Source organism: Phyllobates terribilis, unplaced genomic scaffold (genome assembly GCF_046119375.1).
Source record: "Phyllobates terribilis strain yellow unplaced genomic scaffold, ASM4611937v1 Scaffold_5__5_contigs__length_657084704, whole genome shotgun sequence".
NCBI classification, from domain to species: domain Eukaryota; kingdom Metazoa; phylum Chordata; class Amphibia; order Anura; family Dendrobatidae; genus Phyllobates; species Phyllobates terribilis.
Genome location: NW_027362765.1, coordinates 488166525 through 488454882, shown reverse-complemented (window position 1 = coordinate 488454882; position 288358 = coordinate 488166525). Strand labels below are relative to the sequence as shown.

The 288358-nt window shown below is 45.3% G+C and overlaps 3 protein-coding genes across 5 annotated transcripts; 2 read left to right on the top strand and 1 right to left on the bottom strand.

The window, feature by feature from the left end:
- The first annotated feature begins 48353 nt into the window (after positions 1-48353).
- On the top strand, positions 48354-57178 carry ACTA2 (actin alpha 2, smooth muscle). Its single transcript, XM_073685526.1, has 9 exons — positions 48354-48509; positions 50724-50894; positions 51879-52007; positions 52128-52238; positions 52689-52773; positions 52961-53122; positions 53945-54136; positions 55150-55331; positions 56869-57178. The coding sequence occupies exons 2-9, from the start codon at positions 50766-50768 to the stop codon at positions 57010-57012; spliced, it is 1134 nt and encodes a 377-aa protein (XP_073541627.1). The 5' UTR covers positions 48354-48509; positions 50724-50765; the 3' UTR covers positions 57013-57178.
- Positions 57179-69023: 11845 nt separating this feature from the next.
- On the bottom strand, positions 69024-173313 carry STAMBPL1 (STAM binding protein like 1). Of its 2 annotated transcripts, XM_073685522.1 has the most exons (12): positions 173080-173313; positions 172893-172995; positions 119104-119187; positions 116828-117045; positions 116669-116744; positions 115438-115533; positions 107684-108053; positions 107022-107146; positions 84908-85045; positions 83182-83294; positions 73323-73422; positions 69024-69344 (listed from the first exon to the last, which is right to left on the bottom strand). In XM_073685522.1, exons 3-12 carry the CDS (start codon positions 119131-119133, stop codon positions 69288-69290), a joined length of 1323 nt encoding a protein of 440 aa, XP_073541623.1. In that variant the 5' UTR covers positions 119134-119187; positions 172893-172995; positions 173080-173313; the 3' UTR covers positions 69024-69287. The 2 variants fall into 2 exon arrangements, with proteins under 2 accessions (XP_073541623.1, XP_073541624.1); XM_073685523.1 differs by lacking the exons at positions 119104-119187; positions 172893-172995; positions 173080-173313 and adding an exon at positions 118738-118847.
- ANKRD22 (ankyrin repeat domain 22) lies at positions 160536-249611 on the top strand. 2 transcript variants are annotated; one of them, XM_073685525.1, is made up of 7 exons: positions 160536-160687; positions 216416-216512; positions 229649-229840; positions 234231-234338; positions 242944-243021; positions 247170-247268; positions 249285-249611. In XM_073685525.1, exons 2-7 carry the CDS (start codon positions 216492-216494, stop codon positions 249360-249362), a joined length of 576 nt encoding a protein of 191 aa, XP_073541626.1. In that variant the 5' UTR covers positions 160536-160687; positions 216416-216491; the 3' UTR covers positions 249363-249611. The 2 variants fall into 2 exon arrangements, with proteins under 2 accessions (XP_073541626.1, XP_073541625.1); XM_073685524.1 differs by lacking the exon at positions 160536-160687 and having other exon boundaries at positions 216228-216512.
- The last annotated feature ends 38747 nt before the right edge of the window (positions 249612-288358 follow it).

Sequence of the window (288358 nt, the reverse complement as noted above, 5' to 3'; positions counted from 1 at the left end):
GGCATTTTCTTAAATAAAAACTTCTAAAACACTTATATAAAATGATCGAAATTAAATGTGTGTTCGTATGTTCAATCTTACGGGGTACACCTCTCCCAGCCCCCAGCTTCCTGGTTGTGGCGGGGCGGTATGCTCGTGAAGAATGACAGTTCTGACGAGTGGAACAGTTGTGCCCCGATCCGAACTGAGCACTTTCCCAGGCTGCTATCAGAGGCAACTTTGCAGCATGGGAGAAGCACAGAGGGAATGGGGCTGTTGCATTCGGCCAGCTAGAGAGCAACGCAAGCAGGCTGTAATGCATAGAGCCTACAAACGGCAAACGAGGCTTACCTTGGTAACCTGGTGGGTGTGTGTCAGGGGACAGCCGGGGGAAATCGCATAGATATCCCATCGGTGCCAACAAGTCATCAGGGACAGCCAGGGGAATCACGCAGATATCCCACTGCTGCCGCCAAGTCATCAGGTGCAAGAATTCCGCTACCTCCAATCATCAGGACATTTGCGCAATTGGCTGACGATTGATGGACGAGGCCACTGCTGCTTTCGCTACTAGGCCTGTTATTGTGCACTTACCAGCAGTGGCGTACCGCCAATGGCGGCAGGCCACGCCACTGCTACGGGGCCCATGAGCTGGGAGGGCCCCGAAGCAGCGGGGGAACGAGGAGGATAGGTGAGTATTGGGGGGGAGGGAGGTTGCGGTGGCAGAGGAGCGGTGCACACGCGGTAGCCGCCGTTGCAGCTACCTTGTGTTCCCCCTGCTAAAGGGACATGAATATTCCCTCTTCTCCACTCCCTTGGGCGTGTAGAAGAGGGAATATTCATTCTCTTTAGTAGCGGGCTTGGAGGAGCGCTGAGCAGTGGCTCCTGCTGTCAGTGCCTGCTACTAAAGAGAATGCATATTCACTCTTCTCCACGCCCATAGTCCCGGCGTGGAGAGGAGTGAATATGCCGGCAGCAGCAGCTCTCTTTGGCATCTGAGAGCGCGCGCTGCTCAAATGCCGACATGAGCTGCCCGGCAGACAGGACACAGCAGCACTGGAGCAGAGGTGAGGAAGGAAGGTGAGTATAAGTGTTTATTTTTTGTGTGTGCAATGATGGGGCCACACATACCAAGATTGCTGGATGAGGGGGGCACACATACCAGGATTGCTGGATGAGGGGGGCACACATACCAGGATTAGGGGGTGAGGAGGCCACTCATACCAGGATTGGGGGATGAGGAGGCCACACATACCAGGATTGGGGAATGAGGAGGCCACACATACCAGGATTGGGGGATGAGGAGGCCACACCTACCAGGTTTGGGAGATGAGGGGGGCCACGCATACCAGGATTGGAAGATGTGGGGGGGCCACATGTACCAGGATCGGGAGATGAGGGGGGCCACGCGTACCAGGATTGGGAGATGAGGGGGGGCCACGCGTACCAGGATTGGGAGATGAGGGGGACCACACGTACCAGGATTTGGGAGATGAGGGGGGCCACATGTACCAGGATTGGGGGATGAGGGGTGCCACACGTACCAGGATTGGGGGATGAGGGGTGCCACATGTACCAGGATTGGGGGATGAGGGGTGCCACACATACCAGGATGGGGAAATTTACCAGTAGCTGCTGCATTTCCCAGCCTAGGCTTATACTCAAGTCAATACGTTTTCCCAGTTTTTTGTGGTAAAATTAGGGGCCTTGGCTTATATCAGGGTCGGCTTATTTAAAATATGCGGTATTTTAAAATCAGTGAGTACGTGGTGCCCATTATACTGCAGGACTGTGGGGTGCATTATACTATATGGGGGCTGCATTTTACCCTATGGAGTGTGTAATATACTGTATGGAGGATTATGGGGAGTGCATTATATTCTATGGAGGACCATGGGAAGTTCATTATACTATATGGAGGATTATGGGGGGCGCATTATACTATATGGAGGATTATGGGGGGCGCATTATACTATATGGAGGATTATGGGGGGCGCATTATACTATATTGAAAGCTATGTAGGGCCATTATAATATTTTGAGGGCTCTGTGGGGGGCCATTATACTGTATGAAAGCAATTATACAGTGTGAAGATTTGTGTGGGGTCCATTATACTGTTTGGAGGGCTGTGTGGGGGCCATTATACTGTTTGTAGGGCTAGTGCGTACCATTATACTGTATGTAGGCCCATTATACTGTATGGAGAGCTGCGTGGGAGTCACAGTTGGGGGATCATACTCTGTTAGGGTCATCATATTTTGCCTCGGGAGTTGAAGTGGGGTACAATAGGGCCATTATACTGTGCATGTGGAGACTAATGTGGAGAAATGCACCATGGGGGTATCGTACTGTGTTTGGCGGACACTTTTGTTTGCATAATACTTTATGGGGGCAATGAAAGAGGAATCTAGCATTTCAGCAGGAGAAAAATTACAAAGTAAAGGCTGGAAAGTTGTGAGATCTGCCCTTCTGTGACACAGACAAATATTTATTTTTTTTTTTGTGGGGGGGTGGGGGGCAAGTAGAGCTTCTTCTTTGGGGCCCCATGATTTCTATGTACGCCTCTGCTGCTGATTAATACTGACAATCAAGCATGAGTACATCACTCCCAGATAAGCAGGAAGTTGGGAGGCATTGGAGCAGAGCACAACAAAAGAGTGATGAGAGAATGGCTTTCAGCCCAAGCGGCCGCTATGGGGCCCCCTGTCCATCAACACACTTTAGACTGTATCAGCATCGCTGATGCCAATACAGTTGAAAGCTATGGTGAAAGAGGGAGTGCTCCGCTCCCTGAGATCTAACAGCTAAGCATAGCAGGTGCGGTGATGTCACTTAATAGCGCCTGCTGTGCAGACCAGTGAAGACATAGCTTCAGAAAGCTCCCTGTCAAGACTGGAGCAGTGGAGGACCAAGGAAAGGTGAGTATTTATTTTTTTTAAATCAGTGAGTACACAGTGGCCATACTACTACATGGATATGGCTGTGCATTATAGTATATGGAGGACTATAAGTTGTGCATTATATTATATGAAGGAGATGGGCTGTGTATTACAGTAATATGGAGGACTATGGGCAGTGCATTATATATGGAGGACTATGGGGTGTGCATAATACTACTTGTATATGATGCACTATGGACTGTGCATTATATTATACGAAGGATATGGGCTGTGTATTATACTAACATGGAGGACTATGGGCAGTGCATTATATATGGAGGACTATGGGCGTGCATTATACATGGAGGACTATGGAGAGTGCATTATATTATATGAAGAACTATGGGGTGCATTATACTATATGTAGGACTATGGGCTGTGTATTATACTAATATGGAGGACTATTGGCTGGGTATTATACTATATGGAGCACTATGGGCTGTGCATTATACTATATGACGCATTATGGACTACATTATATTATATGAAGGATATGGGCTGTGTATTATACTAATATGGAGGACTATGGGCTGTGCATTATATATGGAGGACTATGAAGGGTGTATTATATTATATGGAGGACTATGTGGTACATTATACAATATGGAGGAATATGGGCTGTGCAGTATACTATATGAAGGACTGTGGGCTGTGCATTTTATATGGAGGACTATGTAGGGTGCATTATTTTATATGGAGGACTATGGGGTGCACTATACTATATGAAGGACTATGAGCTTTGCATTATATATGGAGGGTTGCATTCTATTATATGGAGAACTATGGGAGGTGCATTATACTGTATGGAGGACTATGGAGGTGCATTATACTATATGGAGGACTATGGGCTGTGCATTATACTATATAGAGGACTATGGGGGGTGCATTATACTATATGGAGAACTATGGGGTGCATTATACTATAAAGAGGACTATGTGGGGTGCATTATATATGGAGGACTACAGAGGGTGTATTATATTATATGGAGGGTGCATTATATCATATGTGTGGGGGTCGCAGTTGGGGAATACTCTCTGTTGGGGTCACCATATTTTGCTGAGGTAGTTGAGGGGAGGTGCAGTGGGGTCATTATACTGTGTATGTGTGGAGGGTACAGCGGAGAAATTCACTCTGGAGGTATCATACAGTATTTGTGGGGCACCTTTGTTGTCATCATACTTTATGGGTGCAATGAAAGGGGAGGAGAATCTACAGGCTTCAATAGGAGGAGAATTACCTTGAAAGGGCAGAAAATTTGTGACATATGCTCTTATGTGACACAGCCGAAAGTTAATTTTTTGAGGGGGGGAGGAGGCGGTGGCAATTAGAACTTCTGCTATGGTTCCCAATACTTCTATGTATGTCCCTGAGAGAACCACTTAAAAAATATCACTATGTGAAATACTACACAAGTACTTTAAAATGCACAAAAACCTTAGGTGACGGGGGCTTAACAGTAGATTTTCCTTATTTCCTGCTGCATCATTACAGCTACTATACATGTTATTATAATCTAAATGGGTCAGTATGAATTAAAGGGGTTTTCCTGCAAAGTACATTTTAATTAATAGATCTTGGAAGAAACATAAAGTTCTACAATTGATTGTGTTAAAGAAAATGTTTTCATGTGCTGAGATAATCATACATATGTGCCCCTGCTGTGTACTGTGTAATAGCTGTGTCTGACCGTGCAGGAACATGGTCTGATCATACCACAGCTCCTGGGCAGGGGAGGACGCAAAAGAGTATACAGACAGGACAGCATAGCATCACAGCTGATTCTTTCTGTGAAGTAAAATATTTCACTGCCTGTTTTTAATCAATGTTTTACCTAAAAGATAAAATCAGCTGTGATCCCGTGCTGTAATGTCTGTATACTCTTTTGCTCCCCCTTCCTGCCCAGGAGCTGTGGTATAATCAGACCATGTCCCTGCACGGTCAGACACAGCCATTACACAGTACACAGCAGGGGCACATTTATAAGATTATCTCAGCACAGGAACATTTTATTTAAACACATCCAATTGTGGAATGTATTATTATTCAAAGATCTAGTGATTAAAATGTTGATTAAAATTAACTTTGTTCGTGCGAAAAACCCCTTTAACCCCTTAACAACATCTGACGTACTAATACGCGTCTGTGCCCTGGGACTTAAGAGCCAGACCCGTATTAGTACGTCATGGCGATCGCGCGCGCACACAGGCTGTGCGGGTGCGATCGCCGCCGGGTGTCAGCTGATTGTCACAGCTGACACCCGATACTATGTGCAGGGAGCGGTCCTGCACCGCTCCCAGCACATTAACCCCCGCGATGCTGCGATCGAAGTCGATCGAAGTCGATCGCAGCATTGCGGGGGCAAGGGGAGGTGATCGCAGATACTCACCTCCTCTTCCGGCTTCCAGCGCTGTCTGCAAAGGCTTCCTGGGTGTTGCCATGACGACCCGATGTCGTCATGACAACATCCGGGTCACCAGACAGCAGGAAGATTGTTTGGACATGCGCAGTGCATCTCCAAACAATCTTCTCCCTGTCCAGCGCTGACAGCCTGCATGACACAGGGATGGTGCTGCATTCCTGTGCCATGCAGGCGATCAGAGAAAAAAAAGTGAAAGTCCCATAGTGGGACAAAGTAATAAAGTATATAAACTTTCAGAAAGTGAAAAAAAAAAAAAAAAAAAATTGCAAAAATATATAAAAAAAAATAAAAAAAATAATCCACCAAAAATAAAGATATAATGTACCCATCAATAAATATTATTATAAAAAAAAAAAAAAAAAACAATAAAAGTACACATATTTGGCATCGCCACGTCCGGAACAACCTGACCTATAAAACTGTCCCACTAGTTAACCCCTTCAGTGAACACGGTAAAAAAAAAAAAAAAAAGAACGAAGCAAAAAACAATGCTTTATCACCATACTGCCAAACAAAAAATGGAATAACACGCGATCAAAAAGACAAATATAAATAAAAATGGTACCGCTGAAAACGTCATCTCGTCCCGCAAAAACAAGCCAACATACAGCTCCATCAGCCGAAAAATAAAAAAGTTATAGCTCTCAGAATAAAGCTATGCTAAAAAATATTTTTTTCTATAAAATTGCTTTTATTATGTAAAAGTGCAAAACATAGAAAAATGATATAAATGTGGTACCGCTGTAAACGTACTGACCCAAAGAATAAAGCTGCCTTATCAATTTTACCACACGCGGAACAGAATAAAAAAAAACAATTCCTGAATTGTTGGTTTTTGTTTATTCTGCATCCCAAAAATCGGAATAGAAAGCGATCAAAAAATGTCACATGCCTGAAAATGGAACCAATAAAAACATCAACTCATCCCGCAAAAAACAAGCCATCACATGACTATCTGCCAAAATCTGGAAAAATTATAGCTCTCAAAATATGGCGATGCAAAAACTAGATTTTACAAACAATGCGTCTTTTAGTGTGTGACAGCTGTCAGTCATAAAAACCCCATATGATTCTGGTATTGCTGTAATCACACCGACCCGAAGAATAAAGTCTTCTAATCACTTATACCGCATGAGGAACGGCGTCAAAAATAAACTCTTGGGTTAGGATTGGGCTAGGGTTAGGGATGGGTTTGGGGTTAGGGTTGTGCTAGGATTAGAGTTGTGCTAGGGTTAGGGTTGTGCTAGGGCTAGGGTTGTGCTAGGGTTAGGGTTGTGCTAGGGTTAGGGTTGTGCTAGGGTTAGGGCTGGGGTTGGGGTTAGGGTTGGGGTTAGGGTTGTGATGGGGTTGGGATTTTTTTCAAAAGTAAGAAAAAAAGATGACGATATGGCGACTAGTGTTGAGCGCAAGTGCTCGCTACTTGAGTTTGCATCGGGTGCTCTGGTATGCATTGAGTATCGTGGGTATTTGAGTGACATGCTCGAGTCTCTGCCCCATATGCTTCACGGCCAAAAAAACTTTACGGGGATTGCCTGCCATGCACGAGCGATCCCCGCATGTTTTTTTTTGGGTGTCTAATAACCGTGAAACATGCAGAGCAGGGACTCGAGCATGTCACTCGAGCACACGCTGTACATGGTGTATACCTGAGTACCTGATGCAAACTCAAGTAGCAAGCACTTGCGCTCAAGACTAATAACTTATTCAATATGATGACCTAATGTAAACAAATTCTGTGTCGTACCTCTCATTAAAAATGTTCACTATACACCTTAATAAAATCCTTGAGGGGTATAGTTTCCAAAATGGGGTCACTTGTGGGGGAGCTCCACTGTTTAGGCACATCACGGGCTCTCCAAACGCGACATGGTGTCCGCTAACAAATTGAATGGAAAATCGGCTCAAATTGTTAGCGGACGCCATGTTGCGTTTGGAGAGTCCCTGTGTGCCCAAACATTGGAGCTCCCCCACAAGTGACCCCATTTTGGAAACTAGACCCCCCAAGGCACCTATCTAGATGCATAGTGAGCACTTGGAACCCCTAGGTGCTTCACAAATTGATTCATAAAAATGAAAAAGTGTTTTTTTTTTTCACTTTTTCATTTTTTTTCATTGAAAAAGTGAAAAAAAAACACTTTTTCATTTTTACGAATCAATTTGTGAAGCACCTGGGGGTTCCAAGTGCTGACTATGCATCTAGATAGGTGCCTTGGGGGGTCTAGTTTCCAAAATGGGGTCACTTGTGGGGGAGCTCCAATGTTTGGGCACACAGGGGCTCTCCAAACGCAACATGATGTCCGCTAACAATTTGAGCCGACAATTTGTTAGAGGATACCATGTTGCATTTGGAGAGTCCCTGTGTGCCCAAACATTGGAGCTCCCCCACAAGTGACCCCATTTTGGAAACTAGACCCCCCAAGGCACCTATCTAGATGCATAGTGAGCACTTGGAACCCCTAGGTGCTTCACAAATTGATTCGTAAAAATGAAAAAGTGAAAAAAAAACTCTTTTTCATTTTTACGAATCAATTTGTGAAGCACCTGGGGGTTCCAAGTGCTCACTATGCATCTAGATAGGTGCCTTTGGGGGTCTAGTTTCCAAAATGGGGTCACTTGTGGGGGAGCTCCAATGTTTGGGCACACAGGGGCTCTCCAAACGCAACATGGTGTCCGCTAACAATTTGAGCCGATTTTATATTCAATTTGTTAGCGGACACCATGTTGCATTTGGAGAGTCCCCGTGTGCCCAAACATTGGAGCTCCCCCACAAGTGACCCCATTGTGGAAACTAGACCCCCCAAGGCACCTATCTAGATGCATAGTGAGCACTTGGAACCCCTAGGTGCTTCACAAATTGATTCGTAAAAATGAAAAAGTGAAAAAAGAAAACACTTTTTCATTTTTACGAATCAATTTGTGAAGCACCTGGGGGTTCCAAGTGCTCACTATGCATCTAGATAGGTGCCTTGGGGGGGTCTAGTTTCCAAAATGGGGTCACTTGTGGGGGAGCTCCAATGTTTGGGCACACAGGGGCTCTCCAAACGCAACATGGTGTCCGCTAACAATTTGAGCCGATTTTATATTCAATTTGTTAGCGGACACCATGTTGCATTTGGAGAGTCCCCGTGTGCCCAAACATTGGAGCTCCCCCACAAGTGACCCCATTGTGGAAACTAGACCCCCCAAGGCACCTATCTAGATGCATAGTGAGCACTTGGAACCCCTAGGTGCTTCACAAATTGATTCGTAAAAATGAAAAAGTGAAAAAAGAAAACACTTTTTCATTTTTACGAATCAATTTGTGAAGCACCTGGGGGTTCCAAGTGCTCACTATGCATCTAGATAGGTGCCTTGGGGGGGTCTAGTTTCCAAAATGGGGTCACTTGTGGGGGAGCTCCAATGTTTGGGCACACAGGGGCTCTCCAAACACAACATGGTGTCCGCTAATTATTCAAGCAAATTTTACAGTCAAAAAGTCAAATGGCGCTCCTTCCCTTCCGAGCCCTGCCGTGCGCCCAAACAGTGTTTTTTCCCCACATATTGGGTATCTGCGTGCCCAGGGGAAATTGCACAACAAATTTTGGGGTCCATTTTTTCTTGTTACCCCTGTGAAAATAAAAAAAATTGGGTCTAAAGTAACATTTTTGTGAAAAAAATTAAATGTTAATTTTTTTCTTCCACATTCAAAAAATTCCTGTGAAGCACCTGAAGGGTTAATAAAGTTCTTGAATGTGGTTTTGAGCACCTTGAGGGGTGCAGTTTTTAGAATGGTGTCACTTTTGGGTATTTTCTGTCATAAAGACCTCTCAAAGTGACTTCAAATGTGATGTGGTCCCTAAAAAAATGGTTTTGTAAATTTTGTTGGAAAAATGAGAAATCGCTGGTCAACTTTTAACCCTTATAGCTCCCTAACAAAAAAAAATTTTGGTTCCAAAATTGTGCTGATGTAAAGTAGACATGTGGGAAATGTTATTTATTAACTCTTTTATGTGACATATCTCTCTGATTTAAGGGCATAAAAATTCAAATTTTGAAAATTGCAAAATTTTCTACATTTTCGCCAAATTTCCGTTTTTTTTCACAAATAAACGCAAGTGATATCGAAGAAATTTTACCACAATCATGAAGTACAATATGTCACGAAAAAACATTCTCAGAATCAGGGGGATCCGTTGAAGCGTTCCAGAGTAATTACCTCATAAAGTGACAGTGGTCAGAATTGTAAAAATTGGCCTGGTCATTAACGTGCAAACCACCCTCGGGGCGTAAGGGGTTAAGTACTGCTCTTAGGTCCTGTTTTATCATCCTCCCATTGCAAGGTAATGCAGTCACTGCAGCCTGTAATTGGCGTGTGTGTTTTAAAGGGCTGCTAATGTTGTGGAATATTGAATTGGACATGGATGGATGTCTCCAATGAATATCAGACAACAATTTTGCTTGTTACCTGGTCCAAAAGCAACCCCAGAGTGATGAAGAGTCTGACTCATAAACTTTCTATGTGTGGGAGGAAAACTGTATTGTCTATGAGAGGAAAGCAGAGCAACCAACGCTGAAAATATATAAAGTAGCAATGAAAGTGGTTAAAAAAGTCCCATCAACCGTCCTCTAAGCAGACCTGAGAATTCTAAGAAAATGTCACCTAACAAACAAGAACACAATACAACATTCTATTGTGTGATAACGGCACAACATTTTATAGATATGTGTTACAGGAATTACAATAAAATTACTATATGTTTAGATTTAGTTTATTTTACTTTCTTTAAACCCATTGCTTTACCTTTTGTAATCATCCCATCAACTACCATCCCTAGCATGAGTAAAGCCATTGTCTCAAAAAGACAACCATTATTCATACACATTATTAGGGAACTCAAGCCACCCCACAGTCGCACATCAATACACAATTGGTCCGTGCTTAAACAGTGTTTATAGGCCAAAACCAGGAGTGGCTCCAAAACACCGGACAGGTGGGTAAGGAATCGTTCAAATCTAGTTATTTTCTCTGTTGTTCACTCCTGATTTTAGCTTACAAATAAGTGAAATACTAAGCAGAAAAATGAATGCTATGCAGACAAGGCCTTAGTTGCAATAGTCTTGGGGATTAGCTCCTTTACACCCTTGACACACAGCTGTTTTACCAGCAGTGTGAGCAGTCATCAGCTGATCTCTTGATAGGAGATTGTGTTTGTGAGACAGTCTCTTTAATTGATTTGCCCTGATGCAGAAGGGGCCAGAAGAGACATCAGGAATGAATTGCAATACCAGACACAGTCAGATGTGGTACTGGTTCTAAAAAAACAAAAAGAAGACCGTTTTTTTCTTATTCTGGCCAACCTCTTCAATGTTTTCTGTTATGCTTATGGTGAATCTTTAGAAACTCATACGTTGCAGTAATGCACCTTAAGGCTATGTGCCCACGTAGCGTTTTTGTAGCGTTTTTGTAGCGCTAATTAGCGCGCCGAATTCGCATTGCATTGAAAAATGCAGCATGACCATTTCTACCACGATTACACTGCAAATTGAGGAACATTGAAACGCAGCAAACCCGCAAACCCACAGGTATATGTGGATTTGCTGCGTTTCAATTAAATTCAATGGCCGCGAATTGCAGCGTAATCGGGGTGCGTGTGGTACCCAGGATGAAGAAGAGACTACAACTCCTTTTCATCCCGGCTACCACGCGGTGAAAAAAAGAAATAAATAAGTTAAAAATAAAAAAAAAACTGTATACTCACCTCTCCGGTCTGCTCCCGGCCACGTCCTCTCTCCTCGGCGTCCCGTGGTGTACTGGCAGGACCTGCGTTGACATCATTTAGTTAGCTGATGGTCACGCGACCGCTGAAGTCAGAGGTCAGGTGATGGTCGCGTGACCATCAGCTGACTAAATGACGTCACCGCAGGTCCTGCCAGTATACCGCGGGACGCCGAGGAGAGAGGATCGCCGCCGGGAGGAGACTGGAGAGGTGAGTACACAGTTTTTTTTTTATTTTTAACTTTTTAATTCTTTTTTTTTTTTTACTATAGATGCAGCATCTAAGTTGGTCACTCAATATAAATCCATGCCGGTTGCATGGATTTATATTGTGTGACCAACTGGTCAAGCACTTTTCCAAGTGATGCTAAAAATCGCTTGGAAAAGTGCTTGAAAAAACGCATGCGAAGACGCTGAAAAAAACGCTTCTCTCTGGCAGGAAAACGCATGTAAATCTGCATGCGTTTTTTTCCGCCAGAGAGAGTTAAAAACGCTCTGCATCAAATCTGCTACGTGGGCACATAGCCTTAGGCCACGGCCCCACTCTCAGTATTTGGTCAGTATTCGTTCGTATTTTTTTTCAGGAGTGGGAGACAAAACTAGGAGTGGGTGATAAGTGCAGAGTTGGTGACTTGTTTCTATTATACCTTTTCTCTGATTGTTCCTCACCTGGTTTTGGCTCCCACTACTGAGAAAAAATACTGACCAAATACTGATAGTGGGGCCGTGGCCTGTCATGTGAAAAAATGCTATTAACTTGCAGATATGGGATTAATCTGCAGGTTAATAGCGTTTTGAATATGCCCGATGCCCGCACTTAGAGCACCGCTGCCGGGAAGAAATTAACTTTATTCCCCCTGGCAGCGTTCAGTGTTCAGTCACCGCTCTGTGCATATGTGGCACCCCAGGGGTCTGGTTGCCACAGTAATAGGTATATTACGTCTGAGAGCAAGTGGGAGGTTTCTCTGGTCAGTAGCCCTAAGCATGCAACACCGCCTGCCCAGACCTGGGAGGGGAGGAATCTGCCCTTATAAACTGGGTCTGGGGCGGGATTAGGACAGTCAGAGCCTGGAGAGGAAAAGTTACAGCAGGAGCTCTGTAGGAGCTAGGAGCAGAAGACCAGGGGCTGGAAGCTGAGCAGAGCTCGCCCTGGCAGAAGAAACCAAGTACCGGACACCAGAGTCCGAGGCTGTGGGGACTGATATTCACCCAGCAGCAGAAACCAGCCGGCAGGGGATTCCAGGTCCTCTGGCCATAGAAGCCCGGAGGCTCAGTCACAAGGAAGGGACCAGCACCGCCATCCAGGAGCGGAGGCTAACAGAAGGCCCCAAGTCACCAGCCATACGGGTGAGCACCACACGGTATACTCAGGGACGTGGGCTACTTCTACCCGCTTACAGCAAGGTAGCCAGAAAGAGTGCAGATAGACGGGGAGGCCTACAACTCCACCTGGCCAGGGGAACTCCTGTTTGCTCGCAGACTGACCAGGCCCCTTATGTTAGCCAGTACTCCCGGGAGAGTCTGCCTTAATATCACCAGTAAAGACCCTGAACTGCACTGCAAAGACTCTGAGTCGTTCCTGCTTCATCGCCGCACCAGCACTACTAGTGCTGGGACTCCCGTGCACTATCACCCTCATCATCAACTACACTGCCCTGGGGCTCCACTCTTCCCGTGGGGAATCACACTACCTCAGCTTCATGCCCGCAACCACCAGGTACTGCGCGCCTTCAAAAGACTGTCATACCTGCCGTGGGGAAGGTCCCCGCCATCCGGAGCCGTTTCCCGCCATCTTCAAAAGTTTCCCGCCATCTTCAAAAGTTTCCCGCCATCCGCAGTCGTTTTCCCGCCATCGGACGCCATCTTCGGGACGCCGCGCGGGAAGAAGAGGGACGTGGACGCCGAAAGCGCGCGAGACCCGAAGCTCCGCCCCACGCATCAACGCTGCGCAAGGTCCTGGAAAGGAGAGAGAGCGACGCTGACGTCACCAGAGCGCGATGGAAGGTCCTCCACCCTGACGAACGTCTGCGGAGCCGCGGCCTACGGAGAAGAAGCAACAGAAGGTAGGCCACACTTAACTAGGGGGGAGGAAGATGACGGATACGGAGGGACCCTCTACCACCAGCGCGGCTGCTGCCGCAGTAATGCCATTTACAATGCCCTATATCCTCGGAGCGGCCTGGCTGCCCCAGTACTCAGGGGAGTCGCATACCCTAAGCGACTTTAAAGAGAGACTGTACAGCCTATTTAAGGTATACCCCCTGACGGAGGGCCAGAAAGTGAGCATATTGCTAGGCCAGCTAACCGGGGCAGCCCAACGTGAAGTAAAGTCCTGGTCAGTCCGGGACAAGGAGACTGTAAAAGAAATCTTAACCCGTCTGAGGGACACTTTTGATACCCGCACCTCAGCCGAGATCAAAATGAGATTTTAGGGGTGCAAGCAGCGGGCCCAAGACAGTATAAGAGACTATGCTTTGCGTTTGCAAGAGGCCCTGGGAGCCATTAAACAGGCAGACCCTGACAGTGTGCGGAATGCAGATGAACTGTTAACTGAGCAATTCATTGAGGGTCTGCTGTCCAACGCCCACCGAACCCAGTTACGTGCAATGGCCTTGCAGAACCCTGGTTTAGACTTTGCAAAGTTCAAAGACAGGGCCATCCGGGTGCTCCGAGAAGCGGCACCGGGTAGCGCTGTAACCCACCGGAGCCCTGCTATTACCTATCACCAGGAGGCGTCGCCCTGGTCTACAGAGTCTGTAGGAGCTGATGCACAGGCTTTAGATAACAACCCGGCTACAGACCTGCACCATCAGGTCCAAGAGCTAACCAAAAGTGTAGCCGCGCTAACCAGGACTGTGCAGTCTTTACAGGTCTCTCCTCCAGGAAGGATCAAGCTGGCCACCAGTCCGGAGGACGTCCCGTGGCACCGTCAGAGGAGGATCCCATCGTCCAGAGGAAGACCCAGCGACAGATACAACGAGGACGGACAACCCATCTGCCGCCGCTGCAATCAACCCTGACATATGGCAAGGTACTGTCATTTAAACGGGCACAACCTGGGGCAGAGGGCCAACCCCCAGGCATAAGATCATCAGGCCCATCGAACTGGCATGATAAATACGTAGGGGGACGTCCGGTCTTGCCTGTGGTACTGGATGGCATTCCTATGAGTGCACTACTAGACACTGGGTCACAGGTGACTACCATCCCGTACGTGCTCTTTAAGCGGTACTGGAATGACACGGACATAACCCGCTACCCAGATGACGACCTGAGTATCATCGCCAGCAATGGTCGGCCCGTGCCGCAGGTGGGATTCAAGGAGGTGACCATTAAGGTCCGTAAAGTCGAACTGGCGGCACAAGGACTGATTATTGTGGACATAGACCATCATGAGAGCCACCCTAGAATAACTTTGGGAACTAACGTGATTGAAAATTGTCTTGCAGAGGTGATTCTCATTTTACAGCAGGTTGCCCAGAACGCCAGTTCCAGCCAGCAGCGTGTGCTCCAAAAAGAGATCCGGGCACTGATGAAGCGGCAACAAGTGGAACTATCTGGTGGTGAGATAGGTAGCGTGAGAATGTGTGACCCGTTCCCTATTGCCATGCCCCCGAAAAGTGAGATGATGATCTGGTGCCGGGCAGCTATTGGTCTAAGAGGTAGAGACTACCAAGCAATGGTAGAACCCGTCTACTCAGACAGTAGGCCCACCATTTTGACAGCATGGGGGGTGGTCGATGTACGCCATGGGAGGGTGCCCGTCCGCATCATAAATATCGGGGAGAGAGAAGTATACCTGCCCCGGTATGCCACGCTAGCCAAATTGTTCACCATAAACCAAAATTCTGTAAAGGCCGTAGAACCCTTGCCTCCATCTCAACCAGAGGAAGGTAACGGTTCTAAGAAACAAATGGAGGACTGGTGTCAGCAACTGCATTTGGGTACTGACTCCACTCCCTCACACCAAAAACAGGGAGTCTACCGGGTGGTTCAGGAGTACGAAAGGGTCTTTAGTAAACACCCGCTAGGCTTTGGGTGAGTAAAGGGGGTAGAACATCACATCCCCACAGGAGACCATCCACCCATAAAGGAAAGATACCGACCTGTACCCCCTGCACACTATCAGCATACAAAGGGATGTTGCGGGACATGAAGGAGGCTGGGGTAATCAGGGACAGCTGTAGCCCCTGGGCAGCTCCACTAGTTCTAGTGAAAAAGAAGGACAACACAATGAGAATGTGTGTAGACTACAGAAAGGTCAACCGTATCACACACAAAGATGTGTACCCATTACCTAGAATAGAAGAATCTTTAGCTGCATTAAAATCTGCTAACTTCTTCTCCACTTTGGATCTTACTAGCGGGTACTGGCAGGTTCCTGTAGCAGAGGCAGACAAGGAGAAGACTGCATTCACCACCCCGATGGGTCTCAGCGAATTCAATTGTATGCAGTTCGGGCTCTGCAACACACCAGGAACCTTCCAGCGGTTGATGGAATGCTGTCTGGGACACCGGAACTTCGAGACGGTCCTGTTATACCTGGACGATGTCATCGATTATTCCAAAACCTACGAGGACCATCTGAAACACCTGGCAGAAGTGTTTGACGCCCTGGCAAGCTACGGCCTAAAGGTGAAACCATCCAAGTGTCACCTGCTGAAACCAAAGGTGCAGTACCTGGGACACGTGGTGAGTGCTGACGGAGTGGCCCCCGACCCCGATAAGATCATCGTGATTAAAGACTGGCCAAGACCCTCCAGCATAAAAGAAGTGCGGCAGTTTCTCGGGTTGGTAGGCTACTACCGAAGATTCATTCCCGGTTTCACCAAACTGGCAGCCCCTATGCAGGACCTCCTGATAGGTCAATCCAGGAAGGCCAAAAACCAGAAGCCGCCCTTCAGGTGGGGAAAGCTGGAAGAGGAGTCCTTCTGCCAGCTGAAGATGGCCCTCACGGGGGATGAAATCCTGGCGTACCCTGACTACAGCCAGCCCTTTATCCTCCACACAGACGCAAGCAACATCGGGCTAGGAGCCGTACTGTCCCAGATCCAGCAGGGGAAAGAACGGGTAATCGCTTACGCCAGCCGAAAACTACGGCCCACAGAGAGAAACCCTGAGAATTATAGCTCATTCAAGCTAGAGTTCCTGGCGGTGGTGTGGGCAGTGACCGAACGTTTCAAGCATTAACTTGCCTCTTCCAAGTTCACCGTGTACACGGATAACAACCCGTTGACACACCTGGACACTGCAAGGCTTGGTGCCCTGGAGCAGAGATGGATGGCCCGCCTGTCCAACTATGAATCCACCATCAAATACCGGGCGGGACGCTCAACTGCCAACGCGGATGCCCTGTCCAGAATGCCAAACTTACCGGACGTGGGGGAAGATCCAGAAGATCTGGAAGAAGTCGAACTCCCTGCGTTCCACCGTCATGGGATTACCCTGTATTCCCACCGAGTGAAGGACAGGCGCTCTGCTACGTTCAATCCCTTACCCCACTACAGCTGGGCGGAGACACAAGACAGTGATCCCGCAGTCCGTCTGGTGAAGGAAATGCTGACACAGGCTGATGCCCGTCTTGACCCAGACGCTCCGGAGGAGACCAAGCAACTGTGGAAGGAGAAAAGTAAGCTGTTTCTCTACAGGGAAAAGCTGTGCCGGAGAATGGTCAACTCTCGAACACATGAGCTGACCTGGCAGGTAGTGGTCCCAAGACGAGACGCGGCTATGGTTCTGGAGGCATACCACAACGGAGCAGGACACTTCGGATGGAAAAAGCTGGAGTTTTTGTTGCGTGAACAGTTCTACTGGATAGGCATGAGAGGAGCCATCGAGAGGTGGTGCAGAGACTGTGGCCCGTGCAACCTAAGAAGGAAGGACCGTGCCAGCCAGAAGACTCCCGTGCAGTCCATCATCACCAGGCAGCCACTGGAACTGGTAGCCCTGGACGATGTGAAACTGGCTCCAAGCAGATCTGGGTACATCTACGCCCTCACCATCGTAGATCACTACTCCCGGTTCCTGGTGGTGGTCCCTGTCAAGGACTTAACGGCTCAAACAGCAGCTAGAGCCTTCCAGCAGCACTTCTGCCGTCCACACGGGTATCCGGAGCAAGTGTTGACGGACCAAGGACCAGCCTTCGAAACGGAGGTCTTCCAGGAGTTCTGCAACCTGTATGGCTGCAAGAAGATAAGAACAACGCCCTATCACCCTCAGACCAACGGACTATGTGAGAAAATGAACCAGGTGGTGATAGACTTGCTAAAAACGTTGCCCCTGGAAGAACGCAGTCTGTGGCCTGAAAAACTGCCTGATTTGGTGGACTTGTACAATCACATCCCCGTAGGCTCCACCAACTGTACCCCAGCTTACCTAATGAGAGCAAGACCTGGTAAGCTGCCTATTGACCTGGATATGGGAGTCCTGACACCTGAGGACACCTCGCCTGAGGCAGACTGGGATACAGAACGGCAGCAGCAGTATCGGAAAGTACAGGAGAGCGTCGAGCGGAGTCTGTCTCAAGCAAGAGAAAGGCAAGAGAAGGCTTATAACCAGTATGCTCCTGCTGTTCCCCTGGTGCCTGGAGAGCAGGTCTTGAAGAGAAAGAGGCGGCTCCACAAGTTGGACGACCAGTGGGAGAAGGACTCGTACACCGTACTGCCCTCAAGTCATGAGAACCCAAAAGTATGTATCATCAGTAAGGACGGAGGAGAGACCACAGCCATTGTCTCCAGAGACCACCTGAAGAAGTGTCCCGAGCAGCTGCAAAGCCCTGAAGAAGATCAAGAAAACCCTCAACCCGCAGAGGAAAGGGAAGAAATGATCAGTACCATACTCGGAGACGTTCCCCGGTCCTGGACTCAGATTAAAAAAGCAGTCGTGGTACCCGTCCTCACCTTTCTTCAGCCAGCCCCAGAAGAGCCTACAGAAGAACAGGTAGTGTCAGAAGAGCAGCCGGCCCAGGAGGCAGAAGAACCCATACCAGCAGCGAATCAACCCTCTGCTAGTAGTGAGCCTGCCGTGCCCCTAGTAAGCTAAAGAGTACGCAGAAAGCTGCCAGACCTATCCGCAACACCTCCTACACCCTGTAGTGCAGAACCAGATAGTGGGTTACGTAGGTCCACCAGGAGCACTAGAGGACAAATGCCCGCTCGCTGGAGAATCTAAACTGTAACATATATTTACCTGTACATACGTAAATGTTGAAAAAGGTTTATGTTTTGTTACCTGGGTACTAATTATCTTTCTCTAGTTACCCTTCAGGTTTATTTGGACTGACAGGTTATGGACGCTGAATAACCGGAACTACATATAGATAGTTGCACCTTGGTGCCTCTTGCGAAGATGGCCGCGGAAGAGAAAACCTGTCTGGCGTGGCCTCCTTGTGGCCCAAAGTAGCTAGTCTCAGCCTTGCAGCCACGCCCAGGGTCAACGCTTGGGGTTTGCTTTGGACAGGTCCCCTACTCTGTTCCAAGACTTCACCTTGTTGGGTGATATGGACACCTGGTTACGGACACGCCGTGACCTCTAAAGACTAAAGCTTCTTGTATATATGTTGTTGTATTATTGTTTATACCCTGTATTTGTGTTTTCTTAAAAATGTGTTTAGTCCCGGAGTACTAAAATTCACTAGAGGGGAATGTGGCACCCCAGGGGTCTGGTTACCACAGTAATAGGAATATTACGTCTGAGAGCAAGTGGGAGGTTTCTCTGGTCAGGAGCCCTAAGCATGCAACACCGCCCGCCCAGACCTGGGAGGGGAGGAATCTGCCCTTATAAACTGGGTCTGGGGCGGGATTAGGACAGTCAGAGCCTGGAGAGGGAAAGTTACAGCAGGAGCTCTGTAGGAGCTAGGAGCAGAAGACCATGGGCTGGAAGCTGAGCAGAGCTTGCCCTGGCAGAAGAAACCAAGTACCGGACACCGGAGTCCGAGGCTGTGGGGACTGATATTCACCCAGCAGCAGAAACCAGCCGGCAGGGGATTCCAGGTCCTCTGGCCATAGAAGCCCAGAGGCTCAGTCACAAGGAAGGGACCAGCACCGCCATCCAGGAGCGGAGGCTAACAGAAGGCCCCAAGTCACCAGCCATACGGGTGAGCACCACACGGTATACTCAGGGACGTGGGCTACTTCTACCCGCTTACAGCAAGGTAGCCAGAAAGAGTGCAGATAGAGGGGGAGGCCTACAACTCCACCTGGCCAGGGGAACTCCTGTTTGCTCGCAGACTGACCAGGCCCCTTATGTTAGCCAGTACTCCCGGGAGGGTCTGCCTTAATATCACCAGTAAAGACCCTGAACTGCACTGCAAAGACTCTGAGTCGTTCCTGCTTCATCGCCGCACCAGCACTACTAGTGCTGGGACTCCCATGCACTATCACCCTCACCATCAACTACACTGCCCTGGGGTTCCACTCTTCCCGTGCGGAGTCACACTACCTCAGCTGCACACACCATCAGCCCCAGCGGTCTGCCTTGCAGCGGCGGTCCGCGCTGACCGCAATCCACGGGTGGCGTAGTCGGACAATTAACTTAAAACCTTACAAATAGACTGCCACTGGTTTGACCACCCTGAGCCACGGGACCGGGTCGTCGCCACGGAGACTACAAACCCCAGCATCCCCCAGAGACCTGGTTCCGGGTAACCCACTACACGTGTACGCGGGGCCCAGGGGGCGAGTCACATATACTGTAGTGCGGCGACTGTAACTGCACCCCTGGCACTGATTAACAACTTGCCCTAATGATGAGCCTGCTGTCAGTCAGTGCCGGGGGAGCGGTTACAACCGCGGCTCTGTATAGAGCAGTGACTAAACCCGCTGCACTCTTATGACCAAACGCTGCCAGGAGGGCTAAAGTTCATTTCCTCCAGGCAGTGGGGCTCAAAGTGCGGACGACGGGCAGGTTCAGAATGCTATTAACCTGCAGATTAACCCCATATCTGCAGGTTAATAGCGTTTTTTTCACATGACAGTTCCCTTTAATCCTGGAGGTGACCTCTATCATACTTCACTGTAATTGACTGCATTGACTCCTCTGCAATAAATCGCTCACGGATCTAATCTGTAGGGGCTTTCCTTATTTATCCCTTTTTTGTTTTATACAGTTTTTGCTCTTATTTATGTCTTTTTATTATTTTATTTTTTATAACCTTTTAAGGACTATACCCTATTTTTCGTATATTAAATCTAAAATGTAATATGTTTGTTCCTTGCTGCTCTAAACGTACCTACAACCTCGAAGAGGGAGAATATATTTTGGTTATGTTACCCTGTGTATGCAAGAAGAGTACCTATCAGGTGCTGGAGATAGCTGGGTGGCATGTCTCCTAATGTGTTACCCAGGGAAGGTATCATGCTGTCCTACCAAAAGAGCGAGTGGTGGCAGTAAGAAGTGTGCTGTAGATGAGTGAGTGCAAGAGTCCCCCTTTACAGTCACATCCGAGTAAAGTGAGCAACGAGTGGGCGGTGTTTGTGACATTTTTAAATGCATAAATTATGACAACCAGCATCAGCCAATTCCCCTTACCCTTTTTCTACACTATAGAATACAGAAAGGTGTACTTCAAGGGAATCTGTCAGTATGATCAATCCTCCTAAGCCGTCTATATGGGCATGCAGGTCATAGGACACTGAATAAAACGATACCTTGATATATTCGATCCGATGCCATATTCCAGTGAAATCCACATTTTTCTCAACATGTAAATGAGCTGTTAAGATCTATGGGCTCAACATAGATCTTTCTGAGAATCTGCCTAAAAAGCTTATTTTAGATGAAAGCTGGTGTTACCGGTGTGAGGCATGTAGTTCAGGAGAGCAGACTGTCAGTCATTACAGGTCTCACACAGTTCATTTAAAATAAGTCCAATTTATGAAAGAAAACGGCACCAACACATCATCAGTTAAAGAGAATAATAGCTGTTGTTTAAGAGCATTGAAACGGTGGTGCAAGAAAAAAATTCACAATTTCATATGATCAAAAGAAAATATAGAAAAATCAGCACCCACCACCCCCTGCTTTTCTAAAAGGATTGTCCTGCCGCATGAAATAAAGGAAACTATTTTTACTAAAATGATGAGTGCTGATTTTTCTATTTTTTCTATCAATCATATCATTTAAAATAGGCAGATTCTCTAGGAGATCAATGTCCCACGCATAGATCTTAACAGCTCATTTACATATTATAAAAACCGTGGATTTCTTTGGCGTAAGACATTGGATTGCAGATATTAAGGTATTATTTTGCTTAAATAATTCACTCAATTCACACGCCTAGTTGGCATGTAACGGCTTGTATGCATCTCGCATATTTGTGGTCACGCGCCACGCGCGCCGCCGCTTCCACCACCGAAGTATCCTCACAGCGCTTTCAGGATTCTCAACTTTGCAGTCTCATAGCGTGACTGCAGACTTGTACCCTGATGCTGGACAGCCCCTTTAACTTCTTGCTAACTACTACATTGTATTTTTAACAGTAAATTTCATGATCTACACAGTGACTATAATGGTAGAAAAAAGGCTCTCCTGGGGCTGCAATTTCCATGAAGATTCATTCTTCCAGTACAACATTTTATCGGTCCAGCAGACATGTAAATGTTTGTACAGCATGTGTACACTGCCATACATCTTGGACGTACAGCGCACATGCTCTGTTCTGCACTGTGTATCACCATTAGATCTCCTTTTACAGCAGCTAACACCCAGAACATTTAGCTCCCTGTAGTAAGCATTTAGAAGCCAGCAAGAAAAAAATCTCCCTACCATATCAGATAATTTCCTTTTATGTACATTGATGGGAGATGCAAACGTGCACACCCTTTTGGAAGTAAGGACTGAAACTGAGACAATATTCTCCTGTGCCCGTTAGGGCCCTAAGTACATCAATTGCTATAAACATCTTTAATGTTTAGGAAGTCATTCTAATCTTTGTAATTTGTCCAACAAACAGTGTATAATCTATATCACCTATATCAGTATAACTTTTAGGTGTGATAAACTATATACAGTGGGTATGGAAAGTATTCAGACCCCTTTAAATTTTTCACTCTTTGTTTCGTTGCAGTCATTTGGTAAATTCTAAAAAGTTAATTTTTTTCTCATTAAAGTACACTCTGCACCCCATCTTCACTGAAAAAAACAGAAATGTAGAAATTTTTGCAAATTTATTAAAAAAGAAAAACTGAAATATCACATGGTCATAAGTATTCAGATCCTTTGCTCAGTATTGAGTAGAAGCACCCTTTTGAGCTAGTACAGCCATGAGTCTTCTTGGGAATGATGCAACAAGTTTTTCTACTCCTCTACTGGAGTCCAGCTTTGTTTAATTAAACTGATAGGACTTGATTTGGAAAGGCACACACCTGTCTATATAAGACCTCACAGCTCAGCTCACAGTGCATGTCAGACCAATTGAGAATCATGAGCTCAAAGGAACTGCCCAAGGAGCTCAGAGACAGAATTGTGGCAAGGCACAGATCTGGCCAAGGTAAAAAAAGAATTTCTGCATTACTCAAGGTTCCTAAGAGCACAGTGGCCTCCATAATCCTTAAATGGAAGAAGGTTGGGACCACCAGAAGTCTTCCTAGACCTGGCCGTCCAGCCAAACTGAGCAATCGTGGGAGAAGAGCATTGGTGAAAGAGGTAAAGAAGAACTTCAAGATCACTGTGGCTGAGCTCCAGAGATGCAGTAGGGACATGGGAGAAAGTTCTACAAAGTCAACTATCACTGCAGCCCTCCACCAGTCGGGCCTTTATGACAGAGTGGCCCGACGGAAACTTCTCCTCAGTGCAAGACATATAAAAGCCCGCTCAAAAACACATGAAGGTCTCCCAGACTATGAGAAATAAGATTTTCTGGTCTGATGAGATGAAGTTAGAACTTTTTGGTGATAATGCTAAGCGGTATTTGTGGAGAAAATCAGGCACTGCTCATCACCTGCCCAATACAATTTTAACAGTGAAACATGGTGGTGGCAGCATCATGTTATGGTGGTGTTTTTCAGCTGCAGGGACAGGACGTCTGGTTGCAATTGAAAGAAACATGAATGCGGCCAAGTACAGCGATATCCTGGATGAAAACCTCTTCCAGAGTGCTCTGGACCTCAGACTTGGTCGAAGGTTCACCTTCCAACAAGATAATGACCCTAAGCACACAGCTAAAATAACAAAAGAGTGGCTTCAGAACAACTCTGTGACCATTCTTGACTGGCCCAGCCAGAGCCCTGACCTAAACCCAATTGAGCATCTCTGGAGAGACCTGAAAATGGCTGTGCGCCAACATTCACCATCCAACCTGACGGAACTGGAGAGGGTCTGCAAGGAAGAATGGCAGAGGATCCCCAAATCCAGGTGTGAAAAACTTGTTGCATCATTCCCAAGAAGACTCCTGGCTGTACTAGCTCAAAAGGGTACTTCTACTCAATATTGAGCAAAGGGTCTGAATACTTAAGACCATGTGATATTTCAGTTTTTCTTTTTAATAAATTTGCAAAAATTTCTACATTTCTGTTTTTTTTAGTCAAGATGGGGTGCAGAGTGTACTTTAATGAGAAAAAAATTAACTTTTTAGAATTTACCAAATGGCTGCAATGAAAACAAAGAGTGAAAAATTTAAAGGGGTCTTAATAAGTAAAAAAAGTAAAAAAAATGATCCGTGAGGAGATGTCGAGGAGGACGTCTGCGGTGGTGGCAGAAAGACATGAATGAGCTGGGCCGTTGCTTCCAACACTGACGTACAGTACAGGGTTTGGCCTGGGCTAGTATAACAGGTAGGGTGGGGGTCAGTTGGAGCGAAGGAGGCTCTACGTGCTTTGGTAGACTTTGTTGGGAGAACTTTCGGCCTAGCGGGAAAACCCCTGCTAGGGCCATTGCTTCAGGAGGAGATAACACACTAGCTCCCACAGGAATGGGTGTATGACCCCTGTCAGAGGGACACAAGTATAATCCCTGAAAGACATATCTGTCATTCAAATTGAACTCTAAGATCGTTATGTTCCGTATTGTATAATTTACTTGTGATTACTCTGTTTCCTACTGTTTACTAACTACATTAAGTTCCTGCCATATCAGAGGAAATAAACAGTTCACTGACTGTTCCCGCATTGTGCCTATCTGCCTGTTGCATCCGGTCACCTGCTTTACAAAGTATCACAAAATCCTTGGGTGGGTAAGGTGAGCGCGAGGAGACTATAGGCCACAGATCTGTGATGTGTTATGTTCTGCTACCAAAGCTAAGGAAAGAGAGGAGATCTGTCCCTACTATGAGACTCAGCTGAATCCCTACGATGTAACAGGGAACCTGATCCTGCGATCAGACCTGCTAAAGTCCTAATCTAGTCTGTACGAAGACCTATAGATGTGGGGAGGGAATCCCTACAAGTACTAAGGACTGGGAGGAATATGGGACACCTCCTAACAGAAATAGTAGCAGACAGACGAACAAACAAAATAGATAGAACATAGAGGTCCGTAGACCAAGCAAACTAACAGAGTTAGATACAGAGCACAGGCTAGCTAGAAAGTAGATATACAATGAAGTCCAGCAAAGCCAGAAGGGCGGAGCAGGACTAAATAGGCCAACAAGGTCATGTGACCAGCAAAGGAAAAAAAACCTAACAGCAAGGTTCTAACAGTACCCCCCCTTCTAAGAGGATCCTCCGGATCCCCTAGGACCAGGCTTATCAGGAAATCTCCTGTGAAACGCTCTGATAAGTCTGGACGCGGAAACATCATCTGACCTCACCCAAGAGTTATCCTCGGGTCCGAAACCTTTCCAGGCCACAAGATACTGCAAACTACCTCTATACCGTCTAGAGTCAAGGATGCGAGAAATTTCATATTCCCCGTCCTCCACCACCGGAGGAACAGAGGCAGAGGCGTCACCATCCGACACAACAGCTTTTTTTTTTTCTTTCTTCATACGAAGCTCACAGCCTTTAATCAAATGACCAGATTTTCCGCAGTAGAAACACAAGCCTTGCGAAAAACGACGGTCTTTTTCTTGAGAGCGAGGTGCCACCGATCCAATCTCCATCGGTTCACCACTGTTAGTACACACATTATCATAACCAGAAACTGACATAGCAGAGGATTTGCTCTCATTAACCCTAGCACGCAGTCTTCTATCCACCCGTATAGCTAATTGCATAGCCTGTTGCAAATCTTCAGGTGTAGGATAAGCAATTAGCAGGTCTTTAACCCTTTCACTGAGCCCAGCAAGAAATAGACTTTTCAGAGCAGAATCGTTCCACCCTGTTTGAGTGGACCAACGACGAAAATGTGTACAATATTTTTCCACATTACCCGATCCTTGTTTTAGACGTCTCAACTCAGTCTCAGCTGATGCGACACGGTCAGGATCATCATATAATAGTCCCAAAGCAGAAAAAAAACTATCCACTGATCTGAAGCATGAATCACTAGGTTGCAAAGAAAAGGCCCACTCCTGAGGCTCTTTGCGCAAAAGTGACATTATGAACCCTACGCGCTGGGATTCATCCCCAGAGGACTTAGGTCTCAAACGAAAATACAATAAACAAGCATTTTTAAATGAAAAAAATTCTCGGTGTTCACCAAAAAACAAATCCGGCAAACATACCTTAGGCTCCAAGAAATGTGCTCCAGGACAGTTACTCACGTGCTGACGGAGCTCGGCCACCTCCAGAGAGAGTCCCTGCAGGCGATGAGCCAAATCCTGAACCGACACCATGATGGAACAGAAAAATCTTTCCTTAGAGAATTTGCTGGCTGGACTTACTGTTATGTTCTGCTACCAAAGCTAAGGAAAGAGAGGAGATCTGTCCCTACTATGAGACTCAGCTGAATCCCTACGATGTAACAGGGAACCTGATCCTGCGATCAGACCTGCTAAAGTCCTAATCTAGTCTGTACGAAGACCTATAGATGTGGGGAGGGAATCCCTACAAGTACTAAGGACTGGGAGGAATATGGGACACCTCCTAACAGAAATAGTAGCAGACAGACGAACAAACAAAATAGATAGAACATAGAGGTCCGTAGACCAAGCAAACTAACAGAGTTAGATACAGAGCACAGGCTAGCTAGAAAGTAGATATACAATGAAGTCCAGCAAAGCCAGAAGGGCGGAGCAGGATTAAATAGGCCAACAAGGTCATGTGACCAGCAAAGGAAAAAAAAACTAACAGCAAGGTTCTAACATGATGTTAGTGCTGTAGTATGTTTGCCACTTTATTATCTAGGGTAGCAGTAAATGTGCTTAGTGCACCTGTTTGTTTTCATATCTGTTCCTTTTCATTACTGCATTCTGTGTTTGTTGTGTGTCTGTGGAAAATGCTGATCAGGCAAACATGGCAGCGCCAAGTTAGTTAAGTGTTTTGATGATTGAGGTGTGTCTGATCAGGGACTGTTCAGTATAGCATGCATTTAGGGTCAGTTGTAGAACATATACTGTAGGGAGAAAAGGAGTTACAGAAGTACGATTGTCTCTGTGATTGTTTTTAGCAAAACAGACTATAAATGAAAGAGAAGGAGATGGCCCTGACTGAAAGTGTTCCATAGAGTGGAGATAGGAGTGCGAAGAATGGCGGGTCCAGGTCAAAGCCTGGGCGAGCTGAGGTACAGATAGACTAAGTGACAAGTGTCCGCCACCTGAAGTAGCAGAGGGTGGGGAAGTTTGCACCCCATGAAAGGACCTTGCTGCAAGTGAGGAACAAACCACTACAGGGCCAAAAGCTGAGAGAAGGCAGAGAGGGTCAGGCTCACTGAGAAGCCTGGAGACCGGAGCAGATAGAGTGAAAATTGTTCTACTGACATAACAGGGGTTGCAAGTCCATTGTTCCGTGAAGTGGCCTGAAGGCCTGTCTGTGTGTGTGTCAGGGAGAGGGAAGCTCAGGCGTGCCCTGAGAAACTGGTATAAGTGACCTGTCCTATAAAGAGACTGTGACTAGTCATACTGAAGTGTTGTAAGTAAAGTTCTAAGTAAAGTTGCTCCCATTCCAAGAAATAACTTTGATGAACTGTTATCCTGCTAGGTGGCTGCTCGTGGAGACTCCCAGCGTAGTGCTTGGTCCTGACTACAGTATTCAACATCCGGTGGTCCTGCCTACTTGCGTATTAAAGCAAATAAACCAGCATTAAAAACACCAGTAATCACTTCAAATACTGCTGTATCTTGTTGAAGGTTTTGGTGGAGTAGTGAGAGTAACCCTGCTAACAACTAGGGCGACGTTTACCCGTTCAGTATCTGGTCAGGATTTTACCTCAGTATTTATAAGCCAAAACTAGGAGAGAAACAATCAGTTGAAAAGTATAATAGAAACATGTCACTACTTCTGTATTTATCACCCACTCCTCGTTTTGGCTTACAAATACTGAGTTAAAAAAACTCACCAAATACTGATAGTGTGAACGTGGCCTAACACATATATCGCCACTATTTAGTGTGACTTGTGCTGTCTGTAGATAATTGAGGGAAGACAACTGTTCTTATTTTAGAACCAGACCTCTTTTTTACCTTTTTCCATAATTGGTTCATTTCCTGGATGCCAAAAAGACTGTTCAGATGATCTGTCCCAGATGCTAATTTTAAACATCGGCCTTCAAGGTCCATGTCTCAGAAAGACTGTTGAGAAGAAAAGTGACGAAATGCTTCTGTAAACCATCATACCAGATCCAAGCTGCAGTCAATGGGGTGTGGATTATTAGGGGTGCTGAATACCATTTGTGTGGGCAGCACAATGACCCTTTTAGGGATGTTTATCAGCTTTTTTCTATATGATTACATGTATGCAGCATGTGACTCGCCCCCTGGGCCGTGGGGCACTCGGAACCGGGCAATAGGGAGACGACGGGGGTAGTAGTGGCGACCCGGTCCCGTAGCTCAGGGTGGTCAGACCAGTGGCAATCTTTTAAATAATGTCCGACTACGCCACCCGTGGATTGCGGTTATTAGGAACCGCCGCTGCAGGGCAGACCGCTGGGGCCGATGATGTATGCAGCTGGGATGGTGTGACTCCCCACAGGAAGAGTGCGGCCCCAGGGCAGTGTAGTGGATGGAGGGAGTGATGGTGGTGAGAGTCCCAGTACCGTTAGTGCTGGAGGAGCGAAAGAGCACACAGACAACGTACTGCAGTCCAATGTCTTTTACTCACAGTTCAGGTACTCCGGGTCACTTCTGTACAGGTAGTGACCGCCCGAGCCGTGCTGCGTCCACCAGGTGAGGGGCTCGGTCAACTCCCAGGCAGCTCAGGAATATGGCACAGGACCCCCTTCTTTCCTTTCTCTGGCCTGCCTCACCAGTGACCCACTTTTGTCCAGCTGCCGCGGACTTGTGCGGGTAAACGTGGGCCCCGTTCTCTGCTGTCCTATATGGTGCCTTCCTAGCAGGTTTGATGAGGTGTCGCACCAATAAATGATCAAGACGTCCGGTCTTTGGCTGAGGGTAGTTTCTCCTCCACAAACTTGGGATCCGGCACCCTTAATCTGCCTGACCCTTCACCCTGTATTCTCGTGGGTTCTTAGGTTCCCTTCCACCTTCTTGTTCCTGAGCCCTTCTGTTTCTCTGTCTCTTCTTCTCCTTTTCTGTTCCTTCCTGTTCTTTTCTGTTCCTTTCTCGTGGAGCTGGGATGAGATGTAATCACAGCTCCCTTTCACCTCCTCTCTCTCTCTCTTCCACTCTCTCTTCCTCGGCCTCTCTCTAGGCCCGCTCCTGAGTGGAGCTCCTACAGAGCCTCCACTCCCGGTCTTCTCCTCTCACTGACTGAACAGACTGAACTTCCCAGAGCTAAGATGGTGCCCACCTTTTATACCTCCCTCTGACCATGAGCCCAGGTGACCAGCAACCAATGGGCTCCTACCCACGCTCAGGAACCGTCCCCTATCTGCCCCTACAGCACTGGGTGTTCCACCCCCCTCCCCACTCCAGACAGGGACATAGTCGGTCGTACCTGCACTTCTGTCTAGTGGGAGCACCGTTGAGCTGTCCCTTGGAAATGGTGTGTGTGTGCTGTATGCAGCTAACTGAGCCCTGGTCCATACTCCATCCTTACCTGGGAGTGGAATACCACACCTCTGGCAGAGGTGCAATACCCCTGTAGCGGCCGAACCCTCGGGGCGCTACACATGCTCTTATCAGAAATATATAGCACAGTATATAAAGAAATTGTGAATGAATTATTGTCTTTATGAGGAGCAGCCCACTTACTAAAGACTATGATACTTTTCCAGCATGGAGCACTGTTTTTGTCGATATTATTGTGTTATTGGAGAGTTGCTGGCTGTGTTTTATTAATGCTCTGCTTGCTCGTCAGTTTATGTACACTAGTTTTACTTGTAAAGTGTTCAGCATTCCAGTAATCTCATAAGTATCTCAGGAGCCTTAGATCATTGTACAAGCAGCAACTAGGCCCATAGTGTGTGTTGATTGTGGACACAGTGGAGCCGTCACCACAGGGGGTCTTGCATGAAGTCTCAGGTAAAGGCTCATGGAATATTCATTGTTGTAGTGAAAAGTAAATGTTTAAGGGGTAGGGTGTCATCACTTCTGATCTTGAGGGGGCTGAGCCCAGGGAGGGAAAAAAGAGACCTGGTTAGTGGGGAGTTGTGTGGAAGGACATTGAAGGAATAGGAGGAGACTGAGGTTCTGGACCATGATTGGATCGATGGGATATGGAGATCAGTACCGACTGGGCTGGATAAGCATGCTACAGTGTGGATATGTCGTTTGGATATAAACTTTCTTGAAGGATTGTTGCTACTGGATACCTGTGCTTTCATTGTTTTATCTTTTGTCTGGAGGCTCGTGGACTGTGGCTTCAAACTATACTGGCTGGAGATACAAAATCTGTGGGCCAACCAAAAGTTGGGAGACAGTGAGTATGGCCTGATACAAAGTCAGTGGAACTTCTGATCCCAGATTGTGAACTTAAGGCCTGAGAGAACTGTATTTTGGCCATTTACCTGGAATTGCTGTATTACCATGGATGTGATTAATAAAATATTGCTGCATCGTTAACCTGCCTAGGTGATTACTTACAGCCCACAACCTCAGATCTTTACAAGTGGTGGCAACAGTGGGATCACTATCTCTGGACAGCATACCAGGGAAAGTTACTGAGCAGTGACATGGCAGAAGAGATGGCAGACTCCATCTACAAGAGGCTCAAGAAGGAAGAGCTGAGAGCCCTTTGCTCTGGGAGACAGCTAGAGTGGTTGCCAGATGATAATCGTGCGACTATAATACAACGCTTGGATGATTGGGACCGTGAATAACCACAGGAGGAGGTCAGTTCAGACGTGGAGGAGGGCATCTCCGTGGAGGGACCACAGTCCAGGACTGTCATCCACATGGCAGAGGATCGACCGACTGAGTTGAGGAGGATACTGGACACGCTAGATGAGCAGGACACGGAGATGGAGCGGGCGGCAGTGGTAAGCAAATATCTGGGTGTGTATGTAGCAGTACCCCCACCCGCCCCAGCACGTGGGACAGTGGATAACAGGAGAGAGAGGCCCGCATCTTTAAGGTACCGGGATATACCACAGTTTAATGAGGACACCTCAGATATTGATGAACATCTCCGGTTATTTGAGAACCTCTGTCTGCTGCACGAGGTGTCAGTGACTGGCCCAGATTTTTGAGCGTTGGCCTGACCGGTAAAGCAAGAGAAGCTTTTAGTAACTTGTCTTCTGGGGACCAGAGATGTTACTCTACCATTCGCAGCGCATTACTAGAGAGGTATGCTGTCACGCCAGAAACCTACCGGAGGAAGTTTCAGGAGACTGACAAGCCCGCTTCACACACGCATTGGGAGTTTGCTAACACACTACGAATGGCATGCAATCGGTGGATAGAAGGACTAAGGGCTCGGGAAGCAGAACATGTAATGGATATAATCATGCTGTAACAATTTATGACAAAGCGCCCAGGTAACTTGAAAGAATGCGTGGCTGAGAGAAAACCACTCAGCCTGGATGAGGCTGCAAGATTGGCTAATGATTGGTCTTCTAATCGACCAGGGCTACGTGGAAGTACACCCTCAGCAAGTTGGGAGCAGGAACTTACAGGGAGGCTAGCAAGACCCGTGGACTGGCCAGAGAAGGAATGGCAGGGATTTCGCACTTCACAAAGAGAGGGAGGTTTCCCAAGCCCCCAAGTATGGCCTGTGTTGGGGTGAGGAGGGCTAAACTGCCATAACTGTGGATGCATGGGACATTTTGCCAGGAAATGCCGGGAACGTTCTAGCCAACATCACAACCTAGGAGCAGGATTGGTGTGCCACTGGGCCAATGTCGTAACCCAAAGCCAAGGACCGTTTCCCACTGCTTCAGCCGAGAGGGAGCAGAGCTATCTGCAGACTAACCCCCCCACCTGTGGTGAGTAATACACAAAATGCCATGACTGCTACCATGAAGGAATGTGACCTGGGGGAGGTAAATGACATCTGGGAGGAGGCCCAGGAACTTCGGGACACTGGTTCTACCATCACCCTGGTCAGCCCAGATATTGTCCCCCCAGAACACTATTTACCTGGCCACCAAGTGACCATCCCCCTAATTGGGTGTCAGCACTCTGGATACAAGTTTGGTTCTCATCGGGTACGTGTGGAGTTTCCCAGGACAAACCGGGAATCAAGGGGAGGATATGGAGAACCCTGCGGAAGGAACAGACCCCTGATCCAACGAACTAGATACAGAGTCCTCGTCTCAGGGCGTCCCCCATCGGGAGTTGGCAGGATCTGAAAGACCATATGAGAGAACCTGGAGATGTCTATTATACTGATGTATACCAGGGTGGAATGGGGACTGTGGAGTATATTCGCAAGGGCGACATGGAATATGCTTTGAGGAAACTGGATGATACAAAGTTTCATTCTCATAAAGGTGAGACCTCTTACATTCTTGAATGACTGTTGCTACTGGATACCTGTGCTTTCATCGTTTTATCGGTCATCTGGAGGATCGTGGACTGTGGCTAAAGACTATATTGACTGGAGATACGAAATCTGTGCGCCAACCAAAAGTTGGGAGACAGTGAGTATGGCCTGATACAAAGCCAGTGGAACTACTGATCCCAGGTTGGGAACTTAAGGACTGAGAGAACTGTATTTTGGCCATTTACCTGGAATTGCTGTATTACCATGGATGTGATTAATAAAATATTGTTGCATTGTTAACCTGCCTAGGTGATTACTTCCAACCCACAACCTCAGATCTTCATAGTCTCCTTTCACTAAAGTGGAAATATTTTATTAGCTAGTGATTCATCTTTCCTCCCACAACCGTTTCTGGTTCAAAAAACAGCATAAAGAATAAACCATTAATCCTCAACCCACATCAGCAAGGACATGCATAGAATATAAGGCCTCATTCAGACATCCGTGTTTTTCACGTACCCCAAAAAACTGTATTTGGTCCGTGTATCATCAGTGTTTTTCACATGTGGATAAAAAATAAATAAATTACAAAGCTTCTCCTATTCATTGCAATGTTAATCACAAACTGTATACTGATGCCATCCATGTGCTGCCCGTAATTGTCACTGAACCATAGATTTGTATTTCCACTTTTCATCCGTGCTGCCAGAAAAAAACATAACATAGAACTGTTTCTGTGATTTTTGCACGGACACACAGTCCATGAAGAAACACTTCTGATACCAGTACCATGTTTTTGCGTATGTGACATACACTGACATCTGAATTAGACCTTACTTTGGAAAACAGAAGTAGGGGACTCCTTTTCTCTACAAAAAGCCTGTAGATCAGGCGGTCAATGAATGTGCTGGGGAGTGACTACATAGTGAGCAGTGACAGTTAGGCTATGTGCACAGGGTGAGTTTTTTGTGCATTTTTGATGCGCGGAATTGGCCCCAAAAATGCATTGCAAACCTTATTCCAGGATTTCCTATGAGATTTTGCATGATCTGTGCACATGATCAGGATTTTTCCATACAGAATTTCATGTGCGAAACTTGAGGCCGCGGGTATGCAAACATGTCACTCGAGCAACTGCAATTCTCGGTGCATACCCGAGCACCCTAGGAAAACTCGAGTAACGAGCACTTGCTGTTATGATCTGCAACATAAACTAAGGAAAGATAGGGGAAAGCTGTCCCTACAGTGAGACTAAGCTGAATCCCTACGATGTAGCGGGCTGCCTGTTCCTTGTGAACAGACCCGCCTTAGTCCTCGGCTAGTCTGAACGTAGACCTATAGAGTTAAGGGAGGGGTCCCTAAAAGAACTAAGGACTGGGACAAAAATGGGACACCTCCTAAACAGAAGTAGATGCAGAGCACAAAAGACAAAAAGACAAAACGTACTAGAGGTCCCAGAGGACCAAGCGAACTAGACAAAGATAGGCACCGAAGCACCTGGCTAGAGAGGAAGTCAAACAACACTGAAGTCCAGCAAAGCCAGAAGGGCGGAGCTGGAATAAATAGGCAGATGGTCACGTGACCGCAAAACATAAGATAGCAAAAACTAACAGGAGGGTTCTAACACTTGCGCTCATCACTAGTAGATACCAGTGCACAAACTCCCCCATCCTGCTGCTATCCCTAATTCTGCTCAAGTACTAATGCCCCTTGAGTGCCTTACTAGTATTAAACCCCTTCTAGTAATTGTTACATGTACGCCCCTAGGCTTATCTAGGGACTATACAGGTTCCGTGAATTATTGGAATCCTGGGGGAACTGTTACTCAGGGCGACCATTGATTGTAGCTTCCCCAGTCATGAGATGCATTAGCTTTCTGGCACAGACACGCTGACAGAGTCTCAGGAAACAATTCAACACAGGTATTTAATGAAGGTGCATGTCCATCACATAACACAAGTCTTTTTAAGTAACAGGCTTTCCATACAATACAGATAGTCTCTTCACAGAGGCACAGTATTTCCACAGCATCCTTTATCCTGCAGTGAGATGGAGGTGGGGGGGTTGGTGACAGAAAAGATTCCTGTGTGATGATTCCTCCCAATCTTTTATCTTCTTGTTATACGATAGGCTTCCCAGCTAGCAGTACATGGTCTATGACCTTAACCCAGCTTCACTCTCTACTTGAATCTTGTTAACTTCACTTGCCTGGATTTCAACTTCCCCACAATTCCCCTGGGGCCCTGCTAACCATTCCTTGTCTCTGTGGCTGTGTTAACACCTCTAGTTGCTGGATGCTTCTGAAGCAAACCACTCCCTATCTCCCGTGGTTGTGTTAACCCCTCTAGTTAATGGATGCTTTTGAAACCACAGCACTGCTTCTGCCTGTCACACTCTTTCCTCCTAATTGAATGTAGTCCTCGACATTCACCTTAATTGGTCAATCTGACCAATTCTGAGACAGTGGTGACAGTCATGTAACTTTATATACAAATTGGCATTGTCAATTTGGCATAACATTTACAAACATTAATAACAACCTATTCTTACGACATTTTGCTTGTAGGACTCCTGTAAGAAATAAACAAGAAAGACAATTAAAAAAATCAGCATCTCTTCAGCTGGAGCTTTTCGTACATCTTCAATCAGTTCTCTCTTACTAGGCCTTAACAGTTCTTTGTTTCTACAAAGTCTTTTAAGGAAAATAAAAGCAAGAAAACAAGTCTTTCCACAAGGTAACATCTTCCGTTCAATCTTTCGGTGGTGAATACCACTCAAGTTGGCTTACCTAGTCCATAGACAGTGATACCTGTATCCAATCGACAATCTTTGGCACTTTACTTGGTTCACCAAGTGTCTCATGCGTCAGCATCACGGGCCTCCTCACTTCTCGAGTCGACACCCTCCTACTCCGTTGTTCCTCAGATACCACACATTCTTTGGTCACAGGAGTTTCTTCTGCCACACTCATTTCCTGTACTTTCTCAGATGCTCCTGGAACTGCCTCTGTAAGTTCCTGTACTTCTCTTGAATCGTCTGTTTCTGCACGGTCTGGTAATTCCGCTACGCCTGAGTGTCCATCACCACTAAAATGTATTTGTAGCCACCCTTGCATGTCTCAAGATGCTATTGAGACCATCTCAAAAGTGTAAGTAGTTTGGATGTTGCCCATAGGTGCCCTGGTTGATGTGTTGGGATGTTTATCTTTCAGACACCCATGCTCCCTGGTCACGTACCTCTCAACATCTCTCTGCATGTACGGCCAAAAGAAACATTCACGAACCAAGTTCGTTGGCCTTTCCACTCTCAGGTGTCCCATGTTTTCATGGAGTTCTTTGAAGACCAACCTACGAAATACTCTGGGTAGTACCAACTGTTGGTTTTGTCCTCCTTTACAATACAGAATACCGTCTACACTGAGGTAGAGCTTCGTCCATTCTTTGAATAAGACAGATACTGCTGGTGACTCAGTAATTCTCTCCCGTTTACTTGGAAACCAATTTTGGTCCACAAAAGATAGTATTCTATTATTTATTTGAACTTCCCATTATGCGCTATGGATCGTTTCTTTTGTTGGTGTTGAATGGACAGGGGATGATCACAATGGTGTGTCTTCTTCACGGCAAATTTGTACTGCTTAGGTGGTGCTCATAATAGTTTTCAGACTGACTTCCTCCGAGCATTCTTGCATGAATTTCTCAGGCTCTAGTGGCATTCTCGACAATCCATCAGCCTCCGCATGCATTGCATTTTCCTGGCCTGTACTTGATACTGAAATTAAAGTCAGCTGGCTTAGCTACCCATCTCTGACCCAAAGCATTCAGTTTGGCCGCAGTGAGGACATATGTCAAAGAGTTGTTGTCCGTTTATACCTCAAACTCTTAGCTGTAATAGAGATAATCTCTAAATCATTCACAGATAGCCCATTTCAATGCCAGGAACTCCAATTTTCTAGAATGCAAATGGTAATTCTTCTCGGCGTCTGTCAACGTTCTGGAACCGGAACCGATGACTCTCAATTTACCATCTTGATGCTGATACAGGGCAGCTCCCAGTCCAACTTGATTAGCTTCACAATGAAGAATAAATGGTAAATTGAAATCAGGATATCCCAATATGGGTGGTTTTACCAGGTAATCCACTAATTCTTCCAATATCTCCTGGTGGTCTGATGTCCAGAGAATGGGCTGCTGGGACGAAATTGCATTGTTTCCTTTAGGCCCGGTCCTGCCCCCGTTCTTCTTTTTCTCCATGGGTGAATCTGTCCCCCCCCCCCAATAGGAGGTATAGTGGGGCAGCAATCCTGGAGAAGTTCTGGACGTAAGTACTATAGTAGGAGAGGAATCCTAAGATCTGCCTCAACTCACTGACAGTAGATGGCTGCTTGTCTTTTAAGGCCAGTACCGGAGCAATTTCCGCTGGGACCATGGTATATCCTTCTCCGGACACAATTTTCCCTAGGAATCGGACTTGCCTTTTGAACAGTTCACACTTCTTTGGGGTTAACTTAACTCTGTGTTGCTGAAGTATGGTCCGCACATGTTCAACATGCTCCCGGAAGGTTTTGCTGTGTACCACATTGTCATCCAAGTTCGGCTGGCAGATATCGTCCCTCAATCCTTCTAAACATGTCTCCATGTTCCTCTGGAATTCTGCCAGAGCTGAACTGAGCCTAAACGTTATGCGGATCCGCTCATATAATCCCCACGGTGTGATGAATGCTGTCAAGGGTCTACTGGACTCTTCGACAAAACCTTGGTGGTATGCATTACCCTGATCGAGAACAGAGAACCAGGAACTTCCTGACAGACAAACCAGCATATCTTGGATCTTTGGTATTGGGTGTCGATCAGGTATTGACTTTCTGTTTAGTTCCCGGTAATCACAACCGAGTCTCAACGTGCCCTCCTTCTTCCTAACACAGACAATAGGAGAGGAAAAAAACGACTTAGACTTTTGGACCCAGCCTCTGTTGATTAGATCTTGCAAATACTCTTTCACTTCACGGTGTAATGGTTTCGGCACAGACATGTAACTTCTGGTTACTGGGGTCGTGTCTTTCAAGTTGATTTTCAACTGCAACGACGGGATACAGCCTATATCAGAGTCATCTTTGGAGAATGCATGACACTCCTCTCTCAGCATCTGTTTTGCTACCGCTTGATCTTCAGCACACAAGTGTTCCAGGTGTACTGGGGGATCCCAGGACCCCGAGGTGGATTGTCTAATTTCCTCCCCTGGGCAACTCCTGTTCCTTGGTGGGAAGACTGAATACACGGTAGACCCCTGGGCTGGTCTCACACTGGCTGAATATACCGTTTTAATGGTTTCGATGTGACCTAACACAGTCTTTGGATCCAGTCTAATTTTGTGTTTCGTAGTATTCATCACCGGTACTGTCACTCGAGCAAACCCACCAGTAGGAATCGTAAGCACAGTCTCACCTTGAACTAGGCCTTCCGGAAGTTCTGAGGAGTCTTTTGGCACGAGCAGTCTTTTTTGGACTTTTCTTCCTGGTTCTACCCGGACTCCATACCTCACCCCCACCATTTGGTTTGCAGGGATGATGGTTGGGCGCCAGCCTACTTTGACTTCTTTTAGGTTCATTGTATTCTGTGCTTTCTCTACTGTATGAATCACATTTTCCGCCACGGCATTGGGTATGGCAAGTGATGTGGCAATTGCATCCACCACCAGCGTCCCTGACTTGTGTTTCGTGATGACCTCACTGATTACATTATAACTCAGGATAGGATCCTCTGCCACGTTCTGATCACTGGTCACGAGAAAAGGTACCAATAGCTCAATGGTGTTGCTGTTCTTCGTGGCCCTCAGTTGGAAAGTCACTTCCACCCAGCCTATAAAAGGGATTTTGGTCTGGTTGACAGCTTTGCCGTGGAGTTCCACTGGTCCTAAGAGTTCTTTTAGCGACCGAAGGCAGGTATGTGGCAGGTAGCGCCTTCTCCATTCTTCATTTAAAAGGCTCGCTTGGGCTCCTGTGTCCCACAGTGCTTTTACCGGAGTCCATCTAGCTGGTACTGTATAAAGCACCTTTCACTGATTAGGCTGCTGACGCTGTTGTAGACGGGAACACACTTGGGGATAGTACTGATGCAGCCATTTTACCTCATGTGCCGTTATGGAGTTTGGTGAGATTTGGATTTGCTTCTGGGGCCTCCTCCGTGTCGCGGTTACCAGTCGCCCCGCACTGGCAACCTCCTGTCTTTTAACCCAAACGACCGTGACCATTGGCACTCCTTGGCATAATGTCCTTCCTCACCACATCTTAGACAGTGGACACATACCGTACTCTGATTTGATGAACGGCACTCTTCACAAGCCGGATATCTTCTGTTTTGGAACCCACTCCTGGGTCTGAGGGATACAGATTCTGGCCTGGAACAAATCAACTTTTTCACCTCATTCAACTCGGTTCGCAGTTCTCCTATTACTTCCTCCCAGTCAGTGCTGGCTGTCCTCTCTTTTGTTGGTGATTTAAAGCTCCCTCTCGGAGGTGGCACTGGAGGGTCTCCATGATGATCTTCGGACTGGCCACCAACTTCAGCTGACTCATTTTGGTGATTTTAGGAGCAGAGCCTTTCTTTAACTTCTGTTTGCTCTCTGACTCCAAACTATCGTATTTTTCCGACTATAAGACGCACCGCACAATAAGACGCACCCCAAATTTTAGGGTGGAAAATAGGAAAAAAATATTTTTTATAAGATAGGTGTCCGTCTTATAGTCTGAATAGGTATCTTACCTGGGGGGGCGGTGGAGCTGGGGTCAAAGGAGGCAGGGTCCTTCAGGAAGCCGGCGGAAGTGGAGGCATGCTCGTACCTGGTGGCTGGGGGCCTGGCGCTGGGGGCCTGGTGCCCTGGTACCTGGGGTGCTGGGGGCCTGGGGTGCTGAGGGCCTGGCCTGGGGTGCGGGTGCCTGGTCTGGGGTGCGGCTGCCTGGCCTGGGGTGCTGGTGCCGGAACAAGAGGTGATGCGAGCCGGTATCTGGCAGGGGGCCGGGCCTGGCCGGGTACCAGGGCCGGTGTATTGCTGTGAGCGGAGTTTGCAGAGCAGAGTGGCTTCCGGTGGCCGTGGCCATGTTCCCTAAGATGTGCTCTACAGGAAAATGGCCGCCGACTCGGCAGAGGGCATGCGCTGGTTCCGGCGGCCATTTTCCTGTACAGCACAGCTTCAGGAACATGGCCGCGGCCACCGGAAGCCGCTCATTCTGCTCTGCAAACTCCGCTCACAGCAATACGCCAGCTCCGGTACCCGGCCAGGCCTGGCCCCCAGCCAGATACCGGCCCTCCTCACCTCTTCTTCGCCGCCGCCCTGCGATCCCACTCCACCATCACCGGTAAGTTGCGTTCGGACCATAAGACGCACCCCCCATTTTCCTCCCAAATTTGGGGGAAAAAAGTGCGTCTTATGGTCCGAAAAATACGGTAGCTGCCTCATTCATTTTTTCAATTAGGACTTAGTCTAGAATGCCAGGATCTTCAATTACTGTTTCAGCTGCAACTTCATGTCTTTGCTCATTAACCCCATTCCCAATGATCTCAAGAACTTCTTCTGAAGTAGTCCAGCATCTAACTTCTCCTCCGCTTCTTCATCTCTGGTGTAAACAACAGTCTATCCTTAAGTTCAATTGCTTTCTACAATAAACTTTGGGGTGATTCATTATTGTCCTGTGAGATATTAATGAGTCGGTGGAACAATTCTGAAGTATTCTCTTCTTTAGAGTGCCCTTTTAAGATCATTTTCAGCTGTGGTAAGGTCAATTGACTTTTCATTTCTAGCATACTGCAGAGGTTCAGTCCTGGGCTGATCACTTTCACCACCCCCTCAATGATCTCATCTGGCTGGTAGCCTTTCTGCAATTCTGCATCAATCTGGTGCAACAAGTTAATGTAAGACAATTTCGCTTTCTGCTCATGCTCTCCAATCTGTCCCAGGATCTTGAACTCTTTCCTTATGGTGATGTCACGGATGTGTCAGATGTGACAGACAGTCTCCCTGCAGTTCGTTGCAGAAGATCTTTTCGTTTGGCATTACAGATGCCTTCTTAGATCTGTATCACTCTAGGACCGAGTGGCTACTTCCCTCTTGCAAATTGACATCCAGGCCTGGGTGTTTAAATACTAATACTTTCCCCTGTGTTTGTCTCCCTTGTTGTCTTTAGTTGTTAGTGGGGACTGACTAGTGCTCACCCCCTTCCCTATCCAGGGCCAAGTTCTAGGGAAATACAGGGTTTAGGGTCCTGTGCGGCGATTGGTTATAAACTGTGTTAGCTCTTGGAGGAACGTCCCCATGACGTCTTCAGCTTTTTTTTTTTCCCCCAGCTCATCCATCTGTATATTAATGGCGGCTAAGAGCTGTCTGCGGGTTCGTGCTTTAGAGATCTGTTCTTCTGACATCTTTACATGTTCTGCTACTGCACTCAATTCTTCACAGGTTAATTGTAGAAGCAGCTCGCTAACTCTGTCCATTTATATTTCCACATCCATGGCTGCTAGTGAGTTTTCTTTAGGGCTAGTCCCTTGTAACTGGTGTAGCAGAGTTGAGTTGAGGTGCTGTGCTGCTGTACTTTCCAGTCACTGTGCCTCTGCTCTCTACACTCTGTTTCCCGTACGGCCACCTATGTTATAGGCTTATCTAGGGACTATACAGGTTCCATGAATTCTTGGAATCCTGAGGGAACTGTTACTCAGGGCGACCATTGATTGTAGCTTCCCCAGTCATGAGATGCATTCGTTTTCTGGCACAGACACGCTGACAGAGTCTCAGGAAACAGTTCAATACAGGTATTTCATGAAGGTGCACGTCCAGCCAATAACACAAGTCATTTTAAGCAACAGGCTTTCCATACAATAGAGATAGTCTCTTCACAGAGGCACAGTATTTCCACAGCATCCTTTATTCTGCAGTGAGATGGAGGGGGGGGGGGGTGAGGGAAAAGATTCCTGTGTGATGATTCCTTCCAACCTCTTATCTTCCTGTCAAATGATAGGATTCCCACCTAGCAGTACAGGGTCTATGACCTTAGCTCAGCTTCACTCTCTACTTGAATCTTTGAAGCTTTTGAAACCACAGCACTACTTCTGCCTGTCACATGATAATGGTCCCTGAGTGTCCCTCTAGTAATAAACTCCCTCTAGTAATAATGCCCCCTCAGTGCCCTACTAGTATTAACCCTCCTTTAGTAATAATGGTCCTGGAATGTCCCTCTAATAATAATACCCTCTAGAGTTGTCCTGCAATATTAATGTCTCCAGTAATAAACCCCCCTCTCAGAATTCCCATTCAGTATTAATTTCCCTAGCCCCCTAGAGTGCCTCCTTCAGTAATAATGACCCCAGTGTGCTACACCCCTGCAAATAACAAAGTTTATGCTCACCTCATCTGATCCATAATATGTCCTATTCTGCTCTGCACTAACTAGCTGTCGTCTGTAGCAGCTAGCACAATGCACTGACATCATTGCACCGCCTGCAAAGGACACTGATGTTTTGTAGGTCGCAGACCTACAGCAGCTTGCACAGGATAGAATTGAATCAGTGCAAAGTAGCGCTCGCCAGAGATCTGAGACCCTGAGCAAGAACTCTGGGGCCCAAGCCCAGGGCCTTTAGCGCTACTGAAGTCACTAGGCCATACATAAGCGAATGTAGAGCTACAGTTATATACATCTGCCATTGAATGTCATTCTAAAAACATATACTGGCCATAGGGATTAGTCATGTCGCGGTTTATACTGCAATGTTTCTGATTTTTTTTTTTTAAATGTCTTCACTTGGGTGGTAACCCAAGACCATGTTTAGTACAGCCCTTCATCCTTCCCCTGTAGATGCGCTACATGTGTTCACATAATTCCTCAATCTGGCACATTGTCACCATATGATATCCATATGGCTAAATTATACCAGGTTATATGATGGGATACAGATGATTTTCCAACCTTCTTCCAATTATACAGCCACATGAAGTACGACAAGTGTAAGGTCACAGGAATCCCGCGCTGTTCTCAGTCAACATATGGCACACTGACAATTACAATGCAAATAAAGGAAATTATCCCTGTGTGATCCTTTGGTTCTCTGTAGTGAGTTATATGCAAAATAGATATGGAAGCCAAGTACTGCAGGTTTCTGCAAACAATCGTGCAATCCTTAAAGGTCACAAAAGTAGAAATATGCCCACCTAAATGCTAATGGCATTTCATTATTACCTTCACACCAACTATGTCCATGCATTGAATTATTTGCTTTACTAACTGGATACTTACTGTACTTCTTCCTTAAACAGCAGAACTAAAGAATACCAATAAGGTAAGAATAGTACAAGGAAATGAGAGTTTATTGCTAGTGGAGAGCATTGCAAGAATACCGAGCTGGTGAGATCAGAGCACCCATATGAGGTCTCTTTAGTAAACAGCAGTAGATCTGTCATGTCTATTGTATTTTCGTCATAGCCTGGAGAATATAATGTATTCCTACATCCAATATTTATCGTCACAGACTGTAAAGGCTTTTAGAAACATGATAACCTGTCAAATTGAAAATGTAGCCCCGTCTATGTTATAGGGCTACAGAAGCTGAGCAGATTAATATATCACTTTGTAAGAAAAAATTGGTATAAAAATTATTTTATTCATTTAAATCTCTGCTCATTCTTGGCTATCCTGTCAAGTGGGCAGAACTAATCAATGACTGATGGATACCTCTGTATCACAGATTACGACCAATCAGTTCCTTGAAAAGCCCAAAATGAGAAAGGATTTTAATAAAAAAATCAAAACATAGAGCTCATCTCCTCCTGCTAAGAAGGAATCTGCCATTAGGTTGCACTGTATTTTCAGTGCATCAAGTTCCCTTTAAAGACAATGACGTAGATAATAACAGTACACTGAAGACTGAGATTAGGGGAAGTTAGATAAAATATCAAATTTTATCTGTACAATGTTTACATAAAATATAAATAAAAACCGTAATAAGTATAACTTGTCACATCTCCTTCATGACCTGCTCTTGTGACGTCAGCTTCTGTCATCAGGCATTGTCGTCTTCAATCTGCTATTGGCGTTGATGAAGGAGGAGACAAGAAGCTGTGGATGGCACAGGCACTGTCCAGCCACTTGTTACGTTACTGGCGTAGTATTGCTGGAAACCAGCAGCTGAAGGAGCACAAGCAGGAACAGAAAGCGATAGTAGAAGTTCTTGTAGTTAGCAAAAGGAGTTGTAGGAAACAATCCATAGATAGGTGAGCACAATCTAGAGAAGAATGTTCAGGAGCTTGGAGACTGGCTAACAGCTAGACATAATACTCAAGCAATGAGTGAGAGATCCATGCGGCTTTAAGTAGGCCCAAACAGGAAACAAGATGGATCCCACAGGTTCAGAATCTGCCATCTTAGTAAAGGGCAATTGCAGAACACAACAGCAGCCTCCAGTGGAAAGGAGTGGGATTGCAGCAGAATTATTAAGGTGAACAATAGCTGCCACTAGTGGTCAAACTGTAAAAGGACAATTGGAATCTTAACACCACTCTAAGAGTAGAGTGGCTGGGACATGGGATGCATTTGACGCACCCCTGGGCCTGTGTCGCGCAGCGTTGCGCACGCGGGAGCTTACCCGGAGCCGGATCTGTTGAGGGTTGTAGTCTCGTGGCGGTGACCCGGTCCGTGCCCAGGGAGTCAGACTAAGTGGCGCTGTATCAGCGGTAGATGTAGGACGACTACGCCACCCGTTGAATGCAGCTATGGAGCTGCCTCTGCAGGGCAGACCGCTGAGGCCGGTGGTAGGATAGTGCAGCGTAGATGGTATAACCCCCAACGGGAGGGGTATGGCCTCAGGGCAGCCGACGTGGATGATGGGGGTAGCAGGAACCACTCAGAGACGATGCGGTGTAGTTCAGGGTCTTTACTGGTGACAAAGATAGACCCTCCCGGAGTACTGGCTAGCGGTTGGGGCCTGGTCAGTCCTTGAGCAGATGGGATCTCCCTGGCCAGGCGGAGTTGTAGGCCTCCCAAACTAACGATACTCTTCTGGATACCTTGCTAGAAGCGAGTATAAGTAGCCCACGTCCCTGAGTGTACCGTGTGGTGCTCACCCGTATGGCCGGTGACTCGGGGCCTTCTAGTAGCTTCCGCTCCACGACGGCGGTGCTGGTCCCATGCGTGTGACCGTGCCTTCGGGTTTCTTGGCCAGAGGACCTGAAATCCCCTGCCTGTCGGCTTCTGCTGCTGGGTAAGAGTTAGTCCCCACAGCCTCGGACGCCGGGTCCGGTAAGAAAGCTTCTCAGTCAGGGCGAGCTCTGCAGCTGCCAGCCCCTGACTCGTAGTAGTATTGCTTCTGCTGTTTCTTGTCTCTACTCTCCTTGACTGCTAACCCTGCTTCAGCCCCGGGTTTATATAGGGGAAGTTCTTCCCCTCCCAAGACTGGGCAGGAGGTGTGGCATGCACAGGATCCCTGACCAAAGGACCTCCCACCTGCTCTCAGACATAACATTACATTACTGTGGAAACCAGACCCCTGGGGTGCCACACATTCAAGTCTGTCAGGATAGGTGTGTGCAGGGCCGCCATCAGGGCATTACTGCCCTTACTTCTGTTTGGGGCCCCATGAGCAGCAGTACAGAGGGGGGGGGGAGGCCCGGGCCCAGTCGAGGTACCCCCTCTTGTGCTTCTGCTCACGGGGCCCTATGCTGTAATAAAGGGCCGAGCGTCGGGGCCTGCACCGCCTTAGGCGGTGCACATCTCGACGCTGGGTTTCTTACTGGAGCTGCACAGCTGCAGCAGCTCCTTCATACTTCTCCTGACTTTTGGTCATCTGACAGCGCGTACGCACCGTCACCTGACCAGAAGTCAGGAGAACCCGGCGGCGTGCATCTCCTCATCGCAGCAGGAGCGCCAGGATGCTGCAGGGATCGTATGAGGGGTAAGTATGACAATTTTATTTTTTTAAATATAATTAATTAAATGGGAGTGGGGGGAAGATGAGCTGCACATGGGGAATTGGGAGTAGGGAGAGGATGAGCTGCACCTGATGGAGAATTGGCAGTGGGGGGAGGATGAGCTACACATGATAGAGAATTGGGAGCGGGGGGTGAGCTGCACATGATGGGGAATTGGGAGCTAGGGGAGGATGAGCTGCACATGGGGAATTGGGAGTGGGGGGAGGATGAGCTGCACATGTGGAATTGGGAGTGGGGGGAGGATGAGTGCATGGGGAATTGGGAGTGGTGGGTGGGAAGAGCGCATGGTGAATTGGGCAGTGGGGAGGGTGGGGAGAGAAAATGGGGGATGGGGAAGAGTAAATGATGTTGAATAGCTGGTGGGGAGAGCACGGACATGAGATAATGAATTAGGGCAGAGGGTGCATATAAATATAATGAATCGGGGGAGCAGGAGGTACAGAGTGTGGGGAGTTGCGGATGCAGGAGTGTGACTGGTAATAAACTGGGGGAGAGAGTACAGGTTCTAATTAATTTATATATTTATTAGGTGGGGAAAGTGGCTATTAACAGTTAGTGGGGGCACTGTGGTGGATTACAATTTATATTTGGAATGGTGGGTTGCATAATGACTAATTATATATTAATGGTGGGTTCACGTCTGTATTCAGCTGAGTAGTGTAGAAGTTGGGGAATGTGCTCTACATAACCGTGTGTTATTTTATGCAGAGACAAGTCCTGGCTGGAAGAAGTGATGGCGGTCTGTGCTGGATGAAGGAGAAAAGCGAAGATGAAGAACTTCACCTAGAGACGTCACCAGTGAGTCAGTGTATTACATGTGCACTGACACTCTACACTATATACTATGTACAGGGCTCCTGTGTATAATGTCACTGGTGATCACTGTATTACCTGTACACTTACAGTATACACTGTATACCATGTACAGAACTCCCCTGTATAATGGCACTTATGGTAATATTAGTATTGTGTTTTTTTTTATTAATGATCAGTATTGTAGTATTCGGCGACAATGTGGGGGTAATATGTGGTGTGGTCATGGTGTGGTGGTATTTGATCCTTGTATGTGGTATTATTGGACATTTTAAAAAATTTATATGACACATTCTCTTAAAGAAAAATAAATAAAAATATACCTAAAAAGAGCACTGGATATTTTAAGAAAATTTTAATAGGTTAGAAAAGAGTAGGGCCCGGCCAGAAGAGTCTACCTTATCGTGGTGGCGGCTTTAAAAATCTTTTGACCAAAAAAAAAAGCTGCTGGCTATGTGTGTGATCTGGTGTTCACTGGGAATTGGTAATGTGTGATTTGTGAGGACGGGGTGCAGAAGTGGCGTTTTTCCAAGAGTGGGCAGTGGAACTGTAGAAGGTTCGAGGGGTGGAGGCGGAGCTGGGGTGTAGCCGGAGTCTCAAGGGGGCCTGAAAATTTTGCCAGTATGGGGCCCCCAAATTCCTGGTGGCAGCCCTGGGTGTGTGCTGTCCAGCTGGAGCAATTGACTCTGCTTCGGCCATTTGGAAAGCATCACAACCTACTGAAGCTCCCAGCTTACTGCTGGTAGCTGCCAGTAATAGTATGTTCCTCCTCTGATTTGTTGCTGCTTCTCAGTTCACATTTTGCCTATGTCCCAGAACTTGTTTTGCTGATCTGACTTTGGCCCGTTTGTTGACAACACTTACGTCTTCTGATTTTGCACTTTTACAGCCCTCCTGGTTCTGACCCAGCGACCTCCCTTCTTAGGAGGGAGCATGTCACACCATCACAGATGACCTAAGTCTCCAAGATTGGATTTATTATGGACTGTATTGAAGATTTCTGCATTTGCAAGTAAATTATCTAAATGTGTGCATAATCATAAAAACTGTACACAATGGTCCTAGACATTTTACAGTACTGGTCAAAAGTTTGGAGATGTGTTTTGGGTCATTGTCCTGTTGCAACACTAATGATGGTCCCACTAATTACAAACTAGATGGGATTGTATGCCATTGCAGATTGCTGTGGCAGCCACACTGGGTAAGGTTGGCTTAAATTTGGAATAAATCATCAATAATGACACCTAGATGGCACTGCTACACCATCGCACCTCCTCCTCCATGTTTCATGGTGGGCACCACACATCTAGAAACCATCTGCTCGCCTTTTCTGAGTCTTACAAAGACATGGCGATTGGTACCAAAAATCTCAAATTTAACTCAGACCACACTACAGATTTCCATAGATTTAATATCCAGTTCCTGTGTTGCTTGACCTAAATAAGTCTCTTCTTGTTTGTGGCTCTCACTAGTTGTTTCTTTGCAGCAATTTGATCATAAAGGCCTGCTTTTCACATTCTGATCAGAAGATGTTGAGATGTGTCTGCTGCTTGATAATAGTGCATCATTTGAGGGCTGTTATCTGAGTTGCTGTCAATTTGCAGTTTCTGAAGCTGGTAACATTAATGAACTTATCCTCTGCAGCAGAAACACTTCTTGGACTTCCTTTTCTGGTGCGATCACTAATGAAAGCCAGTTGCATCATAGCGATTGATGTTTTCATCACTGAAGCTGAGGATATCTTCATTGTTCTAGCAATCTTTCTGATTGACTGACTGACTGACGCTCTTGCCTTACAGTACCTATAGACTGTTGTTTCTCTTAAATGAGTTGTTCTTGCCATATCGTGGCTTAGAACAGTTGTGGAATAGGTCTCTGCACCATATGTACTGTGTACCCACACTGCCTCTGCAAAACACACCTGATTGTCGCAGACCCTTTCTGATGTCCAGTGATTCCACAGTTGAGCCCTTGACATGTGAATTGAAATCTATTCCAGGTGACTACCTAATCAAGCTGCTTAAGACAATGCTAGAGGCTTGTAAAGATGTCACCAGTGTAGGGGACTTCTTTGAGGAATCTAAGGTAAAATACATATTCTAGATTGTTTCACACGCTTCTTTACTCCTTATGTACTCTTCTGTGGTTTTGCTGCTTCCAGTCAGAATCTACAATGTGCACACACCAAAAACAATTAGGAAAACCAATGCATGAACAGGTGTGTCCAAACTTAAGACCAGTACTGTACGTATTTACCACGGTATAAGTGGCATGCCTCCGAGTCCTGATATAGTTAAAGCAGCAGGGATTTATGTGTCACTCCCTTTTTGGAGAGCAGATTCCTATATCCACTCATACATTCACAGTGCGTACAATACCTTTCTCCTGTCAGATGTACAATGTATCTGCCCTGTATGGAAGTATGTTTACTTGATGCCAGGGGGCGGCCTGTCAGTAGTACAGTATGACAGTATTTTACCAGCTGTCCTGAATTTTTACATTTGTTTATATTCCACAGCTGAAATCTCCTCCTGTTTCTTGAGTACTATACTGGAATGCAATGGAAGAGACCCAGGGTCCTCATCCACCCAGATTAGAGGTTTTTGTCTTGAGGTCCCTATATGGATGTGTTAGAGTGAGAGATGGGGTAGAAGTCTGTCTGTGCTCCTTCTTTGGGAAGCTGGTGGGAGGAGAACAGGCCAACAGACTATATAGTCAAACATGTTCCAGATTTCCAGTGCACCATCCCGGAGCAGCTAACCCCAGCAAAGCACTGTCAGGGTAAGTGATACCCAGTCACCGGTACACCCAGCTTCAACTACCTCTGCAATGGGATTGGCTAAATAGGCAGACTGCATTATATCTTATACCTGATGACTCTTCTTTCATCCTTCCTTATACTATCATTTCCTTTGCATTACTTGGGGGGGGCTTCATAAATTGCTGAAATAAAGATATAGCAGAGCTGAGATTGTCATATGGCTCAAGTCATAGTGAAATCACACCAGACTGCACTAAACCAGATTGAAAGGAAAGGTTTATCTCCCAAATACTGAAATAACAACCTCAGCTCTGCTACATCTGTAAATTCTAATTTAACGTCTGCACCTTAAACTGTACTTTTATATGGTTCGGGGACTTTTCTCTTAATTGAAAGAAAACTGAAAGCAGATGCTTAACCATTTGTTGCCTGGAAGGAAGTAGGACAGCGAAGCAGATGTGTTTGCTAAGGTTTGATAAATGCTGGAAATGACTGGGCTTATGTGCACCAGGCTGTGACCAGACCTGTCTACAGGCTAATCATGATCATGCTCTTGTCTGCAGATTACTAATATAGGCCTGCACTCCATGTGACAGTTTGACAGGAGATGAAACCTGCCTTTATGATGTAGCAGAGCTGAATTTGCTTTTTTGTCTCTTTGAGGCTGCATAGGTGCATAGTCATGGTTCTGTGGGTTTATAATCACTTGACAGGTTTAGTCTGCATTCCTGTGCTGAGTTATGTCAACTGTCAAACTCAGCTCTGCTACAACTGTACTGATCAGTTTGGTGGTCTATGACTAAATATGGTGCGTGCTTGGAGGAGTTTTGTAAATCCGACTTTTTTTCGCCGCCCCTCCCCGCATGACTTTTTTTTTTTTGGGCTGGCAGTGAGTCTTGGATGTGAGTTTGAACGAACGAAACCCCTGACCTGGAATTCTGCTCCCAAAACAGAGGTTTGACAGACTATTTCCTAATTAGGAAATGGATATTGTGAGCCAGTCACTTCCATCATGTGGGACATGTGGGACAGCAATGTCTGCATACACCCTAATAAACAACGACATTCTCAGCCATGCTTTTTCGACAACTTTTTATTTCTTTTCCATTTCTTTTTTTTTTTTTTCCAAATGGGACAGAAGTTAGAACAGATGTAAAGTAAGAAATGAATTTTTAAAGTGGATTTCAGCATTTAGAAAAGTATACAGATGAGTCATTGCTATTGTGAAATATGAAGATGTTCAAACTTGCTGGAACAATTTCTCATTTTCTTTTCTTCTAAATCTCACAGTGTGGAAAGATGTAGTATGCTACTAATAGAGATAGCGCTGGAGGGTGCGGCCAGAGTGCAGGTGCTATCACATAGGGATTTCCCATAGGGAATTTCTTCTACTGTGTCGTGGGACTATAAATAACAGCATACCCCTTCCTCTTGTTCTGCTTTAGTTTGTTTTTTGTTTTTTTTTGTCTGCTCTGGGATAATAATTTGGCTAGCAATTATCAGATCTACTGTAGGAAAATAGTCTAAGAAAAATTGCACATAAAACAAATTTAAAATATTTTGAGCTCCTAATTTTACCTAAACAGATTTAATAATTGTCACGAGAAATATCTTTATTCTCTATATAATTTTCCTGCAGATTTGATTACTGGCCATACATGGTTCTCTTTGTAGAAATACCAAAAGCCTATCAAAGCCAAAGTCAGGACACCTCAGGGGTGTAATCTGGGAGTGAGGTGGGTGGAGTAACTGTGGCATGTGCCATAGGTGGGGAGTGCCAGGGAGATGCCAACAAGCCACTTTACTCTGGCCAGGATATTTAGATACAGGCCTAGGAGGAACAAACTGAACCTTTGCTCTAGGTGAAAGAAAGCCTGGCTACAGCTCTGGGCCACTTCATTGCCGAACCTGAGCACCTTTGTAAAGGAGTAGAAGAGCTGTCGACACCCCCCTTGAAGATCTTCTAGTAATATCATGCAATGACCAGGGTGTCCTTAGGAGACACTTTTAGGGTCCATAATTGTCGTAGTAGGGCACATGAAGTTCCCAGCTTCTGGATCAGACTAATGTAACCTTTGATTTAGTTTTTTCTTGGACAATGCATCAACTTTAGACCATAGCTGATATTAAAACATTATAGAATGGCATGCAATTTTCTCTAATGAGATTGTGATTATTCCATATTTTAAGTATAATCTTTACTAACTCCTACTTCCGATACCTTTCCTCCACAGGTTCCTTGTTTGAGAGGCTTGAGTAAGTTATAATAAAACAAAATGTGTGACGAAGAAGATACTACTGCATTGGTGTGTGACAATGGTTCTGGACTTTGTAAGGCTGGCTTCGCTGGGGATGACGCTCCGAGAGCAGTATTCCCTTCCATCGTGGGTCGCCCCAGACATCAGGTAAAAAAGAGACTTGAACATTTCTTTATAGTTTCATTATACCATTATATCCAATTAATAATAACCTTATTACATTACATTTCTAATTCCGTGTATTACACTAGCTTCTTGGTTCCCTATATAATTTTTATAATATAATATAGGATCTAGGATCCTGTTTACACTTTCATATTGAACCTACTCTTCATGCCTTTGATATTTTAGGACCATAGAGCATAGCACTCCTTATCTTGCCTACCACACAGAGTCTGAGAAGACAGATACATAGGCTCCAATTCATCAAGCAGTTTTTGCAAGTTTTCTGCTTGAAATGTTGCGAAATTTCTGAGCAACTCATGTGTGCGCAAAAATGATATGACTTTGATTTTACGCCAGTCTCAGCCATCTTTGACAATTTTTTGAAAAGTGGGCGTGGCTTTGACAGAAGGGGGCGTGGTCAAGCATAGCTGACAAATTTATAATACTTTGTCTCAAAAAAGGGGCGTAAATTACAAGGGGCATCTTAGTGAATTTGGGTCATCTCACTCCCGTGAACATTGCACTTTTACTAATAACTAGTGATGAGCGAGTATGTTTTGTTAACCCTTTCGGCGAGTATGCTCGGACCGAGCACCGAGTAGTTACAGCTGCTTGATGTTATGTTAAAATCACTCCCTTGTGCATGATTTGCGACTGTTTGACAGCTTTATTACATGTGAGGAATGCAAAAGAAACAATCTTTCCTCACATGTAATAAAGCTGTCAAACAGTTGCAAATCATGTACACGGGAGCGATTTAACCTTATCACCGAGCAGCTGTAACTACTCGGTGCTCGGCCTGAGCATACTCGCTGAAAGGGTTAACAGAACATACTCGCTCAACACTACTAATAACCACACACATGTATAGACCAAATCTAAAACACTACCACTACCCCTTAACCACTTTACCACCACTAATTCTACATAGTTCATATGGATAATCTGTTCTTTCTACTTACACAGGGTGTGATGGTAGGTATGGGTCAGAAGGACAGCTATGTTGGTGATGAAGCTCAGAGCAAAAGAGGTATCCTCACACTGAAGTACCCTATTGAACATGGCATCATCACAAACTGGGATGACATGGAGAAGGTATGTTTTAAAAAGTGTTATATGAAATATATACATTTATTAATCAGTTATTATATTTATGTGATAACCTAGGAATAAATACCAATAATATCTAATATCAATGTATTTTTTTTCTTAAAGATCTGGCATCACAGTTTCTACAATGAATTGCGTGTGGCTCCAGAGGAACACCCAACCCTTCTCACAGAGGCTCCATTGAATCCCAAAGCAAATCGTGAAAAAATGACCCAGGTACAAATGATAAAATTAGAGCATCATATTTCATCTACCCTCATTCTACAAACGTATTTCTAGCTTTAGACCAAATAGTCCAAAAGTTGTTTGACTTATTTATACCATTAGACCAAAAAGTCCAAAAATGGTTAAATTAAAAAGTTCAATATCACAAATGTAGATGAAAGAAGAGATCTTTTTTCACTTGTGGCAATGATTCAAGGCACTGCCCTAGGCCTAATTCATAATACCCTGGCCATGACTGTGTATCTTATTGGTGCCCCCAGCATGTAGGTCACATGTTCTGCCAACCCATATACCTATGCTCTTGGTAAAAGACCTACCTGTAGCTTGTCTATAAGGATATCCCCCAACATTTGGGAGTATTCTGAGTAGTTCTCTTGTAGACTTAAGGTTTAGAGAATGTGCTTTTAATGTGTCTTCTCATCACATGTGCTTTAATTGCAGATTATGTTTGAGACCTTCAACGTACCAGCAATGTACGTTGCTATTCAGGCGGTGCTATCCCTTTATGCTTCTGGCCGTACAACTGGTAAGTAAAGGTTTGAACTGGAAACAAGTAACCACAATGATAAACCATTTAATCTCAGGGAATCTCACCTAAAATTCTGAGCCAACCAATAGGGCACTTAGGGCTCAATCACTTAGCTGTAAAGATTTGGATTGTCATATCCAGTAAACAACAATACGGCAGTTGACCAACAATTCCTCTTTTTTAGGTATCGTACTTGACTCTGGTGATGGTGTCACCCACAATGTACCAATTTATGAAGGTTATGCCCTTCCTCATGCCATTATGCGTCTTGATCTGGCTGGTCGTGACCTAACAGACTACCTCATGAAGATCTTGACTGAACGCGGCTATTCTTTTGTAACTACTGGTAAGACTAAAGGCCCCGTCACACTTAGCGATGCTGCAACGATCCCGACAACGATACGACCTGTCAGGGATCATTGCTGCGTCGCTATGTGGTCACTGGTGAGCTGTCAAACATGCAGGCTCACCAACGATCAGGTGAGCAGCGACATCGTGGAAAGAATCTTTCTCCTGCTCCTGGTTGCCAGCCTGCTGAAGCAGGAGAAGGCTGGTAACAATGGTAAACATCGGGTTACTATGGGCACACGCGCACCTAGTAACCCGTTGTTTATCATGGTTACCTCTCTGCTACAGTGAGCGGGAGGTTACCGCTCACTTTAGCAGGCTGGTAACCATGATAAACATCGGGTTACTAGGGGCACACGCGCACCTAGTAACCCGATGTTTACCATGGTTACCACTCTGCTACAGTGAGCGGGAGGTTACCGCTCACTTTAGCAGGCTCGTAACCATGATAAACAACGGGTTACTAGGTACGCGTGTGCCCCTAGTAACCCAATGTTTATCATGGTTACCAGCCTGATCGCTGCTCCCGCTGGTCACACACAGCGATGTGTGCTGACCAGCGGGAGGGCAACGACCAAAAAATGGTCCAGGACACTTTGCAGCGATCAGCGACCTCACAGCAGGGGCCTGATCGCTGCAAAGTGTCACACATAGCGACATCGCTGGTGAGGTCGCTGTTGCATCACCAAAACTGTGACACAGCAGCGATCTCGCTAGCGATCTCGCTATGTGAGACGGGGGCTTAATGGTTTCCCATAAGTCACCCTACAGTAGGGACTACAAACAAGATAGTAATCATTGCCTTTTCTCCTCTGTACAGCTGAAAGAGAAATTGTCCGTGACATTAAAGAGAAACTGTGCTACGTGGCTCTGGACTTCGAAAATGAAATGGCCACTGCCGCCTCTTCTTCTTCCCTTGAAAAGAGCTATGAACTTCCGGACGGTCAGGTCATCACCATTGGCAATGAGAGGTTCCGCTGCCCTGAAACTCTCTTCCAGCCATCCTTCATTGGTGAGTTCGATCAATGAATTTTCATTATGCCGTCATTAATGAGTTGGACTGCTGACAGCCTTAGTTCCTGTGTTCTGTTTCAGAAACAGACTATGAAATAAGTGATTAATTATGGAATCGACATGGGGTCAATTTTTAAAACATAAGAAAAAAGTCCTGTATGCAGAACTTTTTCTTCAGTTCTAAAGAAAAAACAGAACGCAATCATCAATGGGCCCTCACTGCTTCTGTTTGCATAAGTGATGCACTGGATCACTTAAAGGAAACCTGTCTTCAGGATTTACCCATGGATGGTATTAAGAGCATATTTTTCGTCTCCTAATACCCTCTTTAATGATATCTGTATTAAACCTGTAGGCTAAATGTAAGTGTCTAAAACTTAAGTTTAATTGTCCCTGCTTTCCCTATCTACAGTCACCGAACTAACCTGGGACTAGACCACTGTCAATCAATGCCACTGTGTTGGTGGAGCATGCCCACAGCAGTGTAACTGACATCTTGGCATGTGTAGAGACCACGGAGGAGGAGAAGCGGGACAGATTCTTCTCCAACTCCCTGCTCTCCCCGCACATGTCAGGATGTCTGTGGGCATGCAGCCCCCGCTCGGTGGCATTGATTGCCTATGGTCCTGCTCTGGTCCTGTGACCACAGTCAGGGAGAGCAGGGTAAGATAAACTTAGTTTTTAAACACTTTCATTTAGCATTTAGGGCTAGTACAAGCGTCATTAAAGAGGGTGTTAGAAGGCTGATAAAGCGCTCCCAATACCTGCTAGGGGTAAATCCTGATGACAGGTTCCCTTGATTCCGTTGTTTACAAATAGAACATACAAACGGAATGTCTGAACAGTCATGTGACCGGAGCCTCACAGTTAGGTCCAGCAATCCAGGGACCATTAACCATTAAATTACCGCGACGATTTTGTCACTGGTGCATCCACTCTTTTTTCATCTATACATTGAGATCAGTGAACAGTATTCATGTGTTAACCTATAAATCCCATCACATTACACAGGAATGGAATCTGCTGGTATCCATGAAACCACTTACAACAGCATCATGAAATGTGACATTGACATCAGGAAGGATCTGTATGCCAACAATGTACTGTCAGGAGGTACCACCATGTACCCTGGCATTGCTGACAGAATGCAAAAAGAAATCACTGCTTTGGCTCCCAGCACAATGAAAATTAAGGTAAATCTTCTACATTACTGGGCCCCTGCATGACTTCCCATGGTATTGTTTTGCCATAGTCAGTCTAGTATTACAGTATAAATATACTATATATATATATATATATATATATATATATATAGCTTTTATAGCATTTTCTATATTCTCGGCTATATGTCATATGTGTGCATCTTACAAGTTAAAGAAAAGGAAATGTTTAGCAAATGTCTGTGCATTTGGAGGCGGTAAACCACATATAAAAGCGAAGATTAAACACTAATCTTGATAATGGGAGTTTCCACCTTTCAGTTAAAGCTTTTGTTTCACCTTTGGTAAATCTGCTATATTGCGTACGTGGTAGACCATGGCATAAAATCCTACAGCTGAAAATTAGAGGACAATAAAAGAGTTTGCTGGTAAGACAGAAGCATGGCAGGCAACAAGAGCCCAAAAGATAACTAGTCATTGCTCAACATAGAGCTGGATACTAGTCTGAGGTTACCAGTGACAACACACAAATGTAGCAGAGCTGGGTATGACATTTGGCATTCAGCATAACCTACATTTATATATAGAGGTACACCTTGGGAAATATCAACTTGTAGAGGTATTATGATGCCTTGACAATGCATCCCAATTGCCGTAGCTGAATGACTTATTCAGCTCTGCTACATCTGTAGACAAAGTGAGTCAGAGAACAGTAGCATTTTACTTAGGTTACAGTTCGATGTTGTGGCTGATATTCCTCCCATTGTTTCACAGCAAGAGGGTGGATTTTTGGCTGCGTTGCCACAGTAGCCTTATGTACTATCCTATTTATTTCAGGTGCCTTTTATTATCTCAGTTGACCTTGAAACCTCTATAAGTAGACAAATAATTATGGGCTGCATAAACCATAGATGCAAACAGTCCTGAATTTTTGAAAACAATCCTGTCAAATGTTGTCATTTTCCTAGAGGGTTACATAATACCAAAAAGTTGTTATACCCACCCACTTTTGGGTTTTCCTGGTGCAGGACTGGTGGGCAGGGCCCTAAAGTGATCCAGTCCATGCAGGAGAACTTGCAGCAGAATGTCTATCTGCCTCCAGCTCCTCCGTCCTCTCCCACCTCACCTCCCAAGAGACCTTTAAGAATCACTATCTCAGTAATGTGAAAATCTGTCTTCACTGAACACAGATTTTACCCGTGAATTAATAGTGAAATAACAGTCCAGGAAGAAAAAGAATGAGATTTCTCTGATAAGATATATTATAAAGTTTCTTGTCTTCACTTGTACTATTGCTATATGAAAAAAAATATATGTGAGGGTTACACTTTAAGCATACATTATAACATGCACAGCACAACAAGAAATAGAGGTATACGTCATTGTACATTATATTCGCTATGTGGAACTAAAAAAGATAACAGATTCCCATATAGTATAAATATACAGAATATTGACCTGACATGTCATCTAGACTACAGACATGACTTTCATAGGTTTGGAAATTTCTGCACAGTAAATAGAATTGTAAAGTTGGTCAGCCGCTCACTTTGTCCTTTTGTCCCTGCAGATCATAGCTCCTCCAGAACGCAAGTACTCTGTCTGGATTGGTGGATCCATCCTGGCTTCCCTGTCTACCTTCCAGCAGATGTGGATCAGCAAACCAGAATACGATGAAGCTGGCCCCTCCATTGTGCACCGCAAATGCTTTTAAATGTTCTTTCTTTTTATATTGTCTTCAATTCCAAGTTATATCTTCAAGTGTACTCCAAGTACATGGCCACCATTTCATTCCAAAATATGTCTTAGGCGCCAATTCGATAAAGTATTTTTTTGTTTTGTTTTGTTTGTTATGAATAAAGCTTAATCTATTCTACAAATTAATTAGCAAATGGTTTACATTACAACGAACTGTACTGTGTGTATGCAGTTAGAGCGACACCTACTGGTCTGTCTATGAATCACAAACACTGGTGAAAAAAAAAGGTACAACTATTTAGTGATCGACTTATTGCTGTTTTCCTAAGGAGTCACAGGGACTTATAAGAAAGCTGGAGAATAGATCTTCTAACTGTAGGTGACATCTAATAATCTTACCTGTGCGGTACATTATTTAATATAACAGGTATTGATACAACTGATGCAGAACCTCTTTTTAAAAGGAATCGGTGCAATGATTTGGGTTTTGCAGCATCTAAAGTATAAAGTACACGATTTTGATGTCAAGTCAATAACTTTGCCGTAGATAGGTTTTCTTTTACTTTGAGTAAAGATTCAGTTCGCTGCTCAAACCCTCATCAAGACTACCATGATTAATACAGTGCCCCCCGGTACTCAACACCCAAGTCACCTGCCCCTCCAGCATTCTCCTACCTACTGCATTTTGTTCCAGTTGAAGTACTTGGATCTTGGGTATATAACCTGGGCTACAATGCCTAATCTGTCATATGGTCCCCCAACTATTAGAAGCCATTTATAATCTTCACCTCATATGGGGCAGAGGGGCTTTTTGAGCTCCAAGGATGGTGTGCCCCTGCTTGTTGCACTTATTTATTCTCTGCACGTAACTTGATCGTTTGCTGTAGTTTGGTCGTGCTAGGTCTTTATGCATGAGACCCATACGTTTTATTTTATACACTGTTTAAAATATCATAGACACCCCATTACATTATAGTAAATGATAGTGATAATAATGGAATGCAAATCCACTCATAGACTCCTGTAGATTATATAGACGGTGCAGAGCTGAGTTTGTCATTGAATTGTCTCCTTTCTGCATAGTAATTTAATAGGCTTATCTTCTTACTTAAGTGGGTTGTCAAAGTATAAAAGGTGCACGTTGGCTACTAAATTAAGAAATGGATAATGTATGTGCTCCCCATCCACACAGAAGATGGGGAGCACCGTAACAAAAATCATAGTGGGCCACTATTATAGGACTGGGTTCTGCCACCCACAAATGCCTGATCCTTATTCTCCACACCCTTTCCATGACACTTGGGCCACACAGTTATCTGCTACCAATGTCAATGTTGGTCCCATGTTTGTGACCAACTAAGCGAAAGAGCGTGGGACCAACCAGGACTGGGCCTCCTCTCTCCAATGGGCCTATTGCATCTGCATGGGATGAATGCTCTTTCTTTCAGAAGAGCCACATAATAAAAGCTGAATGACCTGCAATATAAAATCATATAGCATATTAAAGGGATAGTCTTCTTTCTAAAATGAAGCTGAATTATTTGATTTCCGCAGGTACTTCTCTCACCTCCAATGATCAGCAGTTATCACCAGAAGAAACAGGCAGTCACATATTACCCGGTATGTAGTATTACATGGTGGCTCTTTCTGGCACACAGAGGGAACCCTCGGGAACCCTTAATCTATGACATTTAAATGCCCTGATAGGGAATGTGCACAGAGGTCATCTTTTAACAACCCCTTTAATTCAGTTGTATTTTTTAGGACGCTGACAAAGCATGTGGTTACTGTGAATGCCTAACATACAAAAATTGAGTTTCTGGTTCTGGCTTATATCCTAAATCATATGATATGGTTCGTTAAAGGGTCACTGTTGACTTTTAGGATTGTTACTTCCTGTAGGTGGCACTAGAGTTCTAGTCCTCTTCCTCTCTGAAGAGACAATATTTCCCAGAGGAGCATTGCGGCTTTAAAAGTCTCCTCACCGTGACATGCTTAACATGTCACTCTCCGCAAGGAGAAATGTTACCCCTTAGATACCAATCTGACGCCTCTCACCCAGCCAAACTATGTCTCACACTTTGCACTGACGAGGGGCAGTACCCCGAAACACAGTGTCTGCAAATTGAGTTTCTGGTTCTGGCTCCTTAAAGGGTCACTATTGACTTTTAGGATTGCAACTTACTGTAGGTGGCACTAGAGTTCTAGTCCTCTTCCTCTCTGAAGAGACAACATACAAAAGGAAGAGTGATATAAGCACAATGTTTTAGTAATAAACTTTAATAAGTAAATGATTTCATTCAGGACCGCATATTAAGATTAGAGAATAAGCCAAAATGCAGATCAGAAGCCACTTTGGTCTGGAAGTCACAAGTCATTTCCTTGCTTAAACCAAATAGCTTGGGCACTAATCATCAGTGATTGGAAAATAATGTTTTTATCAATATTCTGCTAACCATTATCTCTTTACATCCAGGCAGAACTTTATAGACATGATTAGGACTGCAGTCCACCAGCATTTCAATGACAACTATAGATCCCTAGTGATGCTAAATGACAATACTCTTCTGGTCCTCTGGAGTCTATTAAAAATCTGTTAGGTCCTGTGAAATTCAAACACCGATCTGTGTCTTTTGTGCAAACAAATTAAATCAAGTGGCATTTTCAAAGCAAGTTATCCTTTGCAGACTGCAGCCGGTAAATGATCACTAATCTGGTTTGTACAAGCTAATTGGTGGTCAATTAATGGCCAACCAGAATAATCTGCGCACAGAACGATTTTAAGTACGATCGTTTTTGTGCACATAGAATATCTTCATCGGCAGCACATGTCCTGTTTATATACGACTGACTATGTGTTGCCTAGAATGATGAGTTTAATAACGGCAAGAGTCATCCAATCAGACAAATTTTACATTTTGCTCATTCTCCAAGTGATTGCCGGCTTGTTTACCCAAGATGATAATTGGCAAACGAGTGTTCTAACAAATATTTGTGACGCTCGCAAGCCCTGCCCTGGGAAGATGGGGTACTCGGAGCCGGGTCAGATGTTGAGGACGGGGATACAGTTGTGGCCTCGACCCGTTCCGTGCCCAGGGCCGTCACATTGAAAAATGATGTTAGGGCTTTCCGGGTTGAGTGGTAATTGTCGACTACGCCACCTGTGGTGTCTGGTGATGCGCCACCAGCGCCGCTAGAAGTCCGCTGAGGCCCGATGTCACGGCGGCTAAAGTTCTCGCTGCTCCCCACAGGTGGAGCGCGGCCTCAGGGCAGGGAAGGCAGGATAAAGGGGGTAGTAGAGTGGGAGTGCGGGCACCGTGTCGCGTGGAATGGCGCGTAATGAACAGTCCGGAGGCCATAGGGATGAATTTCCAAGGCTTTACTCACAGTTCTCATAAGCAGCGCAAGGCTTCTCCCTGCTCCTCGCGGAGTCCTGCGGCCACCAGGAACGGGGGTCCGACTACCTCCGAGGAAGTCCAGTGTGAGGTAGCATCCCTACACCAGAGTGTTCCTGCACTACAGACTTTACCCCTTCCCGTCTGTGCGTGTGTAGATAGGCCGGGTCTCCCTCTGAGCTCCTCTCAGGTGTATGGCTCGGGTGGCAATTCCTCTCCATCCCAAGCCCGGCGGGATCCTCAGGGCCTAACCGGGCTTTCCCGTCCTGGACATAGAGTACGAGGTCGGGTGTCGGGGGCCGGTACCCCTCTTGCAGCCGGAATCCCTCCGAATAGATCAGGTAGAAGAGGACAGGTGGCGTACTCCGCTCCGTCAGCATCCTCCCCGGGACCCATTTGCTAGGGAGCCACACTCTAAAGCTCCCGGGCCTTCTTGATCCTGGTCCTTGGCCGGGTTGAGACATTCCTCGTCTGCAACCTACCTCTCGTCCCATAGATCGGGGTACGAGGGCTGTGTCCCATGCCGGTGCAGGCCCACACAGGATCTGCGCTCCTGGAGGGAAGTCACTTTACACACAGTATTTTGACAGCACAGTACGACCACTTTGAAGGACAGGTCCACACAGAACCAAAAGGACCAGCAAGAGACCAACGAAGAAACAAGATCAAAGATGGCCTTCTATTAAATATGTAATTAGAAGTGGCATTAACTGTTCCTCCACCCACACCCACTAACTGGTTCCTACTACTTTGTGTTCCCCAGTCTCCCTGTAATCAGGGGAGCAGCACCTAGTGCATACTAGCTCCCTCTGGTGGAGATGTGGTGTTGGATGCAAGAGGCTAGGTAACTACCATCACACCGGCCTTACCTCAGAGGAGGAACACCACACTCCATTGAAGAAGTGCAGCATTCCTGTGGAGGTCGAACCCTCAGGGGCGCCACATATTCATTCGAGATTTTCAGCTTTCCTGAATGAGCCTTAGGGGGAACCTGTCGTGTCCCCAAATGCTAGGAATCTGCAATTGAGTAGCGTTACAGTTCTGCACAGACGCTTTACTGAAAGTGCAGATACCGGGAGAGAATGAACTTTATTGCTCCAAGGAACTGCCAACTTTCATTCATGGGGACATGCATGGAGCAGCTGCAGCCATCCTTAACAGCTGTAAATTCTTCCTGGCAGCCTTTTCTGCAGCACATCTGTGCAGAACGAGCTGTCAATCAAAGTGCCGAGGCTTGCTTACGAGCGATGAGTGTAGCCACCCCAGGCACACCTACATGACTGAAAGCCATCAGTTTCCAGGCGGAGTAAAGTTAATTTTTTCCAGGTAGATGAGCTTTGTGTAACATAGTAACATAGTTTTTAAGGTTGAAGGAAGACTAAGTCCATCTAGTTCAACCCATAGCCTAACATGTTGATCCAGAGGAAGGCAAAAAAAAAAACATGTGGCAAACACTAAGCTCAACATTGTTGAAAAAAATTCCTTCCTGACTCCATGCGACAATCAGACTAGTTCCCTGGATCAACGCCCTATTAAGGAATCTAGTATTTATAACCTGTAATATTATACTTTTCAAGAAAGGCATCCAGGCCCTTCTTAAATTTTAGTAGTGAATCACTCATTACAACATCATGCGGCAGAGAGTTCCACAGTCTCACTGCTCTTACAGTAAAGAATCCCCGTCTGTGATTATGATTAAACCTTCTTTCCTCCAGACATAGAAGATGCCCCCTTGTCCCCGTCTCAGGCCTCAGAGTAAAAAGATCAGTAGAAAGGTCTTTGTACTGTCCCCTCATATATTTGTACATGGTAATAAGATCACACCTAAGCCTTTGTTTCTCCAAACTAAATAACCCCAAGTGTAATAACCTGTCTTGATATTGCAGACCCCCCAGTCCTCTAATAACCTTGGTCTCTCTTCTCTGCACCCGCTCTAGTTCAGCTATGTCTTTCTTATACACCGGAGACCAGAACTGTACACAGTATTCTAAGTGTGGTTGCACTAGTGACTTGTATAGAGGTAAAATTATGTTCTCCTCATGAGCACCTATGCCTCTTTTAATGCATCCCATTATTTTATTTGCCTTTGCAGCAGCTGCCTGACACTGGCCACTAAACGTGAGCTTGTCGTTCACCAATACACCCAGGTCTTTTTCAGTTACAGTTTTGCCCAGTGTTTTACAATTAAGCATATAATTATACATTTTATTTCCTCTGCCCAAGTGCATTACCTTACATTTATCCCCATTAAAGCTCATTTGTGATTTATTAGCACAAGCTTCTAGTTTACATAGATCCTCCTGTAATATAAAATTGTCCTCCTCTGTATTGATTACCCTACAGAGTTTAGTGTCATCTGCAAATATTGAAATAATACTCTGTATGCCCCCTACAAGGTCATTAATAAATATGTTAAAAAGAAGGGGGCCCAATACTGACCCCTGTGGTACCCCATTGTTAAAATGACCCAGTCTGAGTGTGTTCCATTAATAACCACCCTTTGTTTCCTATCACTGAGCCAGTTCTTAACCCACTTACATATATTTTCCCCTATCCCCATTTTTCTCATTTTATGCATCAACCTTTTGTGTGGAACCGTATCAAAAGTTTTTGAAAAGTCCATATCCACAACATCCACTGCATTTCCTTGGTCCAGTCCGGAACTTGCCTCCTCATTATTATCAGATCAGATTAGTCTGACAGGAACGGTCCCTCGTAAACCCATGTTCATATTGGGTCATGAGGTTATTCTTCTTCAGATACTCTAGTATAGCATCTCTTAGGAAACCCTCCAGGATTTTACCCACAGTAGAGGTTAAGCTTACTAGCCTATAATTTCCAAGTTCGTTTTTTTTTCCCCTTTTTGAATATTGGCACCACATTTGCTATACGCCAGTCGTGTGGTACAGACCCTGTTATTATGGAATCTTTAAAGATTAAAAATAATGGTCTATCTATAACTTTACTTAATTGCTGCAGTACTCGCGGGTGTATCCCATCTGGGCCCGGGGATTTGTCAACTTTAGTGATTTTTAGACGCCGCCGTACTTCCTGCTGGGTTAAGCAAGTGACATTTAATGGAGAATTTTTGTTATCACTAATCATGTTTTCTGTCATGCGATTTTCTTGTGTAAATACTGTTGAAAAAAAAAATCATTTAGCATATTGGCTTTTTCCTCATCCTCATCCACCATTTCATCCAGACTATTTTTAAGGGGGCCAATACTATCATTTTTTAGTTTCTTACTATTTATGTAGTTAAAGAATATTTTGGGATTATTTTTAATTTCTCTGGCAATGAGTCTCTCTGTCTCAATCTTTGCTGCCTTGATTTGGTTTTTACAGAATTTATTTAGTTTTCTGTATTTATTTAATGCCTCATCACTGCCTACTTGCTTTAGTTCTCTAAATGCTTTCTTTTTGTCACTTATTGCGCCCCTTACAGCTCTATTTAGCCATAGTGGTTTCCTCCTATTTCTAGCATGTTTATTCCCATAGGGTATATATTGTGCACAGGTCCTATTCAGGATGCTAATAAATGTCTCCCATTTGCTTTGTGTAGTTTTATGTCTCAGGATATCGTCCCAGTTTATTGCACTAAGATCGTCTCTGAACTGGTGGAAATTTGCCTTACTGAAGTTTAGTGTACTTGTAACCCCTCTACTACACATCTTATTAAAGGATACATGAAAGCTTATTATTTTGTGATCACTATTACCCAAATGACCCCCAACTCGTATATTTGATATGCAGTCTGGCCTGTTGGCTAATATTAGGTCTAGCAGTGCCCCCCTTCTTGTTGGGTCCTAAACCAGTTGTGAAAGGTAATTGTCTCTCATAGTTGTCAAAAACCTATTACCTTTGCTGGAACTACAGGTTTCTGTTCCCCAATGTATTTCAAGGTAGTTAACCCCTTTAAAGCCTGGGGCGTATTAGTACGCCCCATGCCATAACCCCCGGTTCAGTGATGGCTCCGGCGGTGAGCCCGCACTGAACCGAGCACATGTCAGCTGATTCTTACAGCTGACATGTGCCCGCTACAGCCGTGGGTGGAATCGTGATCCACCCGCGGCTGTTAACCAGTTAAATGCCGCTGTCAATCTCTGCAGCGGCATTTAACAGCGCCGCGCCGGAAGCGCATCACTTACCCCGCCCATCAGTGACCCCATCACGTGATCGCGGATCACTGACGGGTGGGCATGACAACCCTGGGTCTGCAGCAGACCCCAGTGGTTGTCATGTAATGATCGCTATGAGCGTCACCTAGTGGTCGGCGCTCATAGCACAGGAGCATTTCTGCTACATAGAGGTGATCTGCTCATCACCTCTATGTAGCAGAGGCGATCAGACAGTGGCTGCTTCTAGTCTCCTATGGAGACAATAGAAGCAAGCAAAAAAGTGTAAAAAAAATGTTTTTAAAAATATTAAAAAAATGTAAAAAATATAAACGTTTAAATCCACCCCCCTTTCGCCCCATTCAAAATAAAATAATAATAAAAAAACCTACATACACATATTTGGTATCGCCGCGTTCAGAATCGCCCGATCTATCAATATAAAAAAAGAATTAATCCGAACGGTAAACGGCGTAACGATAAAAAAATTCTAAATGCCGGAATTACATTTTTTGGTCGCCGCAACATTGCAATAAAATGCAAAAATGGGCGATCAAAACATCGGATCTACCCCAAGATGGTAACAATAAAAACGTCAGCTCGGCGCGCAAAAAATAAGCCCTCACCCAGCCCCATATGCCCAAAAATGGAGACGCCACGCGTCTCAGAAAATGGCGCCTTTTTTTTTTTTAGCAAACTTTGGATTTTTTCACCACTTAAATAAAAAAGAACCTATATATGTTTGGTATCTACAAACTCGTAATGACCTAGAGAATAATAATGGCAGGTCAGTTTTAGCATTTAGTAAACGTGGTAAAAAAAAAACCAAACATCTGTGGTATTACACTTTTTTTTGCAATTTCATCCGCACTTGGAATTTTTTTCCTTTTTTCCCGTAGACAATATGGTGAAGCCAGTAATGTCTTTCAAAAGTACATCTCGTCCCGCAAAAAATAAGCCCTCACACGGCCATATTGACCAAAAAATAAAAACGCTATGGCTCTGGGAACAAGAGGAGAAAAAAATGAAAATGCAAAAAAGGAAAATCCCATAGTCCTCAAGGGGTTAAAGTCCCCCATAATAATGACTTCTCCTTGAGTTGCTGCTTCATCTATTTGCTGTATGAGGATAATCTTCTGCTTTCATTATTTTTGGAGACTTATAACAAACCCCTATCAGTAATTTACTATTTTTTCCACCTCCCCTTATCTCCACCCACAGGGACTCTACATTTTCATTAGATTCACATATATTCTCACGCAAGATGGGTTTTAAGGATGATTTTACATATAAACACACACCCCCCCTCGCTTGTTTGTACGGTCATTTCAGAACAGACTATAGCCCTGTAAATTAACTGCCCAGTCATGGCTCTCGTCCAGCCATGTCTCAGATATCCCCACCATGTCATAATTATTTTACAAGAAAATTAATTCTAATTCCTCCATTTTGTTGGTGAGGCTTCTGGCACTAGTGTACATGCATTTTATGTATCTCTCTGTACCTCTATTCCTTCTTACTATATTGACTCTTCTAACCCCACCCCCAATTTCTTTATTTGTGCCCTGGTCACTATGTGCACTATCTTCCTCACCTATAAAATGAGTACCCCCCCCCCCCCCCAATCCCTAGTTGAAACACTCCTTCAACCTTCTAGCCATTTTCTCCCCCAACACAGCTGCACCTTCCCCATTGAGGTGCAGCCCGTCCCTAGCGTAGAACCTGTAGCCAACTGAGAAGTTGGCCCAGTTCTCCATGAACCCAAACCCCTCCTTCCTATACCAATTCCTGAGCCACTTATTTATCTCCCTAATCTCCCGTTGCCTCTCTGGCATAACACGTGGTACAGGCAGTATTTCAGAGAATACTACCTTGGAGGTCGTTGCTTTCAGCTTGCAGCCTAATTCCCTGAAATCATATTTAAGGGCCTTCCACCTACCTCTAACTTTGTCATTTGTGACAATGTGCACCATGACCGCTGGATCCTCACCAGCCCCTCCCAGTAATCTGTCAACCCGATCAGTGATGTGAAGACTCGAGCGCCAGGTAGGCAGCACCCTGACGATCCCTGTCTTTGTGACAGATTGCCCTATCTGTTTGCATAATAATTGAGTCCCCCACTACTAGCACCTACCTGGCCTGCCCTGCTCTCCTATTTCCCCCCTTACTGGAGCTGACACTCCTCCGGCTTTCAGAGGACATGCCTTGCTGCAGCAGTGCTACCCCTGTATTGACACCCCCCTCATCTGCCAACTTTGCAAACTTATTGGGGTGTGTAAGATGGCAGAGAGGCATTGTAACGCTATTAACATATATATAAACCCTATATTTGCAGGTTAATAGTGTCTGGGGACATGACAAGGGTCCCTTTAAAGACTGCCACACAAACAGTACAGACCAAAAGTTTAGACACACCTTCTCATTTAAAGATTTTTCTGTATTTTCATGACTATGAAAATTGTACATTCACAATGAAGGCATCAAAACTATGAATTAACACATGTGGAATTATATACTTAACAAAAAAGTGTGAAACAACTGAAAATATGTCTTATATTCTAGGTTCTTCAAAGTAGCCACCTTTTGCTTTGATGACTGCTTTGCACACTCTTGGCATTCTCTTGATGAGCTTCAAGAGGTAGTCACCGGTAAATGGTCTTCCAACAATCTTGAAGGAGTTCCCAGAGATGCTTAGCACTTGTTGGCCCTTTTGCCTTCACTCTGCAGTCCAGCTCACCCCAAACCATCTTGATTGGGTTCAGGTCTGGTGACTGTGGAGGCCAGGTCATCTGGCGTAGCACCCCATCACTCTCCTTCTTGGTCAAATAGCCCTTACACAGCCTGGAGGTGTGTTTGGGGTCATTGTCCTGTTGAAAAATAAATGATGGTCCAACTAAACGCAAACCGGATGGAATAGCATGCCGCTGCAAGATGCTGTGGTAGCCATGCTGGTTCAGTATGCCTTCAATTTTGAATAAATCCCCAACAGTGTCACAAGCAAAGCACCCCCACACCATCACACCTCCTCCTCCATGCTTCACGGTGGGAGCCAGGCATGTAGAGTCCATCCGTTCACCTTTTCTGCGTCGCACAAAGACACGGTGGTTGGAACCAAAGATCTCAAATTTGTACTCATCAGACCAAAGCACAGATTTACACTGGTCTAATGTCCATTCCTTGTGTTCTTTAGCCCAAACAAGTCTCTTCTGCTTGTTGCCTGTCCTTAGCAGTGGTTTCCTAGCAGCTATTTTACCATGAAGGCCTGCTGCACAAAGTCTCCTCTTAACAGTTGTTGAAGAGATGTGTCTGCTGCTAGAACTCTGTGTGGCATTGACCTGGTCTCTAATCTGAGCTGCTGTTAACCTGCGATTTCTGAGGCTGGTGACTCGGATAAACTTATCCACAGAAGCAGAGGTGACTCTTGGTCTTCTTTTCCTGGGGCGGTCCTCATGTGAGCCAGTTTCTTTGTAGCGCTTAATGGTTTTTGCAACTGCACTTGGGGACACTTTCAAAGTTTTCCCAATTTTTCGCACTGACTGACCTTCATTTCTTAAAGTAATGATGGCCACTCGTTTTTCTTTACTTAGCTGCTTTTTTCTTGCCAGAATACAAATTCTAACAGTCTATTCAGTAGGACTATCAGCTGTGTATCCACCTGACTTCTGCACAACACAACTGATGGTTCCAACCCCATTTATAAGGCAAGAAATCCCACTTATTAAACCTGACAAGGCACACCTGTGAAGTGAAAACCATTTCCGGTGACTACCTCTTGAAGCTCATCAAGAGAATGCCAAGAGTGTGCAAAGCAGTCATCAAAGCAAAAGGTGGCTACTTTGAAGAACCTAGAATATAAGACATATTTTCAGTTGTTTCACACTTTTTTGTTAACTATATAATTCCACATGTGTTAATTCATAGTTTTGATGCCTTCAGTGTGAATGTACAATTTTCATAGTCATGAAAATACAGAAAAATCTTTAAATAAGGAGGTGTGTCCAAACTTTTGGTCTGTACTGTATCTAAAGGCAAGGACAGTGATGCCAACGCTGATTGGGCGCGTTCCTCACATGACATAACAACACTTAGCTTGAGAAGAGGTTGTCCTAGTAGTGGATAACCCTTTTAACTGTACTTTAGTGATTACGGTATGTTCAGAATATGGGAATATGGAAATTTGACCGCTGCAGCCAATAACCGTCCATGGTGGTCTTATGCCAAACATGCCACCATTATCACTGAAGACTGTGATATCAAATGGGCCACGAGAATGTATCCATGAAGCTATCAATGTTAAATGCCCCAAAACAAATCCAAATATAAAAAAATAATATTAGGACAATGTTATAATTGCAGGGTAACTACGTATGCATAACTCTCCTTCCTATGTAATTTAGACTTGCATGGCTACATAATCATTATTGTGAGTGAATATGTTGGCTAATTACGTCTCCTGACTCAATATCTACAAGAACGTGCCAGGTGACTTCAACACAAGAAACTGGAGGACACAGATATATCTGAAGCGCACTTTTAATTCCAGGCCTCGTCAGATGTAGTCTTACATGAGATGGTACATGTTTTCATATTTATGGCCTGTGTGGTCACAGAAAGCAAGTAAACAAAATAAATTCCAAAATGTGCAGAAGCAATAAATAAAGTATCACATTTAAAATGTATAAATTAGAAAAAGTCCACGGAATCTGGAAATGGGCTAAGAAAACTGGCTGCCAGATCGTCATCCTTCTGTCGCAGGCGAGTGCAGATGATCCTCGTCGTTATCACCTCAGATCCAGCACGGAAATTTTTGCATCTTTTACAATCACATGCCTGCAAGTCTGTAAAGGGAAACATGCAGATAGCATATTATTTATACATATACAGCTTAAAGGGGCTGAATGGGACTAACATAATGATGACCTATCCGTAAGATAGGTCATCAATATAATCGTGGGGGTCTGACGCCTGGTGCCACCAACAGTTGTTATCTGCTCTGGCAGTGAATGTGTGTACACAATATATGGAGCCGGAACACAGCTACACTGCTTAGTGTCCGTTCCTGCGGACTGCACCTTATCTCGTATTCACAGCCAGGTATCAGACGCCCACCGATCTGATATAGATAACCTATCCTGTGGATAGTAAAGCAGCAAACAGGGAATTCCAGCATCCGTAGGAAATGAGGTATATTAAAACATTATTTTATTGGCGATCATTAAAAATAAGGGAGTAAAGAAAAAAAAAAAAGACATACAGAATTTAAGATAGGACATAGGTCTATGCGTTTCGAGCAACTGCTCTTTCCCAGTTTGCTGCTATATTCTCCACCCAGAAGCTGGTCTGGAATCTCTGTGCAGCGCACCTTACATCAAGGCATTTTCCAGCACTTGGTGAGCCGATAAAACTCCTTTTTTTCTCTTGATTATCCTGTGGATACGTCATCAGTATGATAGTTACCGACAACCCCTTTAAGTCTCTGTTTGCATCTGGTATCATGGGTTTAAAAAAAAAAAACAGCTAAACAATAAACAATGAATCTTTATTTGGTCCATTAGGGCTCCGATACTTATTTTCAGTAAGATTAATGTTTCAGGTTATGCTACCTCTGACCTCAATAATATCAGAAATCCAAATGGTTCCCAATTTTGGCAAATTAATAATTTTCTGATCAGGATTGTGAATTATATCATACAGTACATCATATCACAACATGTAGTGCTGTGGATAAAAGTGGTTCTTAAAGCCCAACTGTACTCATACCCTGGAAATTCAGATGTGACTGCAGTTTATACTAATATTCCTATGTCACACTCCCAAAAAAATCTGTAAGCTGAGATATTAGGTGACAGATGGGCAAACATCTTACTGATGAGGAATAAGACATCTCACCATCTGTCAGCCATATGTTCCACCAGAAAGATCTTCCATCTTGTAGATTGCAACAGATTAGGAGTGGACCTCATGCATGTGATAACTATAACTTCTGATCATCTACATCTTTACATTATCTCCACCATATACAGTAGCACTTAATACTTTATTGAACAAGTAGGGATTCACAAACTTTCTGGTCTGAAGGCAACATTGTCAAACTGAACTAAGCCCAAAAGTTGAAATAAAACTTTAAGGGATGTTACCATCTGAGTGTTTATCGTGAATATATGAAAATAGGTACCAGTTCCATTTCCAGGACTGCAATCTCTCAGGAAAATAGAAGTCTCTGTTTTCCCCTTTTGCCGACCACATAAGAAGAAACCTTGCATGCATGCGACTCTAAGCTGTAGTTTACGTGAGTAGCTAAAATTGCTCAGTGTTTCCTCAACCCCCATAAAACAATGGAGATAGTTGCACACAATAATGGCCACTACTTCAGCTTATCTACTTCTGATTGCTATACTAGGATCTAGAAACCCAACTAAGACCATTAGTGGACCACTGAGCAGCCACCGGGTGAAGATGAGGATGTCTCTGCCTAGGTGGTTGGGGGCTCCAAAGAATGACATTCCAAGCTTTACATTTCCCCCATCCCACAGGTTGTGTACCCCTGATTTAGCAGAAAGAAGATTCTTTACTCTACAAGCCCAGTGACTAAGGGCTCATTCAGACATCAGTGAGTTTTCTCATATGTAAAAAAAGGTTAGAGTTTCCTCAGTGTTTGTTATCAGAGTTTCACCAGAGTTTCAGTTTTTACCATCCAAGTCTGGTCAGAGTTGGGGTATATGCACACGACATATTATTTCCACCGACGCATCCACCAAAGTTTTCCTCGGCAAAATTGCTTTAGGAAAATGCCAACTGTCTTTTTGCTTAAAGGGGTTGTCCACTACTATTGAAAATAGGCCAATGTATTTTCATGATCAAAAGAAGCTTCTTTGTAATTACCTTTCTCTGCTGTTTCTGCCTGTGAGCGGCGCTATCACTGGCCGTTCACAGGCAGGACGTGCCCCCCCCCCCCAGAGCGCTGTGGATGCTGGGTGTGACGCAGGGGCTAACCCCGCTAACAGCCCAGCAGCCACCGTGGAACGCAGAAGACAGAGACCCCCGGCTGCATTCGGAACCTGACGTGACATTAGCGGATGTCAGAGCCGGCTGCAGCCGGGGGTCACGTAATGCCTGTGAGCGGCCAGTGATAGCGCCACTCACAGGCAGAAACAGCAGAGGAAGGTGTTTACAAAGAAGCTTTTATTCATCATAAAATACATTGGGCTATTTTCAATAGTAGTGGACAACCCCTTTAAGCAGCTTTGCTGACTGTTTTGCCAGCAGCTCTGCCGTCGACATCCTTTTTCTATTAAAATAGGACTATGGATCTGCCTGAAAAAGACGTCATGTGCACATAATTTTTTCATCTAAGAAACACCGATGAAAGAGTAACTGGTGGAGATTTCTCAAGCTTCTCACATCAAACAGTCCTTGACAAATGGACAGCACACAGAGGGCATTAGAGTGCTGTATAATTTTCTCACAGACCCATAGACTTGCATTGGCAAGTTTGAGCTGACACTTGGATTAAAATCGGACTGTCTCCATGATTTTGTGTGGACCACTAGAGCTGCAAAAATACATGGAAATGTGAACAGCCCCATAGACTATAGTTAGGAGGTACAAGTTCTATCTGTGAAAAACACGGATACAACTTGTATGAGAAAAACTGATGTCTGAATGAGCCCTAAGGAACTCTTTGCCACAACATGTTGTAATGTTGATTTATCAAAGAAGTTCAATGAGGACCTGGAAGCCTTCCCACTAGATTTCTGTAGACGTGAAATCATTCCAGGGATTTATTCTGGAGTCAGAAAAGGAATTTTTACCCTAAAATGGGACAATTGTCTGTCTTATGGGGGTTGTGCATTCGACTGTATCAACAGCTTAGTATTATTGGGTGGATTTGGTGGAACGGGTGTCTATATGTAACTATTGTCGTCCGACTTTGTTATGTTGAGCCTAAACCCAACCATAAATTATATGCTGGATAATTTAAATGCTAATAAAAAATGCTAGAAATCATTAATGAGTCCACAAGGCTGCATGATGAATGCATTTATATAGTGCATTTATATAGTGCAAGTCTTGAAAAACTACATACTGCAGAACCATTGAATAACATGAACCATTTCATAAAAAATAGGGTCTGCATAAGGTGATATGCATGATATCATATCCACCCACCCATCCCCATACAGTGTCAACCAGAGTGTGTACAACCACATCTCCTGTGAAAGACACAATGTGATACTCTTTCCAACCAAAAATATGTCCTTTGACAACCAATGCCAGCCAGAAAGCCCAATAACAGTCATAGAGCACCTTCGAATGTGCCTAAATCACCAATGTGGAGATACTGTGGTCATCTTCTCCTCCTAAGTAGTTATGTGTAAGGAGCCTACAGTTACCTACAGGTCAACTTTTCTTCCTGTACCAGAGATAGTCTCAATAAGAACTGGCAGCAGAAGTGACATATCTGAAAGCCTTCACAGCACCACTCTTTTTTTTTTTCATTTTTGCATAATGCAAGTTTAGACAAATACTTTTCACATAACATCAATAAAAAAAAAATCTATTTTGGGCAGAAACATATTTCTTAAATTAAAAATAATATTCAGGGCACAAGAGATTTACAGGTAGATAATGCATTAGAGTACAGAGGTATATTTTGTATTAGGCTCAAAAATTATCCACACAATGTTACAGTGTATTGCTCAATATAATGTAAGGTGGCCACGGCATCTATAGATGTCACAACTCGAACTTTCCTCTACCTGATCTTCAGCACGCTTAGCTTTAGAAATGTATATGATGTACTTGCATTTACTTACATTGAATTGCCTTGGTTCTTTGCTGTGTGGGTGAAACCCTTTCTTTTTACATCCTGAAACTTCTAGCATGCCAGCATTAGTAAGTCGAAAGATCCCAGTACTGTACAAATAAAAGGAAACAGATATAAGCACATTAATATCAAAATTTTGTAAAAATGGCCCAAGCTGAAAAATAAAAGTGACGGAATTGGACGACTCATTGATGGGTTACATTGTGTCCATTTCTGGTTAGAAAAAGCAAGTTTCAAGTGAGTCAGTTCTTTGTGACATGGAAGAACAATAACAGAAATCAATCTGCCACCTATTTACAATTGGAGGGCCTGAGTTACTGGATATGTGTGACCGCTGGCACTGGACACATTAGGTGGACTTTTTGAGAAGGAATCAAACATTAGGGGACACCATAATTCAAACACATAGACATTAGTGTTGAGCGAGCACTAAAATGCTCGGGTGCTCGAAGCTCGGGCCGAGCTCACCGTGATACTCGGGTGCTCGACCCGAGCAACGAGCCCAATGTTAGTCTATGGGAGACCCGAGCATTTTTGCAGCGGCACTCCCGGCAGTCAGTAGAAAGCCTAAAAAGTGCCCAAAACGATAGTGACAGTGCTCAAATGACATGGGGACCGCATGGGGATAGCCCCAGGAAGCATTTCTGACCCCCAGGTCACTGCTGTCAACAACGTGGTCAGAGATATTAAGCCACTTTTACGGGCTCACAATAAAATGTTCAAAAACGAAACTGAAACTGTTTTCCTGTGAAATACGTTAAGGAACTTCCTTTCCATGGTAAAGACTTGTGTATAAGGTAAAATAAATAACCCAAAACAAAAATACTCCTCCACACCTTGGGCTATGTTCACAAGTAGCACTTTTTATGCGTTTTTGCACTTTTGTATTGCTTTCACAAATGCATTCACCGGGAAATGTCATTTTAACATTTTACAAACTTATCTGGCCATGTGCTGTGTGACACATGCATACAGTGTTGAAAAGACATGGGAACAGCATGGAGAAGACCCCTGGAAGCATCTCTGACACCCAGGTCACTGCGTAAAAGTGTTCCCATCAGAAGTCATCCTTGCCGCATCAGAAGATGCAGACTTGCAACTATCCCCGTGCAAGTCCTTGTCCCAGGGCAGTGTTCAATTGTACCTCCCCCATTCCTTGCAATGCAAGCGCAAGTATGCAGGCTGCCACCCACCCCCACGCGGCAATACCATACTGCTTGCCTGCACTTGAAATTGGGCCTTTTAGGCATGTGGAGGCGGAATCTGGCCACCACATCATGGCTGCATTGGCGGCCTGGTATCCATACTCAGTCCCCAGCCGCCCGGCGGCTGGGTGTCCACGCTTGGTCCCCAGCCGCCAGGGGGCGGCCGGGTGTCCATGCTGGGTCCCCAGCCGCCCCGCGGCCGGGTGCCCACACACGGTCCCCAGCCACCCCTATTTGAAGGACAGCCTAACCAAAAACACGTGGACAAGTGAATGTGGCCAGGGATGGTCCATCTGACTGACGCCTTCACACTGGGTTAATATTGTGGAAGCCGGGATACAGTTGGACACTGGGATGCAACACGTCCTCCAGACATAGAGGATTGCGGATCCTGGGTCAATCAGGCTTCAACACAAAGTTCAGAAGGTAGTCAGCAGCAGTGGTCAGCCTCCTACACAACGAGTAAATTATTCATGATCATGAGGCCATCCATCTCCTTAGCTTTCTGTTGCTTGGAATGCAAGCGCATGTATGTAGTAGCGGCTAGGCCTGAGGTGGTCAGCGTTTTGGCGCATATCCTACCTCCTCCGAGGATTGCTGGATGTTTCCTGCTACTATCCCAGTTCTATGACTCCCGTTAAAACAAAGCTTCAGGTGATGAATGATGGATGAGGTGGTGGCAAAGGAGAAAGAGCAGGAGGAACAGGGACCATTCACATCAATATCAGGCCAGTCAACCACACATGTCTTGTAGGATATGTTTCTGTACCAAAAGGAGAGGTTCGGCTACACAGTTATAGGGCATACAGTGAGTGCAATGCCCCTTGGAAGTGACATGGAGGTCAGAGAGCCTTAACTAAACCGTTTTTTCCATTTAAAGCAACTGGGTCTCCTGTACACTGTTGGCCTAAGCAGTGAATGGAAGGCTTTCCAAAAATTATGAGGAACTGCAATGCCCCTTGAAACAGACGTGGATTACAGCGTACTAAAAACCTTGTACCCATTATTGGGGAGTGGGTCTCCCTTAGTGTTCGCCTATGCATTGAAAAGCAAAAGCTCATTAAAATTAGGAAGAAATGCAATGCCCGTTGGAAGAGTCGTGGAGGTTAGAGTTAATTAAAAACAACATTTCAATGCCCCTTGGAACAGCTGTGGAGTTCAGAGTGGTTTAACAAGACAGTTTTAATGCCCCTTGGAAGAGACGTGGAGGTCAGAGTGGTTTAACAAGACGGTTTTAATGCCCCTTGGAAGAGACGTGGAGGTCACAGTGGCTTAACAAGACAGTTTTAATGCCCCTTGGAAGAGTGGTGGAGGTCACAGTAGCTTAACAAGACGGTTTTAATGCCCCTTGGAAGAGACATGGAGGTCACAGTAGCTTAACAAGACGGTTTTAATGCCCCTTGGAAGAGTGGTGGAGGTCACAGTAGCTTAACAAGATGGTTTTAATGCCCCTTGGAAGAGACGTGGAGGTCACAGTAGCTTAACAAGACGGTTTTAATGCCCCTTGGAAGAGACGTGGAGGTCACAGTAGCTTAACAAGACAGTTTTAATGCCCCTTGGAAGAGTGGTGGAGGTCACAGTAGCTTAACAAGACGGTTTTAATGCCCCTTGGAAGAGTGGTGGAGGTCACAGTAGCTTAACCAGATGGTTTTAATGCCCCTTGGAAGCGTGGTGGAGGTCACATTAGCTTAACAAGATGGTTTTAATGCCACTTGGAAGAGACGTGGAGGTCACAGTAGATTAACAAGACGGTTTTAATGCCCCTTGGAAGAGACGTGGAGGTCACAGTAGCTTAACAAGACGGTTTTAGTGCCCCTTGGAAGAGACGTTGAGGTCACAGTAGCTTAATAAGATGGTTTTAATGCCCCTTGGAAGAGTGGTGGAGGTCACAGTAGCTTAACAAGACAGTTTTAATGCCCCTTGGATGAGTGGTGGAGGTCACAGTAGCTTAACAAGACGGTTTTAATGCCCCTTGGAAGAGTGGTGGAGGTCACAGTAGCTTAACAAGACAGTTTTAATGCCCCTTGGAAGAGTGGTGGAGGTCACAGTAGCTTAACAAGACGGTTTTAATGCCCCTTGGAAGAGTGGTGGAGGTCACAGTAGCTTAACAAGATGGTTTTAATGCCCCTTGGAAGAGTGGTGGAGGTCACAGTAGCTTAACCAGATGGTTATAATGCCCCTTGGAAGCGTGGTGGAGGTCACAGTAGCTTAACAAGACGGTTTTAATGCCACTTGGAAGAGACGTGGAGGTCACAGTAGATTAACAAGATGGTTTTAATGCCCCTTGGAAGAAACGTGGAGGTCACAGTAGCTTAACAAGACGGTTTTAGTGCCCCTTGGAAGAGATGTGGAGGTCACAGTAGCTTAACAAGACAGTTTTAATGCCCCTTGGATGAGTGGTGGAGGTCACAGTAGCTTAACAAGACGGTTTTAATGCCCCTTGGAAGAGAGGTGGAGGTCACAGTAGCTTACAAGTCAGTTTTAATGCCCCTTGGAAGAGTGGTGGAGGTCACAGTAGCTTAAGAAGACGGTTTTAATGCCCCTTGGAAGAGTGGTGGAGGTCACAGTAGCTTAACAAGACGGTTTTAATGCCCCTTGGAAGAGATGTGGAGGTCACAGTAGCTTAACAAGATGGTTTTAATGCCCCTTGGAAGAGTGGTGGGGGTCACAGTAGCTTAACAAGACGGTTTTCATGCCCCTTATAAGAGCCATGCAGTACAGCATATTAAAAACATTATTCCCATTATTGGGGAGTGGGTCTCCCACAGTCTTTGCATATGCCTTCCAAGCAAAAGCTGCCAAAAATTAGGACGGAGGAACTTGCAATGCTGGCAATATGGACCACGGTCACCCTGGTGGTATAGTGGTGGTGGTGGAGGCTGAGGATAAGGAGAAGAACATAAAACAGCCGAAATGAGGAAGCGTATACCCATGTGTGGGTGTGAAGCGGTGCATGGGAATACACCTCCCGAAATAACATAGTGGATTTGACTTTATGTTACTCTGCTGTCATTTGGTGGTGATGAGAAGTCTGGCCCAATCCAGCCCTTGTTCATTTTGATAAGGGTCAGCTTGTCAGCATTGTCAGTTGACAGGCGAGTGCGCTTATCAGTTATAATTCCCCCAGCGGCACTAAAAACACGCTCCGATAACAAGCTAGCGGCAGGGCAGGCCAGGACCTCCAAGGTGTACAGAGCGAGTTCATTCCAAGTGTCCAGCTTGGATACCCAATAATTAAAAGGCACAGAGGAATCACGGAGGATGCTGGTACGGTTGGCAAGGTACTCCCTCACCATCTTTTGAAACTTTCCACTCCTTGTGAGAGTACCCCGTGCCTCAGGGCTTGTAAGCTGGGCGGGTCTCAGAAAACTGTCCCAGAATGTTGACAGTGTTCCCCTGCCTCTGCTGGATTGGAGTTGCGTCTCTCTCGCCTGTACGCCTTGGTTGGTCAACGAACTGTGACCTCTGCCGCTAGCGTGTTCAGATGGGAATTTTTTTAACAGTTCTGCAGCAAGGGCCTTCTGGTACTGCCACATTTTTGTAGACCTCTCCACCTCAGGAATAAGAGAGTGAAAGTTCTCCTTGTAATGGGGGTCTAAAAGTGTCACCAACCAGTAATAACGGTCACCCAACATTTTGACAACGCGAGGGTCACGGTTAAGGCAGCGTAACATAAAGTCAGCCATGCGTGCCAGACTGGTAATGGGCAAGACTTCCGTGTCCTCACCAAGATGACGACTGACCATGCTCTCCTCCTGCTCCTCCTCCTCCTTCCCTCTGTCCTCAGGCCACCCACGCTGAACTGACGGTATGACAGTTGTACAGGTACTACCGTCTACAGCGCATGATACCAGCTCCTGTTCTTCCTCCTCCTCCTCCTCTTCCTCATTGTCCCCCAATGCAATTTGGGATGAGATGAGGCTGGGCTGTGTGTAATCGCCCATTACGGCTTCTTGATCCATCTCATCATACTCTGGCTGCAATGCCTCCTCTTGAATTCTATGCAGAGAGCGTTGCAAAAGACAGACAAGTGGGATGCTGACGTTAATGATGGCGTCATCGCCACTCACCATCTTGGTGGACTCCTCAAAGTTTGTCAGGATGGTACATATGTCAGACATCCAGGTCCACTCCTGAGGTCTTATGTGTGGAGTCTGACCTGAATATCGACGACCTTGTTACAGCTGGTACTCCACAACTGATCTCTTCTGCTCACAAATCCTTTGCAACATGTGGAGGGTAGAGTTCCAACGTGTGGGGACATCACACACCACTTGGTGTGCCGGAAGCTGCAAACGCTGCTGCAACACAGCAAGGGCGGCGGAAGCTGTAGCCGAATTCCGAAAATGAGCTGACAGGTGGCGTACTTTGACGAGCAGATCTGGCAACTCGGGGTATGATTTAAGAAACCGCTGAACCACGAGGTTAAAATCACATGAGCCAGGCATGGTACGTGTGTGATCTCGTCTCGCCTCAGAACCACCACCAGGTTACGGCCATTGTCACACACGACCATGCCTGGATGTAGGTTCAGCGGTCACAGCCACAGATCTGCCTGCTCTTTCACAGCTGTCCACAACTTACAAGCAGTGTGAGGTTTATCACCTAAGCTTATGAGTTTCAGCACAGTCTGTTGCCGCTTGGCTGAGGCAGTACTGCAGTGCTTCCAGCTTGTAACTGAAGTGGTGATATCTGAGATGGAGGCTGAACATGAGGAGGAGGAGGATGATGCGCAGGAGCTGTACACTGTGGGGGCAACTCTGACTGACATAGGGCCCGCAATCCTCGGTGTGGGGAGGATGTGCTCAGTCCCAAGGTCCGACTGGGTCCCGGCTTCCACTATGTTTACCCAGTGTGCCGTCAGGGAGATGTACAGTCCCTGGCCACGTGTCCGTTGTCAGGTGGACTCTCCCAGTAACTGCGTTGTTTAGGGCACAGCAGATGTTTTGGGACACGAGCTTGTGTAGTGCAGGGATGGCACACCGGGGAAAATAGTGTCGGCTGGGGACCGAGTACAGAGGGACGGCCACCGCCATAAGGATTCCGTCTCCACCAGCCTAAAAGGCAGCATTTCCAATGCAAGCAGTCGTAAAATGTGCGAATTTAGGACTGTGGCCTGTGGGGCGTTGGCTGCTAGTTTGCGCTTTCGTTCAAAGCTCTAATATATGGACAATTGAACGCTGCGGTGGGACGTGGACGTTGATGCTGTTTCTTGAGAAACTGCCATAACAAGTGAAGACTGAGAGGAGGGGCATCTTTGCATGCAGTATGGACAGGGGGTTCTCTTACATGCACAACAGCGGAAGAGTCAGTGGTGACACCCGCTGACACTGGTCGTGGACCCTGGGGTTCGCCCCACAAAGTCGGGTGCTTTGCTGCCATGTGCCTGATCATGCTGGTGGTGGTCAGGCTGGTAGTTTTGTCACCCCTGCTGATGCTGGCATGGCAGGTGGTACAAATGGCCTTTTTGGGGTTATCAGCAGAGTCTTTAAAAAAATTCCAGACTCTGGAAGACCTACCCATTGTACTGGCATCGTCCCTCGTGTTAGTGTTACGGGGAACTGTTGCCCGCCTTCTGTGTGCGGCCACCACACTGCTTCTTCCTGCCTGTTGGGGTACTCTGCCTCCTTCCCCCTGTGTGTTGCTGGCCTCGCTCTGCGTGTCCTCCTGCCACGTTGGGTCAGTTACTAGATCATCCACCACCTCCTCCTCTTCCACTTGCGCACCACGATCCTCCTCCTCACTTCGTGGCAATTGTGTCTCGTCATCGTCCACCTCTTGTGACAAGTTGCCAGCGTCGACTTCCTCTGGCCGTGGCTGTTCAAATATTTGAGCATCGCTACATGGGATCTCCTCTTCCACCACTTCAAGCGGAGCAGGCGAGGGGCACAAATATGGAAATGGACCAGTGAACAGCTCTTCAGCGTGTCCAAATGTGGGATCAGTTGCTGTCTGACGACACTCGGCATGGTGGGACGAAGGAGCATCAGGGTGAGGAGGAGTATGCGGTCGAGACTCACGGCTACTAAAACTTGACCCTGTGGAAGACAGACCGGAGGTGGAGGTGCCCAGGTAACTGGAAGTATTATCTGCTATCCAATTAATAACCTGTTCACACTGATCAGTTCGCAATACTGGTGTTGTAGTGTGCTTCTCTAGTAATTCGGTCAAGAAGTGGGAGCGAGAAGATGTGGCTGTTGGTTGTGGCACATTTTCACCTTGGCCACGGCCCCGTCCTCTACACGCACCATCACCAGAACGTCCAGTTCCACGTCCCTTGCCACGCGCCTTGCCCATTGTAAATGAAGTAAAATAGTTTACACTCACACTATCAATGGAAAAAGGGTAATAAAAAGGAGATCAGAACCGTTGAAAAGGAACCCACAGTTCTATTTCTCTGGCCTACACCAGAATCTTTTAAACAGATATAATTATGTCTGAACACTGAGCGAGACACTCAATTTTTTATGTAAAAAAGGCAAAAAGGTGGATAATACAGAAATTTGAACCGTGGAACTGCAAAACCAAAGTTCTAGTTATCTGGCCTACACCAGACTTTTTTTAAACAGATATATTGGTGTCTGAACAGTCAGGGAGACACTATTAGGCTTTTTTTTATGAAAAAAATGCCAAAAGCAGGATAATACAGAGATCTGAACCGTGGAACTGCAAAACCACAGTTCTAGTTATCTGGCCTACATCAGACTCTTTTAAACAGATATATTGGTGTCTGAACAGTCACAGACACACTCAATTTTTTTTTTTTTGGGGGGGGGGGGATACCAAAAGGTTAATAAGACGCGTATTTGTACAGTCTGACTGAGGGAAAAAAAAATACAGGATTTAGATGAAAAAAAAAGGATTTTTCCTGGCCCCTGAGACCGGGGGATAAGTCTAACAATTTGACCAGCAGGAGCACACAGGACTGTAATGCAGTGTTTGTTGGTATAACCACTGCGTCTCCTATACAGCCTGCCTGCCTGCCTGATATCTGGGATGGATATTAGTCCTGAGAAGGACTGTTTGTTTGATTTGGCAGCCTTTAGAGACCCTACACTAACTTTTTCGCAGTATAAATCTCTCCCTAGCTCTGCAGCACTCTTCCTACACTGTCTTCACTGTCTGATCCGAAGCGACTGGGTCCAAGATGGCGGCGCCCGGTTTTAAATACTCGAGGTGACGCTGTGCAGCCAGCCAATCACTGTAATGCCCACAAACAACATGGCTGTGGCATCACAGTGACTGGCTGGCAATCCCTGCATGTTCATTGGCTCCGTAAAGAGCGCCAAACGTGCAGGGCGGAGACCCGAGCTCCCGCCCGAGTAACCCGGAAATGCTCGGTGCTCGCCGAACATCCCGAGTAGCGAGATGCTCGGGCGAGTACCGAGCAGTGTCGAGCATGCTCGCTCAATACTAATAGACACAGAAAATGGTCAATTTTAAAATATAATTTTTTTTATGTTTTGTGAGATCTAATTGATATAATAAAGAGATGTAATATCCAATCACAAGACAACTTATGTATATATATATTGATTGGAAGATTTATAAGGTTTTTGTTAAAAAAAGTACTCCTCCCATCAAATTTTTATCCTCTTAATGTATTGTAGTCATCATATTATATAGCACTGTGTACTTACAATTGCTCATTTTGCCTTTCTACCTAGTTAATTCTTCTCTTTCCCATTATGTCTATGACATCACGTGATTAAACACTGACTAGCTGAATCCTTCTAAGCTCTGTGTGTGACTATTTTTACATTTTTTAGCATATTGTGATGAATTTGACCGGTGCCACTTCCACATTTATGTTTAGGCCCGTTTACATCTTAAAAACTGAAGCTATAATGCTCTGCCAGATTTATAATGTGACAGAAGCCAACAGTGCCTCATGAGCTGCATTAACTGTTGATGAAGTTAAATGGGATCCAATGAGGTGTCTATTGTTTGAAAGGTAAAATAGTCATGCTATCGTACTAATCAAAAATATTGAAAATGTGAAGAAGACTTGGACACAGAAATGAATGTAACCTTATTTTTTCTTGTGATCGAATACTATATGGTTGGTATATATTGTGAAAAAGACAAATTAAATTTGGAGGCAGGTAAGGCCCAGAATACAATTTTAGGATAACATAATATTTCAGTTGTTTTATGTTGACACGATGATTGTAGCAAGTGGTGGAGGATGCGGGCAGAGTAGATATCATACAGATTTTTGCTCGAAATTATTTAGGTTAAAAGATGCAACATTTTTGCAAAAGTCTGTTGAGAATCATGAAAGTACTAGCTAAACAGCTGACATATATCAGCTTACAGTAAAAAGTTCAGCCCCTTAGAGTCTTTGCAGTATTTACACCAAACACTGTACGTCGAAAACATCAGGTTTAAAAATGCATCTCTGGACTATAACACAAACTATATTGCAATATTAATTTACAATAAAGATTAAGCAATGTATTTACTACATTACTCAACTGTGCAGATAAATTCTACATAAAAAATATAAAATATTGCATAACCTTCAAAAATTATACTGCTGTGTAGGCTGCTCTATTGTATCTAGCCATGGTATAGTATGGTATGGTACATAGCATGTATAAAAGTACATAATGATACATTTTGATTGTATAGCGCACATACTCATTGTGCTTTGGAGAACAAACAATAGCGATGGCTTCTGGTAGCATGAGTTGGTAGGAACAGTGAGTGTGAAGATCTACGCTGGACAAGAAAGCTGTCTGTGTTGGATGTGTCTGCAAAACAAAAGCGAAATGAAGAAATAATTCATTATTGATCATGATGATAGAACACACTGTAATGTACAGTGCTCAGCATAAATAAGTACACCTCCTTTGAAAAGTAAGATTTTAATCAATATCTCAATGAACACAAGCACAATTTCCAACATTTTGACAAGACGGAGCTTAATAGAACATTTTTTTAACCCATAACATGAAAGCTGAAGGCAATGACATGGACCGAACATCCAAAAATCATATAGTGATCTAAGGCCACTAGGCAAACATTGATAAAACTGAACATTACATTCTTAGTTTAACATTCTGATCAGAGTGTATGAAGCCCACTACCACATCATAGCAAACCTCTCAGTGGGTCCGTAACCTTTTCCTAGCCTTAAAGGTGTGGAGCCGTGCACCAAGCACTGCCACAGCAATAGCGCACCAGCAGGATGGGCTACCTAGGGCCTCCCAGCACCCATACTGCAAGCCTGTGTCCTCATGACTCCAAACCACACCACCCCACAGCACAGTACCACAGCAACAATGGCCAAAACACAACACCAACTGAAAGGAGCTTGAAAACTCATCTTTGATATGTTCTCAGACTGTGAACTGAGAGCAAAAATATACACAACCCCTCTTGCAGTATCCTGCTAATTAAAAATGCCCTGAGAGGTTTGCCGTGACGTAGCAGTGGGCTTCATACAATCTGATCAGAATCTTAAACTAAGAACCTCATGTTCCGGTTTGTAAGTTTTTGCCTAGTGGCATTAGATCAATGTATGAATTTTGGATGTACCATACAGGGCTTTCTCTACAGCTACAGCATAAGGTTAATTAATATAAATTTCATCACTAAAACTTCAGTTCTAATCAAGTTAGTTGATACAAAAATGAATACAGCCCCCATCAAAAACTACTACATCTAGTCGGGGTGTATTAATTTTTGCTGAACAGTGTATTTTATTAAACACATGTAAAATAAAAAGCAAAACTACCTAATTAGACAATCCATGTTCACTTTTTACAGGTACTAAAATTTTACTGGAATGCTTGTTAAAAAAATAACTAAAGTCGAAGAAGAGTCTAAAAATATATACGGTGTATATGTATCCCATTGCTGCAAAATGTAAGAATATTAGAAGCTACTAAAGTGTTCTGTGGCCATATAAAAGCACAGGGCTGTGCATTAATTGCATGTCAACAGGTCACAGAAATCCTAGTAACATTTTGATAATCTTTATAATTCATGCATTAATGATTACACATGTTGACTGCTGCAAAACCTAACAGTATTTTTGAAGACAAAAGGGAAGCGCCTATCCACCAGTAAAGTGCTTGTCAGCTGTCATAAGAAAACCTCCCAAAAGGCTGAGTTTAGAGTAAAATAACAAAATTAATCTTGGCCCCCACAAAGTGGTCTTTCTTGACAGAGCTGCAGTGGTGACTTCACACCTACAGAACGTAACCCCTGCAGCCAATCACTGGGCTCAGCCCAGAGATACAATAAAGGAGTAATAATAGTCAAGTATTAATTTTTTACAATCAATGTTTGTCAAACTTTCTCGCAGCTGGGCAGACACTTCCTCAACGAGTGGAAATAATTTCCAATATTTTTTACTTACATGGATCCAGCCCAAGGTAAGAAGATTGTGTTGATCTTGCACATTAAACAACTCCTCCACATTCTCCATGTCACAATAGTCTGGTCCTGCAGACTGCTTTGGTACAATTACATGCGTAATGGTGAATTCATCATGAGTCTGACAAACATAATAAAAAAGAATGAGAAATGGTCAAATATATAATAGGTCATGCCTGTAGTTCTTCTCTAAAGTACTCGCCTGCTGGAGAGCGAATGGGCCACAATACTGTTGTGATCGTGCCAACATTATAATCTATTACTTAAAGGGGTTGTCTGGCCACTCTGCAAGACTGTCAGTCTCGATCTACAGTGGTGGCCAAAAGTATTGGTACCCCTGCAATTCTGTCAGATAATACTCAGTTTCTTCCTGAAAATGATTGCAATCACAAATTCTTTGGTCTTATTATCTTCATTTAATTTGCTTGCAAGTAAAAAACACAAAAGAGAATGAAGCAAAAATCAAATCATTGATCATTTCACACAAAACTCCAAAAATGGGCCAGACAAAAGTATTGGCACCCTCAGCCTAATACTTGGTTGCACAACCTTTAGCCAAAATAACTGCGAACAACCGCTTCCGGTAACCATCAATGAGTTTCTTACAATGCTCTGCTGGAATTGTAGAACATTCTTCTTTGGCAAACTGCTCCAGGTCCCTGATATTTGAAGGGTGCCTTCTCCAAACTGCCATTTTGAGATCTCTCCACAGGTGTTCTATGGGATTCAGGTCTGGACTCATTGCTGGCCACCTTAGAAGTCTCCAGTGCTTTCTCTCAAACCATTTTATAGTGCTTTTGGAAGTGTGTTTTGGGTCATTGTCCTGCTGGAAGACCCATGACCTCTGAGGGGGACCCAGCTTTCTCACACTGGGCCCTACATTATGCTGCAAAATTTGTTGGTAGTCTTCAGACTTCATAATGCCATGCACACGGTCAAGCAGTCCAGTGCCAGAGGCAGCAAAGCAACCCCAAAACATCAGGGAACCTCCGCCATGTTTGACTGTAGGGACCGTGTTCTTTTCTTTGAATGCCTCTTTTTTTTTCCTGTACACTCTATGTTGATGCTTTTTCCCAAAAAGCTCTACTTTTGTCTCATCTGACCAGAGAACATTCTTCCAAAACGTTTTAGGCTTTCTCAGGTAAGTTTGGCAAACTCCAGCCTGGCTTTTTTATGTCTCAGGGTAAGAAGTGGGGTCTTCCTGGGTATCCTACCATACAGTCCCATTTCATTCAGACGCCGACGAATAGTACGGGTTGACACTGTTGTACCCTCGGACTGCAGGGCAGCTTGAACTTGTTTGGATGTTAGTCAAGGTTCTTTATCCACCATCCGCACAATCTTGCGTTGAAATCTCTCGTCAATTTTTCTTTTCTGTCCACATCTAGGCAGGTTAGCCACAGTGTCATGGGCTTTAAACTTCTTGATGACACTGCGCACGGAAGACACAGGAACATTCAGGTCTTTGAAGATGGACTTGTAGCCTTGAGATTGCTTATGCTTCCTCACAATTTGGTTTCTCAAGTCCTCAGACAGTTCTTTGGTCTTCTTTCTTTTCTCCATGCTCAATGTGGTACACACAAGGACACAGGACAGAGGTTGAGTCAACTTTAATCCATGTTAACTGGCTGCAAGTGTGATTTAGTTATTGCCAACACCAGTTAGGTGCCACAGGTAAGTTACAGGTGCTGTTAATTACACGAATTAGAGAAGCATCACATGATTTTTCAAACAGTGCCAATACTTTTGTCGACCCCCTTTTTTAGGTTTGGTGTGGAATTATATCCAATTTAGCTTTAGGACAATTCTTTTTGTGTTTTTTCATTGAAGACAAATTAAATGAAGATAATAATACCAAAGAATTTGTGATTGCAATCATTTTCAGGAAGAAACTGAGTATTATCTGTCAGAATTGCAGGGGTGCCAATACTTTTGGCCACCACTGTATGTAACTGCAGGCTGGCTAATTCTGATGGTGTGCTATTTGCACACTGTTACGAGTCCCCTGAATTCCCAGTGAATGGGTGGTCCCATGAGCGAATGTGTGCGATTTGCATACTTGTGATCATGTCCTGAATTGTAGAGAATTGAATGTAGCCACATGAGACTAGTCAGCATGTGATCGCCAGTATGTAAATCACATACGTTTGGTCATGTGACTGCTCAATCACCCCAATACTGGAGAATTCTGACAGTGTGCGCATCTCACACTGTCACGATTCTGCAATCTGCACTCACATAGAATGACTGCACCACTTTTCTTCTTAGACTGAACAACTCTATTAAAGGAACACTTAGGAAAATCTGATATACTTTATTATGCCTAATGCAGGGTTTGGGTGGGCCAAACATAACTTCTTTTTTTGTTATTCGATGTATGTCTGAACCATGTACTGGCCCCCTCAGGCTCTGGACTTGGTGACAAAATTCAAGAGGTTGTTCAAGACTTATATATACATATAAATGTTCCAACAATATATCCCTAGTTTCATTTCAATGGACCGGGCAAGTGCCCCACATTAAAGCTACACAACTCATATAAATTTATGAAAAAAGGAGGAGAACATTGAGTATGAGCTAAAAACATATAATTTTATTAATTCATTTCATTAAAAAAAAAAATTGCGTAAATATTTAAGGTCATTTAATATCAAGATGTGGAGATAAGTAACCCAGTGCAAGGCTAAATCACCCAGACACAGTATGCATGCATAGGTTATTTAAGTAAGCTTCATGAATTAAACATGATAGTAAACTAGTTAGGTACTAGTATACCCAGCATAATACACCAAAAAATTTGTGATTACATAAGTACTTACTGCAGCAATGCTTTATACAGATATAGAAAGTGAATAGACAAACAACTATAGGTGGAGAGCCCATATAGTAGTCATATTAATGCTAGCTATCAGCATAAGTATAAAAGGGGACTCCATCTATTGTTAATAGAAATCGAATCAAAAGCAAAAGACAATCATGCCCATGCTTGCGAAAGTCTGCGCCAGGTACCCAGCCCAGCCTCAGCCCCTTGTTCAAGACTTATATATTAGTTCCTGCTGGGGTCAGATTTACCCAGAACTGCAACAGCATCGCTCTGTACATTATTTAGTGGACATATAATCCTATGCAGCATACTCTATACTGCCGGATGAAAGAGACTCCAGCTAGGTAAAAACAATGAATTCTATTGAATACAAAAAAAACATAAAAAAGGGAAACAAGAAACAGGGTGGGACAAAACCTCCAATGGAGAGAGGTGATACTTGAAGCTAGGTTACATCAGATACATACTGAAAACATCAAAAATGTTACTGAGCAAGAGATAGCACTGGTACATAATAACAGCACATTCAAGTCAACTAATAAATGCACACCTGAATAAACAAGTCTAATAAAGTGCCAAGTGCAAGCACAATGCAACTCAGCCCCCGGAAGAAGAGTATTGTGAAATGGCGTTGGGGTTCTGAGAGGTGAAGCTACACACATTGGTGCATCATGCTCTCCATACATTGAAAACCTCAGATAATATGCCGTTACACTTATCTTTTGTTATATATGCTTCAGTGAGTGGGGCTGAATTATGTGCACTGTATTATAGGGCTGTATGACCAGATAGATATTTGCATCCTATTGCTTGGTTGCTTGATTACATAGGCACTTGGCACTTTATACAACAAGTATTATAGGCTGCAATGATTGAGCTGGTATACATGGTCAATTTAAGCAAATTTGCATTGTGCTTGCACTTGGCACTTTATTAGATTTTATTCAGGTGTGCATTTATTAGTTGAATTGAATGTGCTGTTATTATGCACCAGTGCTATCTCTTGCCCAGCAACATTTTTGATGTTTTCAGTATGTATATGATTTAAACTAGCTTCAAGTATCACCTCTCTCTATTGGAGGTTTTGTCCCACCCTGTTTCTTGTTTCCTTTCTTTTTTGTATGTTTTTTTGTATTCAATAAAATTCATTGTTTTTACCTAACTGGAGTCTCTTTCATCCGGCAATATAGAGTAGGCTGCATAAGATTGTATGTATATCATAGTCACTGAAGTGTCTAGCGTGCTTTTCTACTCTTTGGACATTTATGATTAACTATTTAGTGGACGTTCACAAGTGCTGCAACTCAGCTCCCATTGAAATTACATGAAATTCAGCTTAACAGCAGTACACGAGAATGGCCAACACACGCGGCTCTATACACTACGTAGATTTAAGCACCGCTGGACTTGCAAACAGCTCATTTTCACATACAATCTCTCTGGTAGGTTTAGGCATTAGGCCTTGGGTAGTGTTCACACAGGCAATGCAGTTTTTGGTCCAAACACATACAGTTTTTATTGCTTTCCACAGGTTACACAACACCAAAACAAACTCCTTGTCCAAGTACTAACTAGACAGAAAAGACTGTGGCTACTTTAGACACACCCAGCCCCAGCTCGATCAAACAAAACAGCTGTTGTCCATAGCAGCCACTAACATTTGCGGTTCTTTGCACACAACCTGTGCAGACTCTTTCCAGAGAGGGATTCTGGCTTGTCTCTCTTTTCAGCTTCAAGACACATCTAGTCTGGTCAGCTTCCATGAGCTGACTGCTTTCGATGAACACCTAGCCTGTTTATATGCAGGGTCAGACTGAAAATATGTCTTATATTCTAGGTTCTTCAAAGTAGCCACCTTTTGCTTTGATGACTGCTTTGCACACTCTTGGCATTCTCTTGATGAGCTTCAAGAGGTAGTCACCGGAAATGTTCTTCCAACAATCTTGAAGGAGTTCCCAGAGATGCTTAGCACTTGTTGGCCCTTTTGCCTTCACTCTGCAGTCCAGGTCACCCCAAACCATCTCCTCCTTGGTCAAATAGCCCTTACACAGCCTGGAGGTGTGTTTGGGGTCATTGTCCTCTTGAAAAATAAATGATGGTCCAACTAAACGCAAACCGGATGGAATAGCATGCCGCTGCAAGATGCTGTGGTAGCCATGCTGGTTCAGTATGCCTTCAATTTTGAATAAATCCCCAACAGTGTCACCAGCAAAGCACCCCCACACCATCACACCTCCTCCTCCATGCCTCACGGTGGGAACCAGGCATGTAGAGTCCATCCGTTCACCTTTTCTGCGTCGCACAAAGACACAGTGGTTGGAACCAAAGATCTCAAATTTGGACTCATCAGACAAAAGCACAGATTTCCACTGGTCTAATGTCTATTCAGTAGGACTATCAGCTGTGTATCCACCTGACTTCTGCACAACACAACTGATGGTCCCAACCCCATTTATAAGGCAAGAAATCCCACTTATTAAACCTGACAGGGCACACCTGTGAAGTGAAAACCATTTCCGGTGACTACCTCTTGAAGCTCATTGAGAGAATGCCGAGAGTGTGCATAGCAGTCATCAAAGCAAAAGGTGGCTACTTTGAAGAACCTAGAATATAAGACATATTTTCAGTTGTTTCACACTTTTTTGTTAAGTATATAATTCCACATGTGCTAATTCATAGTTTTGATGCCTTCAGTGTGAATGTACAATTTTCATAGTCATGAAAATACAGAAAAATCTTTAAATGAGAAGGTGTGTCCAAACTTTTGGTCTGTACTGTATACATACAGTATATACATATATATATGAGAGAGGTATAAATATATATACACACACACCTATATACACTTTTATAGATATATACACACACAGTATATATATTGCAAATCAAAACTTGCAATACTTGACAACCCAGGAATGTAAATAATCGTCTTTTCACTTAGCTCAGTGATATGTCAAAACAATCTGATTCAATTTATCTGAGCTGACACTATCCATCATACCAAATTGCATCAAAAGTAGAAAAGCAAATGTTACATTTCTTGCACATGACAGAACAGACGCATCAGATAATGTAACATGCTTGTAGGCACTAATATGATTCTGAGATATAGAATTTTAGTCTTTTAGGTCTCAATCATCAGCGTCAAAAACTACAGTATCTATTTAAATCTACCCAGGTAAGGCTCTATGTTTTCTCATGGTCACAAATAATCAGGGTGTCCAGTATACTTGAAATAATGGCATAATTGCCATCCTGAAAAAGCTCACACACTCAGGGAAAAAACACAAGCTTGCAACATAATGATTGCCTGACTTGTTGCAATACTTAAAGTGCACTACATATATTTATACTATTAGTTCTATGGTTTAGTCCCTGCAATTATAAACATATTTTCCTCAAAGTAGCAAGCAATGAATCACAAACGTATCAAAAATAGCTTTTAGGCCACGGCCCCACTATCAGTATTCGGTCAGTATTTTTTCTCAGGAGTGGGAGTCAAAACCAGGAGTGGGTGATAAATGCAGAATTGGTGACTTGTTTCTATTATACCTTTTCTCTGATTGTTCCTCACCTGGTTTTGGCTCCCACTCATGAGAAAAAATACTGACCAAATACTGACCAAATATTGATAGTGGGGCCGTGGCTTAACTCAAATGACAGACATATGTATGTGTATCTGTGATGCATTTGTGATTCATTGCTTGGCTTATAGGCTCATTATACTTGTCTTAGGTTTGGTTTGCTAGATGCAAGGACGATATATTATTGGCAGCGTCCTTCTGTTTGTACATGTAATCCATGTAGTATTATATATATATATATATATATATATATATATATATATATACGTATAGACCAAAAGTTTGGACACACCTTCTCATTTAAAGATTTTTCTGTATTTTCATGACTATGAAAATTGTACATTCACACTGAAGGCATCAAAACTATGAATTAACACATGTGGAATTATATACTTAACAAAAAAGTGTGAAACAACTGAAAATATGTCTTATATTCTAGGTTCTTCAAAGTAGCCACCTTTTGCTTTGATGACTGCTTTGCACACTCTTGGCATTCTGTTGATGAGCTTCAAGAGGTAGTCACCGGTAATGGTCTACACTTCACAGGTGTGCCCTGTCAGGTTTAATAAGTGGGATTTCTTGCCTTATAGATGGGGTTGGGACCATCAGTTGTGTTGTGCAGAAGTCTGGTGCATACACAGCTGATAGTCCTACTGAATAGACTGTTAGAATTTGTATTATGGCAAGAAAAAAGCAGCTAAGTAAAGAAAAATGAGTGGCCATCATTACTTTAAGAAATGAAGGTCAGTCAGTGCGAAAAATTGGGCAAACTTTGAAAGTGTCCCCAAGTGCAGTTGCAAAAACCATCAAGCACTACAAAGAAACTGGCTCACATGAGGACCGCCCCAGGAAAGGAAGACCAAGAGTCACCTCTGCTTCTGAGGATAAGTTTATGCGAGTCACCAGCCTCAGAAATCGCAGGTTAACAGCAGCTCAGATTAGAGACCAGGTCAATGCCACACAGAGTTCTAGCAGCAGACACATCTCTACAACAACTGTTAAGAGGAGACTTTGTGCAGCAGGCCTTCATGGTAAAATAGCTGCTAGGAAACCACTGCTAAGGACAGGCAACAAGCAGAAGAGACTTGTTTGGGCTAAAGAACACAAGGAATGGACATTAGACCAGTGGAAATCTGTGCTTTGGTCTGATGAGTCCAAATTTGAGATCTTTGGTTCCAACCACCGTGTCTTTGTGCGACGCAGAAAAGGTGAACGGATGGACTCTACATGCCTGGTTCCCACCGTGAAGCATGGAGGAGGAGGTGTGATGGTGTGGGGGTGCTTTGCTGGTGACACTGTTGAGGATTTATTCAAAGTTGAAGGCATACTGAACCAGCATGGCTACCACAGCATCTTGAAGCGGCATGCTATTCCATCCGGTTTGCGTTTAGTTGGACCATCATTTATTTTTCAACAGGACAATGACCCCAAACACACCTCCAGGCTGTGTAAGGGCTATTTGACCAAGAAGGAGAGTGATGGGGTGCTACGCCAGATGACCTGGCCTCCACAGTCACCAGACCTGAACCCAATCGAGATGGTTTGGGGTGAGCTGGACCGCAGAGTGAAGACAAAAGGGCCAACAAGTGCTAAGCATCTCTGGGAACTCCTTCAAAATTGTTGGAAGATCATTTCCAGTGACTACCGCTTGAAGCTCATCAAGAGAATGCCAAGAGTGTGCAAAGCAGTCATCAAAGCAAAAGGTGGCTACTTTGAAGAACCTAGAATATAAGACATATTTTCAGTTGTTTCACACTTTTTTGTTAAATATATAATTCCACATGTGTTAATTCATAGTTTTGATGCCTTCAGTGTGAATGTACAATTTTCATAGTCATGAAAATACAGAAAAATCTTTAAATGAGAAGGTGTGTCCAAACTTTTGGTCTGTACTGTATATACACTACCGTTCAAATGTTTGGGGTCATTTAGAAATGTCATTATTTTTGAAAGAAAAGCACATTTTTTTTCAATGAAGCTAACATTAAATGAATCAGAAGTACACTTTATACATTGTTAATGTGGTAAATGACTATTCTAGCTGCAAACGTCTTGTTTTTATTGCAATATTTACATAGGTGTATAGAGGCCCATTTCCAACAACCACCACTCCAGTGTTTTAATGGTACATTGTGTTTGCTAACTGTGTAAGAAGGCTAATGGATGTTTAGAAATCCCTAGAAAACCCTTGCACAAGTATGTTAGCCCAACTGAAAATGGTTTGGCTAATTTGAGAAGCTATAAAATTGACCTTCCTTTGAGCTAGTTGAGAATCTGGAGCATTACATTTGTTTGTTCTATGAAACTCTCAAAATGGCCAGAAAAAGAGAACTTTCATGTGAAACTCAACAGTCTATTCTTGTTCTTAGAAATGAAGGCTATTCCATGAGAGAAATTGCCAAGAAACTGAAGATTTCCTACAACGGTGTATACTACTCCCTTCAGAGGAGAGCACAAACAGGCTCTAACCAGAGTAGAAAGAGAAGTGGGAGGCCCCGCTGCACAACTGAGCAACAAGACAAGTACATTAGAGTCTCTAGTTTGAGAAATTAACGCCTCACAGCTCCTCAACTGGCAGCTTTATTAAATAGTACACTCAAAACGCCAGTGTCAACATCTACAGTGAAGAGGCGACTCCGGGATGCTGGCCTTCAGGGCAAAGTGGCAAAGAAAAAGCCATATCTGAGACTGGCTAATAAAAGGAAAAGATTAATATGGGCAAAAGAACACAGACATTGGACAGAGGAAGATTGGAAAAAAGTTTTATGGACAGATGAATCAAGGTTTGAGGTGCTTGGATCACACAGAAGAACATTTGTGAGATGCAGAACAACTGAAAAGATGCTGGAAGAGTGCCTGATGCCATCTGTCAAACATGGTGGAGGTAATGTGATGGTCTGGGGTTGCTTTGGTGCTGGTAAAGTCGGAGATTTGTACTAGGTAAATGGGATTTTGAATAAGGAAGGCTATCACTCCATTTTGTAACGCCATGCCATACCCTGTGGACAGCGCTTGATTGGAGCCAATTTCATCCTACAACAGGACAATGACCAAAAGCAGACCAAATTATGCATTTACTATTTAGGGAAGAAGCAGGCAGCTGGTATTCTATCTGTAATGGAGCGGCCAGCGCAGTCACCAGATCTCAACCCCATTGAGCTGTTGTGGGAGCAGCTTGACCGTATGGTACGCAAAAAGTGCCCATCAAGCCAATCCAACTTGTGGGAGGGGCTTCAGGAAGCATGGGTGGAAATTTCTCAAGATTACCTCAGCATATTAACAGCTAGAATGCCAAAGGTCTGCAATGCTGGAATTGCTGCAAAGGGAGCATTCTTTGACGAAAGCAAAGTTTGAAGGAGAAAATTATTCTTTCTAATAAAAATCATTATTTCTAACCTTGTCAATGTCTGGACTATATTTTCTATTCATTTTGCAACTCATTTGATCAATAAAAGTATGAGTTTTCATGGAAAACGCAAAATTGTCTGGGTGACCCCCCAAACTTTTGAACGGTAGTGTATATAAAGCAAAAAATCTGTGTGTGGTAACCGCCCATTGAATACAAAACAACATTTTTCAAGCCTTTAACACCAAACTAAAAATACTGCGAACATTAAAACTCAAAAGATCGCCCCCACCCCTTCACCAGATTTGGCTCCCCAAATTTAGGCTCTATAGCAGGGGTCTCAAACACGCGGCCCGCGGGCCGCATGCGGCCCCTGAGGCTGCTTTATGCGGCCCGCAGGCACAGACCCCCTTGACGATCCCGACCTGGTCCAGGAGGAGCCGCCGACAGCAGCGCTGAATTGCCGCACAGAGACCGTCTCCCAGCACTGCATTTCCAATGCCAGCCGCCGGCCAATCAGAGGCCAGCAGCTGATATCTGCGTGTCGGCGCAGCGAGTATGACGTCATTGCCATATGCAGATGTCAGCTGCTGGCCTCTGATTGGCCGGCGGCTGACATTGAAAATGCTGTGCTGGGAGACAGTCTCTGTGCGGCAATGCAGCGCTGCTGTCGGCGGCTCCTCCTGGACCAGGTCGGGATCGTCAAGGGGTCGGACTCTGTGGTGCCTGCGGGCCACATCTGCAGGAAGGCCGCCGAGGGAACGGAGGACAGGTGAGAATCATCTTTTTTTTTTTTCTATTTTATGTGTGTGAAGAACAGCACAGGGGGCACAGAGCCACAACATGGGGACCGGGATGGGGCACATAGCCACAACATGGGGACCGGGATGGGGCACATAGCCACAACATGGGGACCGGGATGGGGCACATAGCCACAAGATGGGGACCTGGATGGGGCACATAGCCACAGGATGGGGCACATAGCCACAAGATGGGGACCTGGATGGGGCACATAGCCACAAGATGGGGACCTGGATGGGGCACATAGCCACAAGAGGGGACCTGGATGGGGAACATTGCCACAAGATGGGGACCTGGATGGGGCACATAGCCACAAGAGGGGACCTGGATGGGGAACATTGCCACAAGATGGGGACCTGGATGGGGCACATAGCCCCAAGATGGGGACCTGGATGGGGCACATAGCCCCAAGATGGGGACCTGGATGGGGCACAGAGCCACAGGATGGGGACCGGGATGGGGCACATAGCCACAAGAGGGGACCTGGATGGGGCACATAGCCACAAGATGGGGACCTGGATGGGGCACATAGCCCCAAGATGGGGACCTGGATGGGGCACATAGCCCCAAGAGGGGACCTGGATGGGGCACATAGCCCCAAGATGGGGACCTGGATGGGGCACATAGCCCCAAGATGGGGACCTGGATGGGGCACAGAGCCCCAAGATGGGGACCTGGATGGGGCACAGAGCCCCAAGATGGGGACCTGGATGGGGCACAGAGCCACAACATGGGGACCGGGATGGGGCACAGAGCCACAACATGGGGACCGGGATGGGGCACAGAGCCACAACATGGGGACCGGGATGGGGCACATAGCCACAGGATGGGGACCGGGATGGGGACCTGGATGGGGCACATTAGTACAAGATGGGGACTTGGATGGGGAACATTACTACAAGATGTTTTCCATTATTACTATATGATGCTAATTGTAAGACAATATTACTGTATGTGGCCATTTGGGGGAAATAAAATTGTAAAAAAAATAAAAAATAAAATAAAGCATGAAAAAATATTGGGCACTAAAAATGCTGTTTTATATGTAAACTAAAGTAAACACAAAAAAGTGCACGTTTATTATCACCACATCCATAACGACCCAAGCCATAAAAAAATAAACATGGCAAAAATGTTCAAAAGGTGTATAGAAAAAAAATGGTATCACTAAAAATGTCACACTGAACAAAGAATGCGGCCCCCCAAATTCAAATTTTTTCCATGTGCGGCCCATATACCCAGCCGAGTTTGAGACCCCTGCTCTATAGAAATAAAGGAGAAAATGAGTGTCTATGTGTTGAATGCAACAGTTTTTGCCCAAAGGTTCTTAAAGAATTAAAGCGACAGAGCCCAAAGAGTCCCTATTAACCCCTTTACCACCTTGGGTTTTTCCATTTTCATTTTTCGCTCCCCTTCTTCCTAGAGCCATAACTTTTTTATTTTTCCCTCAATATGGCCACGTGAGGGCTTATTTTTGCGGGGCGAGTTGTGCTTTTGAACGACAGCATTTATTTTCCCAAACAGTGCACTGGAAAATGGGAAAAAAAATCCAAGTGCGGTGAAATTGCAAAAAAAGTGCAAGTCCACAATTGTTTTTTTTTTTTAACACTTTAATTAAATGCTAAAACTGACCTGCTATTAAGATTCTCCAGGTCATTACGAGTTCGTAAATACCAAACATGTATATGTTCTTTTTTATTTAAGTGCTGAAAAAAAATCCAAAGTTTGTAAAAAAAAAAAAAATGGCGCCATTTTCCGAGGCCGGTAGCGTCTCCATTTTTCGTGATCTGGGGCTGGGTGAAGGTTTATTTTCACGCAGTGAGTGGATGTTTTTATTGATACCTTTTTGTGTTAGATCCGATGTTTTGATTGCATTAAAATGCAATAATGGGCGATGTTGCGGTGAATGTAAAGAACGTAATTCTGGCATTTTGATTTTTTTCTCGTTACGCCGTTTACAGATCGGATTAATTCTTTTTTTATATTGATAGATCGGGCGATTCTGAACGCGGTGTTAGCAAATATGTGTATTTTTTATTGTTTTATTTTGAATGGAGCGAAAGGGGGGTGGTTTGAACTTTTATATTTTTTACATTTTTTTCTTAATATTTTTTGAAAACATTTTTTTTTTACTTTACACTCCATGGGAGACCAGAAGCTGCGATCACCCAATCGCCCGCAAAAAGTGCTCATCTGCTATGAACGCCGACCACTGGGCGGGTCGTATGATGCACTACCAGCATGGTCATGTTAAATGCCGCTGTCAGAGTTTGACAGCGGCGTTTAACATGTTAAAAGCCGCAGGTGGATCGCGAATCCACCCGTCGCTGTTAGGGGCACATGACAACTGATCAGATCAGCTGTCATGTCCCCGGAAAGGTGCGGGCTCATCGCCGGAGCCCATACCAAAGAGGAGGATGCGACCTTGGACGTACTCATATGTCCAAGGTCGTAAAGGGGCAGCAACCATATAATCGTTTAAGTGGGTAAACCTGATGAGTCGCTCTAAAGTCTGTAATTATAGCAACGACTGTCACAGAAGGAACTGGGGCCTCATGTATGAAAACTGTCTCACAGTAAGATCGTTCTGGTTGCCAGTAGCAACCAAAGTGCAGCCTCCAGCATTGAAGCTTGTGACGTAAAGTGAAAGCTGAGCACTGATTGGTTGCTGTGGACAACTAGCACAGCTTGACTGTGAGGCAATCACACATTGTCTGCTTAATATAGATCTCATCATTCATCTATTAGATCTCTCTTCAGTGTGAGGTGATTACTAAGGGTCATAATATTAACCCTTTCGCAACCCTGGGATTTTCCGTTTTTGCTTTTTCGTTTTTTGCTCCCCTTGTTCCCAGAGCCATAGCGTTTTTATTTTTTGGTCAATATGGCCATGTGAGGGCTTATTTTTTGCAGGACGAGTTGTACTTTTCAATGCCATTACTAGTTTTACCATATCGTGTACGGTAAAACGAGGAAAAAATTCCAAGTGCGGTAAAATTGCAAAAAAAGTGCAATACAACAGTTATTTTTTATTTATTTTTTTACCACGTTCACTGAATGCTAAAACTGACCTGCCATTCTTATTCTCCAGGTCATTACGAGTTCGTAGACACCAAACATGTATAGGTTCTTTTATATTTAAGTGGTGAAAAAAAATTCCAAAATTTGGTAAAAAAAAAAAAAATAATAAATAGCGCCATTTTCCGAGACCTGTAGCGTCTCCAATTTTTGTGATCTGGGGCTGGGTGAGGGCTTATTTTTTGCGCGCCAGGCTGACGTTTTTATTGATAACATTTTGGGGTAGATCCGATGTTTTGATCGCCCGTTATTGCATTTTATTGCAATTTTGCGGCGACCAAAAAACGTAATTCTGGCGTTTAGAATTTTTTTCTCGTTACACCGTTTACCGATCGGATTAATTCTTTATATTGATAGATCGGGCGATTCTGAATGCGGCGATACCAAATATGTCTATGTAGGTTTTTTTTTATATATTTTATTTTGAATGGGGTGAAAGGGGGGTGATTTAAACTTTTATATTTTTTAATTTTTTTTTAATATTTTTAAAACCTTTTTTTTTTCCACTTACTGCATGCTTCAATAGTCTCAATAGGAGACTAGAAGCAGCAGTTGTCTGATCGGCTCTGCTACATACAGGGGACGAGCAGATCCCCTGCATGCAGCAGAAATGGTCCTGTGCTATGAGCGCCGACCACTAGGTGGCGCTCATAGCGACCAGATCATGACAACCACAGGCGTCTGCTGCAGACCCTGGGTTGTCATGCCCACCCATTGGTGACCCGCGATCACGTGACGGGGTCGCCGATGGGCGGGGCTTATGACGCGCAACCCTGAAGCGCGCGTTAAATGCCGCTGTCGGAGATTGACAGCAGCATTTAACATGTTAACAGCCGCGGGTGGATCGCGATTCCACCCGCGGCTGTTGCGGGCACATGTCAGCTGTAAGAATCAGCTGACATGTGCTCGGTTCAGTGAGGGCTCAGCGCAGCAGCCCTCACTGAACGGGGGGTACGCAAATGTGCGTACTAAGACGTCATGGGTTGAAAAGGGGTTAAGGACTGTTTTTTAAAATGTTGCCCAAAAAATGAACATTTATTGGGTAAGCTAACCCCTTTACAACCTATGACATATCTATACATCATAGGTCACCTCCCCCTTTTTGGTGCGGGCTCTGGAGCTGATCCCGCAACTTTTCAGGTACTGATCTGATCAGCTGTCATGTGCCCCTAACAGCCGCGGGTGGATCTCTGACAGCGGCATTGAAGCGTGTCACAAACCACACCCATCGGCGCACCTGTCACATGATCTGCAGGAGACCCCGGTGCTTGTTATACAGATCGGATATGAGCGCCGCCCAGTGGCCAACGTTCAAAGGAGATGATGATTTCTACTACACATAGCCCTGCTATGTGTACCACAAGTGATCAGACAACCACAGCTTCGAGTCGCCTAAAGAGACAATTCAAGCATGTAAAAAGTAAAAAAAAGTTTACAAATATTAAAAAAATGTAAAAATGCAAATCACCACCCCCTTTTGCCCTATTCAAAATAACACAATAAAAAAACACATATTTGGTTCAGAATCGCTCAATCTATTAAAATATGAAAAGAATTAATCTGATCGGTAAATGGCGTAATGAGAAAAAAATTAAAACGCCAGAATTATGTTTTTTTGGTCACCGCGACACTGCAATAAAATGCAATAACAGGTGATCAAAACATCGTATCTACCCCAAAATGGTATCAATAAAAACGTCAGCTCAGCGCACAAAAAATAAGCCTGGCCCCAGATCACGAAAAATGGAGCTACGCTAAGGGTCTCAGAAAATGGAGCCATTTTATATTATTTGTTTTTTAGATACATTGGATTTTTGTTTCAGCACTTAAATAAAAACAAACTTATACAGGCTCTGGAAAGAAGAGGAGCTGAACCGAAAGCGCAAAAAAGGAAAATCCCAAGGTGGTGAAGGGGTTAATCCAAAAGCTAAGAAAGCAAAATTGTCTCTAACAGCTGAGACAACATGAGTCCCGGCTTGAAAAGAAACTGATGAGACAGGCTGAATCATAGGCAGCTGAAACTTCTGAACACCGGAAATGTCGTCACACTGGGAGAATCGGGTGAGATAGGCTGAATCAAGCTATGCGGAAAAGGATGAACGTTGTCAAAATGACCGCATATGACATATGCAACTTATGCAAAGACGTAGGCAGGCTAACTTGAGTTTGGAAGTGTTTCACTATGACCCAATTCAGGACTATAAGTTACACCTCAAAGTCATAATAGGCAAAATGAACGTAATATGCGAACATTGTCAAAAGGAGAGTACATTTTTATATTTATAAAAAATTGATCATTAAGTAGTTGTTGTTCGCCTCAGTGTTACAATAAATTTGTAAAAATAAACAACTGTTAACGCCAATCTAACAAAAAAGAAGAGTAGAAAAAACAAGTTTTAAAGGCTGAAAATGTCAACTTAAGGGTGAAACTGAAAATCTAACCCCAGCAAGCGTAACCAACAATTTAACATATCATTTTCCGCGAGCGAAGCCACGGGTATTTTGTTAGTCTGCCTATAAACTACAGTGGTTTCAGAAGTTTCAATGTCCTGCAGAAGTACAGCAAACAATACCATTGGCCATATTTGCAGTATCTCCTACATAAAGGGGTTTCACCAGCATTACAAGTAATAGGATATGCCATGGCTTCCTGACTGGTAGGGGCCAGACTGCCAAAGTCTCCACTGATCTTTAAATTTTTTCTATGCACAGTTATCTCAGAAGAGAGACCTACAACACTGGCCCATTCAGTTATATAGAAATGTGTTGTTTTGTGCAACAACAATAGGTTAGAATAAGGGAAGAGTAATAGCAAGTTGTCATAATGACAATTTTTCACAAAAAATTGTTACTTTATATACATAATGTAATTATACAGTACAGACCAAAAGTTTGGACACACTTTCTCATGTAAAGATTTTTCTGTATATTCATGGCTTTGAAAATTGTACATTCACACTGAAGGCATCAAAACTATGAATTAACACATGTGGAATTATATACTTAACAAAAAAGCGTGAAACAACTGAAAATATGTCTTATATTCTAGGTTCTTCAAAGTAGCCACCTTTTGCTTTGATGACTGCTTTGCACACTCTTGGCATTCTCTTGAAGAGCTTCAAGAGGTAGTCACCGGAAATGGCCTTCCAGCAATCTTGAAGGAGTTCCCAGAGATGCTTAGCACTTGTTGGCCCTTTTGCCTTCACTCTGCGGTCCAGCTCACCCCAAACCATCTCGATTGGGTTCAGGTCTGGTGACTGTGGAGGCCAGGTCATCTGGCGTAGCACCCCATCACTCTCCTTCTTGGTCAAATAGCCCTTACACAGCCTGGAGGTGTGTTTGGGGTCATTGTCCTGTTGAAATATAAATGATGGTCCAACTAAACGCAAACCGGATGGAATAGCATGCCGCTGCAAGATGCTGTGGTAGCCATGCTGGTTCATTATGCCTTCAATTTTGAATAAATCCCCAACAGTGTCACCAGCAAAGCACCCCCACACCATCACACTTCCTCCTCCATGCTTCACGGTGGGAACCAGGCATGTAGAGTCCATCCGTTCACCTTTTCTGCGTCGCACAAAGACACGGTGGTTAGAACCAAAGATCTCAAATTTGGACTCATCAGACCAAAGCACAGATTTACACTGGTCTAATGTCCATTCCTTGTGTTCTTTAGCTCAAACAAGTCTCTTCTTCTTGTTGCCTGTCCTTAGCAGTGGTTTCCTAGCAGCTATTTTACCATGAAGGCCTGCTGCACAAAGTCTCCTCTTAACAGTTGTTGAAGAGATGGGTCTGCTGCTAGAACTCTGTGTGGCATTGACCTGGTCTCTAATCTGAGCTGCAGTTAACCTGCGATTTCTGAGGCTGGTGACTCGGATAAACGTATCCTCAGAAGCAGAGGTGACTCTTGGTCTTCCTTTCCTGGGGCGGTCCTCATGTGAGCCAGTTTCTTTGTAGCGCTTGATAGTTTTTGCAACTGCACTTGGGGACACCTTCAAAGTTTTCCCAATTTTTCGGACTGACTTACCTTGATTTCTTAAAGTAATGATGGCCACTCGTTTTTCTTTACTTAGCTGCTTTTTTCTTGACATAATACAAATTCTAACAGTCTATTCACTAGGACTATCAGCTGTGTATCCACCTGACTTCTGCACAACACAACTGATGGTCGCAACCCCATTTATAAGGCAAGAAATCCCACTTATTAAACCTGACAGGGCACACCTGTGAAGTGAAAACCATTCCCGGTGACTACCTCTTGAAGCTCATCAAGAGAATGCCAAGAGTGTGCAAAGCAGTCATCAAAGCAACAGGTGGCTACTTTGAAGAACCTAGAATATAAGACATATTTTCAGTTGTTTCACACTTTTTTGTTAAGTATATAATTCCACATGTGTTAATTCATAGTTTTGATGCCTTCAGTGTGAATGTACAATTTTCAAAGTCATGAAAATACAGAAAAATCTTTAAATGAGAAGGTGTGTCCAAACTTTTGGTCTGTACTGTATACTGATACAGACACTTCAAGAGAGCTGACAGATCGAGTGTCTAGGATGAGGAAAACAGCAACGCACCTTTCAATAACAGTGACATCCCCATTGAACAGGATGTGGCCGAGATGCAAAACTACATACAACCTGTAATAAGGTGTGGTGCTAAGGGACATACATAGAAATCTGGGGGCCCCATTGCTCAAGTCCTAATTGGACCCCCCCCTCACCATCGTCAAAAAAAATATTCAGCAGAGTGGGCAGGGTATTAGCGCAGTCACAGAAGAGCGTACCTCCAGACTTTTCAAAACAGGGACATATATGGGAGGGACATATATTGTGACACTTACAAAGTTGTTTTAGAGCTATTGAAACTCCTTAGTTTCCTCACCCACTACAACATCCCTTTCTTGGCATAAATAGAGTACGATACCCCCCAAAAATGGTATGATAACTTCACAGTGAATTCCCCCACAATACCCCAAAAAACATAGCATAATGATATCATGGCACACTCAGCAAAGTATGATGTCTGCCACAGTGCCTCAACACAGTATGATGTTGCTACAATGCAACCAAAATAGTATGATGCCCCCACAGTGACCTTCACACAGTATGATGTCCCACACAGTATAATGGCCCCCACATAGTACTATGCCCCCCACAGCCCTCCCAACACAATATTATGGCCCTACAGCCCCTTACACAAAGTATGATGGCATCCACAAGTATTTACTGGTAAAAGAAAAATGGCTCACCTTGCCCTGTTCCCCGGATGCACGTCCCCATTTTGTGCAGTGTGGGCTGAGCCTCTTTGAAGCAGGCGTAATCTAGTGAAGCCATCGCACCTGCTACACTGAGACTCAGATGCACAAGTTGAATAGTAAAGCAGAGAGCCGACGGCTCCCCATACCATCATTGTATCCAACTGTGTCTGTCTACGGAGGATGCACATACCATTTAAAATTGTCATGCCAGGTGGGGGAGCCTCGGCACTGGTCCCTCCAACTCACAAGCGCCATAATCTACAGCTTGGTCTGCCGCTAATAGCGCTATACTACTGGTGGCTCTGTTTTTAGAAGAAATCAGACATATTTTTTCAACTCTGGACAACCACTGTAACAGCGGTGTAAATTGTAGCTCATGGACCTGAATGTAAAACTGCAACAGGGTCTCCAACTATCACACGTTTTTAACAGTATTTTTCTTCTTTTAGGTTCTTCATAGACTCTAGGCCATGGATGTAGATTGCAATCCCCGCATCCCTGCATCCATTACTGTTTTGCCCTGCCTGTAAGGCCAAGGTTTCAGTGTGCATCATGAATTTCACTGCAATATCGCAAACTTCGCTATGGAAATGCAAGGCATATCAAATGTATTTGTCATTCCTCCATGATTTCTATTTTACAATGAATCCAACAGGTTTGTACTTTATTTTATACCTTACAATTCAAAGTCATTTATGTAAAAATTGTGATTTATACTAAAAAATTATATAGTGGTACTGTGTTAGACATAAATTAGCCAATTATTACCATGTAATATTTGTCTAATTTATTGAATTTTACCAAGAGAGAATCTGAACGTTGAGACCTAATTGTGTACAAACAGTTCTGTTGAAATAATTACTGCACCTAATTAACCTAATTGCTTCAGCAAAAATTGAGACCAGCTATTTAATGGAAAACTGGACTTATATGAAACCATTATTGCACAGCTGTGACTCAATAAATAATTCACTGCCATTAAAATCCTGTCTTCTCAGTAGATTAGGTAGGGCTGTAACTGTGAGATGGAAAGGTCGTGGAAGGTCTTGTCCCCAAGATATGATTTTTTTCCCCAATCACATATATAGAGCTCCCATAAGGTCCGAATTGAGCAGCAATGTTCTTGCACAGGGACCACTGCAAGCAAACTCTTCCTGGACCCATTTCTTGTTTTATTAGAGGGGTCCCAGCAGTGGACGCTGTAAGTGCTCAAACATACTGTATATCACTTATCCTGTAAATCTGTATATAATAACAAGCAAATTAGAGTTCAGATTTGCGGGGAATTTAAAATCCAACATTATAACTAGTGAAATCTGTGGAAAATTTAGGTAAAAGTTTTTTTTCTGCAGCATGTAGAATGTTGCAGAAAGCCCTTACCAAATGTTCAACCCATTTATAGAGGACTAGACCCATACCCTCCATGATGTTTGAACCACAAAACACTACATATGTGCACACCCCTTCAGCACATTCCAAAATCAAAATATACTTTACCCTAGACCAGAGGCGTAAAGATCGCAGTCGCAGAGGGTGCGACTGGGCCTGTGCAGGAGTGGGGCCCACCAAGCAAAGCGTCTATTTCAGCTAAATGTGCATCCAATGAGACACATTCAGCTGAAATGACCTGTTGGCTCTCTGCTCTGCAATACACATCGCCAGCCAATCAGAGATTGGCAGCTGACTTCGGCGTGCTTGTTCCGGGCAGCACATGGCAGGCATGCTGAAGTCAGCTTCCGGCCTCTATATAACTATAGAAGAGATTGCCACATGTTGCGTGAGCAGGGGAAGATAAAAAGAATCATTATTTGCTTTTTTAAATGTGTTGGAGAAGAGTGGCAGAATGGAGGACACAATTACTGGAATGGGCCAGGATGAGAGACATTTTGTCAGGAAGGAGGCCTAGGTTGGATGACATTATCACTAGAAGAATGGAAGACATTATTCCAGGAAGGGGCCCAGGATGGGGTACAATATTACTGTAAGGGGCCTAATATGGGGAACATTATACCAGGAAGGGGCCCAGGTTGGAGGACATTATTACAGGAAGGGGCCAAAAATGGAGGACCAAATTGCAATTTGGGGCTCAAGACAGCAGACACTATTACAGAAAGGGGCCCTTTATAGTGACATTATTACAGGAAGGGGCCAGGATAAGGGACATGATACCTGGAAGAAGCCCAGAATGAGGACATTATTACAGGAAGGGACCAGGTTGAACGACATTATTACAGGATGGGAACATTATTACAATAAGGGGCCAGGATGGGGAATGTCATTACATGGGGGCGAACACGTATGTCTTTATTGGATCTACAAGGGACCCTTACATCTGACCAACATGCAGATGGAGGCCCAGGTCCAAATTTTGCATCTGGGTTCATTGGACTCTAGTTATGCCACTGCCATAAAGCTCCTGAACAAATATCACATACAGTGACTTGGATCGGCATAGGTTTCTCCGTTGAAAGAAAAAAAAGTGTCTGTGAGCTTCTTGTTTCTAGATATTAATTGGACTATAGGTGCCCAGGGGGTTGCCAACATAATCAGCAATTTCTTTCTGGATATCTTAACCAAAAAACAGGGTTGGACAAATACGGTACATTTACAGATGTATACCCCATTCTTATAAGGAACACGTCGCTCAAAACTGCACCAACAGAATCAACAAATTACTGGATTTTTGAGTTAGCCAGGATAGTGTTTGATAGCTGTGCAGCACGACTGACAACGGCACAAGGATAAAGTGGTAAAGGTATTATCCAGTCCGATTGTACCCGACTGACCATCTGTCTGCACATCCTTTTGAAAAAGAAGTAGGGGATTTGAATTTCAATCATTGAAAAACAATTCTAAGAATTTTACAAACATTAAATACATGATGGACAATTTACAGACATAGATTCAAATCAAACATGTTGCCACATAGAAAGAAATATGGGAGATGACGGTTATTGTATAGAGGTATCATTTTCGTAGTAAAAAACCCAACCTCATAAAAACCACTCTGGATGATAATGGTAACTGCGAGAAAAACTGATCAAAAATTAGGATTTAGCTTTAAATCAAGCTTTAATTGATTTAAAGTAGCTATTCGTTACCCATAATCCACAGAATAAGTTGAAAGGTCAGATACCCATGAGAGATTGTGTTCAACTAGTCCTCATTTTTAATATTTTTTTAAATAATGAAAAAAAGAATCCTTACCAGTTTACCACAAAGAATACCGCAAGTTTCAATTCCTCTGCTTGTGTTTGCCTCAGCCAGTTGCAGAAATTTTTGGGAGAGATCTTTGGGCAAAACAACTATTCGCAATCCTTCCACAATTTCATCTGATGGGAAAAAAGCAAACAGTTCAGCATTGACATCCAGGCTAGATTTAGGTCGGATGGTGCTCTATAAAGAACCTTCTATTTAAGCCACTTATCTTAAATAGTTTACCATATAGTGTCCAAATAGTACAGGTGATGTTCGGGTGAGGGGTCAAAATAACTGTGCTGGAAAGTTGCCAACACAACACTGAATATCTATAAACTAGATACTGAAGCTACATCTTGTGCAGCTAACTTTACATACATGTGTGGTTGGCCAGTGTAGGATCATGGTGCAAGCTCTTGGTGTCCATACAATTAAGGCCAGTGGTGCCCTCTTCATAAATGGTAGGGGGTGCACCTTAAACTGACTAATGGTGAAAATACTCAATTTCTGCCAGAAACACTAAAGTTCACGGTACAATATACTTGTCAACTCTCCTGGAATGTCCAAAAGCCTCCCGAAACCTAATGGGAAACCTCCTGAGAAGATTTATTGTTACATAATGGTGTTTGATGATCGATACAACCACAAGGTATAAGGTATCATGCACTTACTTTGTACGGCACTTAGAGTAGCTGCTGGTTTTAAGGCTCGGCTTATAGGGGGAGACTGTCCAGCATACATAGCTGCATCATTCTTTGCAGTTTTGCCAGAAAGGACATTAGCTAATGAATGGCCTTTATGAGAGGGACAACAAGAAATCATGGTGCCATCTGTTTGCTCTGGCACCTTAGACCCAAGGCTAAGGTTTTCTTGATGTTTTAGCTGGTCTCGCATCAGGTCTTGTTTCCGGAGCTGATCCTCAAAAAAACTGAATTGCTCAGTCTCTATTTGCTGCTGTCTCAGCTGTGCCACTCGCTTCTTCTCTGCCTCAATGAGTTGTTGCTGTTCCATCTTCTTCAGGCATTCAGCTTTTCTCTCATTCTAGTAAAAAAAAATTTCACAAAGTACATGTATGAGGTCACTCAACATCCAGATAGCAATTTTGTTGTGTAGTGATCAGAAAGGCTTAGTTTAGGTGGGATTCAGGGGTTCTCCTCCTGAGACAATTATTGCTTGTCACAAAGGTTCATTAAAGAAGCACTCGTCCCATCAAAATGGTTATCCTCTTAATATATTGCAATCATCATATTACACGGCATTGTGAACTTACAATTGCTCATTTTGCCTTTCTACCCAGTTAATTCTTCTCTTTCCTCTGCTCTATGTAGAAACAGGAGGTCTCTTGTCCCTGCATTTATCATTCCTCTCTTCAACTTCTGACCCAGCTGCTCCGCTCCTCCCCCTGCCAAGGACTTTTGCAGTGACTTATGACTCACACAGGGAAAATTGACCTCCTGTTTCTACATAAAGCTTAGAAGGATTCAGTCAGTCAGTTTTTAATCACGTGATATCATAGACCTAATGAAAAACAGAAGAATTAGCTGGGTAGAGAGGCAAAATGAGCAATTGTAAGTACACGGTGCTGTATAGTATGATGACTGCAATATATTAAGAGGATAACAATTTTGACGGAGTGCTTCTTTAACAATAAGCTAATCACAAAGTAACGAAAGGCTGGGACCCCAGCAATTAGACGTAATCTGTTGGGAAAAAGGGGATGTCCTACATAGTAAAGTACACGCTTTGTATCCCCCTTCACTCTGAACAAAATATGACGATCAAGAACATATTTCCTTATAGGATAGATAATCATCAGTTTTCTAAACTAGACATGTCCTCCCAATATTATATCCCCCCCGTTGATTTAAGAGTCGGTCAATGTACAGTTTTACTAAATTTTATAGGTTTAATGCAGACTACAGGCTGCTGTAAATTACAGGGTGTAGCTTTTACCCATCATGTTATACAAATATACAGCACTTGCATGTAAAATTACTTATTATGACTCGTTTGCGCCTCCATCGCTCCCTGCTTTACCTCCTTTATACTTCTTGATCGGTGAGTGGGCATTCAACATGTCTTTATATGAAGCCAGGCAAAGAAAGGTGTGAGACCACATGGGTCAACAGAGTGCCATCTCCCCAAGTCTCCCTACACAGCATAGCCTGCTTTTGTGCTTTCATTTCTTCCTCCACTCTCTTCCAAGAGCAATAATTTTTTTTCATTTTTCAGTCGACAGCCATTTGAGGGCTTGTTTGTGGCACCACCAATTCTTTCACTCTACCATGTAATGCATTAAAAATGGGAAATTCTAAATAGGGTGAAATGGTCAAACAATGCAATTACCCTATGGCTCAATAGGTTTTGTTTTTATAGTGTTCACTGTACAGTAAAAATGACCTGGTGACTTGATTATGATTATTTATTACCAAATTTATATCGCTCTCTAAAAACTTAAAAAAAAAAAATTGGTCTGTGTTATTTTCTGAAACCCAAAACTTTTTTGTTTTTCTGTTCTGTGAGGTCTTATTTTTTGTGGGCAGAGATGTAGGTTTTTCATTGGTACAATTTTGGGTTACATACCATTCTTTATTGCTTTTTTTCCCCTATCTGTTGAGTGGAGGTGACCAAAACAACAATTTTTTTATATTTCCTAGGAAAAATAATCATTGGCAAGTTTGAAAACAATATGCCTGATCATTCTGTCTCCAAACATCGGCTATTAATGGAAAGTCTGGAGATGCCGATCGCAGATTTCAGTGCATTCGTACCATGTTTGTCTAATATTTGTAGGCACCTTAATACCTCCTGGACTGATTCTTTAGTGCATTATGAGATTGTGCAGTTGAGGAGCAGAAAGACGGCTGTCAGTGATGGCCGGACTCCCCATAGAGAAGTCAATGATGTTTTATTACTATCTCTGCCTTCCTGGGTCCTGTATAAAACGCGTTGAATGATGTAGGAAGCAGAAACAGAGCTTCATACTCCCATCTCAACGATTATGTGATCAGACCAGATTAGGTCAGCAGTGGACTTAGGAGGCTGAATTTGCCCTGTAACTGATGTTATTTTGGACAATCATGGACAGGTGCTTCCCCGGAAGGAGCACCATTATTGAACTGCTGAAACTGTTTATAATGTTTTTGTTATGTAACGTTTAAGAAGTGCCTCCCATAAAGGGAAGAGTTATTGTTATTGTTCATCCTTTTCTGGCGTCACGAACAGGATTGCGTGCCCGTCGCCACCGGGTACTGTGCGCCTTAAAAGACTGTAAACGTACTGTGGTGAAGAATTCCCACCATTCCGGAAGTTTCCCGCCATTCCGGAGGTTTCCCGCCATTTCCGCCATTTTCCCTGTCGTCTCGGGAGAAGAAGGGCGTAACCGCGTGAAACCCAAGACACTCCCCACGCACGGACGCAGCGTCAGGTCCTGGAACGCTGTGACGTCGGACGTGAGCGACGCCAGGTCCTACAGCAAGACCGTCACCTGCGGAGCTGCGGCCTACCGAGAAGAAAGAAAAGAAGGTAGGCCACGGTTCGCTAGGGGGGCACCAGGATGTCGGAAGGGCAGCTCAACGCCGGAGCCCCGGTGAACAGCCCCAATGTTCAACCCGCGCCCGACGCCGAGCAGGCCGAAGCAGCAGCTCCACCAGCAGCGCCTGTAACCCCTGTCATACCCATGGCCCTGAATGTCCACAAGGTGGGGGAGGAGAGCAAACCAAATGAGAATCATGAGCTCAAAGGAACTGCCCAAGGAGCTCAAAGACAGAATTGTGGCAAGGCACAGATCTGGCAAAGATTACAAAAGAATTTCTGCATTACTCAAGGTTCCTAAGAGCACAGTGGCCTCCATAATCCTTAAATGGAAGAAGGTTGGGACCACCAGAAGTCTTCCTAGACCTGGCCGTCCAGCCAAACTGAGCAATTGTGGGAGAAGAGCCTTGGTGAGAGAGGTAAAGAAGAACCCCAAGATCACTGTGTCTGAGCTTCAGAGATGCAGTAAGGAGATGGGAGAAAGTTCCACAAAGTCAACTATCACTGCAGCCCTCCACCAGTCGGACCTTTATGGCAGAGTGGCCTGACAGAAGCCTCTCCTCAGGGCAAGACATATGAAAGCCAGCATAGAGTTTGCTCAAAAACACATGAAGGACTCCCAGACTATGAGAAATAAGATTCTCTGGTCTGATGAGACGAAGATAGAACTTTTTGGTGATAATTCTAAGCAGTATGTGTGGAGAAAACCAGGCACTGCTCATCACCTGCCTAATGCAATCCCAACAGGGAAACATGGTGGTGGCAGAATCATGCTATGGGGGTGTTTTTCAGTTGCAGGGACAGGACGACTGGTTGCAATTGAAGGAAACATGAATGCGGCTGAGTACAGAGATATCCTGAATGAAAACCTCTTCCAGAGTGCTCTGGACCTCAGACTTGGCTGAAGGTTCACCTTTCAACAAGACAATGACCCTAAGCAGCTAAAATAACAAAGGAGTGGCTTCAGAACAACTCTGTGACCATTCTTGACTGGCCCAGCCAGAGCCCTGACCTAAACCCAACTGAGCATCTCTGGTGAGACCTGAAAATGGCTGTCCACCAACGTTCACCATCCAACCTGACGGAACTGGAGAGGATCTGCAAGGAAGAATGGCAGAGGATCCCCAAATCCAGGTGTGAAAAACTTGTTGCATCATTCCCAAGAAGACTCATGGCTGTACTAGCTGAAAAGGGTGCTTCTACTCAATACTGAGCAAAAGGTCTGAATACTTATGACCATGTGATATTTCAGTTTTTCTTTTTTATTAAAATTTGCAAAAATCTCTACATTTCTGTTTTTTTCAGTCAAGATGGGGTGCAGAGTGTACTTTAATGAGAAAAAAAATGAACTTTTTTAGAATTTACCAAATGGCTGCAATGAAACAAAGAGTGAAAAATTTAAAGGGGTCTGAATACTTTCCGTACCCACTGTAATTGGGGCACAGCATGTGAAATACATGACAAACTAAATGATAAAAAGCAGAATAAAAAACAGACTGTCGAAATCGCAGTGTCTAGCTCTGACAACCACATAGGGGAACATAATTTAAAATGCATTTAACTGGTCCTTTCTAGCCATAAAAAAATGAGAGGAAAGTCACGTATTTCCTTTTTTCCCTTTACATTTTTCCCCAATATTCGGAAATAAATTTTATATATATGTCATAAAAAGTAGGCCCCAAGTATTACAACAAAAAAGACAAAATGTATTTGAATATCAAACGAGAAAAAATATCAGAGCTCTTAAATCACATATACAGAAAAAAATGAAAATGTGCCTGGTCATGAACGGAGAAAACAGTTTGCATCATAGTAAACTCTGAAGTAAGCGATTTAAAGGGGTACTCAGGGGAGATAAAACATTTTTGAACTGTTCCTGCAGTCATACACTATAAAGATGAGATGGTCAGTGCAGTTATATGATCCTTTTAACCCTTGTAATTCTGTGTGACAGGATCTGCTCTTTAACATCTCCCTCCTCCCGTCTGGGTCATTACATCATACACTATGTGCTGCCCCCCCCAGGGCCTTTAGACTGGATGGTAACTGTGGGGAGCTGCACATTTCTGTAATGTCCCTGTAATGCAATGAGGGGTGAGCAGCGCAGTGAGGCACAGCTTCTGTCACACCAGCCCCCTGATAATGTCTCCCTGTGTGCACAACAAGATGAGGGGGCATGTTAGGGGCCTGGCCTGCTTGCAGCTTCTAGTAGCAGCCCCCTGATGATAATGTCTCCTTCACAGGGCTACTAGCAGGGAGCAGTCCACGCCCCCAACACGACCCCTCACCTCATGTTGCACACAGGGAGACATCATCATCAGGGGGCATGCCCCCCTCACATCGGACTGCAGACAGGGACACATATATCAGGGGGCTGGTGTGACAGGAGCTGCTCCTCACTGCACTGCCCACCCCTGTGTCTGGGACATTACAGCAGTGTGCAGCTCCCCGCTGTTATCAGCCAGTCTAATAGCTGTTTCTCTACAGGGGGGAGCAGCATTTAGTGTATGATGTAATGACACAGATGGGAGGAGGGAGCAATGAAAGAGCAGATCCTGTCACATGGAATTACAAGGGTTAAAAAGATCATATAACTGCACTGACCATCTCATCTTTATAGTGTATGAGTGCAGGAACAGTATAACATTTTTTTATCTCCTCAGAGTACCCCTTTAACTCTCACAATACTTGTGCGCAAGCATCAAAAGTCCAACCAGGGGCTGAAAAATCTCCAATGAATTTCCACAAAAAAGGATTAAAAAACTAAACATTATATCCACAACAGGGGTTTGCAGCCTCCATGTGTGTATTCACAGATAGTAAGCTTGCGAGCAAGGCCCTCACTCCTCCTGGTATCTGTTGATTTATGTGATTATTGTTATTATTTAATGTATTTTATTGTCAGTAGAAGTCCCCTCTAAAATGTAAATTGCTGCGAAATATGTTGGGGCTATAGAAATAAAAATTATTATTATTATATTCAGGCCTAGAAACTATACATTTTTTTATAAGAATGCCCTTGAATTAGCAAGTTGGCTGATTTACGTAATGTACCAAAAACTCTCCTTAGAAGAAGAGGTTAACTTAGGAGATGGGAGATGACACTTACTTAGCTAAATAGATATACAATGACTCACAGCCTTGAAGGCATGCTTTGATCAAAAACATACTCTACTTGGACTGGCTTAAACAAACCTGGCTTTGTTATAAATTAGGGGTGCACAACATTTTTCAGTTCAAGTTCCACAATGCCATACTGAACTTATCCCAAGGGCTGCAATTTTTTTGAAGGGATAGTTACATGAATACTTCACTAAAACCACTATCAGTGCATTAATATATCACCAGAACCAAATTTTGAGTATTTGAGTATATGAGTATGTGGTACCCCAGGGGTCTGGTTACCACAGTAATAGAAATATTACGTCTGAGAGCAAGTGGGAGGTTTCTCTGGTCAGGAGCCCTTAAGCATGCAACACTTCCTGCCCAGACCTGGGAGGGGAGGAATCTGCCCTTATAAACTGGGTCTGGGGAGGGATTAGTCAGTCAGAGCCTGGAGTGAAGTTCCAGACACAGGGCAAGAAACAGCTAGGAGCTCTGTAGAAGCAGGAGCTGAGTGCCAGGGACTGGAAGCAGATATATTGCTCGTCCTGGCTGAAGAGACTACTACCGGACAACGGAGTCCGAGGCTGTGGGAACCTCTAAATCCAGCAGCAGAAACCAGCTGGCAGGGGATTCCAGGTCCTCTGGCCAAAGAAGCCCAGAGGCTCAGTCACAAGGAAGGGACCAACACCGCCATCGAGGAGCGGAGGCTATCAGAAGGCCCCAAGTTACCAGCCATACCCCCTGCCAACACACTGCTCTTCTCCAAAATATCCCCCCACTCGGCCCATCTGTATAATATCACTCCCACACTGCCCTCTCCAAAATATCCCCCCATACTACCCCTCTATATAATATATCCTCCACACAAATCCTCTCCATAATGTTCCCCCATATACTGCCCCTTTCCATATCTGCCCCAAACTGCCTCTTTCCAAGTCCTCCTCACCCTACTGTCCCTCGCTATACTATACCCGTTTTAACATTTCCAATCCACCCTAATTGCCCCATAATGTCCCAAATCGCCCTATAATGTCCTAAATTGCAGCATAATGTCCCAAATTGCCCCAAATTTTCACATTATGAGCCATTGTAGTAACACAACCCTTCCCTCCCCCAGCCTCTCATCTAAAATAACATGACATTTAATTTTCGGCTTCTTCATGGAGTGATTACCAGTATCCGACGTCCCCTTTGCCTGTGTGGCCCCGGCAGCAGTGTGATGAGATCAGCAGCATGCTGACCTCATCACGCTGCTGCACGTTGGGGCAGGGGCTGACGCACACTCCTCAGCCCCAGTCCCAGCGACACAGTGGTTAAATGTATTCGCGTTTGAAAGACGCGAATACATTTGAATATGGGAAGGAGCCGTCACATCCTGGACAGCTCTACGGGCCACACAACATCCTTCGGAAAGTCGCACAAAATCCTTCGGCGGGCCGCATGTGACCTAAGGGCCGTGTCCTGTGCAAGCCTGTATAAATCAAACAAGTCTTTTTGGCCTCCATTGATTGGTCTATAATATAGGGGAGGGGTATCTCAAGTTTGAGTCTATTTCATAAAAAGTGACTCATATTCTTATACATTCTATACGTTCTTATATATTTTAATTTGGTATTTAACATTTCTATTTTGGTCCTGTGTGCTGCTTTATTGCAGTACGAGAATCATCTTGGAGGTTTTACTATATACATTACATACATGATGTATTTATATCAGTTCACATCAATAATCCCTCCATCTCCCAAGAAATAGATCAAATGTAATATTGACTTTCTGTACAACTTACTATATCTCTCATGTATTCTTGATATTCCAGGTTATATTTCTTGAGAAGGTCTTTTTTTAGATCATCTGTCCTCGGAAAGGCAACCTCCTTCAATTTCTTAAAGCAAGTAGGAAAATGAAAGAAGTTACTTTGCAATACATGACATCATATAATATGACATTAAGGGTTCGGTCACGCGTCCGTATGTTATCTCATGCTAGACCGATTATACTAATGACACTCGGCTCAAACGCTGTTAGAGTATGATCCGAGTGTCATCTAAGTGTGCTCTGATTCCCTTGCATGAGAGAATTGCAGCACAGGTGCAGAGAAGATGGAGAATGTAATTTCTCCATTGATTCTGTGGGAGTACATCGGACTGCACTCAAATGACATCCGAGTGCAGTCTGAAGTTTCACACACCCCCATAGATTTATATGGGTGCGTATGAGCCGGGTCTCGCAGCCACTTGCAGCAAGCTGCGATTGTTTTCTCATGCCGATTCGCATTGCCCCATAGTATAAGACTGGGCCGAATGCTATCCGATAAAACATTGGATAGCACTCGGCTGTGTTAAACACAAGTGTGAGCGAGCCCTAAAGAGAATCTTTCAATAGGGTTTCACCCCAAAACTATTAATATGTGCATGTAGTTCTGAAAATCCTAGCAATACTTTTATATGGCCATACCATTCCTCCATTACCGAGAAACAAGTGTTTGAGTTCATATGCAAATGAGGCTATAGATTTGAAGCCTCTGTCACTCCAGCTCTATTCCCCGCCAAGTGCCGCCTCCTGCTGCTTGACTGACAGCCTCTATGCTTCTACCAAAGGAGCCATTAGTCAAGTAGGAGAAAGTGGTGCTGGGCAGGAAATAGAGCTGGAGTGACAGAGGCTTCAGATCTACAACTAGTTCTTCAGTGTCATTTGTATATCAATTCAAACACTGATCTCTCAGTAACGGAGGAACGGACTGGCCATGTAAAGGTATTGCTGGACTGGTCTTTGAAAGAGCTACATGTTCATATAAATAGTTTGTGGTATGAAATCCTGCTGACAGATTCCCTTTAAAGCATATTATTATAGGAGTAACTTCCATTCCATTCCATTCTGGGTCTTCCATTCCAACAATATGCTGGATCAAATGTATTAAGAATAATTCTCGTATCTCGTTTTTTTTTTTTTCAGATTTTTGTCTACGAACGTAAAGAAATAGTTACATCATATTCAATCAGATAATAAATCCAGCCAACCTTTAATATAACCTGTTTTTCTGGGATTTCACATTGCTGGTAATCTCGGTGATTAGGCAGTTTCTCCACAAACAATCTGCAAAACAAGAAACATCTTACAGCCTTTGGCAGTATTTTAGAACAGAAAGATCTAGAACAGAACACAGCCTAAATCCTCACGTGATGAACTTGTTGTAGAGAACAAAGGCATTTTCAAGATTCCCTTCATCCAGATACACAGAGGCCATTCTCTCCATTTCCACTCCAGAACGAAAGTAGCGTCTGGGAGTGATGTCTTCATTGATGGTGATGTTACAGCCCAGCTTGCTTAGGGCACGGACACGCTCCTCTGGGCTCAGAGATACATCTGTATGATCTGGCATCGCTGCCAGCTTTTTCTATGGAAAAAAAAAATATATAAAAAATTAAACAGCAATTAATGTAATAAATCCAGGTACCTATATTGGATTTATCCGCAATGTTTGGAGCTTTCCAATTCTGCAGAAATCCCCCCGGCATTCATTGCTTTCTCTACGCACAGATCTTGCTCTAGTAATTGTCATTTTGCGAAATCCTTACTCTACTCCTTATAGAAAGTTGATGTAGGAGAAAACGGCCCCACCACGTCGGAGGTCAGCTAAGCTTGTAAACTGGTTTTCCAGGGTTGAAAAAAAAATGTAAAATTACCTAATACATTAAAATAATAACATTTTCACTATATTTATGATCTTCACCGTTTCTCCACTGATGCTGCTTGGGTAAATTTATTGCATCTTTTTTTTACAATACTGTGTCTAGTATTTGCCAACAATCCCAAATTTGCTGAGTGTCCTTATTTTTTAGAAACAATCCCAGCTAATTTGGGGTCATCCTAGGCTGAAAAGGATGTAAACCCTGCTCAAAAGCAGGCGATCCATCACAGGTTGAGAGTATTTTCGAGTGGGACCTAAGAGCCCTGATGCTACCCACAGTAATATTGGTAAGTATTGCAGGGGTGACATGTCATGTGATTGGACCAAGCATTTATGGCTTGCTGTAGTGATGTCACTATAAACTATGATTGGGCCATAGGGAAGACAGGTCACGTGATTGGACTAGACTGTCATGCCACGCAATAATGACAGCACTATGGATCATGATTGGACCATATGGGGAGCATATCTCATGATTAATCCAGTTGGAATAAGATTAGATGAATCACCATCATGCAGAAGTATATAAAGGCAGGGGGAATTCATGCAGCATCAGCATAGCTGTCATCAACTGAGAATCCTTTTAATTTTAGATACTTTTCTCTACTATCACTGGAGAACCCTTTAAAATATTGTGGGCCCTATACTCGTTCATGCCACTCTTGATGAGTAGATGGGCTGGAGTCAGATGCTCCTGACTGACTCTTCATATGCCTATTCATGAATCAGGAGCGCATGACAAGAAGCGTGCACCTCTATGTGAGCCTTGCCACAAATCCTACTCCAGTCCCTGCTGGAGTAAGATTCATGGTGTAGTGAACACCGCCGCTTGTCATGAAATTGAAGAGCAGTGGTCTCCACAACCCTGATCAGCCTCAGCTCCGTCCACTTTGTCGGGGCTGGGTGAAAATTACATAAGAACGCCAAAAGACGTATCATTTTAGAGCAGTCGCCAGTTGCGCCAAAACTATGCAACTTTTCAAAGCTCTTTAGGCCAGAATGCCGGCGTAAAAGTTTGATGAATCGGCCCTGTGTCTTACAAGAAGCTAACTGACTTCAACCAGAAATGAGCTGAACTGTGAATGCAGCTCTGGACTATATTCAGAATTTCAGGAATTAAAAAAAGGAAACATTATACTATATTATATATATATATATATATATATATATATATATATATACACACACAATGGTATTCAACGTTATAGATTATAATTACAAAAACTATACAAAAAAGGTGCTCACTGGTAGACATACCCTGTAAATAAATTCATGAATAAACATTGCAAGGAAGCATGAACATGTACCATGTAAAGAAGTGAATTCTGAAGACATAAAGACAATCCGTCAAGTGAGAGATATATGGTAATCTCTGTATAATCTCTGGATCCCTGTTACCTTATGTACTGAGCCAGCTCACTCTCCGCTTTCAAGTGATGAAAAGCTGGCTTTGTCATTTAACTCCTTAAGGGCGCATAGTGATATCAAAGGAAGGTTTGGCATTTAATGTATACCTTATTTCGCTCCAATACATTTGTAACAAGAACAAGCTCGTAAAGGCCAATCACAACTATAAAGAAGAGATTGCATCACAACTTGCAGTACGGTATAATATAGATTTCATCTATGATTTACATAATAATGTATAATTAATGTACACACACATATATATCACACACACGTAGACACTCTGAATGATATGCTTTGCAGCATAGAAAAAAGGTATATATATAAATATATATGAAATAAATGAAAAGGATTCACCAGTGATGAAATGGAGATGGACTGCTCCATGCTGTCTTCAGAGTTGATGGGAAGGGGCTGGTAATAGCTTTATAATCCGTCCATCTGCAACCAGAGGAGAAACAAAGAAAATCAATGCTCCACAAGTATCAAATAACATCAGTTCCTCCGTTCTGTATGAATCATTGGTCGATACAATGGCCCAGAAATTATAATGGTCTTAATGATCCCAGGCCTCAAATCCAGGAGTGGCGGCATGACACTAATGTTCAGAAAATACAACCGTGACGTTCTGTGCTTATTAGAAGCTGCTTTGCTTCTAGCAAGAATTATGATTTACAGAAAACTGCGGGGGAGAGGATGAAGTGAAGGATTAAAAATATCAGTGAAAGGGTAAGTGCTGAGAGAATATCTCCCACCTATTGCTTTATAATACTGGGGTCCAAGATAGAAATCTGATCAAGTACAACATCTTTATCAGGTTCGTCCTTCAGTCTTGTGCTCATGTGTTTACGCACATCTGGAAAAAACTCTGCAGAATACTTGGTGCTATATACTATATAAACACGCTCAGACATTTTTAAGACTATGGTAAACTGTCTTTGATCAACAACCCAATTGACATACAGATCTACACAGACACCCTCAGCTCTCTATGTCAGTCTTGTGTATCTCACTCCCACAGTAATACTTCTTCAGCCTGGCCTAGATAAGCACACAAGGGCTCGGTACTCCTAAACGGAGGTTGAGCAACATACATAAGAAATTACAAATACAATAGAAACCATGTCAGGGACAGCATTAATAAATTGCCCTTCCCAAGAAGGCCGCACCAAACATTGTCCTGATAATGCCAGTTTTGTATTATCATTGCAGTTTCTGGGGTTAGAATTGTAAAAGGATCTTTGGTGACACCATGTTATGTGTGTAACATGTGTGTGTGTGTAACATGTAGTGTGAATGTAGAATATAGTTTGTGAAGTATGGAATGTGTGTATTTTAGCATGCATGTAGCATACAGTGTGTGTCTGTGTGTAACATACAGTGTGTGTGTGTAGTATAGATTGTGAGTGTGCAACATACAGTGTGTGTGCATATGTGTGTAGCATACAATATGTGTGTATATTATACAATGTGAGTGTGTATGTAACATGACGCGCCCCCTGGGCCAGTGCTGTTAGGGATACCCGGAGCCGGATCAGATGGGGGTTGTAGTCTCCGAGTGGCTGTGACCCGGTCCGTGCCCAGGGTGTCAAACTCAGTGTGTGGCAGTCCTACAGATGTTATTAGAGTTCTTAGTGTCGACTACGCCACCCGTTGATTTGCGGTCAGAAGGCCGCCGCTGCAGCAGGGTCCGCTGAGGCTGTTGGTATGTGTGCAGCTTTGGTAGTATAACCCCCAACGGGAGGGGTATAGCCTCAGGGGGTCAGCCGTGGAGGATGGTGGTTGTGAAGGTGCAGCAAGGAGACTCAGAGGCATAAAATGCAGTTCCAGGGTTTTACTTACTGGTGTTGCTCGGGTCACTGTGTACAGCAGTGACCACCCAAGCCGTGCTGCGTCCACCAGGTCCTGGACTCGGTCAACTCCCGGGCAATTCTTGAGTATGGTCCTGAGCTCCTTTCTGACTCTCCCTTCTTCTGGCCGTTCCCACCAGGGATCCACTTTTGGCCGGCTTCCTCGGGTCTCTTGGTGGTCAAGCCTCCTCTGGGCTCCCTGACCCTATGCTTGGTATGCCTTTCTAGTGGATTTGGTGAGGGTCGTGGCAGATCCTGCCCACGACCTCCGGTTCCTGGCTAAGGTGTGCTGTAGCCTCCGCCAGCTTGGGATCTGGTACCCTTTTGCCGACCCTTCACCCTTTTGTCCTTATTCTGGGATCTTGGGGTCCCCTCTGCGCCTCTGGGTCTCTCTTCCTTCTCCTCTGCTCTGCTTCTCAGGCTCTCAGACAGACTGTCTGACTGGCTGACTGACAACTGACTGACCCTGATCTAAGATGGTGCCCACCTTATATACTCCCTCTATGTGTGAGCTCAGGTGACCAGCACCCAATGAGCTCCTAGCTTTACCCAGGCTGCTCCCCCTATCTGCCCCTACACTACTGGGATGTTCCACCCCCCCTCCCACTCCAGCCAGGAACAGACACTGTCGTACCTGCACATAAACTGGTGGGAGTACCGTCGGTCTGTTCCCCGGAAATGGGATGTGTGTAGTGCATGCAGCTAACTGAGCTCAGTTCCACACTCCATCCTTACCCGGGAGTGGAATACCACACCTCTGGCTTGAGGCGTAATACCCCTGTAGCAGCCGAATCCTCAGGGTGCTACATTCCCCCCTGGTAAATCACAGCACGTCCTCGGGCTGTAAGATATAAAAACATCCAAAACATGCAATTTTTTTCATAACAACATAACATATAAAACATCATATATATCATCAGCATAAACTTTTCCATATAAAACTTTCCATTGGAAACATTCTTGTTCCTCCGGCCACGGTGCAACTTGTGACCGGGTAAAGTGCGACAGTCTCTTTTGGAAGAAAACAGTTTCCTATAAAACCGGTAGGGGGCGCTTTAGGAAGCGCAACTATATACAAGGGAAATATGGCCGCTCTCAGTCCTCGGCCAGGTATTAGGGAGGATTGACCGCTCTCAGTCCTCGGTCAGTGGGAATAGGGACACACGGGTTTCAGTTCAATCTGCTGGTCCCAACGGGGACTATATTTTAAATAAGTAACAGTTCTTGGTACCCCGACGGGCAACTTTATACAGTCTCTCTCTACTGTACTTCAACGACGGCGTCCTCCTGCTCTTTCTTGTTGGTTGGTTTCAGTTTCAGACCCGTCCGGGTCCTCTTGCTCCTCCTCACACCGCAGCTCCTCCTCCGTCAGGCGATGCACATGGAGGGCGTAGGGTCCTTTGGCACATTTGTGCCGGGTGAACGTGACCTCGTCCCCTACGTACAGGTCACGACCTCTGTGTCCCTCCGGCAGATGGCTTTCTACGTCTCTGCGGGTAACAAAGACGTCGCCGGGGGTGTGATGATCCCTGATGAAACCCCAACCGTGCTGCAGTTGGAATTTAATTACAGTCCCGGTGGCACGGGGACCGTGGGCTGCACGGGGGTTCCTCCTGGTCTGGCTCTTCTGCTCCGCGCTTCTTATCTGCATCTGCTGTTCCCGGACCCGCCTCTCTCTCCGCTCCCTCTCGAAGACTTCGAGCTGCTGGCGGCAGCACTCTGCACGCTCCGCTGCGGCCGCCCGAGTCTCCTGAGTGAACCCCATGAGGTCTTCTCCAGTGGGGTCCCACTCGAACTGTGCCTCCTCCAGCGGGGGCGAGGTCCTCTTTACGGGCTTCGGAGCCGGAATCAGGGGCTCGCACATGGGCCTTGCTCTCTGGAGTTCCAGCTGAATGTACTCCTGGGGCCATATGAAGGGCTGCCCATCCGGGCACGTATGCTGGGCAAATAGATTTTCACCCAGGTGCGGCACTCTAGATGTTGAGGGCGCGTTGATGGTAGCGGCGCCCGGGTTAACCAGGCCTTGCGACCAGGCCTGGGGCACCTTAAAGGCAAAGGGCACCGTAAGAACTGCGGCGCCCTGGGTTATTCGGCCCTGCGACCAGGCCGGTGGCTCCGCGGAGGTAGGGGGCGCTGTTGGAATAGCGGCACCCGGGTGTACTAGGCCTTGCGACCAGGCTGATGGTATTTCCTGCTTTGCCGCGCTCAGGGTCGAAGCGCGTGACGTCACAGGGGTCGCGGCCGTGGTTTCCGGTTGAGGCCTAGTCTGCGGCGGTGACGATGCAGCGACGGGCACGGCAGGGGGAACTTCGGGCTCTGCGACGGGGAGCTGGGGCAGGCACGCGGTTTCCCGGCTCGGGGTAGAGACGTCCCCTTTACCTGCCTCCGTCCGTTCAGCTCCCTTCTCGGCGCCGTCTCCTGCCTTCATTCCTCCTGCGCCATCCTCAGAGGCGGTCTGTCTCCTCGTCTCAGGTGGCGTGCTCCGCTGACGGGTGCCGGTCTGCTGGGCCATCTCTCGGCTCCACTCCGCCAACGTCTCCCGCTGCACCCGGGCCATCCTCCGTGCGAGGCCCTCCAGCGCGGTCTGTGCACACTCCCGGTCTCGGGGGAGCTGTGCTAGGATCTCCAGCAGGCCTTCTGGAGTGGCGACCTGCAACAGGCTCCTGACCACTGGGTCGGTGCTGCCTGACTCTCCCTCCATCTCCGGGTAGGCTCTCTCTGGACTCTCTTCCAGACGTCTTGTCTCCGGGTGCGCTCTCTCCAGACTGCTCCAGGCGACACCCATCTTTGTTCTCTTGTTCTGTCTCCGCCCACATTGAGGGTGGTCCCGGGGCAACTTTGTGATTGTCAGTTCCAGGGGCAGTTCTCTTACGCTGATGGACACTTCCAGCATCACAGTCTCTGTTGGTGGGCGCGGTTTCCGCTTTTGGCGCCATTCTTCGACCTGGCCCACGATGGGAGGTGACCCCCTGCCACCCTCTGGCACGCCCATAATGGCGTCCGCTCTTCCAAGGCGGGAAATCTTTGGAAATGGCGGGAATCGTCTCCCAGTGGCGGGAAACTCCATGGATGGCGGGAAAAAGCTGCAAATGGCGGACAACCGGCGGGAAACGACCTGTGATGGGGTCCGTTGGCGGGGACCCTCCGGAACCGGCGGGAGACTTCTTTTTAAGGTAACGATGAACTTTTCTTCAGGCACGCAGTACCCGGTTGTTGCGGGCACGAAATCCTGCCGACTACGCCAAAGTTGACGCGCCCCCTGGGCCAGTGCTGTTAGGGATACCCGGAGCCGGATCAGATGGAGGTTGTAGTCTCCGAGTGGCTGTGACCCGGTCCGTGCCCAGGGTGTCAAACTCAGTGTGTGGCAGTCCTACAGATGTTATTAGAGTTCTTTGTGTCGACTACGCCACCCGTTGATTTGCGGTCAGAAGGCCGCCGCTGCAGCAGGGTCCGCTGAGGCTGTTGGTATGTGTGCAGCTTTGGTAGTATAACCCCCAACGGGAGGGGTATAGCCTCAGGGGGTCAGCCGTGGAGGATGGTGGTTGTGAAGGTGCAGCAAGGAGACTCAGAGGCATAAAATGCAGTTCCAGGGTTTTACTTACTGGTGTTGCTCGGGTCACTGTGTACAGCAGTGACCACCCAAGCCGTGCTGCGTCCACCAGGTCCTGGACTCGGTCAACTCCCGGGCAATTCTTGAGTATGGTCCTGAGCTCCTTTCTGACTCTCCCTTCTTCTGGCCGTTCCCACCAGGGATCCACTTTTGGCCGGCTCCCTCGGGTCTCTTGGTGGTCAAGCCTCCTCTGGGCTCCCTGACCCTATGCTTGGTATGCCTTTCTAGTGGATTTGGTGAGGGTCGTGGCAGATCCTTCCCACGACCTCCGGTTCCTGGCTAAGGTGTGCTGTAGCCTCCGCCAGCTTGGGATCCGTTACCCTTTTGCCGACCCTTCACCCTTTTGTCCTTATTCTGGGATCTTGGGGTCCCCTCTGCGCCTCTGGGTCTCTCTTCCTTCTCCTCTGCTCTGCTTCTCAGGCTCTCAGACAGACTGTCTGACTGGCTGACTGACAACTGACTGACCCTGATCTAAGATGGTGCCCACCTTATATACTCCCTCTATGTGTGAGCTCAGGTGACCAGCACCCAATGAGCTCCTAGCTTTACCCAGGCTGCTCCCCCTATCTGCCCCTACACTACTGGGATGTTCCACCCCCCTCCCACTCCAGCCAGGAACAGACACTGTCGTACCTGCACATAAACTGGTGGGAGTACCGTCGGTCTGTTCCCCGGAAATGGGATGTGTGTGGTGCATGCAGCTAACTGAGCTCAGTTCCACACTCCATCCTTACCCGGGAGTGGAATACCACACCTCTGGCTTGAGGCGTAATACCCCTGTAGCAGCCGAATCCTCAGGGTGCTACATAACATACAGTATGTGTGTATTATGGACTGTGTGTATAACATGGAGTGTGTATGTAACATATAGTGTGTGTGGCATGAAGAGAGTGTGGGCTGTGTTTGTTTGCATGTACCATGCAGTGTGTGTAGCATGGTGTGTGTGTGGCATGGTGTGTGTGTGTAGCATGGAGTGTGTGTGGATGTAGCATGCAATGTTTGTTTATCTGTGTGTATATAACATACAGTGTGTGTGTAGCATCCACATTTAAAAATATGGGCAGTGCTCACACGTGTTCGTAGATGTAAACTTGTCAGCAATCAAGCAAAATGATCCTTCTCAGTAGTACATCGCTCCATGTAAACCCAGGCAAATGGTAACAGTCGAAAACAGTACAATCTGCTAGCACAGTATACAAAGCAGTCATAGTAATCCCTAACTAATTGGGATAGCAAACAGTGATAGTTTAACCTGTTTATGAAATCAGAAAAGAAAACACTAAAAAGAAAAATACTAAAGAGACTTGCAATCATACTAAGCAACTTATTTGAGCAAAGTCGTGCTGCGAAAAAAGGGCAATGGATTTAAAGAATCAAAAAGTGGCAGTACACTTTAGGTCTCCTTCACACGTCCATATATAACAGGTACTGTAAAAAAAAAAACAGTACCGGTGTACCAATGTTGTCACCAGTGTGGTCATCAGTGTGGTCACCAGTGTGGTCACCAGTGTGGTCATCAGTGTGGTCACCAGTGTGGTCATCAGTGTGGTCACCAGTGAGGTCAACACTGTGTTCATCAGTGTGGTCATCAGTGTGGTCACCAGTGTGGTCACGAGTGTGGTCACGAGTTTGGTCATCAGTGTGGTCACCAGTGTGGTCACCAGTGTGGTCACGAGTGTGGTCACCAGTGAGGTCAACACTGTGTCCATCAGTGTGGTCACCAGTGTGGTCACGAGTGTGGTCATCAGTGTGGTCACCAGTGTGGTCATGAGTGTGGTCATCAGTGTGGTCACCAGTGTGGTCATCAGTGTGGTCACCAGTGTGGTCATCAGTGTGGTCACCAGTGTGGTCATCAGTGTGGTCATCAGTGTGTGTGGTCATCAGTGTGTGTGGTCATCAGTGTGGTCACCAGTGTGGTCATCAGTGTGGTCACCAGTGTGGTCATCAGTGTGGTCATCAGTGTGTGTGGTCATCAGTGTGGTCACCAGTGTGGTCATCAGTGTGTGTGGTCATCAGTGTGTGTGGTCATCAGTGTGGTCACCAGTGTGGTCATCAGTGTGGTCACCAGTGTGGTCATCAGTGTGGTCATCAGTGTGTGTGGTCACCAGTGTGGTCACCAGTGTGGTCATCAGTGTGATCACCAGTGTGGTCACCAGTATGGATAAAGAAAAAATGAAATTACAAAGCTTATTTTGCTATTATAAAGCTTACTTTGCAATATTAAAAACGTACAGCACATGGATGTCATCCGTGTGCTGTACGCGTTTTACATGGACCCATAGACTTGTATAGGCACTTGTCATCCACGCTGCTGGTAAAAAAACAGACATATCTCCGTGTGGTTTACATCCAAACCGTGTACGAACACGAATATGTTAACAGCAGCATATGTTATAATGGGTACGTGTGGTATCTGTGATAAGAATGGATGCCACACATACTGCAGACATGGACATGAGAAGGGGACCTAAAAGGGAGCACTTAAGAATTAGTTAGTCATTGATTCCTTTTACAGAAGATATAAGTACATTTATTTGATTATTAGAGAGTAGCTAAAGGGTACCAGGGGGTTTTCAAAACGGAGAGGAAAAGTAGACATATAACCGAGCCACAATCACAAATTTGGGTAAATTTTGTCTCCTAGTTGTTAATATATAACTATACTTGTATACTTCTCTAGGACAAAAGGTAAGTGAACTCACAGAAATTACACTACAAAAAACATTACTTTTATTAATTCCATTAAAATATTAGAAAAAAATAAAAACCAAATATTCCCAAATTTGTTAAATGGTTAAGTAGCAGTGAAAAGATACTATCCATACACAAACCCATATCTACAGTAAGGCATGGGTTAAAGGAAGAAAGGGAAAGGTCCACCTTTTAAACCATCTGTTCTGAGCCCTAACTAGCCACAGAGGTTGTCACCCTAAAAAAGCTCAGAAGGCGCCCCTGCTCAACATATATATATCATAGGGGCAGTCCAGAATTGTTTAAAGGCATAGTAATCTTAGTGTGTGTAAACTTTCGACTTTGCAGTAAGTAATAAAAATGCCTTAAAACATTCTCTCTCTCATTATTCTGGCATTTGGCAAATATTAAAAATGATGGTAATCCTAATTGACCTAAAACAGGAAAGGTTTATTCTGATTTCATGTCATATTTAGAAAAACATGCATATGTGTCTTTTTATATAGTGTATGTAAACTTCTGGTTTCAACTGTACATAGTAGTAAGTAAATACAGAGGGTTGATAAGCAAAAATACACAGTAGTAATCTGTCACTATCAATGTCAGTACTCAATCCACTGTAGTAATCAATCTACTGTCTACCCAGTTTACATAGGTGTAATAAAGGTACACTAACAGAGCAATAGTTTTCACACATAATTGTACAAGTGTAAACGGATATGCTTATATGCGAAACATCCTATTAAAGGGGAGGATTGCAACATACAGTGCTGGCCAAAAGTATTGGCACCCCTGCAATTCTGTCAGATAATTCTCAGTTTCTTCCTGAAAATGATTGCAATCACAAATTCTTTGGTCTTATTATCTCATTTAATTTGCTTGCAAGGAAAAAACACAAAAGAGAATGAAGCAAAAATCAAATCATTGATCATTTCACACAAAACTCCAAAAAAGGGCCGGACAAAAGTATTGGCACCCTCAGCCTAATACCTGGTTGCACAACCTTTAACCAAAATAACTGCGAGCAACCGCTTCCGGTAACCATCAATGAGTTTCTTACAATGCTCTGCTGGAATTGTAGACCATTCTTCTTTGGCAAACGGCTCCAGGTCCCTGATATTTGAAGGATGCCTTCTCCAAACTGCCATTTTGAGATCTCTCCACAGGTGTTCTATGGGATTCAGGTCTGGACTCATTGCTGGCCACCTTAGAAGTCTCCAGTGCTTTCTCTCAAACCATTTTATAATGCTTTTGGAAGTGTGTTTTGGGTCATTGTCCTGCTGGAAGACCCATGACCTCTGAGGGAGACCCAGCTTTCTCACACTGGGCCCTACATTATGCTGCAAAATGTGTTGGTAGTCTTCAGACTTCATAATGGCATGCACACGGTCAAGCAGTCCAGTGCCAGAGGCAGCAAAGCAACCCCAAAACATCAGGAAACCTCCACCATGTTTGACTGTCGGGACCGTGTTCTTTTCTTTGAATGCCTCTTTTTTTTTCCTGTACACTCTATGTTGATGCTTTTTCCCAAAAAGTTCTACTTTTGTCTCATCTGACCAGAGAACATTCTTCCAAAACGTTTTAGGCTTTCTCAGGTAAGTTTGGCAAACTCCAGCCTGGCTTTTTTATGTCTCGGGGTAAGCAGTGGGGTCTTCCTGGGTATCCTACCATACAGTCCCTTTTCATTCAGACGTCGACGGATAGTACGGGTTGACACTGTTGTACCCTCGGACTGCAGGGCAGCTTGAACTTGTTTGGATGTTAGTCGAGGTTCTTCATCCACCATCCGCACAATCTTGCGTTGAAATCTCTCGTCAATTGTTCTTTTCCGTCCACATCTAGGGAGGTTAGCCACAGTGCCATGGGCTTTAAACTTCTTGATGACACTGCACACGGAAGACACAGGAACATTCAGGTCTTTGGAGATGGACTTGTAGCCTTGAGATTGCTCATGCTTCCTCACAATTTGGTTTCTCAAATCCTCAGACAGTTCTTTGGTCTCCTTTCTTTTCTCCATGCTCAATGTGGTACAAACAAGGACACAGGACAGAGGTTGAGTCAACTTTAATCCATGTTAACTGGCTGCAAGTGTGATTTAGTTATTGCCAACACCTGTTAGGTGCCACAGGTAAGTTACAGGTGCTGTTAATTACACGAATTAGAGAAGCATCACATGATTTTTCAAAGGGTGCCAATACTTTTGTCCACCCCCTTTTTTAGGTTTGGTGTGAAATTATATCCAATTTGGCTTTAGGACAATTCTTTTTGTGTTTTTTTCATTGAAGACAAATTAAATGAAGAAAATAATACCAAAGAATTTGTGATTGCAATCATTTTCAGGAAGAAACTGAGTATTATCTGACAGAATTGCAGGGGTGCCAATACATTTGGCCAGCGCTGTGTAGGTAAAGCAATAGTTGTCCCCACGCAAACAGGCATAAATAAATAGAATATTATGCTTAGACTCAATACGTTTTTCCTAAATAGTTTCATCAGGAGCACATACTGAAAAATGTATACTTCATTTTAGATGTAACTAGAGGTGCTACCATCCAACAATACTGCTCCAGTGCATGTGTAATTCAGGAGTCCAAAGCGCTACTACAAACCAGTGCAGTGTTGCATTGTGTGTGAATAATGCCCATCAAACAGCATGTGTGGGACATAAAAAATGGTGCCAGGAAATACTCCTAGACCTGGAAGTAATGCACTATTGGACCACAATGTGTTCCAGCTGTATTGTGAATAAGTCGGAATTGACAACACATTAAATTGCCAGGACTAGCCGCCCTCCCGGAAATGGTTGTGGAACGGAGTCTGCATTCCAGTCCATGGTGTGTGCATAGGGTGAACAGTCCTGAGCCCCAGATAGAAGCGCATAGCGCCTGCGTGGTGCATGCATGTGTAGCACCCTGAGGATTCGGCTGCTACAGGGGTATTGCACCTCACTCCAGAGGTGTGGTATTCCACTCCCGGGTAAGGATGGAGTGTGGGACTGAGCTCAGTAGGCTGCATGCACTACATACATCCCATTTCCGGGGGACAGAACTACGGTACTCCCACCAAGTATATGTGCAGGTACGACAGCGTCTGTCCCTGGCTGGAGTGGGAGGGGGGTGGAACATCCCAGTAGTGTAGGGGCAGATAGGGGGAGTAGTCTGGGTAAAGCTAGGAGTTCATTGGGTGCTAGTCACCTGGGCTCACACATAGAGGGAGTATATAAGGTGGGCACCATCTTAGGACAGGGTCTTTTTAGCCTGAGGAGCAGAGCAGAAGAGTTCAGCCAGGAGGGCTGACAGGGAGCTGTGGCTCCGGCTGGGCCCAGCTCCAGAGCCAAGCCTGCAGAGGAGAGAGGAGAAAGAAGGACCCAGAGAGAAAGACAGAGGGAACCCCAAGAACCCAGAAACAGACCAGAAAGGGTGAAGGGTTGGCGGACACGGGTACCGGAACCCGAACTGGTGGAGGCCACTTATCCTCAGCCAGGAACCGGAGGTCGTGGTCAAGATTTGCCACGACCCTCACCAAATCCACCAGAAAGGCACACCAAGCATAGGGTCAGGGAACCCAGAGGAGGTTTGACCACTAAGAGACCCGAGGGAGCCGGCCAAAGGTGGATCCCTGGTGGGAACGGCCAGAGACAGAGAGAGAGAAGGGAGCTCAGGACCACGCTTCAGAACTGCCTGGGGGTTAGCCGAGTCCAGGACCTGGTGGACGCAGCACGGCTCGGGTGGTCACTCAAGGCCAGAGTGACTGAGAGAACACTTGTGAGTAAAACCCCTGAAACTGCATCTCCTGACTCTGACTCTACTTACTGACCGTCACAACCCCCATCATCTTCACCTGCCATACCCCTCCCGTTGGGGGTTATACCATCATCGCTGCACCCATACCACCGGCCTCAGCGGACTGTTCTGCAGCGGCGGCTGCAAAGCCGCACTCAACGGGTGGCGTAGTCGACATCCAAGTTAACATCTACTGCCATAGACTGCCACTTAGTTTGACACCCTGGGCACGGACCGGGTCACCGCCACAAGGACTACTACCCCCATCGAGATCCGGCTCCGGGTATCCCTTGCACATGGCCCAGGGGGTGCGTCACATGACACATAGGGGTGCTCAGGTGAAAGTGCCTGCACATTACCCAGGATGCCTTACTGTTATGGGCTTTTATATTAGATAGATATTAATCATCACTGATATACCATAAGGAGGAAGAGGCTGGATCTCCCAGTCCCTAAACATTTCATGGAGAAGGGACATACAGAGAGACAGCTGAGATTTATGACTATTGATACTGTCCCTTCACAGAGAAGAGGAGGCGATAGGATACGTCTCCTTAAAGGAAGGAAGTTAGAGTGGATCCATAACATAAATATTCTTAAACCAAACGACTTAAATGTTGAATTTAAAGTTAATACAATTTTATAATAGTTTGCCATCTTAACCTGAATTCTCTCAAAGTTACAAAGCAGTATAATTAGGACATTTTTTATTTTTTGGGGGATATCCCAAAGTATCTTATGAAGATTGTAACTACTTTTTTTTTTATCTCCCACAGATCACATTCATGCAGCACAAATACACAAGAGGGGATAGACTCATCCATGTAATCTATGTATTTATTATATTTTTCATTAAAGTTATGCTTTTTTTTATTAAAGTTGTTTCTTCCCCTCACCCATGACAGCACACCTTGAGAGAGGGATCCGGTACCTTTCCCTTGCTTCAGTTGGTTTCCTGTCCTTGATGGGAACCTGTCTGAAAGAAGATGTTCATACTTACCTGGGCCTGTTCCGATGTGAAAGAGCGGGCGCCAGCCTGTGCACCGGGTTCCAGGTTCCAGAAGCGCCGTCCGCGGTTCCCTGGAGCCGTGTCTAAGCGTGCGCAGGCGGTGAGTAGGGTTCCGGCTATCCTCAGACCGCTGAGCTGTCCTCTCCCTGCCGCAGGCTCCTGGCTGGCTCCATGCCGGGAGTGGCGTCTTCCAGGTGTGATGCGCCTGACGTCACGGCGCGGTGCACGCTGGGAGAGGCGTGCCCGATGACATCGGAGGGGGGGGCGGCACCCGGATCCATCATGGCGGCGCCCTGTAAGCGCTTGCCGGCTTTTGAAACCTCGGCCAGCGGGCGTCAGGAGGGGGGAGGACACCTGAACCGTAGGAGGTTCCGGATGTGCCCTATTTAGGTGGGGAGGTTGTCCTGGTAAAATGCTGCCTATACTCATCCTTGTGGTATAGCAGCTATGGCAGACCAGGACAGCCAGGAGCAGCAGCAGCTGACCCTTCCACCTCAGCAACGCCAGCGGAAGAAGCAGTCGAACGCCTCTCACACGGACAGCCGCTCTAGTAACCGTAGCGGCAGCAGGAGAAGTAAGGTGTCGGACGCTTCAGGGCCATCCAGAAGGGATTCATCTTATGTCCCGCCACAGCCTTCAAATCCGGTACCCTTTTGTGACTTCAGGGGTGAGTGATTTTCGTGAATGTCACTTGATAGTAATGGAAAGTTTTTATGTGCTTCATTCCTTAGGAACCTAAGAAGAGTAGCGCCAAACAGAAGCACAGGGTTTGCGCCTTATGCCAAGTCCCCCTTTCCATAGACTGGCAGAAACAGCTTTGTGCTAGCTGTATTAACCAAACCATAGCGGAGAGCACCCCGGAATTTGCTTCTAATTTGAGATCCGTAATCCATACAGAGGTTCAAGATTCCCTAAAAGGCTTACTTAAGGGGAAAAAGAGATCCCATAAGGATATCTCTTCCGACTATGATTCATCCTCCCAGTCGGAGGATCCATGCCTCAGTGATTCATCATCCTCCTCTTCATCAGACAGTGGTAGGACCTGTTTCCCTATTGAGGGTACGGACAAGTTGGTCAGAGCTGTCATATCAACCATGGGGTTGAGGGAGGAGAAGGCAGCCAGGTCCCTGGAAGACACTATGTTCGCAGGCCTGGAGGAAAAAAAGAGAAGCTCCTTTCCAATGAATCCTAAAATTCAGACCCTTATAGACTGGGAATGGAGGAGGCCTGAGAAATCGGGAGTGTTGCCCTCATCCTATAAAAGAAGGTACCCCTTCGAGGATAGTGTCTCTGGGTCCTGGGATAAAATTCCTAAAGTTGATGGGTCTGTCGCCCGATCATCCAAAAAATCGTCCCTACCCCTGGAAGATTCGGGCAGTCTAAAGGATGCTCTAGATAAGAAGGCGGACTCCTTCCTGCGTCACACCTGGGAAGCGGCATCAGGGGGCTTGAAACCAGCGGTAGCAGGCACCTGTGTCGCTAGGTCACTCATGGTGTGGCTTCAACAATTAGAAGACCAGCTCAAGGATAAAAAGATATCCAGAGATAAAATCCTCTCCAATCTACCTTTACTACAGGCAGCGTCCGCTTTCCTTGCTGACTCCTCAGCGGATTCGGTTAAACTCGCTGCCACGTCTGCAAACTTATCTAACGCTGCCAGACGAGCCCTGTGGCTCAAGCGTTGCCCAGGAGACCTGCAGTCTAAACATAAACTATGTTCCCTTCCTTGTGATGGTAAACTCTTGTTTACAAATGGGTCCTTAAGGACCATTATCAACCTCAAAAGTCTAAATCAGGTGATAGAGAACCAGACTTTCAAGATGGAATCAGTGAACTCTGCAGTAAAACTCCTACACCACAATTGTTTCATGGCAGTTATCGACCTAAAAGATGCCTATTATCACGTCCCAATCCATCCAGACTACCAGAAGTACCTAAGGGTAGCCCTATTCATCCAAGGGGAATTGAGGCATTTCCAATTTACTGCCCTACCCTTTGGATTCTCGATAGCACCGAGAGTGTTTACAAAGGTTATAGCGGAGGTGACAGCTTTTCTCTGAATCAAAAACGTGGTGATTGTTCCCTACTTAGACGACTTTCTGGTAATAGGGAAATCAGAAGACCACTGTTCCTCTCAACTGTTAGAGGTCAGGACAGCCTTACATCAGCTAGGATGGTTGATAAATATTCAAAAATCAAAACTATCCCCCTCAAGGACTCAGATCTTTCTGGTCTTGACCCTAAATTCCCAACTCCAAGCCTGCTTCCTCCCGGAGGACAAGGTTTGCAAAATAATCAGCTTGGTCTCAAGGGCCATAGAGTCTCCAGTGATGTCCCTGAGAGGAGCAATGTCCCTACTGGGCTCCATGACGTTCTGTTTCCCAGCAGTCAAATGGGCCCAAGGTCATATGAGGCTTCTTCAGTGGGAGGTCCTGTCAGCACAAAAATCCTTCAACGGACATTTAGAAAGAGGACTATCTCTTACCCTAGAGACGGTAGACTCCCTCTCATGGTGGACAAATAGGGAGAATCTGACCTCAGTCGACCATACAATTACAACAGATGCAAGTGGCTCCGGCTGGGGGTGTCATCTAGTAGATCTCTCGGTTCAGGGGCTCTGGCTACGTCACAAAATAGGGACATCATCGAACCTAAAAGAGCTTTTGGCAGTGGAGAAATCCCTGATAGGCTTCCTTCCCCACATACAGGGTCACCATGTCCAGATCAGGTCCAACAATCGGACGACAGTGGCTTATATAAATCACCAGTGTGGAACAAGATCACGCTCCCTGATGGCAGTGGTAAACAGAATCCTGAAACTAGCAGAACAGCATCTTCCATCCCTCAGTGCTCTTTACATCCAAGGGGGTGGAAAATTCAAGGACAGATTTTCTCAGTCGCCACACTCTAAGACAGGGAGAGTGGGCTCTAAACCCAATAGTCTTCCAGCAGATTATCCAATTATGGTGGGGTCACTGGACATAGATTTGTTCACCACCAGGGCGAACAGGAAGGTGGAGAGATTCTGTTCACTAAGATCTGACAGAAAATCCCTATGCTGTAGACGCTCTCCAGATACCCTGGAAGTTCAGGTGGGCCTATGCTTTTCCACCGATAGTAATGATCCCGACAGTTTTGAGGAAAATTCGTCAGGAGGTTGCAAGGATAATTCTGGTAGCCCCCTTTTGGCCAAAAAGACCCTGGTTCTCCCTACCTTGTCTAATGTCGGTCTCTGATCCCTGGGTTCTGCCGAACAGGCCGGACCTTCTCATCCAGGGGCCGATGTTCCATGCACAAGCCAAAGATTTCCATCTGGCGGCTTGGAATTTGAGAGGATGTTACTGAGGAATAGGGGGTTTTCACCGGGCCTAGTTTCCACCCTATTGGGTAGTAGGAAGCCCATAACAACTAAGATTTATAGCAGAATCTGTGGAAAATTCCTGGATTTTATAGACTCCCCGTTGTCGGATAAACCTCCAATTAAAGAGGTCCTAGAGTTTTTTCAGAAGGGACGTGACCTGGGGTTAGCTATGGGAACTCTTAAGGTTCAGGTGTCTGCCCTAGGGGCGCTCTATAATTGCAACCTGGCAGTAAACGGGTGGGTCTCTAGATTCATTAAATCCTGTTCCAGAGCTAAGCCAGTTCGGGCTCTCAGAGTTCCTCCCTGGGACCTGAATTTGGTTTTAAACGCACTCTCTGGTGACCCATTTGAACCCCTGCAGGTTATCTCTCCAAAGTTCCTCACCCTCAAAACCATTCTCCTAGTGGTCCTAACATCGGCACGTAGGGTGAGTGAAATGCAATCCCTTTCTGTCGATCCCCCATACACCCAAATTCATGATGACCGTGTCGTCCTACGTACAGATCCAGCATACCTTCCTAAAGTAGTTTCCAGATTCCACTGTAATCAAGAGATTGTGCTTCCCTCATTCTGCCATAACCCAAAAAACCCCGCGGAGGTTAGATTCCACAATCTAGATGTTAGAAGGGCTTTACTACAGTACATAGACATGACTAGTCAGTGGAGGAAGGACCAGTCCTTGTTTCTGGCCTTTCAGGGGAGTAGGAAAGGTCACAGGGTGTCTAGGTGGCTTAGGGAGGCCATTTGTCTAGCTTAGATATCTATAGGTGTTCCGGCACCGGACGGTATTAAAGCTCATTCCACCAGAGCTGTAGCGACCTCCTGGGCAGAGAGAGCAGACGTCTCAATTGACCAGATATGTAAAGCTACTACTTGGTCTGCACCATCCACCTTCTACAAGCACTATAGGTTGGATCTATCCTCCTCTGACCTCACCTTTGGGAGAAGGGTACTTCAGGCGGTGGTCCCTCCCTAGGGTGCTCATATTCTCCAAAATTCTCTCAAGGTGTGCTGTCATGGGTGAGGGGAAAACACCAAGGTTACTTACCGGTAGCCAGTTTTTCCTGAACCCATGACAGCACCCGTAATTTTCCCCCGTCTCTTTCTCACACCCTGGTGAGCACTTTACGTTTTGGGTGTGTATATATATATATCGTAGGTGTTGGTTATGTGTCTAACCTTTTCTGGAGGTCCTCTCAATGCTCTGTAATCAACTGAAGCGAGGGAGAGGTACCACCCTTTTATTTCAGACTGTCCTTAGTGGGGCGGATCCCTATCTCAAGGTGTGCTGTCATGGGTTCAGGAAAAACCGGCTACCGGTAAGTAACCTTGGTGCTTTGTCATAACCTTTGAACCAATCACCAATCAATAAGCGTCTATTAATGAGGTAATAATGAATAGACAGAGCCTAAGTGGAGGGGTAATGATAAAAGGAAATATGACTCCTGTACCTACCCATCTGATGCCAGTGGTCCTGTTGAAGTGCTGGTCCTATTAGGGCTCGACCTCTATACAGTGCCTTTGACCTTTGTAATCATCCCCCATAGGAAGTGATGTTTTACATGGTCCTGGGTATAATGGGCACATGCACAGGTTAACATGCCTGCTCTTTCACCCCTGTGAAACATTACGCACCTGTCTGATAATGGGGAACACCCCCGTGTGACAAAAACTCAGAGAACATCACCTCTGAACCTATTTTATGCACAGAAAGTCGCAAAATGACAATAGGGAATGCTTTCCCTTAGTAAAGATGGCGACCGCACTTCTGATTTCCACACTGCGCATGCGCGAAGTCCCTCTGGAGCTCTGAGCGCCCTGATTGTCTCTCGGGCTATGACGGGAGCGGACATGCGCAGTTGCTTGCTTCCGGACGCCGATATTGGCGCACTATACATGAAATGTCTCTTATAAAAAGTGATGGGTGAGTCATGCCCCTTGATTAATTATAAAACACATGGTATCGGTTATTAATCATTAAGTCACAAAGCACTTTATAACTACCGTATTTTTCGGACCATAAGACGCACCCCAAATTTTGGGGTGGAATATAGGAAAAAAATATTTTTTCTAAGATGGGGGTCCGTCTTATAGTCTGAATAGGTATCTTACCTGGGGGGCGGTGGAGCGAGGGTCATAGGAGGCAGGGTCCTTCAGGAAGCCAGTGCTCCAGCAGCGGGGAATTGCGGTGGTGGTGGAGCAGGATCGCAGGGCCCTCTGTTCCCTCCCACAGGAACCTGGCGGCTGCAGCAGAAGAGGTGAGATGGCTGAGGCCCGGTGTCTGGCTGAGGCCCGGTGCCTGGCTGGGGGCCGCGGCCGGTGTCTAGCTGGGTGCCGCGGCTGGTGTCTGGCTGGGGGCCGGTGAGTGGCGTGGCATAGCGGTGTGCACTGCTTTCTGGTGTGCGCGGCCATCTTCCTGAAGTTGTGATCTACAGGAAAATGGCCGCCCGAGCTACCAGTCTATGCATGCGCCAGCTTGAGCCGCCATTTTCCTGTAGATTACAGCTTCAGGAAGATGGCCGCGCACACCGGAAAGCCTCACACACCGCTCACCGGCCCCCAGCCAGTCACCGGCTGCGGCTCCCAGCATCTCACCTCTTCTGCTGCCGTCGCCCGGTTCCTTAAGGGGGGAGAGAACAGAAGGCCCTGCAATCCCGCTCCACCACCGCAACTATCAAGTAAGCTCTACGTTCGGACCATAAGAGGCACCCCCCATTTTCCTGCCAAATTTGGGGGGGGGGAAAGTGCGTCTTATGGTCCGAAAAACACGGTATGCATTCTATTATTAAATGAACTATGAATATTATGTATTATTATGTATGCACTATGTACTGTATCACCAGTGTTAGATATTGAATTGTACACTTCTGACTTTTGCCACACCACATGGGCTAATAAAGTACACCTTTTTTCACAAAATAATATTTGGAATGCTGCTTGCCTTTTTTATTAAGATACAGGACAAATAATACAACCAAGACCCATCAGGGTCAATGGACTAGTGGCGAGATGTATCCCGCATACAACCAATAATAAACAGTGGGTCGAACATTGCACAGGGCCAAGAAACAGGAGTTGGGCAACAGGAAAGAGGAGAAATAAGGTCAATTATAGGAAGCATCCAAAGTGATGTTGGTCATTTAAATCCATTAGTTTGACACTATTCATCTGATATATCCATTTCATTTCTTTTTGTAGGATCTTTTGATCCCAATCACCTCCCCTAATGAGTGGTGTGACTAATTCTAGGACACTAAAATCAAAGCAGTCTAGGCATCTCCCATGTACCTCCCTGACATGTCTGGAGACAGGTCACGGACATTGATAATATCACTAATATGTTCACCCACCCTCCTTCTAGGTAAAGTGATCAAAATAAATCCAATATCTTTGAAGGATATAGGCATCTTCAGGGAAATTTCTTTATTTAAATATATATATTATGGGCTAAAAAAACGCATTAAAACTGTTGCATTGTCTTTTAACACAGTTTAACTGCACCTTGCTGGTTGCAGAATGAAGTGAACAAAAAAGCAGTCAGTCGGATCGTTGTGATGAGAAGTTTGCAACTTTTATATGTCTTTTACGAAATTTTTCTCAGCTAATTTAATACCACAAACCACATCAAAATTAAGATGAACTTTGATGTGGTCATAAATCACTTGGAAAAATCCTAATATTTTATAGGGATCCATGAACACTGAGCTTATCCCAAAGTCTCTGAGAAGGAAGGCCCTTTGTGAATCAGCCTCACAAAGAAACAACTACGTACTACGCATTCTGAAAAAAACACCAGAACAATAATAAATCCAGCAATGTTGTATCAATGAAATGTAGACATAAAACACATACACAAGTGACTTAACAGGATGGAAAAATCAATACATGATATGCGCCGGACTTCAAATGTTCCTGCTCTGTTTAATATTTATAAACCGCGTGTCTTCCTATAACAGGATCTATGTCTACAGGACTCGATCACTTGAAGGTTAAGGAGCCGTGGAATAAAGAGAAACATCTGGTTTACGAGTTCTCAGATGTGTACACCGCTTTCAGTGCAGCAGAAATATAGAAGTCATATAAAATATAAGAAATGCAACTACATGATCTGAAATATTGGAATTAGAGGCCTGATGGACTATAACGTACATCAATAGTGTCAAGTGCCTATAAAAAGTGGAGGATAAATCTATTGTTGTGGAATCTATTGTATTTATGTTGCGAGATACCAAGTCACTGATTCATAAGTAAAGCAGGACAGAAAAAGTATTAACATTGATCTACTGCAAATCATAAGAAAGGGACTTCAAACTGGATTTTTTTAGGGCTGATACCAAGCTCACCAGCCAATTTTCAAGGTCCATGTTATACCTATCCCGAATACAATTACATGAAGATCTTAACTGAAGATTCTCACAATGCATGCGTACCTTTATTTTATAAATCCTCCTTTTTATTTTTAACTCCCTCCTATATTGTTCTTATTTTACTAAGTCAAACAGCTAATGAGGTACAACTTTCATTATGCAAAAGAGTTCTATAATAAATGAGCCTCACTTGTATACAAACTGGGGGGAAGGTGAAAAGTTAGGGGGTCACCAAAGGAAATCAGATACCTCCTTTAATTTTTTGTAAAAAGACTAAAGAGCAGTATGTTTATCAAAGAAAACGACCTTCCCAAAGTCAGACGTGACGGTAAACTGCTACAAGACAATAAGCAGACAGTGACGCTGCCCGTCTAGACTTGCTGTTTCATATAATCTCATTTCGTAATAGATTATTATGTCTTTAATATAACATGCTTGTGTTATGAATTGGGTTTTGGATCAGATAAATAAATCCAATTTGACTGGACACTTGGCAGCATCTCCTCTGTGTAGATAAATTAATTAGCGAGTGACTGTCAGTATCTGGGAGAGCAAGCGGTTACTGTGGACTTCCTCGTTAGCAAATAAGTGCTACATCAAGGGTGAATATAATTACCCCTAAAGTAGGCTGGTCGTCTCCATACAAGAGACCTCACATGGCGGCGATTATATTATCGCTATGGCATGGAAATATGTCATCAACATCATCCACAGATATATCTGTGATTGGGGAAAATAATTGCTTCTGTGAGCTCAAGTGACAAGAATTTTAGTTCTTGGGAAACCACAGATTTGTACCATCAACCCGAATTATGGATACTGTATATCACTGTCATGTTTGGTGTGGTGAAAGTAAGCTTAGAATTATGGCCGTCATACTCTTCTACTACGAGATTCCTGTGGGAAAACGTGACATAAATTAGTAATTATGTCTTTGCACCATGTTTCTGTTAATATAATTAGCCATCCTCCTCTCTATAGACCAGGAGGCGGGTATGGGGTGTGGATGAGACCCTTTATAATATCTTCTCCAGAAAATCTAGTTGTCATATTCAGGAGAGACATTGTGAACTGTAACTCTATGCTAATTTCTATGGTGATGTCACCGATTTAATCTGTAAGGGCTTTCTTTATTGATCCCTTTTTGTTTTATAATGCTTTTGCTTGTGTGTGGATCTTTTATTTCATTTTTTGTCATTTTTGCACTGTACCTTATTAAATGTTAGATTTGATATATACAAAATAAGTTTGTTTCTGGCTGGTCTAAACGTACCCACAACCTTAAAGATGGAAAGTATAGCCCGGTTGTGTTATACTATGTATGCCAAAGTGCAAGAATAGTACCTGTCAGGTGCTTGGGAAAGCTGGATGCTGTGTGTGCAAGTGACTTATTCAGTATTCATCCTCCTGCTGGACTTTCAAAACATCAGGTGACGGCAGCAAAAAGTGTGGTGTGGATGTGGGGTGCACTTAGCTCAGTTTGATCCTACTGCAATAGGTGAGTGGATGAGTTAGGTCATGTTCATACATTCAGTATTTGGTCAGTATTTTACACGAGTATTTGTAAGAAGTGAAGTCCCACTTTACTTTTGCACTCAAGTCGCGTGTGCAGCCAGTGGGAGGTGTTCGAGACAACGTGACATCTTTACTAGCTAGGTTGCTTATGCTTATTTTTTGGATATTTATTGTCACTATGGCCATCCCATAAGATGAGAAGGGTTCAGTGGTTTCCTAAAAATAAACTAGGTTTATTTACCACTAACATTAATATGGTGCTTATTGATCTAGAAAACCACTACTTCTGGAAAGAGAGTGAATTGAAATTACAAAATTGCTGTAAAGACAATTCTCTACACTTCACCCAGGGCGGCGGTTGACTTTCGTTAACTTTTCCTATTTGGGTCCACCAAATAGGAAGATGCTCTAACTAGGCAGCTTCTTGATAGCGAAGTCAAAGGATATCTATATTTATTTGTCTTACTCACTTATATAGCACCATTAATTCCTCAGCGCTTTACAGACATTGTTATCACTGTCCCCATTGGGACTCACGATCTACATTCCCTATCAGTATGTGTTTGGAGTGTGGGAGGAAACTCGAGAACCTGGAGGAAACCCACGCAAACACGTGGGGAACATACAAACTCCTAATTGATCCAGTTCTGCAAACTATAGGAGTCATTTTAATACAAACACTATATTAAGGATACGATGGAGCCATAAGCCTCATTTGTAATATTCTCACTGTACGACACAATTGGATGTCTGTATACAAATTACAAGGTACTTTGTACAAACACAGAATGCAAACAGAAAAATGGTGCTAATAAAACATAACAGTCAGGTTCTCTTCTGAGCGAGCGTGCTGATAACGCTGGAGACGGCAGAGGGGTTCATGGCTATACTCCAGCAGGACATAACATTTCATTACCACAAATGAATGAGTCATATGCATTAGTCATCTCTTGCTCCTTAACCATCTAATTATCGCTTGCTCCTTCTCGAAACACACACATAAGATTTGCTAAACACATTACTTATCGCCTAAACACAGTGGGGGGCCATGTTAGAAAAGAACCAGTTTTAGAAACAAAAAAAAATGGATGCGAAGAAAATGCTTCACAATATATGAAGAATATGCTGCACGAATATTTCTGACTTTTATGGGTCATATAATCTTACCCTTTTAGATTATACTTGCCAAATGTTTCTGAAAGGTTCCGAAAAAAAGACAAGCAAAATCAGGCAAGTCTTTTAGGTAATGTATCCGGAGCCTGAATTACTGCAGGTCTCTGGTTTGTACTTCTGGGGTTTAATCCGATTTAAATTAATTTTGGGGTGTGATAAAAAGGGCCATATGCATTACTGGTGCCTGGTGGGGGGGTATAAAAACTTGGGGTCCCCATAAAAAGTTCCAAATTGTTTTTCACTCAAAATTGATTGACAGCTTTCTGCCTATGCACAGTGTACGCAGAAAGCTGTCAATCATTGGTGGGGATGGGGTTATACAGAGCTCAGCATTTAGAGAATTTGTAGATCTGCAGCAGATAAAACAGTGATTTTATCAAAACTGCAGCAAGCAGCCCAGGTATGTGATACATTGCTGGAATCAGGGTCTCCACCCTTACAGCATGTTGCTCTGAGATGGTTAGCAAAACCTGAGGACATATTCTCTTTAAACAGTAACCACACTTTATTTTCTGTTTTCATAAATTAATGGTGCAAAGATAAGAAACTTTGTAAGAGAAAAAAATGTTCCTATATCCATCACTCTTTTCATCTCCAGCACTGATCATTCACTCTCAAAAATTGCTCAGATCTGTTTACTGTTCTGCCTTCAGAGAAGGATCAAATTAGGTCTACTGGTTATAAAACTTTATGGATTGGAGAGAGAGGAGAAGCAGGGGGGAGACAGGAACAGAAAAAGAGAAATTGGTAAGGAGTCTAATGACTAGACTAGAGCTTGAAAAAGGGAAAACTGGGGAAAAAATTCAAAATTCGAGTCATATAATGGCCAGAAATAATGTTACTCTTTGTGGCCAAACACATTACAACTTATTATCAAAAGTCACCTAAAAGTACAGTTGCACTTTAAGAAGGTCAGTGGTGTATAGAGTTTTATTGATAATACTCCATTATAGTATATATTTTCCTCACTTATATTGCATCAATAATTTCACATCACTTTACATCATCATCACTGTCCCCATTGGGGCTCCCTATCAGTATGTCTTCGGAGTGTGGGAGGAAACCAAAGGAAACCCACGCAAACATGGGGAGGACATACTAACTCCTTGCAGATGTTGTCCTCGGTGGGATTTGATCCCAGGACCCCAGCGCTGCAAAGCAACAGTGCTAACCACTGAGCCACCACCGTGCTGTCCATTGGACAAACATACAAATAAACGCTCATCGTGCTGCAAGACTACAGTGCTAACCACTGAGCCACCACCGTGTTGTCCATTGGACAAACATACAAATAAACGCTCATCGTGCTGCAAGACTACAGTGCTAACCACTGAGCCACCACAGTGCTGTCCATTGGACAAACATACAAATAAACGCTCATAAGGAAGAAGAGAACGGTTCCTCCTTTTGGCGCTAGCTAACTTGTAAGTCAATGTCTGAAGATCACTAGGAATATTAGCCAAGTCAGACACTCAGCTACCTCAAAAAAATTACACAACATACAGTAAGAACTTTTTCTTCTTTCTAAGAGAGAGACAACTTACAAAGTACAGGAGTAAAATCGCCCGATAGTCAAAACAACACGGTCATGTGCTGAGGGTGAAACGTTATGTATGGGCGTAAGCATCAGACAAAAACGGAAAATCTCCAAAGAGGGACCAGAAAGACAAATCAGAAAATCTTCATTGTGATTAGACACTAAAGAGTAAAGGCCCCGTCACACTTAGCGATGCTGCAACGATCCCGACAACGATACAACCTGTCAGGGATCGTTGCTGCGTCGCTATGTGGTCGCTGGTGAGCTGTCATACAGGCAGGCTCACCAACGATCAGGGGAGCAGAAACATCGTGGAAAGAATCTTTCCACGATGTCCTGCTCCTGGTTACGAGCCTGCTGAAGCAGGAGCAGGCTGGTAACCATGATAAACATCGGGTTACTAGGGGCACACGCACTCCTAGTAACTCGTTGTTTATCATGGTTACCACTCTGCTACAGTGAGCGGGAGGTTACCGCTCACTTTAGCAGGCTCGTAACCATGATAAACAGCAGGTTACTAGGAGCGCGTGTGCCCCTAGTAACCCAATGTTTACCATAGTTACCAGCCTGATCGTTGCTCCTGCTGGTCACACACAGCGATGTGTGCTGACCAGCGGGAGAGCAACGACCAAAAAATGGTCCGGGACACTTTGCAGCGATCAGCGACCTCACAGCAGGGGCCTGATCGTTGCAAAGTGTCACACATAGCGACATCGCTGGTGAGGTCGCTGGTGAGTCACCAAAACCGTGACACAGCAGCGATCTCGCTATGTGAGACGGGGGCTTTACTAAACTTTCATTTTTTTTAAAGGGAATGTGTCACCCCCCTGGGAGATATCAGACCTCTACTATGGGCATAGAGGTGATAGAAATGTAAATCTATAATTACCTGTATGGCCCATAGCAGAGGTTCTCTGATTGCAGAGAAATCTGGTTTTAGAAAGTCTGTTCTCCAGAGGCTTGGCGTCCAGGGAATGCCAAGCAAACCCCTCCTATCTGCTTACTATTCCCCTAAATCGCCGCCTCTGTGCTAAATTACCATGTTCCCCCCCTCCCCTGCACGTCACAGGACCCTATGACAGGTCCTGTGACGTGCCCTGCTCTGTCTCCCCACCCGCGCATGTGCAAAGCACCCTCCCATGGAGCACGCTTTGTTTCCCTCCGGCCCCGTTTGGCTGGAAAACAGCCTTTATAAAAGCAGATTTCTCTGCAATCAGACCTCTGCTATGGGCCATACAGGTAAGTATAGATTTACTTTTCTATAACCTGTATGGCCATAGTAGAGGTCTGATATCGCCCAGAGGGGTGACAGATTCCCTTTAAACAATTTTGTCCAGCATAGAAAGTTATGAAACTGTGCAAATCACTTTCTTAGGAGAACAAAATGCATATAAGTAGTTTCCAAACTCTGCTTTTGCTCTATATATCTGCCTGCCTTTAGCTGCATTGATATCAGAGCATATTCATTTGGAGAACAGATGATGGGTCAGCGCCTGTGTCCTCCCCTGAGTGTTCGGCTTATGCCCATAGTTAAGCCCTCATACACATTAGACTAATGTCCATCGAACCTGTTGACATTGGGGGGGGGGTCAGCAGACAGTCTAATGTGTATGAGTGACCCGAACTGATTACTTTCGGGGAAGTTAAGGATCTGGGACTTCCAATTTCGGACTGCCAGTCCTTTTGTTCTCCCTGTTATAAATCTTGGCCAACTCTCCCATACACCAGAGCATTCGCTTTACCAACCTTGTGTTTTCTATGAGAGAGCTGCTGCCAGACATCTTTGGCAGTGGCTCTCTCATAGAAAACACAAAGTTGGTAAAGCGAATGCTCCTGTGTATGGGAGAGATGGCCAAGATGGTTGCCAGCCAAAAGACCAACCGAACTATTGTTTGTCTGAGAGCCATCTAACGTGAATGGGTGATATTTAGTGATACCCGGGTGCTGACCCTTTCACTGCCAGCATCTCTACTTCAAATTAGCGCATTCTGATATCAATGCAGCCGAAGGAAAGAAGCAGAAGAAATGACCAACGTTGTGTTATAGTGCTTTCTAATACCCTTTTATTCATGCCCCTGGTAAGATTTTCAGTTTCACTAAGCTGGATAAAAGGACGTTATGAAGCCATGTATAGTCATCTGGGCAGTGTTAGTGTGGCGACTAGTCACAGTGTCCTAACTGATATCCTCTTGGTTGTGCAAAGTCAGCACCAGCGGTGCCAAACGTTAAATTAATAAGAAAAAATCTGGTGACAGGTACCCTTTAAATTGTGTAACTATACATAAGGGGCAGGTGGGGGGTCAAAATTGTAGAATTCACATACAAAATAAAAAAGTTAGATAATAAGTATATCATATGACCTCTCCACCCCAAAGTAGATGTAAAGTAGAAGACAAATCTTGAGTTATCAGACCACACAAAGCAAAAAATAAAGACACTAAAAACATCTCAACAAGCTGAAACTTGTTGAAAGAGCTTGGAATGTATCATGAATAAAGTGACATCAACGCTAAAATGCAATGTCATATCATAGTAATAGGGGTAAACCTTACACATAGTAAAGATGAAATCGATAGATGTCTATATAGTACAGTATCAAATTACGGTAAGTGAAAATATAAAGAAAAGGTACATTGTGTTATGCACACGCCCGGACTGACTGGCGTGTGCGTGTTTATGTAGTGATTCCACTGTGCCATGAACCGGAGAGTGCCTGGAGGGGCGTAACTAAGTATCTGCCCGATCCGACCAAGGTGGCACGACGGCATACGACGCCAGTGCACCAAGGAGGAACCGAGCAGAGAGACCAGGTGCTACTCCAGGACAGACCCCGGACACGGCTGTTGACCCACACAGGGGAATACAGGAACAGACTGGTAGGCTGGCACACAGACTGGTGGGTATAGGCAGGCACAACTGGTATGCAGGCAGGCGGGTATGCAGGCAGGGGGGTACAGGCAAGCACAGCTAGAGTGCAGACAGGGAGGCACTAGCAGGTAGGAACACAGGCGGGATAGGACCCAGTACACACTGGGACTCAGGAACAATACAGGCAGAGGGGTACAGGCAAGCACAGCTAGAGTGCAGACAGGGAGGCACTAGCAGGTAGGGACACTGGCGGGATAGGACCCAGTACACACTGGGACTCAGGAACAGAACCACAGATGTGGCGGACAAACACAGCAGAGTGAGGCCGCCCAGAGAGGTGAGCGAGAACAGGGCAGGACAAAGCCGCCTGGAGCGGTGAGCAAGAGTAGAGCAGGACAAGGCCGCCAGGAGCGGTGAGCAAAGGGTCAGAGCTGAGCGAGACTGCCGGAGCAGTGAGCAAGAGTGGAGCAAGACGAGACCGCCTGGAGCGGTGAGCAAGAGTGGAGCAAGACTGCCGGAGCAGTGAGCAAAAGGATAAGAGCGGAGCGAGACTGCCGGAGCAGTGAGCAAAAGGGTCAGAGCGGAGCAAGGCTGCCGGAGCAGCGAGCAAAGGAGTCAGAGCAGGCTAGAACCGCCGGAGCGGTAAGCAAAGGAGTCAGAGCAGGCTAGAACCGCCGGAGCGGTGAGCAAAGGAGTCAGAGCAGGCTAGAACCGCCGGAGCGGTGAGCAAAGGAGTCAGAGCAGGCTAGAACCGCCGGAGCGGTGAGCAAAGGAGTCAGAGCAGGCAAGGCTGAGCAGGGGGGACAGGGCTCTGTTCACACGGAACAGACAGGAAGGGAAAGGCAGAGCCAGATACCCACAGGGTACTTGCAGTGAAGTAGCGAGTGGACCACAAACTCACAAACGGGAGTACAGAGACAACAAGCAGGAGTTAGGTACGAGTTCAGACTCTGCAGAAAAAGGAAGGGAACGGACATAGAGGCAAAACAGGTAAAGGATAGGAGAGAGTTCAGACTGGAACTGAGTGTATGGAGGAGACCGACACTGCAGCGGAATACAGGAGCGGGTCTGGGAATACGGCCCCCAGAGAGGCAGGATGAACAGGCAAGGAGCGTGTTCAGACAGGACAGACAAGATACAGGAGCGGGTCTAGGTAATCGGCCCCTAGAAGGCAGGAGGAACAGGCTAGGAGCGTGTTCAGACAGGACAGACAAGATACCGGAGCGAGTCTAGGTAATCGGCCCCTAGAAGGCGGGAGGAACAGGCTAGGAGCGTGTTCAGACAGGACAGACAAGATACCGGAGCGGGTCTAGATAATCGGCCCCTAGAAGGCGGGAGGAACAGGCTAGGAGCGTGTGCAGACAGGCCTGGAAATACAGCCTCCAGGATAGGCAGACAAGAGAACACAGACAGGACTCAGTTCAGACACGGGAACTGATACCGCAAGGCAGGAGACATAGACAGGACTCAGTTCAGACACGGGAACTGAAACCGCAAGGCAGGAGACAGACAGGACTCAGTTCAGACACGGGAACAGATACCGCAAAGCAGGAGACAAAGAACGGGACCTGGCACCTTCAGAGTGCAAGCACACACTGAAAGAAACACTATGCTCAGGCAGGGATAGATGGGAGCAGCTGAGCTATATACCAGGTGACAGACAGCAATAGGCTGAGGACGCACAAGGGGTGTGACCCACAGCAGGTACAAAAAGCAGGAAGTGATCGGGCGCCGCCCTTAAGCAGCAGAAGCAGACACAAACAGACAGCATGGAGGGAAGCCAGAGAGACATTCTGGACTGGAGATCAAGTGCGCACTCTTGCACAGTGGGAGATGGACCACCATGCAAGGACGCCGCCAGGTATGTTACACATTGCTATCCACATTCCATGCACACTGATGCTACCTTTTCTGCATTGGCTACCTCGGCTTAAAGGATCTCTTTAAGTTCTCTTATTAGACCCATAGTGTACGATTTCCGTGACAAACCGGCTTCATATCTTCTAAACCGTTATTATAAATACAGAACATGAAAGAGGAAGAGAAAGAGTTTCCTACGACTATGAATGTATCTGCCTCCCAGCACTTACATCAGCCACCTGTTATATTTAAAAATTCATAAACTATGCTAACCTATGAAATCTCATATCCTGCAGGCTCTCAAGGAAAATGTCTGTAAAACAGAAATATAAGAATAAAGCCAGATGTATAGCACAAGGGACCTGTCCATCTTCCACCATCACTAATATTGCATCTAAAACATGCAGAATATCCATTCTTGCTACCCTGTTGTTCCTCCTTTCATCACACCCCTTCCAGGGCCGGTTTTAGACAAAGTGGGGCCCTGGGCAAAAGTTAAAGTGGGGCCCTAAATGCTCACATATTGCACCGTCACACAGAAACATGTCAGTTGTATTTACATGCGCTGAGATCAGGCCGCTAAACGAGCGCAATCCACAATACTGAAGCCGTTCGACGCTTGTTTCCCGACCACTTTACACCAGCTGAGGAAGAATGATGGATACAGAACAATCACTAATAGATCAATCTGTCCCCATACAGCATCATGTTATCAGCAGCACATCTGCAGGTTACACCGGGCGATGTGCTGCCGAGAACAATCACACAGATGTCCCTCCTCTACTACTGGGGAATTCTCAAATATACCCAACAATTGAAACATTATTTCAGTCACTTGCTGTATTGTTCTCATCAGAGCTCTGTTACTCCATCTTGCCTCCAATGTCAATATCAAATCAATATTATTTTTCATAAAGGCAGCGGACCTATAAACCGGTGCCTACTATAACTAATTGGTAATCCAGCACTAGAAACCTCCTGGAAGAGAAGCTACTGGAAGTTTCTGTGGTATCTGGTAGACTTGACAACTCATAAATTATATATTTAGTTATTATTTTAGACTTCCTGAAAAAATAGGAGCCATTTATTCACAAAATATATTGTCAGCCATTCATTCAATCATGCCATTCTGGGATATTTTTCTTGATCATGAGCAGTCAGTTTCCAGTATCACAAGCAGAATATAGGTTGTCATAAATAGTGGCCTGATAATAAGTCTATCAGTACAATCTGTTCTATCATCATTTCTCTGATAGGAATTATTATTATGCTTGCTCATATAGCGCCATCATATTCCACAGATTCTGACAGACATTATCATCACTGTCCCCATTGAGGCTCACAATCTACATTCCCTATTAGTATGTCTTAGGAGTGTGGGAGGAAACCGGAGAACCCGGAGGAAACCCACGCAAACACGAGAGAACATACAAACTCCTTGCAGATGTTGTCCTTGGTGGGATTCGAACCCAAGACCCCAGCACTACAAAGCATCAGTGCTAACCACTGAGCCACTATTAATGAAAGTGCAATATTTTAGGGAATTGCAATCCCCATTACCTGCTCTACCAATAGAATAGTTGATTCGCGGGATGATAGGCAGAGGTTTTGCAGCATCTACACCAGGGTTCCCCAACTCCAGTCCTCAAGGCCCACCAACAGGTCATGTTTTCAGGATTTCCTTAGTATTACACAGGTGATAATTCCATCATCAGCACAGGCAATAGTTACATCACCTGTGCAATACTAAGGAAATCCTGAAAACATGACCTGTTGGTGGGCCTTGAGGACTGGAGTTGGGGAACCCTGATCTACACCATAAAGAATTCTTCCACAAATCTCCCTTTCGTAAAACTGTGCTTGCATATTAGGAAATTATTGGCTATCAAGCAATTTCCCAATATAAACTTCTCATCTGAGCAGCTGGCAGACCTTGGAGCAATATAAATTGTCCTGGATAAATCTTTAGATTTTACCTGTTCATCTTCCATGATAACAGACACTGTCACCACTTAGCAAATACATATGCCAGATGTAAGCCAAAGTCAACAGACAGTTTGTAATGGATGCAAATCAGGACGACAGATTTATAACAATAAAGCGTGACCGTTACACAATTTCAGGAATATGGGAAAAAATACATACAGCTCAATGTCAGGCATTATTATTATTCCTAGTGATTGTGATTGTCAATCACTACTTACAGGACAAATATTTCTCGAGTCCACAGCTATCCTATACTACCGGGGGTGTAACTACAGTATAAATAGGTACAGGTGTTGCAATCACACCTAGAACCTAAGGGGCCAAAAGGTCCCTTTACTCATATGAAAAGAACATTACGATTAAAGACCTGTGATTGTTGGGGCCCTTGTTGGAAATTTTGCATTTGAGCTCATAACCTTCAAGTGTTGCCACTGTATACTACTATATGTACCACAGCATCTTCAAGGGTCACTGCAATGGTGAGCTGCTACCTTTCATGGCATTTAGGACTACCATGGTGGTGAGCATACCATCAGTGCACACCACCAGAGTGAGCAATGTATGGCTGAACAGAATGTGAACAGCCCCCTTCCCACACTGAATATTTGGTGAGTTTTTGATATTGTAGATTTTTTACATGTTACACAGGGGTGAGACAGGTTACATGAATTTTTTGGAATCCTGGGGGAACTGTTACTCAGGGCGACCATAGACCATGTGCTGCAGCTTCTCTCAGGCACACAGGGGTATTGATCCTCAGGCACAGACACCTAGGTTGTTTCACTTGCTGACCAGACGCACTTGACAAGAGTCCTCATAAACGGTAGAACAGTAGCATTTAATAAGAAGGTACACAGCTAGTGCAAGTTAAGTCTTATGAGCAACAGGCTCCAGTGACAAACAGTACAGTTTCCTTAGCAGCACAGCAGTTCATTCTTCCCAGTAGTACAGGACAGCACAGTTCTAATGCAAAGGCACATTAATGAACACAGCACTCTTTACAGCACAGTGAGATGGAGGGAAGGGAGAGTTTGCTGTGGGAGATGATCGCTGTGACACCATTTCTTCCAGTCCTTATCTTTCTGCCTGACAATACTCTGCACTGTTAGTTCAGGAACTCTACCTGACCTGTGCTTAGTGTCACTCCTGACTTGAATCCTTTTCACTTGCAGGGGCACTTCTGTGAAATACAGAACACACACACCACCTTTCTCTTTGGCTCCAGCCAGACAGTAAACAACTTCCCCACAATCCCCCTGGGGCTCTGCTAAAACACTTCCCTACTCCTGTGACTTTGTTAATCCCTCTAGTTGCTGGATGCTTCTGGAGCACAACACTTCCTGTCTCCTGTGCTTGTGTTACTTCTAATAGTTGCTGAATGCTATTAAAGCAACAGCACTACTTCTGCATGTCACACTCTGCAACCGCACTACTTCTGCATGTCACATACACCTATTAAGTAAATTAGGTTACTTGTGTTTTTATCACGCTTTTGAAGCTGCGGTTTTTGTCTCTTGTTGGTATGTCATCTTTTAAACAAAGCTTCTTTGTTCTTGATACTTCCTGGTATTAGGTTTTGACAAAACTTTATTGATATAGTTATTTGGGGATTACATTCGTTTTTGAAGCATTTCCACAGCGGTATACACTAAAAACGAACGTGCATTTTTTTTTTTTTTGCAAATTATACATGCCTTATGAAGTCTATTGGAAAAATCTGCACATAACAATCAGCATATCCACAAGAGAAATTAACATGTTGAGGATTTGAAGCCCGCACCGCAGGTCAGTTTACGCTAAGTGAAAAAGAAGAATCATGGGCACGAGATTTCTATAGGCATGTCCAAGGTTGTGTACTTTCATGCGGGCTCAGGCGCTGAGCCCGCAATTTTCCCTGCACTTTGTGACTAACAGCCGCAGGTGGAATAGTGATCCACCCGTGGCTGTTAACCAGTTAAATGCCGCTGTCAATCTTTGACAGCGGAATTTAACAAGCGCAGGCTGGAAGCGTGTCACAAGTCCTGCCCATTGGCGCCCCTGTCACATGATCGCGGAGCGTTGATGGGTTGTCATGACAGCCAGGGGTCTGCAGAAGACCCCCTTGCCTGTAATTGTAAATCTCCTATGTCCCGTGTACAGCGTTCATAGGAGATTGTGATTTATTATAGACATAACAGTGCTGAAGCCCTTCTATGTGTGGTACAGGCGATCGCAGGGTCAAGTCTCTTAAGGGGACTATTGAAGTCAGTAAAAAAAAAGTTTTAATTAAAAAATTTTCAAAACACAAAAGATTAAATCACCCCCCATTTGCCCCATTCAAAATAAAACAATTAAAAAAAAATACACATATTTGGTATCGCTGAGTTCAGAAATGTCCGATCTATCAAAATATACAGTAAAATAATCTGATCGGTAAATGGCGTAATGAGAAAAAAAAATCGAAACAACAGAATTACGTTTTTTTTAGCAACCGTAACATTTCAATAAAATGCAATAATAAGAGATCAAAACATCGTATCAACCTCAAAATGGTATCAGTAAAAACGTCAGCTCAGGGCGCAATTTTTTCCAGTATGCTATTTGGTAAAATAAATGGTGTCATTTAAACGTACAACTCCTCCAGCAAAAAAACAAGCTCTCACACAGCTATATTGACGTAAAAATAAAAAAAGTTATGGCTCTGGGAAGAAGTGGAGCAAAAAACGAAAGTGCAAAAATGGAAAATCGCAAGGTGGTGAAAGGGTTAAACGTTTTTTATCCTCTTAATATATTGCAGCCATCATATTATACAGCACTGTGTTCTTGCAATTGCTCATTTTGCCTTTCTACCAGCTAATTCTTCTCTTTTCTCTGCTCTATGTAGAAACAGGAAATCTCTTGTCCCTGCAGAAATCATTCCCCTCTTCAATTTCTGACCCAGCTGCTCCCTTCTCCCTCTGCAATTGACTTTTGCAGTGACTCATGAGTCATGCCAGGAAAATTGACCTTCTGTTTCTACATTGAGCTTAGAAGGATTAAGTTAGTCAGTTTTTAATCACGCAATGCCATATGCCTAATGGAAAAGAGAAGAATTAGCTGGGTAGAAAGGCAAAATGAGCAATTGGAAGTGCACATAATATGATGATTGCAATATATTAAGAGGATAAACATTTTGATGGGAGGAGTGCTTCTTTAACATGGAAGCTACAAGAACAAAAGGATGATCATTGACCTTCCCCAATGGCTCATTCACACATCAGTGTTTGTCCACTTTTTTCATTGCCTGAGCATGCACACTTCACCGGCTCATTCTGATGTTAGTTTTTCTCATACGATTCCTATTCATGTATTTCATAGACATCATTCATACCTGTTATAGTTTTTTCCTCAGAATGAGTAGACCGCACAAATGAACGGACACTTATTGATCAAAGTGTCAGATCAAACTCTCCAATGCAAATCCATGGCTACATGAAAAAAAGAAAAAAAAATCGGACTGTTTGACAAGAGGAGCATGAGAATATAATTTTTTTTTCATCCAAGATACCTGATAAAACTGTGACCAAAACTTTGATAGTAAAAACTGATGCTAACGAAATTCTGCTGACAATCTGTCCAACACACCGCTGAGACTCGTTTTTATCATAAGAGAAAAATCACTGATGTCTGAATGGACCCTAATTTATGAAAGAAAAAAAAAAGGAGACTTGATCGCAGGGCCGGCTCCAGGTATTTGTGGGCCCCGGGCGAAAGAGTCTCAGTGGGCCCCTTTAACACATACCACGATTCATGATGCACAGATACCGAAGAGAAATATTTATAGAGTACAATGCATAGATTTCACTTCTTACATTACATGAGTGATATCTAATGTAAATTCCACAATAGCTCAAAACCAGCGAATCGTTACACACAGTATACTGGTCCCCATAAAATGCTCCATACAGGAGACTGGCCCCCATAAAATGCTCCATACAGAATACTGGCCCCCATAAAATGCTCCATACAGGATACTGGTCCCCATATAAAGCTCCATACAGGATACTGGCCCCAATATAACGCTCCATACAGAATACTGGCTCCCATATAACGCTCCATACAGGATACTGGCCCCCATATAATGCTCCATACAGAATACTGGCCCCCATATAACGCTCCATATAGAATACCGGCCCCCATATAACGCTCCATATGGAATACTGGCCCCCATATAACACTCCATACAGGATACTGGCCCCCATATAACACTCCATACGGAATACTGGCCACCATATAACGCTCCATACAGGATACTGGCCCCCATATAATGCTCCACAGAATACTGGCCCCCATATAACGCTCCATGCAGGATAACACCCCCCCTTCCTTATAATGCCCAATGCTGGATGTCACACCCCCCCTCCCTTATAATGCCCCATGCAGGATGTCACACACCCCCTCCCTTATAATGCCCCATGCAGGATATCCCATCCCCCCTCCCTTATAATGCCCCATGCAGGATGTCACACACACCCCCCTCCCTTATAATGCCCCATGCAGGATGTCCCACCCCCCTTCCTTATAATGCACCATGCAGGATGTCACCCCCCCTCCCTTATAATGTCCCATGCAGGATGTCACCCCCCCTCCCTTATAATGCCCCATGCAAGATGTCACACCTCCCCTCCCTTATAATGTCCCATGCAGGATGTCACACACACCCCCCTCCCTTATAATGCCCCATGCAGGATGTCACCCCCCCTCCCTTATAATGCCCCATGCAGGATGTCACACACACCCGATCCCTTATAATGCCCTATGCAGGATGTCCCACACCCCCCCTCCTTTATAATGCCCTATGCAGGATGTCCCACACCCCCCCTCCTTTATAATGCCCCATGCAGGATGTCCCACCCCCCCTCCCTTATAATGCCCCATGCAGGATGTCACCCCCCCTCCCTTATAATGCCCCATGCAGGATGTCACACACCCCCCTCCCTTATAATGCCCCATGCAGGATGTCACACCTCCCCTCCCTTATAATGCCCCATGCAGGATGTCACACACACCCCCCTCCCTTATAATGCCCCATGCAGGATGTCACCCCCCCTCCCTTATAATGCCCCATGCAGGATGTCACCCCCCCTCCCTTATAATGCCCCATGCAGGATGTCCCACACCCCCCCTCCCTTATAATGCCCCATGCAGGATGTCACACACACCCCCTCCCTTATAATGCCCCATGCAGGATGTCCCACCCCCCTTCCTTATAATGCCCCATGCAGGATGTCACCCCCCCTCCCTTATAATGCCCCATGCAGGATGTCAACCCCCCCTCCCTTATAATGCCCCATGCAGGATGTCACACCTCCCCTCCCTTATAATGCCCCATGCAGGATGTCACACACACCCCCCTCCCTTATAATGCCCCATGCAGGATGTCACACCCCCCCTCCCTTATAATGCCCCATGCAGGATGTCACACACACCCACTCCCTTATAATGCCCCATGCAGGATGTCACACCCCCCTCCCTTATAATGCCCCATGCAGGATGTCACCCCCCCTCCCTTATAATGCCCCATGCAGGATGTCACACACACCCTCCTCCTTTATAATGCCCCATGCAGGATGTCACACCCCCCCCCTCCCTTATAATGCCCCATGCAGGATGTCACACACCCCCCTCCCTTATAATGCCCCATGCAGGATGTCACACTCACCCCCCTCCCTTATAATGCCCCATGCAGGATGTCACACCCCCTCTCCCTTATAATGCCCCATGCAGGATGTCGCACACCCCCCTCCCTTATAATGCCCCATGCAGGATGTCACCCCCCCTCCCTTATAATGCCCCATGCAGGATGTCACCCCCCCTCCCTTATAATGCCCCATGCAAGATGTCACACCTCCCCTCCCTTATAATGCCCCATGCAGGATGTCACACACACCCCCCTCCCTTATAATGCCCCATGCAGGATGTCACCCCCCCTCCCTTATAAGGCCCCATGCAGGATGTCACCCCCCCTCCCTTATAAGGCCCCATGCAGGATGTCACACCCCCCCTCCCTTATAATGCCCCATGCAGGATGTCACACCCCCCTCCCTTATAATGCCCCATGCAGGATGTCACCCCCCCTCCCTTATAATGCCCCATGCAGGATGTCACACACACCCTCCTCCCTTATAATGCCCCATGCAGGATGTCACACACACCCCCCTCCCTTATAATGCCCCATGCAGGATGTCACACACACCCCCCTCCCTTATAATGCCCCATGCAGGATGTCACACCCCCCTCCCTTATAATGCCCCATGCAGGATGTCACACCCCCCTCCATTATAATGCCCCATGCAGGATGTCACCCCCCCTCCCTTATAATGCCCCATGCAGGATGTCACCCACCCTCCCTTATAATGCCCCATGCAGGATGTCACACACCCCCACCTCACCTCCCTCCCTTATTCTGCCACAGGCCTCCATACAATAAAAAAAAAATCAAATACTCACCTCACGTCTCACCTGCTGCCGCTGCTCCGGACTCCTCAGCGTCGCCGGCCTCATCCCGCTCTGCGCTGTGACTGCTCAAGAGAAAGTGCGGTGTAAAGACGTCACCGCGCCCTCTGACCTGACTTGTCACAGTGCAGCAGCCGCGGAGGATGCAGGAGCTGCTGCGACGGCATGGGGAGGGGTAAGTATTGTGCCGGGGCACTGAGGAAGCGGGGGGAGCGGGCTCTGACACCGCTCTCCTCCGTTCACGGGTCCCATAGCGCGTGGGGTGCCCGACGGTGAGGGGCCCCCCCGCCTGCTCAGGGCCCCGGCATTTGCCCGGGTGCGCCGGGTGCTGACGCCGGCCCTGCTTGATCGTTTGATCTTATTTTCCTATCATAGTCCTTCATTCAAGTGCATGGATCTGTAAAAACAATGGACAGCTGTGTGTCATCCGAGTGCTTTAATTTATAACTGCGGTTAATAGATGAAGCTTTGACTTTTATTTTTTTGTACTACAAAAATTGGATGCCAAACTTAGGCTATGTGCCCACGTTGCGGAAATGAAGCATATTTTTTACGCTTCTCCCTGGCAGGAAAAACGCATGCGGATTTTACATGCGGTTTTCCCGCCAGGTAGAAGCGTTTGTAAAGCGTCTTTTCATGCATTTCTGCATGCGGGTTATCAAGCGCTTTTCCAAGCGATTTTAGCATCACTTGGAAAAGTGCTTGACAACTTGTTCACACTATATAAATCCATGCAACCGGCATGGATTTATAGTAGTGTGACCAAGTTAGTTAAAAAAATGAATAAGAATGGTGAAAAATAAAAAAAATAAAGTTTATACTCACCTTCCGATGTCCTCCCGGTGTTTTGTCTGCTCCGTCCGGTGTCTTGCACTGCTTGCGGTAGTGTGAAGGACCTGCGGTGACGTCATCGAGCCATGTGATGGGTCACATGGCTCAATGATGTCATGGCAGGTCCTTCACATCAACGCGAACATTGCAAGACACCGTCCCGGAGCAGACAAAACACCGGGAGGACATCGGAAGGTGAGTATAAACTTTATTTTTTATTTTAAATTCTTTTTTTACAGTTTTCTATGGTACCCAGGTCTGGATGAGAGTCTCCTCTCCTCCAGACCTGGGTACCATCCGCACATAGAAACGCGTAATATCCGTGTGTACAAATGTACTGACACGGATATTATGCGTTTCAATGCAAGTCAATGGCGGCGATTACGCTGCGTGTCCACAAAATTAATGGACATGCTGCGGATTTTTGAGCGCAGCATAAACGCTGCGGAAAAATCTGCAACGTGGGCATTGAAAGTGCGGCTTGTCATTGGGGACCATGGGGCGGATTACCAAGCGTTTCCCAAGCGTTTATGCTGCGGAAATTCGGCAGCATAAACGCTTGTAAAACGCTACGTGGGCACACAGCCTTATGATTAAAACTGAAAGCCCAAAAATCAACTCGGCACATTGGAGAAAAAAAATTCATCCATTTTTTTATGTACAACAAAGAGAAAGGATGTGTGAATTCAGTCTTACCCAATTCTTTCACCAAGCATAATCTGAAAGTTGGGAGGCCCCATACACATAGTTGGCTGGTTCCAAAAATATAAATATGTACATCTTCAGGGTCAGGGTTTTTCCAATTTTCTTAAATGGATATTGTCAAATAGTGCTTATAAAAACAAGCATTTTTTTAATTTACTGCTTATTAACATGTGCAGATGTTAAAACTTTTCTTTTGTTTGCAGCTTGTTGCGTGACAACGCGCTTATCCACAGTAACATCAACTGCAGCTTTGTCTATCATTTTATTTTTGTTTATTTTCCTCACTTATATAGCGCCATTAATTCCGCAGCGCTTCACAGGCATCATCATCACTGTCCCCATTGGGGCTCACAATCTAGATTCGCTATCAGTATGTCTTTAGAGTGAGGGAGGAAACCCACACAATCACGGAGAGAACATACAAACTCCCTCATGGTCTTTTCCCATTTCCTCCAACATGCCTAGTACTCAGCTAATTACATAATCTTACACTCACGCCTCCTCCGGCCACATGTCTGCCTGATATTTTCCCTTCCTCCCCAGCATGCCAAGGACTTGGCAGCTTATATTTACTCCTCCTCCAGTCTCATGTCTTGCCACAATATTCCTTTCTTCCTAGGACTCAGCTATTTACAAATTTGGCATCCACTTCTCTTTCAGTCACATGTTCTGCAGCAATTCTTTCCCCAGGATTCCTGGGACTCAACTTCTTACATGTACCCCTCCTCCAGTCATAAACTGCAATTTTACCAAAATCCCTAGCACTCATCATTTACATATATTCGCTCTCCCCTGAGTCACTGGCCCTGCTACAATACTGGGACTATGCCACGCACCCAGTCATGTGACCACTATGAGATCACAGGAAGCTGCATAATACAGGGTGTGATGCCGCCCCACTTCCGGGTCACAGTACAAGACATGATGCCATCCCACTTCCAGGTCACAGCATAGGAACTGATGCCGCCCCACAGTAAAAGAAATGATGCAGCCCCACTTCCAGGTCACAGCATAAGAACTGATGCTGCCCCACTTCTGCGTCACAGTAAAATAAATGATGCCGCCCCACTTCCAGGTTAAAGCATAGGAACTGATGCCGCCCCACTTCTAGGTCACAGTAAAAGAAATTATGCTGCCCCACTTCCAGGTCACAGTAAAAGAAATGATGCCGCCCCACTTCCAGGTCACAGTAAAAGAAATGATGCCGCCCCACTTCCAGGTCACAGCATAGGAACTGATGCCGCCCCACTTCTGGGTCACAGTAAAAGAAATGATGCCGTCCCACTTCCAGGTCACAGTAAAAGAAATGATGCCGCCCCACTTCCAGGTCACAGTAAAAGAAATGATGCCGCCTCACTTCCAGGTCACAGCATAGGAACTGATGCCGCCCCACATCCAGGTCACAGCATAGGAACTGATGCTGCCCCACTTCTGGGTCACAGTAAAAGAAATGATGCTGCCCCACTTCCAGGTCACAGTAAAAGAAATGATGCCGCCCCACTTCCAGGTCACAGCATAGGAACTGATGCCGCCCCACTTCTGGGTCACAGTAAAAGAAATGATGCCGCCCCACTTCCAAAATGATGTTGCTCCACTTTTGGATCACAGTACAGGAAATGATGCCGCCCCACTTCCAGGTCACAGTACAGGAAATTATGTTGCTCCACTATTGGTCACAATAAAATAAATGATTCTATCCCACTTCCAGGTTACAGTAAAACAAACAATGTTGCCCCACTTCCAGGTCACAGTAAAAGAAATGATGTTGCTTCACTTCTGGATCACAGTACAGGAAATCATGCCGCCCCACTTCCAGGTCACAATACAGGAAATTATGTTGCCCCACTTCCAGGTCACAATACAGGAAATGATGTTGTCCCACTTCCAGGTCACAATACAGGAAATGATGTTGCCCCACTTCCAGGTCACAATACAGGAAATGATGCTGCCCTACTTCCAGGTCAAGGTACAGAAAATGATGCCACTCCACTTCCAGGTCACAGTAAAAGAAATGATTCTGCCCCACTTCCAGGTCACAGTAAAATATAAGCTGCTGTCCCACTTCCAGGTCACAGTATAGGAAATGATGTCGCCCCGTTTCCAGGTCACTATACAGGAAATTATGTTGCCCCACTTCCAGGTCACAGTACAGGAAATGATGTCGCTCCACTTCTGGGACACATGATTAAAGCCAAAGACTTGAGTCAATAGTACATAATATAGGCCTTACACTATCCTGACACACTGCTATTACATCTTTGTGATAAATCTGCCATCCCACATGTGCTAAGCCCGACCTAATATCAATCCATCTGCAATCCGGTAAGGAGCTTTTCTGCCATATCTTGTCATATCTCGTGACACTTTCTCTTACTCTCTTCTCAATGTTTGGAGTTGCGCATGTATTTAATTAGTGATTACTCTAAAGAGGAAACTGTACTTATTATGTATTCCCACAGTGTACACGGAGTACTGCGTATACTAAGAGCACAGTCTTCTATCTATACTATGTAGACTAATGTTCATTATAGCAAGTGTGTGTGTGTATATATATATATATATATATATATATATATATATATTAGTTGTCAATAGTGTTATGTGTCTGTGAGCACGCATCGCCATTGTTTGTATCTCTACCATTGTCTGAGATTACATGTTTATGCCAAGAATGTTCACAATGGTTATCCTGTGTATTGTACCCACATATCATCTCCTTGCTTTTTCTTTCTCCTTTCTTTTTCTTTCTCCTTTCTTTCTCGTTCTCTCCTGGTCTTTTTTTCCGTAGTTTCTGTACTCTGAGCTAGAGCATACACAGAGTGTCCTAAGGGATGACTAATACATTATTCTCACTAAGGCCACATTCACACAGTCAGTATTTTACCTCAGTATTTGTAAGCCAAAACCAGGAGTGGGTGATAAATACAGAAGTGGTGACTTGTTTCTATTATACTTTTCTCTGATTATTCCACTCCTGGCTTTGGCTTACACATACTGAATGTGTGAACATGGCCTAAATGTTGACATTGCGCAGGAATTTATACTGAACACTGTGGTTTATCGCTTTGATGAAGGTCACATGTTCTTGGATCGTACAACAATAAACTCGCCAAATTTGCAAGTGATAATTGAGTGCCCTGTTCTTTCTCTTATTAACCAAGTATCTGTCAGTGAGCTGTTCTCACAGGGTTTGTAAGGCCCTGTTTACACTGCGCGATGCAGTGTTAAACGATCGCAGACCGACAGCATGCTGGCGGGTTGGCAGTAGTTTAGTAGCCTGTTTACACCGGCTTCAAGTATGCGCTGACCAATGGGTGCGTAAAGGCGGCTATTGTTCTAGTTACACAGGACGATGCGCTGCCAAGAATGATGATCTTTTGTGCAGTACAAAAAATCATTTCACCCGATGATCGAGTGATTGACAACAGCCCATTTAGACAGCACATTATCCTGAAACAAGGGTTCCTATGAGCGCTCGTTCACATTAATCTGCAGTGTAAATGGGCCTTAACTTTTACTGAGCTCCTAGCAGCTGATTTATGGCCACTTGAAAGCTCAGCTCTCCTTTGATGTGGTTTGTGTTCATAAATAAACTGAGAAGAAAGGAGAGAAGTTACAGACTTAACTTGCTCACTTGCGGTGCATTTACATTGAAAGGTTATCATGAATGAATATGATCATCTTGGAGTGTGAACAAGCAAAATGCTCTTTCATCAGGTGACATGATTTTTAAGGAGGTTTAAAAATCTGCATTCTCTGCAGGTCATCATCATGTGTGAACAAGACACAGAAGCATGACAGCCTATGCTGAGCGATCTACTACAGATCTATTACAGGACACTTAGCGTGGTCTGATTGTGCCTACAAGCTTTTATAGGGCTTTGCCAATTGGTTGTTGTTTAGTGCCGCCATTGAGTCCCTATAAATGGACCGTTAGACTGGCTTCATATGTCCGTAAAACACGGATCATGGTTGAATCTAAAGTGTGTGTGAGTGTCTTTAGAAATTAAAGGCAAGTGAAGAGGATTGTATAATCATTCTATAATGGTTTAAACGCGTACTTTGGCAATCACTGAAATATTTCCCTTGGGATAAGTTTAAAGGGAACCTGTCACCAGAAATAACCTACAGATATGGGGTTAATCTGCAGGTTAATAGCGTTATTATGCTGCCCAGCGCCTGCACGAAGCCGAATGCAGCGGGGAGAAAATGAACTTATTCTCCCCGCCAGCATTCGGTTTCAGTCGTGGGGACGCCGCAGGTTCAGTCACCTCCCTGACTGACACTGGCTCTGTCAGTCAGGGCCGGGGACACTGTTACAGCGGCCGCTCTGTATACTCAGCGCCGCCACTGTGACTGAAACAGATTACTGGAAGGGGGAATAAAGTTCATTTTCTCCCTGCTGTGTGCAGGCGCCGGGCAGCATAAGGCTGTGTGCCCACAATGCGTTTTTCAAGCGTTTACGCTGTGGAAATTCCACAGCGGAAACGCTTGGTAAATCTTCCCCCATGGTCTCCAATGCAATTCCGCACTTTCAATCCCCATGCTGCGTATTTTTCTGCAGCGTTTATGCTGCACTCAAAAATACGCAGCATGTCCATTAATTTTGCGGACACGTAATCGCCGCCATTGACTTGCATAAGAACGCACCAATTCCGCAAGACTGCATCTGTACTTGCGTAATTGGCGCGTTGTAATGTGCGGATGGTACCCGAGTGTGGAGGAGAGGAGACTCATCCAGACCTGGGTACCATAGAATCTGTAAAAAAAAAAAAAAGAATTTAAAATAAAAAATAAAGTTTATACTCCCCTTCCGATGTCCTCCCGATGTTTTGTCCACGCCGTACGGGCTCTTGCAATGCTCGCGCTGTTGTGAAGGACCTGCCATGACGTCACTGAGTCATGTGACCCATCACATGACTCAATGACGTCACCGCAGGTCATTCACACCACCCCGAGCATTGCAAGAGACCGGACGCAGCAGGGATGACACCGGAAGGTGAGTATAATCTTTTTTTTTTTTTACCATTCTTATTCTTTTTTTTAACTATTACTTGGTCACACTATATAAATCCATGCCGGTTGCATGTATTTATTGTGTGTGACCAACTTGTCAAGCACTTTTCCAAGTGATGCTCAAAATCGCTTGGAAAACTGCTTGAAAAAACGCTTCTCTCTGGCAGAAAAACGCATGTAAATCTGCATGCGTTTTTTTCTGCCAGATAGAGGCAAAAACGCTCTGCATCAAATCTGCTACGTGGGCGCATAGCATAATAACGCTATTAACCTGCAGATTAACCGCATATCTGCCAGTTATTTCTGGTGACAGGTTCCCTTTAAACACTACAGTAAGCCACATCTAACAAATCAGTTGCCATGTGTGAAGTGTTACACAATCTGCTTCAAGGCCCTTCCTTCCATGTAACCTAAACCAGTCAATAAGTAACAATGGTGATTGTATCCTCTGTGTATTTACCTGCTACTCCGGTTACCCAAAGACAAGGTACAACTTATTTTAAGAAATACAAAAGCTTAGAGTATATCAGCTCTAAAATTGGTATCAAAGTGTAGGGGACTTTGCGTGTTAAAAGAAACCATACCCTTTGTTTAATAATCAGCTGGATAATTTTAGAGAACTTATTTTTCTTTTTTATCTTTTTTTTTAATGTTCACATGTAAATATACCGCTCGGAGCACCGGGCTGGGCCTGGAGCAACTTTTTTTTTTTTTTTCCCCACCGTTGCTGGCTAGTGCAGTGCTGTCAATAATGCAGGGCAGATTTAGCTGGGAAAAAAAATGTGAAAGCAAGGGTGCTCTGAAATACATGACCACGCCCACAATGCTCCAAGCATCTAATTTGTATATGAACAGTGAATATTTGATCTAAACCTGTCCAGGGGATTTGTAAATTAAAGCTATGGATCCTCTTAGTGCTTATTTAAAGATATGTGCTTACTTTGATACCAATGCAGGGCGAAGAATGTTTCTTTCTAAAAATATTAAAGAGGTTATCTGGGACTTTGCTTGTTTTGCCCCATGTGGCTAAGAAATTACAGGCAGGTAGTCAGCAGAGACACCCTGTTAACAGAACAGAAGGGGAAGGAGCTGCTTTGTTGACGAGAGGTGAAATGAAGCAACAGAATTGCCAGGAGGAGCTGTCTGTGGTCTGTGAACCTACAGGCAACTACCTGCCTGTAGGTTCTTGGACCCCATAGGGAAAAATTAAGCAAAGTCCCAGATAACCCCTTTTAAGAAAACCTGTCACCACAATTTTGTAATGTAAAGACAAGGCTGTAATACTGATTAAATCGATACCTTTGGTGAAGAAATCTTCTTTGTGGTTCTTCTTTAATCACCATTTGAAAATTTCTGCTGACTAGATTTCAGTGCACCGGGGCCGGACTGTGCACTGGACCTTCTCCTCCCTGTCTGTGATTCTCCACCTGCCTCCAGTCTTTGATTAACAGGTCACGGTTTCAGTGATCTACACTATTCAAACAGAAGAGGTAGATGGAAGGGTGGGGAATCACAGACAAGGAGGAGAAGTCCCAAGGCACAGTCTGGCCCCTGTACACCGAAATCTAATTAGCCGAAAACTTCAAATGCTGATGACAGAAGAACCACAAAGCGGATTTCTTCACCAAATGTATTTATGTAATCAGTGTTATTAGGACAGGTGAGTATAAGGATTTTTTTTATTTTATTCTTATTTATACAGGTTTCGGACCCAGCGTGAGCAGACACTACTACTCTCAACATTGTCCCTTGCTCGCACTGACCACAGCTCCAGCAGGGAACAATGATGAGGGCAGTGTTCAGCATCCGACCCTTGGGAACAGCGCTAACTGTACACTGATTCCCAGCCGCCGATACATGTGATACTGATGCAGCACACGTATCATACACACGGACATCTCCGGTACTGTTTTTTCCAGTACTGGAAATATCCGGACGTATGAAAGAGGCCTTACATAATTTTCGGACGTATTTGCCAATTGGTGTCTACCATGTCTTGGTGCCCTCCTCAACTAGGTGTATACGGCCGAAAATGATGCACAACAGAGCACACGGTGACTCCGTATGCAGAGTTATAGTCAATGGCCCCGTCGGCGCACATGTCCGAACTCCGTTTTGCGGAGGATTGGATGGAAGCCCCGACTGAGCCACCGAACGTAGGCGAAAACGATATTTGAATCTAGCTTACAGTGGTGGCCAAAAGCATTGGCACCCCTGCAATTCTGTCAGATAATACTCAGTTTCTTCCTGAAAATGATTGCAATCACAAATTCTTTGGTCTTATTATCTTCATTTAATTTGCTTGCAAGGAAAAAACACAAAAGAGAATGAAGCAAAAATCAAATCATGGATCATTTCACACAAAACTCCAAAAATGGGCCAGACAAAAGTATTGGCACCCTCAGCCTAATGCTTGGTTGCACAACCTTTAGCCAAAATAACTGCGAACAACTGCTTCCGGTAACCATCAATGAGTTTCTTACTATGCTGTGCTGGAATTGTAGACCATTCTTCTTTGGCAAACTGCTCCAGGTCCCTGATATTTGAAGGGTGCGTTCTCCAAACTGCCATTTTGAGATCTCTCCACAGGTGTTCTATGGGATTCAGGTCTGGACTCATTGCTGACCACCTTAGAAGTCTCCAGTGCTTTCTCTCAAACCATTTTATAGTGCTTTTGGAAGTGTGTTTTGGGTCATTGTCCTGCTGGAAGACCCATGACCTCTGAGGGAGACCCAGCTTTCTCACACTGGGCCCTACATTATGCTGCAAAATTTGTTGGTAGTTTTCAGACTTCATAATGCCATGCACACGGTCAAGCAGTACAGTGCCAGAGGCAGCAAAGCAACCCCAAAACATCAGGGAACCTCCGCCATGTTTGACTGTAGGGACCGTGTTCTTTTCTTTGAATGCCTTTTTTTTTTTTTCCTGTACACTCTATGTTGATGCTTTTTCCCAAAAAGCTCTACTTTTGTCTCATCTGACCAGAGAACATTCTTCCAAAACGTTTTAGGCTTTCTCAGGTAAGTTTTGGCAAACTCCAGCCTGGCTTTTTTATGTCTCAGGGTAAGAAGTGGGGTCTTCCTGGGTATCCTACCATACAGTCCCTTTTCATTCAGACGCCGACGGATAGTACGGGTTGACACTGTTGTACCCTTGGACTGCAGGGCAGCTTGAACTTGTTTGGATGTTAGTCGAGGTTCTTCATCCACCATCCGCACAATCTTGCGTTGAAATCTATCGTCAATTTTTCTTTTCCGTCCACATCTAGGGAGGTTAGCCACAGTGCCATGGGCTTTAAACTTCTTGATGATACTGCGCATGGAAGACACAGGAACATTCAGGTCTTTGGAGATGGACTTGTAGCCTTGAGATTGCTCATGCTTCCTCACAATTTGGGTTCTCAAGTCCTCAGACAGTTCTTTGGTCTTCTTTCTTTTCTCCATGCTAAATGTGGTACACACAAGGACACAGGACAGAGGTTGAGTCAACTTTAATCCATGTTAACTGGCAAAAAGTGTGATTTAGTTATTGCCAACACCTGTTAGGTGCCACAGGTAAGTTACAGGTGCTGTTAATTACACGAATTAGAGAAGCATCACATGATTTTTCAAACAGTGCCAATACTTTTGTCCACCCCCTTTTTTAGGTTTGGTGTGGAATTATATCCAATTTGGCTTTAGGACAATTCTTTTTGTGTTTTTTCATTGAAGACAAATTAAATGAAGATAATAATACCAAAGAATTTGTGATTGCAATCATTTTCAGGAAGAAACTGAGTATTAACTGACAGAATTGCAGGGGTGCCAATACTTTTGGCCACCACTGTAAGGCTATGTGCCCACGATGCAGAAATGCTCAGGATTTTTTCCTGAGCGTTTCTGCATCTCCCTGGCAGAAAAAAACGCATGCGGATTGTACATGCGTTTTCCTGCCAGAGACAGGTGGAAGTGAAGCGTTCTTCACATGCATTTCCGCATGCGGGTTGACAAGCGCTTTCCAAACGATTTTAGCATCACTTGGAAAGTGCTTGTCAACTTGGTCACACTATATAAATCCATGCAAACAGCATGGATTTATATAGTGTGACCGAGAGAATGTCAAAAAATAAATCTATACTTCCCCTCTGATGGCCCGCGCTGGCTTGCTTCACCGTCCCGGCAGCGGTACACTGAAGGACCCACGTCAGCGTCGAGTGACCCGTCACATGACTATGACGTCAGCGCAGGTCCTTCAGTCTATCGCGATCTGCCGGCATGAGAGGACGAGTGCATCGGGGGCCGTCAGAAGGTAAGTATAATCTTTATTTTTTATTTTATTCTTTTTTTTACAGTTTCTATGATACCCGGGTCCGGAGGAGAGTCTCCTGTCCTCTAGACCTGGGTACCATCCGCACATTGGAACGCATGGAATGCGCAACTACAGATGCAGTGATGCGTAATCCATGCGATCTAATGCAAGTCAATGGCGGCGAAAACGTAGCACTTCCGCAAAATAATTGGTAGTGCTGCGTTTTTTTCCGCAATGATAATCCGCAGCGGAAATTTCCACAGCATGTGCACAGCACATGCGGATTATCATTGGGGACATTGCAGACCTTCTACCATGCGTTTTTTAAGCGCTTCTGAAGCGTTTTTGCCGCTGCGGAAACGCTTAAAAAACGCATCGTGGGCACACAGCCTAATACTTTTATACAGATGAGGGTTTGATACAATGGAGATTTACCAATAATGGGGCAGGGCACTGTCTGATCAGTATGCCGGTCTATCACACTAATGTAGTCTTGGTTGCACAGAGAATTGCCCAGACTGGATACGTTACAGCTGCAGTTATGTTTAGGTCAAGATTCAGCATCTAAATATAAAGAACGTTTCTATTCCATGACAGCAAGCATAGCTTTTGACAATGGAGAAAAGTATTAAAATAAACCATATTTGCTATTCGGCAAGTACAGGTTATGTTGGTTACAGGTTAGCATTCCCATTAGTTACACAAGGCCAGGCTTTATATACAGTACGGTGTCACTAGAGTAAATGCTCAGTGACCACATCTCATCAGTACCGTGCTATATCCACAATTCTACACTAAACACTGGCCGCCTATGCCATAAAAGACAAGCATCTGGAATTCATTATAATGGGAATGGCTTCATCACATGCCGGCTGATGAGTAAATAGGATGATGGAGCTATGCAGTTTCCATTAACAGTTCAGGTCATATAAGTCACGAGGGCAGCACGGTGCCACCTCTGTGTGTGTGTGTCTGCCTCCACAGGTGGAAAACAAAGTGAAGTCTGCCAACATTTGTGGACGTAGGCTCAGACTTATTAAGCTATTAATGGCTATTACAAGTAGACACAATTGTATCTGACACAGGGATGAAAGTATGCTGATGGCAATAATAGATCACCAGCTATTACATTAAAATCATTATTTTAATTAAATTATGAATCCACTTTACAAAATGCACAATAGCAATATATACTGTGTGTTACTATTCTGTACATCAGCACGGTGGCTCAGTGGTTAGCACTGATGCTTTGTAGTGCTGGTGTCCTGGGTTCAAATCCCACCCAGGACAACATCTGCAAGGAGTTTGTATGTTCTCCCTGTGTTTGTGTGGGTTTCCGCCGGGTTCTCCAGTTTCCTCCCGCACGCCAAAGACATACTGAGAGAGGATGTAGATTGTGAGCCCCAATGGGGACAGTGATGATGATGCCTGGAATTAATGGTGCAATATAAGTGAGTAAAATTAAATAAATCAGGCCAGTTTCAGCATGGCTGCACCTCAATGTTAATATAGTGATCTACAGCCCCCTCAGGAGAGGAGGGGGAGCCTTGATATTACTACAACCCTCTCTCTGACTGCTTCATTATTGAATTTGCTCATTTTCTTTCTAGTTTTTGGTGTTTTTCACCTGTTTGTGCCTTTTTTTTCTTAATCATTTTTTGTTTATTCTGTTTTATTTGTTCCCCTGCTTTTTTGATTCATTATTTGCAACTTCTTAAAGTTCAAACATTTTGGCGCAAATGTATTCCAGCCTTCTCTGATTGATTTTATTTATGCCAGATGTTTTGGCATACATTTTGACATTTCAGCCGAACATGCGACTTTTTGCAATAGAAAGTCTCCTGAGGCTGTGTGCCCACTGCGTTTTCCAAGCGTTTATGCTGCGGAATTTCCGCAGCATAACCGCTTGGTAATCCGCCCCCCATGGTCCCCAATGACAAGCCGCAATGTCAATGCCCATGCTGCGGATTTTTCCGCAGCATGTTCATTAATTTTGGGAAGCGCAGCGGAATGGCCGCCATTGACTTGCATTGAGACGCATATAATCCGTGTCTGTACATTTGTACTCACGGATATTATGCGTTTCAATGTGCGGATGGTACCCGGGTCTGGAGGAGAGGAGACTCTCATGCAGACCTGGGTACCATAGAAACTGTAAAAAAAAAAAAAAAAAGAATTTAAAATAAAAAATAAAGATTATACTCACCTTCCGTTGTCCTCCCGGTGTTTTGTCTGCTCCGTCCGGTGTCTTGCATTGCTCGCGCTGTTGTGAAGGACCTGCGGTGACGTCATTCAGTCATGTGACCTGACACAAGTGTAAAAAATATGCAGCATTTCTGCATCGTGGGCACGTAGCCTAACGGTATGTGCAGACGATCCTTTCTGGCAGCGCTTTGAACGCGGCATACTGATGGTGCTTCCAAAGCGCTGCACGCAAGTGATCCGCATGTGTTCATTGAACCATGTGGACTCACCGCATCCTATACATCGCACTGATAGAATTTCTCTTGCGGAGACTAGCGACTCCGCAAGAGAAATTGACCTGCTGTGGATTGGAAAGATGCGCCGCATGTAAGTGTCCGTGGGTGATCCACAGGTGCACGGAGACGCATAGTGGGCATGGGATTTCTACAAATCCCATCCACTACGATGTAACATCTGGCAGCTGCGGATTGCACACAACGCAAGTGCACTGCGTCCAATCTGGAACCATTTCTGACCGTGTGCACGTAACCTAACAGGTCAAAGGCAAAAAAGAGAACTGTTTTTTATTTTCCACAAAATTCATGAACTACGTTTGCCATTTTGAAGAATTTGGTGCAAAAAAAAAAGCCAATGAATATTGGAAGATAAAAAAGATAAAAAGTTAAAAAAAAAAAAAAACAACCACAAATGTTGACTTGGGCCTTAGTTTTGCCATACAATATATTATAGCTAGGCTATGTGTGGCGTTTTGTTTACAAAAAAAACAAAAAAAAAAAAGCAACTAATTATTTGGAAATATGTAGAATTATATAAACAGTCATCCAGCCATAAACATAAAAAGGACATAACATATGAACTTCACCTTAGGACAGGGGTGCACAACCTGTGGAACAGGTTGCCTTTCTGTGCAGCCAACCATCCGGTGACAGACCTGCTTGACCCTGTCTAATGGCAAAATACATGTATTTTCTATGTAAAAAGGGAGTGGAGCAGAGTTGGATTAATTTTAACAATGCACTGTGTGTCCATCTCTAGGAACCCTATAAATGGGGGTCTGCTGGCCTCCATAGGGTACTTAGTATTAGATGAGGTGCAGAAAGTAGAAGTGCATTGTAGTTTTACAACTGTTTACTACAAAGGAGAGAGTAGCATACATGGCTGAAGAAGAGGGGAGAAGATGTCCCCTATACATTAGGTGGTGGTCCTGGAAAAAGTACTAGGCATGATTTATAACAAATAATTTCAGCATTCCCTAATATTTCAGATGGTAATACCCACTTTGCAGCCATTGCAATTGGTCACCTTGGAGCAGAAATATTAAGGCCTCATTCACACATCTGTGTTGCATAAATAAGAACTTTTTTTTTTCCACAGATAGATTATAATGGGTACGTGTTCTATGGTGTTATTCACACAATCATGTCTTTTCAGAGAACTTGTGTCCGTGCAAAACAGAGACATCTGTTTTTTCTCTGGTATCGAGGATGACAAGAGCCGATACAAGTCTATGGCATCAGTGTATGGTCCTTGTGCTGTTCACACTTAACTTTTCAAGAATAGGAGAAATCTCTATTTATCCATCTTTGAAAAGCACTGACACCCTGATGGTAAAAACGGACACATGGATGATACACTGATGGTGAAAAATGGACACACGGACCGTACGCTGATGACACCCTGATGGTAAAAAGGGACACATGGACCGTACGCTGATGACACCCTGATGGTAAAAAGGGACACACGGACCGTACGCTGATGACACCCTGATGGTAAAAAGGGACACATGGACCGTACGCTGATGATACCCTGATGGTAAAAAGGGACACACGGACCATACGCTGATGACACCCTGATGGTAAAAAGGGACACATGGATGATACACTGATGGTGAAAAATGGACACACGGACCGTACGCTGATGACACCCTGATGGTAAAAAGGGACACATGGACCGTACGCTGATGACACCCTGATGGTAAAAAGGGACACACGGACCATACGCTGATGACACCCTGAAGGTAAAAACAGACACACAGACCATACACTGATGACACCCTGATGGTAAAAACAGACACACAGACCGTACACTGATGACACCCTGATGGTAAAAACAGACACACAGACCGTACACTGATGACACCCTGATGGTAAAAACAGACACACAGACCGTACACTGATGACACCCTGATGGTAAAAACAGACACACAGACCATACACTGATGCACCCTGATGGTAAAAAGGGACACACGGACCATACGCTGATGACACCCTGATGGTAAAAAGGGACACATGGATGACACTCTGAGCCAAATCACTGATTACACTGGTACAATTTTTTTCACGGACATGTGAATGAGGCCTAAGAGAGGATACTGGAATTGTGTCATGCAAAAGGAGTGCACAAACTTATCCCAGAAGAACGGATCTTGTAGTAGTGGTAAGATGAGGGGGATTTGCAAGTTGGAATGTCTTTCCATTGCCATTTTCATGTATGTGTCCACATATCACTTGTTGGTATCGGCATATACTTGTATGTGTTACAGATGTGAAAATTAGGAAGTGTTTATATATAAAAGTACTATGTTCTCTTTTTAGTACACATGAAATTCCCCTTTAATTACTTGTCCTTACCAATGTCACCACTGACAGAACAGAAAGCGGACCATGCGGCACCACATCAGTTTCATACGGAAGTCACAATACATCAACCTGACAACCATCTGGACATGAAAAGCTTTCGGCATACGACATACTTAACTTTATCAGTTTCAGCACCAGATATAATACATCCCCCACCTATCTTCTACCAACTAGAGTAAGACAGAAGGAGCATTTAAACACGCAGATTAGATTGTAAGCTCTAAGGAACAGGGTCATCCCTTCTGCTGTTTTATTAGAATATTTATCTTTTTTTAATGTTGTATCTTTTCTGCGTAAACAGATGTTGTAATTCTTGGTACACAGCAGACGTCTGCACGCCGGCTCGGTATATAATTGATGATAATGCTCTAGTGACTTACCCGCACCGCAGCCCCTGGCGCAGCCTCCGCTTGTCATCAGCCTCCGCTTGTCATCAGCCTCTTTGCTTTCCCGGCTTTTGCTGGAAAGAACTGCAGCTCCTGGCTTTTTGTAATAGAACAAAATGAAATGACAGCAGCCTGGTTGTGTCCCCACCTCTCTCCAGCCCCTATTTAATGACTTGTTTACCAGATGTTGCTTTTATGTGCACATTCTATCAATGCTGTAATACCAGTACACCCCCAGCTCGGAAAGGGGGTCTCCACAATAAGAATATGAGGCTGTGATGGTAGATGGGAGAGCAGGGCTGAGCGCATAGTCTTCAGGATCATACAACCTGAGATTGCTGAGCAGCATGAGAAGGAGAAGGAAAGCCTCTCCCCGCCTCTCCAGGAAGCACAATGTCTGCAGCTGCTTATTTCTGGCCTCCTGTCACAGTATTAATAGGAGCCATGAGGATGGCATCATTCACACTTCCTCCAGATTCACACCACTAACACAGCTTCAACGTCATTTCTTGCAGTCTAATATTCATAGGATTGTGGCCCCGCTGCTTTTTATTCTCTGATAAGTACAGATTGATCAATGAGCTAAACTTGAGTGACATCTACGATATGAATTATTTATTTTACTCACTTATATAGCGCCATTAATTCCACAACGCTTTACAGATGTTATCATTGCTGTCCCCATTGGGGTCACAATCTACATTCCCTATCAGTATGTATTTAGAGTGTGGGAAGAAACTGGAGAACCCGGAGGAAACCCATGCAAACACAGGGAGAACATGCAAACTCCTTGCAGATGTTGTCCTTGGTGGGATTTGCTAACCACTGAGCCACGGTGCTGTCCATATTTAAAAAATGTTGCACATCCCTTGGTAAAACATCTAATCGTATTGCGATAAAATGTACCGCAAAATTCTGACACATTAATAAATGTCTGACAGCTGTGACCTGCAAGCTGCACCGCTGGATCGCAACTATGAACATTGTAATCTGCAGGACGTTCACATTTCCTCTCTCTCGTCCCATTTAGAAAAACAAACGGAACTCGTGTACAAAACGGATCCGCTGTATAACTGCTGCTACTGAGAGCAGAGACCCCCACTGACCTTCATGGGGTTTCGCTTAGGTGTTTTAGAACGCAAGAAAAAGTCGTCAGGATGCACCACCTTCTACCATTCTACAACATGGCACAGAACGGACCCAGCCAAACCCTATAATAGTCAGTGGGGGGCTCTGCTTTCATTTGTATCCATTTTGCACATGAATTCAATTTGTCTATTCCTCTAAATTTAATGGGAATGTGAACTTTGGCTATAGTCACAAATCCATGTGAATTTTTGCATCCTTGAGAAACGGACCTTATTGCATCTTATTTCTTCTCTCTGTGGATTTTTTTCTTTCAATTGACTATTAGCAATAGAACTCTGAAGGTACAAAGTATGTTTTAGGGTGCAGCCAGACAGCTGTATAACATGGACAACGATTACATCGCAATGCTTGGACTGGCTGGTGGCTCTCCTGACCCGAGCATGACAGCTGCATAGAAATACATGCTATAATGTTCAGGTCAGGAGAGCAGACTGCCAGTCCAAGAATTGCGATGCAATCGTAGTCTGTGTTTTATGGCTGTGCCCTTAAAGTGAATTTTTTTTTAAAGTGGCATCATGCCAGTCTATATGGGCATGTAGGTCATAGGAAGCTGAATACAATGACACCTTGATATCAGCGATTCATTGTCTTATTCCAGAGAGATCAATGTATTTTTCTTATATGTAAATGAGCTGCTCAAGACTATGGGCCGGACACTGATCTACATAAGAATCTGCTCCAGAGATTATAATAAATGAAAGGCGGTGTTACCAGTGTGATGTGTGACGGCCGCTCTCTGCTCTCCTGATCTCACTGCAGAGCTGTGTGTGATTATACCTGACACATCTGCAGGTTCTTCTCAGCTTCCATCTCACAGGCAGACAGGGTTACAATACAGCAGAGCTGTGAGAGCTGCAGCAAATGTGTTTGTAAGGAGACAAAGTGCCGTCCTGTGTTAGTTACATGTCTCACACTGGTAAAGTCTCCTTTAACCCCATTCTGACATGGCACAGATACGTATTATTACGCCCCCTGGGCCCAGTTGCATACATAGAATTCATGGGGCCCCATAGCAGAAGCTCTAATTGGGCCCCCCTACCCCTCCCACAAAAAATAAATAAATATTTGTCTGTGACATAGAAGAGCAGATCTCACAATTTTCCAGCCCTTACATAGTAATTTTCCTCCTGCTGAAATCCTAGATTCTTCTTTCATTGCCCCCATAAAGTATGGTGCCAATAAAAGTGCCCCCCAAACACAGTATGATACCCACGATGGTGCATTTCTCCACATGCACAGTATAATGACCCTATTGTACCCCACCTCAACTCCCTGGGCAAAGTATGGTGACCCCCCCCCCCCCCAAATAAATAAATAAATAAGACGACCTGAGTATAAGCCTAGGGTGGGAAATGCAGCAGCTACTGGTAAATTTCCCCATTCTGGTACGCACGGCTCCCTCATCCCCCAATCCTGGTATGCGTGGCACCCCTCATTCCCACACACATAAAACAAATAAACACTTATACTCCCCATCCTTCCTCACCTCTGCTCCAGCGCTGTTTCCTGTCTGCCAACAGGTCATGTGAGCATCTGAGCAGCGCGCGCTCTCAGATGCTGATGTGAGCAGTCGGCATATTCACTCCTCTCCACGCTGGGACTATGGGCATGGAGAAGAGTCAATATGCATTCTCTATGGTAGCGGGCACAGTCAGCAGGAGCCGCGGCTCAGTGCTCCTCCATGCCCGCTGCTAAAGAGAATGAATATTCGTTCTTCTACACGCCCATGGGAGTGAAGAGGAAGAAAATTAATTTCCCTTTAGCAGCGGGCACACGTGGTAGCTGCAGCAGCAGCTACTGCGTATGCCTGCTCCTCCGCCGCCACAACCTCCCCTCCCCCTGTAAATACAATACTCACCTATCCTCATTTCCCCGCTACTTCGGGCCCCCCCTGGCTCACGGGCCCCATAGCAGTGGCGTGGCCTACCGCCATTGGCGGTATGCCACTGCCTGGACCTTAATGACCAAGGTACAGATTATTACGCTCAGCGATCGTGCCCACACAGGTGTCAGCTGATTCTAACAGCTGACACCCAGCACTATGTGCCACGAGCTGTCCCGCACCGCTTCGGGCACATTAACCCCCGAAATGTGGCGATCGCAGCATTTCTGGTGCAAGCAGAGGTAACACGCCCCTCTTACCTTTGATCGGAGACCCCGCGTTGTGTGCGCGGGGTCCCGATCGTTGCCATGATGAACCGATGTCGTCATGACATAATCCGGGTCACCAGGCATCAGGAAGTTAGATAAATCATGCGCAAAAATCGGAATAGAAAGCAATCGAAAAATGTTACGTGCCCGAAAATGGTACCAATGAAAATGTCAACTTGTCCCTCCAAAAAGCAAGCCCTTACATGACTGTCGGCCGAAATATGGAAAAATGTTTGCAAAAACTAGTCTTTACGAAAAAAAAGCGTCTTTTAGTGTCTGACAGCTGCCAAACATAAAAACCCAATATAAATCTGGTAATCGCACCCACCTGAAGAATAAAGTCGTCAAATCACTTATACCGCAGGAGGAACGGTGTAAAAAATAAACCCTGGGGTTGTGCTAGGGTTGGGGTTGGGATTTTTTCAAAAGTAAAGAAAAAAAATGATCACGATATGACAACTAGTGTTGAGAGGAAGTGCTCGCTACTTGAGTATGCATCGGGTGCTCCAGTATGCACTGAGTATCGCAGGTGCTCGAGTGACATGCTCAATTCTCTGCCTCATATGTTTTTCGGCTGTTATACAGCCAAAAAAAACCACGCTGGATCGACTGCCATGCACGAGCAATGTTTTTTTTTTTTGGGGTGTCTAACAACCGTGAAACATGCGGGCGGGGGCTCGAGCATGTCACTTGAGCACCCGCGATACATGGTGCATACCCGAGCACCCGATGCAAAATCAAGTAGCGAGCACTTACGCTCAAAACTAATGACAACTTATTCAATATGATGACGTAATGTTATCAGATTCTGTGTCGTACCTCTGGGTTCAAAATGTCCACTATACCCCTTGATAAAATCCTTGAGTGGTATAGTTTACAAATTTGTGTCACTTGTGGGGGGGTTTCCACTGTTTAGGCACATCAGGGGCTCTCCAAACGCAACATGGCGTCCGCTAATTATTCAAGCAAATTTTACATTCAAAAAGTCAAATGGTGCTTCTTCCCTTCCGAACCCTGCCGTGTGCCCAAACAGTAGTTTTCCCCCACATATGCGGTATTGACTTGCTCAAGGAAAATTGCATAACAGATTTTGTGGTCCATTATTTTCCTGTTACCCTTGCAAAAATAAAAAAAAATTGGTTTAAAGTAACATTTCTGTGAAAAAAGTTAAATGTTCATTGTTTTCTTCCACATTCCAAAAAATTCCTGTGAAGCACCTAAAGGGTTAATAAGCTTCTTGAATGTGGTTTTGAGCACCTTGAGGGGTGCAGTTTTTACAATGGTGTCAATTTGGGGTATGTTCTGTCCTAAAGGCCCCTCAAAGTCGCTTCAAATGTGATGTGGTCCATAAAAAAAAAATGGTTTTGTAAATTTTGTTGGAAAAATGAGAAATCGCTGGTCAACTTTTAACCCTTAGAACTTCCTAACAAAAAAAAATGTTGGTTCCAAAATTCTGCTGATGTAAAGTAGACATGTGGGAAATGTTATTTATTAACCATTTTCTGTGACATATCATAGTACGTAGCTGTGCACTGGGACTTATGGACCAGCTATGTACTATTACGCGTGAGGCGATTGCGTCCGCACACAAGCGGAGCGATCACCGCCGGGGGGCAGGTGATTGTCACAGCTGACACCTGGTGCTTTGTGCAGGAAGCATCCTTACCTTCCCATGGATCCCACGACAGCTTCAGCTCTGCTACATCGATGACAGGCTGGACCGCAGCAGAACGCTGCCATTCAGCCTGTCATCCCGCAGACACTGAGAAGCGCAGGCATGCTTGCGCTCCTCAGTGTCTCTCTGTGACGGCATAAAGATGAGCCGAGGTCATGTCCAATGAACTCAGCTCACCTCATGCACGTCACTGACAGCGTGGGAAAATTCTCCTGCACTCAGCGCTTCAGCGTGAGAATTTTCCCACGCTGTCAGTGACGTGCATGAGGTGAGCCGAGTTCATTGGACATGACCTCGGCTCATCTGGATGCCGTCACAGAGAGACACTGAGGAGCACAAGCATGCCTGCGCTTCTCAGTGTCTGCAGGATGACAGGCTGGATGGCAGCGTTCTGCTGCGGTCCAGCCTGTCATCTCTATGTAGCAGAGCTGAAGCTGTCGTGGGAACCATGGAAAGGTAAGGATGAGGTTGCTTTATTATTTTTCTTTTATTGCAGGAGATCGTTGGCTTCAGCTGGAATGGGCGTGACGGTAAGTATGGTTTAATTTAGAACAATAAAGAATTGTGTGTTTATTTCAATTAAAGGACTTTATTCTGGGTGTTTGTGTTTTTTTTTAACTTTGACTATGGGGTTAGTAATGGGGGTGTCTTATAGACGCCTCTCCATTACTAACCTGGGCTTGATGTCAGCTGGCATTATAAGCTGACATCAACCCCAGCCCTATTACCCCACTGCCACCGCTACAGGGCAGTGGGAAGAGCGAGGCTAAGTGCCAGAATTGGCGCATCCTATGGATGCGCCATTTCTGGGGCGGCTGACTGCTGGTGTTTCTAGCCTGGGAGGGGGCCAATATTCATGGTACCCTTCCTGGGCTATTAATATCAGCCCCCAGCTGTCTGCCTAGCCTTTGCTAGCTATTAAAATAGGGGGGACCCCACGTCATTTTTTGGGGGGGGGTCCCCTATTTTAATAGCTAGTAAAGGCTAGGTATTCAGCTGGGGGCTGATATTAGTAGCCTGGGAAGCTCCGTGGGTATTACCCCCTTCCCAGGCTTCAAACATCTGCCCCAGCTGTCTGCTTAACCTCCGCTAGAGACTAAAATTAAGGGGAACCCCACGCCAATTTTTTTTAAAATAAATCCTTAACACTAAATGACAAGTACAGTAATCAACACTATCACTGTACTTCATATATATGTGACTGACATGTTTCTATCTATCTAATCTATGCGTGATGCTCTATTCTGTCTGTTATAAATTGTCGGGTACCGCTGCTGAATTGCCGGCCGGCTTTCTTAAAGAGACGGTGCATGAAAACACTATTATTTTTTTATATAAATCCTTTACACTAAATGACAAGTACAGTAAGCAACACTGTCACTGTACTTCATATATATGTGACTGACATGTTTCTATCTATCTAATCTATGTGTGATGCTCTATTCTTTCTGTTGTAAATTGTCGGGTACCGGTGTATGCCGTTGATGAATTGCCGGCTTTTCATGTCATTCTACATTATTCTTAGTTGTTTTACTTCATGTAGAATTAACCTACAAGGAAAGAAAGGGTTTATTTTCATTCCGATATTAGTGTCCCATTGACTTGCATTGGTTTCCGGTATCGGAATCGGCGATATCCGATACTTTTTGAGTATCGGTCCGATCCAATCCGATACGATATTTCCTGATATCGCTCAACACTAGTCACGAGACAAACTGTACACGAAAACCCCTTTTTAAAGAGGGACCCAGAGTACGGGCCCGGGAGCCGACTGCCGTGACCTCCTAAACAAGGTAAAAGGCCCGGGTACCGAGTCCCCTATATTCCCCCTGGGTGACACATAAGCGCCGGTACTCGCCCCCTCTCCGGCCTCCAGCGATGTCTGTGGCGGCTTCCGGATGTTGTCATGATGACCCGATGTCGTCATGACAACATCCGGGTCACTAGGAGGCAGTGCATGACCATGGTAATGTCTCCCCTGTGTGCAGCGCTGAAAGGCTGCATGGCATAGGGAGCTACTGCTCTCTATGCTATGCAGCCGATCAGGCTGCAAAAAGTGAAAGAAACATAGAGGGAAATAGTGTAAAAGTAAAAAAAGGGTTGGAAAGTGAAAAAATAAATAAAAAAAAATGAAACAAAAAATAATCCCCCAAAAATTAAAATATATTGTACCCATAATATTTATTTATTATGAAAAAAATAAAATAAACCAATAAAAGTACACATATTTGGTATCGCCGCATCCGGAACGACCTGACCTATAAAACTGTCCCACTAGTTAACCCTTTTAGTGAACACGGTAAAAAAAAAAAAAAAAAAAAAACGAAGCAAAAAACAATGTTTTATCATCATACCGCCAAACATAAAATGGAATAACACGCGATCAAAAAGACGAATGTAAATAAATATGGTACCGCTGAAAACGTCATCTTGTCCCGCATAAAAACAAGCTGCCATACAGCTCCATCATCCCAAAAATAAAAGTGTTAGCTCTCAGAATTTTAGCGATGCAAAAAAATAGCTTTTTCTAGAAAATAGTTTTATTGCGTAAAAGCGCCAAAACATAAAAAACTATACAAATGCGGTACAGCTGTAAACCTACCGACCTTAAAAATAAAGCTACCTTGACAATTTTACGACACGCGGAACGGTAGAAAAAAAATAAATAAAAAAGCAATTCCAGAATTGCTGGTTTTTGTTTATTCTGCCTCCCAAAAATCGAAATAGAAAGAGATCAAGAAATGTCACATGCCCGAAAAATGGTACCAATAAAAACATCAACTTGTCCCGTGATGCGCCCAGGGGATGGGGACGACTCGGCGCCCGGGCCTTGTTGTTAGTTTTGGGGGGATGCTGCGGTGGCCGGCTCCCGAGGCCGTAGCCTGGGGTCACTCTTAAAAAGCAAGCAATGGGGAAAGTTATATGGGATAGGAAAAGTTCGTGACTCCACCCGTGGTGTCTGGTAAGGATCACCAGCGCTGCTACAGTCCTCTGAGGCCGGTGGTCAGGCAGCTTAGTTGGTGCGGCTCCCCACAGGTGAAGCGGGGCCTCAGGGCAGCGTAGGAAAAGGGATGCAGGACAGAGGGGACCCAGCCGGGTCAGAGGAAGAATAGGCACACTCACAACAGTTCACTACAGTACCTTTACTGATGGTGTTTCAGGCACGATCCAGGGCACTGTAGGGTGAAGGGTGCATTTCAGGACTCTACCCAGTGAGCGGGTGTGGGGCCTCCTGTTTCTTGCCTCTTCCTGATAAGTTTATGACCGGCCTGAAGCTAGGCCTAACTTGGTCTCTGTCTTGCACCTGCTGCCCTGGTAGTAGGGCCTTCTGATGGAGTTCACACTCCCTGGTCTCTTGGGCTTCTGTGATTCCTGACCCTGGGATAACGGTCAGCTTCTGGTGTTCCTGGGACATGTAGTTCGCCAGGGGTTCCGGTAGTTTCAGCTGGTCGTAGAGATCCCTGCAGACGCGGACCCGGTGTCCGGTAAATGGTCTTGGGGTGAGCTGGCTGTAGCTCGCTTACTCCACTTGCCTTTGGCCGCTCAGGGCCCTTGCTAGGCTTCACACTGGCAGTAGGCCTCGCTACTCTTCACCGCTCTTATGGCGTCGGCACGCCTTAGGCTCACTAGTCTGAGCTCTGAGTCTGAACTCTCTCTAGAGGGACTGGAACTACCTCTGTCCCCTGAGGAAACTGTTCTCTAGACTGCTTACAGACTTGACTGAACTGCCTAGCTCCACCATCCCTATTTATATCCCTAACGGGCTCCCTCTGGTGGTCTGAGGTGGAAAGTGGAGGTGTGTGTATGCTGTGAGGGCCTCTTGTGGAGGAATCCGTCCATGCACCCCTCTAGGATCTGTGGCACCAATGCACAGCAGTGCGCCACACCCGCAAAAAAGAAGCCGTCACATGACTCTGTCGGCCATGATATGGAAAAATTCTAGCACTCAAAATATGGCGATGCAAAAACTAGTCTTTTCAAAAAAATAAGCGTATTTTATTGTGTGACAGCTGTCAATCATAAATACCCGATATGAATCTGGTATCACTGCAATCGCACCGAACCAAAAAATAAAGTCGCCTAATCACTTACACCACACGAGGAATGGCATAAAAAATAAACGCTAGGGTTAGGGTTAGCGTTGCGGTTAGGGTTGGAGTTAGGGTTGGGATTTTTTCTAAAGTAAAGAAAAAATGATGATGATATGGCGACCAGTGTGCTCGCTACTTGAGTTTGCATCAGGTGCTCAGGTATGCATGGAGTATCGCAGGTGTTCGAGTGACATCCTCGAGTCTCTGTCCCATATGCTTCGCGGCCAAAAAAAAAATGTTGCTGGGATCGCCTGCCATGCACGAGCGATCCCCCGCATGTTTTTTTTTTTTGGGTGTCTAACAACCATGAAACATGCGGGGCAGGGACTCGAACATGTTAATCGAGCACCCATGATACTTGGTGCATACCCGAGTACACGATGCAAACTCAAGTGGCGAGGACTTGTGCTCATGACTAATGACAACTTATTCAATATGGTGACCTAATGTTATCAAATTCTGTCGTACCTCTGGGTTCAAAATGTACACTATAATCCTTGAGGGGTCTAGTTTCCAAAATGGAGTCAATTGTGGGGGTTTTCCACTATTTAGGCACATCAGGGGCTCCCGAACTGCGTCATGGCATCCGCTGTTGATTCCAGCCAGTTTTGCGTTCAAAAAGTCACACAGTGCTCTTTCCCTTCTGAACCCTGACGTGCGCACAAACAGTGTATTTTCCCCACATATGGGGTATTGGCGTACTCAGGAGAAATTGCATAGCAGTTTTTAGGTTCCATTTTCATCTCTTACACTTGTGAAAATAAAAAATTTGGGGCTAAAAGATCATTTTTGTGGAAAGTTTGATTTTTTTTTTTTTATTTTCACGGCTCCATGTTATAAACTTCTGTGAAGCACCTGGGGGTTCAAAGTGCTCACCATACTGTACATCTAGATAAGTTCCCTGAGGGGTCTATTTTCCAAAATGGTGTCACTTTTTCCACTGTTTAGGCACATCAGGGGCTCTCCAAAAGCAACATGGCGTCCGCTAATTATTCAAGCAAATTTTACAAATTTTACAAAAGTCAAATGGCGCTCCTTCCCTTTTGAGCCCTGCCGTGCGCCCAAAGAGTGTTTTTTTCCCCACGTATGGGTTATCTGTGTGCTCAGGGAAAATTGCACAACAAATTTTGGGGTCCATTTTTTCCTGTTACCGGTGCGAAAATAAAAAAAAAAATGGTGTCTAAAGTAACATTTTTGTAAAAAAAAAAAAAAAAAAAAGTTAAATGTTCATTTTTTTTTTTCTTCCTCCATTCCAAAAATTCCTGTGAAGCACGTGAAGGGTTAATAAACTTATTGAATGTGGTTTTGAGCACCTTGAGGGGTGCAGTTTTTAGAATGGTGTCACTTTTGGGTATTTTTTGTCATAAAGACCCCTCAAAGTGAACTTCAAATGTGATGTGGTCCCTAAAAAAATGGTTTTGTAAATTTTGTTGTAAAAATTAGAAATCTCTGGTCAACTTTAACCCTTATAGCTCCCTAATAATAATTAAAAAAATTTGGGTTCCAAATTTGTGCTGATGTAAAGTAGACATGTGGGAAATGTTATTTATTAACTATTCTGTGAGATGTATCTCTCTGATTTAAGGGCATAAAAATTAAAATTTTGAAAATTTCTAAATTTTTGCCAAATTTCCGGGTTTTTTTTCCCCACAAATAAACGCAGGTGATATCAAAGAAATTTTACCACTATCATGAAGTACAATATGTCATGAAAAAACAATCTCAGAATCAGGGGAATACGTTGAAGCGTTCCAGAGTTATTACCTCATAAAGTGACAGTGATCAGAATTGTAAAAATTGGCCCGGTCATTAACGTGCAAACCACCTTCGGGTTTAAAGGGGTTAATATAAAATAATCTCTGGAGCAGATTCTCATGCAGATCGGTGTCCGGCTCATAGATCTTAACAGTTCATTTACAGATTAAGAAAACGTGGATTTCATATCATAAGGGAGGATGATGTGTATTAAGGACAGCAGTATTTATAATATAAAGGGAGGTCTATGTTTATAATAAGGAATAATAATAAGGGATTTTGCACGGATCTTATACCTCCCTCTATAACCCCCACAATGGTAACAATTGTCCTTGTTTCACAAGCAAGAATATTACCATCATGACTTTGCAGACCATACAGTGATTAGAGACAAAATAAACATTTGCAATCCGCACCTTACAGGTGACTTTCTTTTGTTCTCAACCTGTTCCTGACATTTGTAATGAACCCTCCCTGCCAGGACTTGCTTTTGCAGAGTTCATTGCTCCTAGCTAATATTGTTGTGAAGGCACGAAAAGTAGCATAATTTTGGTCGCAACCTCGAGTTGCGCCTAAATTTTGCGTCTTTACAAAATGTTTTTGCACCCGATTTCTGAAGTAAACTCTTTGATGAATCTGGGCCAACCCAATTTGTTTGGGCTCCTTGGCATTTTTGTCATCACCTAGCATGCTCTAGGCATTGAGTTTGATTTCTCTACAGATATTACACTCCATAGGCTTTTATTAAAAAAAATAAAAAATTGTACAAAATAACACAAATTAAAGGGAACTTGTCACCTAAAAAAAAAGCTATTTACCTGTAGATATAGCAGTAATCTGCAGGCTTACTTGAACATCAGATAAAGGAAGAAAATTAAGTTATATATTTTTCTGCAGCCACTCGCGTCAGTCATTGGAGCAGTGCAGGAAGCAGGTAGTCACTACTCACTACAAAGTAAGCGCACTGTAATCACTCCACACACAATGATTGACAGTCAGCTCTACAGCATGTGTGTGTATAGAACAGATTATCAATCAATGTGCCAGGGAGTGATTACAGCCGTGCTCACTGTGTAGTAAGCGTGAGACGAGCAGCTCCCTGCACTGCCACAATGACTGGAAGAGAGCAGCTACAGGTAGAATACAACTTTTATTTTCTCCCTGTAGCTGCACTTCATGTAAGCCTGCCAGACATGATACAAATGCTATTAACCTTCAGATTACCACTATATCTGCAGGTAAATGGTGTTTTTTTTTTCTTTCTCTTTATTTATTTATTTTTTTGAAGGTGACAGATTTCCTATAAAAAAACACTCCTAAAATGTATGTAAAAGAAGCTTCAGCCTGCTGGGTACTTTCAGACTACGCTCAATGTGATAGAAAATGCCACTACTTCATGATATTCCTGAAACTCTTGAGCAGATCAGATATCTACGTTCCATCATATTAATCCATAAGCACATAGAGGTAAAGTATGTCTCCAAAGCAGGCTATAGGCACCTTTATTACTGATCTAATTCATATTCATAAGGGTATATGCACACGATCAGGAGCGCTGTGGGTTTGACGCTGCGTGCTCTGCAGCGTTAAACCCACAGCGGCCAGATGTTACAGCATAGTGGATGGGATTTGTAGAAATCCAATGCCCACTATGCATTCCTGTGCACCTGCAGATCACCCACAGAAGCTACCATACGGCACATCTTTCCAGACCGCGGCATGTCAATTTCTCTTGCGGAGTCGCTCGTCTCCGCAAGAGAAATTAGTTCAGTACAATGTATTGAATGCGGTGAATCCACATGGTTCAATGAACACATGCGGATTCACCTGCGTTCATATAACGCATCATTTTGGACACATCATAAAGTATATTGCCTGTCCGGATCATGTGCACATGTCCTAATATTCCTGTCAACTTCCAAATTGACCATTAACTCTTTCGTGCCAGAGCCTGTTTTCACCTTCGTGACAGGGCCAAGTTTTTCAATTCTGACTACTGTGACTTTATGAGGTAATAACTCAGGAACGCTTCAACGAATCCCACTGATTCTGAGATTATTTTTTTTGTGACATATTGTGCTTCATGATAGTGGCAAAATTTCTTTGATAAGACTTGTTACTTTGTGAAAAAAAATCGGAAATTTTCAAACTGATAAGTCACACAAAATACTTAATAAATAACATTTCCCACATGTCTACTTTACATCAGCACAATTTTGGAACCCACATTTTTTTTTTGTTAGGAAGTTATAAGGGTTAAAAGTTGACCATTGATTTCTTATTTTTACAACACTATTCTTTTAGGGGCCACATTCACATCATATTTTAAAGTGACTTTGAAGAACCTTCATGACAGAAAATACCCAAAAGTGACACCATTCTAATAACTGCACCCCTCAAGGTGCTCAAAACCACAATCAAGAAGTTTATTAACCCTTAAGGTGCTTCACAGGAATTTTTGGAATGTGAAAGAAAACAATGAACATTTAACTGTTTTCACAGAAACGTTACTTTAGACCCAAATTTAGTGGACAACTTCTTCAACCCCTTCACCCCAAAGCCTGTTTTCACCTTCCTGACCAGGCCAATTTTTTGAATTCTGACCACTGTCACTTTGAGGTAATTACTCTGGAACGCTTCAGCGGATCCCAGTGATTCTGAGAATGTTTTTTCATGACATATTGTACTTCATGATTGTGGTAAAATTTATTTGATATGACTTACGTTTATTTGTGAAAAAAAAACAGAAATTTGGCAAAAATTTTGCAAATTTTAATTCTTATGCCCTTAAATCAGAGAGATATGTCACACAAAATAATTAATAAATAACATTTCCCACATGTCTACTTTACATCAGCACAATTTTGGAACCAAATTTTTTTTTCGTTAAGAAGTTCTAAGGTTCAAAAGTTGACCATTGATTTCTTATTTTTACAACACCATTCTTTTAGGGGCCACATTCACATCATATTTTGAAGTGACTTTGAGGGACCTTCATGACAGAAAATACCCAAAAGTGACACCTTTCTAAAAACGTCACCCCTCAAGGTGCTCAAAACCACATTCAAGAAGTTTCTTAACCCTTCAGGTGCTTCACAGGAATTTTTGGAATGTGGAAGGAAAAAATAAACATTTAATTTTTTTTACAAAAATGTTACTTTAGACCCGTTTTTTTTTACTTTCACAAGAGTAACAGGAGGAAATGGACCCCAAAATTTGTTGTGCAGTTTCTCTTTAGCACAACAATACCCAATATGTGGGGGAAAACCACTGTTTGGGCGCATGGCAGGGTTCGGAAGGGAATGAGGGCTATTTGACTTTTTGAATGTAAAATTTGCTGGCATAATTAACGGACGCCATGTCATGTTTGGAGAGCCCCTGATGTGCCTAAACAGTGGCAACCCCCCACAAGTGACACCATTTTGGAAACTAAACCCCTCAGGGAACTTATCTAGATGGGTGGTGAGCACCTTGATCCCCCAGGTGCTTCAAAGAAGTTTGTAACATTGAGCAGTAAAGATGATAATATTTTCACATTTTTCCCACAAAAATGTTTTTCAGCCACCAATTTTGCATTTTCAGAAGAGTAAAAGAAGAAATTGCCCCATACCATTTGATGTGCAATTTCTCCTGAGTAAGCCGATACCCCATATGTGGGGAAGAAACACTGTTTGGGTGCATGGCAGGGCTCGGAAGGGAAGGAGTGCCATTTGACTTTTTGAATGTAAAATTTGCTGGAATAATTAGTGGATGCTATGTTGCATTTGGAGAGCCCCTGATGTACCTAAACAGTGGAAACCCCCACAAGTAACACCATTTTGGAAACTAGACCCCTCACGGAACTTATCTAGATGTATGGTGAGCACTTTGAACCCTCAGGTGCTTCACAGAAGCTTACAACATTGAGCCGTGAAAAAAAAAAATAAAAAATTCCCGCAGGAATGTTTTTTAGCACAAAATTTTGCATTTTCTCAAGGGTAACTAGAGAAAATGGACCCCAAAATTTGTTGTGCAATTTCTCCTGAGTACGCAGATACCCGTTATGAGGTCAAAAACTACTTTTGAGGCATAGTGCAAAGCTCAGAAGGGAAGAAGCTCCATATTGGAGTTCAGATTTTGTTGGACTTGTTTGAGGGTGCCATGTCACCTTGGTAGAGCCCCTGAGGTGCCAGATCAGCTGAACTCCCACCCCCCCCTTCCCCATAAGTGACCTCATTTTACAAAGTACACCTCTCAATAAATTCATTTAGGGGTGCAGTGATCACATTGACACCACAGGTGTCACATAATTTTATACCATTGGGCAGTGAAGAAAAAATAATTACATTTTTAACACGAAAATTTTGTTTTAGCCCTGGATTTTACATTTTTGACACTGGGAAATGGGTAAAAATGGCACCAAAATTTGTCCCACAATTTCTGCTGAATATAGAAATACTCCATATGTGACTGTACAGTACTGCTTAGCCACACAGCGAGACTCGGGAGGGACGGAGCGCTTTTTGCCTCATGGAGCGCAGATTTTCCTAGAATAGTTTGCAGACTCAATATACAGAGACCCTACTTGCTAGAAGAGCAGAATCCCCCTCAAGTGACCCCATTTTGGAAATTATACCCCTTTGTGAATTTATGTTACACGCACGCCGCTATGTTCAGATAGGGGCGAGACAGGTTCCATGAATTCTTTGGAATCCTGGGGGAATTGTTACTCAGGGCGACCATAGACCATGTGCTGCAGCTTCTCTCAGGCACACAGGGGTATTGACCCTCAGGCACAGACACCTAGGTTGTTTCACTTGCTGACCAGACACACTTGACAAGAGTCCTCATAAACGGTAGAACTGTAGTATTTAATAAGAAGCCGCACAGCCAGTGCAAGTTAAGTCTTATGAGCAACAGGCTCCAGTGACAAACAGTACAGTTTCCTTAGCAGCACAGCAGTTCACAGTCTTCCCAGTAGTACAGGACAGCACAGTTCTAATGCAAAGACACATTAATGAACACAGCACTCTTTACAGCACAGTGAGATGGAGGGAAGGGAGGGTTTGCTGAGGGAGATGATCCCTGTGACACCATTTCTTACAGTCCTTATCTGTCTGCCTGACAATATTCTACACTGCTAGTTCAGGAACTCTACCTGACCTGTGCTTAGTGTCACTCCTGACTTGAATCCTTTTCACTTGCAGGGGCGCTTCTGTAAGATACAGAACACACACACCACCTTTATCTTCGGCTCCAGCCAGGCAGTAAACAACTTGCCCACAATCCCCCTGGGGCTCTGCTAAAACACTCCCCTTCTCCTGTGACTGTGTTAACCCCTCTAGTTGCTGGATGCTTCCAGAGCACACTTCCTGTCTCCTGTGCTTGTGTTGCTTCTAACAGTTGCTGAATGCTTTTAAAGCAACAGCACTACTTCTGCAGGTCACATTTATCTACATGCGTAGTGACTATTTTGACTCCATGGATGTTTTCCAGAAACAAGCAGCAGTGGATGTTGCTAAGTGAAGATTTCTAACTGCCGCTGTAGTGACCAGTACATTGTAGTGACCAGTACATTAAGCCCAGCTCGTTCTTCTGGAGACATGAACCCATAAATTAGGCAGGCTCTCATTGCTACAGGAATGCCAAACATGTGGACCTTAATTGCGGCTTAGACACACATTGGAGCGCAGAATGGAGGGGGACATTTGGATTTGGGAGCGCAGAATTCGCTGGATTTCTTTTGGAGGGCAAGGAGTCATTTAGTTTTTCCAGAGCCTTTGTGCTGCCAGTAATGTGGAAGCCCCTATATTATTGTTAACAGATGACGGACCTGAGTGGGGGCTTTTTTGTGAATGGAGTTGAAGCTCTTATTGGGAAAATTTTACATAACACTTTGGATCACATTTGGGGTTTCCAGCTAAATCTCCAAGTGATCTGATTTTGATGAATGGATCCCTTCGGGATTTCACTATAAAGAGTTAGTCTAAACTCCGTCTGGCCTCTGTTCTGCGTCGTCCTTCTCTTCAGAAGTGCACAGAACTGTGGCCGACGGCACTTTTATGCACACCTAATAAAAATACGGGCACCGTTGGATCACAGGTCCTACGGCGTCCACAGTGCCTCCATCTGCCTCATTACAGGGAATCTTCGGCCGGGGGTTCAGTCTGAATCACATATTTCAGAGCTTTACACAGAAACCCCGGTGTAAGCACTCAGCGAAGAGCACCGGATAAATGTGAGCCAAGCCTTACTGCGATCTTTGGGAGGCAGAATGAATAAATCAACAGCATGTGAAGAATTGGTTTTATATATTTTTAACGCCTTTCCTCGTGCGTTATAAGCGATTAGACGACTTTATTCTTCGGGTCAGTGCGATTACAGCGATACCAAATTTATATTGGGTTTTTATGTTTTGCTGCTGTCATACACTAAAAGACGATTTTTATTGTGAAAACAAGTTTTTGCATCGCCATATTTTGAGAGCTATAATTTTTTTATATTTTGGCCGACAGAGCCGTGTAAGGGCTTGTTTTTTGCGGGAGGAGTTGACGTATTTATTAGTACCATTTTCGGGCACGTGACATTTTTTGATCGCTTTTTTCTATTCCGTTTTTTGCGAGGCAGAATGAACAAAATCCAGCAATTCAGGAATTGTTTTTTGGGGATGTTTTTGTGCCATTCCACGTGTGGTAAAATTGATAAGGCAGATTTATTCTTCGAGTCGGTGCGATTACAGAGGTACCACATTTATATAGTTTTTCTATGTTTTGGCACTTTTACACAATAAAACCTATTTTATAGAAAGAAATAATAATTATTTTGGCATTCTTTATTCTGAGAGCTGTAACTTTTTTATTTTTCTGCTGACGGAGCTGTATGGCAGCTTGTTTTTTGCGGGACAAGATGATGTATTCAGTGGTACCATATTTATTTACAGGCGTCTTTTTGATCGCGTTTTATTCCACTTTTTGTTTGACAGTATGATTAAAAAACATAATTTATTGCTTTATTTTTTACTTTTTTTTTACGGTGTTTATTGAATGGATTAACTAGTGGGACAGTTTTATAGGTCTGTACGGTCACGGCGATACCAAATATATGTACTTTTATTGTGTGTTTTGTTTTTCACACCAATAAATATATTTATTGGATTAATATTTTTTCCCTTTTTTTTTTCTTGTTTTTTTTTTTTTCATTTTTTTTTATTAAATGTTGTTTTTTAGTTTTTTTACATTGTCCCAGGGTGGGACATCATTATGAAACTGTCAGATCGCTGATGTACTGCAGAGCATCAGAGCAGCGTCTGACAGGCAGGAAGGAGGCGTCTCAGCTCCTGTTCTCTGAGCAGGCGCTGACAGGCCACCTTCCTGCATTCCTGCAGGACCCTGAAGGACCCCGCGATCATCTTGGGACCGGGGGTCACCATGGAGTCCATCAACACAACGCGATCACATCGCGTTGTGTTGATGGTATCACAGAGGGAGCCCACTCCCTCTGCGATGACCTGCGATGTCGGTGTCACTACTGACAGCGGCATCACAAGGGTTAAACGCCCGCAATCGGTGCTAGCACAGATCGTGGGCGGTGCTGCGGGGTGTCAGCTGTCACACAGAGCTGACACCCGCATGTGATTGCGGCGGAGCCCGCCCGATCACCGCGTCGTAGATGTACAGCACATGTCGGGAAGGAGTTAAGTTTTAAAACATCTTTAGACTTTTTTTTTACTTTTTTACTTAGTCCCTGTATGGGACTTCAATTTTTATTTTTCTGATCACTGGTCTCCAGGGGTGGATTAAGAGTAACAAGGGCCCCGGGCAGTTTAGAAGGCGCGCCCCCCCCCCACACACACACCTGATGTATCACATGTCACATGATCCCCTGTGATGGATCATGTGATAGTTCACGTGAAATTAATTTGGCACAATATTAATTATAATTTTTTTTAGGCTGTGTGCCCACTATGCGTTTTTTAAGTGTTTCCGCAGCGGCAATTCTGCTGCAGAAACGCTTAAAAAACGCTTGGTAGAAGGTCTGCCATGTTCCCAATGATAATCCGCATGTGCTGTGCACATGCTGCGGAAATTTCCGCTGCGGATTATCATTGCGGAAAAATCCGCAGCACTACCAATTATTTTGCGGAAGCGCTGCGTTTTTGCCGCCATTGACTTGCATTGGAACGCATGGAATCCGCATCACTGGATCTGTACATGCAGAATCCAAACGTTTCAATGTGCGGATGGTACCCGGGTTTGGAGAAGAGGAGACTCTCCTCCGGACCCGGGTACCATAGAACCTGTAAAAAAAGAATAAAATAAAAAATAAATATTATACTTACCTTCTGATGGCCCCCGGTGTCTTTATCCGATGCGTCCTGGCTTGCCGGCAGCTCGCGATGGTATGAAAAGGACCTGCCGTTACGTCATTTAGTCATGTGACGGGTCACGCGACCACTGACGTCGGCAGGCCATCAGAAGGTAAGTATATATTTATTTTTTACCATTCTTTTACGGTCACACTATATAAATCCATGCTGGTTGCATGGATTTATATAGTGTGACCAAGTTGTCAAGCACTTTCCAAGTGATGCTAAAATTGCTTGGAAAGCGCTTGTCAACCCGCATGCAGAAATGCATGTGAAGAACGCTTCACTTCCGCTTGTCCCTGGCAGGAAAAACGCATGTACAATCCGCATGCGTTTTTTCTGCCAGGGAGATGCAGAAACGCTCAAAAAACATCCGGAGCATTTCTGAATCGTGTGCACATAGCCTTACATTAATTGTATGACTCAATATTGAGAACACGGCGCCATCTATAGACGGCGGGAGGCCGCACGGCGCCATCTATAGACGGCGGGAGGCCGCACGGCGCCATCTATAGACGGCGGGAGGCCGCACGCACACAAAAACATATACAGACCTATACATATGTGGCGCCCCTGCTGCGCATTGGTGCCACAGATCCTAGAGGGGTGCATGGATGGATTCCTCCACAAGAGGCCCTCATAGCATTCACACACCTCCACCTTCCACCTCAGACCACCAGAGGGAGCCCGGATAGGGATATAAATAGGGAAGGTGGAGCTAGGCAGTCAGTTCCTGCAGTAGATGAGCCTAAGAGTGGTCAGCCTGCAGTGGAGCTCAGTCCAGAGAGAGCTCAGACTAGTGAGCCTAAGGCGTGCCGATGCCATAAGAGCGGTGAAGAGTAGCGAGGCCTACTGCCAGTGTGAAGCCTAGTGAGGGCCCCGAGCGCGGCCGAAGGCAAGTGGAGTAAGCAAGCTACATAGGGGACAGAGGAGCTTAACCAGCTCACCCCACACCATATACCGGACACTGGGTCCGCGTCTGCAGGGATCTCTGGGACCAGCAGAAACAACCGGAATCCCTGGCGAACTACATGTCCCAGGAACACCAAAAGCTGACTGATATACCAGGTTCAGGAGTCACTGAGGCCCAAGAGACCAGGGAGTGTGATCTCCAACAGAAGGCCCTACCACCAGGTCAGCCGGTGCAAGACAGAGACCAAGTTAGGCCTAGCTCCAGGCAGGTCATAAACTTATCAGGAAAAGGCAAGAAACAGGAGGCCCCACACCCGCTCACTGGGGAGAGTCCTGAAATGCACCCTTCACCCTACAGTGCCCTGGATCGTGCCTGAAACACCATCAGTAAAGGTACTGAAGTGAACTGTTGTGAGTGTGCCTATTCTTCCTCTGACCCGGCTGGGTCCCCTCTGTCCTGCATCCCTTCTCCTACGCTGCCCTGAGGCCCCGCTCCACCTGTGGGGAGCCGCACCAACTAAGCTGCCTGACCACCGGCCTCAGAGGACTGTAGCAGCGTTGGTGATCCTCACCAGACCCCACGGGTGGCGTCACGAACATTTCCCCTTTCCCATACACCTTTCCCCCACCATTCCTTGCTTTCAAGAGTGACCCCAGGGTACGGCCCCGGGAGCCGGCCACCGCCGCGTCCCCAAAACCAACAACAAGGCCCGGGCGCGTCCCCATCCCCTGGGCGCGTCATATACGCGCATAAACACATTTGAAACACAAAAATACATATAAACAGACATCACACAATGATATCTGCCTACACACTCACCATCCCCCGGCTCCGGTCCTCCTGCTCCTCTCTGGTGCAGCAGTGCAGGCCTGGCGCACACTGCGTGACGTCACAGCTAGGAGACACGGCCGCGCACAGGGCCATGTCTCCTAGCTGTGACGCGGCCGGGCCAGCACAAGGAAGTTAACAGCTGCAGTGCTGGCCCGGCCGAAGAAGAAGTAGTGGCCGTGCGCCGCTGGGGAAGCGGTCCGGGGGCCCACCCGCCACTGTCTGCTGGTATGTGCCACGGCGCCGCACATGTAATGAGGGCAATCTGGCCATAGACACCCCGGAGCCCGGGCCCCCTGGAGGCAGCCCAGATTGCCCTCATTATAATCCGCCTATGCTGGTCTCATGCAATGCATTATATAGTGTATACATTATAATATTGTATGTATTGCATTGTTTTACACTGTCAGATCTCCTGTTACACTCAGCTGCTGGCTAAGCCTAGCAGGCCACTGTACATGGCAGACCCAGAGGTCATCATGTGACCTCCAGCTGCCATGACCACGCCAGATCTTATCACTGGGGCTGTCGGAAAGGTGAGTGGATGATCCCCTCTCCCTCTCTTCTCTCTTCTAAATGCCGCGATCGCTATGGATCACGGCATCTAAAAGATAGCAAAGGGTTAACATAATTGGGACCTGATCCAATCAGGTCCTAATGATGTTACCTGTCAGGGCTGTCACTTTGCACAGGAATCGAAGAGCTTGCAGGCCTGAGCTGTTAATAGACGTCGGCACTGCACAGAGCCCAGCAAGCGCGGACTTTTCTAAACAGTGGGCGGTCGGGAAGCTGATAACATTTGAAACCTTCAGGATTTGCCAGCCGCACGTTGTGTGGCTCACTGTACTCTTTATGGCTGATGCCATCTGGTGGCAGAGTATATCAACAACAGACCTATTGCATTCACATTTATCTGAAGGGAAATTTATTTGAAAAAAAAAAAAAAAGGGTTAAAATAACCTGACTGCTGCAGGTCCCACTGATCATGACAATGGGGGTTCAGTGTACCCAGTTTGAACTGAGCAAATGCACAGCAGATGCTTCCATTCATTGTCTAATGAAGATGAAGATGAAGATAGCCGAGCACTGAATACAAGGCCGCGTTCACATTATCAGTATTTGGTCAGTATTTTACATCATTATTTGTAATCCAAAACCAGGTGAAGAACAATCAGAGGAAAAGTATAATAGAAACACGTCACCACTTCTGCATTTATCACCCACTCCTGGTTTTGGCTTACAAATACTGATGTGAAATACTGACCAATTACTGAATGTGTGAACGTGGCCTAATAATTATATATTCCGCAGCACTTTAAAATTAAAAGGGGTCATGTACAGACAATATAAGGCCTTACACAGAAATTCAAACAAGGAGTGAGGGTCCGGCTCGCAAGCTTACATTCCATCAGAAAATGGGGGCCCCACACAAGGAAAAAAACGCTTATATTGTACAGTCAAGCCATCCGTACAATGAATAAATAGAGGTATTCAAATAAACCAGTCCTTAGTGTCTGTATGTGTCCAGATACAACGTGCTACTGAGCGCATGTGTAAGGGTATAGACATGCTAACCATGTTTCCCCCTTGAAGAAATAAGTTTTGAATGTTATGTGTGTAATGTTATGTGAATTGTTCTTCACACTTGTAAATACTGTGTAATGTGATAAGTGTTAATAGTATTGAGATGTAATATGTTAATGATGTTGGTAATGTGTGTAGTTAACTATAGGGATAGTTTGAAGTTAATGGCTAGGACTAGCCCACAGTGGGTGGAGCTAGTGTAAGGGAAAATGACTGCTTCCTGTTAGGAAGACAGGGTCTGTACCGCATAATGAGAGGACTGAGAGTCCAAAGTGAGCAGTGCCACATTCGAAGGTGACCCTGAATGAGAGGAGACCAAAGAGGGATAGCAAGACCCTGAGCATAAGTGACAGACAGTGGCCTTCTTGAAACAGGTCCTGGGAAAAGGATGCCTGACCACGACACCCTGAGCTTGTAATGCTTGAAGTTAACAGGTCAAAGAAGGACAGAGTGACTGGGACTACTGAAGGACCCCAGCGGGAGTTCCAGTGTGCCAGTAGTGGAAACAGGGCATCTAACCGCAGAGCACGTAAAGGACACTTATTGATCAGGACATTAGCGTTAAGGCTGAGTTGTGGTGCAGTAGGGAGAAACAGTGGATATAGAGAACCCTGGAGTAAACTACTAAGGAAGGAAACTGTGTGAAAATTCTTCAAATTGTAAAGGAAACATCCATAAAAAATGTTTATTTTTGAATGATGGACTCTCATTAAACTGTGAAACATCTGGTCCTGGCCAACCAGTAACATCAGTTACATGCGGCTTGCATGAACAAAGCACCCACACAGCACAAGTCCACACTCCCAGCCAGGACCTCCACTTTCATGTAACATGGTGGAGAAGAGTGCCTCGCCCGTGGCTACCGCCCAGCATCACATTACACATGGAGGGTGTGGGAACAGTTGATACGAGGGACCAGATTTCTGAAGAAAATTTAGGAAGGGAGAGCAAGGAACAGTTATATTAGTGAGGTGATAGCCAGTGTAAATTGATGTATTTTTAAACTGTGGATACTGGGAAGTAACTGCATTTTCTGGGGTAGTGCAGGACTGGCAAGAGAAGTCTTGGAGATGGGAGTGTGAGGATCGCATTTTATAGGATGTTAGTTTTACATCACTAGCGGAATGGAGAACACAGGTATGGCGATAAAAATGAGAGGAGATGTAGGGTGGTGCAAGACTATGGAGAGCTTTGAGGGTGAGAGTGATACGTTTTTATATTGGATTCTGTTGCACATGGGCAACCAGTGCAAGGACTGGCACAGGGTGGAGGCATCAGTGTAGCGGCTGGACAGAAATATGACCATGGTCGATGATTACAGAGGAGAGGGTTTAGTAAAAGGCAAACTGATTAGAAGAGAGTTGCAATAGTTCAGACTGAATCGGAACAATAGTAAGAGTTTTTTTGCAGTGTCGATTTAATGAGTGGGTGCAGAAAAAATTACCTGGTGACAGATTCGCTTTAAGGGCTCATTCACCCAACCGTAGTTTTGGTCCAAGTGCTGTCCATGGAAAAAAAAAAACGGACCACATTTGGACTGATGTTGTTCAATGGGGTCGTGATGAGAATTTTTTTTTTTTTTTCTTTTTCACTCACCGAATTTGCATTTGGAAAAAAAAATGGCAGCATGCACTAGTTTCTTCTGTGAATTAGATTAGACTCATCCATTCAAGTATGTGTGACCCTACCCTCAGAGCCATTTGAGTAAATGTTATATCGAAGTTTCAGCAGCAGATAAATATATCTAACCAGCATTTTTAGGCACTATATGGATGCACTTAGATCACATTCACACATTGAGTATTTCAGTTTTTTACCTCCAGTATTTGTAAATCAAAACCAGGAGTGGGTGATAGAAACACGTCACCACTTCTGTATTTATTATACTTTTCCTCTGATTGTTCCACTCCTGGTTTTGGCTTACAAATACTGATTGAATACTGAACGTATGAACGTAGCCTTATTTGGGATATTTATGGCATTTGAGATCACATATCATAGGGCACGTCAATAGAGATGAGCGTTGTTCGACTCGAACTGTAAGCCAATCTCAAATTCGAGCTGTTTTGGGCGGTGTTCGAGCCGTTCGGCGAACACGAACGATTTGAGAAAAATTCGGCTGTTCGAGGTTATGTTCGATAACTGTTCGTGCACCAAAATCATAACTGGATTTTTTCTCAGTAATGATGAAAATTAATGTTAATACGCAGTTTGAGTGTACAGTGGGGTGGGGGGAGGGGCAGGGGATGGATCTCTGCAGGAATAATGAAGATCTCCATTTTTTTTTCTCTTTCCCGCATTTACAGTGGGGAGGTGCAATCTGTCAGCCTATCAGCAGCGCACACACGGAGCGAAGTGCTTTTTTTCACACAAGCAAGGACATGTGTCATTGGCAGTGTATGTCACATGTCCTTGCCCTATAAGACCAAGCCATTTTCCATGTCGCCACCATTTTCTCACTGCTGCAGCTGCGTGTTAGACGGCACCGCTGTTGCTGTGTGCGCTATACCTTGTTAATTTCAAGCCAATTTTCGCACAAATCTACAGATAGCTTGGGAGTAGGGAATAGTTGTGATTGCAGTCCTTTTAAGGACTAGGTTACAGCATTTCCTACGACTTTTATCAGGCAGGTCTGTGCTCTTAAATAGATAGATTGTGGGAGTAAAGACTAATTGTAATTGCAGTCCTTTTCAGGACTAGGTTACATCAGTTCCTATCAGTTTTTGCCAGGCAGGTCTGTGCCAGTGCTGTGCAAGTTTTTTTCACAGCATTTGGCTGAATCTAGCAAAGCTAATCCTTTTTGGCCTATTGCAGAGTGTGTTAGTCAGTGGAGTAGCCTATCTGTGTTGCAAGATATACCACCTGTGTATAGAATACCAATTTTTTTACTGCACCTAGTGAAGTAAAATCTTTTGGGCATAGCATCATTCTATTAGTCCATCTATACTGACCTCCATCAGGTTGCAAATTGAATATAATTTTTTTCTGCATCTAGCTCTGAAAAAATATTTGGGCTTCTAGCAGTGTGTGGGACTTGTTCTATTAGTCCATCTATACTGACCTCCATCAGGTTGCAAACTGAATATAATTTTTTCCTGCATCTAGCTCTGAAAAAATATTTGGCCTTCTAGCAGTGTGTGGGACTTGTTCTATTTGTCCATCTATACTGACCTCCATCACGCTGCAAATTCAAAATAATTTTTTGTCTGCATCTAGCTCTGAAAAAATATTTGGGCTTCTAGCAGTGTGTGGGACTTTCTCTATTAGTCCATCTATACTGACCTCCATCAGGTTGCAAATTCAAAATAATTTTTTGTCTGCATCTAGCTCTGAAAAAATATTTGGCCTTCTAGCTGTGTGTGGGACTTGTTCTATTAGTCCATCTATACTGACCTCCATCAGGTTACAAACTGAATATAATTTTTTTCTGCATCTAGCTCTGAAAAAATATTTGGCCTTCTAGCAGTGTGTGGGACTTTCTCTATTAGTCCATCTATACTGACCTCCGTCAGGTTGCAAACTGAATATAATTTTTTTCTGCATCTAGCTCTGAAAAAATATTGGCCTTCTAGCAGTGTGTGGGACTTGTTCTATTAGTCCATCTATACTGACCTCCATCAGGTTGCAAACTGAATATAATTTTTTCCTGCATCTATCTCTGAAAAAATATTTGGCCTTCTAGCAGTGTGTGGGACTTGTTCTATTTGTCCATCTATACTGACCTCCATCACGCTGCAAATTCAAAATAATTTTTTGTCTGCATCTAGCTCTGAAAAAATATTTGGGCTTCTAGCAGTGTGTGGGACTTTCTCTATTAGTCCATCTATACTGACCTCCATCAGGTTGCAAATTGAATATAATTTTTTTCTGCATCTAACCCAGCCAATAGTTTTGGCCTAATACCACAGTTTGGCCACTCAGCTCTGCTCGGTTCCCATCCATTGTTTTTTTGTGCAAACAACTCCAGAGTTGTGAATTAGTTAACCACCAAAATGAGTGGAAAAAGGCCTGCTGCTGGTGGAAAGGGAAATAGGCGTGTTGGGAAGGGGAAAAAAGGTTGTGTCCGTGGGGTAGGTGTTAAAGCAACAGTAACATCTGCAGAAGAAAGACCATCTTCCAGCCAAACTAAAATGTCTACTTCTTTTAGCGGACAATGTGATAAGATCCCTTTCTTACGGCCACGCCAATCGCTACAAATTCCAGATGAGGCACAAAAACAGCAGGTGCTTCAACGGATATCAAGTGCTCCTTTAAGTGGGCTCTCCTCCACATCAACTTCAACATCACCAATACTCCAGTCCTCAAAGGTGTCACCCCAATCGCACTTGCTTCCTCACAGCTCCCAAATCTCCAGCTGCCCGTCTGCGTATGAGGTAGAACAGATGGTTGAGTCTGCAGAGCTGTTTACTCATACTATAGCCTGGGAATCAGAGGTCGACTCCAGCGCTTCTGTGAATCCAGACGAGGAAATGATCTGCACTGATGCCCAGAATCTTTATGAGTCGGATCCAGGACCAGACGCAGAAGGTTCTGACCATAATGTAGACCCTCATTCCCAAACTGTAACTCCTGTTGGTGGAGACAATGAGGAAGACGATGATGAGACTCAAATACCTGATTGGAGCGACAACTTTAGTTTTTTGTCAGGGCAGGAACAGGTTGGCTCTGAGGACGACGGGTGTGATAACGCACAGAGTGATGATGATGAGGTTGGAGATCCCACTTACTGTCAACCCACAGTCAGCCAAGAGATGAGGTCAGCAGAGGAGGTGGAGGAAGATGCTAGTGACGACGAGGTCAGGTTGCGCCTTCCTGGACAGAGACGTAGTACTGGAAGCACGTCAACAACTGCATCCTCAAACACAACTCTGCCTCTCACCACAAGTTGTGGTGGCTCTTCAGGTCGCATGGGTGCTAAGCCTTGCATAGCCTGGGCATTTTTTCAGATCGATAAAGATGACCCAACTCGTGTTATCTGTAACATTTGTCAGCAAAAGCTAAGTAGAGGCCAAAAAATACATAGTTTGAGTACTTCATGCATGAACCGGCACATGGACATGAAGCATAAGTTGCAGTGGGAAGCTCAGTGTGCTACAATGCGGCCTAGCCGGCCGGGCCAACCATTGTCTGCCATATCTTGTGCATCCGCGGCCTCTTCATCCTCTGTGACTGGGGGGACAGCAGTCACACCTGTTTTGGGGCTCAGACCTGCCACCTCTTTACCCGCAACAGCCAGCGTGATTGGCAGGTCATCATTTTCTTTGGAGGTGGTAACACCAGCTGGTGTTGAGCGCTGTCCGACATCGATAGCACCACCTTTGGATCAAGGCAACCTAACATGTCCGCCTGCATCTTCCTCACAGACCGGCAGTTTGCCGGGGACACCCTTATCAACCCCGTCTAAGCACAATAGCCAGCCCTCGGTCCCTCAGATGTGGACAAGTAAAAGACCATTTCCTCCTAGCCATGAGAAAGCTAAGAGGTTGAATTTCACCATCTGCAAGCTCTTGGCTACAGAAATGCTGCCTTTCCGCCTGGTGGACACAGAGGATTTTCGAGACCTTATGTCCGTCGCAGTGCCCCAGTACCAGATGCCCAGTCGGCACTACTTCTCAAAGAAAGGTGTGCCTGCGCTCCACCAGCATGTCGCACACAACATCACCGCTTCTTTGAGAAACTCTGTGTGTGACAGGGTGCATTTCACCACAGACACTTGGACGAGTAGGCATGGACAGGGGCGTTACATGTCGCTGACTGGGCACTGGGTAACTATGGTGACAGCAGGACAAGGGGCTGCTGTCCAAGTCTTGCTGTCCCCACGAGTTGTGCGTCAATCCTCTTTAGGTCAAAGTTCCTCCACTGCTTCTGCCTCCTCAACCTCCTCTCGGTCTTCCACCTGCACCCAAAGCCTGTCTGGTCATGCCACAAGCTTTCTAACTGCGCAGAAGGGATCCTGCACACCTCCTTACTATGCTGGCAGTAGGGCTCAACGTCATCAGGCGGTTTTTACTTTGAAATGTCTGGGAAATGTGAGTCACACAGCTGAGGAGTTGTGGTCAGCTCTGGAGAACCAATTTCATGAATGGTTGTCTCCACTGGACCTGAAACCAGGGAAGGCCGTGTGCGACAATGCTGCAAACCTGGGTGCGGCCCTTCGCCGGGGCAATGTCACACACGTGCCTTGTATGGCTCACGTGTTGAACCTGGTTGTCCAGCAATTTTTAGCCCACTATCCCAGACTAGATGGCCTTCTGCAGAGGGCACGGTCGCTGTGTGCTCACTTCCGCCGTTCGCATCCCGCAGCTCAGCGACTTGCATCTCTACAGAAGTCGTTGGGCCTGCCACTTCACCGGCTAAAATGCGATGTGCCTACCCGGTGGAATTCAACTCTGCACATGTTGCAGCGACTGTGGCAGCACCGACAAGCCCTGGTGCAATACGTTCTGACGTATTGCCTGGGCCAACGAGATCCAGAGGTGGGGCAAATCACGCTGGAGGAGTGGTCTCAGATCAGGGACCTATGCACCCTTCTGCACAGTTTTGAAATGGCGACAAAGATGTTTAGTGCTGACGATGCCATTATCAGCATGACTATTCCGGTGATTTACATGCTGGAGCACATGTTAAACAGAATTCGGAGTCAGGTGGTGGCACAAGAGGAGGTGGAGGAAGTAGAGGAGGAGGAGTTGTATGCGGAAGGGCTAACATCTGCAAGGTCCAGACGGTCGGCAGCACCAAGGCGGCAGGCATGTGAGGGTGGGGGAGATGGTTTTACCAGGGCGCATGGTAGCAGCCAAACTAGTGAGGAAGGTGCAGGAGCCCAGGAAGAAGTGGAGGACGAACTAATGGAAGACTCATCAGATGAGGGAGACCTTGATCACATTTCTGTTGTGCGAGGTTGGGGGGAGAGGACAGAGGAAGGAAGCATGATTGTTACCTCGCCACCAACACAACAGGGACTTGGTGCTCCTGGATGCGCAACACACATGAGTGCCTTCTTGCTTCACTACCTGCAACATGACCCTCGAATTGTGAGAATTAGAAATAATCCTGACTACTGGGTTGCCACACTGTTAGATCCCCGGTACAAAAGTAAATTTGCAGAAATTATTCCTGCCATAGAAAGGGATGCACGCATGCAGGAGTATCAGCAGAGACTGTTGCAGAATCTTACTTACATGTGCTTTTCCACAAAACACCAGTGGTGCACGTAGTGAATCTCACAGTTCCAACTTGCCAACCGTGGGACCGTCAAGTGTTCAGCACTCAAACCGCAACAGAACCACAGTATCTGCTGGTAACATCAATTTTGCGGAATCATTTCACCACTTTTTTAGCCCATCCTTTGCAAGGCCACAGGAGACAAGAAGTCTGACACATAGTCAACGCCTAGAGACGATGGTACAGGAGTATCTCCAAGTAAACATTGAAGCCATGACTGTGTCACTGGACCCTTGCTCTTTTTGGGCTTCCAATCTGGATAAATGGCCGGAGCTAGCCACTTACGCCTTGGAGATCTTGTCATGCCCCGCAGCCAGCGTTCTGTCTGAACGTGTGTTCAGCGCTGCTGGTGGTGTGCTGACAGATAAGCGCACGCGGCTCTCCACTGATAATGTAGACAGACTCACGTTCATAAAGATGAACAAATCATGGATTCGAAACGACTTTTCTACCCCTGTGTCATCCTGGGGAGAGTAAAAGCTTGATGATTGGTTAAAATCACCCTACCAACCGTTTTAAGCTTTCAAATTACTAATCATGTTTATCTGTATCTTGGCTGGAAAATAATTTGGGCTTTGTAGCAGTGTGCAGCACTGATTCTATTAGGCCATCTATACTAAGCTCCACCAGATTTAAAATTACTAATAATTTTTAGCTGCATCTAGCCCGGAAAATAATTTTGGGGCTCCGAGATGCGCAAGACACATAAGTGCCTTCTTGCTGCACTACCTGCAACATGACCCTCATATTGTCAGAATTCGAAGTAATCATGACTACTGGGTTGCCACACTCTTAGATCCCCCAAACTTTCGATCAACCTTTTCATTTTAATAAAGACCAAAAAAATGGTCATTTTTGAAATTATAAGCATTAGCAGGTTATTAGAAACTGAAATCAAACAGTTTTCAACTCAAAACTTTATTCTAGGTGATGTTACATTTTCACATAGGACCCCTTGTTCGAAAGGAGCTTCTGAACTCTCTCGTCCATTGAATTTGTCAGGTTTTGGATGGTTTCTGCTTCAATTGTTTTGCATGAGGACAGAATACCCTCCCAGAGCTGTTGCTTAGATGTGAACTGCCTCCCGCCATCATAGACACTCCTTTTGATGATGCTCCAGAGGTTCTGAATGGGGTAGAGGTCAGGGGAGCATGGGGGTCACACCATAAGTTTGTCCCCTTTTATGCCCATATCAGCCAGAGATGCAGATGTTTTATGTGCAGCATGAGATGGTGCATTATCATGCAAGAAAATGATCTTGCTGTGAAATACATGGTTCTTCTTCTTGAACCATGGCAGGAAGTGCTGTTTGAGAAAATCCACATACATTATGGAGTTCATCTTTAGCGCCTTCAGGGATCCTAAAGGGGCCGACAATCTCTCTCCCCATGATTCCAGCCCAAAGCATTACTCCACCTCCTCCTTGTTGGCGCTGTAGCCGTGTTTGCGTGGGGTGTCCATCAACCAGCCATCCTCCACTCCATCCATCTGGACCATCGAGCGCTGCACGGCACTCATCCGTGAACAAAACAGTTTTGAAATCCGTCTTCATGTAATGTTTGGCCCACTGGAGCCGTTTCTGCTTGTGTGAAGTGGATAGAGGAGGTCGACAGGATGGCGTTTGCACAGCTGCAAACCTCTGAAGGACCCTGCATCTTGTTGTTCGGGGGACGTTGGAGGCACCAGCAGCTTCAAAAACTTGTCTGCTGCTATGACAAGGCTTTTTTGCCGCTGCTCTTTTAACCTGACGTAATTGCCTGTAGGAAAGAGTCCTCAATTTGCCCTTATCAGCACGCACACGTGTGTACTGTGAATCAGCTACATACTTCTTGATTGCCAAGACACTTCATCCTGATCATCGCACAATGTTGATTGTAGTCATGCCTTGACCTAAACACTCCACAATTTGTTGCTTCTCAGCAGCCGACACATCCTTTTTCTTTCCCATTTTGGCAGAAAATGTAGGCTGCTTAATAATGTGAGACAGCCTTCTTAAGTAGTCTTGCCTTTCATTGGACACAACTGCCAAACCAATTAGCACAGGTGTCTGCAATTGCTTACAGTGATATAAAGAGCCCTGACACACATCACCATCAATGAGTTTAACTGACAAACAAACAAATTCTTCCCTTATCACTCCTAAACACTTTTTGCATAATAATTTGGAACACAGTGTACATGTGCTTTTCCACAAAACACCAGTGGTTCACGTAGTGAATCTTACAGTTCTAACTTGCCAACCGTGGTCTGTATGGAGTTGTTCAATAAAGGGCCCAAAATTAAGATAACATAGATGGGAGAGGTCTCTATGAATAGGAATTCCTAAGTATTTGATACCCTGTGAGGGCCAGGCAAAGGGAAAGTTGGACTGGATGGAATCCTATATGGATTTGGGGAGGGAGACATCGAGGGCCTCAGACTTCGCTGCATTGATTTTAAAATTTGACCATGTAACAAAGTGATCTATTTCAGCCATAACAGCATGGATGGATATATGTGATTGAGTGATATATACTAGGACATCATCAGCAAATAGAGAGCACTTGTACTCGGTGCCTCCCACCTCAATCCACCTAATATTGGGGTTATGGCGAATTGATGAGAGCAGGTGCTCCGTCACTAGGATGTATAAGAGAGGGGACAGAGGACATCCCTGCCTTGTCCCATTGGTGATTGTGAAAGGTGATGAAAATGTTCTGATGCACCCCCTGGGCCTTGGGACACCCGGAGCCGGACCCTTTTTGGTGGATGCTGGTGGTTGTAGTCTTCGTGGCGGCGACCTGGTTCCGTGGCTCAGGGTGGTCAAACCAGTGGCGGAACTATTTATGTGGTTTTTATGTTTAAATGTCCGGCTACGCCACCCGTGGATTGCGGTCAGAGTGAACCGCCGCTGCAGGGCAGACCGCTGAGGCTGGTGTTGTGGGTGCAGCAGAGCGTAGCATAACTCCTCACGGGAGGAGTATAGCCTCAGGGCAGTGTATGCGGAGGATGGGGGTGATGGTGCAGGGCAGCAGCAGTAACGACACGGAGTCAGTGATGCAGTCCAGGGCCTTTACTCACAGTTCTTATTATCCAGACCACGTCTGCAGATAACGGCTGCCCACGTCGTACTGTGCTCACCAGGTGAGGGGCTCAGACAACTCCCAGATAACTTTGGAGCGCTTCACAGGACCCCCTTTGTGTGTCCTTTGTCTGGCCTTTCTTACCAACCCTTCTGTCCGGCTGCCTCGGGCCTCCTCTTGGTAAACTTGGCGCCAGTTTCCCTGACCCTATGTGGTGCCTTCCTAGCAGGTGTAGCGAGGGGCTGCGCCACATAAAATGTCACAGCCTCCGGTTTCTAGCTGAGGGTCGTTTCCTGCCTCCACTAGTTTCGGGGACCGGTCTCCCCCTTTGGCGTGACCCCTCCACGCAGGTGGATTCGGGCGTGCGGTGGCGACTCGCCCGTCCGCACCCCTGGGATCCCTTCATTCCTCGTTCCTGGAGCCTTCTCCGCTCCTCTTCCTTCCTTCTCCCTCTTCCAGGCCTGGGCCTCTGTTACTAGGCCCGCCTCCGGAGCAGAGCTCATGCAGAGCCCCTGCTCCCTGCCACTTCTGCTCAGACTTCTCTGCACTGAACTAAGATGGTGCCCACCTTTTATACTCCCTTCTCAATGCACCCAGGAACTGCTTCCTCCCTGCTCCTGCACTACAGGGTTCCCCTTCCTCAGTGTTCCCTCCCCCCACTCCAGCCAGGGACAGGGACTGTCGTGCCCATCTCAGAGGCATATTGGTCGCCCTGCCCCACGGCAATGTGGTGTAATGCATGCAGGTGTCTGGTTCTGATCCACACTCCATCCTTACCTGAGAGTGAGATATCACACCTCTGGGTGAGGTGCAATACCTCTGTAGCAACCGAGCCCTCAGGGTGCTACAGTTCCATTTATCTTCAGCCTAGGTGACGTATTGTGATACAGGGCCGTGATTTTGGCTATAAAAGGGTCCCCTAGACCCCTACCCCAAGCTTTTTAAGAGAATCATATATGGCGTGCCAGGAGACTCTATGGAATGCTTTCTCAGCATCCAACGAGAGTATCTAATTACAAATTTTTAACTGCATCTAGCCCAGGAAATACTTTGTGCCTAGTAGCAGTGTCTGCTAGTCAGCGGATTATCCCGGCTGTTAAGCAAGCTACACCACCTGTAGTTTGGACACTTCATTTTTTCAAAGGAAATGCTTCGGGACCACGGGATACTCAGTGAAGAGCATCAGGAGGCACCCCAAGGCATAGGGGCTGGGGCTGGCAGTAGGATGTCTTGCGGTGGACAGCCGAGCTCGATCCTTATAAAAGCTTTTTAACTGCAGCAGCTTTAGTGGACGCTACTGGAGCTGGAATTACGCGGCTGCTGGCATGAGACTTGCCCTCCAATAGATCCTTGTAAATGGATTTAAAGTGTATTCATTCAAATTAGAGAGACAATTTAAATTAAAAAGCTCAGAGCTGCCTCCACCACAGGGGGGCTCGCTCGACCCACCAGCGGACAGGCACCAGTATTGGGAGAGGGGGGCTGGCCGTCAGGGTTCACCGCGGCTCTGGCACAAACCCGGCGACACGGAGGTGGCACGGGCAGGAGCGGACTGAACCTGTCGGCTTCTCACTTTTTGGATTTTAGAAGGGCATGACATGCCTATATCTGTGTCTCCCCCTCCTTTTACTCCTCCACCTCTTTTCTTTTCGCATGACTATATGTACTTGTCACTTTTCCATGTGTTAGTTGTGTCTTCTGAGCAGTTTGTCAGCTTTTGGACACCTTTTGAAGGTGTTTTCTATGTGTTTCTATGTGTTTTTGTTTGCCTGCCATTGGTTTTAACGGTGTTCGAAGGTGTTCGACGAACCGAACCGAACTCGAACACTACGGGGGTGGCTCAACACTACACGTCAAAAGATAATTTTGACCAGATTTTAGCCTACGATGCTTCACGTGTGACCCGCCACTCTTCTAAATGTGCTCAGCAGAAAATAAAAAGCAGAACTTTCCCTTTTAGACTGAGTGCCATATAATACATTCGTAAAAATATTATTCTAAGAAATTCAGTTGAACTGGAAAAACCAGTCGTGGTAATTTAGTCCTCTTGGTGGCAGGTTGGGGTGAGGCTCTTTGCTTCAAACATCAATGCACTTAGCTGAAGGTCTTGATACTGAATGTTAACAATGGCTACCAAACTTTTAATACGAAAAAGTTTCATTTTGATATAAAGGCAGATGAAGTTTTCTCCTACTCATCTTAGGCCTTTTTATATTACATCAGGCAAGCAAACTTAACAAGGGTGAACAATGCCCTCACTGACTGTTCCTTCTTAATGAGCATCTTATTTTTACACTTAGCAGCTGAGCATCTACTTTAGAAAATGTTCTTTTGTCCAAAATAAAAAAGAAAAAAAAATAATGTAAAGAACTATAAAAGAAAACCACAGAATATTTAGAAGACAATCCATTATCTACAAGGAGAGTGATGATTTTTTTTTTATCAGTTACCCCAGGGGCGGACACAGACTGTAGTGGGCCCCTGTGCAAGAAATTTTTGCGCCCCCCCCCCCTTCATAGTGCAACAAAGTTATGTAAACATAACCCCCCCATGTGCAGCTCTCATCCCCCCCCCGCGTGCATCTCTCAACCCCCCGCGTGCATCTCTCACCCCCCCATGTGCATCTCTCATCCCCCCGTGCATCTCTGATTCCCCCCACTCCTAGTTAATTAATTGTATTTAAAAAAAATAAAATAAAACTTGTTATACTTACCCCCATGCGATCCCTGCAGAATCCTGGCGCTCGTCCACGTCGCTGCCACCAGGTTCTCCTGACTTCCGGCCATGTGACGGCGCCGTCACATGACTGGAAGTCAGGGGAATCATGAAAGCAGCGCTGAGATGTCCCGGCGCTTAGCGTTCAGCATGGGGACGGGGGCCCAGGGCCGGCTCCAGGTTTTTGTGGGCCCCGGGCGAAAGAGTCTCAGTGGGCCCCTTTAACACATACCACGATTCATGATGCAGAGATACAGTGGAGAAATATATATATATATATATATATATATATATATATATATATATATATATATATATATATATATATATATATATATATATATATATATATATATATATATATATATATATTATATAATGCAAAGATTTCACTTCTTACATTACATGAGTGATATCTATTGTAAATTCCACAATAGCTCAGAAACCGGTGAATCGCTCCACACAGAATACTGGCCCCCATATAACGCTTCATACGGAATACTGGCCCCCATATAAGGCTCCATACGGAATACTGGTCCCCATGTAAGGCTCCATACGGAATACTGGCCCCCATGTAAGGCTCCATACGGAATACTGGCCCCCATGTAAGGCTCCATACGGAATACTGGCCCCCATGTAAGGCTCCATACGGAATACTGGCCCCCATGTAAGGCTCCATACGGAATACTGGCCCCCATATAAGGCCCCATACGGAATACTGGCCCCCATATAAGGCTCCATACGGAATACTGGCCTCCATATAAGGCTCCATACGGAATACTGGCCTCCATATAAGGCTCCATACGGAATACTGGCCCCCATATAAGGCTCCATACGGAATACTGGCCCCCATATAAGGCTCCATACGGAATACTGGCCCCCATATAAGGCTCCATACGGAATACTGGCCCCCATATAAGGCTCCATACGGAATACTGGCCCCCATATAAGGCTCCATACGGAATACTGGCCCCCATATAAGGCTCCATACGGAATACTGGCCCCCATATAAGGCTCCATACGGAATACTGGCCCCCATATAAGGCTCCATACGGAATACTGGCCCCCATATAATGCCCCATACGGAATACTGGCCCCCATATAAGGCTCCATACGGAATACTGGCCTCCATATAAGGCTCCATACGGAATACTGGCCCCCATATAATGTTCCATACAGGATACTGGTCCCCTTATAAAGCTCCATACAGGATACTGGCCCCCATATAACGTTCCATACAGGATACTGGTCCCCTTATAAAACTCCATACAGGATACTGGCCCCCATATAACGCTCCATACAGGATACCGGTCCCCTTATAACGCTCCATACAGGATACCGGTCCCCTTATAACTCTCCATACAGGATACTGGCCCCCATATAATGCTGCATGCAGGCTGTTACCCCCCACATAATGCCCCATACAGGCTGTTCCCCCCCCCCCCCTTATAATGCTCCATGCAGGCTGTTACCCCCCACATAATGCCCCATACAGGCTCCCCCCTTTTAATGCTCCATGTAGGCTGTTACCCCCCACATAATGCCCCATACAGGCTGCCCCCCCCTTATAATGCTCCATGCAGGCTGTTCCCCCCCACATAATGCACTATGCAGGCTGCCCCCCCCCTTTATAATGCCCCATTAGGCTGTTCCCCACCTTATAATGCCCCATGCAGGATGTCACCCCCCTCTATATAATGCCCCATGCAGGATGCCCCCCCCCTTATAATGCTCCATGCAGGATGCCCCCCCCTTACAATGCTCCATGCAGGCTGTCCCCCCCCCCCCACATAATGCCCCATACAGGCCCCCCCCCTTTAATGCTCCATGCAGGCTGTTACACCCCCACATAATGCCCCATACAGGCTGCCCCCCCTTATAATGCTCCATGCAGGCTGTTCCCCACCTTATAATGCCCCATGCAGGATGTCACCCCCCCTCTATATAATGCCCCATGCAGGATGCCCCCCCCTTATAATGCTCCATGCAGGCTGTTCCCCCCCCACATAATGCCCCATACAGGCCCCCCCCTTTTAATGCTCCATGCAGGCTGTTACCCCCCACATAATGCCCCATACAGGCTGCCCCCCCTTATAATGCTCCATGCAGGCTGTTCCCCACCTTATAATGCCCCATGCAGGATGTCACCCCCCCCTCTATATAATGCCCCATGCAGGATGTCCCCCCCCCCCTCTTTATAATGCCCCATGCAGGATGTCCCCCCCTCTCTTTATAATGCCCCATGCAGGATGCCCCCCCCCTTCTCTTTATACTGCCCCATGCCTCCATACATTAAAAAAAAAAAATCAAATACTCACCTCCCTTCTCCTCACCTGCTACCTGCTGCCCGCTGCTCGGGTCCGAACGCCAGCGTTGTCGGTGTCTTCCCGCTCAGCGCTCGCTGTGACGGCCAGGGGAGGGCTCGGTGAAAAGACGTCACCGCGCCCTCTGACCTGAGACGTCACAGGGAGCTCAGAGCAGGAAGACAGCGGATCTGCGGAGGCACGGGGAGAGTTAAGTATCCAGCTGCCGGGGCCCTGAGCAAGCGGCGGAGAAGGGCGGGCGCTGACACCGCTCTCCTCCGCCCATAGCCCAGCACGGTGCGCGACCGCCAGTGGGCCCCTCTGCCTGCTCAGGGCCCCGGCATTTGCCCGGGTGCGCCGGGTGCTGACGCCGGCCCTGCTCAGTGGGCCCCTGTAACACGTACCATGATTCATGATGCACAGATACCGAAGAGAAATATATATAGAGTACAATGCGAAGATTTCACTTCTTACTTTACATGAGTGATATCTATTGTAAATTCCACAATAGCTCAGAAACCAGCGAATCGCTCCACACAGAATACTGGCCCCCATATAATGCTCCATACATGATACTGGTCCCCATATAATGCTCCATACAGAATACTGGCCCCCATATAACGCTCCATACATGATACTGGTCCCCCTATAATGCTCCATAGAGAATACTGGCCCCCATATAACGCTCCATACAGAATACTGGCCCCCATATAACGCTCCATGCAGAATACTGGCCCCCATATAACGCTCCATGCAGAATACTGGCCCCCATATAACGCTCCATTCGGAATACTGGCCCCCATATAACACTCCATTCGGAATACTGGCCCCCTATATAACACTCCATACAGGATACTGGCCCCCATGTAATGCTCCATGCAGGATACTGGCCCCCATATAACGCTCCATACAGAATACTGGCCCCCATATAACGCTCCATGCAGGCTTCCCCCCCCCCCCATATAGGATGTCACCCCCCTCCTTATAATGCCCCATGCAGGATGACACACACACACCCCCCTCCCTTATAATGCCCCATGCAGGATGTCACACACCCCCTCCCTTATAATGCCCCATGCAGGATGTCACACACAACCCCCTCCCTTATAATGCCCCATGCAGGATGTCACACACAACCCCCTCCCTTATAATGCCCCAAGCAGGATGTCACACACACCTCCCACTCCCTTATAATGCCCCATGCAGGATGTCACACACACCTCCCCCTCCCTTATAATGCCCCATGCAGGATGTCGCCCCACCCCTTATAATGCCCCATGCAGGATGTCACACACACCCCCTCCCTTATAATGCCAAATGCAGGATTTCACCCCCCCCCTTATAATGCCCCATGCAGGATGTCACACACCCCCACCTCACCCCCCTCCCTTATACTGCCACAGGTCCCCATACAATAAAAAAAAAAAAATCAAATACTCACCTCACGTCTCACCTGCTGCCGCTGCTCCGGACTCCTCGGCGTCGCCGGCCTCATCCCGCTCTGCGCTGTGACTGCTCAGGAGAGAGCGCGGTGTAGAGACGTCACCGCGCCCTCTGACCTGAGACGTCACAGTGCAGCAGCCACGGAGGATGCAGGAGCTGCTGCGGAGGCACGGGGAGAGGTAAGTATTGTGCTGGGTGCCGGGGCCCTGAGCAAGCGGGGGGGAGCGGGCGCTGGGTCCCATAGCGCGTGGGGTGCCCGACGGTGAGGGCCCCCCACCTGCTCAGGGCCCCGGCATTTGCCTGAGTGCGCCGGGTGCTGACGCCATACTGGAGTCAGGACAGTCATGCCCTGATGGCGGCCCTGCTAGAGGCTGGAGGGGCCGCCTCTCCCTCGGGGCCCCCTTCAATGAACGGGCTGCACAGGCGATAGGTCCGCCCCTGAGTTACTCCAAAAAAAGTTAAAAATCTGCCCCCCCATGTGAACACAACTACAGATGAAGTTTTTTGACATGCTGACAATATTCTTATACTACAGCTTCTTTCAGACCCAGCGGGGATATAGGTAGAGTTTAGGAGAACCCTTTGGGGATATTCACATTGCGTTTTTTAGAGCAGAAACTCTCCAAAAAAATTAGAAGTTAAAAAATGACAAGTTTTGATGGAGCTATGATGTTCTAAAATATCATGAAAAAATACTTACTGTGAGCAAACACTTATGGTATATGCACACACAGTTTTTTTTTTTGAGACTGTAAAAAATGACATGTTTTACTAATAGAAACCGCTTTAGAAAACTTTTTTTTTTTCATGAATTTTTGGAGGAGCTTTTCATTTCGGCACGGTGGCGCAGTGGTTAGCACTGCAGCCTTGCAGCGCTGGGGTCCTGGGTTCAAATCCCACCAAGGACAACATCTGCAAGGAGTTTGTATGTTCTCCCTGTGTTTGTGTGGGTTTCCTCCCGGGTTCTCCGGTTTCCTCCCACACTCCAAAGACCTACTGATAGGGAATCTAGATTGTGAGCCCCGATGGGGACAGCGACGATAATGTATGTAAAGTTCTGCGGAATATATATATAGCGCTATATAAAAATAAAGATTATTATTATTATTATTATTTCCTGAAGCAGTTTTGAAAAGTTTTCAGAGTGTGGCTTTTTTAATTATTTTTCTCTTTCTCTCTTCTTTTTCTTGGAAAATATCATGCCAAGTTTGGTTCAAATTCCATCAACATCGCTTTCAAAGCAATGATGCGCCCCCCCCCCCGAAAAAAAAAATCTTCATTTTAATGTCTGGATCATATAGCAATTCCAACACGGGCATTTCAAGTAAATACTCAAGTCTAATCAGGTCCATCATCTTTGGCAGATCCACTTTAATATATCAAGAGTATTGCTTATTATAGACCTTATATCAAATACAGTTTTCTTAGTTTGAATACACTGATTGTTTAGAGCATTTTTTCGCTACTATTGGAACCCCTTTCATACTTTCTAACTCTTCATAGCAATCGCTTCTCTAATATACTTTCACATCCGGCACGTCTAAGTGCATCTCGTTGTGGGTCACGCAATCCTATGTTAACTTGCAGGCACTACTTCCTGTCTGTTACATCCAACGCGTAATTCTCAATTTGGCGCAGGATTCGGACTGAATAGGAGGAGCACGTCGCTCTGACCTGATGGGGTCTAGCTGCCTCTAGATGACTGACAGCCGTTGACAGCAGCAAGCTTAGATCGGTCTTCTCAGATGCAACCAATGCTTTGGAGCAAAGCAGACATAAGACTGGAAATAGTGCCTGTAAGTCAACCCAGGATTACGTGACCAACACCGAAATGCGTTCATAGAAGAAGAGCAGGTAATGAAAGTATATTAGAAACGCGATTGTTAGGAAGCGTGAAGGCACATGAAAGGGGCTCAAGAAGTAGTGGGACAACCCCTTTAAAGCTAAAAGTAGGAGGTGGTTGAGCAACATTGGCCAATGTTGGTAAACAAGTAAAATGTAAACTGTCCACTAGCCAACTAATGGACTAGCTTTATACTAACCTGGTTTAGTAGATTTGAGCATAAAGACTTGTGCCGCTCTGGCCCAATGTGCAGTGTTCATTTCTCCAGTCATCATCCAGGAAGCCTCTGGGGACTACTAGGTCCAGCAACATCATGGCCTCACACTATGTCATGAGGACTTGCAAGTTCTAGAGGATTTTTATAAAATGGAGACACAAAAAGTCCAAAATGGGGTCTTATCCAGCAACAAACCGGTATAAAAAGTTAAAGAATGTGTTCATTTGATAGGGTTGTGACAGTCACAACTCTTCCAGAAAATATGTGAAGGCTGCTGCAGGATCTCCAATAGGACATGATGCAATTAAATGAGGAATGTGGTGATTCAGAATCCGCGCTACCAAAGGTCCAAAGTACAATCAAACACAAAAATGAGGTATGAATGCCTCATTTGGTATGGTTTATTTCGTCAATGCATTTCAAGGTTATCAAACCTCTTCATCAGGACAAAACCACAATGAGGACTAGAACTCTAAAGTGCGGGAATATGTGAACAATAAATTTGAAAAAGGGCACAGTTACGAACCTCTGAGATCATATGATATTATATCACAAAAACAGATACAAAATAAAATGGAGGTTTATTACTGCGTGCCCTCTTTCTAATTTATTATTCATATATTCCCGCACTTTTGAGACGTAGTCTTGTGGTTTTGTCCTGATGAAGAGGTTTGATAACCTTGAAACGCGTTGACTAAAACCCCATTTATACCTAATTTTTGTCTTTGATCGTACTTTGGACCTCTGGCAGCGCAGATTCTGAATCACCGCATTACTCATTTAATTGCATCAAGTCCTAGAGGATGGTCCGTCTGCCATGGACGACTGGACGTTGGACCAGGGCAGCGCAAATCTTTTTGATAAACTCTAATGTCCATGTGCTAGTAAATCAGAAGTTAGAGCAGCAACCAAAGTTTTCGTTGCAGTGACTATTTTTGTAAAAGTAACAAAAGAGAATATGACCAGATTGGTTGATCTGGTCACACTTGACTTGCCAGGAACTGATGACCATGTGTAGTTTAGCAGGCACGTTCAGTAACAATGTGACCATTTACTGAGAAACTAGATCAACTACCAACCAATAAGATTTCTATTTTGCAACTTGTGCTAAATGACTGTTGTGAACAGACAGGGAAAAATCATAATATTCAACCTCTTGGATACTGCTGTTTTTGTTTTGTTTTTCTTAATATACAGTATGGCCATTTTGATGGTTTAGCATTAAGTATACTCTACCAGAACAAACTTTTGACATTATTTTACCTGCACCTTATTACGGAACTAGAAAGACATGTTGTAGTCTACTCATATGATGCCGTGGCGCGTATGACATGTTCTCTACTTTAAAGAGGCTCTCCAGGACTACGATGTCTATGACCTCTTCTTAGGATACTTCATCAGATTGGTGGGGGTCCAACCCAGTGACCTCCCACTCATCTATCTATTAACAGGTCCTGCAACTGTTTGATGTAAATAGTGTATGACGCATGAACACTGCTAGTCTGTACACTTTGTAATGGCCGTTCTTGGGTACTCCAGATTAGCTCCTATTGTAGTGAAAGTCTATGAGCTAGAGTACCCAAGAAAGTCTACCACACAGTATACAGAGCTATGATGCTCCATTGTGTACATCTGATGCATGAGGATTGGTAGAAGTGCTTGGTATCAGACCCTCATTAATCAGACATTAGTGACCTATCCTAAGGTCAGGTCATCAATATTAAAGTCCTGGATGACCTCTTAAACCAGTCTACTTGTTTTATTTTTATATTTTTGACTTGGATCTTAGTCTTAGCCTCTCACCTAGCCAAATCAGATTTCATACTTTGCACTGATGAGGGGCAATACATCGAAACACTGTCTGTAAATTGAGATTCTGATTTGGCTTTTATCCTAAGTCCTATTACAAGGCTCATTAAAGGGTCGATATTGACTTGTAGGATAGTTACTTCCAATAGGTGGCAATAGAGCTCAAGTCCTCTTCCTCTCTGAAGAGGCAATTTGCACATTATATTTTTGAAACAGTCACACATGTCTCATTGTGTGCACAATGTCTGAGACCAGCAATGTTATAACTTGTTCTAGCCCTGTCATGTATTAAGTAATACGACACTTATGGGTTGGGCGTCTTCAGCAGCAATCCTTCAAGTCAGGATGTTTCACACTTCCACCTAGTATTGACTATGTACGGTCTTCATTTTTGCACTTGATTTATTCTTTTAGTTCCTGAAGGAAATTGACTGTGAAGAGTTGGACTTTTACAGTTACAGATCAAGGATTATCCGGATCGGCAGAGGACATGGGAATTTTGTACTCTGAGGTACGTTGGATTATGTTTGTATGGATGTAAGCTTTATTTCATACAGTCTTACGCTTGACACAGGCCTGTCATGACTGAGGTGGATGTTGTGTTTTTCCTGTACTTCAAGTCTTAAGATGTCTTTGTTCTCCTATAGAAGTTTGTTAAAACTCTTACAACTATGTCCATTTCTAAAGACTTGTACAGGATTGAGTGAACTACAGCTGTAGTGAGTCACATACATTGTGTGGCCCGATGCAGTCCTCCTATGGAACAGTGCTATTGACGCGCCCCCTGGGACATATTCCTTTTTGAGGGGAATACCCGGCACCGGATCAGATGGGGGGGGTTGTAGTCTCCGAGCGGCTGTGACCCGGTCCCGTGCCCAGGGCGTCAAGCTCAGTGTGATGTGGCAGTTCTATAGATGTTACTAAAGTTCTTTTGTGTCGACTACGCCACCCGTTGTGATGCGGTCACTGTGGCCGCCGCTGCAGCAGGGTCCGCTGAGGCTGATGGTGGGTGCGCAGCTTGGTGGGATAACCCCCAACGGGAGGGGTATAGCCTCAGAGGGGACAGGCGCAGAGGATGGGGGTTGTGGTGGTGCGGTGCAGCCGGCAATGAAGACAGACTCGGGTTGTGCAGTTAAGGGTGTTTACTTACTGCAGATGTTGTACTGGTCACTCCAGCTGCTAGTGACCACCCGAGCCGTGCTGCGTCCACCAGGTCCTGGATCCAGCCAACCCCCAAACAAGTCCGGAGCGTGGCCCTGAGCTCTCCCTCTGTCCTTTCTTCAGCCGTCCCCACCAGGGATTCACCTAGGTCCAGCTCCCTCGGGCCTTCTTTTGGGACACCCTTGGCCCTGGGTTCCCTGACCCTGCATGTGGTGTGCCTTCGGGGTGAATGTGGTGGGTGACCGTGACAGACACTGCCCACGGTCTCCGGTCTCTGGCTGGGGATTGTTTTTGCCCCCACCAGCTTGGGTTCCGGTACCCTGATGCTGACTCCTCACCCGGTGCTCTAATTTGGGTTCTTGGGTCCCTTCAGTCTTCCCCCTCTGGGTCTTTCTCTGCTCCACTCTCTCTCTCTCCAGGGCTGCTGTTTCCTGCTCTCTGCATCCGACTTGTCCTCTGCAGCTGACTGACTCTCTGCGTCTGACCCTGATTCTAAGTTGGTGCCCTCCTTATATATCCCTCTATGTGTGAGCTCAGGTGACCAGCACCCAATGAGCTCCTAACACTACCCAGACTGCTCCCCCTATCTGCCCCTACACTACATGGGATGTACCACCCCCCTCCCACTCCAGCCAGGAACAGGCTCGGTTGTACCTGCACATTTCTAAGTGGGAGTACCGTCGGCCTGCTCCTCTGGAATGGGATGTATGTAGTGCATGCAGTCTATCTGAGCTCAGTTCCACACTCCATCCTTACCCGGGAGTGGAATATCACACCTCTGGGTTGAGGTGCAATACCCCTGTAGCAGCCGAATCCTCAGGGTGCTACATTCCCCCCTGGTAAACCACAGCACGTCCTCGGGCTGTAAGACATAAAACACCAAAACATACAAATTTTTCATATAAACATATAAAACATATAAAACGTTATATATATAACATATCTTATCAGATAAAACTTTCTCGTAGACTTCTCTTGTCTCTGGTTCCTCCTCCGGACACTGTGCAACGTGTGTCCGGGAAAAGTGCGACAGTCTCTTAGAAAATCTGGTTTTCTATAAAACCGGTAGGTGGCGCTTTAGGAAGCGCAACTATATACAGGGGAAGTTGGCCGCTCTCAGTCCTCGGCCAGGTAGAGGGAAGGGAATGGCTGCTCACAGTCCTCAGCCTGTAGGATGAAGGGGTTAACGGGTAACAGTTCACTGGTCCCAACGGGGACTATTTTAGCAGCAACAGTTTCAGTTTCTTTATACCCCCATTGGGTAACTTATTTACAGCTCCTGCTCTGCCGCACTCAACGGCGTCTTCCTCCTGCTCTTTGCTTGTAGCTGGTTGTAACTTCAGACCCGTCCGGCCATGTGAGCTGGCTGAACAAGTCCTCCCCCAGGTGTGGCACCCTTGGTTTTACGGGCGCGGGCGCGGTGGTGATGGCGCCCGGGTGGCCCAGGCCTTGCGGCCAGGCCTGGGGCACCTGGAAGGTGAAGGGCACCGTTAGGACGGCGGCGCCCTGGGCTACCTGGCCTTGCGGCCAGGCCGGAGGCTCCGCGGAGGTAGGGGGCGCTGTTGGTGATGCGGCGCCCGGGGGTACTAGGCCTTGCGACCAGGCTGGTGGTAATTCCTGTTTTGTCACGCTCCGGGTCGAGGCGCGTGACGTCACAGGGGTCGCTGCGGCGGCTTCCGGTCGGGGCCTAGTCCATAGCGGTGACATGGCGGCTACGGGCACAGCAGGGGGACTTTCGGGCTCTGCGACGGGGAGCTGGGGCAGGTAAGCGGTGTCACGGCTTGGGGTATAGGCGTCCCCTTTACCTGCCTCCATGCGTTCGGCTCCCTCCTCGGCGCCGTCTCCGGCCTTGGGTCCTCCTGCGCCATCCTCAGAGGCGGTCTGCTTCCTCTTCCAGGGTAGCGTGCTCCGTTGACTGGTCTCTGGTTGCTGGGCCATCTCCCGGCTCCACTCCGCCAGTATCTCGCGCTGTACCCGGGCCATCCTCCTTGCGAGGCCCTCCAGGGCAGTTTGTGCACACTCCCGGTCTCGGGGGAGCTGCGCTAGGATCTCCGCTAGACCTAGCGGGGTTGTGGACTCTAGCAGGCTCCTGACCATCGGGTCGGTGCTGCTCTGCTCGGCTTCCGGCAGGCTCCTGGCCAGCGGGCCGGTGCTGCTCTGCCCTCCTTCCTCGGTCTCTAGCAGACTCCTGGCCAGCGGGCCGGTGCTGTTCTGCTTTCTCTCCATCTCCGGGTGAGCTCCTCCGCTACTCCTTGTTAGACCTCTTGCCTCCGGGTGCGCTCGCTCCAGACTTCTCCAGGCGGCACCCATCTTCGTTCTTCTCTCTCGTCTCCTCCCACTTCGAGGGCGGTCCCGGGGCAACTCGGTGACTGTCAGCTCCAGGGGTAGTTCTTTCACGCTGACAGACACCTCCAGCATCACAGTCTCTGTTGGTGGGGGCGGTTTCCACTTTTGGCGCCATTTTCTGTCCTGGCCCACGATGGGAGGTGGCCTCTTGCCCTCCTTTGGCACGCCCATAATGGCGTCCGCTGCTCTTCCAAGGCGGGAAATCTGCGGTTTTGGCGGGAATCGCTTCCCAGTGGCGGGAAACTCTGCAGATGGCGGGAACAAGTTGGAAATGGCGGACAATCGGCGGGAAACGACTGGTGATGGAGTCCGATGGCGTGGACCCTCCGGAACCGGCGGGAGACTTCTTTCTGAGGTAAACTTGCACTTTTCTTCAGGCACGCAGTACCCGGGTGTTGCGGGCACGTAATCCTGCCGACTACGCCAAAGTTGACGCGCCCCCTGGGACATATTCCTTTTTGAGGGGAATACCCGGCACCGGATCAGATGGGGGGGGGTTGTAGTCTCCGAGCGGCTGTGACCCGGTCCCGTGCCCAGGGCGTCAAGCTCAGTGCGATGTGGCAGTTCTATAGATGTTACTAAAGTTCTTTTGTGTCGACTACGCCACCCGTTGTGATGCGGTCACTGTGGCCGCCGCTGCAGCAGGGTCCGCTGAGGCTGATGGTGGGTGCGCAGCTTGGTGGGATAACCCCCAACGGGAGGGGTATAGCCTCAGAGGGGACAGGCGCAGAGGATGGGGGTTGTGGTGGTGCGGTGCAGCCGGCAATGAAGACAGACTCGGGTTGTGCAGTTAAGGGTGTTTACTTACTGCAGATGTTGTACTGGTCACTCCAGCTGCTAGTGACCACCCGAGCCGTGCTGCGTCCACCAGGTCCTGGATCCAGCCAACCCCCAAACAAGTCCGGAGCGTGGCCCTGAGCTCTCCCTCTGTCCTTTCTTCAGCCGTCCCCACCAGGGATTCACCTAGGTCCAGCTCCCTCGGGCCTTCTTTTGGGACACCCTTGGCCCTGGGTTCCCTGACCCTGCATGTGGTGTGCCTTCGGGGTGAATGTGGTGGGTGACCGTGACAGACACTGCCCACGGTCTCCGGTCTCTGGCTGGGGATTGTTTTTGCCCCCACCAGCTTGGGTTCCGGTACCCTGATGCTGACTCCTCACCCGGTGCTCTAATTTGGGTTCTTGGGTCCCTTCAGTCTTCCCCCTCTGGGTCTTTCTCTGCTCCACTCTCTCTCTCTCCAGGGCTGCTGTTTCCTGCTCTCTGCATCCGACTTGTCCTCTGCAGCTGACTGACTCTCTGCGTCTGACCCTGATTCTAAGTTGGTGCCCTCCTTATATATCCCTCTATGTGTGAGCTCAGGTGACCAGCACCCAATGAGCTCCTAACACTACCCAGACTGCTCCCCCTATCTGCCCCTACACTACATGGGATGTACCACCCCCCTCCCACTCCAGCCAGGAACAGGCTCGGTTGTACCTGCACATTTCTAAGTGGGAGTACCGTCGGCCTGCTCCTCTGGAATGGGATGTATGTAGTGCATGCAGTCTATCTGAGCTCAGTTCCACACTCCATCCTTACCCGGGAGTGGAATATCACACCTCTGGGTTGAGGTGCAATACCCCTGTAGCAGCCGAATCCTCAGGGTGCTACACTATCAAATGGGGGAAAAATATGAGACCTGAAAGGGTTTATCTATATAATACACAAATTCAATACCCGAGAAGCCATGTAATTATTGATGTATGAACTAGCAGTGACCAAAAGGGACACCTGCTTGTAATTAGAGATGAGTGAATTGATTTGCAGGTCCTTGATCCTGTGGCCAGGTCAGTAGTCCGTGGCTGCCAGACTGGAGTCCTAAAAAACTGCCTTTTACCTGGTGGCATCTATGGCTCCTCTTTTGATTAGCCGGCTGCCTGGCACAACCTCATGCGGAGTGGTACATAAACTACGTCACGCAGCCTGGCTAATCAAGAAGTGCAGCAGATGCCGGCAGGTAGGAGGACATCACTAGGGCCACGTAATACTAAGGTGGCCACTGAACCAGGGTCCTGCAAATTTCTATTCTCATTTTTAGTTCTTGTAATCTTACCTAGGCCCGGGGACAGAAAGGCAGTGAAGAATTGTGACTGTTGTTCATGATGCTAGGTTATATCTATGTAAGGGGTTTGTATGTGATAGTTGAAGAACTGATGAAGTCTTTGTCACGGGTCCAAATATAATCAAGCTACATCTCAGTATGTAGGTACATTACCCAATGCAACATTATCTGAGTACACCTGTAATATATACATATCCGCTGAAGGAGCCCATGACTGTAAAAATGGCTGGTTGTCTTTATTCATATACACACATAGCAGTCAGTTCACACACACACAGGTTATGTACAGCATCCATGGGGACTTACATTTGGACCTTGGGGACTGCAGGACTTATGTATTTTTATTTTAGCCCCATTATTCACAATTACAAATCATTGATTTGCCTCTTATGATATTTATATGATCATATATTTCCTATAAGCACCTATAGCTGTTGTTTTAAGCAGCAAACCCAATATCCAAAGTATTCAGAACAATGTAGCCTTAAAAGGTTTTTCCTCTAGATAGAAAGCTATCCTAATGTGCACCTCGGCTCATTTCATTGGGCCTGTTTCATCCATATTGGTGTTGTTCACACCGGTCTTGATGAGGAGGCATGCTGGAGTCGGACACTCCTGATTCATGAAGAGGTGAACGCATCTTTGTGAATCTGGAGCATGTAACAAGTGACTTGCTCCTCTGCTCACAACACCAGAAATCTTACTACATTCAAGTACTGGAGTGAGATTTCTGGCGTAGGGAACACCACAGCTCGTCATTAGACGAACAAGCTTTTGCCCCGTTTCTGGCGATTTTTGTCAGAGCTGGGGAAAACTGGTGTGAAATGGTGGTGTCAAAAGTATCAAAATTCAAGTTACGCCTAAATTTTGCAACTTTCCAAAGTTTTGGCATGAAATCTTTGATGAATGAAGTGCTTAATCTATGCGACTGTCAGAAAAAGCTGAGTGCCGTAAAGACTAAATGGAGCAAGGTGCGCATGCATGCTCAATTCCAGAGGAGCTCTGCAGTGATTGCTCTGGGACCTCGCAGATGGATTCCCAGAGATTGTTACCCCCTATACTATAGATATTGGATAACATATTATTTTGGGAAAACCTCTTAAGATCTGGCTTTTTAGACCTCTATTGTTGTTTAATTACAGCTTAAGCTGCAACCGAAACTTGCGTAATATGGCCATGTAGAATGCAGAATGCGAGTCACTGCCGACTCCTGAATGTATGGAAACTAATTCTACTCTTGATACATACATTTAGGTGTGATTTATTGCAGATAGACTTGTATAGCAATTTCTACTGTAAGCGGTCAAACAATCGCAGGGTCATAATTCCTTTGGGAAAGGAAAAATAAAGTGAAACTTAGAAAGAAAAATTAAAAATTTTACAAAAGTTTGAATTGCCTTTTTCCCAATTCTAAAATAAAAGAGACACACATTTAATATCGCCCCTGAAAAGTCTCCTCTGTGAAAATACAAAAGTAAAAACATCACTTTTATGCTCAATATATTACTAGATCAACTGATTGAAAAAAATATTTAATGTACATGAAACCATGATCACTAGTAAAATACCAGAATTATAATAACGGTTAAATACAAAATCTGTGATTAAGATGAATATATATCCAATAGTTCCCAAATATTGTTATAATATAATATGGTAGAATCACCACCTTCATATTAAATGTGATATAATACCAACCATACAAACAAATAAAAGAAGTGCTGAATATACATGAAGACCATAATCACTAGAACAACACCCAAAACTATTTTGAAAACAATACTTGAATATCTGAATGTGAAATTTGATAGCTAAATATGGCTGTAAAAAGTCTAGCCTACTAGATGGTGGTCTTATTCTAACGCATCTGGTATTCTAGAATAGTCGCGCCCGGTCGGCCGCATACATAATCAGCGAAGCAGTGTTTAAATGGGTTGTGCACTACTTTAAATTAACCCCCCAATGTATCCCCCTGGGGCCCCTAATGAATTTTGTAATTACGTCATGTTGTCAATACTGCTTGTGACAACATCGCTGACCACGCACAGCCAGCACGTAATTCCCCCGGATGCAGCCGGCTCTTGCTTCCGCTTACATCACGACTATTTGCGGCTGCAGCCAGGGGTCTCCTGTTTCGCGTTCCACGGTGAATGACGGGCTGTGGGCGGGGTTATCCCCCATCGTGTCACACCCAGCATCCACCGCACGCTCTGTCAATGAATGCGCGTGAGGTGGATGCCGGGTGTGACGGGATGGGGGATAACCCATGTTAGTGAGGACCGGGGAGCGGCGCTGCCTGTGCGGGTACTTCTGCTGCGAGCAGCCGGCTGCATCGCCGCTGACCTCCATGTGGCTACCGTCGGGAGATCAGCGGTTAGGGCCGCTGATCTCCCGACGGCAAGTGTGAAGGGGGGAGCGAGGCCGCGTTCGGGGTACTTCTGCTGCGAGCAGCCGGGAGATGACCGGCTAGCACGGTCATCTCCCGGCTGCATCGCCGCTGATCTCCGTGCGGCAGATGAGCCGCTAACGGCCGCCATCTTGTTCTGAAATCTTGCATCGCTGACTGGTCCGTCCGCAGCCAATCAGCGATGCGGGATTTCCTGGACGGACAGACAGACGGGATAAGCCGATTATGTAGTAGATATATGGTCTACACTAGTCCTGTTCAAACCACCATATTGTGGTGGTCATTGATTCCATCCATCTTTATTTAATTTCCATTGTCAATCTATTTGTATAGAGCTATAGCTATTGGCATCTATACATAGAGATAACCTTAAAAGGGTTGTCCACTACTAGGACAACCCCTTCTTGAACTAAATGTTTGGCCCTGATAAAATAAAAAACCTATGCTCCCCTCCCGTGCTGGCGCCGTTCCAGCAATGTCAGCACTCTGTCCCAGAGCTCTGGTGCAGTGGAATGACCCGTGGTGCTCGGTGCCCAATCAGTGCCGGTGTCACGGTCTCATCCTTCGTACGGATTGAACATGAAGAGGAAATCAGAGATCTACTGCAGCCCGGACTTCCTCTTCATGTTCAATCCGTACAAAGGCAGGGACAGTGACGCCGACGCTGATTGGGCGCCGGGCACCACGCGTCATTCCACTGCACCACAGCCCCAGGACCGCAAGTGCTGACACCGCTGGAACCGCGCCGGCACGAGAGGTGAGAATAGATTTTATTTTATCGGGGCCAAACATTTAGTTCAAGAAGGGGTTGTCCTAGTACTGGACAACCCTTTTAAACTCCTAAATACAAAGCCAGTCACATGTGCCCTCCTTTATATGAAGTTTTATAAAGGGAAAGTACTGGGGGCAAAACTAAATATATTGGGATCAACCAAGCACATACTAAGAAGTCTAAATGTGAAAAAAAGAGGAAAATTAGTATGCAAAACGTAGAGATCACCATACAACATAATCTTTTTCACAACAATAAATTTTTTTTCCGTGACACCTGGGGCTTCCTTTTTATATCACAGTCATAATCCTATTTTTAGTTGATATCAAGCAAAAAAAATAAGGGAAATGTATTTTTTTCCCCCCATTTTCTAATTATTTTTGTTATAACTACGCAGGACAACTAAAATACATTTAAAAATGTGTTCCTTATTCTGTATGAAATATCTTTATATACCGGACACGTATATTTTTTTGGGGAGGGAGGGTAATGTGGGGGAGACGGTGCTAGTAACAGTGATTTGGACTGACTGAGGCTTTTTTTAAAATTTATTTTGCATTTGTTTTACACATTATTCTCCTCATAAGGTCTTAAAATGCCTGGGTGGGATGGGGGGAAGGGAAGCATTTAAATGTTAAGATGAAATATTTTTTTTTATTTTATTTCCCTTGTAACTGGGGCTCTGGCATTTTAGCCCTAGTTCCAAAGGAAATGCAGCCTACTGGCTTCATAGAAGACCGAGACAACTCTATGTCCCAACAGCTCCTTCTCCCTCAGACATGGCCGCTGTATATGGAGGAGGCAGCACCATAAGCGCTTCCTGTTACTGCATACACAGCAATTGTTTAGCGCTGTGTATATAGCAATAAAGAAGGCACAGACTGTAATAAACCGCCTCTGCCTTCTCTATGAGGACTCCAGGATGTCTCTTACAGCCGGATCCCCTCTCCTGTTTTTACAGTGTCATTGCAGAGTGCCAGGACCACCTGGACCTTTAAAGGCTATGGGTGGTCCTGAAGTAGTAAAAAAAACAAACATGTTTGTGTTTTGTCTCGATGTACATGTAAAAACACAAGTTGAAGAAACCTTATGTGACACTGCGATACCCATCATTACATTATAATACAATAAATATACAACATAGTTTCCATATGACAGGAGAAATGTTTGTACCTCTGGGTGGTTTCTACTGGGCGACTCTTCCATGTGAGTCACCTAAAGATTGATGTCTTATTACCACCTACATTCCATGTCACACCTCATCTTATCAGTACACAGTCGGCCTTGGAAAACCCACAAAATGACAGAACGCCCCATAGCATTTTTGCCTTAGGAGGATAATGACATTTTTAGTTAGGAATGTGACGTGTTGAATTCAGGACTGGATTTCATACAACTAGTTACTCTGAATTCAGCTTTATATCTAGTAAAATCCAGAATAGCTATGTTAGCACATATATGCTGGGACACACTCCCACTGCATAGCTTTTATGGTTTTGGACTTTTTTTTTTTTGGATGAGCAGCCTAAGACGCGCTCCTTTGTATGTAGCTTTACTTAAAGCGGTGGTCCGAAATGAAGATTTATTTTAATCCTAAATGACTGGTCTATTTAATGTCCTGATGTAATCTCTTTTCTAACATACTTTTAATTAAAAATTCTCTATCATTCTTTCACTACGCCAACTGCTTTATTTTTTTTTACATTCTTTCTGTTTAACGCTTCATTTGAGAACCCCAAGTGCATCCTGGGATCCTCAAACAAGCCATCATCAGTGGTCAGAGGCTGCGCTCACTGCTGCAGCCTCGGCCCCCATCCTGAAACGAAGAGTCTTCAGTCACATCGGTTTCAGGGCTAGGCTAGTACCTCCTCTACTGAGCATGCGGCGGTTGTCAACTTTCTTGCCAGCTCTGATAAGAAGTGATGAGCCAACAAGAAAGTGCCCTATCAGTGCGCAATGTAGAGAGAAAACCTGGCATGCAGGAAAACAGAGACGAGTGCCGCCTCCGCAAGTGACATTTTCCTGCTCGATTGTTCTTTTCTTACAATGTGCACTGACAGTGCGCTCTTTTGCCAGCTCATAACTTTTCATCAGAGCCAGCAAGCGCACTGTCACTGTGCATGTTCCACAGTGACAAGAACCTACTGAACATATGTCAGAATTGACAACTGATACATGCTCAATAAAGCCGGGACTAGCCCAGCCGTTGAAATGGATGTCACTGATGACGTGAGGTAGATGGGGGGCAGATGCTGCAGCAGTGATCGCAGCCTCTGCCACCTGATGACTGCTCATTTGAGTGTCACAGGATACACTGGGGGTTCTCAAACAAAGCTTCTTCAAAGATGAAGAAGGTAAAAAATAAATAAATAAAGCAGTTAGATATCGTTCCCTCATTACAGTAGGGACTTTTTAATTGAAAGTATATTAGAAAAGAGATTTAGATCATGACATTAGACATTTAGGATTAAAATAAATGTTAGTTTCGGACCACCCACACCAATATCAATGTGATGACATGTTTCAGAAGTAAAAGCAACTAAAGATTTTGTGATCATTTCCCTTTAATACCTTGGAACTCCCAACCATAATGGCTACAAAATGTACTAATCTACACCAGAATGGTGCCATATTGTTACAGCTTGTATGAAGACAATATGTTAATCAGTAGCATCTAGCACCACATGTACGTTTTAATTAGAGGGTGTTAACTCCATAATATGGACAATGAGAGGTATAATTGCTGTCTATTAGATAAAAAGGATGCAATTAATCTAACCCAACATGTAAACAGAATATAATCATCCACTTAAGGCTAAGCATTCTCTCTTAAAGGGATGTTCTCAAGTTTGAAAGTTATCCCCTATCCACAAGATGGATACGTTTCTGATCACTGAGGGTGATAACGAGAACCAAGGCTCTGAACAGCCCTGGCTAATGGTGTGCAGGTTGATTATGCGCGCTGCCACTCTATTCTAATGGCAGTGCTGAAAATCCGCTGAGCGCAGCACTGGGCAATCTTTGGTGCTACCATTAGAATGAATAGAGTGATGGTGTGCATGATCAACCTCCGCTCCCTTCAGCAAGGGCTCTTTTTAAACTTGCAGCGATCAGAAAGTTATCACCTGTCCCATAAATTGGGGATAACTTTGAAATTTGAACACTCCTTTAAATGTAGTCACATTGTAATCTCCATTCACTCTTGGCCTTGATCTGGTTTTCAGCAGCAGATATACATTGCACATTGTGTGGGCATACCTTGATATTTTCTATGGTGAGAAACCTCTTCTGTAGGTCCCTTTTTTGTCACCAAATAGCTCTGACTCATTTAGATGGGGAATTCCATAAGACCTGTGAAGGTGTCCTGTGGTATCTGGCACCAAGACATCATCTGCAGATCTTTTAGTAGGTCCTGTAAGTTGTGATTTATGGCCTTCCATGGATAAAATTATTTTTTACCACATTTCCCACAGATGCTCTATCAAATTGACATTTTTTAAATTTGGAGACCTATGAATTCCATAAACGCTTCAATCAGGAATGGTTTGAGGAAAATGAAAATCTTTGCTGTGTTGTAGAGTACATCATCCTGCTGAGAGACCACTGCTATGAATATGTTAAAGTAACAGCAGATGAATAAAGGCACATGTGGTTTCCCACCCAAACCTTGCCTGGAGTATCACATTGTCTTCTTCCTATAGTGCATCCAGGTGCCATCTTTTGCACCAGTAAGCATTGCAAACATACCCAGTTGTTCACGTTTTGTTATGTCCTCATTTAAACCAGGCCTTCTGACACCATCATAGCCAGCATTAAACCTAATAGTCCAGGTTTAGAAAAACATGACAGGTTGTCCGTAGTGTAACTTGAAGCTTATGGATCCCAATGTAAAATCTCCTGCGACTCTCAACTAAGATGGATCTTTAAAGAGGTTATCCAGGATTTTTTTTGTTAGTTTTCAGGTACATAATGAAAAACAGGCAGGTAGTTGCTCAGAGTGGTCACTGACTGCTCCTGCCAGTGATTTAAGCTGCTTCATGACAGAGCACTCTTCTTCTGGGTGCACCGTCAATCGGGCATGACTGCTGGCGTCATGCTGGTTCCCCGCAGTTAGGCAGCAGGGAGCCGGCCATCCCTCAGCATGACGTCGGCAGTCACACTCCATTAACAGAGCGGAGGCAAAAAGCAGCCTTTGCTCTGTCGAAGTGACATCAGCGGAAGTCGCTCAGTGGCCGGCGGGAGCGGTCTGTGACTGCCCTGAGCTGGCTGAGATCAGCGCTGGGCACAACAGGCAGGTAGTTAGCAACTCCCTGCCTGTTAGTACTTAGGCACATTGTGAGGCAAAAAAAAAAAAGTCCCGGATAACCCCTTTAACAGTATTGGTCTTCTCATATGGGCCAGTTGACATATGGGCTCTCCTAGGCTCCAGTGTCTATAGTTCTGCCACTACAGGTTGTGTGTGGTATTGCAGCACAGCCCAAATTACTCCATTGTATTTGAACAGTAATTCCAAATACAACCCATATAGAGGTGTGATGCTGTTTGTAGAAGAAAGCAGCCATGTTTTCTAATTATGTATAATCTCAATCAGTTCAGTTTACCCGTTAGTGGTTTCATTGTTTAATTGATTATTGTGAACCATATAACTAGAATGCAGACCACAATGGGATATTCCCGCCTTGTAATGCCATATTAGAAGGCTATGGCATCACTTCAAGATCTGTGGTGGTCTGACCTCTGAGATGTATATTTTAGTGACATGCTGTCACATCATGAGGTGGGAATACCCCTTAAGCCATAGTTGTATAATGTTTATTTGCAGACCCTGAATAATGAAGATCCTTCATGTTTTTTTTCCATTAGCCGATATGTCAAGCTGCCTATGAAAACGATCTAGATGAAGTCCAACATCTTGTAGAAGAAGATCCCGATGTGGTTAATGTGAAGGATGGCTTTGGTGGAGACACGCCACTCATATGTGCCTGCCGGAAAAGCAATATTAAAGTTGTTAATTACTTACTACATATGAAAGCGGATATCAACCTCACAAATAACGTAAGTTAAAAAGAGAGTTACATTTTTCATTTTAATCTTTTGTGATTTACATTTAGATTCTTAGAATCTAAAACATTTGTAAATAGGACAATACTGACCTACATAATGGTTATATCTTTCTCAAACTACACTATTACTCAAGTAACCTGTTTATTCCCAAAATCACTGTGTGGTCTTATAATAATGTAGACTTTTTTAGCCATTTGTGTCAATATAACCCATTTTTAAATCTGCCGCATTTTTCACATATCCCACCCTCCCCCACAATGGATGTCCCCCAAGACTCTGTTTACCCTATCGTTGCCATTTGAACCGTCCTGTAGTTCATGTTCCTTGTTGATCAAACACGCAGTGCAGTGTATCGAAGTTTGGTTTGTTGCTTGCTGCTGACAGATATGTGATATAAAGCTGCAAATGCTACATATGGCAGATGACTGAGTATTATCTTCTGCCGCATGCATCAACATAGAAGCATTTATAGTTTCACATCACTGATCTGTCACCAGTAGGTGGCAACCGATCCGCTCTCTACGGTCTAGTAATCTATATATATATAATAGTCTTATCCCGTCTGTCTGTCTGTCCTGGAAATCCCGCGTCGCTCATTGGTCCGGCAGCGGCCAATCAGCGCCGCGGGATTTCTGAAAAAAGATGGCGGCCGTTAGCGGCTCATCTGGCGGACGGAGGTCAGCGGCGATGCAGTGGGGAGATGAGAGGCGCTAGCAGCACAACTACCCCGACCAGCGGCAAATTTAAACGCCGCTCTGCTGATTGGTCGCGGCCGGCCACCGATCAGCGAGATGGGCGGCAAATTTAAACACCGCTCTGCTGATTAATCGCGACCGGCCACCGCGACCAATCAGCGAGATGGGCAGCAAATTTAAACGCCGCTCTGCTGATTGGTCGCGGTGGCCGGCCGCGATTAATCAGCGAGATGGGCGCTAAATTTAAACACCGCTCTGCTGATTGGTCGCAGCCGCCGGCCGACCGCGACCAGTCAGCGAGATTGGCGCCAAACTTAAACAACGCTCTGCTGATTGGTCGATTTTATCGCCAAATTTAAACAAGCTCTCTGGTCCTCACTAACACAGTTCGCTGATTGGTTGCGGCCGCCACCCGTGACCAATCACCGATATTGCCGCCAAATTTAAACACCGTTTTGCTGATTGGTCGCGGCCGGCAACCGCGACTAATCAGCGATTTTGGCGCCATATTTAAACAACGTTCTGCTGATTGCGCCCGGTCGGCCGCATACATATTCTAGAATACCCGATGCGTTAGAATCGGGCCACCATCTAGTCTAGTAATAACAAGCTCCACTGTGGAAGAATGCAAGAGACTTGATCTCTGCTAGGAACTTGCTAACAATTATATAAAACCACATAGGCTGCTATATGATGTACAATAGATGGCGGAAGATAAAATCTGTCAGGCAGTGTCCTGTACCATACTTCCCAACTTTATCAGGAAAGAAAGTGGGATAAAATATGCAGCGCAGTGCAGTGTGGCACATTTTTGGCCATGCTCTTAGCTACACATATTTACCTTTTTTGTACCCTGGCTGGAGGAGTTGTCAGAGCGGGCACGGTGGCAATGAGGTACATTCATCAGACCACCAAGGACAGCAGGGCGTAGACCAAAATCTGTGACTGCCCAGCTGCATCTGGGACGGTTAGGACTTACGGATATGTTTTTTTGTTAATTCACTCATAGTTGTAGCAGCAATAATTGTTTTCATTTTTACATAAGCATCACTATTTGAAGCCTTGTTTTTTTTTAAGTGCCATTTTGCCAAACACATCTGTATGGCTCTCACATGTCATGTAAATGCTGCAATGTTTTATACTGCTACCTTATACTGGAGAGGTTACCCCTGAAATGTCTCAAAGATGTTCAGGCGGCCCGTTCCTCCTTGCAATGTCTCAATATGTAGGAGTTTCTCCTGTGGATCTACAGCAATGTCTGTTTAAGGTACCGAAAGTAAATGACTTTTCTGCATATATCTTTGCTGGATTTTATTTTTGCACTTTAGTGGAAAAAATATTTCTATTTGAAGAATACATTTGTCGGGTGTTTCAATTTCATATGGGATTTTAGAGAGCGTGAGAGACCACTCTGATACACAGAATTGGACTTGCTCTGCTGGTTGCTGATTTTTATTCTTTTAATGATTTGATAGACTTCATACCCTTTAATTTACCTTTAAAAAAAATAAAAATTATTTTAGAGCATTCTCCCTCTTAATCCTACAAATAAGACAAAAATTAAATTCAGAGCATTCCAGTAGTTTTGGGTAAGTGTATTGTGAACTAGTAGGCTTCTAAGAGTGTTTGTTTGAACATAACTGAGAAAAGCAATTTGGAGAAATGAGAGATGTGCAAGACAAATTGCTGAGGTTTTATAAAGCTCCTAATAGCACTGTAAACTATTTTTTTTTATTCTTCTGGAGTTATGCTTCAGTTTGATATACTTTATATATACAGTGAAAAAAATAATTATTTGATGCACTGCCAATTTTGCAAGTTTTCTCCCCTACAAAGAATTAAGAGCTCTGTGATTTTTATCGTAGGTACAGTTCACCTGTGAGAGACAGAATCTTAAAAAATACCCAGAAAATCACATTGTATGATTTTTACATAATTAATTTGCACTTTATTGTATGAAATATGTATTTGATACAATAGAAAAACAGAATTTAATATTTGATACAAAAACCTTTTGTTTTCAATTACAGAGGTCAGACGTTTCCTGTAGTTCTTGACAAAGTTTGCACACACTGCTGCATCAGGGATTTTGGCCCACTCCTCCATTAAGATGTTCTCCAGATCTTTCAGGTTTGGAGCTGTCGCTGGGCAACATTGAGTTTCAGCTTCCTCCAAAGAATTTCTTTTGGGTTCAGGTCTGGAGACTGGCTAGGCCACTCCAGGACCTTGAAATGCTTCTTACGGAGCCACTACTTAGTTGCCCTGGCTGTGTTTTTCAGGTCATTGTCATGCTGGAAGACCCAGCCACGACCCATCTTCAGTGCTCTTCCTGAGGGAAAGAGGTTGTTGGCCAAAATCTCGCAATACATGACCCCTTCCATCCTCCCTTCAGTACGGTGCCGTCGTCCAGTCCCCTTTGCGGAAAAGCACCCCAAAGTATCATGTTTCCCCCACCATGCTTCATGGTTGGGACGGTGTTCTTGGCATTGTACTCATCCTTCTTCCTCCAAGCACGGCGAGTGGAGTTGATACCAAAAAGTTCTATTTTGGTCTCATCTGACCACATAACCTTCTCCCATGTCTCCTCTGGATCATCCAGATTGTCATTGATGAACTTCAGACGGGCCTGGACATGTGCTAGCATGAGGAGGGGGACCTTTCATGCCCTTCTGGATTTTAATCCATGATGGCCTAGTGTGTTACTAAGGGTAATGTTTGGGACTGTGGTCCCAGCTTTCTTCAGGTCATTGACCAGGTCCTCCCATGTAGTTCTGGGCTGATTCCTGACCTTTTTCCGAATCCTCATTACCCCAAGAGGCGAGATCTTGCATGGAGCCCCAGACCGAGGAAGATTGACAGTCATCTTGTGTATCTTCCATTTTCTAATAGTTGTGCCAACAGTTGTTGCCTTCTCACCAAGCTGCTTGCCTATTGTCCAGTAGCCAATCCTAGCCTTGTGCATGTCTACAATTTTGTCCCTGGTGTCTTTGGACAGCTCTTTGGTCTTGGCCATGGTGGAGAGATTAGAGCGTGATTGAGTGTGTGGACAGGTGTCTTTTATACAGGTAACGAGCTCAAACAGGTGCAATTAATACAGGTAATGAGGGCAGAGTAGGAGAGCTCCTTAAAGAAAAAGTAACAGGTCTGTGAGAGCCAGAATTATTGCTGGTTGGTAGGTGATCAAATACTTATTTCATGGAATAAAATCAAATTTAATTATTGAAAAATCATACAATGTGATTTTCTGTGTTTTTTTTTTTTCTTTTTAGATTCTGTCTCTCACAGGTAAAGTGTACCTACAATACAGACCTCTCCATTCCTAGTAGGTGGGAAAACTTACAAAATCGGCAGTGTATCAAATATTTATTTTCCCCACTGTATAACTAGAGAAAGTATATAGATGCTAAATAGGCTAACTACAGTATATATACTAACGTTTAGTAGCTTTCTCAGCCACAAAGCATTGTTCAAATGCTGTAAGGTTAGAAAGCAATGATCATAATTACTTTGCTGCTTTATATATCACCCCACTCATTTTTTTTCTTGCTACAATTTCCACTCTAGTAGTAACGTCACGGTTACCCAAGAGTCCAACATTAGAAATGGGACAAATGGTAAATGAAGGTGACCCGGCCGCTGGTATTTAATATCTGAACTGAAAATGTTCCCGTTCTCTGTGATTACAGAAAGGAAGGACGTGTTTGCACACCGCTGTAAGAAAAAGGTTCACATTCTTGGACTACCTGCTCATTGTAATCTTAATGCCCGTTATGCTTATTGGATACGTTATCATGGTGAGTTCTGCAGAAATAGTTATTGATGTATTTCCATAAGTAAAGCAGATTTTTACTACATATATGATCTAATATGGTTTTCTCAAGTTGGGGAAGGAAATACCTGACTCTTTACAAGAATTCAAAAATATCTTCAAAGGAAGTTGTGTCTCTATGATGAGCTCATTTTAAAGGAATATGTCAGCAGGTTTTGCTATGAAATCTGAAAGTAGCATAATGTAGAGACAGAGACCCTGATTCCAGCAGTGTGTCACTTACTGGGTTGCTTGGTGCAGTTTTTACAAAATCCATGTTATTTCTGCTGCAGATCTATCAGTTCTCTGAACACTGAGCTCTGTATAACCCTACACACCACTGATTGGCAGCTTTCTGTATACACTGTGCATAGACAGAAAGCAGCTATTCTGTGGTGGGGGTGAGGACTACTTGGCACAAGACAAGTAGCCCTCTACCTTATCACCTGCTGATTAAAACACTGATTAATTCACTCTATAGCACACAGCCCAGTAAGTGACACATGACTGCAATCAGGTTCTCTGCCCCTTACCTCATGCTGCGCTCAGATTAAATGGCAAATACCTACTGACAAATTCCCTTTAAGGGATCCATAGGTGAAAATTCTTGTAGTTTTAAAGCATTATAAAGAAAAACCCTCAATCGCTTATAAAGCTGGTGTAGATCGTAGATCTGTGTTAGAAGTCGCGCAGCCAGAATTTGTTTTACCTGACCTAGATATCTCTGCAAGTCGTGTAATGGAAACATGGAGAACAAAGTTGCATCTTTATCCCCAAGGCTGTTTTTGCCTCTGAACAATGTATTAATTCACATCTCTCCAGATTGGAAAGTCTTATCAAGGGTTGGAAATAGGTGGCCATCTTTTAATCAAAGATAAGTCATCACTCCTGGGTGCACTTCTGCACCTTGGACTTAAAAAATAACTCAAGCCATGGTTTAGATCCTCAGGTTTTGGGTCCACATACAGGTAGCTAAATGATCCAACCTCCATAAACCTAGAACCCTCTTCTCTGTGCGCATTGTATGCATCATCGATCACCAGTAGTGTTGAGCCACCCCCGTAGTGTTCGGGTTCGGTTCGGTTCGTCGAACACCGGGATGTTCGAGGAACTGTTCGTCGAACTGTTCGTCGAACACCTTAGAACACCGTCGAACACCGTTAAAACCAATGGCAGGCAAACAAAAACACATAGAAACACATAGAAAACACCTTCAAAGGTGTCCAAAAGCTGACAAACTGCTCAGAAGACGCTCTCTTTAAAAAAGCCGGCCGGCAATTCAGCAGCGGCATAGACCGGTACCCGACAATTTAGACAAGAAGGAATAGAGAATCACACACAGATTAGATAGATAGAAACATGTCAGTCACACATATAAGAAGCACAGTGACAGTGTTGCTTACTGTACTTGTCATTTAGTGTAAAGGATTTACTTAAAAAAATAATAGTGTTTTCGTGCACCGTCTCTTTAAAAAAGCCGGCCGGCAATTCAGCAGCGGTACCCGACAATTTATAACAGAAAGAATAGAGCTTCACACATAGATTAGATAGATAGAAACATGTCAGTCACATATATAATAAGTACAGTGATAGTGTTGATTACTGTACTTGTCATTTAGTGTTAAAATAAAGGATTTATTAAAAAAAAAATTGGCGTGGGGGTCCCCGTAATTTTAGGCTCTAGCGGAGGTTAAGCAGACGGCTGGGGCAGATGTTTGAAGCCTGGGAAGGGGGTAATACCCACGGAGCTTCCCAGGCTACTAATATGAGCCCCCAGCTGAATACCTAGCCTTTACTAGCTATTAAAATGGGGGACCCCCCCAAAAATGACGTGGGGTCCCCCCTATTTTAATAGCTAGCAAAGGCTAGGCAGACAGCTGGGGGCTGATATTAATAGCCCAGGAAGGGTACCATGAATATTGGCCCCCTCCCAGGCTAGAAACACCAGCCGTCAGCTGCCCCAGAAATGGCGCATCCATAGGATGCACTGATTCTGGCACTTAGCCTCGCTCTTCCCACTGCCCTGTAGCGGTGGCAGTGGGTAATAGGGCTGGGGTTGATGTCAGCTTATAATGCCAGCGGACATCAAGCCCAGGTTAGTAATGGAGAGGCGTCTATAAGACACCCCCATTACTAACCCCATAGTCAAAGTTACAAAAAAACACAAACACCCAGAATAAAGTCCTTTAATTGAAATAAACACACAATTCTTTATTGTTCTAAATTAAACCATACTTACCACCACGCCCATTCCAGCTGAAGCCAACGATCTCCTGCAATAAAAGTAAAATAATAAAGCAACCTCATCCTTACCTTTCCATGGTTCCCACGACAGCTTCAGCTCTGCTACATCGAGATGACAGGTTGGACCGCAGCAGAACGCTGCCATCCAGCCTTTCATCCTGCAGACACTGAGAAGCGCAGGCATGCTTGCGCTCCTCAGTGTCTCGCTGTGACGGCATAAAGATGAGCCGAGGTCATGTCCAATGAACTCGGCGCATCTCATGCACGTCACTGACAGCGTGGGAGAATTCTCCTGCACTCAGCGCTTCAGCGTGAGAATTTTCCCACGCTGTCAGTGACGTGCATGAGGTGAGGTCATGTCCAATGAACTCAGCTCACCTCATGTACGTCACTGACAGCGTGGGAGAATTCTCACGCTGAAGCGCTGAGTGCAGGAGAATTTTCCCACGCTGTCAGTGACGTGCATGAGGCTGATATTTAAATTTGGCGCACAAATCGGTGAATGGTCGCGGGCAGCGTCCACGACCAATCAGCACGGTAGTGTTTAACTTTGGCGGCAAGATCAGTGATTGGTCGCGCGCCAAGACCGCGACCAATCACCGATTTGGGCGCCACATTTAAATATCGGCCGCGACCAATCAGCACAGCGTTGTTTAAATGTGGATCCAAGATCGGTGATTGGTCGCCGCCGATATTTAAATTTGGCGCACAAATCTGTGATTGGTCGCGGACGCTGCCCGCGACCAATCAGCACAGTAGTGTTTAACTTTGGCGGCAAGATCAGTGATTGGTCGCGGTCAAGACGGCGACCAATCACCGATTTGTGCGGCACATTTAAATAGCGGCCGCGACCAATTGGATGTCAGCGCCGCTCCCCGGTCCTCCCTTCACACCCTAGCCGCATGGATGTCAGCGGCGCTGCCTGTGCGGATACTTCCGCTGCGAGAACCCGGGACATGAGCGGGCGCTCGGAGCAGAAGTATCCCGACCCGCAGCGCCGCTCCCCGGTCCTCCCTTCACACCCTAGCCGCTGATGTCCCCACAGTATCCGCATGGTGTTACAAAGGTCCGGACATTTGTGTTAAAAATCGCTGATTGGTCGCTGGCGCTGCCCGCGGCCAATCACCGATTTGGGCGCCAAATTTAAATATCAGCCGCGACCAATCACCGATTTGGGCGCCAAATTTAAATATCCTCCGCGACCAATCACCCATCTTGGCTCCACATTTAAACACCGCTGTACTGATTGGTCGCGGACGCTATTTAAATGTGGCGCCAAAATCGGTGATTGTTCGCGCCCAGCGTCGGCGACCAATCAGCACAGCGGTGTTTAAATGTGGAGCCAAGATTGGTGATTGGTTGCGGCCGATATTTAAATTTGGCGCCCAAATCGGTGATTGGTCGCGGGCAGCGCCAGCGACCAATCAGCGATTTTTAACACAAATGTCCGGATCTTTGTAACACCATGCGGATACTGTGGGGACATCAGCGGCTAGGGTGTCAAGGGAGGACCGGGGAGCGGCGCTGCGGGTCGGGATACTTCTGCTGCGAGCAGTCGCTCATCTCCCGGCTTCTCGCAACGGAAGTATCCGACCAGGCAGCGGCGCTCCCCGGTCCTCACCAATACGATTAGCTGATTGGTCGCGCTCTCCGCACGCGACCAATCAGTGATCTTGGCGCTAAAGTTAAACACCGCTCTGCTGATTGGTCGCGGACGCTGCCCACGACCAATCACCGATTTGGGCGCCACATTTAAATAGCGGCCACGACCAATCAGCGAGCTTGGCGCCAAATTTAAACAACGCTCTGCTGATTGGACGCGTCTGGCGTCCGCGACCAATCAGTGAGATTGGCGCCAAATTTAAACCCCGCTCTGCTAATTGGTCGCGGATGCCGGCCGCGACTAATCAGCATTATTGGCGCCAAATTTAAACACCGCTCTGCTGATTGGTCGCAATCGCCGGCCGCGACTAATCAACATTGTTGCCGCCAAATTTAAACACCGCTCTGCTGAATGGTCGAGGTCGTGACCAATCACCATTATTGGCGCAAAATTTAAACCCCGCTCTGCTGATTAGTCGCGACCGCCGGCCGTGACCAATCAGTGATATAGTCGCCAAATTCCAACACCGCTTTGCTGATTGGTCGCGGTTGCTGGCCGCGACCAGTCAGCGATTTTGGCGCCAAATTTAAACACCGCTCTGCTGATTGCGCCGGGTCTGCCGCATACATATTCTAGAATACACGATGTGTTAGAATCGCGCCACCATCTAGTTTCATGAAATAATTTAAAAAAAAATTGACGTGGGGCTTCGCACTATATTTGTGTCCAGCCAGGTACAGAAGGCAGGAACGGGCTGCCCCCAACCACCAGCTGCCTATTTGTACCTGGCCGGACACAACAATATAGGGAAGCCCTTTTTTCCTTAATTATTTCATGAATTTCATGAAATAATTAAAAAAAAAAATACGTGGGGCTTCGCCCTATTTTTGTGTCCAGCCAGGTACAACTAGGCAGCTGGGGGCTGGAATCTGCAGCGCAGGGAGGCCTAAGCTTTCTGGGCCCCACCCGCTGCAAATTGCAGTCCGCAGCCACCCCGGAAAATGGCGCGTTCATAGAAGCGCCATCTTCTGGCGCTGTACCCAACTCATCCAGGGCCCTGGTGCGGTGGCTCACTGGGTAATAAAGGGGTTAGGGCCAGCTTGGCATTATCAGCTGGCCCTAAGCCCGAAATTCATGGGGTCACGCCAATATTAGACATGACCACTATGAATTTCTAGTAAAGTATTTAAAAAAAACACAACACCCAGAAAAAAGTCCTTTTAATTGAAATAAACACACAATTCTTTATTGTTCTAAATTAAACCATACTTACCATCACGCCCATTCCAGCTGAAGCCAACGATCTCCTGCAATAGAAGAAAAATAATAAAGCAACCTCATCCTTACCTTTCCATGGTTCCCACGACAGCTTCAGCTCTGCTACATCGAGATGACAGGCTGGACCGCAGGAGAACGCTGCCATCCAGTCTGTCATCCCGCAGACACTGAGAAGCGCAGGCTTGCTTGCGCTCCTCAGTGTCTGGCTGTGACGGCATCCAGATGAGCCGAGGTCATGCCCAATGAACTCGGCTCACCTCATGTACGTCACTGACAGCTTGGAAGAATTCTCCTGCACTCAGCGCTTCAGCGTGAGAATTCTCCCACGCTGTCAGTGACGTACATGAGGTCAGCTGAGTTCAATGGACATGAATGAGCTCACCTCATGCACGTCACTGACAGCGTGGGAAAATTCTCCTGCACTCAGCGCTTCAGCGTGAGAATTTTCCCACGCTGTCAGTGACGTGCATGAGGTGAGCTCATTCATGTCCAATGAACTCGGCTCACCTCATGCACGTCACTGACAGCGTTAGAAAATTCTCACGCTGAAGCGCTGAGTGAAGGAGAATTCTCCCACGCTGTCAGTGACGTGCATGAGGTGAGCCGAGTTCATTGTCTGCTCATCTGGATGCCGTCACAGAGAGACACTGAGGAGCGCAAGCATGCCTGCGCTTCTCAGTGTCTGCGGGATGACAGGCTGGATGGCAGCGTTCTGCTGCGGCCAGCCTGTCATCTCGATGTAGCAGAGCTGAAGCTGTCGTGGGAACCATGGAAAGGTAAGGATGAGGTTGCTTTATTATTTTACTTTTAATGCAGGAGATCGTTGGCTTCAGCTGGAATGGGCGTGCTGGTAAGTATGGTTTAATTTAGAACAATAAAGAATTGTGTGTTTATTTCAATTAAAGGACTTAATTCTGGGTGTTTGTGTTTTCTTTTAACTTTGACTATGGGGTTAGTAATGGGGGTGTCTTATAGACGCCTCTCCATTACTAACCTGGGCTTGATGTCAGCTGGCATTATAAGCTGACATCAACCCCAGCCCTATTATCCCCTGCCACCGCTACAGGGCAGTGGGAAGAGCGAGGCTAAGTGCCAGAATTGGCGCATCCTATGGATGCGCCATTTCTGGGGTGGCTGACGGCTGGTGTTTCTAGCCTGGGAGGGGGCCAATATTCATGGCACCCTTCCTGGGCTATTAATATCAGCCCCCAGCTGTCTGCCTAGCCTTTGCTAGCTATTAAAATAGGGGGGACCCCACGTCATTTTTTTTGGGGGGGTCCCCCATTTTAATAGCTAGTAAAGGCTAGGTATTCCGCTGGGGGCTGATATTAGTAGTCTGGGAAGCTCCGTGGGTATTACCCCCTTCCCAGGCTTCAAACATCTGCCCCAGCCGTCTGCTTAACCTCCGCTAGAGCCTACAATTAAGGGGAACCCCACGCCAATTTTTTTTAAAATAAATCCTTTATTTTAACACTAAATGACAAGTACAGTAATCAACACTATCACTGTACTTCTTATATATGTGACTGACATGTTTCTATCTATCTAATCTATGTGTGATGCTCTATTCTTTCTATTCCAAATTGTCGGGTACCGCTGCTGAATTGCCGGCCGGCTTTTTTAAAGAGACGGTGCATGAAAACACTATTATTTTTTTTGATAAATCCTTTACACTAAATGACAAGTACAGTAAGCAACACTGTCACTGTACTTCATATATATGTGACTGACATGTTTCTATCTATCTAATCTATGTGTGAAGCTCTATTCTTTCGGTTCTAAATTGTTGGGTACCGGTCTATGCCGCTGCTGAATTGCCGGCTTTTCATGTTTCACTGTTGGCACTGTTCCCATCGATTTGGACAATCACTGTAATGCCACAACCACCATGACTGTGGCATTACAGTGAGTGGCAGACAATCCCTGCATGATTGGTGCTCTAAATAGCGCCAGACATGCAGGACAAGCTTTTGGTGCACGAACAGTTATCGAACATAACCTCGAACAGCCAAATTTTTTGCAAATCGTTCGGGTTCGTCGAACAACTCGAACACCGCCCAAAACAGCTCGAATTTGAGATTGGCGAACAGTTCTAGTCGAACACCGCTCATCTCTAATCACCAGCCGAAGGCACTGAAAAGAACAGATATTGCGCTTCATCTAACGACCCAATATCGGCAAACAAATGATCATAAAAAAGCATGATCCTGATCATTGGCGCATATAAACATGACGCTGATCTTCCAATGAGAAAAACACTTGTTCATCAATTGGTTGGATCAGTTACATATGCTGTTAAAAAATCTGAAGATCTGAAAACCGCATTACCCTTGGGGCCAGATCATGATAGAGACAGAAAGTTCTCTACCCCAGAATTTTCATTATCTTTATTGAGCACTGAATTTCCTATTACCAAGTGGGTAGTAATGATTTAGCTGCCTGCAATCACCACAGCCTGCATTTTAGTGTTGTAACACAAATCTCTCATTAGGTATAATAGGAGCTGTGTAAAGTGGCGCAGGGCGGTAGTCATCATGGGGGAGGAACTTGCCTCTTACACCCCGGGACGTTACATTAAAGTGAAGGTCCTTGCTGGGTGTGTGGACTTGTACTATGGGGGCGCTATGCCCTTGCAGGCCGCATGTAACCGATCACTTTGGTTGGCCAGGACCAGATGTTTTACAGTTTAGTGAGGGAGACCACCAACAATAACTTGGCGGGGATTATATACAGTAGATAGCGGGTACACATCTTAATGAATGTTTCCTTCACAATTTGGAGCATCTTTCACACTGTTTCACCCTTCCTCTCTTCTCTCGTTACTTGTTCTCTATCTTCAGTGTTCCCCACTACTTCACTACAACCCATCTTTTACTCAACCCGCGGTTCCTCATCTTCTTTTCCCTCAAGGGAACTGTTTCCAGTATAGCCGGTACTTAACTTCCCTGTCTTTGGCGCTCTGGAACTCCCACCCGGGGCACTCTCTTCATCTCACGTATTCTGTCCCATCTTGGCCTGCTACTCTGACTTCCGGTCAAGTTTCTTTCCTTCTGCTAAGATCTTGCTATTCCCTCTCACTGTCTCCTCTCACATTAGGGACACCCACGTCATGCCGCACTGCTCAGTTCATGCATTAGGTCTGCTTTCTACACACATTGGGCTATATCTGACAGAAAACTGTCTCTGTCCCTTCAGCTTATCCCCTCCCACTCTGGGCTAAGCCCAACTGTTAATCCTAACTCTCCCTACCGTCGAGCAACATACCACATTAACACCATTAACGCATGTCACATACTTTTGCAACAATGCACACGTTCTTCAAGGAGGAACATTGGCAATATGCCCATCTCCTAACAGCTGTTCATGATGAATCAGCTATTAAAAGTATTCAGAAACAAAATCACAAAAATGACGTACTCTAAAATGAAATAACATGTCGCCTATGTTTTGTGTTCCCTGTGTGCAGGTATCAAAGACCAAACAAAACGAAAGATTAATTAGATTGTTACTGAACGCAGGTGCCAATGTCAATGCCACAGATTCTGTAAGTCCCAGCATCACCACTGCAGAAGTAATGTTTGTCTCATATGTACTATTTTATTAGTGTTACCTGTATGTATCCCTTGCCTCTGCTACAAATTTTCATGTTTATGTTGGCATTTTTCTCTCCCATTTTTCCAAAAACTTTACCTTTTTTATTTTTCCATCTATATGGTCAAAGAGGACTTTTTTTTTTATGTAGGACGAGTTGTAGTTTTAAATGACGCCATCCATTTTTATCATGCTACAATGTATTGGAAAAAAAAATTCCAAGTGGGATGAAATGGTGGAAAAGAAAGGAATAAAAATGGAATTTTACATTATTATGTTGGGTTTTGTTTATCTGGTACTCGACGTAAGGTAAAAATGACCTGACAATATGATTCTCCAAGTCGGTGTGAATTGCAGCAACTCGGGTAGATTTTTTTAATTTATTTTTTGGGGGTTTGGGTTGCGATTCATAACATTTATTTTTCTGTCGATGAATCCCTATAAAATCTTTGTGACACAGGTGCCAGTTTTATTACCAATTTGGGGTATGTACAATGGTTCCAATTAATCCAGATGGGCCATGTTCGGGACGGGTTGGCGTCAGACACTCCGGATTCATTAAGAGGTGTACATCTGTCTGATTGAAGTCATACTCTACTATTTAGAATAAATTAGTTTTACTATTTTTTTTTCATTGACTGTTCTAATATATATTCAGGTCTCAACTTCATGTAACAGCTGACAAGTGCATCATCTGGCTAATAGTGATTTACAGGCTCTAGTGACCTCATGCACCTAAAGGAGCACATTAGCAATCGGAGTACTGTTCGGTTTCATTGTGTGTTAAGTGCTTCAATTGGCATGTTGATGTAGTAATTGAACACGAAGTCCCTAAAGCAAGACCATCCCCTCCACAGAGGAAACGTAAAAGGCTTCTTTCTAACCCCAGGACAAAGATTGCATTAAACTTCAGTGAATCATGTTCAACGTCACCATCTGCTCATGCTCAGGAGGGGCCTCTAGCAAGTGTGAGCTTGTGTTTAGCTCAATACGTCCGCTCCACTGATGAATTCACAAAACAATAGTACAGAAATACAACAACCATAGACAGCTAATTATAACATTACAGCAACTGATTCTCCTTGCTTAGATGCACATTTTCTTCTGGAGGAAAACTTTTTTTTTTTTTTTTTGTACAATGTGTATCTCATATTATCCAAATCAGAGACACATCAGACAGCAATGTTTAGAGGTTCTTGCCCCTCATTAGTAGAGAGCAGAGAACGGGATGCCTTAGTGCAACTTAGGGAGAATACTAGCTCTCACTGAAGAGACACAACTCAATTTAGAGGTTTGATTTCAAGGCCATTCTCCATGGTAAAAAATGATATGCAAAGTAGCTCATACCAGAGACCCATCTGTATACAACACTGTTTCAGGGTTCTTGCCTCTCATCAGTACAGAGCAGGAGACTGGCTGATTTTAGATGCTCAAGTTGCGTTGCTTCAACGAGATCCAGTATCCTGATTGAGCTGTTTCCAAGGAGTCCCATCCGGCCAATCAATGCTCTGCTCTACATTGATGAGGGGCAAAAAACCCTTAACAGTGCTGTCTTCCGATGGGTCACTGCATGAAGAAAGTACTGGTAAGCTTCAAAAAATGTTGTATGCATTTGGATTAATATAACCAATATATATATACAATGATTCTTCTTATCAAGGGATGATTTAGAGAAACTCTTGAAAATGTTGTGCAGTTTTGATATATCCATATCTATCCATGCCAGCCGCTGGGGTGGAGCTTTGTCAGTGGTTGTCGTCGGTATGAGGAATAAAAAAATGTGTATTTGACAAGAGCAGCCTCTGACAACTGACCTTACTCTGTCCCGTGGGCATTTTTAGAAAGACAACAGTATCAGCCAAAATATAAGTTGTCACTTTTACCTTCACAGTGACCAATGGAAAACTGTCATGTATTTATTATTGTGCAGACTGAGAAGGGAGGCATTATTATAGCTGGTAGTTGTGCGCCAAGTGTATCAACATTGAACCTCAATCTAGGCTATGAGCAATGCCAGGTCAAACAAGGTAGACATGTTTTTATTGTGCCAAATTTATTTAGGTTCATGCCACTTAATAAATTTGGCGCATTCATAAACTGCTCTAAAGTCAGTAAATGAGATATGATCTGGGAATTTTTTTTTTCAGAAAAAAAATTTGGGTGTAATTTTAATTCTATGCCAACAGATTTTGCCCCAAATTTATCTTAATGTTGCGCTGTCTGTTATATTCATAACAACACAAGAATTTGTAAGTTTGAGTACCAGAAACACCTGCTGACTGTCAGATCTTCATATAGAAGAGAAGGCCGATTTATCATCGTTAAAGGGAATGATAGTCAATGTCAATATCATAATGTAAAAAATTTGTATTTCCATATCCATGATGGTCAAAACTTATAAAATCTCCCATCATTTTATACGATTGGCTGGTATGAGCGATTTTGCATAATTTCCCATGGGGCATGTCTCTATATTGAGTTGAATCTCTTCAATAAGAGGTAGTATTGTCCCTTGAGCTCCAGAACGAAGTCTCCCTAGTGCCATCCAGAGAGCTTATACACAGACCTGTGACACCACCAACCAGAACCTACCGTGTACTGAGCAGGAGCAACAAATCCAAAAAGTGCTGTTTGCAGAACGGCGTCTCTAACTTTATCGGATCTCTTTAACACCAGAATGACACCGATTATTCTGATACTCAATGATGCAAGGTGTTTCTGTTTTGATTTTAGTCTCTACATTTTGAAAATTCCATAACTTTTTTTTATTCATCTATTGACGTAGTCCTATTATGGCTTTTTTTTTTTTTTGCTCGATTACTTTTATTTTTAATGCCACCCTTCACAAAAAAAAGAAAAAAAAAGCATTTCCATCATTTTTGGGGTTTTGTTTATGGCATTTAAAATGTGGTATAAATAATGTCATCAATTTATTATGTGGATCGTCACAATTATGGCACTAACATTTATATAAGATTTTTTTTTTTTTATGCTTTTAAAGCATCAACCCAGTGTGTTTTTTTTTTATTGCAGCGCTGGAGTATTGCTTCTAATCTCCGTTCCCTGCCCTTGGTCTTGTACTTACCAGCCATCGTCTTCATCTATTATCGGTGCTGATCCTGTAGGTCTTCAGTAAGTTGTGACCTGCTGGGTGAGCCGGAACTCACTACGCAGTGTAAGGCCTCATTCACACGTCAGTATTTGGTCAGTATTTTGCATCAGTGTTTGCATGACAAAACCAGGAGAGGAACTAATGGAGAAAAACGATCATTGAAAGATTGACACCTGTTATGTGTTTTGGACACACTCCTGGTTTTGGCATGCAAATACTGATGAAATACTGATCAAAAAATACTGATGCATGAATAAAGCCTAAGTCTATGAGAACCTCATTTTGGCTTTCATAGACATACTGTACATTGAGAGTTTTTGACCGTTACATTTGACTTCCGGTCAGTCAGAAGTTGCGGTCACAAGATGGCGCCGCAGGACCGGTGCGTTGCCAATAAAAGGTAAAAACGGCGGCATCTAAGTATAAGACTACGGTCAGGGACCTCAGATTGGTAGAACCACTACACTGCTGAAAAAAAAAATACTGTGCTTTAATACTTTAGCACAGTAAAAATTGTATTTTTGTCTTTCTGCATTCCGAGATTCAATAACCTTTTTTAATTTTCCATCAATGTACTTGTATGAGGGTTTACTTTATTATGGGACAAGCTTTAGATTTTGCTGGTCACCATTTTGGGATGTAATTTTAGGAGATGGGATTGGCAATAAGCAGCAATTCTGCATGGTTTTCATTTTACTGCCAATCAGTATGAATAACATAATATTTTATAGTTTCGTATTTTGTCGGACTCTTTCCAAATTAGTAAATTCTGATTTTGAATAGTTATCTCACATTCAGCACCCTACTCTATTAAGCAGAACAATAAGAGGCTGCAAAGAACTTCTCCAGCCCTGGAGCACCCAGCGTGTCCATCTAATTACACAAATCCATGAATTCAATATACACCGCGCACAATACCTAACATCACAATAGATAAATAGGAATGGTCCACAATAAATGATTTATTTCATAGGTTTACTTTCTTCTAGGGGGGAAATACAGCACTCCACTATGCATGCAAGATGAAGAGTCAAAGTATCGTACCAATTCTGCTGGAAGCCAAGGCTGATCCGCACATTAAAAATGAAGTAAGCTTGAAAAAAATGTTCCATGCATTTGGATTAAAATAACAGATAACTCATGTACAATGATTTTTCTTATCAAGAAGAGAAACTTGAAGAAAGGCTTCAAATGAGGAGCTGAAGCGGCTTTGCTTCCACTCCAATTTTTTTCCATGTTTGGAAGCTTTTTGGCTGATTGCTTGTGAAAGTATTGCACACAATATTAAAAGTGTTGCTATTTTTCCTTGTTATTATAATTACAAACATCAAATTAAGAATACATGTTAAAATTTAGAGTTTAAAAAAAAAAGTGCATAATACTTTTTAATTGTATACAGGAATGAAATATTTTTAGGCGCTGTTCCCACAATGAGTTTTTGGAGAGTTTTTGACACTGTATATTTTCACTGAATCAAAAACTCAATGTCTTACAGTTCCAGTAAACTTTTTTTTTTTCTTGGCATAAACTGACCGACGCATGTTTCATATCCATGACATGTCAATTTCTCTTGCGGGTACGCTCAGTTTTACATGGAAATTTTTCCCATAGACTTGCATTAGATGCGGAAAATCCGCAGGTAAAAAACACAAGTGTTTTTTATTGCTTTTCCGCAGCGGAAATGCATATAAATAGATGATCGATAAAATTTTGTCAAGGACAAGTGCCGGGAAGTATCAAAAACAAAGTTGCTTAATTTAAAACCTGACATACCAACAAGAGACAAAAAAAAATGCAATGAAAACGCACTAAAAATGGAGGTAACCTAATTTACTTAAAAGGAATCTGTCATGTAAAAAAAAATAAAATCTATTAACCTGTGGATATGGGGTTAATCTGCCAGTTATTTGTGTTCTGAAGCTGCCCGGCACCAACACTGAGAGCCCCACTGCCGGGAGGTAATGAACTTTATTCCTCCTGGCAGACACAGGTTTTTCAGTCATAGAGGTGCTGCTTCAGTCACAGTGCATAATGAGCATCTACTGTAACCGCTCCCAGTCACTGACTGTCAGCCGGCTGAGCACTGAAGCACTGTAGAGCTGGCTGTCAGTCAAGGGCAGGGCACAGTCACAGCGCATAATGAGCATCTACTGTAACCGCTCCCAGTCACTGACTGTCAGCCGGCTGAGCACTGAAGCACTGTAGAGCTGGCTGTCAGTCAAGGGCAGGGCACAGTCACAGCCGCTGCTCACTATGCCACAGCAACCCTATGACTGAAAGGCTGCTGGGAGGAATAATAATCTTCTGGTTAATTAGCATTTTTTTTTTTTTACATGACCAGTAATTAATAGATGCAGAAATTGTGCAGATTTTTTGCACCATCAAAAGTTCACCACTTAAAAAAAAAAAAAAAAAAAAAAAAAAGGCAAGAAGGTGCCAATACCACAAAAAAGTAATAGGAATAATAATTTGCCCACAAACTCTGTATCATCTATGACCAGGTTTACATTTACACCTGCTTGTATGACACTTTCTGGTGTTCGTTTATGAGAAGATGTATGGAAAACAAGTTTTAAAACAGATGTAATAAATCTGGGTCCTTTTTTTCCAGCTTTTGATAAACACCATGGGGAAAAAAACTGAAAACGTTGACACTTTTTGGGGCTCAGTTTACACCCAAACTTGACGAAAAATGCCTAATTGTTGCTCCATTACTGTCTAAAATTCTCACACCTTGTCTAATTTTTCTAAAATGTATGAATATGTTGGAATTTAAGTGATTCGGGGGATGTTTAATAATAAAAAAAAAAAACACTAAACCAGAATTCATATAAGTCAGAATGTCATACATTTATTGTATTTACTAAGGAAATCAATTCAAAAGTAACACCCAGTGTTGATGGCGGACGCTGCTGTCATTGTCAGTGTGCATTAACATATTTAATATTTCTATGTATAGTAAACATTATTAAACTTGCTACAAATGTGAATTTCCTAGTCTGTGCGCACTTCTAGATTTGGAGGGATATGCCCTTATAGGATTAGGGTGAAGAATATATATACCGTATATAACTTGTATTCTGTTTTGGGTTTTTTCTTCGCAGGCAGGAGAGACTTGTGTTGATATCGCTGAGAGATTAAGATTCAAAAACATCTCACAACAGATGAAAAAGTCTATATAATATTCCCGGAAATAAGGTGCTTACCCATTGTGAAGACACTGACAGGAGCACAAGGCTTGTAGTGAAGAAATGTCTTGTGTTTACAGATATTTACATGGAAGAATTGTATCACTAATGGCATCTAAAGCAACACAGAAATGGACATTTATAACTTTACCTTGAATCTCTAATACTATTATTAGATACTTTATTGTAAATTTTTTTTGTATATTTTTTTGTTATCTATAATAAAGTATTATTAAACACTAAGGTGGCATTGCTGGGGATAGGGTATGGACTAATTTACAGCATTGCATTTTACTGTACTTTTTTATTTCTTTTTATTTTTGCTGACACCTTTTTGATGTGATAAAAAGATGCACAAAGCTTTGTGTTCTGGAAAGCATTAGCTGCAGTTACAGATTTAATTTGAAGCTCTCAGGCCTTGATTTGTCATTTCCAGTTTTTTTTAAGTCACTTTTCATTTTTGTCTTGTGGTATTCGTTGCTGTTTTTTTTTTTGCCAAATTTGTTAAAATAGCTCATACGATTCATTAATTTGTCGCTAAGCCAAAAATGGTATTTTTTTCCTGCCTTGAACTGTTTTTGTGACTTTTGGCACCAAGTTGCAAAAATTGCGACAAGATTTGGGTATATTTAGAAATGCACCAACGGGAGGAGAGGAGTTGCGATAAAATTTGCAATTTTTTAAAAAAAAAAGTTGTAATTTTAATGAATCAGGTGCAAACATCTGAAATCGCTAAACTACACCCACAAAGCGGAAAACACAAAAAAATACATACGAGCACACTTTAAAAAAGCCGCAAATAGAATAATGAATTGGGTGCAAACAAAAAGAAGGTACAAAACTAGACTAAAAACAGGGGCAAAGGCAATGATGAATCGGTGTCTTGGACTCAAATGAAAATTGTGTTACAGGGAACTAAACAACTACCATGTGCCAAACATACAGGTGCATCTCACTAAATTAGAATATCATCAAAAAGTCAATTTATTTCAGTGAAACTCGTATATTGTATAGAGTCATTGCAAACAGAGTGATCTATTTCAAGTGTCTATTTCTGTTAATGTTGATGATTATGGCTTACAGCCAATGGAAATACAAAAGTCATTATCTCAGTAAATTTGAATAATGAACAAAAAACACCTACAAAGGCTTCCTAAGCATTTAAAAAGGTCCCTTAGTCTGTTTCAGTAGGCTCCACAATCATGGGGAAGACTGCTGATTTGACAGATGTCCAGGAGGCAGTCATTGACATACTCCACAAGGTCCCAGAGTCTGGAGGAAGAGTGGAGAAGCCACAATCCAAGCTGCTTGAGAACTAGTGTGAAGTTTCCACAATCAGTGATGGTTTGGGGAGCCATGTCATCTGCTGGTGTAGATCCACTGTGTTTTATCAAGAACAAAGTCAGCGCAGCCGTCTACCAGGAAATTTTAGAGCACTTCATGCTTCCCTCTGCCGACAAGCTTTTTGGAGATGGAAATTTCATTCTCCAGCAGGACTTGCACCTGTCCACACTGCCAAAAGTACCAATACCTGGTTTACAAACAACAGTCTATCTGTGCTTGATTGGCCAGCAAACTCGCCTGACCTTAACCCCATAGAGAATCTATGGGGTATTGTCAAGAGGAAGATAAAACACCAGACCCAACAATGCAGACGAGCTGAAGGCTGCTATCAAAGCAACCTGGGCTTCCATAACTCCTCAGCAGTGCCACAGGCTGATCGCCTCCATGCCACGCCGCATTGATGCAGTAATTGATGCAAAAGGAGCCCCGACCAAGTATTGAGTGCATTTACTGAACATACATTTCAGTAGGCCAACACTTCGAATTTTAAAAACCTTTTTCAAGCTGTTGTTATGAAGTATTCAAATTTACTGAGATAATGACTTTTGTGTTTTCATTGGCTGTAAGCCATAATCATCAACATTACCAGAAATAAACACTTGAAATAGATCACTCTGTTTGTAATGACTCTATATAGTATGAGTTTCACTTTTTGTATTGAAGAACTGAAATAATTTAACTTTTTGATGATATTCTAATTTAGTGAGATGCACCTGTATCTGCGTCTTCGTATAAAGCCTATGATTGAAACAAAATGGACATATATACCCTGCTATAAGTAAAATCAATAGTGCATATGAATAACATGGTGTACTTACTTAGTACTGATTAGAACATTGGTGGAATGGCTTTTATGCTTTTTTTGATCAAAAACCATGTTAACTAAGTACACCATGTTATTTATAGACACTATAGCTTTTACTTATTTACTTACAGCAGGGTATATGTTAATTTTGTTCCTATCTTAGATTTTGTCTGTTTAAGGCCATGGCTCCGCTATCAGTATTTTGTCAGTATTTGGTCAGTATTTTTTCTTAGGAGTGGGAGCCAAAACCAGGTGTGGAACAATCAGATAAAAGGTATAATAGAAACAAGTCACCAATTCTGCATTTATCACCCACTCCTGGTATTGGCTCCCACTCCTGAGAAAAAATACTGACTGAATACTGATAGTGGGGCCCTGGCCTAATAATGTGACTATGCTCCTATATTTTGCATGCATACCAGCTTATACTCAACCTAATTAATTTTTTTACGGTTAAGTTCTTTGTATAAAGTAGAGGGACTATTACTACAGACTGCTCCCTCTTCATTTATTAAAACTATACCGGGGGTGTGTGATGTTGCCTTAACTCATGAGGCACTCTAATTTTTATTTATATAATATCCATAATAAAGATTGAGAGGGGGTGTGTGTGTGTGGGGGGGGGGTTGGGGTAAAAATAAACTTTTTTTTTTTTTTGCTCAGTTATTGTCAAAGTGAATCTGTCACCAGACTTCACAATACAAACTGTTTCCATGATTAGATGCCTCTTAGATGTTCAAAGTAAGTATGCTAGAATCTGTTAGAATAGCTGTGCAATTATAAACCATGGCTGGATTTATAAAGTGATAGTTTTAATATTAGAAAGTCCTCAGGTCTTAGATATCTGTTTTAATAATGTACTGTACATCTCTACAACAACTATTAAGAGGAGACTTTGTGCAGCAGGCCTTCATGGTAAAATAGCTGCTAGGAAACCACTGCTAAGGACAGGCAACAACCAGAAGAGACAAGTTTTGGCTAAAGAACACAAGGAATGGACATTAGACCAGTGGAAATCTGTGCTTTGGTCTGATGAGTCCAAATTTGAGATCTTTGGTTCCAACCACCATGTCTTTGTGCGACGCAGAAAAGGTGAACGGATGGACTCTACATGCCTGGTTCCCACTGTGAAGCATGGAGGAGGAGGTGTGATGGTGTGGGGGTGCTTTGCTGGTGACACTGTTGGGGATTTATTCAAAATTGAAGGCATACTGAACCAGCATGGCTACCACAGCATCTTGCAGCGGCATGCTATTCCATCCGGTTTGCGTTTAGTTGGACCATCATCTATTTTTCAACAGGACAATGACTCCAAACACACCTCCAGGCTGTGTAAGGGCTATTTGACCAAGAGGGAGAGTGATGGGGTGCTACGCCAGATGACCTGGCCCCAATCGAGATGGTTTGGGGTGAGCTGGACCGCAGGGTGAAGGCAAAAAGGCCAACAAGTACTAAGCATCTCTGGAAACTCCTTCAAGATTGTTGGAAGACCATTTCCGGTGACTACCTCTTGAAACTCATCAAGAGAATGCTAAGAGTGTGCAAAGCAGTCATCAAAGCAAAAGGTGGCTACTTTGAAGAACCTAGAATATAAGACATATTTTCAGTTGTTTCACACTTTTTTGTTAAGTATATAATTCCACATGTGTTAATTTATAGCTTTGATGCCTTCAGTGTGAGTACAATTTTCGTAGCCATGAAAATACAGAAAAATCTTTAAATGAGAAAGTGTGTCCAAACTTTTGGTCTGTACTGTATGTAGTTTATTTTGCCAAATCTCATGCCAGATCCGCTTTTAAGTAATTGTGAAAAGTTAGCGAATATACCTCTTAAATGAAGTTATTAGAGTTACTCTCCATATCTGAATTCAGGCAGCAATTGCACATGTTGTGTAATAAAAATAAATCAATGTGTTAAACAGCTGGTCCAAAGTAAAAGATTGTTATTCTCTAATGTGTAAGCATGATTGTTACAAACCAGGAGACCTACAGTATAGACCAAAAGTTTGGACGTCACGTGTTGGAACGCAGACTTTGATGGAATGATTTGCAGGTGTCATGTCGCATTTCGAGAGCCCCTGATGTGCTTAAACAGGGGAAACCCACCACAAGTGACCCCATTTTTGAAACTAGACCTCCCTCAAGGAATTTATGTAGATGTGTGGTGAGCACCTTGAACCCCAAGGTGCTTTGCAGAATTTTACTATGTTGATGTGTGAAAATGAAAAAAACATTTTCTCACAAAAATTTTGTTTTAGCCCCAAATTTTTTCATTTTCACAAGGATAGGAGAAAATGGACCCCAAAATTTTGTTGTGCAATTTCTCCTGAGTACACTGATACTTCATATGTAGTCAAAAACTACTTTTGATGCACAGTGCAAAGCTCAGAAGGGAAAAAGCGCCATATTAGAGGAGTTTTTGCTGGAATGGCTTGAGGGTGCTATGTCACATTGGCAGAACCCTTGAGGTCCAGATCAGCCGAACCCCAAATAAGTGACCCTATTTTACAAAATACACCTCTCAATGAATACATCTAGGGGTTTAGTGATCATATTGATGTAGCGCCCCGAGGGTTCGGTCGCTACAGAGGTATTGCATCTCAACCAGATGTGCGATATCTCACTTCCAGGTAAGGATGGAGTGTGGATCAGGACCCCGACACCTGCATGCATTACACCACATTTCCGGGGGGCAGGGCGACCAATATGCTCCAAGAAGAGCACGATAGTCCCTGTCCCTGGCTGGAGTGGGGGGAGGGAACACCAAGGAAGGGGGGACCCTGTAGTGCATAGGAGGGAGAGGGCAGTTCCTGGGTGCACTTAGAAGGAGGTATAAAAGGTGGGCACCATCTTAGTTCTGGGTTCAGTTCAGTATGAGAGAAGAAGTGACAGAGTAAGGGCCTCTGCATGGGGTTCTGCTCCATAGGCGGGCCTAGCCTGTGAGGCCCAGCCAGCACTGAAAGAGCAAAGAGAGAGGGTTGAGAGTAAGAGGAGAAGACAGGGAGCAGAGGCTCAGACTGAGCTCTGCTCCGCAGGCAGGCCTGAGAGAGCGGCCGGAGCCTGGAGGAAGGAGAAGGAAGGAAGAGGAGCGGAGGAGGCTCCAGGAACAAGGAACGAAGGGACCCCAGGGGTGTGAACTGGCAAGTCGCCACCGCACACCCGAATCTACCTGCGTAGGGGGGTCAGGCCAAAGGGGGAGACCGGTCCCCAAAGCTAGTGGAGGCGGGGAACTACCCTCAGCTAGAAACCGGAGGCTGTGACATTTTATGTGGCGCAGCCCCTCGCTACACCCGCTAGGAAGGCACCACATAGGGTCGGGGAAACGGCACCAACCTTCACCCGAGAAGGCCCGAGGCAGCCGGACAGAAGCGAGGTCACTGGTGGGGTATGACAGGCCAGAGAAAGGACACACAAAGGGGGTCCTGTGAAACGCTCCAAAGTTATCTGGGAGTAGGCCGAGCCCCTCACCTGGTGAGCACAATGCGACGTGGGTCATTATGACCAGCTGTAGTAACGTGGATAAAGAACTGTGAGTAAAAACTCTGGACTGCATTACAGGACTCTGTGTCGTTACTGCTGCTCCAGCTCACCATCACCCCCTACATCCACACTCACTGCCCTGAGGCTATACTCCTCCCGTGGGGAGTTATACTACCCTCTGCTGCACCCTCAACACCAGCCTCAGCGGTCTGCCCTGCAGTGGTGGTTCACTCTAACTGCAATCCACGGGTGGCTTAGTCGGACATTCAGCATATAGACTGCCATTTGGTTTGACCGCCCTGGGCATGGACCGGGTCGCCGCCACGGAGACTACAACCCCCAGCATCCACAACAGGTCCGGTTCCGGGTATCCCCACACACACACGGCCCAGGGGGCGCATCATTGACACCACAGGCATGTCACAGCATTTTATACCATTGGGCAGTGAAGAAATAATAATTACATTTTAGCACTTAAATGTTGTTTTAGCCTCAAGTTTTTAATTTTTCTAAGGATAAGTGGGAAATACTGGATCTTTGTTTGTTGTAAAAATTTCTCCTGAGTGCACCAATGTACTTGTAATCGGGAAATACTTTTAGGCACAGTGCAAAGCTCAGAAGGGAAGGAGCGCCAGCTTTCACTGTTATGGTTTGTGGATGCCATGACCCACTGGGTGAGTTCCTAAGGTGCCAGAACAGTAGAACCCCTCATAAGTGACCCCATTTTACAAACTACACCTCTCAATGAATTCATCTAGGGCTGCAGTGATCATATTGACACCAAAGGTTGTGTCACAGAATTTTATACCATTGAGCAGTGATTTTACATTTTCACATAGGGAAATGGGTAAAAATGGCACCAAAAATGGTCCCACAATTTCTGCTGAATGCCGGAATACCCCATATGTGGCTATACTGTACTGCTTAGCCAGTGGCATACTGCCAATGGCGACAGGCCATGTGACTGCTATGGGGCCCATGAGCAATGATGATGGAGGAGGAAGCGTCAGTTGATGCTTCCATCCCGATCAGTCTTCCTCGGCGTCTGACGTCTCAGGGCCACGTGCGTGCCCGCCGTACAGAGATGTGCTGCGCTTCACACCACATGCTCAGGAGACAGGAGCATCGGTTGGAATGAGGAGAGCTGAGTAAAGTATTTTTTTTAATCACTGACTTGTGGCCATAATAGAGTATGGAGGACCATGGAGGGGATTATAGTCCATGGAGGACCTTGGGAAGTGCGTGATATTTTATTGAGAACTATGAGGAGTGCATTTTATTCTACAGAGGACCATGGGGAGTGCATTATATTCTATGGAGGACCAAGGAGAGTGCATTATATTGTATGGAGGACTATGAGGAGCACATTATATTTTATGAAGGACCATGGGGAGCACGTGATATTCTATGTAGGACCATGGGGAGTGCATGATATTCTATGGAGGACTATGTGGAGCGCATTATATTTTATGGAGAACCATGGGGAGTGCATGATATTCTATGGAGGGACCATGGGGAGAGCATTAAATTCTATGGAGGACCTTGCTGAGTGCATTATATTCTATGCAGGACCATGGGGAGTGTGTTATATGTTATGGAGAACCATGGGGGGTGCATTATACTTCATGGGGGATCATGGTGAGTGCATTATAATAGATGGCGGACGATGGGGAGTGCATTATGTTGTATGGTGGAGCATGGGGAGGGCATTATATTATATAGAGGACCAAGGAGAAATCATTATATTCTATGGAGTTCCATGAGGAGTGCATTATATTAGATGGAGGACCAATAGGAGAACATTGAAAAAACAAGGGGAAAGGGAAAGGGAAAACGTATGTCAGCTCACCATGTAATAGCCAGACTCATCCAGTCCCAATGAAGTCTTGCAGCGGAGACGCCCAGGTCATGGGCTACCAAGGTTCAAGTAATGAGAAAGCAAGCAAAGATGTCTCCAGCAGGACCAGGGTTGTATATATCTTGTTAAAATTTCACTTTTAATTTCAAATTGTAAAAGCCAAGGATGAGTTACAGAAAGAGCAATATAGCGGCTCTTAGGTACAGCACATTCCAACGCGTTTCGGCTAAACCTTATTCATGGAATAATGTGAGAACTAAGCCTACTAGCTGAAGTTAAATAAAACACACTTCTTGGTGATTGCTTCAGGTGTTGGACCACAGCCCAGAGGAGAATTAACCCATTATTGGCAGCTAAAATTAACTACAGCAAAAAAGCACAAAAACTACATAAAATTGGACATGAGATAGAATGGAATACAAAATTAGTGGAAATACAAAATGAGTGAGAGATACATGCAGAAACAAAAACAAAAAGATCTTTTATGCCGTGGAGCAGTAAAACACATAATAATGATCATAATAATCACTAAGCATCCCTTATGTCTGGTGAGCATGACTGTTTAAACACCATTAGAGTATAAATATAGTTAGTATATGTAGTCCTATAAAAAAATAAATAAATATATATATATATATATATATATATATATATATATATATATAAAAAAATTTTTTTGAGAAAACAACAAAAAAACATTTTATGGAAAAAGGATGCAAAAGTCATAAATATAAGCATTGAACAATAAAGCAGTTAAACAGTTAGACAGTGCATTCTATTATGACCACAAAGGAAATATATTATCGAAGTACTGTCGAACATAAATACGTGAGACTAAGTATATTGTAAAATGAGATCCTGTCTCACATTAAGACCTTGCGGAAATCTAGTACACAAGAGAAAAATCCAGAAATTGAAATTAAAAGTGAAGTTTTAACAAGATATATACAACCCTGGTCCTGCTGGAGACATCTTTGCTTGCTTTCTCAATAGGAGAACATTATCTTGTATGGAGGGCCATGGGGAGAGCATGATATTCTATGGAGGACCCTGGGGAGTGCATTATATTCTATGAAGGACCATGGGGAGTGCATTATATTCTATGGAGGGCCATGGGGAGTGCATTATATTCTATGGAGGACCATGGGGAGTGCATTATGTTTTATGCAGGACCAAGGGGAAAGCATTATATTCTCTGGAGGACCATGGCGAGTGCATTATGTTGTATGGAGGAGCATGGGGAGAAGGGCATTATAATATATGGAGGACCAATGGGAGAGCAATATGTTCTATGGAGGACAATGGGGAGTGCATTCTATTCTATGGAGGACCATGAAAACCGCAAAGAAGACTATCATAGGCCAAAATGCATATTCATAAAATATAAGAATTGTTGTATTAAATAAATATCTATTAACAGGTAATGGGGGGAACAAAGTGCACAGTGCAAATGGTTATATACAAAAAGGACACGCAGCAGTGGAGACATTATTCATAATGATGTCAATTCATACCATGTATACCATGCTAAAACCCTTCCGTAATATGACTGTGCCAATAAGTAACAAATCGTATGGTCTATATATAAAACTAAGTATTTGGCATGTCCTTACTGTCCAACATATGGCACTACCCAATCCAGGCACAGCCTAATAGTACTATTCGTAGCCTATCTAGAAGGTAAATTCCACATTGGGATAAGTATTCATAACACACTGGTGCCAATTTCTTACCAATAAACAGATAGGAACAGTGCCAGGTGGTAGGAGTAAACGGAAGGCAGCCAGTCTCCAACAACAGCACTGCTGTCCCGATACGAGTTTCGAACTCCCTTCGTCAGGGGGCATACAGAGTGCATAGTGCAGGGGTTTAAAAAGGGCACCAAATGACATCGCGGCCAAGGAAGTGACGCATGCGTCACCATGGCAACTGGTATGATAGCCAGCGCCATGTGACAGCCGACGCCGCGATCACATGGGAACCACATGACTCGAAGTCAGACGGCACAGAGAGCCGGCAGGGACCGCGGAAGTATAGCGCACATGCGTACAGGGTCGCGATGGATGCCAAAGAATCCCATTCCAAGAATATACTCACAATGACTGACACAGGTAAATATGAACATTGCTATCACAATATGGGCATAATTAAAATACAGAAAGGGCAGTCTGGCCACAACACCATAACCATTCAAATATCTAGATCATATAGATATAGCATGTAGACTGCAAGGAATGTATAAAATAAAATGTGAACATTCACTCATATATACATATATACAGGTACAAAAAGTGAAACTCATATATTATATACAGTCATTACAAACAGAGTGATCTATTTCAAGTGTTTATTTCTGTTAATGTTGATGATTATGGCTTATAGCCAATGAAAACACAAAAGTCATTAACTCAGTAAACTAGAATAATTATCAAAAAACACCTGCAAAGGCTACCTAAGCGTTTAAAAAGGTCCCTTAGTCTGTTTCAATAGCCTACACAATCATGGGAAAGACTGCTCACTTGACAGATGTCCAGAAGGCAGTCATTGACACACTCCACAAGGTCCCAAAGTTCCAATTTTCATGTGGAAATCAAGGTCCCAGAGTCTGGAGGAAGAGTGGAGAGGCCACAATCCAAGCTGCTTGAGGTCTAGTGTGAAGTTTCCACAATCAGTGATGGTTTGGGGAGCCATGTCATCTGTTGGTGTAGGTCCACTGTGTTTTATCAAGACCAAAGTCAGCGCAGCCGTCTAGCAGGACATTTTAGAGCACTTCATGCTTCCCTCTGCCGAAAAGCTTTATGGAGATGGAAATTTCATTCTCCAGCAGGACTTGGCACCTGTCCTTCACTGCCAAAAGTACCAATGCCTGGAGCCCCGACCAAGTATTGAGGGCATTACTGAACATACATTTCAGTAGGCCAACATTTCGGATTTTAAAAACATTTTTCAAGCTGTTGTTATAAAGTATTCTAATTTACTGAGATAATGACTTTTGTGTTTTCATTGGCTGTAAACCATAATCATCAACATTAACAGAAATAAACACTTGAAATAGATCACTCTGTTTGTAATGACCCTATATAATATGAGTTTCACTTTTTGCATTGAAGAACTGAAATAAAATAACTTTTTGATGATATTCTAATTTTGTGAGATGCACCTGTGTATATATATATATAACACTTGTATAGTGCAATAGCAACGTCCTCATCAATACTACAACAAAGTTATAAATCTGTAAACACCTAGCAATAACAAATTTACATAATTGGTTGTACATACTGTTTACAGTTAAAAGCACATAATCACCAATGAAACTACGTATAGGACTAACAATATATCAATGTGTTTATATGGTGTAATATTGTAGACATAATGTCAGGCACAGCAAAAAACAAACTGGCAGACCCATAGCATAGATAGTAGTATATCATAAAGTACAGTCACTATAACATATATATGCATATATAAATGAGCTGTAACATACCTGGAACCAAGCCAAGATGTGTGAATAAGAGATCTTATTCATCCAAATGGGATAACGTAAATAAGGAACCCTAGAGTATAAAAAGAAAACAAGTAAGCAAATAAAATGTATTAAATTCGGACAAGAACACGTGCAACAACCATGTGGACAAATACAAGCAGATAAGAACCTAAGCCACAATGATGGGTAATCAATCACAGAAAGGATGCAAAGTTAATATTTTCATTCAATCCACTGGGATGTAGTGTATTGAGCTTCCAAATCCAGCGAGATTCTAACTGCGCCAATCTCTGACTAGTTTTACCTCCACGTATGTTGGGTACAATAGAGTCAAACCCTCTAATTGTGAGGAGAGAACTGTCACAATTGTGATGTAATTTAAAGTGACTTGGTATGGTCTTGAGTGTGGATGTGTCCGTGTAGTCAGATGCTGCATCAATACCCAATACATGATCACGAATACGTATCTTAAATTGTCGAGTGGTCAAGCCCACATAGATGAGCCCACATGGACAGGTGGCAAAATAAATAACCTTTTTTGTAGTGCAAGTGATACACTTCTCAATCTTGTAGGTCTTGGACACACTGGAATTAAACAACATATCACTGCGATCAACATTGGGACAAGCTACCCATCAACCACACAGAACACATCCACATCTCCTACTGGCACCATCCAAGAATGTGATCACATGACAAGGACGCCAACTGGCATCACGGTGAATGAAGTATGCGTCACTTCGTGGGCCGTGATATCATTTGGCGCCCTTTTAAAACCCCTGCACTATGCACTCTGTGATCACTAGTATCTGTAAAATTATTGCTATATGTTACATACTATTACACTACAACTTTTCCTATGAATTCCTTTTACTATGGAGGACCATGGGAGAGTGCATGATATTTTACCAAGGACCATGAGGAGTACAATATATTCTATGTAAGACCATATGGAGTGCATGATATTCTATGGGGGACCATGGGGAGTGCATTATATTCTATGGAGGACAATGGGGAGCGCATTATATTCTATGGAGGACCATGAAGGGTGCCTTATATTCTATGGAGGACTATGGGAAGTACATTATATTCAATGAAGGACCATGGGGAGTGCATCATATTCTATCGAGGACCATTGGGAGAGGTGCATTATATTGTATGGAAGACTGTAGGTAGCGCATTTTATTCTATGGGGGACCATGGGGAGTACATGATATTCTATGGAGGACCATGGGGGGCGCATTATATTCTATGGAGGACCATGGAGAGTGGATGATATCCTATGAAGGACCACGGGGAGAGCATTATATTCTATGAAGGACCATGGGGAGAGCATTATATTCTATGGAGGACCATGGGGAGTGCATTATAGTCTATGGAGGACCATGGTGAGTGCATTATATTAAATTGAGGATGATGGGGAGTTGTATGGAGGAGCATGGGGAGAGGGGCATTATATTATATGGCTGATCAATTGAAGAGCATTATATTCTATGGAAGACCATGGGGACAGCATTATATTCTATGGAGGGCCATGGGGAGTGCATGATATTCTATGGAGGACCATTGGGAGTGGTGCATTATATTCTATGGAGGACTATAGGGAGCGCATTTTATTCTATGGAGGACCATGGGGAGTACATGATATTCAATGGAGGACCATGGGGGGCGCATTATATTCTATGGAGAACCATGGGGACAGCATTATATTCTGCAGAGTACCATGGGGAGTGCACTATATTAGGTGGAGGATGATGGGGAGTGCCTTATGTTGTATGGCGGAGCATGGGGAGAGGGACATTATATTATATGGCTGACCAATTGGAGAGCATTATATTCTATGGAGGACCATGGTGGAATGCATTATATTCTAGGAAAGACCATGAGAAGTACAATATATTCTATGTAGGATCATAGGGAGTGCATGATATTCTATTGATGACTATGGGGAGAGCATAATATTCTATGGAGGACCACGTGGAGAGAATGCTATTCTGTGGAGGAGCATGGGGAGAGCATGATATTCTATGGAGGACCATGGGGAGAGCATTATATTCTATGGCGGACCATGGGGAGAGCATGATATTCTATTGAGGACCTTGAGCATTATAGGGCATTATTGTAACATGCAGAAGTAGTGCTGTTGCTTCCAAAGCATCCAGCAACTGTTACAAATAACACAAGCACCGGAGACAGGAAGTGTTTTGCTCCAAAAGTATCCAGCAACTAGAGAGGTTAACACAGTCACAGCAGGCAAGGATTGTTTTAGCAGAGTCCCAGGGGGATTGTGGGGAACTTGTTATTGTAGTCTGGCTGAAGCCAAAGAGAAAGGTGGCATGTTATCTGTATCTGACAGAAGGCAACTGAACAGGATTCAGATCAGGAGAGAAATTAAACACAGGTCAGATAAACTCCCTGAACTAACAGTGCAGAGTAGTGTTGAGCGATACCTTCCGATATCGGGAAATATCGGATCGGATTGGATCGGACCGATACCGAAAAAGTATCGGATATCGCCGATTCCGATACCGGAAACCAATGCAAGTCAATGGGACAGAAATATCGGAATGAAAATAAACCCTTTCTTTCCTTGTAGGTTAATTCTACATGAAGGAAAACAACTAAGAATAATGTGGAATGTATTGGGGGAGGTGGGGGAGACAATAAAGGCATAGAGGTTTAGCCCAATCAAATGGAATAGCAGGAATTAATATTTTTTTAAGACGTTCTGAGTTACGGAAATATTGACTATGTTAAGTATTTTTATATTTTGTCAGATATTTATGTTTCACTACTTCCATGCTCTTCACCTTCTTTTTTACTTCTCCCACACTTTCTCCTTCATCATCCTCAGCATCTTTCTCATCCACTTCTTCTTCACCTTCTTCATCTTCTTCTTCTTCACCTTCTTCGTATTATTCTTTTTTTTTACATTCTTCATATTCTACTTCTTCATCTTCTTCATATTCTTCTTCTTCATCATATTCTTATTTGTGACAGGCATTCCTGTAGTTGTTATCTATAAAAGGTTGGACATTACACCTTTCGTTCTGCCCGTCACAAAAGATTTACAACAGGATTTGTCCGCGTTCAGTTTGGCCTGCAGCAGCAGGTCTTTTCCAGGGGCACCACGAGGAGGAACGGACTCACCCCCATACACTGCTTAGTCATCTTCTGCTCATAATTTAGATATTATCTTTTGCTCTGATTTTTAGTCTTATGCTTAATGTTCTTCCGCTTTTTGTTCTGCAGCTTCTTGTATTTCTGCTTCTTGGTTTTCTGTCTCTTTTTCTTCTGTATCTTGGTGCTTGTCTTCTCTTCTTTGTCCTCTTGGTCAACTTCTTCAGGGTCATCTTCTTGGTCTTCTTCAGGGTGGTCTTCGGGGTGGTCGTCTTTGGGGGTCCTCGTCTTCGGGGTCCTCGTCTTCTTCGGGTTGGTCTTCTGGGTCCTCGTCTTCGGGGTCCTCGTCTTCGGGGTGGTCTTCAGGGTCCTCTTCTTCTTCGGGGTGGTCTTCAGGGTCCTCGTCTTCTTCGGGGTGGTCTTCAGGGTCCTCGTCTTCTTTGGGGTGGTCTTCAGGGTCCTCGTCTTCAGGGTCCTCGTCTTCGGGGTCCTCGTCTTCTTAGGGTTGGTCTTCAGGGTCCTCGTCTTCAGGGTCCTCATCAGGGAGATCCAGAGTGATTACCAAGAACCATTTCAAAAAGCTTGAACTTGGAAATGTAGCAGAAGGTACAAGAAAGCTGAGGAACTACCGAGGACCAGCTGACGGTACTGGAACCCGGATGGGTAGCAGAAGGTACAAGAGCCAATGGAACTGCCGAAGACCAGCTGACGGTACTGGAACTCGGTTACTAAACAGGAGGTACCTGTGCCAGAAAGCACTACCAAGGACCAGCAGACATTGGTGGAACTTGGATACCGAGAAGGAGGCACCTAATCCAAAGGCACTGCCGAGAACCAGCTGACGGTACTGGAACCCGGATGGGTAGCAGAAGGTACCCATGTAAAAAAAAGTTCAAGGCCGCGAGCCGGCCGCAGTTACCAAAACCCACAGTCCTACAGGGGGTGCTTGTCCTATTGGCACTATGGAACCAGCCTTCATTGCCAGATCCCGCAGCCCACATAGGAGTCACCTAAACTGCAGGCACCATAGAGTCGGCTAACCCAACCGCAACACGACAGGACAACGCATTGGAGGCAAAGTGACGTTGACACTACCCAGAAACAGCTGGCGTGCTGGAACCAGGCTGGGCAGGAGAGAGTACCTGTGCCAAAGTCACTGCCAAGAATCAGCTGACGGTACTGGAACCCGGATGGGTAGTAGAAGGTACAAGAGCAAATGGAACTACCGAGGACCAGCTGACGGTACTGGAACCCGGATGGGTAGCAGAACGTACAAGAGCCAATGGAACTGCCGAAGACCAGCTGACGGTACTGGTACTCGGTTACTAAGCAGGAGGTACCTGTGCCAGAAAGCACTACCAAGGACCAGCAGACGTTGGTGGAACTTGGATACCGAGAAGGAGGCACCTAATCCAAAGGCACTGCCGAGAACCAGCTGACGGTACTGGAACCCGGATGGGTAGCAGAAGGTACCCATGTAAAAAAAAGTTCAAGGCCGCGAGCCGGCCGCAGTTACCAAAACCCACAGTCCTGCAGGGGGTGCTTGTCCTATTGGCACTATGGAACCAGCCTTCATTGCCAGATCCCGCAGCCCACATAGGAGTCACCTAAACTGCAGACACCATAGAGTCGGCTAACCCGACCGCAACACGACAGGACAACGCATTGGAGGCAAAGTGATGTTGACACTACCCGGAAACAGCTGGCGTGCTGGAACCAGGCTGGGCAGGAGGGAGTACCCGTGCCAAAGTCACTGCCAAGAACCAGCTGACGGTACTGGAACACGGATGGGTAGTAGAAGGTACAAGAGCAAATGGAACTACCGAGGGCCAGCTGACGGTACTGGAACCCGGATGGGTAGCAGAAGGTACAAGAGCCAATAGAACTGCCGAAGACCAGCTGACGGTACTGGAACTCGGTTACTAAGCAGGAGGTACCTGTGCCAGAAAGCACTACCAAGGACCAGCAGACGTTGGTGGAACTTGGATACCGAGAAGGAGGCACCTAATCCAAAGGCACTGCCGAGAACCAGCTGACGGTACTGGAACCCGGATGGGTAGCAGAAGGTACCCATGTAAAAAAAAGTTCAAGGCCGCGAGCCGGCCGCAGTTACCAAAACCCACAGTCCTACAGGGGGTGCTTGTCCTATTGGCACTATGGAACCAGCCTTCATTGCCAGATCCCGCAGCCCACATAGGAGTCACCTAAACTGCAGGCACCATAGAGTTGGCTAACCTGACCGTAACACGACAGGACAACGCATTGGAGGCAAAGTGACGTTGACACTACCCGGAAACAGCTGGCGTGCTGGAACCAGGCTGGGCAGGAGGGAGTTCCCGTGCCAAAGACACTGCCGAGAACCAGCTGACGGTACTGGAACCCGGATGGGTAGTAGAAGGTACAAGAGCCAATGGAACTGCCGAAGACCAGCTGACGGTACTGGAACTCGGTTACTAAGCAGGAGGTACCTGTGCCAGAAAGCACTACCAAGAATGAGCAGACGTTGGTGGAACTTGGATACCGAGAAGGAGGCACCTAATCCAAAGGCACTGCCGAGAACCAGCTGACGGTACTGGAACCCGGATGGGTAGTAGAAGGTACAAGAGCAAAATGGAACTACCGAAAACCAGCTGGCGGTGCTGGAACCCAGGGTAAATACTAAAAACAGAGTGGAGCCAGAGGTGTAATTGGAGCAAGTTTTAAATCAGTAGTACAGTGGATGTGGACAAAGCAGGAGAATTTGCCGGACACACAGCAGGGGAACAGCTGACGTTACTGAACCCCAATAACACTGGAGCAAGCGTTGACTGTGCAGACGGCACTTCTGAGCAGCAACTAGCGGTATTGGAGCCCAGGGTAAATACTAAAAACAGAGGAGCCAGAGGTGTATTTGGAGGAGGTTTTAAATCAGTAGTACAGTGGATGTGGACAAAGCAGGAGAAATTGCCGTCCGCACAGCAGGGGAACAGCTGACGTTACTGAACCCCAGTAACACGGCAGCAAGTGTTGACTGTGCAGACGGCACTTCCGAGCGCCAACTGGCGGTGTTGGAGCTCAGGGATAATACTGAAAACAGAGGAGCCAGAGGTGTAATTGGAGCAACTTTAAAATCTGTAGTAGTGAGAATGTGGACAGAGCAGGAGAAATTGCCGTCCGCACAGCCGGGGAACAGCTGACGTTACTGAACCCCAATGACACGGCAGCAAGTGTTGACTGTGCAGACGGCACTTCCGAGCGCCAACTGGCGGTGTTGGAGCTCAGGGATTACAGTTCAGGTGGTAGAAACATGAACAGAACAGGAGACCTGGATACTGTTGCCAACCAATTATTTATTCTGGAAGAGGACTGGCAAATTTATGAGAGATCCAGGCCTTGTTCATTTTGAGAAAAGTAAGCCGGTCAACGTTATCGGAGGATAGTCGCATGCGACGGTCTGTTAGTACACCACCTGCGGCACTAAAGACGCGTTCCGATAATACACTAGCAGCATGGCAAGCTAGCACCTCCAATGCATACTGACTAAGCTCTTGCCATGTATCCAGCTTACAGACCCAAAACTTGAAGGGAGAAGAGCCGTCTGGGAGTACACTAAGAGGGCAAGACATGTAGTCTGTCACCATCTGACGGAAACGTTGCCTCCTGCTGACTGAAGCCGTCTGTGATGGTGTAGACATTTGTGGCGGCGGGGACACAAAACTTTGCCACATTTCGGCCATACTGGTCTTGCCTTGTGCTGAGGCGCTGCTTCTGCTCCCTCTTTGTGCAGAGCTTCCTCCACTGCCTCGACGCACTGAGCTGCTTTGTAAAGCACTAGCAGCACTGCTCTCGGTTGGAATGGAGAACATGATGGAATGCACCAGTGCGTCTTGGTACTCCCGCATTTTACGCTCCCGGTTCAACGGTGTTATGAGGCTTTGTAAGTTGTCCCGGTAGCGAGGATCTAGGAGGGTGGACACCCAATAATCAGCCGTGTTGAGAATGTGGGCAATGCGGCGGTCGTTTCTCAGGCACTGTCCCCTGCTTGAGGCGTGATCTCTGCCTGCTCTGCATCACCCCACCCTCGCTCTAGATACTGACTACTAGAGCATTGTGTACCTCCCTCCTCTGGACAGATGTCTTCCTCATCCATTGACTCCTCCTCATCCTCCTCACAAAGTGTCCCCTGCCTAGGCCTTTGTGAGGAACCACGTTGCGCAGACTGTAGAGAGGCAGATGGCATTTGTGACTCCTCATCCTCCACCTCTTCCAAAACCTCGTCCCTTAGTGCTTGCAGTGTTTTTTCAAGCAGGCAGATAAGGGGGATAGTCATGCAGACTAGTGCATCATCTGCACTCGCCATCCGCGTGGAATAATCGAAGGCACGCAAAACGTGGCAAATGTCCTTCATAGAGGCCCACTCAGTGGTGGTGAAGTGTGAATGGCGCACACTGCGACTTGTTTGCGCCTGCTGCAGCTGGTACTCCATTACTACTGCCTGCTGCTCACACAACCTCTCCAACATATGTAACGTTGAATTCCACCTGGTGGGTAGGTCACATATGATGCGATGTTCCGGAAGACGTAATCGGCGCTGCAGAGCTGCAATGCGTGATCTTGCATTGCTGGAACGCCGCAAGTGAGCGCACTCTATGCGGACCTTGTGAAGCAGTGCATCAAGATCCGGATAGTCCCTCAAAAAACTCTGCACGACCAAGTTGAGCACATGTGCCAGACATGGGATGTGAGTGAGGTTGCCTAGGCCCAGAGCTGCCACCAGATTTCGGCCATTGTCACACACTACCATGCCTGGCTGGAGATTCGCTGGCACAAACCACACGTCGCTCTGCTGCTTGATGGCATTCCAGAGCTCCTGCGCTGTGTGGCTTCGATTCCCCAAAGAAATTAATTTTAATACGGCCTGTTGACGTTTGGCCACGGCTGTGCTCATATTGGTCACCATAACAGGTAACCGTTCACGGGTCGATGTGGAGGTAGACCGTGACGGCTCCTGCAGCGCTGATTCAGAGGAACTGGAGTATGAGGAGGAGTCAATGTGTACAGACTGGATTCCTGCAATCCTTGGAGTTGGCAGAACACGTACAGCGCCACTCTCAAGATCTGTACCCGGCTCCACAACATTTACCCAATGGGCAGTGAGGGAAAGGTATCGTCCCTGTCCATGCTTACTGGTCCACGCATCGGTGGTCAGGTGGACCTTGCTACTGACGGCGTTTTGTAGCGCATGTTTAATTTTTCCCTCCACATGATGTTGCAGGGCAGGGACGGCTTGCCTGCTGAAATAAAAGTGTGGCACCCCAGGGGTCTGGTTTCCACAGTAACAGCAATGTTATGTCTGAGAGCAGGTGGGAGGTCTCTTGGTCAGGGATCCTGTGCATGCCACACCTCCTGCCCAGTCCTGGGAGGGGAAGAACTTCCTCTATATAAACCTAGGGCTGAGGCAGGGTTAGTGTGTAGAGAAGAAGTAGAGACAGAGAAGAGAAGCAGATCTAGGAAAAGAACATCAGGAGCTCTGTGGGAGCAGTGCTATAAGGAGTCAGGGCTGGCAGCTGCAGAGCTCGCCCTGACTGCGAAGCTATCACCGGACCCGGAGTCCGAGGCTGTGGGGACTAATCTTTACCCAGCAGCAGAAACCGCCCGGCAGGGGATTTCAGGTCCTCTGGCCAAGAAACCCGAAGGCACGGTCACACGCGTGGGACCAGCACCGCCGTCGTGGAGCGGACGCCACTAGAAGGCCCCGAGTCACCGGCCATACGGGTGAGCACCACACGGTACACTCAGGGACGTGGGCTACTTATACCCGCCTCTAGCAAGGTAGCCAGAAGAGTACAGTCAGTTTGGGAGGCCTACAACTCCGCCTGGCCAGGGGAGATCCCATCTGCTCAAGGACTGACCAGGCCCCGATCGCTAGCCAGTACTCCGGGAGGGTCTATCTTTATCACCAGTAAAGACCCTGAATTACACCGCATCGTCTCTGAGTGATTCCTGCTACCCCCATCATCCACGTCGGCTGCCCTGAGGCCATACCCCTCCCGTTGGGGGTGATACTATCACGCTGCACAATCCTACCACCGGCCTCAGCGGTCTGCCCTGCAGCGGCAGCTCCTTCGCTGCATTCAACGGGTGGCGTAGTCGTCCAACATCTACCGCTAATACATCGCCGCTCAGTTTGACTCCCTGGGCACGGACCGGGTCACCGCCACGAGACTACAACCCTCAACAGATCCGGCTCCGAGTAAGCTCCCGTGCGCGCGATGCCACGCGACGAAGGCCCAGGGGTGCGTCAACTTTTGGCGTAGTCGGCAGGATCTCGTGCACGCAACCACCGGGTACTGCGTGCCTGAAAAAGACTGTTCAAACTTACCAGTGGTGAAGATTCCCGCCATCCGGCGCCATCTTCTGCCTTCTTCCCGCCATCCGTGGAGTTTTCCCGCCGTTGGACGCCATCTTGAAGACGCCGCGCGGGAAGAAGAGGGGCGTGGACTCCGAAAGCGCGCGAGAACTGAAGCCCCGCCTCACGTCCGGACGTTGCGTAAGGTCCTGGAAGGAGCCCAGCAGACGCCGACGTCACAGGAGCGCGACGGAAGGTCCTCAACCCTGACGATCCACTGCGGAGCCGCGGCCTACGGAAGAGGATCATCGCAAGGTAGGCCACGGTCCACTAGGGGGGAGGAAGATGTCGGATACGGAGGAGAGCTTCACTGCCTCAACCCCCGCCAGCGCCACCGCTGCTGCAGTCATGCCTTTCACCATGCCCTATATCCCGGGAGCGGCCTGGCTACCCCAGTACTCAGGGGAGTCACATACCCTGCATGACTTTAGAGAAAAGCTGGATAGCCTCTTCCAGGTGTATCCCCTGGAAGAGCAAAAAGTGAGCATCCTGGTGGCCCAATTAACCGGGACAGCCCAAGGGGAGGTAAAGTCCTGGCCACCTGGGGGAAGGACTGTTGCAGGGATACTAACCTGGCTGAGGGACACCTTTGATACCCGCACCTCAGCCGAGATCAAGCTTAGATTCTACGGGTGCAAGCAGCGAGCACACGAGAGTATAAGGGACTATGCCCTGAAGCTACAAGAGGCCCTGAGAGCCATTAAGCAGACCGACCCTGACGGCGTGGGAGACGAGGACAGGCTGTTGACTGAACAATTTATAGAGGGTTTATATTGCAATGCCCACCGAACCCAGTTGCGGGCAATGGCCTTACAGGACCCTCATCTGGGATTTGCACTGTTCAAGGACAGAGCCATCCGGGTGCTCCGAGAACCGGCACCAGGTGGCGTTGTGACCCACAGACGCCCCACTACCACTTACCACCAGGAGGCGGCACCCTTGTCGGCAGGGCCTGTGGGAGCTGATGCGCAGGCTTTGAACAATGACCCGGCTCCAGACCTGCACTATCAGGTCCAAGAGCTAGCTAAAAGCGTTGCCGCGCTAACCCGAACTGTGCAGTCTTTACAGGTTTCCACTCCAGGGAAGATCCAGCTGGCATCCGGACCGGAGGACATCCCGTGGCGTCGACCAAGGAGGACCCCACCGGCCAGAGGAAGACCCAGCGACCGATACAACGAGGACGGACAACCCATCTGCCGCCGCTGCAATCAACCCGGACATATGGCAAGGTACTGTCCTTTAAACTGGCACAACCTGGGGTAGAGGGCCAAACCCCAGGAAAAAGATCATCAGTCCCATCGAACTGGCGCGACAAATATGTGGGAGGACATCCAGTCTTGCCCGTGGTACTGGATGGCATCCCCATGAGTGCCCTACTGGACACCGGGTCACAGGTTACCACTATCCCGTACGTGCTCTTCAAGCAGTACTGGAATGACTCGGATATCACCCGCTACCCTGACGACGACTTGAGTATCATCGCCAGCAATGGTCAGCCCGTGCCACAGATTGGATTTAAAGAGGTGACCATTAAAATCGGTAGAGTCGAATTGGCGGCACAGGGACTGATCATTGTAGACATTGACAAGCGCGAGAGTCACCCAAAGATAACTCTAGGAACTAATGTAATTGAAAATTGTCTTGCAGAGGTGATTTTCCTTTTACAGCAGGTTGCCAAGAACCCCAGCTCCGGCCAGCAGCGAGTGCTCCAGAAAGAGATCCGGGCACTGATGCGACGGCAACAGATAGAACTCTCCGGTGGTGAGATTGGTAGCGTAAGAATGTGTGACCCTTTTCCTATTGCCATGCCCCCAAAAAGTGAAATGATGATTTGGTGCCGGGCAGCTATTGGTCTGAGAGGTAGAGATTACCAGGCAATGGTAGAACCAGTTTACTCAGACAGTAGGCCCACCATTTTGACAGCACGGGGGGTGGTCAATGTACGCCATGGGAGGGTGCCCGTTCGCATAATAAATATCGGGAAGAGGGAAGTGTACCTGCCCCGGTATGCCACGCTAGCCAAATTGTATACCATCAATCAAAATTCCATACAGTCCGTAGAACCCTTGCCTCCATCTTCCCCGGAGGAAAGTAACGGCTCTAAGGAAACAATTGACGACTGGTGTCAGCAACTACATTTGGGTACTGACTCCACTCCCTCACACCAGAGACAGGGAGTCTATCGGGTGGTTCAAGAGTACGAGAGAGTGTTTAGTAAACACCCGTTAGACTTCGGGCGAGTCAAGGGGGTAGAACACCACATCCCCACGGGAGACCATGTTCCCATAAAAGAGAGGTATCGACCCGTACCCCCTGCACACTACCAACACGCCAAGGGGATGCTTAGGGACATGAAGGAGGCTGGGGTGATCAGGGATAGCTGTAGCCCCTGGGCAGCTCCACTAGTCTTAGTCAAAAAGAAAGACAACACCATGAGGATGTGTGTAGATTACCGGAAAATCAACCGTATCACTCACAAGGATGCGTACCCCTTACCAAGGATAGAGGAGTCTTTGGCTGCTTTAAGATCTGCTAACTTCTTCTCTACCTTGGATCTCACTAGCGGGTACTGGCAGGTTCCTGTAGCAGAGGCGGACCGGGAGAAGACCGCATTCACCACCCCGATGGGACTTAGCGAGTTTACCTGCATGCCGTTCGGACTCTGTAACGCACCAGGAACCTTTCAACGATTAATGGAGTGCTGTCTGGGCCACAGAAACTTCGAGACGGTCCTGTTGTACCTGGACGATGTCATCGTATATTCCAAGACTTATGAGGACCACCTGAAACACCTGGCGGAAGTGTTCGAAGCTCTGGCAAACTACGGCCTAAAGGTAAAACCCTCCAAGTGTCACCTGCTAAAACCAAAGGTGCAGTACCTGGGACACGTGGTGAGCGCTGACGGAGTGGCTCCCGACCCTGATAAGATCACCGCAATTAAGGAATGGCCAAGTCCCTCCAGTGTAAAGGAAGTGCGGCAGTTCCTTGGGTTGGTAGGCTATTACCGCAGATTCATCCCCGGTTTCACCAAAAAGGCAGCTCCTATGCAGGACCTCCTGATAGGCCAGTCCCGGAAGGCCAAGAACCAGAAGCCGCCCTTCAAATGGGAGAAGTTAGAAGAAGAGTCCTTCCGCCAGCTGAAGATGGCCCTCACGGGGGATGAAATCCTGGCGTACCCTGATTACAGCCAGCCCTTTATCCTCTACACCAGGGTTTCCCAACTCCAGTCCTCAAGGCCCACCAACAGGTCATGTTTTCAGGATTTCCTTAGCATTGCACAGGTGATGTAATTATTGCCTGTGCAGGTGATGTAATTATCACCTGTGCAATACTAAGGAAATCCTGAAAACATGACCTGTTGGTGGGCCTTGAGGACTGGAGTTGGGGAACCCTGCTCTACACCGACGCAAGTAACATCGGGCTAGGAGCCGTACTGTCCCAGATCCAGCAGGGGAAAGAACAAGTAATCGCTTACGCCAGTCGAAAACTGCGACCCACCGAAAGAAACCCTGAGAATTACAGCTCATTTAAGCTAGAGTTCCTGGCAGTGATGTGGGCAGTCACCGAACGCTTTAAGCACTACCTCGCTTCTTCCCGGTTCACTGTGTACACGGATAACAACCCGTTGACACACCTGGACACGGCAAGACTCGGTGCCCTAGAGCAGAGATGGAAGGCCCGTCTGTCCAACTACGAGTTCACAATCAAATACCGGGCAGGACGCTCCAATACCAACGCGGACGCCCTGTCCAGGATGCCAAACCTACCGGACGTAGGAGAAGATTCAGAGGGATTGGAAGAAGTCGAACTCCCTGCCTTCCACCGTCATGGGACTATCCAGTATTCCCATCGGGTAAGGAGTAAGCAAGCCGCTACGTTTAACCCCTTGCCTCACTACAACTGGGAGGAAACGCAAGACAGTGACCCTGCCGTCCGACTGGTGAAGGAGATGCTCACTCAGCCAGATGCCCGCCTTGACCCAGATGCTCCGGAGGAAGCCAAACAACTGTGGGCTGAGAAGAGTCGACTGTTCCTTTACAAGGGGAAGTTGTGCCGCAGAATGGTTAACTCCCGGATGCATGAACTAATCTGGCAAGTAGTGGTGCCACGAAGAGACGCAGCCATGGTGATGGAGGCATACCACGACGGGGCTGGACACTTCGGATGGAAGAAGCTGGAGTTCCTGCTGCGCGGGCGGTTCCACTGGGTAGGCATGAGGGGAACCATCGAGAGGTGGTGCAGAGACTGTGGCCCGTGCAACCTAAGAAGGAAGGACCGTGCCAGCCAGAAGACCCCCCTTCAGTCCATTGTCACCAAGCAGCCGTTGGAACTGGTAGCCTTGGATCATGTAAAACTGACCCCAAGCAGAAGTGGCTACGTCTACGCGTTAACCATTGTGGATCATTACTCCCGGTTCTTGGTTGTCGTCCCCGTTAAGGACTTAACAGCTCAAACAGCAGCTAGAGCCTTCCAGCAGCACTTCTGCCGTCCACACGGGTACCCGGACCAAGTGCTGACGGACCAGGGACCTGCCTTTGAAGCGGAGGTCTTCCAGGAATTCTGCAATCTGTATGGCTGCCGGAAGATAAGGACGACACCCTATCATCCACAAACTAATGGACTTTGTGAGAAAATGAACCAGGTGGTAATGGATCTTCTGAAAACGTTGCCCCTGGAAGAACGCAGTCTGTGGCCTGAGAAGCTGCCCGACCTGGTGGACCTATATAACTACATCCCTGTAGGTTCCACCAACTGTACCCCGGCTTACCTAATGAGGGCAAGGCCTGGTAAGCTACCTGTTGACCTGGAGATGGGAGTCCTGACACCCGAGGACACTTCACCGGAAGCAGACTGGGACACAGAGAGGCAGCAGCAGTACCGGAAAGTACAGGAGAGCGTGGAGCGAAGTCTCTGTCTCGCTAGGGAAAGACAAGAGAAAAATTACAACCAGTATGCTCCCGCTGTTCCCCTGGTACCCGGTGAGCAGGTCTTGAAGAGGAAGAGACGGCTCCACAAGTTGGACGACCAGTGGGAGAAGGACCCGTACACCGTACTGCCCTCAAGCCACGACAACCCAAAGGTTTGTACCATCAGTAAAGATGGAGGGGAAACCACAGCCATTGTATCCCGGGATCACCTGAAGAAGTGTCCCGAACAGCTACGGAACCCAGAAAGAGAGCAAGAAGACCCTCGACCCGTAGAGGAAAGGGAAGATATGGTTAGTACTGTGCTCGGAGACTTCCCTCGATCCTGGACTCAAGTCAATGGTGCAGTTGTGGTACCCGTCCTCACGTTCCTCCAACCAGCATCCCAAGTGCCTACGGAGCAACAGGTAGAGCTGGAAGAGCAGCCGGTCCAGGAGGCAGCAGACTCCACACAAGCAGAACAGGAGGATCAACCCTTTGCTCATAGTGAGCCTGCCGTACCCCTAGTGAGCCAAAGAGCCCGTAGACAGCTGCCCAGTTTACCCTTGACAGCTCCTACACCCTGTAGTTCAGGGCCAGACAGTCAACTCCGTAGGTCCACTAGGGCCACTAGAGGCCAGTTACCCGCACGTTGGAGGATTTGAAGTGTTTAAATTGTTTTATTTGTGGTCACCTGTCTGTTACTTGTAAATAATTATGTGTTTCTAGTTATTTTTAGGAGTCCTTGGTGGATTTGCCGGGAATCCTTGTACAATTGGTTGGAGCGTAACCCAGGAATGGACTAAAAGACTGTTAAGGACTCGGGGCAGGACAGACCCCTACCTGGTTACGTCTCCCTGTTTTGGTGAAATGGACACCTTTGTTTTCTTCAAAGACTGCACCCGGTTGCGGACACGCCGTAACCATCTTTATGTGTTTTTCTTATTGTATTATTATTGTTTATACCTTGTTATGTTTTTCTAAAAATATGTTTAGTCCCGGAGTACTAAATTTCACTAGGGGGGAATGTGGCACCCCAGGGGTCTGGTTTCCACAGTAACAGCAATGTTATGTCTGAGAGCAGGTGGGAGGTCTCTTGGTCAGGGATCCTGTGCATGCCACACCTCCTGCCCAGTCCTCGGAGGGGAAGAACTTCCCCTATATAAACCTAGGGCTGAGGCAGGGTTAGTGTGTAGAGAAGAAGTAGAGACAGAGAAGAGAAGCAGATCTAGGAAAAGAACATCAGGAGCTCTGTGGGAGCAGTGCTATAAGGAGTCAGGGCTGGCAGCTGCAGAGCTCGCCCTGACTGAGAAGCTATCACCGGACCCGGAGTCCGAGGCTGTGGGGACTAATCTTTACCCAGCAGCAGAAACCGCCCGGCAGGGGATTTCAGGTCCTCTGGCCAAGAAACCCGAAGGCACGGTCACACGCGTGGGACCAGCACCGCCGTCGTGGAGCGGACGCCACTAGAAGGCCCCGAGTCACCGGCCATACGGGTGAGCACCACACGGTACACTCAGGGACGTGGACTACTTATACCCGCCTCTAGCAAGGTAGCCAGAAGAGTACAGTCAGTTTGGGAGGCCTACAACTCCGCCTGGCCAGGGGAGATCCCATCTGCTCAAGGACTAACCAGGCCCCGATCGCTAGCCAGTACTCCGGGAGGGTCTATCTTTATCACCAGTAAAGACCCTGAATTACACCGCATCGTCTCTGAGTGATTCCTGCTACCCCCATCATCCACGTCGGCTGCCCTGAGGCCATACCCCTCCCGTTGGGGGTGATACTATCACGCTGCATAATCCTACCACCGGCCTCAGCGGTCTGCCCTGCAGCGGCAGCTCCTTCGCTGCATTCAACGGGTGGCGTAGTCGTCCAACATCTACCGCTAATACATCGCCGCTCAGTTTGACTCCCTGGGCACGGACCGGGTCACCGCCACGAGACTACAACCCTCAACAGATCCGGTTCCGAGTAAGCTCCCGTGCACGCGATGCCGCGCGACGAAGGCCCAGGGGTGCGTCAAAAGCGGCTGGGCACGTTGTATTGTGGGACTGCCAATGCCATAAAGTTACGGAATGTGTCAGTCTCCACCAGCCTGAATGATAGCATTTCAAGGGCCAGTAGTTTAGCAATGCCAGCATTCAGAGCCTGTGCTCGGGGGTGGTTTGCCGAGTATGGGCGCCTTTTCTCCCATGCCTGTGCTAAAGATGGCTGTAGACTGGCCTGGGAGTGTGAGGATGACTGGGAAAGTGGTGCTGTGGGTGGAATTACACTGTGTCTCTGTACAACAGTGCCAGAGATTCTTCCATGGCGATCCTGTGAGGAAGCCGAACCAGCTGTGTGTGAGCTGGAGGAAGAGGCTACAACACGGGCTGAAGAGGTGGTAGGTGGCGCTGTAGGTTGGCCTAGGTCTTCAGTGTGTTTTTGTAACTCCACCACGTACTTGGTCCGCACATGTTTCCACATATTTGTGGTATTGAGGTTGCTGACACTTTTCCCTCTTTTCACCTTCTGATTACACAGCTTGCATTTGACAAAGCAAATGTCATCTGCAACTGTGTCAAAAAAGGACCAGGCACTGCAAGTCTTGGGAGCGCCCGCTTTGGATTTTGGAAGAACCATGCTCCTAATGGGTGCCGAAGTGGAGGCTACAGGCAACCAAGTCTGCCCCCTCCCTCTCCCTCCTTTTTGGGCTGTTCGGGGAATCTCTTCCTCAGAGCTGCTCCCACCACCTTCCCGTCCCTCACGCCATGATGGGTCAAGGACCTCATCATCTACACCACCCTCTTCAAGCAACTGCTTCTCCTGGGTAGTCTCGACAGCACAGTACACACCAGAAAGTGGCACCTGAGTCTCATCATCAGATGCGTACTGAGGTGTGCTGCTGACCATAGGCACTGGCCCACCCGCCTCTTCAGATTCAGAGAGACAAAACGGTTGTGCATCACTGCATACTACCTCTTCTTCAAATTCTCGAATTCTGCTTGGCTGGCCCCCTCTTTCCAAGCCAAGAGATTCAGAGAACAGAAGTAGAGATGGCTCCTGTCCAGGGCTCTCTGACTGCCTGGGCAATTTGGCAGGTGGTGAAGAGACAGATGGGTGCTCTTCAGTGCTCAGGACCTGAGAGGATCTGGAACTAATTGAAGTCGATGCGTTAGCTGCCATCCATCCGACAACGGCTTCAATTTGGTCCTCCCGCAGCAGTGGAGTACGGCTAGCTCCTACAAAGCTGCGCATAAAGGACTGTTCCCTGGTAAAACTGGGGGATGCTGAGTCACTGGTGCCCGCAGCAGGCACAGAATCCTCACGGCCTCTCCCTGCAGAAACTCCACGCCCACGCCCACGCCCACGCCCTCGACCACATGCCTTACTCCCTGCCTTCTTCATCTTGGTAGACTGATAAAGATAGGCAGAAAAGTACTAAGGGCTTAGTGTGCTTATTCCTGAACAGCTGCTAACAGGTATAAGAAACACTAATTTTATAAAGTGTGGACTAGACTTTAATATGAGCTAATGTGGCCTACACAACTGTAAAGTGGAGTGTTTGGTGAACTTTATTTAGTTTTTTTTTGTCACAAAAAGACACTGGATGTGCCAAAAGATGTAATAACGATAGTATCACAAACTTTTTGTAGCTATTACAATGTAGGAAGGTAACCTACAATGCAATAGATGAGGCTACAAAAAATAGGCTAATACTAATCTGGCTGGGGCTGCAGGGCCCAATGCTGCAGAAAGGCTCCTGTAACTACTCCTATATAGTGTGTTTGGAACCAATTTAGCTGAATACGGATGGAACCACCAGACTAATAGGAGATATCAGGAAAAATTATGAATTGGCAAAAAAGGACAATGTATGAGGCAGTGACACACACTGAGTGCAGTACAACCAGACGTGGTTGAAGCACACACTACAGGGTGAGCTGCACTCACACACACAGACCTTGCAGACAGCGGTGAACAGTACAGATGCAGAGCACTGTGCACTAGCGCTGCAAGACCAAAAAAATTTCTCTATCTACTCCTATATAGTGTGTTTGGAACCAATTTAGCTGAATACGGATGGAACCAGCACACTAATAGGAGATATCAGGAAAAATTATGAATTGGCAAAAAAGGACAATGTATGAGGCAGTGACACACACTGAGTGCACTATAACCAGACGTGGCTGAAGCACACACTACAGGGTGAGCTGCACTCACACACAGAGACCTTGCAGAAAGCGGTGAACAGCACAGAGAACTGTGCACTAGCACTGCAAGGCACAGCGATTTATAAAGTAGCTTGGGTAAAGCAGAATAGACCAAATAGGTAGCTAAAACTGTCCCTCAGAACAACAGCATCCTATCCCTAACTGAATTCACAGCAGAGTGAGCTCAAAATGGCGGCGGCGGCTTTTATAGTGCATCATGACATCATTTCAGCAGCCAATCACAGCCATACCATTAGTTAAGATGCCTACATGCCTAACAGGATGTGCCCACACTTCTTAGGATCCTCATTGGCTGAATAAAATGAAAATGGCTCATTGCATTATGGGAACTTCCGATTCCGGTATACGATATTGCAAAAGTATCGGAATTAAGTATCGGAATTCCGATACCACGAATATCGGCCGATACCCGATATTTCAGTATCGGAATGCTCAACACTAGTGCAGAGTTTTATTGGGCAGGAAGATAAGGACTGAAAGAAATTGTCACAGGGATCATCTCCCTCATCAAACCCTCCCCCCTCCATCTCCATGCAGGATAAAGAATGCTGTACTATTGTGTCCTTGTGAAAGAAAAGCCTGTGTTTGGGTATGCATAGAAGTGTGCTGCTAAGAGATCTAATCTATGCTGAATTGTGCTGCTGAAGAGACTGTAATACTGTGCCTTGTGAAGAAACTACTGTATTGTTACTGGAGCTGGTTGCTCAAGAAACTCAGACTGCACTTTAATGAAGATTGTTGCTGTAATATCCCTGAATTACACTGAATCAGATTAAGTTCCACTGTTAAACTGTTGAAAAAGACTCTTGTCAGATCTGTCTGGTCAGCAATTGAATCTATCGTGTGCCTGAGAGAAGCTGCAGCCTATGGTTGCCCTGAGTAATGGTTCCCCCAGGATTCCAAAGAATTCATGAAACCCTTATCTGAACCTAGCGGCATGCGTGTAACATTATATTCTATGGAGAACCGTGGGGGGGGGGTGCATTATTTTCTATGGAGGACCATGGGGAGTGCATTATATTAGATGAAGGATGATGGGGAGTGCATAATGTTGTATGGAGGAGAATGGGGAGAGCACAATACTATATGGAGGACCAAGGGAATAGCATTATATTCTATGGAGGACCATGGGGGGTGCATTATATTCTATGGAGGATGGTGGGGAATGCATGATATTCTATGCAGGACCATGTGGGGTGCATTATATTCTATTGAGGACCATGAGGAATACGTGATATTCTATTGAGGACATTGGTGAGTGCATGATATTCTATGGAGGACCATGGGGAGTGCATTATATTCTATGGAGGACCATGGGGAGTGCACTATATTCTATGGAGGACCATGGGGAGTGCATTACATTAAATGGAGGACGATGGGGAGTGCATTTTGTTCTATTGAGGGGCATGGGGAGAGCATTATATTATATGGAGGACCAAGGGGAAATCATTATATTCTATGGAGGACCATGAGGAGTGCATTATATTTTATGAAGGACCATGGGTAGTGCAGTATATTGTATGGAGTACCATGGAGAGTGCATTATATTAGATGGAGGATGTTTATGTTGTATGGAGGAGCATGGGCAGAGGGGCATTATATTACATGGAGGACCAATTGGAGAGCATTATATTCTATTGAGGACTATGGGGACAACATTATATTCTATGGAAGACCATGGGGGAATGCATGATATTCTAGGGAGGACCATGAGGAGTACAATATATTCTATGTAGGACCATAGGGAGTTCATGATATTCTATTGATAACTATGTTGAGAACATGATTTTCTATGGAGTACCATGGGCAGAGCATGCTGTTCTATGGAGGTGCATGGGGAAAGCATGATATTTTATGGAGGACCTTGGGGAAAGCATTATATTCTATGGAGGACCATGGGGAGAGCATGATATTCTTTGGAGGACCATGGGAGAGCATTATATTCTATGGAGGATCATGAGGAGATCATTATATTGTATGGATGATCATGGGGCGTGCATTATATTCTATGGAGGACCATGGGGGGTGCATTATATTTAATGGAGGACCATGGGGGTGCATTATATTTTATGGAGGACCATGTGGATTGAGTACATTTTATTATATGGAGGACCATAGGGAGTGCATTATACTATATGGAGGACTATGGGAATTGAATTATACTATATGGAGGACTATGGGGAGTGGAGAATACTATATAGAGAACTATGGGAACTGCAGAATACTATATGGAGGATTATAGGGGAGCTTTATAATATATGGAGGACTATATGGGACCCATTATACTGTATTGAAGGCTATGTGGGATCCATTATAATATTTAGAGGGCAGTGTTGGGGCCATTATACTGTATGAAGGCCCATTATACTGCATGCAGAATTGTGTGGGGGTCAGGTCACAGTTGGTGGATCATACTATGTTGGGGTCACCATCCTTTGCCTTGGGAGTTGAAGTGGGGTGCAGTAGGGTCATTATACTGTGCATGTGGAGGCTAATGTGGAGGAATTCACCATGGGGGTATCATACCCATCCCCCTAAAATTGTAAAGTGCTGTGGAATATGTTGTCGCTATAAAAATAAAAATTATTATTATTAATATTATTATTATTATTATTGCTATCATACTGTGTTTGGGGGCACTTTTGTTGGCATTATACTTTATGGGGGCAATGAAAGAGAAATCTAGGACTTCAGCAGTAGTAAAATTACTTTGTAAAGGCTGCAAAGTTGTTAGACATGCTCTTTTCTGTGACCATGACAAGTATTTTTTTTTTTTGGGTGGGTAGGGCCCAACTAGAACTTCTGCTATGGGGTCCCATGACTTCTATGTACGTCCCTGTGCTTAGCCATACGGCGAGACTCAGGAGGGACGGAGCGCTATTTGCCTCCTTGAGCACAGATTTTCCTAGCATAGTTTGCCGACACCATATACGGAGCCCCTAAGTGCTAGAAGAGCAGAGTACCTCCTCAAGTGACCCCATTTTGGAAATTATACCCCTCTGGGACTTTATTTAAAGATGTAGTCACCTTTTTGACTACATGCGTGTTTTCCAGAAACAAGCAGCATTGGATGTTGCTCAGTGAAAATTGCAAACTGCTGTTGTAGTGATCAGTACGTTGTGGTCCCCAGTATGTTGTAGTCCACAGTACGTTGTAGTGCCCAGCTTGTGCTTCTGGAGACATGCACCCATAAATTAGGCGGGCTCTAATCACTACAGAAATGTCAAACATGTGGATGCTAAATGTGGTTTAGGGAGACTGTGGAGCTCAGAAGGGAGAGGCGCATTTGGATTTGGGAGCGCAGAATTTGCTGAATTTCTTTTGGGGGGTGAGGAGCCATTTTACTTTTCCAGAGCCTTTGTGCTACCAGTAACGTGGAAGCTCCTATATTTCCAATGACAGATGACGGATCTGAGTGGGGGCTTTTTTTGTGGATTGATTTGAAGCTTTTGTTAGGAACATTTTACATAACATTTCGAATTACATTTATCGGTCGCTCTACGCTGAGCACTTGTATCGGCGTTTCCATTTAAATTTCCAAGTGACATGATTCAGATGAAACCCCCTAGGGATGCTTTCACCATAATGAGGCAGCAGAGTTACTCTGGACTCCATCTAGCATCTGTTCAACTTTGTCTTTTTTTTCAGAGGTGCACAAAACTGTGGCCGACAGCACTTTTATGCACGCCTAAAATGACGGACACCGTGGGATGATAGACCAGACGGCGTCCACAGTGCCTGCATCTACCTCATTATAGGGAATCTTCCACTCGCGGTTCCGTCTGAATCACGTATTTCAAAGTTTTACACGGAAACCCCAGTGTAAGCGCTCAGCACAGAGCGCAGGATAAATGTGAGCTGAGTCATACTGCAATATTTGGGAAACAGAATGAACAAATCAACAACAGGTGAAGAATTGGTTTTATTTATTTTTTACACCGTTCCTTGTGCGGTATAAGTGATTAGATGACTTTATTCTTTGGGCCGGTGCGATTACAGTGATACCAGATTTATATTGTTTTTTTTTTTACAGCTGTCACACACTAAAAGACGCTTTTTTGCAAAAACTAGTTTTTGCATCACAATATTTGAGAGCTATACTTTTTTTATATTTCTGCCAACACTCATGTGAGGGATGTTTTTTGCGGGACAAGTTGACATTTTTATTGGTACCATTATTGTTTTTTTTATCGGTTTCTATTCTGATGTTTTTGGGAGGTAGAATGAACAAAAACCAGCAATTCACGAATTGTTTTTTTTTCTTATGCTGTATTGCTGCTCCACGTGTAGTAAAATTAATAAGGCAGCTTCTTCGGGTCAGTACGATTACAGCGATACCACATTTATATATTTTTTTTTATGTTTTGGCGCTTATACACAATAAAAACTATTTTATAGAAAAAATAATTATTTTTGCATCGCTTTATTCTGAGAGCTATAACTTTTTTTATTTTTCTGCTGATGGAACTGTATAGCAGCTTGTTTTTTGCAGGACAAAATGACATTTTCAGCGCTACCATTTTTGTTTACATATGATTTCATTTTATTATTACACTTTTTGTTCTGCAGAATGATGATACAGTATGATGATTTTTTTGTGCTTTGTTTTTTTTTTTTTTACAGTGTTCACTGGAGGGGTTAACTAATGGAACATTTTTATAGGGTGGGTCGTTCCGGACGCAGCGATACCAAATATGTGTACTTTTTCTGTTTGATTTGTATTTTTTCATAAAAATATTTGTTAATATGTACAATAAATCTATAGTTTTTTGTATTATTTAAGTTTTAAAAAATATTTATTTTTCTTTTACTTAGTCCCCTCCAATAAAAGAGAGATACAGACCTGTACCACCCGCACACTATCAGAATGCAAAGGGCATGCTGAGAGAAATGAAAGAAGCCGGGGTCATTAGAGACAGCTGTAGACCCTGGGCAGCCCCCTTGGTTCTGGTAAAAAAGAAAGACTGTACTATGAGAATGTGCGTGGACTATAGACAAGTCAATCGTATCACCCATAAAGACGCATACCCGTTGCCTAGAATAGAGGAGTCTTTGGCCGCACTAAAATCAGCTAATTAATTTCTTCTCTACTTTGGACCTTACTAGCGGGTACTGGCAGGTTCCTGTGGCAGAGGCTGACAAGGAGAAGACCGCCTTCACCACCCCGATGGGATTAAGTGAATTCAACTGTATGCCATTCGGGCTCTGCAACGCACCCGGGACCTTCCAGAGGCTGATGGAATGCTTTCTAGGGCACCGAAACTTTGAGACGGTCCTACTTTACCTGGACGACGTGATTGTATATTCAAAGACCTACGAGGACCATCTGAAACACCTTGGGGAGGTGTTCGAAGCCCTGGCAGGCTTTGGCCTGAAGGTGAAGCCCTCAAAGTGTCACCTGTTGAAACCGAAGGTACAGTACCTAGGACACGTGGTGAGTGCAGAGGGAGTAGCCCCCGACCCCGACAAGGTTACAGCAATCAAGAGCTGGCCAAGCCCCTCTAACATCAAAGAAGTGAGGCAATTCCTCGGGTTGGTAGGCTACTACCGAAGGTTCATCCCCGGGTTCACCAAGATGGCAGCCCCTATGCAGGACCTCCTTATAGGACAATCTAAGACCAGAAGCCAAAAGCCACCCTTCAAGTGGGACAAGCCGGAAGAGGGGTCCTTCCGCCAGCTGAAGATGGCCCTCACGGGGGATGAGATCCTGGCCTACCTCGATTATGGCCAGCCTTTTATCTTCCACACAGATGCCAGTAATGTGGGGCTGGGAGCCGTACTGTCACAGAACCAACAGGGCAGAGAAAGGGTGATCGCGTACGCCAGCCGGAAGCTGAGGCCCACCGAGAGAAACCCGGAGAATTACAGATCTTTCAAGCTAGAATTCTTGGCAGTGGTGCAAAGTTCACCGTGTACACGGACAACAACCTGTTGACACACCTGGACAATGCAAGATTTGGTGCCCTGGAACAGCGGTGGATGGCCCGGCTATCGAATTATGACTTCACAATCAAATACTGGGCAGGCAGAACCAACGCCAATGCAGACACCCTATCAAGAATGCCCCACCTACCCGAAGGAGAAGAAGACTTGGAAGAGCTGGAGGAAGTAGAGCTCCCTGCATTCCACCGGTATTGGGCCACTCAGTATTCTCACCGGGTAAGAGACAAAGACCTAACCACCGTCATGTTCAACCCCTTACCCTACCATGGCTGGGCTGAAACGCAAGATAGTGACCCTGCAACTCGCCTGGTGAAAGACCTGTTGACCCAGGCAGACGCTAGCCCTGGCCCGGACGCTCCAGAGGAAGCCAAGCAGTTATGGAAGGAGAAAAGCAGGCTATTCCTCTATGAAGGTAAGCTGTGCAGAAGGCTTGTCCACCACCGGACTCACGAGCTGACCTGACAGGTAGTGGTCCCAAGACGAGATGCAGCAATGGTCCTGGAGGCCTACCATGACAGAGTGGGACACTTCGGGTGGAAGAAACTGGAGTTCCTACTGAGAGAGCGGTTCTTCTGGATCGGTATGAGAGGGGCCATAGAGAAGTGGTGCGGAGACTGCGGCCCATGTAACCTAAGAAGGAAGGACTGTACCAGCCAGAAGACACCCTTGAGGCCCATCGTTACCAGGCAGCCTCTTGAGCTGGTAGCTCTGGACCATGTGAAATTGGCTCCAAGCCGGTCGGGCTACGTCTATGCCCTGACAATAGTGGACCACTATTCCCGGTTCCTGGTGGTGGTTCCCGTTAAAGACTTGACAGCCCAAACAGCGGCCAGAGCCTTCCAACAACACTTCTGCCGTCCACACGGGAATCCGGAACAGGTCTTGACAAATCAAGGTCCAGCGTTTGAGGCTGAAATCTTCCAGGAGTTCTGCAACCTCTACGGCTGTAAGAAGATTCGGACAATGCCTTACCACCCGCAAACCAATGGGCTGTGTGAGAAAATGAATAATATCGTCATTGATCTCCTCAAGACGTTGCCCCTGGAGGAACGCAGCCTGTGGCCGGAGAAGCTGCCAGGCCTGATAGACTTATACAACCATATCCCGGTGAATGCTACAAATTGCACCCCGTCTTACCTGTTGCGAGCAAGACCAGGTAAGCTGCCGGTAGACCTGGAGATGGGAGTCCTGACACCCGAGGACACCTCCCCAGACGTGGACTGGGATACGGAACGGCGGTACAAGAAGGTACAGGAGAGTGTGGAGAGGAGTCTGGCTCAAGCGAGAGAAAAGCAGGAGAGGCTCTTCAACCAACACGCCCCTGCTGGTCCCCTGGAACCTGGTGGAACCTGGTGAGCAGGTCCTGAAGCGGAAGAGAAGGCTTCACAAGCTAGTTGACCAGTGGGAGAGCGACCCATACACAGTACTGCAGTCCGACCACAACAACCCGAAGGTATGTGTAATTACCAAGGATGGAGGAGAAACCACTAGCACCGTCTCCAGAGACCACCTAAAACGGTGCCCCGAGCAACTGCAGAGTCCAAGTGAGGATCAAGATGACCTTGAGCCCGCAGTGGACAAGGAAGAAACGGTCAGCACTGTTCTCGGAGAGTTCCCCCGGTCCTGGACTCGGATAAACGACGCAATAGTGGTACCCGTCCTACACTTCCTTCAACCAACCCAGCAGGAACCTACAGGAGAGCAGGAAGAATCAGAGGAACAAGCAGCCCCAGAGGCAGAAGAACCCATGCCAGCAGCCCAGGAGAGTCAACCCTCTGTTGACAGTGAGCCTGCCATGCCTGCGGTAAGCCAAAGAACCCGCAGACAGCTGCCTGCCCTGCCTGTAAACCCAGCTAGTAGCTGTACCCTAAATGCTAGTGGGGAAAGCCAGGTTAGACCACCACCAGACAGTGGGTTACGCAGGTCAACCCGGAGCACTAGGGGTCAAATACCAGCTCGCTGGAAGATCTAAATGCTGTATATTGCAAATGTTTTATGTTTGTTATCTGGTTATTAATAATGTTTTTCCAGTTTCCCTAGTTCAATGGACTGACAGGTCATGGACACTGAATGGCCGGAACTGTCTTGTAGATAGTTGCACTTGGTGCCCTCTTGCGAAGATGGCCACAGAAGAAAAACCTGTCCGGCGTGGCCTCCTTGTGGCCCAAAGTAGGTAGCTCAGCCTTGTCACCACGCCCAGGGCCAGGAACTTGGGGTTTATGGAGACAGGTCCCCGCACCGTTCAAAACTTCACCTTATTGGGTGACATGGACACCCGGTCACGGAAGCGCCGTGACCTTAAGGACAAAATGTACTTGTATATATGTTATTGTTTATACCCTGTATTTGTGTTTCCTGTTTAGTCTGGAGTACTAAATTTTACTAGGGGGGAATGTGTCACCCCAGGCCTTGATGCCACAAATATTAAAGGCTGTGTCTGAGAGCAGGAGGGAGGTTCCCTGGTTAGGGACCATTAGCATGCAGCACCTCCTGTCCCAGGCCAGTAGGGGGAGCTGGCTGCCCTATAAAAGCTGGAACTGGGGCAGGGTTAGAGAGACCAGAACCCACTTCTGAAGTGACCAGAAGGGTTCTCAGAGAAGAGGGACAGGTCAGCAGCAGCTGAGGAGTCCGTTAGGCAGAGGAGAAACTGCAAGCCAGGGACAGAGGCGACGAGAGCCGGTCCTGGCAGAGAACCATTCTAACCGGACATTGGGGTCCGAGGCTGTCCGGGTTATCATTCCCAGCAGTAAAGAACCAACCCGCGAGGGAGTTCAGGTCCCTTGGCCTAAGAAGCCTGGAGGCTCCGCCACACAGAGGGACCAGTACAGCGAGGAGAAAGCAAAAGGTACCCAAGGCCCGAGTCGCAAGCCATACAGGCGAGAAGTACACGGCCAGCTCAGGGACGTGGGCTATTACACCATGAAGAGGAGGATAGTCAGAAAGAGCATAGAGAGAACGGTAGGCCTACATACTCACCCTGACCAGTGGGGCTCGCCCGAATGCTTTCAGACACCCAGGCCCATTCCTAACCGGTACCACTGTTGGGTCATTAATAATACCTACAATAAAGACCCTGGACTGTTTGAAGCGGACTCTGAACTCTTACTATTGCGGCCTGCACTATCAACCCCAGCATCCACCTACACTGCCCTGAGGCTACACTCTTCCCATGGGGAGTTATCCTACCCCTGTGCTGCACACCAACTCCAGCCTCAGCGGTCTGCCTTGCAGCGGCGGTTATCCCTGACCGCAATCCACGGGTTGCGTAGTCAGACATTCAAAACACTGATAAATAGACTGCCACAATTTGGTCTGACCACCCTGAGCCACGGGATCGGGTTGCCACTACTACCCCCAGCATCGCACAGAAGCCCGATTCCGGGTACCCCACGGCCCAGGGGGCGAGTCATATACATGTATACATGCGGATATTATGCGGTTCAAT

Excerpts from the sequence above, each read along its gene's own strand:
- ACTA2 (XM_073685526.1), top strand. The coding sequence starts at position 50,766 with ATGTGTGACGAAGAAGATACTACTGCATTGGTGTGTGACAATGGTTCT. Across the intron at positions 52,774-52,960 it reads TGCTTCTGGCCGTACAACTG|GTATCGTACTTGACTCTGGT; the intron begins GTAAGTAAAGGT and ends CCTCTTTTTTAG. Across the intron at positions 55,332-56,868 it reads CCAGCACAATGAAAATTAAG|ATCATAGCTCCTCCAGAACG; the intron begins GTAAATCTTCTA and ends TTGTCCCTGCAG.
- STAMBPL1 (XM_073685522.1), bottom strand. The coding sequence starts at position 119,133 with ATGGAGCAGTCCATCTCCATTTCATCACTG. Across the intron at positions 107,147-107,683 it reads TACTCTAAGTGCCGTACAAA|ATGAAATTGTGGAAGGATTG; the intron begins GTAAGTGCATGA and ends TTTTCCCATCAG. Across the intron at positions 85,046-107,021 it reads GTATTCTTTGTGGTAAACTG|ACTCATGATGAATTCACCAT; the intron begins GTAAGGATTCTT and ends TATGTTTGTCAG.
- ANKRD22 (XM_073685525.1), top strand. The coding sequence starts at position 216,492 with ATGGGAATTTTGTACTCTGAG. Across the intron at positions 229,841-234,230 it reads ATATCAACCTCACAAATAAC|AAAGGAAGGACGTGTTTGCA; the intron begins GTAAGTTAAAAA and ends CTGTGATTACAG. Across the intron at positions 234,339-242,943 it reads TTATTGGATACGTTATCATG|GTATCAAAGACCAAACAAAA; the intron begins GTGAGTTCTGCA and ends CCCTGTGTGCAG.